The sequence below is a fragment of the Thamnophis sirtalis genome, unplaced genomic scaffold, assembly GCF_051295495.1.
Source record: "Thamnophis sirtalis isolate CommonGarterSnake01/CBP01778 unplaced genomic scaffold, rThaSir2_p1.2 scaffold_1, whole genome shotgun sequence".
Lineage (NCBI taxonomy): Eukaryota > Metazoa > Chordata > Lepidosauria > Squamata > Natricidae > Thamnophis > Thamnophis sirtalis.
Genome location: NW_028261381.1, coordinates 68,442,008 through 68,730,365, shown reverse-complemented (window position 1 = coordinate 68,730,365; position 288,358 = coordinate 68,442,008). Strand labels below are relative to the sequence as shown.

General features: G+C 40.5%; 4 protein-coding genes, 1 non-coding gene and 1 pseudogene across 14 annotated transcripts; 3 read left to right on the top strand and 3 right to left on the bottom strand.

The window, feature by feature from the left end:
• Positions 1 to 37,735: 37,735 nt before the first annotated feature.
• Positions 37,736 to 46,451, top strand: LOC148049516 (NACHT, LRR and PYD domains-containing protein 3-like; annotated as a pseudogene). The gene is made up of 5 exons (XR_015695408.1): positions 37,736 to 39,311; positions 41,709 to 41,879; positions 44,363 to 44,533; positions 45,125 to 45,286; positions 46,138 to 46,451. The product of XR_015695408.1 is annotated as an NACHT, LRR and PYD domains-containing protein 3-like (transcript).
• Positions 46,452 to 105,144: 58,693 nt separating this feature from the next.
• Positions 105,145 to 124,689, top strand: LOC106554505 (acyl-CoA (8-3)-desaturase). Of its 6 annotated transcripts, XR_015696605.1 has the most exons (13): positions 105,157 to 105,533; positions 108,542 to 108,652; positions 110,525 to 110,722; positions 111,305 to 111,406; positions 111,494 to 111,622; positions 112,260 to 112,317; positions 112,902 to 112,978; positions 113,555 to 113,652; positions 114,314 to 114,410; positions 120,843 to 120,922; positions 122,351 to 122,476; positions 123,589 to 123,728; positions 123,934 to 124,689. XR_015696605.1 is itself a non-coding variant. In XM_014073195.2 (12 exons), exons 1-12 carry the CDS (start codon positions 105,285 to 105,287, stop codon positions 123,638 to 123,640), a joined length of 1,377 nt encoding a protein of 458 aa, XP_013928670.2. In that variant the 5' UTR covers positions 105,157 to 105,284; the 3' UTR covers positions 123,641 to 124,689. The 6 variants fall into 6 exon arrangements, 5 of the variants coding, with proteins under 5 accessions (XP_087571282.1, XP_087571284.1, XP_087571287.1 ...); XM_014073195.2 differs by having other exon boundaries at positions 123,589 to 124,689; XM_087715156.1 differs by lacking the exon at positions 122,351 to 122,476 and having other exon boundaries at positions 105,145 to 105,533; positions 123,589 to 124,689.
• A 26,865-nt stretch (positions 124,690 to 151,554) lies between these two features.
• On the bottom strand, positions 151,555 to 155,008 carry FEN1 (flap structure-specific endonuclease 1). 2 transcript variants are annotated; one of them, XM_087715129.1, is made up of 2 exons: positions 154,750 to 155,008; positions 151,555 to 153,578 (listed from the first exon to the last, which is right to left on the bottom strand). In XM_087715129.1, the coding sequence occupies exon 2, from the start codon at positions 153,528 to 153,530 to the stop codon at positions 152,382 to 152,384; it is 1,149 nt and encodes a 382-aa protein (XP_087571255.1). In that variant the 5' UTR covers positions 153,531 to 153,578; positions 154,750 to 155,008; the 3' UTR covers positions 151,555 to 152,381. The 2 variants fall into 2 exon arrangements, with proteins under 2 accessions (XP_087571255.1, XP_087571260.1); XM_087715134.1 differs by lacking the exon at positions 154,750 to 155,008 and adding an exon at positions 154,427 to 154,642.
• Positions 155,009 to 155,119: 111 nt separating this feature from the next.
• TMEM258 (transmembrane protein 258) lies at positions 155,120 to 161,573 on the top strand. The gene is made up of 4 exons (XM_087715139.1): positions 155,120 to 155,239; positions 156,589 to 156,698; positions 158,103 to 158,251; positions 160,826 to 161,573. The coding sequence occupies exons 1-3, from the start codon at positions 155,237 to 155,239 to the stop codon at positions 158,227 to 158,229; spliced, it is 240 nt and encodes a 79-aa protein (XP_087571265.1). The 5' UTR covers positions 155,120 to 155,236; the 3' UTR covers positions 158,230 to 158,251; positions 160,826 to 161,573.
• An 866-nt stretch (positions 161,574 to 162,439) lies between these two features.
• MYRF (myelin regulatory factor) lies at positions 162,440 to 270,294 on the bottom strand. Of its 3 annotated transcripts, XM_087715119.1 has the most exons (28): positions 270,031 to 270,294; positions 221,025 to 221,112; positions 219,900 to 220,265; positions 213,922 to 213,983; positions 208,230 to 208,533; positions 207,782 to 207,954; positions 207,029 to 207,155; positions 194,973 to 195,168; positions 192,978 to 193,054; positions 192,119 to 192,229; positions 189,867 to 189,957; positions 188,906 to 188,971; positions 184,893 to 185,093; positions 183,026 to 183,134; positions 182,136 to 182,245; positions 181,664 to 181,824; positions 180,715 to 180,787; positions 179,955 to 180,046; positions 179,391 to 179,459; positions 178,665 to 178,745; positions 176,991 to 177,079; positions 176,114 to 176,272; positions 173,670 to 173,966; positions 172,156 to 172,243; positions 171,444 to 171,518; positions 169,344 to 169,449; positions 168,536 to 168,610; positions 162,440 to 167,561 (listed from the first exon to the last, which is right to left on the bottom strand). In XM_087715119.1, exons 1-28 carry the CDS (start codon positions 270,074 to 270,076, stop codon positions 167,475 to 167,477), a joined length of 3,579 nt encoding a protein of 1,192 aa, XP_087571245.1. In that variant the 5' UTR covers positions 270,077 to 270,294; the 3' UTR covers positions 162,440 to 167,474. The 3 variants fall into 3 exon arrangements, with proteins under 3 accessions (XP_087571245.1, XP_087571249.1, XP_087571251.1); XM_087715123.1 differs by lacking the exon at positions 188,906 to 188,971 and having other exon boundaries at positions 270,031 to 270,293; XM_087715125.1 differs by lacking the exon at positions 178,665 to 178,745 and having other exon boundaries at positions 270,031 to 270,292.
• Positions 175,966 to 176,072, bottom strand: LOC148049515 (U6 spliceosomal RNA). The gene has a single exon (XR_015695301.1). It is a non-coding gene; the product is annotated as a U6 spliceosomal RNA (small nuclear RNA).
• Positions 270,295 to 288,358: the final 18,064 nt, after the last annotated feature.

Here is a 288,358-nt window from a genome sequence, read left to right as displayed (position 1 = left end):
CTTTGGGACATCCAGGATGACCGAGAATCCCCATAGACATCCCTCATCCTAGCCTTCCTTTCTGATGCATCCTAGCCTTGCTTGCCTTCCATCCCTTGTGGTAGCCACTCTCCCAAAGCCCATAATCATGGAGCATCAATAAGGGAAATCTAAGCTGGAGTGACCTGGTTTGTCCCGAATTTTTGAAGCTTGTGGGCTCTGGATAAAAGTCAAAATCTGAGTTTGATGCTGACCTAGAGGTTTTTGTTGGAATCCTGATTAAAATTTTGGAGAAAAACGTAATTCACCCTAAGCTTGTGACTGCTTTCATCAAAACTTAGAGTGATTTAGAAAGAGAGAGTGGGGGAGAGAGGGAGGGAGAGAGAGAAAGAAAGAAAGAGGGAGGGAGGGAAAGGAGAAAGAGGGAAGGGAAGGGAAAGTGAATGAGATAGGGAGTGAGGGAGGGAGCGAGGGAAAAAGGAGAGGGAGGAATAAGGTGACCAGATGTCCTGCTTTTGGCGGGACACACCCGCTTTCCAATGCATTTTCCCGCGTCCCGCACGCTTTTTTAAAAAGCACGCTTTTTTTGGCGCTCGCAGCTCCCGCCCATCAGCTGCTAGCTTGCTGGGCTGGCTCATCATTCTGTTCTCTATCCTACCGGATGAGCCAGCCCAGCAAGCTAGCAGCTGATGGGCGGGAGCGGCAAGCGCCAAAAAAAGCGTGCTTTTAGCCTTTTACCTCCTACAAATTTAAGCCAGCCCAGCCTGCCGCTCACTGATTGGATTGGCCTGGACTCCAGCCAATCAGTGAGCTGGCTGGGATGGGAAATTTTCAGCACGCCTGCGCGAGTCTCCATTTCCTTTCGCCAAAAGACAAAAGAGGTTGCAGCTGCGCTGACTGGTGAGTAATCTAATTCTAATCGAATTTTCCACTCGCCGAGGCAGGAGGAGAGGGTGGGGGCAGCTGCAGCCGCCCGCAGAGAAGTTCCTCTCGCTTCCGGGGCTCCCGCCGCCTGGCAGAAGCCCCTGAAGCACGTGGAAGTTCTCTGCGGGCAGCTGCAGCTGCCCCCACGCTCTCGGAGGCGGCGATCCCATTCACGAAGAGGCAGGAGGAGAGGTGGGGAACACGGAGTCCGTTCGTGAATCAAAATGGATCGCTGCGGCAGGAGGAGAGGTTGGGGCGCTGCCAGCCGCCCGCAGACAACTTCCTCTCGCTTCCGGGGCTCCCGCCGTGCGGCAGAAGCCCCTGAACCGCTTGGAAGTTGTCTGCGGGCGGCTGGCAGCGCCCCAACCTCTCCTCCTGCTGCAGAGTCCGTTCGTGAATCAAAATGGATCGCCGCGGCAGGAGGAGAGGTTGGAGTGCTGCCAGTCGCCCGCAGACAACTTCCAAGCGGTTCCGGGGCTCCTGCTGCCCGGCAGAAGCCCCTGAACCGCTTGGAAGTTGTCTGCGGGCGGCTGGCAGAGCCCCAACCTCTCCTCCTGCCGCGGAGTCCGTTCGTGAATCAAAATGGATCCGCGCGGCAGGAGGAGAGGTTGGGGCGCTGCCAGCCGCCCGCAGACAATTTCCTCTTGCTTCCGGGGCTCCTGCTGCCCGGCAGAAGCCCCTGAACCGCGTGGAGGTTATCTGCGGGCAGCGTCCGTTCGTGATTGGGATCGATCGCCGGGGCAGCCTCTCGCTTCCGGGGCTTCCTCTCGCTTCCGGGGGTCCCGCCGCCCGGCAGAAGCCCCTGAACCGCGTGGAAGTTATCTGCGGGCGGCGTCCATTCGTGATTGGGATCGATCGCCGGGGCTTCTGCCGGGCGGCGGGATCGCAGCCTCTCGCTTCCAGGGCTTCCTCTCGCTTCCGGGGGTCCCGCCGCCCGGCAGAAGCCCCTGAACCGCGTGGAAGTTATCTGCGGGCGGCGTCCGTTCGTGATTGGGATTGATCGCCGCCTCCGAGAGAGAACACTATTTACCTAAATGTGCATATACAGTTTAGTATTTTAGCATTTATTTTTGAAAAAAATCAAACTCCTAAATCATGGTGTATAGCTTATTGCTCCTATCATATTTTTTCTGATCAAACATTTGTGTTTACTGGGGTGGTGCATAAAGCTGAAAAGAGTTATTGTTTGTAATTTTTCTACATTATTTTGCTGTGAAAGAAGAGTTTTCTTCTTGGGGATAGATATTGATGGAGATTTCTTGTGCCATTAGGAATTGTTGCAAAGAAAAGATAAAGAATCTTATGGTGTGATATTGGTGAATTTTTAAAAAAAATAGTCTGTGTTGTCTTTCTGTCCCAAATAGTTAAATATAATTTCATTATGAACATCTGCAGGGTTTATGGGATTCCCATAATATGGGAGAGTCATGCCTTTCTAGATCATATTTGCCCATTTGTAGTTTTCTGTCTCATCTGTGAAATTCACAACCTTTTATTTGTTATGTTCTGAATTTTTCTCTTTTTAGAAAGTGATAAGAAATCTACCTGCAATTTAATCTTGACCAGGCATCCTGACTTTTAAGAAGTCACTGACATGCCAGTTTTAAAATTGTTTTTTTTCTTGATAGTTAAGGTCAAAAATTTAAACTTGCTGTCACAACTTTGAGCAGGGTGTGAGATTGTTGATGTCCATGTTACTGTCTTTCAATAACTTCTATATAATGTTCCAATCAAGCCTCAAATTAAGATGTTACCAACTAGTATGTGAACTACTGGAAAGATTGTGTGCCTATAGTCTGAGTTAAGAGTAAGAGTTTCATTTCATGCATCAGAAGGCTGTATAGTGTAGAGAGAAAAATATGTTCAAAACATTACAGTTGTATGTGTTAGCCGCCTGAATCTTGGCTGAGTTTTTAAATTAATAATAAATATTATAGCAATAAAATTGCAGGTTCATGTAGAATGCCTACTTAGCACTCTATTGAACTATTGTTCAAGATAATTTGATAGAAAAAAATGTGCCTAGCTCAGGGTTGAACTGCTGCCCTCTGAAAACAGCCAATCACAGAGAATATCAAGGACCCACAAATTCCGTATCTCTGGATTAAAGAACCAAGCCAAAAAGAGGAACTTCTGAAACAAATACAATCCATTGTATTCTATATTACTGTCTTTGTTTTAAAAAAATTCTCTCAGGATCCCAAAATGGTGTTTGTTTGTATGGGTTATATTTATCAATATGTATTGCATTAATATTGAAATCTAAGTATTCACTGCTACTGTGGATTCTCACAATTGTTTGATGGGATTTCAACATAGGCTGGCAAATTTGAATTTTGAGTACCCTTGATTGGGTCTGACCCTCTGGACTCCAAGGAGAGATTTTAAGAAACACTGATTTCTTTTCCCAGGTAATATGTAATAGGTTGCCACTGCAAGTGTATTTGAAAAAGATAGCTTACTCTATGGTGTTGTTTTTTATTTTTATACTGGAATTCTTCATGAAAAAATCCAAAAGGATTTACAAAAGAATAATAAAATATCTCTTCAAGAAAACAATAAAACTAACAGTGTCAGTGAAGATAATATAGAAAAAGCAAGGCATAATTCATTTTTAAAAAGCAGTCTAAGAGGGAGGTTGTCCTGAAGCACATGTTACTCTAGAATTGCCTTGGGTGAACAGGCTTGATTTCAGCTGTTCAAACAAACCAATGTGTAGAAAACAGCTACACATTTCCTAATTTATTATTAAATAATTTGTATTCTATCAGGGGCTTTCAGCAGTTTACAGCAACAAAAATGCCAAATAAAATTATATTATTATAAAATCATTGTAACAATTCCATAAAAACAATAAAAAGAAAATCCAGTGATAAAACCATATTAAATCCCAATGGCTCTAGATTCTAGAAGACAGAATAATTTGTACAGCCTTCCTGAATGGACAGCAGGTTAGGGCTCCCTGCCCTGGAGGAGGTTTCCAAAGGATGGGCACCAGCTGAGACCTTCCTCCTGAGAAAGCCCTACCTTTGTCATGAATGGGATTACTAGCAGGGCCTCCCCAGAAGATATTTAAAGCTCTGGTAAGATAGCTTTGAGGGGGGTGGTCTTTAAATATTTGGACTTTAAACTGATTTTGGAAAATCTGTAAATTTGAAAGCACAAAAAATGCTATTGGCTTGTTTCCAGATGAGTCATTTACTGTAAGGTGTATAGGCTCAATGTATTTTAAAATAATATGTTATTTATTGTGCATATGATTTTTTAAAATAGTGGTATTCTGTGTTGATTCTTTTTTTAAATTGTCTTAGACTATTTTAAAAAAGATTCTATCCAAAATAAATTGAAACAAGCCATTTTAAAAATTTCTATGCACAATACTTTGAAATGGACTCAGGAGTCATGATTGACACTGAGTGAATTTGCACTTTTAATAATCAGGAAGATACAATGGCATTGAAAAAAGTGACTGACCATTTTTCACACTTAGCGACCATTTTCACACTTAGCGACCGTTGTGGTATCCTCATGGTTACGCGATCAAAATGTTGATGTTTGGCAACAGATTCGTATTTCTGATGGTCGCTAAGTGAGGAGTCTCGAGGAGGGGGAAAACATTTAGTGACCAAAGTTACAATGGCATTGAAAAAAGTGACTGATGACCATTTTTCACACTTAGCGACCATTGTGACCATTTTTCACACTTAGCAGCCGTTGCAGCATCCTCATGGTCACGTGATCAAAATTTTGTTTGGCAACAGATTCGTATTTATGCTGGTTTCAGTGTCCTGGGGTGACCTTTTGACAAAAATTTTTTTTTTAAATCAAGTGCCCCCCCCCCCCCCCCCCCGGTCAATCTGAAAATCTGGTCACCTTATAGAGGGCTGTAAAGCAATGAAAAGTGATAAAGTCTATTGCTATGTAGAATACATTGCAGTAATCCAGCTTGTGGGCCGCTCAAACTGTTAGTTACTCTTGCCAAAGTTTTTTGGACCAATAGGAATGAAGCTGCTACACTAGGCAAAATTATGAGGAGCCATCTCACCCCAACAGCATCGGCCTGCCCCCCTCTTTCTAGCAGAAGGGGCATGGCATGAACTCCATCGGTCATGCAAACACCTCCATTATTATTCGAATCAATGCTTGTAAAGCTCAGCAACTTTAAAGTGTGTGGACTACAACTCCCAGCTTTGCTGGCTGCAGAATTCTGAGAGTTCCCCACATCTTAAAAGTTGCTGAGATTGAGTAACACTTCACTGGATTGTAAGGAGGAAGAGGAAGAGATCCAGCACAATCAGATTTGCACGATTATGTTGGGGGGAGAGACATCCCCCGGGGTCAGTATGGCCTGAGTCGGTTCAATGCCTTTCGGCTTCCCAAATTTTCATTTTGATAGAAGTTTCTTGGCTGACATCTCAGTTTTAATACACTTTGGCCCAGTGGTCATGATTGAGCTATTTTAGTTACTCTCCATAAAGAGATGTTTCTGGATCTCCTGGAGTTGATATTCTGTTCGGTTGAATCTATCTAGTGCAGGAGTCTCAAACTCGATTTCATTGAGGGCTGCATCAGGATTGTGTTTGACCTCATGATTCCCTTAACAACCACAATGCTTAACTCCTCTAGCAAACAAGGTTACAACATTGGGTGTGATTCCCTTAAGAACCACCTTGCTTAGCAACTAAACTCTGGACCCAGTTGTGGTCGTAAGTCGAGGACTACCTAAACCAGCCCCAACCAGCGGTAAAAAAACCGACCTCCCTTTTTTGAGCAGCAGACCAGTTGCTCATCTCTGGAGGTTTTTCAAGAGGAGGCTGGGCGGGCCTTCCTCCAGAGTGGCATAACTCTGTGATGGCGGACCTATGGCGCACAGGGCACTCTCTGGGGGCACGCATGGTGTCGCCAGCTGCTCTTCTGCTTTCAAAAAAACAGGCCATTTGGGGGCCTTTTGGGGGGCTGTTTTCAAGCCGAAAAACTGCCTGAAAATGCCCCCCAAACAGCCCAAAAACGGCCTGGAAAAGGCTCGAAAATGGCGGAACAGCTTGCCTCCAGAAGTCATGGATGCTCCATCCCATGTTTCTTGCTTGAGTAGGGGGCTGGACTAGAGGACCTCTAAGATCCCTTCCAATACTGCTATTCTGTTAGTTAATCAGTGGAATGGCTCGTCTTTCAAAAACAAACTGGACAGCTGTTTGTCCAGAATGGTATAAGATCTCCTCCTCGCGCAGGGGATTGGGCTAGAAGACCTCCAAGGTCCCAATCCTGCTATTCTATGTTCTTTCAGGCAGACCCTAGACGCAACGCTGCCAAAAACAAAGATTTATTGGTGAAAAGGTGCTGCAGAATACAGATCTGCTACTTTACCGCCCCTGATTTTATTCCATTCGCCCCACCGGATTTCCCAGTTCTCCTGGTTTTGGGAAGCCCCCCTGCTGGCTTTTCCTGGCTTTTCTTCCAGAAACAAAGCTTTCCTTTCAGGATCTCCCTGCAGAGATGGAGCTTCGCCTGCAGGATGGTGCAGAGGGCGGAGCTTTGCTTGTCCATGGGTGAGGACGATGGTTGTGGTAGTCTCCCTGCCTGTCCTCCTCCTCCTCCTCCTCCTCCTCCTCCTCCTCCTCCTCCTCCTCCTCCTCCTCCTCCTCCTCCTCCTCCTCCCCTTTGGTCTCTCTTTTGCCCCCTTCCTTCTTTTTCCTTCGGTCTCTGGCTCTGCTTCCAAATGACCAGTCCCTGTTGCAGGTTCAATTTCTTCTCCAAGATGGTACCTATAATGGCTATCTTCTCGCTCTCTAGAAACCTCTGTTCCTGGGGTGTCCTGTGGAACCCCTGCCTAGGAATCTCTTCACCCTGGTCGCCCTCAACGTGGGAAGTTCCAGGGGGCAGAAACATTTCCAATGATGCCTGGACACGTTTGGGGAGACCCCATCGATGGGCTGCAGTTCGGCTTGTCACGTGAGCCTCCAGAAGCTTCTGGGTCTCAAGGTCCAAGAAGAACAAGCACTTGGTTATTTTAATTGCCACCTCGAACGCACCCCACGACCTGGGGATGGCCATGCCAAGCCCCTCCAAGAGCCGTTCTGGTTCTGAAGAGAGTGGGGCAAAGGCCCGAAGAGAGAAGACAGAAGGAAATTTAGGAAGAAAAACACATTTGGTGGGCCCAGAAAACATCTCATATCCTAATAACTGGAATCTAATCTCCAGGGATTTTTTCTTGAGATGGGTCTCCATAGTAGATCCAAGGAGATCTTCCAGGCATCCCACGTTCTTTGGCAGGAGAGCACTGGTTTCTTCCTGCCTCGCGCTGCCCATCAGAGTTTCTCCGAGGCCAAACTTGGCTCGAGGTTTCTCCTCTGGAAGTAGCAAGTGAAAAAGCTTTGCAGACCGGTGGACTTTCTGAGGGACGCCCCACCTTTGCTGCAGCTTCATCTGTTGAATGTGGAGCTCCAGGTTTTGTATGACCGGTTCAGAAAGGAAATGCAACTCTAGGTGAAGCAAGGAAGGCTGAGTCACCGCCTTGAGGAGATCAACGTGCCTTTGGGGTGCTTCGCCAATCAAGCTTCTAAGGGACCTCTGGACCAGGGCAGAAGAGCCCCACACGTGCTGTAGCCTCTTCTTCCTAATGTGCATTTCTAAGTTTTCTTTGACCCCGTTTTTGACAAACGGGGACTCTGCTTCTGAGAACTCAAAGTGGGCGGCTTTGAACCTGGCTGAAGGTCCTCCGGGACTCATAGCTGCCAACGTCTCCACGTACTTCAGCCCCAGGCCCCAGAGGGACACCAAGCGACCTCGCTGCAAAGCAACTTCGATCCGTCCCATGGCTGCCAAGTCAAGGGAGAGGCGGGACCTATGCCTCTGCGGGGCCGTGAGGCCAGGAAGGATTATCTTCAGAAGAGGCTTTCTAGTAGACAACCACACAGATCGCCAAGAAAAATGGGGGGCAGCAGGAAAGGTTTCCAAGCAGACCTCCAGGTGCTTCTTGGTCAGGTGGACCTCCAACTTCTTCAAGGCCTGAACGCTTAACCTGCGAAGTGTCTGAGGGGGATGTAATCCGACGCCTCGCCACGTCTGAACACCCAGTTGAGGTCCTACAAGACCCTCCGCCTGTGTTTTTATCTCCAGACCAGGCTTCCAAGAGTTGTGTTTCCCCAACAGCATGGTCTTCTCCTTGTAGAAAAGCCCTGGGAACAGGCGTCTGCAGGATTCAAGGACCCTCCGAAGCAAACCCCACCTCTGCTGTAGCTTCATCCTCTGAAGATGGAACTCCAGGAAGTTGGTGACTTTCCAAGGAAGGAAAGGTAGCTCTTGAGGGAGGACGGAGGCTTGAGTGACAGCCTTCGAAGGACGCAACGGGGATGTGTGGCCAAGGAAGCTCCGTAAGGAACTCTGCACCAGAGAAGGAAGACCCCACTGGTGCTGTATCTTTTTCTTCCTCAGGTGCACCTCCAGGACCTCCCTGGCCGATGGCTCCAAAAACAGGGTCGTCCCCTCTGCAAATCGGAAACCCAGTTCTTTGCTCCCGTCAGGTAAATGTGGCTTTTCCACATCCTGCTGGACGATGGCGGTCGCCATCCCAGTAACAGCTTCCATGTACTTGAGACCGAGCCCCCAGAGGGAGGACAGGTGGCCACGTTGCAATGACAATTCGATCCGGCCCATTGCTGCCGAGCCACACATGGAGCAGGAGACGCGGATTTGGGGGGTCTTCTGACCCGCGAGGATGAGCTTGGGGAGAGGTCTCCTCTGAGACCACTGAGAAGATCTCCAGGACGTTTCTGCGGCAGCAGGAAAGCTTTGCAAGGACACCTCCAGATGTTTCTTAGTCAGGTGGGTCTGCACCGTCTTCAGGACCTTCGTTTTTAACACCAGGAGTGGTTGAGCTGGACATTCTCTAGCCTTCTCCTCTTCCTGCTTTGGCCGTCCCAGCAGTGGTCTTATCCCCTTCACTGCCCCTCTCTTCCCCTTATAAGGAAGTTCTGGAAACAGCTGTTGGTAGGTCTCAAGGACTCTCCTGGGCAAGCCCCACCTCTGCTGGAGCTTCATCCTCTGAAGGTGGAATTCCAGGAGAAGGCAGGTGTCCTCAGGGAGAAAGCCAAGTTTCCGCGGCAGAGTTTCGACGCGGCTCTTAGTCTGCCGAATTACGGAACCCCGTGGGGCCACGCTCGGCAGGAAAGCTTTCAGAGATCTCCTGACCACACTGGGCAGGCCCCACTCATGCTCTATCCTCTTTCTTCTCACGTGGGCTTCCAAGGTTTTTCGCCCCACTTGCTGGAGAAACGGGGTCTGCGCCCCTGAGAATTTGGAATCTGCCTTCCCGTCCGGGAGGGCCTTCGCGGAAACTGGAGGAGGAGCCATTCCAGCCAGGGACTCTACGTACCGCTTTCCCAGGTCCCAACAGGAACTCGGGCGCCGTCTCTGCACCGCCAGCTCCATCTTCTTAGCGTTCTGGGGGAGAACGAAGGGGAGGAAGGCCAGGCGAGCTTGGGAAGGTTTGTCCGCACAAGATGCCAGCTTGGGCAAAGGCTGCTTGGCCAACCAGACCGAGCGCCTCCAGGAGCGGAGGACCACCTTTGGAAATGCCCCTGCTTGTATTTCGAGACACTTCTTTGCCAGGTGAAGCTTCAGCTTCATCCGGATGACATCCATCCACCTCTGGAGCAACGGTGGACCTGTGACCACTGAATTTTTGACCTTCTTTCCCGGCTTCTGCACTAGAGAAGTTTCAATCTTGGGCAGAGGAGGAGGAGGAGGAGGCTTCATTTGTCTGAGAGCTTCTAGGACCTTCCCAGGCAGCTGCCAATGCTTCAGATCGACTCTCTTCTTCAGGTGAACCTCCAGCTTCTTTTTGGCGGCCACAAAGGCAAGGACACAAGGCCTCCTCACCACAACCGTGACCTCCTGGGGCCTCTCCGAGGAGGAAGCGGGAGCAGAGGGCATAAAGCTCCTGGGGGACCTGAGAAGAACACTGGACATCCCCAGAAGATGCTGGAGCCTCTTGGCTACCCAGTGAGACTCTAAGCCCTGAATCATGGCTTCTTCCATGAAGGGGACGGGCACAGGCAGAAAGCGCTTCTCCTCTACCTTGGCAGCCCAAGGAGAAGCTCGCTCAGATGAGCCTCTGCTGCTCTTCTGCTTCGGATGGAAACTTTTGTGGTATTTCCTGGACCGGTGGCTCTTCAAGCTGCTGAAGGCGAAGGTGGAGTGACCAGAAGAGTCCATCCAGGAAGTGATGGAAGAGGTCTCGTACGTGCTGGATGACCAACTTGAGACATCCTCCATATAATCATCCAGATCCCCAGAGAAACTGTCCCATGTCTTTCGGTCCTGGGGGGTGCGTTTTGATGCCTTCTGCCCCACAGAGACACTCACCCCATACTGGCTGGTAAAGGTGGACGCGGTGCCCTCTGGGCTGAAGCAAAGGGATCCCACGCTGGCCAAAGTCACACTGGAGGTCCAGAGGGAGGACTCGTCTTCTTGTTTGATTGATGTGGCGGTGGAGACTTGGGTTTCCTGGCAGGACCGTGAGGAAAGCAGGGACCCTGGCTTGGCGTAGCGACCGCCGTCGGTGCACAGCCAATAAACCAGCTGCTGGGCTTCCTGAGCGACCCGCCTGCACACCTGGCAGAGACAGAAAAAAGAAAAATATTTTTTGTCCAAGAGGTGATGTTGATTTGATACTCTTTGACTTGTCTCTCACAACAGCCACACACCAAAGGCCTCTGTGGTTGCCTTCATCCTGGAGAACATTACCAAGCTCATACATACAATACACTGGACCACAAAGCTAATGGAATGTTCCAAGTTTCTACCATTTCCTATTTCACAAGGAAGATTGGCCAAGTTTCTGCCCTACATAAATACAGTCCAGCTGTCCAGGATTGTTTTGATCAGATGGTATTAGATCTTTTATTTTTAATGATTTAAATAGATGCCTATGTCCACCAATGTCATTCATGGACAATCTGGCCTCCAAACTCCACAATCGTTTTCTAAGATCTTTCTTGCTAGGCATATATGTCAAGTAGAGGTAGTCCTCGACTTCCAGCCACAAATGAGCCGTACATTTCTTTTGCTAAGTGAGACAAAAAGAACGGTTGCAGGAACTAGGCATGGCTAGTTTAATGAAAAGAAGGACTAGGGGAGGACATGATCGTAGTGTTTCAATATCTCAGGGCTTGCCACAAAGAAGAGGGAGTCAAACTATTCTCCAAGGCACCTGAGGGCAGAACAAGAAGCAAGGGGGGGTTGCCTCCAGAAGTTGTGAATGCCCCAACCATCTGTCTGAAATGGTATAGGGTTTCCTGCCTAGTCAGAGGGTTGGACTAGAAGACCTCCAAGGCCCCTTTTAACTCTGTTATTCCATTTCTCTGCTAATTAACTAGTAGAATGGCTTTCCTTCAGAAGTTGTGTGTGCTCCATCACTGGAGGCTTTTAAGAAGACTGGGCAGCCATTTGTTTCAACTGATATAGGGTCTCCTGCTTGAGCAGGGGGCTGGACTAGAAGACCTCCAAGGCCCCTTCCAACTCTATTCTTCCGTTAAACACCAAGTTTCTTCATCAGACTGAATTTATGTTCCAAAGCTCAGAATTCATATTATTAAGAAAAGCCACATTGGAATAGCATGAAATCTGGGACAAAATGATACCGATGGTTAGAAAGGAGGGAAAAAGTTTGGGACAGAAAAACACGGATAAGTTAAGAACTGGAAAATATGGGATTAATATTGTACGATAGGTAGGAATTGGATATCTATATGTACTGGTAGTAACTATATAATGAAAGGGATTAATGGGTAGGTAATTTGACTGATTACACATACCTATGTATCGGATATAACTTGTTATTGTTGTAAGATCAAAAAACTCTATGGAAATGACTATGCCAGAAATATTGCACTATATCCAACATTTTTAACGTTTACCTAATAAAAACCTTTTTTTTAAAAAAAGAAAGAAAAGCCACATTTTTCCTCCCTATGATTTGTTCCCTCTGGGATAGGAGTCTCAAAAACTTACCTGTTCTGTCTTGGAGAACCATTTAAAAGGGTTGAAGAGGTAACTCAAGCTTCTTTGTAGCCATCCGAAAGTCACCTGCAACACTGTGAATGTTTTCAGGATCTTCCAGATAATAAAGAAGACTAAGATCAGTGGGAAATTTTTGATGAGAAGTAGAAAATACTTCTCAAGAGCCAAAAACCCAAGACACGGAGCTGACAGCTCCATCTTGGGAGAAAACCCAAATAGCTCAGGCTGGTTTCAAACATGAACAGGGCTTTAATATGATGTCTTCTGAGCGCATCATAAAGGCCTCCTGCAAACCCATCTCACAAAAGTCTCTCATGACCCTCTTCCTGGACATTGCCAGGCCTTTTCTACCATTTGCACATAGAACATGGCATCATCCCCTTGCTAGAATTCACAGTGCTACACGCAGGTCTTTAGGTTTTTATCATCTGGAGTTTAGAACCTTAGAATATCAGTCAATCAGAATAGAGCTGGAAGGGAGCTTGAAGGTCTTCTAGTCCAGCCCCATGCTCAAGCAGGAGACCCTATACCAGTGGTGGCAAACCACCTTCTTATGGTGTGCCAAAATTGCGCCCACGCGTGCCCAATCTCCCGGCCCAACTGTGCATTTGCACGCAACCTCCTCCCACACATGTGCAAACCCTCCCCAGGCTCTGGAGGCTTTCCTGAATCCTGGGGAGGGCGAAAAAGTGCCTCCCTGGTCCTCTGGAAATGTGAAAAATCAGCTGGCTGGCATGTGCCTGCGTGCCGGACCTAACAGTTGGCATGCCACCCAATATGGCTCAGCGTGCCACCTAAGGCGCATGTGCCATAGGTTTGCCATCACAGCCCTATACCATTTCAGACAAGTGGCTGAGCAGTCTCTTCTTGAAAGCCTCCAGTGATGGAGCCCCCACAACCTCCGGTGGCAAGCCGTTCCACTGGTTAATTGTCCTCGCTGTCTGGAAATTTCTCCTTAGTTCTAGGTTGCTTCTCTCCTTGATTAGTTTCCACCCATTGCTTCTTCTCCTGCCTTCAGGTGCTTTAGAGAATAATTTGAACCCTTCCTCTTTGTGGCAACCCCTCAAATACTCAAATCATGTCCCCCTGGGTCCTTCTTTTTTCTAGACTAGCCATACTCCAATCCTGCAACAATTCTTCATGTTTTTGTCTGAAGGCCTTTGATCATCTTAGTTGCTCTTCTATGCACTGTTTACAAAGTCTCAACATCTTTTCTGTAATGCGGTGATTAAAAATGGATGCAGTATTCCAGGTGTGGCCTTACTAAGGCCTTATAAAGCAGAACTAATACTTCATATGATTTTGATTCTATGCCTCTGTTACAAGGGAGTGAAGTCAAGTTGAATGGAATATGGAATGGAATGAAGAATACAATGGACTGGAATAACTAGACTAGACTAATTAGAATATTGGAATTGAACAGCATAGCATAGCATAGAATAGAATAGCATAGAAAATATGAAATGGAATTGAATGGAATAGAATAGAAAGGAATAGGAACAGAAGATATAAAATGGAATGGAATAGAATAGAAAATGGAATAGGGATAGAATAGAATAGAATAGAATAGAATAGAATAGAATAGAATAGAATAGATGAAACGGGACAGGACAGGAAATATGGAATGGAATAGAATAGAAAATTTTGTATATTATTTTCTATGATAAATTATAAAGCAATTTTTAAACTTTCTGATTCCTTCCATTGACAGAAACATCTATATTTTTTGCAGTTTGCGGACATGCTGGAAAACCAAAGGCTTTCCCCATTGTTCCGTGTAGCAAGAGAGCTTCTTCCTTTTACCTTTACAGAAAATACAATTGCAACAGCTTTTAGACTGCAAAAGAATAAAAAAATATTGATGAAAGCCATCACCGCACTATAAGCAATCCCAAAACAAAAGCTTTAAATCCAGCTGAACCATGGGGTAAAAATTGAGTCATGTTAAATCACGTTTAATGGTTAAGGAGGAACCAAACCTTGTTTATTTTTTATAAGCCAGTCTTCTAAAGACACGTGATGGAGGCGGGGCGAATCCTGCCCACAGCAGCTCTGGCCAATAGGAAAAAATAGGTGGCCCTCCCTCTTTGCGCAGGCGCACGTCTTCTCCCCTCCATGCGTTGTGGTGCATGCACGGAACTTCTTACGCGCTGAAGTAACCTGGAGGGCGCCATTTTGGTTGCCGCGCGGTGGCATCGGTGGCGATCGGTGAGTGGGGGAAGGTGCGGGCTGGGGTTGATGGGAATGGGTGTCTGAAGCCTAGGGAGACCGGTTGTGGGGCGAAGAGTACCAGGGGCCGCATTCACATCTTTCTGGGCCAGCTCGTGTGGGTCCCTCAGAGGCTTTGAGGGGAATCTGTGGTTTGGCGCGCGGCCGTGAGGCATGTTTCTACTCATTTATTAATTTTTATCTCGCTCTTTATGAGATTTTTATCATGCCTTTTGTATATTTGGGATAACTCGAGGTAGCACATTCGCCTAATCTTAATTTCCCAGCAACAACAACCCTGTGAGGTGGGCAGCCTGGCCTGAGAACCCCCCCCCAAAAGGGGCTCCCCGATGAAGACCATTTATACAATATAGTGCAAAAATTGGGGATACAATTCAAACAAACCAAAGCATCTGCAATATTATTTCATGACAATCCTGGACTAAATAATTCGTGAGTTATTTCGCCGCAATAATTCGCCAATATATTCATGAATGCGAACGAATTCTTTCATTGCAATCCAGATAATATGCAAAGTGGCAATCTGAGTAATATTATTTCACTGCAGTAATATGAGTGAGTTGTTTGTGTACAATCCAAGTAACAAGCACAAAAGGTAACAATCTAATTAAGCATAACTCACTAATATCGACCATCCTCGCCTTAGGACCAAAACTGAGCCCAAAATTTATGTTGCTAAGTCCCAAAAGTGCCCTTTTTTTTTGCAAGAGGCAACTGGACTTTCTGGTTTTACTTTGAAGGCTGTTAAGTGGGTTTTGCCCCACTTTATGACCTTTCTTGTCACAGTTGTTAAGTGAATCTCTACCATTATGTTAAGCTAGTCTTGTGACTGTTAAGTGAATCCGGCTTCCCCATTGACTTGGCTTGTCAGACGGTCGCAAAAGGGAATCGCATGACCCCTGGACACTGCAACCGTCATAAGTACATGCCAGTTGCCATGCGTCATGGGAATTTCGGCCGCGGGGATACTGCAATGGTTGTAAAAGTGTGAAAATGGTCATAAGTTTCCCCCCCCTCCCATGTTATAATTGTGAATTGTCACTAAATGAATGGTTGTAAGTCAAAGACGATCCGCATTCCCAGTAAAACTGGCTTTCTAACTAAGCTGCCCTGCAGAAGATCTCAGGATGACACAAAGGCAAACACAAAAGTGACACTTGTGGCATCCACTAAAGCAGTGCTTCTCAACCTTGGCGACTTTAAGTTCTTTGGACTTCAACTTCCAGAAGTCTACAAGACTTAAAAGTCACCAAGGTTGAGAAACACTGCACTAAAGGCTCTTTCGGCCCCTCCCCCATCATATGACAACCATCTGGGGTCCCTTTGGGTGGTATATAAATATATGCCAGTTGCCAAGAATCTGAATTTTGATCACGTGACCATGGGTGAGAAGGCTGCATTGTGAATTATAGTCCTTTTTCCCCCAGTGCCATTGCAACTTCAAATGGTCACTGAATGATGGTGGTTGTATAAGGTGATCAGATTTTCAGATTGGTAAAGAGGGACACCTTTGACCTGGGGGGGGGGGTTGATTAAAAATTTTATACAGTGCAACAAAAATTTTCATATAACGCAAAAATAGTATTGTAATTTTTTTTATTTCAACATAACTACAATTTACAAATATAAATTGTAACTGTTGCCAAACATCAAAATTTTGATCGCTTGACCATGAGGATGCTGCAATGGTCACTAAGTGTGAAAATGGTCGCTAAGTGTGAAAAATGGTCATCAGTCACTTTTTTCAATGCCATTGTAATTTTGGTCACTATATCATCTTTCTTGCCACAGTTCTTAAGTGAATAACTGCAGCTGATAAGTTAGTAACATAAGTGAATCTGGTTTCCCCATTTGACTTTGTCAAAAGGTGATTATATGACCCCAGGACACTGAAACCATCATAAATACAAATCTGTTGCCAAACATCAAAATTTTGATCGCGTGACCATGAGGATGCTGCAATAGTCGCTAAGTGTGAAAATGGTCACTAAGTGTGAAAAATGGTCATCAGTCACTTTTTTCAATGCCATTGTAACTTTGGTCACTAAGCCTATTATACCACCTTTCTTGCCACAGTTCTTAAGTGAATAACTGTAGCTGGTATTTTGTATTTTGGATAGAATCTTTTTTTAAATAGCCTAAGACAATTTTAAAAAAGAATCCACACAAAATAAATTGAAATAAAACATTTCAAACTATTCTTTCTATGCACAATATATTTCAAAGTATTGTGCATAGAATTTTAAAAAATGGTTTCACTTCAATTTATTTTGGATAGACTCTTTTTTAAAATAGTCTAAGACAATTTAAAAAAAGAATCCACACAGAATAAATTTAAGTAAAACATTTCAAACTATTCTTTCTATGCACAATATATTTCAAAGTATTGTGCATAGAATTTTTAAAAATGGTTTCACTTCAATTTATTTTGGATAGAATCTTTTTTAAAACAGTCTAGGACAATTTTAAAAAAAGAATCCACACAGAATAAATTTTTTAAAATCCTATGCACAATAAATAAAATATTTTAAAATACATTAAAAAAATAAAAGAAAAAAACCCAGCTCACTTACCAGCAGGCACAAGTGAGCACTCCAAGTCAATCCAGAATGATGTAGATGTTAATACAAAGAACTGAGCAAATTAAAATAGTTAAATTAGTCAGGGAAATATTTTTCAAAGAAACTTTGCCACCATTTTTCCCATACGAGCCGGCCTCCAACCTCCATGCGCCTCCCCTCCGGAAAATCCAGGAAGTAACACTCGCGGCTTCTCTAGCCAAGTAATTCCTAGAGCTCTATGGTACTTGGTCATTTTTTCTTATAAAATGAGGTAAAAGGGGTGCAGGGGGGTCCTTTTTCTTGCTTTAATGTTTTAATATCTTCAATGAAAGTACTGAGACAGAGAGAGGGATTAGACAGGGTGTTTTTTGTCTTGCCCCGGTTAGAATTTTTAAGCAAATCAACTGGGCTTTCAACATGAAGCCAGAAAATCGAGACTTTTTTTAAACGCCCTGGGACATGGGACAAATTGTTATAAATCGTGACTGTCCCGCTGAAATTGGGACATCTGGTCACCTTAATTATAGTCTGATTCTTTATTACTGCAATAAGAAAATCCTTGGGAATGTTTTCACTGGCTACCATGCAGATGCACAACCTATATCCATGAATTCAGAAATGACCATTTGAAAATCACAATTCCTGTAAGGTTTTTTAAAAAAAACATTTTAAGTAGCGTAGGGTTTCCTGCAGAGGTGGATTGCTGCCAGTTTGGCCCGGTTTGGCTGAACCAGTAGTGGTGGCGGCGGGAGGCTCCACCTACCCACCCGGATGCTTGTGCACACAAGCACATGCCTGAGCGAACCGGTAGTAAACCGGTTAGCAACCCACCACAAGTTTCCTGCCTAAGTAGGGAGTTGGACTAAAAGATCTCTTCAAACTCTGTTATTCTGTTCTGTTCAAATATGTTAGTGTAATTTAATAAATGAACAGAAAAACTAATAAAACACTGGTAGTGCAAACACACACAAACACACACATGACTAAAATAAATTAGAGTTTAAGAGGAGAAGCAAAAAATCTAAATAATATTAATATATAAGTAGATCACTGATTTAACCAATAATTAAATCTAGAACATAAAGACACTTTCCATTGTGTTGCATCACTGTTCAATGAATATACAATGAGAACAGTGCTGCTAACATCTGCATACAAGGTAGTTGATTTTTTTATGTTTTATTTAAACAAACACAACATCCTTCTTTACATGCTGTAGAAAGTGTATCAGTTGGTTACAAAAAGACTTTCGTGCATCTCTTCCACAGTCAGCAAACATAATTCATATTAACTCAAGCATTTTAACTCAAATATTTGTACATGTCACTATGTACATATCCACATGCTGGCCTTTCAATTACTATTTCTAAAATCCTCCAGTAACACTAAATCCTTATGTCCTAGCTAAACATACATAATATTTAATAACAAAGTTTTCTAATCCTCCTTTCCAAATCACTGCTTAAAATTTATATCCAGTTTCCTTATGTTATGCCTATATCTATATATACGTTGTTATTCTTATCCCTCCTTTATTTAATTATATCCTGTATCATAACATTTCCCCCCTAATAATCAAAACTTTAACTGTATCTAACTTGGTTCCTTTTTTTTATAATCCAAAGGGATTTCTAATCTTTCTTACATGGGTACCATTCAATATTCATATCCAATTATACTCATTGTAACACTACACATTGTATACACTAGTAACAGTATCAATTATTTATTTAAACTATATCTATTGTCAATAAATTTCATTAAGTTTAACTAGTTTTAAATTATATTCTTCCATCTATCAACCTGTATCTTTCCAATAGCAAAACAGTCTTATATCTTCTGCCATTTGTGGTGCCAGTCCTTTAATCATCTCCTTGATCAACTTTGTATGGACTCCTCTTAGCAACTCCTTGCTTATAAGATGCCTCGTGTAATCTGATGCCCTTCTGTTTCCTTAGTCACCTTATCTTTGATTGTCAGTAGTGTTATCAATGTTATTGCTAATAAATTTTCTATCTTTAAATCCATAGATCCTTTGGTTTTTTCTTCTTCTGTATCTTGCCCTCTGGAATAAATTTCCCCTCCATTTAATTCCTCTTTCAGTATTCCACTATTTCCATTTTCAGAGACAAACCAATCACCATAAATATCAGCAAATTTAATCTCTTTATATTCATTTTCCACTTCAATATTTTGGACTTTAACCACCACGTTTTCCATTTGATAGACATCCTCAACTTTTTCATCATATTTTGCCGTTATATGCTCTACGTCTTCCAGCTTCTTCTCTATCCTCTCATATGTATTTGATAATTTCTGTATTTCTGAAAATATATTTTGCAAGCTTAAATTTTCTGTTTGCTTTTGAAATTGTGCCATTCTCTCCAGCTAACAAACACTGCTCTAGCTTGGAAGGTTAATAAAATTAAGCATAGATTCACAAAAACAGTTTGCTTTCACTTTTCTCTGTTTAGAGATATACTTCAAAGGGACATCTGCATGCTTCCCTTCTTATCACTCTCTATAACCAAGCAGTAAGACCTTATAATGCCAAGCCAAAACAATCAGTGAAGAAAAAAAATGTTCCATTTCCAATACACAAACCCTCCAGCCTCCGAGTAGCAGTGTTATTGTTGCAAATTTCCTTATTTCTTTTTGTATCTTTTTTGTATTTCAAGTTAGAAAAAAGAGTCCAGTTTTTAAATGGGTTAGAAGAACACCTACAGTGATGAAAGAGGAAAATTTTAGACCATAGGTTACAGAAAATAATAAAAGAAAAAATAGAAGAAAACTTAATCCATGTGTTTCAAAAGGCTTGCATAAATTCCATCCATGAAGATAGCATTTAAAAAGTAAGATAACCCACTGTCCAAAACCATTCCAAATTTAATTCCGCCGCTTGATTCTTCTGTTCTCCAATTTAAATTAATTTTAAGTTTTTTATAGGTAGTCTCTTTTTAAAATAGTAAAAGTTCCTCACCAGCTGGAAACACTTTCTCTTTCTGTGTCCTTCCGTTTTGGAGCCGCCCCGACTTTGTCAGCCTTGGCTGGATTTTTTATTGCCGGCTTGAAGAACTTCTCTTGCATCGATCAGGGACTTTGCGATGTCCCTGAGGTCAGCAAGATGTATTCTTCCTGTTCACTGTCTCTTCGGGACGGTTTAGGTCCTATTGGACCACCCAGTAGCAAAAGTATAGGCCGCGGTCTCGGAGCATTGAGACCGCATGTCCGTATTGTCACGACATTGGCACCTCCTCTCCAGAGTTACATTGTTAACAGAAGCTCCACATCATTTCTATGCAAATTGCAACTTTGCATGCATCCTCACAAGGTCATGATGATGTGACACTGTTTGTCATTTAAGAGAACAAGATCCTGTGAACCCTGCTATTTGAATTCTATTGAACCAGCACCATAATTTACACAATTCCAGTATCTTTCATAAAGTTCCAAGTAAGTTTGTCACTTTGTAGCAAGAGCAAATTAAAAGGTACTCAAGTCCAGTAGATGATGGTCTTCTCAGTTTAAAATAGATACTTGTTGCTGAGTATGGAGATGAGACATAAAGAAATGGCAAGGTAAAAAGGTCTGACAAAAAGCAGGAATTAATATTTCTGTGCCATGGACTCTATTGAGAATCTAGTGAAAACTACATACCATTTCTCAGAAAAATGAATTTAAATGCCAAAAATAGCATAAATGCAATGTATTATAATGTTTCTTTATAAACCCATGTGATAATTTCAGGTAGTGAGGTTTGTTAAAGTTAACAAGTATTTTTGGCATCTAGTGGCCCTGCATTACTTTATTTCCTACAACTGGTATTGAATGAAAAGCTAGATCTAACTTTCAATAGTGAAAATATAATTCTAATTTTTCCCATCCTGAAGGCCTTCCCTCACGAAAGCTGCAAGCTGGCGTAAGCTACCCTGCTGCTGCTGCCGCTACCAACCTCACTGCCACCCCGCCGCATGCCAGCTCACCCCCCGCTGCCGCCGCTCCTGCCACACACCAGCTTAGCGCTGCTGCTGTCACCACCACTAGCTCAACACCCCCTGATGCCTCAGCATGCCAGCTCGTACCCCCGCCGCCGCCACCCATCTCCATTTGGCCGCGTGCTGGCATAAGCTAGCCTCCCGCCGCCGCCCACCTCCTCCTTTCACCTCCTCTTTTCGGCCACGCAGCGTACGCCAGCTTGTGGCTTTCGTGAGGCAAGGCCTGAAGACTTTCCCTTGAGAAAGCCATGAGCTGGCATAAGGGGGCAGTGTTGCTGCCATTTCTGTGTGCTAAAGCTTTCTTCCCATTCCCCATCCCACCCCACACACCAGAGACCTCTGGATTCACTCCTCAACCCTGCCTGTCTCATACAGCCACCATCCATATGAGTGATGTAGAGTTGGCCATGCCTACTCAGTCACATGACCATCCCCCAGCCATGCCCACCAGGTCATTAGGAGGAATCAGCTGTTAAATTATTTGAATCCCAACACTGGTAGTAAAATCCTATTATTCAGGTTAAATTGCCTTGTTGGCACTTAGCAATAAATAAGTGGGTTTTGGGTTGCAGTTTGGGCACTCGGTCCCTAAAAGGTTCACTATCACTGACCTATTCTATACCAGTGCATTTGTTTTTCTACTTCCACTAAGAAGAGATTTTATGCAATTGTAGTTTTTACTATTTTTATGATGTTTTGGAGTGGAGGGGAGAGCAGGGAGTGATAGTTTGCCTATCCTACAGACTTCATCTAGCTCAGGGGTGTCAAACTCAAGGCCAGTGGGCTGGCGGGGTGCTTAAATGTGGCCACTGGGGCCTGCCTGGAAATAATAAAGGACCGGCCTACAGTGCCTCTGCTGGTGAAAATGGGGTGTGCATGCACCACCACCCCGTGCTCCATTTTCAGCCTGAGCGGCCTCCTGCAACACTCTGCCAGAAAAAATGGGGCAGAGGACTGTGCATATCCCAATGCCCCGTTTTTGGCCTGGATAGCCTGCAACACTCTGCCAGACAAAATGGGGAATGGGGGATCGTGCAACCTCCGTGCACCCGGTCTTTCCCATCTCCCCAGCCGGCCAGCAGAGAACTACAATGTTGATCCAGCCCTCAAAGAAATCGAGTTGTCAGGCCGGCAGCCGGTTCCTTTTGCGATCTTTGGCCTGCCACACTAATATTCTATTCTACTATGATATTTCATTAGTGGGGAATCTGGAGGGGGAATAGTAAGGAGTAGAATGTGATGTTGTCAGAATAAAATTCCTTTCTAGAATCCAAGGTCATCCTTTGTCTCTACACCTCTGCACCCAACCAGAACTGGATGGGTGGAACTGCTAGCATGGCAGTGGAAGATTGAACCATGTGATGGATTTGTGGGGGCAGGATCTTGAACTTTCATCTGGGTGGGGAAAACCCGGAAGCTTTTAGATTTGGGTTTTCCCAGGTGTGCCAACATGACTCTCTTAATAAATGGGAACTTTGAGCAATACTTTGCCTTGGATTCTGATTTAATTTTGGATGTTATTTGGAACCCTGACATCAGTTTGACACACCTGTTCTAGATTCTACCAACTACAGCCACCCATTGCCAGCCAGCGCTGCCATTGTCTTACAGCTTACTGTTTATCTATATTAAGAATAATTTGCAATATTTTCTATTTGTTTGCTTTTTTCTTTTAAAAGTTATATCAGTACATACATTTATGTAACTTAGAAATCTGCATCTTATTTTTGAACACAATTAATATACAGCCCAAGATCAATTGTGTGTGCCTTCGACGCAAAAGTATTGATTTAAACTGTTAAACCAATAATGAGCCTGCTAAATGAATCCAATGTCATGCTTTAATTTCCTATCCAAATACATAAATATAAAAATGTTTATTGTTGACAAATATGATACTCACACTGATACTTCCTCTGCCTGAGAAATCGTGTGTGCACAGCTGTTCAAACAAAGAACATTTTAAAATGCCTCATAGTGAATAAAAAGATTAAACACTTCACAGATATTTGTTTTATGATGCACTGGCTATAGGCGTACATAAATCTGCTGAAAGACAATGATACATTCTCAGCTATATGAGAACCTAGCATGTAGTGACAAGTCTGAAGCATTTGACATGCGAAAAAGCTTCTCCTCAGATTCCTATCTGCTATTTAAATGAATGGCAAAGCAGCTTCCAGGTATTTAGCATACTCTTTTCTAATAGTGCACCACTTGAACATTTTCTATGGTCTCTTGCTTGCTCTTTTTCAGTAAATATTTGGGATATCCTCCGGGGGGGGCGGGGGGAACTAGATGAGGTTGGGATTGGAGGGTGGGGAGCTGGGTCACATTTTTAAACATACCAACTTATTTGGCTCCTTGGTTTCAAGAGTATATAACATGTTTCTTTAGTGTACAGACTCCCTGAAAGAATCTCATCCTAGTACTAACAAGGCCTAATCCTTATTGGTTTATTTATTTAAAATATTCTGCCCATCTTCTAATCAATTCTGGGTGGCTCCCAATCAAAAGTTAAAAAACATTAAAAATAACAGAGACATGGCACCAAGTCAACCTTGCTTAGTCTTGATCTTAAGTATATGAGAATTCTGCCACAGAGCTGATCTTTGGGTTTTGACTAGTTTGGAAGTGCATTTTCAACCAGGGAATTTTCTAGGATGAGTCTTCATAAATGTGTCCTTTGAAGGAAGACACATTTAGAAATACTGATTCTATCAAACATCTGTCAGGCATTTGACTATTTTTTCCAAGGCCCCCCGTGTCTTCTCTAACAAATGCTAATCTGCACCCTGTTTGACTGCTTGTTCCTCTAATGTTAATGGTTGATTCTAAAAAGCAGAACCACTTCGATACCTTCATTGCTCATTCTCAGTTTCATTGTTCTAACTGTTGTCACTAGTGCAGTCTCCTTTATATTTAATTTTAGTTCCATTTGTTCATTTTGCTCCTTCACTTTTATTACTACAGTTTGAAAATCCTTTACATTTTGGCTATTAGGATATTTTAGCTATCCATCATTAGAAAATGTAAAATTGTTCCCACAAGGTTTTTATAACATTTCAATTGAGGTTTTTTTTTTATATATTGTGAGACAGAGAAAAACTGTACATGAATCAGACTGAAGCAATCCTACTTGATTAGACAGATTTAAGCAATCATACATAATTTGGCCTCAATTTTATTTAGAGTAATGCTTTGCTCCATATAAATTTCAAAACGCATCCTGAGAAAGTAGCAAAGTAGGTGAAAGTGTGCTTGTCCAGAAAAGAAAAGAACATTGGGGGAGGAGGGGCCCTGCTTGGATATGATAGAGAGTGTTGAATATTAATAAAACTCCTAAAGGGCCAGCAACAGCCTATGCTGCGCCCTGATTGGCTGGGACTCAGCATAGCCTGTTGCTAGCCAGCCAGCCCGTTCTGATTGGCCGAGGTACTGCGTTAGCAGTTGCTGGACAGTACCCGGCCTCCTATTGGTTCCCCGCTATACAAAGTGCATATAAATACCTTGGCACGGATTCTGCCTCTTTGAATAGCTGTCATCTGTTCTGTTCTTCAATAAACCTTTGCTGTTTTGGAAGTCCTGGCTCTCGCGTCTTCTGTCCGCCTTCAGTCTTCAAAAGAGAGCAACCTTGCTAGTGTGCTTCCAGATTACGAGTGTTTTGGTCATACACCAGCCATTTTGTACACATAACCATAACAAACACTCTAAATTTGAAACATATCCATTAGCCTAAAAAGCCCTTTGTAGCATTTTTCAGGTTTATTTAACAACCTTGTTAAATAAACATGGTTGTTAAATATATTTATATCTGTAGTGTACAGTGATTATATATGTATTTGAGCCCAAATGCTGTAAATAAATAATAGGGTGAAATATATTGAGCTATCCAAATATTTTGCTGTTTAGCAGTATGACTCCCTGGATGATTTCATTGCAAAGACAACAAATTCAAATGCATGCATGTAGGAACATTCCCAGGGACGCAAACCGAGGATTAAACTAAAGTCAATGCAAGACAGCAAGGAGAGGGGAGGCTTAGCATTACCAAATTGGGATTTATACTCATCTGCAGTAACAATAACAATGGTGAAGGACTGGATAGAGCTAAAGAATAAAAGAATTCTGATCTTGGAAGGCCATGACCTGCAGGCAGGCTGGCTTACTTTCTTATGGGATGACAAAAATAAAACGCACAAATACTTTCAAAATCATTTAATTAGAAGAGCCTTACTGCAACAATGGTTCAAAATCAAAAAAATCCACTATGTGAAAATCCCAAATTGGCTATCACCAATAGAAAGGACGACACACCCAAATTTTACAGATTGGAACAAAATCCTAAAATACAGAGACTTAATTGACAGACAGGGAAACTTAAAAACAATTGAAGAATTGGCAGATCAGAATATGAAAGTTGATTGGCTAATTTAAATACAATAACGATACTAAAATATATGGCATTGAAACAGAACCACATGAATTGGATAAAATTATTCAAAGTCTGGATAGAAAGATGATAGGGAAAATATACAAATTCCTCCTGAAATATCAAATGGAAGAGGAAATTGTGAAAGAACAAATGATAAAATGGGTGCAGAACTTTGGCTATAACATTGAACTAGGTCTCGATTAAGTGTAGGTGAACACATTTGTCATATGTGAATAGCTTTCTCCCTACTGAGGGACTTTCACTTTTATTTATCCCCCATCTAGTTTTAAATGCTACAGGATGCTATTGTGTGAGATCGTTCCGACTGTTAAAATAGTCATCATTATGCCAACAGCACATAACATTATCTTGCCTCCTCATCACATTCATCAAAGTGCTTAATCAGTGCCTGACTGCAATAATAGACAGGATCAGAGCCAAGACTGAGACTTAGTCAATGTTAGAATGTTGGTAGTGAATATGCTATGGGAAACAGTTGTTTAACCTGTTCTGGAAGGTGATGCAGTGCCTGAAGACTGAGGGATGGCTTTCAGATTCATCTCTGACAATAAATAAATGAATGACTGTGTGAAATATCCTTTAATAACTAAAGTGTGCCCATACTTGGATATAGATAAGTTTAGTATGAAATCTAAAGTATAGCAACTTCTTATTTAAAGTATAGTATTGCATTGGCTTATATGTTGGGCTGCCTTTATGTGGTTTATAAACTACAGACAGTACAAAAAAAATCAGTTCCAGACTTAAATGCAGTAATGTAAAATAGAAGTTACCAGCGCATGGACTATGCAGTCACGTTTTTTGTCTATTAACTATTTCAGTGAAGCTATCCAAAACCATTTCGAGTGACCAAAGTTACGAAATAAAGAATATCCCTAAGATGCATGCCTTCTTCTTCCGTGGAAGTGCAACATCCTCCACAGCATGCTACGTATCACATTCCCAGACCAAGGAGCTTCTAGTCCATAAAACCTTCAGTTAGGTTTTTATATTATATTATGTTGAAATACCTGTACTTCTATTCTGATCTTTTCTTGGCTATTAAAACAGTATTCATTCCATTTTTTTATCATTCAACCTACTTGATGATGGATGTTTAGTAACATATTTGATTCCTATGCTAAAGGTAAACATAAAGTCTCTTTTGAAATAAACTCAAATCCTGTTGATTTCATGATTTCAAGTAGTTTTCTTGGAAAGAATGAGAAAATGTCAAGGAAGTAAGAAAAGATAATTTCAAAGGCATGCTCATCATAAATACATATTTTAAATTCTCATTACTTTGCTCCATAGCATAAGTCATTTTATCCATTTTAAATCTTTCAGAAAACTGTAAATGGGAAAACCACTGACAACGATATCTTTTAATTATTAACTGTTCTCATGATTTGATTTTAAATTTCTTGTGATAGTTTTCCAATAAATCAATAAATTTTTATCTGCCAGTTCTCTTCTGTGATATGCTTCTTGAGCTGAGATCCATAAAGATATTTTCAGGCATAGACTGGATCCTTTTAATAAAATTATTTCCAAGGTTTATATGTTTCAGGAATCTAAAAAAAAATCCATTAAGGTTGCATAGTCACTTAGGGCATGTGGTAAATCTCTTAGGCTTCCGGCCACTTGACATATAATCAGCCACAAGAAATTAAATTCCTGCAGTCTTTTCATGAAGAGCAACTCTTCCAGATCACAAGATCACTTGATTTCTCCTTCCTCTGGGAAAAAACGTTAGTCAGAACCATCTCCTGGCTGGCAATTTCAGCCCTGTGTTGCCTCCACTACAGAGTTGTTCTCAGAGATGTCTAACTGGTCAAAACATTTCACCCAGAAGTAGCTACACAGAGAACAGAGTAGACTGCAGAAATCTTTCTACAGGTAGGACCCATTTAGCAATCACATTTGGAAGTGGAACTCAGTTATTAAGTGAAGCAGTTGCTAAGTGATATCACAACTGTCTTACAATCTTATTTAAGCTTTCCTTTGCTTTACAGATCTGAAAAGGTCATAAATGCAAGAATTGGTCACAAAGCTACTTCTTCACCACAGTTGTAACTGTGAATGGTCAGTAAATGAGGAATATCTGTAGATGCTACATCTCATGACTGGCTGGAGATGAATAGAATCACTCTAGACCCTACCAATATTTGACAGATCTGAGAAGTCATTCAGTGAAACTGGATATTTTGGGGAACTAACAGCAGGGGGAAATATTCAGCCATGCCAGAGTTGTTCCATTTGTTGACAGTAACTTTCAGTATAAGCGTAATATAACTGAAGTAATATTGCCCCTAAATTAAATCATTGATAAATGGTTTCTGATATATTATTCATAGTCACACATGCTGGGATACCCTTCAAACAAGACTTCCCAGAAAATTTTGTTTTACTGCATTTTGCCAATTGAGGATCTGTGTACAGGTGACACAGGGAGAGAGAGATAAATACAGAGCATACTCTAAGCACAGCAGTCCTACTCTATTTATTGCAACATTATAATTACAAAACTGTAACGGGAACTAGGTGGGAAGTGACAAACACTCAAATTAACAGATTAGAAAAATGAATAACACTTATATAACAAGAAATTGAAAAACTATAGATACAATTTACCCTAACAATTATTCTGTAACATTAAATTGCTTTGTCCTTCTCTTTTTCATTGGCTGGACATTGTCTATGGAGATTCTCAGTTATCCAGATAATGGTTGTCCCAAAGGTCCGTTTTCAAAAGGCAACTGGACTTTATTTTTCCTTCAAGATATCTTCAAGGGAAAACAAAGTCCAGTTGCCTTTTGAAAAAAGCACCTTTGGGATTGTTGGACATTGGGGGGGGGGGTGAACCCTGGTATTATATAGGTTTGCCTTTGACAGTATATAAGGAGAGGAAATGAAACATGCACATTTCCCAATTATGGGGGACCACAATTCATTTATTTGGTTTATTTATTTATGGGGCTTAGAGACCACAGTAATGAACTGAATAGCATACAAACCCTTGCTGGAGGATAGAAATTGAATGAAAATTTACACACAGAGAGAGACACACACAGAGTTACTTTTATAAATTAAATTGTTACAATGCTTTTAAGTACTGTAAATAATTTGGGCTTATTTCTACTATACCTACCATAGTCTTATCTTAATAAAGTACTACACAGACAGGGAGCTTTTAACACTTTCTAATCTGATTTGCTCCTTATCTTCTTTACATGTTACATATCACTCAGAGGTAGGTTGCTGCGTGCTTTGCAATAAGTGCAACAAGTGTATACGATACTTCAGACAGCCCAACCAAGCCGAAGAAATAGATGAACTTTTTGTTAGTCAGTTCACTAATGTATGTAAGAAATACACCACAGTAGTAATAGGGGACTTTAACTACCCTGACATCAGTAGCAAGTAGCCTGCTATGGTAGCCAAAACCTTAGTAAAGACTTGGGGTGCGGAAGAAAGGCCAAAAGGCAACCCTTTGTATTGATAATGACAAGAATTATAACAAAAAACATAGAAATTAACGGTGCTCCCTCACGATGGGTACGTGCAAGTATGCCTCCGTCAGGTGAACTGAGATAAGAAATCCCCTTCACGAACCCCTTCCAGAATTGTCTGTAACAAATGCATTTTGAAATGCCTATATCTAATATACCTATTTAACCTCTTTAAATCCAGTATGGCCCTCCACCCCACCCCACCCAGAGGATTTGGGTATGACAAACAAAATGGAAAGAACCCCTGGTGGATCTGGTCTGCCGGCACCTCCTGGATGGCTCTAATGTCCAGAAGATGCTGAATTGCCCATTGCAACAGGAGCTACCTCTGTGGATTTCCAGAAACTGGGCAATGGAGAAAGAACCTCGGGGGAGCTGAGACAAATTCCAAGGTCAGACCGAACCTGACCGTAGCCCTAACCCAGGTGTCAGATGTCATGGCCTCTCACTGGTCAGCAAAATACTGTAATCTCCCCCCAATGGGAAACTGGTCCTGAGGCAGGTTATGATCTGTGGTAGTATCGGTTACCGCCTCCCCAAAAGGGACATTTAGACTGGTTCTCTCTCTGCTGCCTGTACTGTTGTTGCCTCGGGCGTTGGCCAAAAACCACTGTGGACGAAACCCTGAGGATGAATAATAAGTGTGCCGAAAGGATTCCCCCATACTCCTGCGCCTGAAAGGGCTACCTCTTAGGATAGGGGGTGGTACAGGAGAATCCCCTCTTTGGGTTAGAGGGCAGGATCTTATGCTTATCCTTGCCCTCGATCATCAATGGGGTAAGGGAATCCCTGAAGAGGGCTCCCCCATTGTATGGCTCAGATACCAGATGCCATTTATGCCTCATATCAGTTTGCCACTGCCATAGCCATAAAAGTCTATGTGAGGCTACAGATGACGCCATTGCCCTGGAGGTGAACTGGGTGGCACGCAACATGGCATCAGAAGTGAACTGCACTGCGGCAACAATTTTACTTAGGTCCTGATGTGCCCTAGAGTCACCCGCAGGGATCCCTTCCTGCAGCTGTTGTAGGCAACAAAGGCTAAATCGTGAAAAGAATGATGCTGCAGTTGAGGCCCTTACCGCCCAGGCAGCCACCTGGTGACCTTGCTGAAGGACCTGGTATGCCCGTCTATCCTCTCGCTTTAGGATGTTCTTCTTTGCGCCTAGCATCGTGGTATTTGTTTTCAGAGAGGCAAAGGGGGGATCGATGGTAGGCCATAACAGGGTCTTGTCGAGTTGTTCTGCGATGTTATAGAAATGCCTGTCATTGGCGAAGGGTGCTGGGCCAAAGCATCTGCAATAGATGAGGGGAAGGAAGGAAAAGAGAGGGAAGGGAAGGGGAGAGAGGAAGAAAGGGTGGGATGGGCGGGTAGGAAGGAAGGAAAAGGGAGGGAAGGAAGGAAGGGGCTTGCATCCTCCTCTTCCACCTGACCGCAGCCTTGGCCCTCAACTGGCTCCAAAGCTCAAAGGCGGCCCATGTTCCCCGCCCATGTTCCCCGGCTGGCAAACGAGTCAAGAGGCCCCATCTCTCTTCCTCCTCCACGAACTTCACTCTCTTCAAGCCCTGATGATGTTGCCTAGTTGGGTCATGAAACGTCTGCCAGAAAACCACCAACCTCCAAGAGCACCAAGGACCCCACAGCCCATTCTCCTCTTCCTCCATCCTCTCCCCTCCTCCGCCTCTGTCTCCGGGGGGGCCCTCCAGCACTCTGCACATGCCCAAGAGCCCCCTGCCCTGCAAAGTCGGCTCCGGAAGGACCCCCGCGAGGAACCGGCTGCCTCTCCTCCAGCCCCCCTCCCCTCCGCCTGTGCCCGGGCCCGGGGAGGGGCGCCTCTCCCGCCCTGCCTACATCTCCTGCGCGGGCCTGCTCCGCGGGCGCCTTCCCATGACCAGCGGCAGCTAACGTGCAGGGAGGGGGGGCTCCAGCGCGGGCGCCCAATCAGCGGTCCCGTGGCCCGGGATGGCCAATGGCAGGCAAGGGCTGGGATCAGTGGCGCAGCCCCCCCCCCCCCGGCCCAATCCGGCGAACCCAGGTGAGGCGAGGCGCGGCGGGGCGGCTTCCCGGACCCACCGCGGCTCCCGTAAGTAGGCGGGGAGTGACGAGGGCGCCTCTGAACCACTGCAGAGGGGGTGGGGGGGGGAGGAGGATCGGGGTCCTCTCTCGCCCGGAACCCTCCCCACCGGCGCTCTTGTCGCGGGGGAGCCCCGCAGGTAGGCTGCGCCTGCTACTGGAAGCTCCCTCCGTCCTGCCCCGGGGTGGGGTGGTGGTGGATGGCTGGGGAGGCTTGGCGGGCAGGGGGTGGTCTGGCCTTGCAGTCGCGGCTCCGGGAGGGTCCCGGTTTCGCCCCCCCCCCATGCCCTGGCCGGGGGGTGGGGTGGGGTGGCGACTGCTAGATGTCGGGGTGCCCCGCGCCGGCAAAGCCGATCCGGGCCGGAAAGCGAGTCGGGGCTCAAATTTGTGCCAAGTTTCTCATCTGCAAAATAAAGAAAAGGAAGGGGGAGGGAGGGGTCCTCTTTGGGCCAAGATCCCCTCTGGGATTTCGGGACTCCCCCTCCCCCCAAACCGGGTTTTTCCCTGGGGGACCAGGGATGCTTCCATCTGATATTTCCTCGTGGTCTCCCATCCCCTCGCCGGCCGGCCAGGAATATGCATTTCCGAGGCTGGGAGAACTCTGTGTTTGTGCGTTTGTGTGCGTGCCTGTGTGTCACCCCCTGTACCTGCTCTAGAAACTTTTCGGAAGTTCTGCCCCAAACTGCACCCCAGACTTCACGCTTGTACAAAACCTGCAGGTATTGCAAAGGTGGCAATTGGCAGAGGAGCCTTTTGAGGTTCTAAGCTTTTTTTAGAACACCGCTTCAAGTTGCTAGTCCACAGGCAACTCTTCCAGATCTTCCCCCTTCCTCCCTTTTTCTTTCTTGAAAGTTATAAATTTGCACCCGGGGTGAGGCGGGTGTCATGTAATGGGGAGGGGCTGAAACATCCTTGGGTGGATGCCACCCGTGTCACCCTTCCCTTTGCCTTTGTGTGTGTGTGTGTGTGTGTGTGTGTTTGTGTCTGTGTGAGATCTCTTGCAGGGGCAGCTTAATAGAAAGTCTTCCATTTTCCCCGGAAATATCGATCGTCCAATCGTTTAGTGACCAATCACAGTTATAACAAGACTGGAAAAAGAGACATGTTCATCCTTACGACTGTCCCAGCCTCCCCCTGGTCACATGATCAAAATTCAGAGGCTGGGCAACTGGCATGTACTTATGACGGTTGCAATGTCCCGCTTTTGCGTCCTTCTGACCAGCAAAGTCCATGGGAAAACCTAATTTGCTTAACAACCATGTGACTAACTTAACAACAGTGGTGATTCGCTTAACGGCCATGGCAAGAAAAGTCGTAAATGGGAAAAACTCACTAACAACAAATTTTGGGCTGAATTGTGGCCGTAAGTTGAAGACTACCTGCAGGCTAGAAGGTACCTGCCATTCAATGTCTCGTCCACAGTGAAAGAAACTCTTTTTTTAAAAATATGTTTTTATTCTTTTTAAACAAAACAACACATACAAAAACAAAGCAAGAGAGGAAAAAAAGAACAACTTTCCTCCATTTCATCAAGCATGTCGTTTGGTTACAAGGTTTTGTGAATCAATTCTTAAATTTAGGATTAACATCACTGGTTTACATTAAACATAGCTAAATGTTTCACTGTCATTGAGCATTATACACTTAGATTACCATTAATATTATTTCATTTGTAACAATCCTTATTTCCTTAAATTCATAATTATCTATCAAATAACAATAAGTCTTTGAACTATTATAGTATCACCTATCTCTAAAGAGAAAAAGCGAAGTTTGGGACAAAGAATTCCCATTGGTTTATAATAAAACATTCATATTTTCAATTCACCATAATGTCTCCCATCGTCCAGACTTCCAAGTATGGTTTCCCATTATTAATTAATCATCCATATAGTAGTTAAGTATTTCAATTCATGTATATATCAATTCTTCCTTACATCATCATTAATCTGTTTAATATACAAAGATCTTTCTAATGTGAAATGGTCACTAGATGCAATCATACCAAAGTATTCAAATCATCCCACTCTTATACATTAAAAAATATTATTATCATATAAGTAGTACTTTATTTCATAACAGAAAATATAAAAAAGACAAAAAATAAAAAGTTATTACAACATAAATAAACAGTTTCATTCCCAGGTTTTTTTATCTAACCATTGGTAAAACAAGTCCCACACTTTATAATATTGCTCATCCTCTTATTCTCTAATTTCAAATGTAAGTTTACCCATTTCAGCACATTCCATTATTTTCTGAATAGTTTCCTCCTGAGATGGTACTTTCTCGTTTTTCCAATTTTTGGCAAATACAATTCTATCATTTTCTCCAACCACATGTAGATTTTAGTCCAATATTCTTTTGCTTCGGTCCAAGTCCACCACATGTGGTAGTATGTGCCCGGCGTCTGATGACATTTCCAGCATTTTTCGGATTTGTTCTTGGACATTCTTGCAATTCTCGATGGGGATAAATGCCACCTGTAAAACATCTTATACAAATTTTTACTAGGTATATGTATTGACTTTGTAGCAGTAGAGATAAATTTGGTTTTGTACTTAATAACGGCAGCAAGACTATTGGTGGCGCAATACTGGAAGAAGAAAGACTTGCCTACAATTCAAGAATGGACTTTGAAGGTTATAAACTTAGCCGAAATGGCAAAAATTTCAGCATATCTTAAAGAACATTCAAACGAGAGGTATAAACGAGACTGGAAAAAATGGATTGATTATATACAAAGTAAATACGGGACTAAGAAAGTCCAGATAGCTTATGCTTAAAATCAGTAATAACTTAAACTGTTAAAAATTTGGGTAACAGCAAGAAGCTGAGTTCAATGTAGTGATATTTTAGACTGTGATTGTCAAAAAGTTATACCATGTATGGGCTCTGGGAAGTCGGGGGGAGGGAAGGGAGGTGGGGATCTAGGGGGAGGGGGGGAGGGGGAAAATATAATATGTGTTAAATTTCAAAGCATGATTGCACTTGTATATTGTGGTTTTTTAATGTTAGTGTCAAAACAGAACAAACTGAATATATTGGAAGGTAATAGAAGTATACCGAAGGGAGGAGCTGAGTGAAAGAAGAAGGAGAGTAGAGAGGGTGATAGAGAGGAGGAGGAGAAGGAAGGGAGGGAATGGATTAAGAGAGGGAGTGATAGGGTTAGGGTTAGATAGAGGGGGAGGGGAAGTAGGTGTAGAGGGGTATGAGAGAAGGAAGAATGAAAGTTGGAGGGGGATGAAAGAGGGTGTATGGTGGGCTAAGGCGGTATATTGGGTTTGTACTGTAGGGGGCATTTTCTATAAAAGTGAGGGCTGTGTTTATTACCCAATGTTATATGCCTCGGCTGCACAGTAAACATGTGATTGTACAGAATGAAATGGAAATAAAAAAGACTTGTGACAAAAAACATCTTATACAGATTCTCTTTATATGCAACTGACATTGTCATTTTATAGTTTCGAGTCCACAGTTTTTGCCATTTCTCTAATTCAATCCCATGCCCAAAGTTTTTTCCCCAAGCTAACATAGTTTCTTTGACTTGTTCCTCATGGAGTTTCACCTTTTTTAAGTAGCCATAGAGTTTTTTAATTATCTTTTCATCGGTACCTGTTAAGATTTTATCTAATTCAGTCATTTTATCATAAAAACCCTCCTTTTTTGATCTTCATTATACCTAGAATGTATTTGCACATATGAATACCAATTAACTTCAATACCTTTTGTTTCAAGTCTTGTATAAATTTGAGTTCACCCTCTGTATTTAATAGCTCAGCATATCTAACTGTTTGTTCCTTCTTGTATGTTATTGAATATGAAAAAGCTTCAATGGTTGATATCCAGAGTGGAATTTTTAAATAGTGTAGCCTCTTAACCTTCTCCCAGTTTAATAAAAGAGCCTCTGTTATATGGTGCCTCCTAAAATAACCATGCGCTTTAGTTCCCTTATACCATAAAAAAGCATGCCATCCCAACAGCAAATCGTGACCCTCTAGATTCAAAAGCCCACCATTTCTTAACATTACCCATTCCTTAATCCACGTTAGACTAGCTGCCTGGGAGTATAGTTCCCAATCAGGTAGTCCGAACCCTCCTCTTGATTTAGCGTCCTGCAACACTTTGCGTTTTATTCTTGCTTTTTAGTGAAAGAAACTCCTGACTTTGCTGGGTTTTGTGTGTTGTGGTGAGCCAGGAATCAAACCAACACAATCCTTGTTGCAAGATTCGATCTGAGATCTATTGAGGGCCAAGGTTGGAAAAACATTTCCCCTGGGAATAAACTTCAGCGTGGTTCCCCCAGGGCGTGGGAGGGGGTGAGTTTGAGAATAACGCATTTATTTAATCACCATTTTTGAAGCAGGATAACCCCACTGATTGCGCTGCCCACTCAATTTTGCAATAGCCCAGGCCATTAAAAAATAGGAAACTGTGGCCCAAGACCAGCCACGTAAGCATTTGGGTTTTTTTATTGGTTTCCCATCCTGTGCCGTCTAGCATCTTTCGGTGGCTTATGCAGGAGAGGGTGAATTCTAGTTGCGTCATAGGCAGAAAGTTACCTGGTTGCCTTTGGGCCATTCACTAGGCGACTGGGTTGTGGCCCGCCAGTGGAGCTGCCAGCAGAGTCGGACAGTGAGGAGTTTGTGGAGGAAGATGGGCCAGTCCTGGAGTCTGGGGAAGGCTCCGACGAGGGCTCTGTATCGGAGGCAGAGAGGGGAGCAGAGCCATATGCCAGCTATCAGCTGCCCTCAGAGTCAGACATCAATGAGGCAGAAGAACAGCTGGAGCCTGTTCCCAGTGTTCAGAGTTGCCAGACAAAGGGAACAGCTAAGGAACAAGGGCCAACTTGGGAGTAAAGGCACAGGTGGACGCTGAATGGCCCCTCCCAGAGGAAATAAAAGAGGAGCAAAAGGAGAGTGGAGCTTGCAGGAGATGATTAGTTTGCTTAGTTGGTTCATGACTCTCTAAGACTCCTTGCCAAGTTCGGCCTGGCAGCTCTCCAAGCCAGAGAAGGTCTGTCACTGTAAATCCTCCCACAAAAGACTTTGCTGGATGTGAAGGAGCAGATTTCATAGCAAATTAATAAAAGGGTTTTTTGTCGGGACAAAGAATTTGCTTCAGGCTCTCGGAAATCCTCGGTCGGAACAGACTGTAAATTCTAGTCCTACTTTAGGCATGAAAGCCATCTGGGTCAAGTTGGGCCAATCACCAGGAGACGGCGAGTTCTAGTCCTGCCTTGGGCGTGAAAGCCAGCTAGGTGACTTTGAAGCAGCCCCTCTGTGTCTGTCTGGGGAATTCCGGGAATTGAAGTCTACACAACATCCAGTGGCCAAGATTGAGAACCCCTGGTCCTCAAAGGGGCTGATGGGTTAAAGGAGGAATGTGTGGGTGTGTTAGACCACACGGCCTTGTGTTGTGCATCTCTCTTGGTTACTGGCACAAAGGCTGGCTTGTGGAACAGGCTTTTTTGAATGGCCCCATTGATGTTCCCAGGTGGATGATTTGTGTTGACAAGTATTTGGAGGGCCTGGCATGGTTGAGATGGGCCCTGGCAGGGGCCCCTGGCAGGAACAGCTCCCTAAGGAAACACCGCCCGCCCGAGGTTAGTGCCTTCAGTGCCACAGAGCCCTGGGTTCATTTCTTACACAATTCTGGGCTGCACTAACAGAGCGATAGAATCAACAGCATGAGAAGTGTTAATACCGCTTTATAATAGCAATAATTTAGTGCCCCATAGGGCTTTACCATGCTCTCTGGTTTTACAATGTCAGCCTAGTGCCCTCCACAGTCTGGAGCCTCGTGGTAAAACCATATTACATCCAGGTTTCATTGCCACTAAATAAAAAAAGTTGAGACTCTAGAAAGAGGGGAGAGAAGAGCAACAAAGATGATGAGGGGACTGGAGGCTAAACCATACAAAGAACGGTTGCAGGAACTGGGCATGGCTGGTCTAGTGAAGAGAAGGACTAGGGGGGACATGATAGCATCTTCCAATATTTGAGAGGCTGCCCCAGAGCTGAAGGGTGTGTGTGTGTCAACCTGTTTTCCAAAGCACCTGAGTGCAGGACAAGAAGCAACGGATGGAAACTAATCAAGGAAAGAAGCAAACTGGAAGTTAGTAGACATTTCCTGACATATAGAACAATTAACCAGTGGAACAGAAGTTGCCTCCAGAAGTTGTGAATACTCCAACACTGGAGATTTTAAAGAAGAGATTGGACAAATATTTGTCTGGAATGTATAGGGTTTTTTCTGCCTAAGCAGGGGGTTGGACTAGAAGACCTCCAAGATGCCTTCCAAGGTTGTCATTCTTCTTATTCTTTGCATGCTCAACCCATGTACCCAGGTGTCTCTTCCTGAGCTAGAGAGTGCCTGAGATTCAGCACAGAGGTGGAGGATGCAAAATGAGTTTGATTTTAGGGCCCTGTGCTGTGCACTTGACCCCTAAATACAACCATCATAAATATGAATCAGTTGCCAAGCATCTGAATTTTGATCGTGTGTGTGTGTCAACTTCTAATGTTGCCAGCGAGAGAAGGGGGGGAGAGCGCTTTCCACGCTACTTTCAGCTAAAGTCGGATCTCAGATTACCGCAGCAGGCTTGGGAGGGGTGCACCTCATTGGGAAATGTGATTTATGACACAGACTGAGGGGAGGGAAGAAACGGGTAAAGTTCAGCTATAACTCAAACAAAGGTCAGATCTGACTGCCAAAAGATCTAGGATGCTCCTAATAAATGACTAGTTTTGTATTGAAACTTGGCTCAAAACTCATGAATCAATTAGGGCATTTTTAGGAAACCTGACAGAGTGATCACAGAGATGCTGCAATGGTTGTAAGTGTGAGATACGGGCATCGGTCACTTTTTTCATTGCCTTTATAACTTTGAATGGTCAGAAAATGAACTGTGGTAAGTCAATGACCACCTGTATGATATCTGCTGCTGAATGAGGAATCTTTTCTTTTGGTGTGTTTCTATAGATCGCAGGAGGAAATATAAGAGGCACATCCAAGAGGTTTTTCAAAATCTTCCTCAACTTGGCCCTCACCCCGATCAGAGGATGTCCCTCCGAGAGGACTTTGTAGAACTTCTTCTGAAGAGGAGAGCAGATCTGCCCACGAAAAGTCATGAGGTGATGGCTGTGGAAAGAAAGCACCAGGAGATTAAGAACCATCGAGAAGATGGCCCAAAAGTTGATCTGGAGAACTTATTTCATCCCCATCCTGAAGGAGAAAACTCAAAAACTGTCCTGTTGCTTGGACCTTCTGGAGTAGGTAAAACCACAGCCACGTGGAAATTCATGTTGGACTGGGCATCCGATAAACTATGGCCAAACAAGTTTAAGTATGCCTTTTATATCTCTTGCAACGCCCTCCGATGTGGCACCAAGCTTATGAATGCAGCCTCAACAGCCGTCCTCCAGAAATGGTTTCCATGGAGGACGTTTTGGCCAACCAAGACAACCTCCTCATCATCATTGATGGTCTTGAGGACTTGAAGCTCTCTGATGTCCCAACTGATATGCTGGACAAGGATCCCCATCAAAAGCAAGAGGTGGTGAACCTGTTGATGGGTCCACTCAAGAAAAAGATCCTCCCAAGTGTCATCTCCTGGTGACCACAAGGCCCATGGGTGGGAGCCTGCTGTTGAAGTGTCTGAGATCACCACTCCTGGTAGACGTGTTGGGCTTTGACCCTCTTCAGAGGAAGGAATGTTTCCGCCACGTCTTTCAAAATACGGAACAAGCCAACCAGATCTTTGAACTGATCCAAAGAAATGAAACTCTTTTCAGGATGTGCTTCCTCCCCGCAACCTGTTGGGTCATTGGTTCCATTTTCCAACAAAACCCACAGGCAGAACTCCTTCAAGATATCCCTGAAACTGCAACACTCACCAAAATTCACCTGCGTCTCCTCGAGTTTTTTGGGTACCAATTCCAGGCCAAGTCACCTGGAAGAGCTGTGCTCTTTAGCAAAAGATGGAATACTCCACAGAACGTTGGTCTTCCATGAAGAAGATGTTCAGGTGGAAACCTTGAACAGATTCACTCACCTGAGTTTCCAGGAATTCTTTGCAGCCTTGTTCTACCTGCTGGACACTGAGGAGACCACTGGGGCACCTTACCGAGACCTGAGTGAGGTATTTGGAGATCAGAAGGAGCGCACCAGCAGGTACCTCGTGTTGATCCGTTTTCTCTACGGCTTGTGCAACGTGGAAAGGATGAGTGTCCTTCAAGAATTGTGGTCCTTCAAACTATCCAGGACTAAAGTTTGGCCAGAATTGCTAAGGTGGGTGGATCAGGAAGCCAAAACTCACCCCTTTAAAGGGGAAAAGGTTCTGCTGGAATTGTGTCATTGTATTTATGGCATGAAGGACGCCGTCTTTGCCCAGAGAGCAATAAAGGACATCCACGATTTGGATCTCAGAACACAACTTTTGATCAGGCTGGACCTTGAAGCTTTCTCATTTTGCCTGTCAGTTGCTGAAACTATGAATTCGGTCCGTCTCTCTGGCTATGAGTTTGGACCACAAAGATTCCAACAACTTTTGCCAGGATTTCTGAAATCTTCAGAGATCCAGTAAGGAGGCCCAAGGGACAGTTGAATTGGCCATGGGTTCAAAATATATATCATTTGTTTGTCCTGGATCGCAATCAATACCGATAGTCTCTTAGCAGGGGTGGCTGTCAGACTTCTGAAAGATGCCCTAATTGATTCATGAGCCTCAAGCCAAGTTTCAAAAGCAAAACAGTCGTTTATTAGGAGCACCATTTCAGCAATACCCCATTGCAGTCAAATCTAACCTCATTTGAATTATAACTGAACTTTACCCCTTTCCTTCCTTCCCCTCAATCTGTGTCATAAATCACATTCTCCAATGAGGTGCACCCCTCCAAAGCCTGCTGTAGTAATCTGAGATCCTACTCTAGCTGAAGGTATGAGTGGAATGCGCTCCCCACTTTCCTCACCATGCAACGTAATGAGTTGACAGTGGGATTGAAAATTTTTAGCAACTGGTTGTCTGCCAGGTTGCTGGTTGGGTGTGGCCATGGGTGGCGTGGCCTACTCAGTCCCTGCACCATGAGGGGGCATTTTCACCCTCCCCAGGTTCCGGAGGCTCAAGGAAAGCCTTGAGCCTCCCCTGGTCTGGAGGATTTCCAGAAGCCGGAAATAGGCCCATTTCCAAACTTCCGGAACTTCCAGGAGGCCTGTATTTTGCCCTTCCCGAGCCTCTGCATGGGCCCTGCACTTACCTGGCATGATGAACGGGCCATGTGGAGACTCTTAGGAGGGGGAGGGAGGGGCCAGCCACTCCTTCCAACTACCGGTTCATCCAACCAGATGAAATTAGCATCCAGCTCGCCCGAACAGGCTGAATCCCATCCCTCTTTCTGACTTACAACAGTTCATTTAGTGACTGTTCGAAGTTACAAGGGCACTGAAAAAAGTGACTTAGGACTGTTTTTCATCCTTACGACCATTGCAGCATCCCCAGGGTCACGTGATAAAACTTTACACGCTTGGCAACTGTCTCATGTTTATGACTATTGCAGTGTCCTGGGGGCGGGGTGTCACACGATACCTTTTTGCGACCTCCTGACAGGCAATGGGGAAGCTGGATTCGCTTAACAACCGTGGGAGTTGAAACCCACCCGTCTTCGAAGTGGACAAGGTTGAAAAACTGTGACCCGATGGCTGATCGTCAGAGTATGAAAACGAGGCAATAACAGAATCAAAGAGTTGGAAGGGACCTTGGAGGTCTTCTAGTCCAATTCCCTGCTCAGGCAGGAAACCTTACACCCGTGATGGTGAACCTATGGCATGGATGCTACAGGTGGCACACACAGCCATTTGTCAGGGCACACAGGCACACTGGCCAGCTGACTTCAGCCTTCTTTTGAGGCCATTTTTCGCCCTCCGGAGGCTTCCCTGAAGCCCCCAAAGCACGAAAAACCAGCCCTACAGGCAAATCGGACATTCAAGAACTATACTCCTATTTAAATAGGAGCCAGCCATGTGCAGCAGCTGCCAAAAAAGCCAACACAGTTCTAGGCTGCATCAACAGAGGGAGAGAATCAAGACCACGTGAAGGGTTGATACCACTTTATAAGGCCTTGGTAAGGCCACAGTTGGAATACTGCATTCAGTTTTGCTCACCACGATGTAGAAAAGATGTGGAGACTCTGGAAAGAGTGCAGAGAAGAGCAACAAATAGGATTAGGGGATTGGAGACTAAAACATATGAAGAACAGTTGCAGCAACTGGGTATGTCTAGTTTAATAGAAAGGAGGACTAGGGGAGAAATGATAGCAGCCTTCCAATATCTCCCACAAAGAAGAGGGAGTCAAGCTATTCTCCAAAGCACTTGAGGGCAGAACAAGATGTTAATGATATGTTAAATTTGATTAACTTTGAGAGGCAAAAGGATATTGTTTATATATTAAGAAAAAAAATTAAAATTAAGCGGGAGAATATGGAATAAAAATAAGATGACTGAAAGGTAAAATGGAAATATGATGTAAAATGTAATATGCATAATAGATTATGTAAACGGGGGGGGGGGGGCAGGAGAAGACTTTGTTCACAAAAGAAATTAAAATATGTAACAAAAAACAAAAAAAAACCTTTGGAAAAAAAGATCTGCGTGGGGTGTTTCTTTTGTGAGCTTCTCTTTCCCTGCAAATAATGAAACAGAAGCTCATGAAAGAAAAAGATCTCACCTCTTGCCCCACTGCCGGTGTTGGGATACCACCACCCCCGTCCAGCCGGTCTTTGGGTCTCTGCTGCATATGTGTGCATGCGCGCATGCATGTCTGTGCATCTGCGCACACCTTTCACTTTGGAAGTGCACACACGCAGTTTGGGCACTTGGTGCCTAAAAGGTTCACTGTCCCTATTCTCCCTGGAAGTTGTGTTTGTGTCGGCTGATTTCCTCCACCATATTTTGTTTGTGTGTGTGTCTCCCAATTCCCACAGGCTGAACCGCTGTGGCCTTTCCCCCTCTGCCTGCAAAGCCCTGGCACCTGTCGTGATGACCAACGCAAGGCTGAGCAGTCTGGACTTGGGTGAAAACCCCCTGGAGGATTCCGGGGTCTCCTCCTTGTGTGAATGGCTGCTTCAGCCCACCTGCCCACTTCAGAGCCTCAGGTGAGAAGCCTCACCCCCCCCCCCGGGGTGCGGGAGCAAACGAGAAGGTCACATTCCCTCATCCCACACCACCTCATTGTGCCCGCCCCAGCCCTTTAAATTTAAATCTACCTACCTACCTATCTCTCCATCCAACCATCCATCTATCTATTCATCCATCCTCCATCTCCCCCTCTGTCTTTCTCTCTCTGTGTGTGTGTGTGTGTGTGTGTGTATCTACCTACCTATCTATCTATCCATCCAACCATCCATCTCTTATCATCTCTCTATCCATTAGTCCATCTGTCGATCCATCTATTCATCCATCCTCCATCTGTGTGTGTGTGTGTACCTATCCATCCAACTATCCTTCACTATCATCTCTCTCTCTATCCATCAATCCATCTATTCATCCATCCTCCATCTCTATGTATGTATGTGTGTATCTATCCATCTATCATCTATCTATCTATCCATCCATCCATCCATCCATCCATCCATCCATCCATCCATCCAATATCTATACTGTGTGTGTGTGTTTGTGTGTGTACACACCTATATCTGTATGTATCTATATATCTCTATCAATCAATCAATCAATCAATCAATCAATCAATCCTCTTAAGGCTGTCAGGAAAAGATTGGGCAACATTTGTCTGGGATAGTAGAAGGACTTGGGCAAAGAGGATTAGGGAGCTGGAGACTAAAACATATGAAGAACGGTTGCAGGAACTGGGTATCTCTAGTTTAATAGAAAGAAGGACCAGGGGAGACATGATAGCAGTCTTCCAATATCTCAGGGGTTGCCACAAAGAAGAGGGAGTCAAGCTAGTCTCCAAAGCACCTGAGGGCAGGAGAAGAAACAATGGGTGGAAACTAATCCAGGAGAGAAGCAACCTGGAACTAAGGAGAAATTTCCTAACAATGAGAACAATTAATCGGTGGAAAGTGTCAGGGAACAGCAGAGGGGGCCCCTGTGTTCCTTGTTGTCCACCAGCTCATATCCCAAACGACCAGCCCACTTTCTGGCCAGATGAATAAAGGATTCACCTCCTGGCTAGATCTGTCTGGAAACATCACCGGGAATTTCCCGATCTCCCAAGCATGATGGGCCCACGGGTGTCCTTGCCTTCCATTGCAGCTTACACTCCTGCGGCCTGACCGCCGGTGCCTGTGGAGACCTGGCCTCCGTCTTTTTTTTTTTTAATTAAAGTATTTTTATTACTAAAAGAAAAATACAACAACCAATAACTGGTAAAAGACAATACAACATCCACTGTTTCGCTTTACAATTGACTGTGTTTCAAGACATTCCCATAATATCAAAATCATTATAGACATCAAAGGTTAGGTATCTTCTTCCCTCCCTCCCTCTTTCCTTCCCTTGTTTCTTCTTTCCCACTCCCCTTCCTTCCCTCCCTCCATCTCTCCATCCATCCATCCATCTATTCATCCATCCTCCATCTCCCCCTATCTGTATGTGTGTGTGTGTGTGTGTGTGTGTGTGTGTATCTACCTACCTACCTATCTATCTATCCATCCAACCATCCATCTCTTATCATCTCTCTATCCATCAGTCCATCTGTCGATCCATCTATTCATCCATCTGTGTGTGTGTACCTATCCATCCAACTATCCTTCACTATCATCTCTCTCTCTCTCTCTATCCATCAATCCATCTATTCATCCAACCTCCATCTCTATGTATGTATGTGTGTATCTATCCATCTATCGTCTGTCTGTCTGTCTGTCTGTCTGTCTGTCTATCTATCTATCTATCTATCTATCTATCTATCCATCTCCATCCATCCATCCAATATCTATATTTTGTGTGTGTGTTTGTGTGTGTGCACACCTATATCTGTATGTATCTATACATCTCTATCAATCAATCAATCCTCTTAAGGCTGTCAGGAAAAGATTGGGCAACATTTGTCTGGGATAGTAGAAGGACTTGAGCAAAGAGGATTAGGGAGCTGGAGACTAAAACATATGAAGAACGGTTGCAGGAACTGGGTATCTCTAGTTTAATAGAAAGAAGGACCAGGGGAGACATGATAGCAGTCTTCCAATATCTCAGGGGTTGCCACAAAGAAGAGGGAGTCAAGCTAGTCTCCAAAGCACCTGAGGGCAGGAGAAGAAACAATGGGTGGAAACTAATCCAGGAGAGAAGCAACCTGGAACTAAGGAGAAATTTCCTAACAATGAGAACAATTAATCGGTGGAACAGAAGTTGCCTCCAGAAGTTGTGAATGCCCCAACACTGGAAATCTTTAAGATGTTGGATAGCCATTTGCCTGAAACGGTATAGGGTTTCCTGCCTAGGCAGGGGGTTGGACTAGAAGACCTCCAAGGTCCCTTCCAACTCTGCCATTGTATTGTATTGTATAAGGGGATGGAGGATAAGACTTCCAGGGGTCCCTTCCAACCCTGGGAGTCTATGATTCTATAATCCCGGTGCAAATCCTTCACCCCACCCCCCTCCAAATCTCTGTCTCCTACAGGCTGCCCTCCTGCAACCTCACAGCTGCCACCTGTCAGCCCCTTTCCCAAGTCCTGGAATCCAGCTCCTCCCTCCTGGAACTCAACCTGGGGCTGAACTCCCTAGGCGACGGGGGAGCAAAGCTGCTGTGCCGAGGGCTGAAGTCCCCGTCTTCCCCGCTACAGGGACTCATGTAAGTGTCCTGGATCACTTTCCATCGGTTGCTTCTTGTCCTGACTTCGGATTCCTTGGACAAGGGGTTGACTCTGATGGCAATCTGGAATTCTGGGAGGGCTGGAACTCCATCCATCATCCCAGGGGTGGGTTTCAATTTTTTTTTACTACCGGTTCAGTGGGTGTGGCTAGATGGGGGAGCATGTGACTGAGGTAGGTGTGGCCAACTTGATGTCACTCACACGCACTCAGTCATATGACCCCCTCACCAAGCCACGCCCACCAAAATGGGGGCACAAAGTTTTGACTGGGAGGGCTCCAGCCTCGCCAGAGCTAAGGGAGGGCCCCATTTTTAGGAAACCTGACATTGTGTTGTTTGGACACATCTGGTGATACCATGAATGGAAAGTGTCAGAGCACAGCAGAGGGGGCCCCTGTGTTCCTTGTTGTCCACCAGCTCATATCCCAAAGGACCAGCCCACTTTCTGGCCAGATGAATAAAGGATTCACCTCCTGGCTAGATCTGTCTGGAAACATCACGGGGGATTTCCCAATCTCCCAAGCATGATGGGCCCACGGGTGTCCTTGCCTTCCATTGCAGCTAACACTCCTGCGGTCTGACCGCCGGTGCCTGTGGAGACCTGGCCTCCGTCTTGGAAACCAGCGATATCCTCTTGGAGCTGAACCTGGGGGATAACAGCCTGAGAGATGAAGGGGTCAGGCAGCTATGCCAAGGATTAAGACAAAGACACTGCAAGCTTCAAAAGTTAATGTAAGTGTGCAGTTCTCCCAGGGACCCGGGAAAATAGTTCGACCTCCTTGTCTTTGTAGGAGCCCCTCAAATATCGGAATAATCCCCTGCGGGATGGAGTCTAGGCAACTGAATCGAACTGTGTGTTTAGTGGCCGGATGCTCTTCCTGTTGCCACTGAGGAGTTTTGTTCAGCAAATATATTCTCATTGTGCCCAGAGAGAGAGAAATATCTGCCTCTACCTAGTGTAGAGGCTTCCTGAGACAATAAAAATCACACGCTCAGTCCCAAAAACCCTCTTTTTATTTAGACGGCTGAAAATTATGTTCATTCCCAGACCGTAATGATTCATAGTCTGTGAAGAGTCCTACGGAAGTCTGCCACAGTCTTTTGGGACAATGCTGATAAGCACCCACCTTTATCTCCCTTGAACCGCTGCCAGAGACCTAACTGCCAATCAGTTTTGCAAGGCCAAACTGAGCAGAGAGTCAATCGGAGCTTCTCAGAGCTTGAACCGACCAGAACGAACAAACTTGCTTCCTGCAAAGGCTCACATCCCTTTGCTCCTCTTTTATGTCTTATGGGAGGGGTCAATCATCTCCAAGCCTTACTCCCGAGTCTCTCCTTTTTGTCTTAAGTACTCTTGCCTTCTGACAGCTCTGCGCATGCGCGCAAGTGGGAACAGGCTCCCATTGTTCCTCTGCCTCACTGATGCCAGACTCTGGAGGCAGCACAAAACTGCCCCTGTGATTTGGAGAAGAGCCGACCGCCAAAACCCTGCAGAGCTGCTGATGAGCAGAGATTTGCAAGCCAATTTTTGTCCTGGAGAGTCTCCCAATTCTGACGCTTTGATTTGTTTCTTCTCTTTCCAGAATTACAATGAAGGGTTGGAAGCTTGGTGAGATGGGTGGCAGGTGTGGAAACCTTCAAAGTCCAGCTCAGCTCAGCTCACCTTTTGCGTTACTTGCTGCATCACAACCATACACTTATTCACAAGCCTGGCTATGAGGTTCTGGGTGGCCCTTTGGACTTAAGAGCAAGTGGAACTTGGCCATCTGGAAGGTCTTCTCAATTGGAACCCCTCAAGAGCTTCAACTCCATCTTTCAAAATCCCCAACTCGCATGTCAGAAGAACATTTTGGTCCAGGTTTGAGCCAGGAATCGCATAAAAATGATACTAAAGTCACTGCTTGAAGAGGAAGAAGTTTATTCAACATTTAGAATAGAATAGAATAGAATAACAGTTGGAAGGGACCTTGGAGGTCTTCTACTCCAATCCCCTGCCTAGGCAGGAAGCCCTACACCACTTCAGACAAATGACTGTCTAATCTCTTCTGAGAAAGTTCCAGTGTTGGAGCATTCACAACTTCTGGAGGCAGGTTGTTCCACTGATTAATTGTTCTAAATGTCAGGAAATTTCTCCTCAGTTCTAAGTTGCTTTCGCTCCTTAATTAGTTTCCAGCCATTGCTTATTGTTCTACCTTCAGGTGCCTTGGAGAATAGCTTGACTCCCTCTTCTTTGGGGCAACCCCTGAGATATTGGAACACTGCTATCATGTCTCCTCTGGTCCTTCTTTTCATCAGACTAGACATGCCGAGTTCCTGCAACCGTTCTTCGTATGTTTTACCCTCCATTCCCCTAATCCTCTTTGTTGCTCTTCTCTGCACTCTTTCCAGAGTCTTCACATCTTTTCTACATCGTGGTGACCAAAGCTGAACGCCGTATTCCAAGTGTGGCCTTACCAAGGCTTTATAAAGTGGTATTAACCCTTCACGTGATCTTGATTCTCCCCCTCTGTTGATGCAGGCTAGAACTGTGTTGGCTTTTTTGGCAGCTGCTGCACAGGGCTGGCTCCTATTTAAATGGTTGTCCACTAGGACTCCAAGATCCCTCTCACAGTTACTACTGTTGAGCAAGGTACCACCTATACTGGACCTGTGCATTTCGTTTTTCTTCGTTTCTAACAAACGTGATGAGAGGACTGGAGGCTAAAACTTTTGAAGAACAGTTGCAGGAACAGTTGCAGCAACCTAGTCTCCAAACCACAAGAAGCAGGAGAAGAAGCAACGGATCGAAACAAATCAAGGAGAGAAGCAACCTGGAACTAAGGAAAGATTTCCTGTCAATGAGAACAATTAATCCGTGGAACAACTGGCCTCCAGAAGTTATGTGTGCTCCAACACTGGAGCTTTTTAAGAAGAGATTGGACAGCTAGTTGTGTCTAAAATGGTGTAGGGTTGTGATGATGAACCTATGGCACACGAGCCAGAAGTGGCACAGAGCGCCCTCTGTTGGCACACGAGGCATCACCCCTGTTCAGTTCTCCTGTGCATTCGCACGAACCTCCTGCCGGCCAGTAGATCTTCGGGTTTCTGCCACACATGAGCAGGGGGCGGAGGGTATGCGTGGGATGCACACACATTGCATTTTGGGGGTTTAGACACGAGGCCACGCAAATGCACAAACGCACACTTTGGGCACTTGGTCTGGGAAAGGTTAGCCATTCTTGGTAGAGGGTCCCCTGTTTGAGCAAGGGGTTGGACTAGAAGACCTCTAAGGACCCTTCCAATTCATCTATTCTGTTATTTGAGAGCGTAGAAACAGCCCTTGGCGTAGCAACAATTTTGGGTATAGAGGTTGGTAATATTTATAAGAACGAGGGTCCTTGGCGAGATGTGCGTAAATGTGCCCTTTGCAATATTTAATTTGGTGGACATGTAGCTCCAGTAGGGATGCCCTTAGCTTAATTTGCAAATATCTTTTCTTTGGTGTGTGTCTATATGCGGATTATGGCGTGCCACATCTGTACGATCAGGGAAATTCATATTATAAGGGATTTCCCCTTTTTGCTATTATTTGCATGATTTAATCAATTCCAGCCTGGCTGTCAATTATCGACAAAAATGAGTATTTTCAACCTTATATTGCCTTTGCAATATACCATATTTTTGGACTATAAGACGCACCTTTTTGTCTCCTCAAAGGGGGTGAAAATGTCTGTGCGTCTTATAGATGGAATATTGCTGAAGCCCTGCCCGCCCACCGGCCATTTTTTGGGCTCTGCACACCTTGTTTTTAGGACTGTTTTTGAAGCTTTTTTCTGCACATTATTGAGGCTTTTTTTTTTTGCTTCTTTTTTTGGGAAAAATGGCCCCAAAAGCCTTTAAAATGCCCCCCCAAAAGTCTTGAAAATGAGTAAGAAAAAAGGCTGGAAAGGGGCCAAAAAGCCCCCCCCCCAAAAAAGTGATGAAAATGCAGCTCACAGAGGCCAAAAACCTTTTTTTTGTTGTTTTCCTAAATTTAGGTGCGTCTTATAATCAGAAAAATATGGTAGTTCGTGAAGAGTTGCTGGGTCACCGCCAAAGACTGTCCTGTGAGCCACAGCGGCACAGTGGTTAGAGTGCAGTATTGCAAGCTACTTCTGCTTACTGCTGGCTGCCTGAAATTAGGCAGTTCGAATCTCACCAGGCTCAAAGTTGACTCAGCTTTTCATCCTTCCAAGGTCATTAAAATGGAAATCCAAATTGTTGGGGGCAATATGACCACTCTGTAAACTGCTTAGAGAGGGCTGTAAAGCATTGAAAAGTGATAAAGTCTATTGCTATGTAGAATACATTGCAGTAATCCAGCTTGTGGGGCGCTCAAACCGTTACTTACTCTTGCCAAAAAACCTTGGACCAATAGGAATGAAGCTGCTACACTAGGCAAAATTATGAGGAGCCATCTCACCCCAACAGCATCGGCCTGCCCCCCTCTTTCTAGCAGAAGGGGCATGGCATGAACTCCATCGGTCATGCAAAGACCTCCATTATTATTCGAATCAATGCTTGTAAAGCTCAGCAACTTTAAAGTGTGTGGACTACAACTCCCAGCTTTGCTGGCTGCAGAATTCTGAGAGTTCCCCACATCTTAAAAGTTGCTGAGATTGAGTAACACTTCACTGGATTGTAAGGAGGAAGAGGAAGAGATCCAGCACAATCAGATTTGCACGATTATGTTGGGGGGAGAGACATCCCCCGGGGTCAGTATGGCCTGAGTCGGTTCAATGCCTTTCGGCTTCCCAAATTTTCATTTTGATAGAAGTTTCTTGGCTGACGTCTCAGTTTTAATAAACTTTGGCCCAGTGGTCATCATTGAGCTATTTTAGTTACTCTCCATAAAGAGATGTTTCTGGATCTCCTGGAGTTGATATTCTGTTTCGGTTGAATCTATCTAGTGCAGGAGTCTCAAACTCGATTTCATTGAGGGCTGCATCAGGATTGTGTTTGACCTCATGATTCCCTTAACAACCACAATGCTTAACTCCTCTAGCAAACAAGGTTACAACATTGGGTGTGATTCCCTTAAGAACCACCTTGCTTAGCAACTAAACTCTGGGCCCAGTTGTGGTCGTAAGTCGAGGACTACCTAAACCAGCCCCAACCAGCGGTAAAAAAACCGACCTCCCTTTTTTGAGCAGCAGACCAGTTGCTCATCTCTGGAGGTTTTTCAAGAGGAGGCTGGGCGGGCCTTCCTCCAGAGTGGCATAACGCTGTGATGGCGGACCTATGGCACACAGGGCACTCTCTGGGGGCACGCATGCTGTCGCCAGCTGCTCTTCTGCTTTCAAAAAAACAGGCCTTTTGGGGGGCTGTTTTCAAGCCGAAAAACTGCCTGAAAATGCCCCCCGAAGAGCCCAAAAACGGCCTGGAAAAGGCTCAAAAATGGCCAAAAAACAGGCATGCGTTCACTGACCGAAAAGGTTGGCCATCATTAGTATAAGGTCTCCTGCTCAGGCAGGGGGTTGGCCTAGAGGACCTCTAGGGGACCTTCCAATTCCGCTAGTGTGTTAATTGATATGGGGAACAGCTTGCCTCCAGAAGTCATGGAGGCTCCACCCCATGTTTCTTGCTTGAGCAGGGGGCTGGACTAGAGGACCTCTAAGGTCCCTTCCAATTCTGCTATTCTGTTAGTTAATCAGTGGAATGGCTCGTCTTTCAAAAACAAACTGTACAGATGTTTGTCCAGAATGGTATAAGATCTCCTCCTCGCGCAGGGGGTTGGGCTAGAAGACCTCCAAGGTACCAATCCTGCTATTCTATGTTCTTTCAGGCAGACCCTAGACGCAACGCTGCCAAAAACAAAGATTTATTGGTGAAAAGGTGCTGCAGAATACAGATCTGCTACTTTACCACCCCTGATTTTATTCCATTCGCCCCATCGGATTTCCCAGTTCTCCTGGTTTTGGGAAGGCCCCCTGCTGGCTTTTCCTGGCTCTTCTTCCAGAAACAAAGCTTTCCTTTCAGGATCTCCCTGCAGAGATGGAGCTTCCCCTGCAGGATGGTGCAGAGGGCGGAGCTCTGCTTGTCCATGGGTGAGGACGATGGTTGTGGTAGTCTCCCTGCCTGTCCTCCTCCTCCTCCTCCTCCTCCCCTTTGGTCTCTCTTTTGCCCCCTTCCTTCTTTTTCCTTCAGTCTCTGGCTCTGCTTCCAAATGACCAGTCCCTGTTGCAGGTTCAATTTCTTCTCCAAGATGGTACCTATAATGGCTATCTTCTCGCTCTCTAGAGACCTCTGTTCCTGGGGCGTCCTGTGGAACCCCTGCCTAGGAATCTCTTCACCCTGGTCGCCCTCAACGTGGGAAGTTCCAGGGGGCAGAAACATTTCCAATGATGCCTGGACACGTTTGGGGAGACCCCGTCGATGGGCTGCAGTTCGGCTTGTCACGTGAGCCTCCAGAAGCTTCTGGGTCTCAAGGTCCAAGAAGAACAAGCACTTGGTTATTTTAATTGCCACCTCGAACGGACCCCACGAGCTGGGGATGGCCATGCCAAGCCCCTCCAAGAGCCGTTCTGGTTCTGAAGAGAGTGGGGCAAAGGCCCGAAGAGATCTTTGAACCATGGATGGTAAGCCCCATTCGTGCTGTAGTTTCTTGCGCTGGACATGCATCTCCAGAACATCCAGAATCTCCATACGGACAAAACATGGACCTTTCCTTGAGAATCTCTGTTCTCTGGAACCCATTGCATCGGCTGGTTGACTCTCCCGGCCAATGTCCTTCTCCAGAGTCTGCCTCTTGAGCCTGGCCATCTCTAGTGGCGGTCCTCCTGCAACAACCTTGCCAAACATCTTGTTCAAGGATTTAGTGTAGATACTTGGAAGACCCCAAAGATGCGTTAAATGCTTGGGTTTAATGTTCAAGTTAATCTTTTCCACAATGCCCTGTTCCACAAAATACAAACAAGATGTTCTGGGTTTGATTTCCGAGGGGACAGAAGGAAATTTAGGAAGAAAAACACATTTGGTGGGCCCAGAAAACATCTCATATCCTAATAACTGGAATCTAATCTCCAGGGATTTTTTCTTGAGATGGGTCTCCATAGTAGATCCAAGGAGATCTTCCAGGCATCCCACGTTCTTTGGCAGGAGAGCACTGGTTTCTTCCTGCCTCGCGCTGCCCATCAGAGTTTCTCCGAGGCCAAACTTGGCTCGAGGTTTCTCCTCCGGAAGTAGCGAGTGAAAAAGTTTTGCAGACCGGTGGACTTTCTGAGGGACGCCCCACCTTTGCTGCAGCTTCATCTGTTGAATGTGGAGCTCCAGGTTTTGTATGACCGGTTCAGAAAGGAAATGCAACTCTAGGTGAAGCAAGGAAGGCTGAGTCACTGCCTTGAGGAGATCAACGTGCCTTTGGGGTGCTTCGCCAATCAAGCTTCTAAGGGACCTCTGGACCAGGGCAGAAGAGCCCCACGCGTGCTGTAACCTCTTCTTCCTAATGTGCATTTCTAAGTTTTCTTTGACCCTGTTTTTGACAAACGGGGACTCTGCTTCTGAGATCTCAAAGTGGACGGCTTTGAACCTGGCTGAAGGTCCTCCGGGACTCATAGCTGCCAACGTCTCCACATACTTCAGCCCCAGGCCCCAGAGGGACACCAAGTGACCTCGCTGCAAAGCGACTTCGATCCGTCCCATGGCTGCCAAGTCAAGGGAGAGGCAGGACCTACGCCTCTGCAGGGCCGTGAGGCCAGGAAGGATTATCTTCGGAAGAGGCTTTCTAGTAGACAACCACACAGATCGCCAAGAGAAATGGGGGGCAGCAGGAAAGGTTTCCAAGCAGACCTCCAGGTGCTTCCTGGTCAGGTGGACCTCCAACTTCTTCAAGGCCTAAACGCTTAACCTGCGAAATGACTGTAATCCGACGCCTCGCCACGTCTGAACACCCAGTTGAGGTCCTACAAGACCCAGACCGGGCTTCCAAGAGTTGTGTTTCCCCAACAGCATGGTCTTCTCCTTGTAGAAAAGCCCCGGGAACAGGCGTCTGCAGGATTCAAGGACCCTCCGAGGCAAACCCCACCTCTGCTGTAGCTTCATCCTCTGAAGGTGGAACTCCAGGAAGTTGGTGACTTTCCAAGGAAGGAAAGGTAGCTCTTGAGGGAGGACGGAGGCTTGAGTGACAGCCTTCGAAGGATGCAACGGGGATGTGTGGCCAAGGAAGCTCCGTAAGGAACTCTGCACCAGAGAAGGAAGACCCCACTGGTGCTGTATCCTTTTCTTCCTGAGGTGCACCTCCAGGACCTCCCTGGCCGATGGCTGCAAAAACAGGGTCGTCCCCTCTGCAAATCGGAAACCCAGTTCTTTGCTCCTGTCAGGTAAATGTGGCTTTTCCACATCCTGCTGGATGATGGCGGTCGCCATCCCAGTAACAGCTTCCATGTTCTTGAGACCGAGCCCCCAGAGGGAGGACAGGTGGCCACGTTGCAATGACAATTCGATCCGGCCCATTGCTGCCGAGCCACACATGGAGCAGGAGACGCGGATTTGGGGGGTCTTCTGACCCGCGAGGATGAGCTTGGGGAGAGGTCTCCTCTGAGACCACTGAGAAGATCTCCAGGACGTTTCTGCGGCAGCAGGAAAGCTTTGCAAGGACACCTCCAGATGTTTCTTAGTCAGATGGGTCTGCACCGTCTTCAGGACCTTCGTTTTTAACACCAGGGGTGGTTGAGCTGGACATTCTCTAGCCTTCTCCTCTTCCTGCTTTGGCAGTCCCAGCAGTGGTCTTATCCCCTTCACTGCCCCTCTCTTCCCCTTATAAGGAAGTTCTGGAAACAGCTGTTGGTAGGTCTCAAGGACTCTCCTGGGCAAGCCCCACCTCTGCTGGAGCTTCATCCTCTGAAGGTGGAATTCCAGGAGAAGGCAGGTGTCCTCAGGGAGAAAGCCAAGTTTCCGCGGCAGAGTTTCGACGCGGCTCTTAGTCTGCCGAATTACGGAACCCCGTGGGGTCACGCTCGGCAGGAAAGCTTTCAGAGATCTCCTGACCACACTGGGCAGGCCCCACTCATGCTCTATCCTCTTTCTTCTCACGTGGGCTTCCAAGGTTTTTCGCCCCACTTGCTGGAGAAACGGGGTCTGCGCCCCTGAGAATTTGGAATCTGCCTTCCCGTCCGGGAGGGCCTTCGCGGAAACTGGAGGAGGAGCCATTCCAGCCAGGGACTCTACGTACCACTTTCCCAGGTCCCAACAGGAACTCGGGCGCCGTCTCTGCACCGCCAGCTCCATCTTCTTAGCGTTCTGGGGGAGAACGAAGGGGAGGAAGGCCAGGCGAGCTTGGGAATGTTTGTCCGCACAAGATGCCAGCTTGGGCAAAGGCTGTTTGGCCAACCAGACCGAGCGCCTCCAGGAGTGGAGGACCACCTTTGGAAATGCCCCTGCTTGTATTTCGAGACACTTCTTTGCCAGGTGAAGCTTCAGCTTCATCCGGATGACATCCATCCACCTCTGGAGCAACGGTGGACCTGTGACCACTGAACTTTTGACCTTCTTTCCCGGCTTCTGCACTAGAGAAGTTTCAATCTTGGGCAGAGGAGGAGGAGGAGGAGGCTTCATTTGTCTGAGAGCTTCTAGGACCTTCCCAGGCAGCTGCCAATGCTTCAGATCGACTCTCTTCTTCAGGTGAACCTCCAGCTTCTTTTTGGCGGCCACAAAGGTAAGGACCCAAGGCCTCCTCACCACAACCGTGACCTCCTGGGGCCTCTCCGAGGAGGAAGCGGGAGCAGAGGGCATAAAGCTCCTGGGGGACCTGAGAAGAACACTGGACATCCCCAGAAGATGCTGGAGCCTCTTGGCTACCCAGTGAGACTCTAAGCCCTGAATCATGGCTTCTTCCATGAAGGGGACGGGCACAGGCAGAAAGCGCTTCTCCTCTACCTTGGCAGCCCAAGGAGAAGCTCGCTCAGATGAGCCTCTGCTGCTCTTCTGCTTCGGATGGAAACTTTTGTGGTATTTCCTGGACCGGTGGCTCTTCAAGCTGCTGAAGGCGAAGGTGGAGTGGCCAGAAGAGTCCATCCAGGAAGTGATGGAAGAGGTCTCGTACGTGCTGGATGACCAACTTGAGACATCCTCCATATAATCATCCAGATCCCCAGAGAAACTGTCCCGTGTCTTTCGGTCCTGGGGGGTGCGTTTTGATGCCTTCTGCCCCACAGAGACACTCACCCCATACTGGCTGGTAAAGGTGGACGCGGTGCCCTCTGGGCTGAAGCAAAGGGATCCCACACTGGCCAAAGTCACACTGGAGGTCCAGAGGGAGGACTCGTCTTCTTGTTCGATTGATGTGGCGGTGGAGACTTGGGTTTCCTGGCAGGACCGTGAGGAAAGCAGGGACCCTGGCTTGGCGTAGCGACCGCCGTCGGTGCACAGCCAATAAACCAGCTGCTGGGCTTCCTGAGCGACCCGCCTGCACACCTGGCAGAGACAGAAAAAAGAAAAATATTTTTTGTCCAAGAGGTGATGTTGATTTGATACTCTTTGACTTGTCTCTCACAACAGCCACACACCAAAGGCCTCTGTGGTTGCCTTCATCCTGGAGAACATTACCAAGCTCATACATACAATACACTGGACCACAAAGCTAATGGAATGTTCCAGGTTCCTACCATTTCCTATTTCACAAGGAAGATTGGCCAAGTTTCTGCCCTACATAAATACAGTCCAGCTGTCCAGGATTGTTTTGATCAGATGGTATTAGATCTTTTATTTTTAATGATTTAAATAGATGCCTATGTCCACCAATGTCATTCATGGACAATCTGGCCACCAAACTCCACAATCGTTTTCTAAGATCTTTCTTGCTAGGCATATATGTCAAGTAGAGGTAGTCCTCGACTTCCAGCCACAAATGAGCCGAACATTTCTTTTGCTAAGTGAGACAAAAAGAACGGTTGCAGGAACTAGGCATGGCTAGTTTAATGAAAAGAAGGACTAGGTGAGGACATGATCGTAGTGTTTCAATATCTCAGGGCTTGCCACAAAGAAGAGGGAGTCAAACTATTCTCCAAGGCACCTGAGGGCAGAACAAGAAGCAAGGGGGGGGGTTGCCTCCAGAAGTTGTGAATGCCCCAACCATCTGTCTGAAATGGTATAGGGTTTCCTGCCTAGTCAGAGGGTTGGACTAGAAGACCTCCAAGGCCCCTTTTAACTCTGTTATTCCATTTCTCTGCTAATTAACTAGTAGAATGGCTTTCCTTCAGAAGTTGTGTGTGCTCCATCACTGGAGGCTTTTAAGAAGACTGGGCAGCCATTTGTTTCAACTGATATAGGGTCTCCTGCTTGAGCAGGGGGCTGGACTAGAAGACCTCCAAGGCCCCTTCCAACTCTATTCTTCCGTTAAACACCAAGTTTCTTCATCAGACTGAATTTATGTTCCAAAGCTCAGAATTCATATTATTAAGAATAGTCACATTGAAATAGCATGAAATCTGGGACAAAATGATACCGATGGTTAGAAAGGAGGGAAAAAGTTTGGGACAGAAAAACACGGATAAGTTAAGAACTGGAAAATATGGGATTAATATTGCACGATAGGTAGGAATTGGATATCTATATGTACTGGTAGTAACTATATAATGAAAGGGATTAATGGGTAGGTAATTTGACTGATTACACATACCTATGTATCGGATATAACTTGTTATTGTTGTAAGATCAAAAAACTCTATGGAAATGACTATGCCAGAAATGTTGCACTATGTCCAACGTTTTTAATGTCCACCTAATAAAAACCTTTTTTTTTAAAAAAGAAAGAAAAGCCACATTTTTCCTCCCTATGATTTGTTCCCTCTGGGATAGGAGTCTCAAAAACTTACCAGTTCTGTCTTGGAGAACCATTTAAAAGGGTTGAAGAGGTAACTCAAGCTTCTTTGTAGCCATCCAAAAGTCACCTGCAACACTGTGAATGTTTTCAGGATCTTCCAGATAATAAAGAAGACTAAGATCAGTGGGGAATTTTTGATGAGAAGTAGAAAATACTTCTCAAGAGCCAAAAACCCAAGACATGGAGCTGACAGCTCCATCTTGGGAGAAAACCCGAATAGCTCAGGCTGGTTTCAAACATGAACAGGGCTTTAATATGATGTCTTCTGAGCGCATCATAAAGGCCTCCTGCAGCACCATGCCAAACCCATCTCACAAAAGTCTCTCATGACCCTCTTCCTGGACATTGCCAGGCCTTTTCTACCATTTGCACATAGAACATGGCATCATCCCCTTGCTAGAATTCACGGTGCTCCACGCAGGTCTTTAGGTTTTTATCATCTGGAGTTTAGAACCTTAGAATATCAGTCAATCAGAATAGAGCTGGAAGGGAGCTTGGAGGTCTTCTAGTCCAGCCCCATGCTCAAGCAGGAGACCCTATACCAGTGGTGGCAAACCACCTTCTTATGGTGTGCCAAAATTGCACCCACGCGTGCCCAATCTCCCGGCCCAACTGTGCATTTGCACGCAACCTCCTCCCACACATGCGCAAACCCTCCCCAGGCTCTGGAGGCTTTCCTGAATCCTGGGGAGGGCGAAAAAGTGCCTCCCTGGTCCTCTGGAAATGTGAAAAATCAGCTGGCTGGCATGTGCCTGCGTGCCGGACCTAACAGTTGGCATGCCACCCAATATGGCTCAGCGTGCCACCTATGGCGCATGTGCCATAGGTTTGCCATCACAGCCCTATACCATTTCAGACAAGTGGCTGAGCAGTCTCTTCTTGAAAGCCTCCAGTGATGGAGCCCCCACAACCTCCGGTGGCAAGCCGTTCCACTGGTTAATTGTCCTCGCTGTCTGGAAATTTCTCCTTAGTTCTAGGTTGCTTCTCTCCTTGATTAGTTTCCACATTTGCTTCTTCTCCTGCCTTCAGGTGCTTTAGAGAATAATTTGAACCCTTCCTCTTTGTGGCAACCCCTCAAATACTCAAATCATGTCCCCCTGGGTCCTTCTTTTTTCTAGACTAGCCATACTCCAATCCTGCAACAATTCTTCATGTTTTTGTCTCCAGGCCTTTGATCATCTTAGTTGCTCTTCTATGCACTGTTTACAAAGTCTCAACATCTTTTCTGTAATGCGGTGATTAAAAATGGATGCAGTATTCCAGGTGTGGCCTTACTAAGGCCTTATAAAGCAGAACTAATACTTCATATGATTTTGATTCTATGCCTCTGTTACAAGGGAGTGAAGTCAAGTTGAATGGAATATGGAATGGAATGAAGAATACAATGGACTGGAATAACTAGACTAGACTAATTAGAATATTGGAATTGAACAGCATAGCATAGCATAGCATAGAATAGAATAGCATAGAAAATATGAAATGGAATTGAATGGAATAGAATAGAAAGGAATAGGAACAGAAGATATAAAATGGAATGGAATAGAATAGAAAATGGAATAGGGATAGAATAGAATAGAATAGAATAGATGAAACGGGACAGGACAGGAAATATGGAATGGAATAGAATAGAAAATGTTGTATATTATTTTCTATGATAAATTATAAAGCAATTTTTAAACTTTCTGATTCCTTCCATTGACAGAAACATTATATTTTTTGCAGTTTGCGGACATGCTGGAAAACCAAAGGCTTTCCCCATTGTTCCGTGTAGCAAGAGAGCTTCTTCCTTTTACCTTTACAGAAAATACAATTGCAACAGCTTTTAGACTGCAAAAAAAATAAAAAAATATTGATGAAAGCCATCACCGCACTATAAGCAATCCCAAACAAAAGCTTTAAATCCAGCTGAACCATGGGGTAAAAATTGAGTCATGTTAAATCACGTTTAATGGTTAAGGAGGAACCAAACCTTGTTTATTTTTTATAAGCCAGTCTTCTAAAGACACGTGATGGAGGCGGGGCGAATCCTGCCCACAGCAGCTCTGGCCAATAGGAAAAAATAGGTGGCCCTCCCTCTTTGCGCAGGCGCACGTCTTCCCCCCTCCATGCGTTGTGGTGCATGCACGGAACTTCTTACGCGCTGAGGTAACCTGGAGGGCGCCATTTTGGTTGCCGCGCGGTGGCATCGGTGGCGATCGGTGAGTGGGGGAAGGTGCGGGCTGGGGTTGATGGGAATGGGTGTCCGAAGCCTAGGGAGACCGGTTGTGGGGCGAAGAGTACCAGGGGCCGCATTCACATCTTTCTGGGCCAGCTCGGGTGGGTCCCTCAGAGGCTTTGAGGGGAATCTGTGGTTTGGCGCGCGGCCGTGAGGCATGTTTCTACTCATTTATTAATTTTTATCTCGCTCTTTATGAGATTTTTATCATGCCTTTTGTATATTTGGGATAACTCGAGGTAGCACATTCGCCTAATCTTAATTTCCCAGCAACAACAACCCTGTGAGGTGGGCGGCCTGGCCTGAGAAACCCCCCCCCCAAAAGGGGCTCCCCGATGAAGACCATTTATACAATATAGTGCAAAAATTGGGGATACAATTCAAACAAACCAAAGCATCTGCAATATTATTTCATGACAATCCTGGACTAAATAATTCGTGAGTTATTTCGCCGCAATAATTCGCCAATATATTCATGAATGCGAACGAATTCTTTCATTGCAATCCAGATAATATGCAAAGTGGCAATCTGAGTAATATTATTTCACTGCAGTAATATGAGTGAGTTGTTTGTGTACAATCCAAGTAACAAGCACAAAAGGTAACAATCTAATTAAGCATAACTCACTAATATCGACCATCCTCGCCTTAGGACCAAAACTGAGCCCAAAATTTATGTTGCTAAGTCCCAAAAGTGCCCTTTTTTTTTTGCAAGAGGCAACTGGACTTTCTGGTTTTACTTTGAAGGCTGTTAAGTGGGTTTTGCCCCACTTTATGACCTTTCTTGTCACAGTTGTTAAGTGAATCTCTACCATTATGTTAAGCTAGTCTTGTGACTGTTAAGTGAATCCGGCTTCCCCATTGACTTGGCTTGTCAGACGGTCGCAAAAGGGAATCGCATGACCCCTGGACACTGCAACCGTCATAAGTACATGCCAGTTGCCATGCGTCATGGGAATTTCGGCCGCGGGGATACTGCAATGGTTGTAAAAGTGTGAAAATGGTCATAAGTTTCCCCCCTCCCATGTTATAATTGTGAATTGTCACTAAATGAATGGTTGCAAGTCAAAGACTTCCCAGTAAAACTGGCTTTCTAACTAAGCTGCCCTGCAGAAGATCTCAGGATGACACAAAGGCAAACACAAAAGTGACACTTGTGGCATCCACTAAAGCAGTGTTTCTCAACCTTGGCGACTTTAAGTTCTTTGGACTTCAACTTCCAGAAGTCTACAAGACTTAAAAGTCACCAAGGTTGAGAAACACTGCACTAAAGGCTCTTTTGGCCCCTCCCCCATCATATGACAACCATCTGGGGTCCCTTTGGGTGGTATATAAATATATGCCAGTTGCCAAGAATCTGAATTTTGATCACGTGACCATGGGTGAGAAGGCTGCATTGTGAATTATAGTCCTTTTTCCCCCAGTGCCATTGCAACTTCAAATGGTCACTGAATGATGGTGGTTGTATAAGGTGATCAGATTTTCAGATTGGTAAAGAGGGACACCTTTCACCTGGGGGGGGGGGTTGATTAAAAATTTTATACAGTGCAACAAAAAATTTCATATAACGCAAAAATAGTATTGTAATTTTTTTTTATTTCAACATAACTACAATTTACAAATATAAATTGTAACTGTTGCCAAACATCCAAATTTTGATCGCTTGACCATGAGGATGCTGCAACGGTCGCTAAGTGTGAAAATGGTCGCTAAGTGTGAAAAATGGTCATCAGTCACTTTTTTCAATGCCATTGTAATTTTGGTCACTATATCACCTTTCTTGCCACAGTTCTTAAGTGAATAACTGCAGCTGATAAGTTAGTAACATAAGTGAATCTGGTTTCCCCATTTGACTTTGTCAAAAGGTGATTATATGACCCCAGGACACTGAAACCATCATAAATACAAATCTGTTGCCAAACATCAAAATTTTGATCGCGTGACCATGAGGATGCTGCAATAGTCGCTAAGTGTGAAAATGGTCACTAAGTGTGAAAAATGGTCATCAGTCACTTTTTTCAATGCCATTGTAACTTTGGTCACTAAGCCTATTATACCACCTTTCTTGCCACAGTTCTTAAGTGAATAACTGTAGCTGGTATTTTGTATTTTGGATAGAATCTTTTTTAAAATAGCCTAAGACAATTTTAAAAAAGAATCCACACAGAATAAATTGAAATAAAACATTTCAAACTATTCTTTCTATGCACAATATATTTCAAAGTATTGTGCATAGAATTTTTAAAAATTGTTTCACTTCAATTTATTTTGGATAGACTCTTTTTTAAAATAGTCTAAGACAATTTAAAAAAAGAATCCACACAGAATAAATTGAAGTAAAACATTTCAAACTATTCTTTCTATGCACAATATATTTCAAAGTATTGTGCATAGAATTTTTAAAAATGGTTTCACTTCAATTTATTTTGGATAGAATCTTTTTTAAAATAGTCTAGGACAATTTTAAAAAAAGAATCCACACAGAATAAATTTTTAAAAATCCTATGCACAATAAATAAAATATTTTAAAATACATTAAAAAAATAAAAGAAAAAAACCCAGCTCACTTACCAGCAGGCACAAGTGAGCACTCCAAGTCAATCCAGAATGATGTAGATGTTAATACAAAGAACTGAGCAAATTAAAATAGTTAAATTAGTCAGGGAAATATTTTTCAAAGAAACTTTGCCACCATTTTTCCCATACGAGCCGGCCTCCAACCTTGTCAGCCTTGGCTGGATTTTTTATTGCCGGCTTGAAGAACTTCTCTTGCATCGATCAGGGACTTTGCGATGTCCCTGAGGTCAGCAAGATGTATTCTTCCTGTTCACTGTCTCTGCGGGACAGTTTAGATCCTATTGGACCACCCAGCAGCAAAAGTATAGGCCGCGGTCTCGCAGCATTGAGACCGCATGTCCGTATTGTCATGACATTGGCGCCTCCTCTCCAGAGTTACATTGTTAACATAAGCTCCACATCATTTCTATGCAAATTGCAACTTTGCATGCATCCTCACAAGGTCATGATGATGTGACACTGTTTGTCATTTAAAAGAACAAGATCCTGTGAACCCTGCTATTTGAATTCTATTGAACCAGCACCATAATTTACACAATTCCAGTGTCTTTCATAAAGTTCCAAGTAAGTTTGTCACTTTGTAGCAAGAGCAAATTAAAAGGTACTCAAGTCCAGTAGATGATGGTCTTCTCAGTTTAAAATAGATACTTGTTGCTGAGTATGGAGATGAGACATAAAGAAATGGCAAGGTAAAAAGGTCTGACAAAAAGCAGGAATTAATATTTCTGTGCCATGGACTCTATTGAGAATCTATACATACCATTTCTCAGAAAAATGAATTTAAATGCCAAAAATAGCATAAATGCAATGTATTATAATGTTTCTTTATAAACCCATGTGATAATTTCAGGTAGTGAGGTTTGTTAAAGTTAACAAGTATTTTTGGCATCTAGTGGCCCTGCATTACTTTATTTCCTACAACTGGTATTGAATGAAAAGCTAGATCTAAGTTTCAATAGTGAAAATATAATTCTATTTTTTCCCATCCTGAAGGCCTTCCCTCACGAAAGCTGCAAGCTGGCGTAAGCTACCCTGCCGCTGCTGCCGCTACCAACCTCACTGCCACCCCCGCCGCACGCCAGCTCACCCCCTGCTGCCGCCGCTCCTGCCACACGCCAGCTTAGCGCTGCTGCTGCCACCGCCACTAGCTCAACACCCCCTGATGCCTCAGCATGCCAGCTCGTGCCCCCGCCACCCATCTCCGTTTGGCCGCGTGCTGGCATAAGCTAGCCTCCCGCCGCCGCCCACCTCCTCCTTTCACCTCCTCTTTTCGGCCACGCAGCGTATGCCAGCTTGTGGCTTTCGTGAGGCAAGGCCTGAAGACTTTCCCTTGAGAAAGCCATGAGCTGGGGCAGTGTTGCTGCCATTTCTGTGTGCTAAAGCTTCTGTTCCCTTCTTCACACAGGATCCCCCATGCAGCGGGATCGGAGAGGGGGAAGGGTCATTGACGGCCATTAGCATTGATGGGAAAGTGCTACACAGAAACAGCAACACGCAGGAATTCCGCCCCCTTCTCCCTCTCCGTTCCCATTGCTGGGCGATCCCATGTGAAGAAGTGGGCTAGCAGAGAGGGGAGTGCGAGGTTGCTGCTTCTAGGACTTGGGAAGCATCTGGGTCTGGATCACCCAGCTTCTCTTCCTCTCTCAGCCAGCTTTCCTAGTCTAGCTTGACGCAGGCTTCCTTCCTAGGCCCCCATTCGTTTTCCCCACAACAGCTAATAAAGCTAGGCAAAAAGGAACCCCTCACTGGCACCCAGCTTCACCAACAGCGGGCTTAGAAAGGACAATCTGAGCTGCACTGCCACATGCACCAAGCTAGACTGGACAGGGAGAACCTGAACTAGCACAGAGGCGACCTTGGAGGAGGAAAGCCAGGCAAAGGAGTGAGCAAGCATGCCAGGCATGGCAAACTTTCTAAGCCTGCCTAAGGGAAGTTGGATCTTTCTTTCTTCCCATTCCCCATCCCACCCCACACACCAGAGACCTCTGGATTCACTCCTCAACCCTGCCTGTCTCATACAGCCACCATCCATATGAGTGATGTAGAGTTGGCCATGCCTACTCAGTCACATGACCATCCCCCAGCCATGCCCACCAGGTCATTTAGGAGGAATCAGCTGTTAAATTATTTGAATCCCAACACTGGTAGTAAAATCCTATTATTCAGGTTAAATTGCCTTGTTGGCACTTTGCAATAAATAAGTGGGTTTTGGGTTGCAGTTTGGGCACTTGGTCCCTAAAAGGTTCACTATCACTGACCTATTCTATATCAGTGCATTTGTTTTTCTACTTCCACTAAGAAGAGATTCTATGCAATTGTAGTTTTTACTATTTTTATGATGTTTTGGAGTGGAGGGGAGAGCAGGGAGTGATAGTTTGCCTATCCTACAGACTTCATCTAGATCAGGGGTGTCAAACTCAAGGCCAGTGGGCTGGCGGGGTGCTTAAATGTGGCCACTGGGGCCTGCCTGGAAATAATAAAGGACCGGCCTACAGTGCCTCTGCTGGTCAAAATGGGGTGTGCATGCACCACCACCCCGTGCTCCATTTTCAGCCTGAGCGGCCTCCTGCAACACTCTGCCAGAAAAAATGGGGCAGGGGACTGTGCATACCCCAATGCCCCGTTTTTGGCCTGGATAGCCTGCAACACTCTGCCAGACAAAATGGGGAATGGGGGATCGTGCAACCTCCGTGCACCCGGTCTTTCCCATCTCCCCAGCCGGCCAGCAGAGAACTACAATGTTGATCCAGCCCTCAAAGAAATCGAGTTGTCAGGCCGGCAGCCGGTTCCTTTTGCGATCTTTGGCCTGCCACACTAATATTCTATTCTACTATGATATTTCATTAGTGGGGAATCTGGAGGGGGAGTAGTAAGGAGTAGAATGTGATGTTGTCAGAATAAAATTCCTTTCTAGAATCCAAGGTCATCCTTTGTCTCTACACCTCTGCACCCAACCAGAACTGGATGGGTGGAACTGCTAGCATGGCAGTGGAAGATTGAACCATGTGATGGATTTGTGCGGGCAGAATCTTGAACTTTCAACTGGGTGGGGAAAACCCGGAAGCTTTCAGATTTGGGTTTTCCCAGGTGTGCCAACATGACTCTCTTAATAAATGGGAACTTTGAGCAATACTTTGCTTTGGATTCTGATTTAATTTTGGATGTTATTTGGAACCCTGACATCAGTTTGACACACCTGTTCTAGATTCTACCAACTACAGCCACCCATTGCCAGCCAGCGCTGCCATTGTCTTACAGCTTACTGTTTATCTACATTAAGAATAATTTGCAATATTTTCTATTTGTTTGCTTTTTTCTTTTAAAAGTTATATCAGTACATACATTTATGTAACTTAGAAATCTGCATCTTATTTTTGAACACAATTAATATACAGCCCAAGATCAATTGTGTGTGCCTTTGACGCAAAAGTATTGATTTAAACTGTTAAACCAATAATGAGCCTGCTAAATGAATCCAATGTCATGCTTTAATTTCCTATCCAAATACATAAATATAAAAATGTTTATTGTTGACAAATATGATACTCACACTGATACTTCCTCTTCCTGAGAAATCGTGTGTGCACAGCTGTTCAAACAAAGAACATTTTAAAATGCCTCATAGTGAATAAAAAGATTAAACACTTCACAGATATTTGTTTTATGATGCACTGGCTATAGGCGTACATAAATCTGAAAGACAATGATACATTCTCAGCTATATGAGAACCTAGCATGTAGTGACAAGTCTGAAGCATTTGACATGCGAAAAAGCTTCTCCTCAGATTCCTATCTGCTATTTAAATGAATGGCAAAGCAGCTTCCAGGTATTTAGCATACTCTTTTCTAATAGTGCACCACTTGAACATTTTCTATGGTCTCTTGCTTGCTCTTTTTCAGTAAATATTTGGGATATCCTCCGGGGGGGGGGGCAACTAGATGAGGTTGGGATTGGAGGGTGGGGAGCTGGGTCACATTTTTAAACATACCAACTTATTTGGCTCCTTGGTTTCAAGAGTATATAACATGTTTCTTTAGTGTACAGACTCCCTGAAAGAATCTCATCCTTGTACTAACAAGGCCTAATCCTTATTGGTTTATTTATTTAAAATATTCTGCCCATCTTCTAATCAATTCTGGGTGGCTCCCAATCAAAAGTTAAAAAACATTAAAAATAACAGAGACATGGCACCAAGTCACCCCTTGCTTAGTCTTGATCTTAAGTATATGAGAATTATGCCACAGAGCTGATCTTTGGGTTTTGACTAGTTTGGAAGTGCATTTTCAACCAGGGAATTTTCTAGGATGAGTCTTCATAAATGTGTCCTTTGAAGGAAGACACATTTAGAAATACTGATTCTATCAAACATCTATCAGGCATTTGACTATTTTTTCCAAGGCCCCCGTGTCTTCTCTAACAAATGCTAATCTGCACCCTGTTTGACTGCCTGTTCCTCTAATGTTAATGGTTGATTCTAAAAAGCAGAACCACTTCGATACCTTCATTGCTCATTCTCAGTTTCATTGTTCTAACTGTTGTCACTAGTGCAGTCTCCTTTATATTTAATTTTAGTTCCATTTGTTCATTTTGCTCCTTCACTTTTATTACTACAGTTTGAAAATCCTTTGCATTTTGGCTATTAGGATATTTTAGCTATCCATCATTAGAAAATGTAAAATTGTTCCCACAAGGTTTTTATAACATTTCAATTTAGGTTTTTTTTTTTAATATTGTGAGACAGAGAAAAACTGTACATGAATCAGACTGAAGCAATCCTACTTGATTAGACAGATTTAAGCAATCATACATAATTTGGCCTCAATTTTATTTAGAGTAATGCTTTGCTCCATATAAATTTCAAAACGCATCCTGAGAAAGTAGCAAAGTAGGTGAAAGTGTGCTTGTCCAGAAAAGAAAAGAACATTGGGGGAGGAGGGGCCCTGCTTGGATATGATAGAGAGTGTTGAATATTAATAAAACTCCTAAAGGGCCAGCAACAGCCTATGCTGCGCCCTGATTGGCTGGGACTCAGCATAGCCTGTTGCTAGCCAGCCAACCCGTTCTGATTGGCCGAGGTACTGCGTTAGCAGTTGCTGGACAGTACCCGGCCTCCTATTGGTTCCCCACTATACAAAGTGCATATAAATACCTTGGCACGGATTCTGCCTCTTTGAATAGCTGTCATCTGTTCTGTTCTTCAATAAACCATTGCTGTTTTGGAAGTCCTGGCTCTCGCGTCTTCTGTCCGCCTTCAGTCTTCAAAAGAGAGCAACCTTGCTAGTGTGCTTCCAGATTACGAGTGTTTTGGTCATACAGCAGCCATTTTGTACACATAACCATAACAAACACTCTAAATTTGAAACATATCCATTAGCCTAAAAGGCCCTTTGTAGCATTTTTCAGGTTTATTTAACAACCTTGTTAAATAAACATGGTTGTTAAATATATTTATATCTGTAGTGTACAGTGATTATATATGTATTTGAGCCCAAATGCTGTAAATAAATAATAGGGTGAAATATATTGAGCTATCCAAATATTTTGCTGTTTAGCAGTATGACTCCCTGGATGATTTCATTGCAAAGACAACAAATTCAAATGCATGCATGTAGGAACATTCCCAGGGACGCAAACCGAGGATTAAACTAAAGTCAATGCAAGACAGCAAGGAGAGGGGAGGCTTAGCATTACCAAATTGGGATTTATACTCATCTGCAGTAACAATAACAATGGTGAAGGGCTGGATAGAGCTAAAGAATAAAAGAATTCTGATCTTGGAAGGCCATGACCTGCAGGCAGGCTGGCATACTTTCTTATGGGATGACAAAAATAAAACGCACAAATACTTTCAAAATCATTTAATTAGAAGAGCCTTACTGCAACAATGGTTCAAAATAAAAAAAATCCACTATGTGAAAATCCCAAATTGGCTATCACCAATAGAAAGGACGACACACCCAAATTTTACAGATTGGAACAAAATCCTAAAATACAGAGACTTAATTGACAGACAGGGAAACTTAAAAACAATTGAAGAATTGGCAGATCAGAATATGAAAGTTGATTGGCTAATTTAAATACAATAACGATACTAAAATATATGGCATTGAAACAGAACCACACGAATTGGATAAAATTATTCAAAGTCTGGATAGAAAGATGATAGGGAAAATATACAAATTCCTCCTGAAATATCAAATGGAAGAGGAAATTGTAAAAGAACCAATGATAAAATGGGCGCAGAACTTTGGCTATAACATTGAACTAGACAAAAGGGAAAAATTTTGGGGAATAAATTTAAGAATGACACTATCAATTCCATACAAGGAAAACCAGTACAAAATGCTTTATAGATGGCATCTGGCACCATCAAAGTTGGCTAAAATTTCAACAAACACCTCCCCAAAATGCTGGAAATGTGATTCGATACATGGAACATATTATCATTTATGGTGGACCTGTGAAGAGTAAAAAAAAATTCTGGAAAAGGATCAAAAATTGGCTGGAGGCAGTAACAAGGGTTAAATTAGATTGGAAATTTCAAGTTTTTCTATTAGGAATTATGTCGGTGAAATACAAAAAAGAAATACAATATCTAATACTACATATACTTACAGCAGCAAGGATCGCTTTTGCCCAGAAGTGGAAAAACAAACTAACCCCAAATGAAGATGAAATAATAAGAAAAATTATGGACTGTGCCGAAATGGATAAATTAACGAAGGAAATACAGGGAAAGGAAGAATCAGAATTCTACCAGATATGGGATAATTGGTACAGATGAATGGAGGAAAGAAATAAAAAGCAATGAAAGAATAGTTATGAGTAAAACAAGGGGGTCATGATTTGTGAAATCAAATCAGGACGATAGTTGGCATATAGACTGTAGAATGATAAAAAAAAAAAGGAAATGATATGAAACAAAAATGGGCTTGTGGAAATACCATCCCCAAGAAAACATAAACTGGGATTTGAAAGAGACACCTATAACAATAGAAAAAGAAAGGAAGGGAAGAAGGAAGGAAAGGAGGGGAGGAAGGAAGTAGAGAATGGAGGGACGAAGGAATGGAAAGGAGTGGAGGGTGGAAGGGAGAGAAAGAGAAGGAGAGATAGTAGGAGAGGAAGAAGAAGTGTGGAGGAGAGGTAGGGGAAGAAGAAAGAGGTAAGGAGAGGTGGGTGGAAGGGAGAGAAGGAGAAGGAGAGAGGGTAGGAAGGAGAAGAAAAAGGGTAGGAGTAGGGGAGAGGTAAGGGAAGGAAGAAGGGGAAGGAGAGGAGGAAGGAAGGAAGTAGAGAAGGAAGGGAGGGAGAAAAGAAAAGAAAGAGAAAATAAGGTGGTGTCATAGCAGGTGCGAAGGATGGTAAGCAAAGCATTCCAAACTATACCTTATAACCTTTTAAATAGAATAATAATAATATAAGAATGGCAAAGAAAAAGAATAACTATGTGAATGTATACCTATAACTGTATGTAAGAGAATAAATGACAGTAAAAATATAAAGCACAATATAGGTAAATAATATTTGGTCATAAGTATAAATAAATAAAGAATTGTACATAAAAATGGATAACGAATAAGGAGATTATGAATGCAAGATAGAAATGTATAGAAGGGAAAACACTAACTGCAACGAAACCGATTCGGAACTGCTGTACGATGGAACTTATTGTTCCTAAGTTGTTTTTAAGTCATGTGTTTGTTTCTGTTGATGTGCTTATGTGTTTAAAATAAAAATTTATAAATAAAAAAAAAACAAATGCATGCATGTAATACACTAGGCATAATATTCAACATGCTGTAGATATGTAGAACTAAAAGAAGAAATGAAGAAATTGTGAAAGGCATCAACTTCAGTGATCCAATCATTATTAGATAAATTTATGGAAGGAACTCTATCTTCCAACTACCATAGAATACATATAGTTACACTCTGAAGTAGTTATCCCAAATTTAAGTCCTCTAGATACAGTATGTTGGACTTCTATCATTTCTAGACATGTTTTTGGTTTTGTTTGATAGAAATATGAAAACTAAATCTAAATTATGAAGAGGACACTAAGCTGAGCTAAATACTAAAGCAAGTGATGGCAAATTCAGATATTCTTCATAAAAAATGATTTTCTAAATCCATCTGAAGCAGGATTTATTTCTGGTTTTAATATTGAAATACTCTGTCACTCAAGTCAGACATGGGGGAACACAATCCTATTGATTCTCCTGGATCTTTCAGTGGCTTTTAATATCAGAACATTTTTCAGGAAGGTCTCGATTAAGTGTAAGTGAACACATTTGTCATATGTGAATAGCTTTCTCCCTACTGAGGGACTTTCACTTTTATTTATCCCCCATCTAGTTTTAAATGCTACAGGATGCTATTGTGTGAGATCGTTCCGACTGGTAAAATAGTCATCATTATGCCAACAGCACATAACATTATCTTGCCTCCTCATCACATTCATCAAAGTGCTTAATCAGTGCCTGACTGCAATAATAGACAGGATCAGAGCCAAGACTGAGACTTAGTCAATGTTAGAATGTTGGTAGTGAATATGCTATGGGAAACAGTTGTTTAACCTGTTCTGGAAGGTGATGCAGTGCCTGAAGACTGAGGGATGGCTTCCAGATTCATCTCTGACAATAAATAAATGAATGACTGTGTGAAATATCTTTTAATAACTAAAGTGTGCCCATACTTGGATATAGATAAGTTTAGTATGAAATCTAAAGTATAGCAACTTCTTATTTAAAGTATAGTATTGCATTGGCTTATATGTTGGGCTGCCTTTATGTGGTTTATAAACTACAGATAGTACCAAAAAAAAATCAGTTCCAGACTTAAATGCAGTAATGAAAAATAGAAGTTACCAGCGCATGGACTATGCAGTCATGTTTTTTGTCTATTAACTATTTCAGTGAAGCTATCCAAAACCATTTCGAGTGACCAAAGTTACGAAATCTCCACTGAGAAGAATAGATTAAAGAATATCCCTAAGATGCATGCCTTCTTCTTCCGTGGAAGTGCAACATCCTCCACAGCATGCTACGTATCATATTCCCAGACCAAGGAGCTTCTAGTCCATAAAACCTTCAGTTGGATTTTTATATTATATTATGTTGAAATATCTGTACTTCTATTCTGATCTTTTCTCTTCCCCTCTGAGCAGGCTGAAGAAGCTACAGTCCTTCAGGTTTTGGCTATTAAAACAGTATTCATTCCATTTTTTTATCATTCAACCTACTTGATGATGGATGTTTAGTAACATATTTGATTCCTGTGCTAAAGGTAAACATAAAGTCTCTTTTGAAATAAACTCAAATCCTGTTGATTTCATGATTTCAGGTAGTTTTCTTGGAAAGAATGAGAAAATGTCAAGGAAGTAAGAAAAGATCATTTCAAAGGCATGCTCATCATAAATACATATTTTAAATTCTCATTACTTTGCTCCATAGCATGTCATTTTATCCATTTTAAATCTTTCAGAAAACTGTAAATGGGAAAACCATTGACAACGATATCTTTTAATTATTAACTGTTCTCATGATTTGATTTTAAATTTCTTGTGATAGTTTTCCAATAAATCAATAAATTTTTATCTGCCAGTTCTCTTCTGTGATATGCTTCTTGAGCTGAGATCCATAAAGATATTTTCAGGCATAGACTGGACCCTTTTAATAAAATTATTTCCAAGGTTTATATGTTTCAGGAATCTAAAAAAAAATCCATTAAGGTTGCATAGTCACTTAGGGCATGTGGTAAATCTCTTAGGCTTCCGGCCACTTGACATATAATCAGCCACAAGAAATTAAATTCCTGCAGTCTTTTCATGAAGAGCAACTCTTCCAGATCACAAGATTACTTATTTCTCCTTCCTCTGGGAAAAAACGTTAGTCAGAACCATCTCCTGGCTGGCAATTTCAGCCCTGTGTTGCCTCCACTACAGAGTTGTTCTCAGAGATGTCTAACTGGTCAAAACATTTCACCCAGAAGTAGCTACACAGAGAACAGAGTAGACTGCAGAAATCTTTCTACAGGTAGGACCCATTTAGCAATCACATTTGGAAGTGGAACTCAGTTATTAAGTGAAGCAGTTGCTAAGTGATATCACAACTGTCTTACAATCTTATTTAAGCTTTCCTTTGCTTTACAGATCTGAAAAGGTCATAAATGCAAGTATTGGTCACAAAGCTACTTCTTCACCACAGTTGTAACTGTGAATGGTCAGTAAATGAGGAATATCTGTAGATGCTACATCTCAAGTCTGGCTGGAGATGAATAGAATCACTCTAGACCCTACCAATATTTGACAGATCTGAGAAGTCATTCAGTGAAACTGGATATTTTGGGGAACTAACAGCAGGGGGAAATATTCAGCCATGCCAGAGTTGTTCCATTTGTTGACAGTAACTTTCAGTATAAGCGTAATATAACTGAAGTAATATTGTCCCTAAATTAAATCATTGATAAATGGTTTCTGATATATTATTCACAGTCACACATGCTGGGATACCCTTCAAACAAGACTTCCCAGAAAAAAAGATTTTTACTGCATTTTGCCAATTGAGGATCTGTGTACAGGTGACACAGGGAGAGAGAGATAAATACAGAGCATACTCTAAGCACAGCAGTCCTACTCTATTTATTGCAACATTATAATTACAAAACTGTAATGGGAACTAGGTGGGAAGTGACAAACACTCAAATTAACAGATTAGAAAAATGAATAACACTTATATAACAAGAAATTGAAAAACTATAGATACAATTTACCTAAACAATTATTCTGTAACATTAAATTGCTTTGTCCTTCTCTTTTTCATTGGCTGGACATTGTCTATGGAGATTCTCAGTTATCCAGATAATGGTTGTCCCAAAGGTCCTTTTTCAAAAGGCAACTGGACTTTATTTTTCCTTCAAGATATCTTCAAGGGAAAACAAAGTCCAGTTGCCTTTTGAAAAAAGCACCTTTGGGATTGTTGGACATTGGGGAGGGGGAAAACCCTGGTATTATATAGGTTTGCCTTTGACAGTATATAAGGAGAGGAAATGAAACATGCACATTTCCCAATTATGGGGGACCACAATTCATTTATTTGGTTTATTTATTTATGGGGCTTAGAGACCACAGTAATGAACTGAATAGCATACAAACCCTTGCTGGAGGATAGAAATTGAATGAAAATTTACACACACAGAGAGACACACAGAGTTACTTTTATAAATTAAATTGTTACAATGCTTTTAAGTACTGTAAATATTTGGGCTTATTCCTACTATACCTACCATAGTCTTATCTTAATAAAGTACTACACAGACAGGGAGCTTTTAACACTTTCTAATCTGATTTGCTCCCTACCTTCTTTACATGTTACATATCACTCAGAGGTAGGTTGCTGCGTGCTTTGCAATAAGTGCAACAAGTGTAGGGTGACCAGACGTCCCGCATTTGGCGGGACAGCCACGCCTTTTCATAATTTTTCCTGCGTCCCGGGGCGTTCTCAAAATATCCCGCTTTAATTTTGGCGCCTTCTCACTCGTTCCCCTGCCCATCCGCTGCCACTCGCATGGGCTGGGTGTAGCGAGTGAGCGAGCGGATGGCCGGGGAGCGAGTGAGCCGCTCATTCGTTCCCCCGCCCATCCGCTGCCGCTCGCATGGGCGGGGTGTAGCGAGTGAGCGGGCGGATGGCCGGGGAGCGAGTGAGCCGCTCATTCGTTCCCCCGCCCATCCGCTGCCGCTCGCATGGGCGGGGTGTAGCGAGTGAGCGGGCGGATGGGCGGGGGAGCGGCTCGCTTTTCCAGCCCCACTTCCATCCGGACAAGCCATGGGAAAGCCTCCACCTCTCCGAAAAGAGCCACCTGTGTGTGTGGCCCTCGGCGGGGTCTGGAAGTGGAGCCTTTCCCCAAGTATCCCTCATGCACTTCAGGGGCTGGCGGGCGAGGTGAGCGCAGCGGCCAGAGACTCCCCCGCGGGACCACTGTTCCCAAGGCAAGAAAACACCGCCCAGCACTTTTTAACTCCCGCGCAGCCGCAGTGATTTGTTGTGATGAGCACGGGGTGACTGGACTGACGGTAAGCCCCCGCCACCACCGGACTAACTGCTGCTGCCTCCTCCTCCTCTAACAGCACCGCCGGATTTGCTGCCTGGCGCTGCGGCTGAGGTGAAGCCGCCAAAGCTCCCGCCGTGCTTTTGAGGAGCCTTGAGGCCATGGGAGCCAGTAGGAAGGCGGCGGAGGGGCGGGAGCAGGAAAAAAGGCCCGATGGCTCCTCAAAAGCACGGCGGCGGAGGAGGGGGCAGGGCAGGGGTAACGCGGTGCCCAGCTCAGGTGCTCTGAGCGGAAGGGGAGGAAGCACTGCTGCTGCCATGGGCGGGAGCTTTGGCGGCTTCACCTCAGCGCCAGGCGGCAAAAATTTTAATTAAGAACACACACACACCCTCCCCGCCCGCCAATGGTGTCCCGCTTTACCAATTTTAAAATCTGGTCACTTTAAACAAGTGTATACGGTACTTCAGACTGCCCAACCAAGCCGAAGAAATAGATGAACTTTTTGTTAGTCAGTTCACTAATGTATGTAGGAAATACACCACAGTAGTAATAGGGGACTTTAACTACCCTGACATCAGTAGCAAGTAGGTTGCTATGGTAGCCAAAACCTTAGTAAAGACTCGGGGCGCGGAAGAAAGGCCAAAAGGCAACCCTTTGTATTGATAATGACAAGAATTATAACAAAAAACATAGAAATTAACGGTGCTCCCTCAGGATGGGTACGTGCAAGTATGCCTCCGTCAGGTCAACTGAGATAAGAAATCCCCTTCACGAACCCCTTCCAGAATTGTCTGTAACAAATGCATTTTGAAATGCCTATATCTAATATACCTGTTTAACCTATTTAAATCCAGTATGGCCCTCCACCCCACCCCACCCAGAGGATTTGGGTATGACAAACAAAATGGAATAGAACCCCTGGTGGATCTGGTCAGCCGGCACCTCCTGGATGGCTCTAATGTCCAGAAGATGCTGGATTGCCGATTGCATCAGGAGCTACCTCTGTGGATTTGCAGAAACTGGGAAATGGAGAAAGAACCTCGGGGGAGCTGAGACAAATTCCAAGGTCAGACCGAACCTGACCGTGGCCCTAACCCAGGTGTCAGATGTCGTGGCCTCTCACTGGTCAGCTAAATACTGTAATCTCCCCCCAATGGGAAACTGGTCCTGAGGCAGGTTATGATCTGTGGTAGTATCGGTTACCGCCTCCCCAAAAGGGACATTTAGACTGGTTCTCTCTCTGCTGCCTGTACTGCTGTTGCCTCGGGCGTTGGCCAAAACCCCCTTGTGGACGAAACCCTGAGGATGAATAATAAGTGTGCCGAAAGGATTCCCCCATACTCCTGCGCCCGAAAGGGCTACCTCTTAGGATAGGGGGTGGCACAGGAGAATCCCCTCTTTGGGTTAGAGGGCAGGATCTTATGCTTATCCTTGCCCTCGATCATCAATGGGGTAAGGGAATCCCTGAAGAGGGCTCCCCAATTGTATTGCTCAGATAGCAGATGCCATTTATGCCTCATATCGGTTTGCCACTGCCATAGCCATAAAAGTCTATGTGAGGCTACAGATGACACCATTGCCCTGGAGGTGAACTGGGTGGCACTCAACATGGCATCCGAAGTGAACTGCACTGCGGCAACAATTTTACTTAGGTCCTGATGTGCCCTAGAGTCACCCGCAGGGATCCCTTCCTGCAGCTGTTGTAGGCAACAAAGGCTAAATCGTGAAAAGAATGATGCTGCAGTTGAGGCCCTTACCGCCCAGGCAGCCACCTGGTGACCTTGCTGAAGGACCTGGTATGCCCGTCTATCCTCTCGCTTTAGGATGTTCTTCTTTGCGCCTAGCATCGTGGTATTTGTGTGCAGAGAGGCAAAGGGGGGGTCGATGGTAGGCCATAACAGGGTCTTGTCGAGTTGTTCTGCGATGTTATAGAAATGCCTGTCATTGGCGAAGGGTGCTGGGCCGGATGTTGTTGATGGCCACTATCTCTGCACAGTGTTGACAAACAGTTGTGGAGCTGGGATGGTATCAGCCTCCAGTTTGTGTTCAGTGAACCAGACACTGGTCATTGGGATTGTGCCAGGGCAGGAGGGTTCTCTGCCTTGCCCCCGAGTTCAGAGGAAGCCTTGGCCTTACATAATAGTGGTGTGAATAAGGTGGGTGGAAAGAGGCCAATACAGATAGGCTTGTCCGGGGTGGGCCCCTCCTCCTCTGATAGTTCATCGTCCCTGATTTTCTCCCCCTTGAGACGGGGGAAGGGCTGCAGTTGGGTTTGGCCGGGGGCAGGTGTTCAGCTATCTCTAGAATCACCCCTGCACAGGGAACAACCCAAGGGCCCCCTGCTGGTGCTCCTGAGTTCTTTTCCTGGAGCCCTGCTGCAATACCCTGCTTGATGGCTTCTGCTATAATGTCTTGGAAGCCAGCTGCCATGGTGGACATGGCAGGTGGGGAATACATGGCAGGCACGGGGTCAACTGTCCCTCTGGATGAAGGCCGGCTGTAGTCTGGGTGAAGGTGGCCTCCGCACTCCTGCCTTGTGAACAAGGCCCGGTTTTGCCCCAAAGCCTCGATGTGTTAATTGGTAACATCAGGCTAAATGGGCCCTGGCCCATCTAGAGCTGCAGTGGAGGCAGTGGGCTAGGTCGAGCAGACACTGTTGCATCCTTACCAGGGCGGTGTTGCAAAGACTCTGGCTTCTCCATGTGTTTGGTTTTTGAGGCCAATTTTGAGGCATTCTTGGCCTTTGAACTCTTACTGGTAGCTGAAGAACTCTTATTGTTGGCATTTGCCCCCATGGTCCCCTGGGATGTAACTGGAGAATGAGGCCTGTGCTAGCGTACTGTAAGTAGGCCTTGGGCCCCTCCCAGCCTCTGAGGAGAGCTCGGGCACACTGCTGCCTGTTAGAAACACATGGGTAAAAAATGGCATCTGTGTTCCTCTAGCTGCTTCTCCCAGCTCCTCCCACTCTCAAAATGGCATTTGTGCCTTTATTTTTGGCAGACCCAGGCCTTGCAGAGCAATGCTGAGCTCGCCGGTAAGACACCCACATCTCTCAGTCAATTAGCGGCCTTAGACAGGCCATCCAAAGTTCTCCGGGGGAGTTCTCTGCAGCTGTATTGTGCCCGTCTCTTTAAGGCGGGCAGGAGCCACATGTGCTGTCGGCACCTATTGGCGCTCAACGCCTCCAAGCCATGGTGCAGCATTCCGGGACCCTCCCAGTGCTACCGTGGCCCCCAATTGCTTTCCAGTTGCGGCTTGACTTCTCGGCCCTTCGGCAAGACGCGGCAAGCCCCACCACCCGAGTTGCGCCGCCAGCTGTCACATGTCCAGTGCCTCTCGCCGGTTCTCAACCTCACGGTTTGAACACTGAGGGTGAAAGAAATATCCCTCACCAAGTTCAAACGATAGAATGGGGGCCTGTGGGCAGCAGCCCTGTGGCCTATGGGTGTCAGGAGCCCTCTGAGGTTAGCCTGAGAGGATACACAGTCCAAGAAGCTATTCAAGAGTTAGTGATATCATGGTTAAAAGTAATGGTAAAGCAAGATGGATTTAAAACCAGAAATTTTTTGTTGGGTATTTCAAAGGGAATACAATACATATTTAATTTTACACATGTTAACAGCTGCTGGAATTGTGTTTCCACAACAGTGGAAAAACAAAGATATGAAAATGAATAAATATTAGAATGTGCAGGAATGAATAAATTGACAATTAAAATCAAGAAGGTTTCGAATACATTTTAACATGGGATTTGTTTTATCAATGGCTAACTAACAAAAACAAAAGTTACAAATCTAAAAGTATGAAAGAAAACACCAATTATGTAAGGAAAGGTCACTAAAATGTATAAAAAATATTATTAGTATTTGATCATTATTAATATGTAGATAACTGTGGGACATTACATACACACACAAACTATGACAGCACCAGGAAAACACCAAAAGAATAACAACAAAAGACTGCAAATGAAATCAGTTTTTCCCTAACCTTAAGGACAGGAAAGACAAAGCCACTGGAATAAAAACCATCAAGCTGCAGGAGCTCACAAAGCAGCACACAGCTCAACATATGAAAGTATCCATGGAGTCACATAAAAGGTGATTTCTGCAAGAAACAATCACCTCACAATTACCTCAAAAACCAGTTATCACACAGAAACATACAAAATCTTGCAAAGCTGCCTTGCACCAACCTGCACATATAAAAGGAGCCATTTTGAGGAACATTAATTTTATGTAAAGGTTGGTGCAATGCAGCTTTCCGAGATTTTGTGTGTTTATTTCTGTAGTGATTCACACTCACTACAGAAACACATAAACTCTCGCAAACCACGCACCAACCTGCACACATAAAAGCAAGATATTGTATCACAAATAAAACATTTCCTAAAAGCAATGAAATTTCTTTTAAAAAACATTTCCTAAAATAAGAAGAAACATTTCCTAAAAACCATAAATTTAAAAAAATTCCTAAAACCAATAAATTAAAAATTTTTTTCCTAAAAACAATAAAATTTCTATAATAAAACATTTCCTAAAAACAATATTTTTTAAAAAATAAAATTTCCTCAAAACAATTAAAAAAATTAAAAACATTTTCTAAATTTTTTTTAGGAAATTTCCTGAAAAAAATTAACAATAAAATATCCTTTAAAAAAACATTAAAAACATAAGGAAAAAAATCCCAGCCACTTACCAGCAGGTAGAATCAGCTCCAATGTGATGGATGCTGGAATGAATGTAGGCAGCAGGCAACCAGACCATACACTCTGGCTGAAGGTAAGCTGGACTGGAGGCACACAGTGACAACCCAGTAAGCTAGGCCCGCCTGGCATGGAGTCGAGACCTCTTAGCCAGCCAGATGAGGCCGGGGACTGGGGTGGTGGTGGCAAGAAAGGCCTTAGCTGAGCACTGGCAGGCTGTGGCCTACACAAGCCTGGGGACTGGCTGAGGCACATGGCACAAAGTTGCCCTCTGAGCACTGGCAGCCTTCGCGATCTACACAAGCCTGGATAATGGCAGCAAGGAAGGCCTCAGCCAGTCCCCGGACTCGCGTAGCCCTTACTTACCTTTAGCCAGCTGCAGGAGGATGCAGCAAGGCAGGCAGAGTGGGAAGTCAGCGAGGATCAGGAAGTCAGTGACAGCAAGTGAGGGCGAGGCCAGGTAGTGGGCCATGTAGTGACCGCATGGTATATATAGAGCTCTCAGAGGCAGTGCAATTGATGAGCCAATGAGTCAGTGAGTGGCGGGCAGGTAGGTGGGTGGGGCAAGCATGGTGTGGACAGACAGGGTGAGAGAGCGAGAGACCGACAACCGAGGACATGGGGGGAGTGAGCGGGGACAGGACAGGAGACCGTACCAGTACAGGGGTGTGGCCAGGCTGCTATTGCTACCGGTTTGGAAAGGTGCGGCCGATTTTCACTACCTATTCGGCCGAACCATACCAAACTGGTAGGAACCCACCTTAGCTATAAACTCCAGATTATGTCAGCATTCTAGGCATGCCTAAAAATGAGATAAATACATGTATTATCACCAACATTTATATTATTGTCCACATTCATCAGTTTAAATATTTGTTATCTTTCAAAATGGTTATTGGAGGGTGTATTTCAGTGTTATAATACATCAAGAAAGCATACATTTTAAATGTTCATTTGTACTACTGATGGGAAATATGAACTCAGGGTCAGTGAACAAAGATAAAAACAGACTCAAAAACAATGAAATGTGATAAAAACTAAATAGCAGTAAAAAGACTGATAAAAAACAAGTACTACATTTGATCTTGGCCAAACAGTAGGAAAAAAATGGGCTTTAAGGTCATTAAGTGCATGTTTGTCTTTTAATACTCTAATTCTAAAAATGGACTTTTCTCCTTTGTCATATTTCACAGTACTTGCCTAGGATAGAAGACAATGTACATAAAGTAATAGGTCTAAAGTCTGACATTAAACTCAAATTCTTTATGCAGTACATGGAAATTCTCCCTTGCATTTATTTGTATAGCCTGTCAAAAATTCTAGAAAACTAATCACAAAGTGGGTGGTAATATTTCCTTTCTTTAGAATTCAAATTCATGCATACCTATGGAGATAAGAGAAAGCAGACAAAACACGTTATTCGGGAAGTTTATTGTTTGTTTTTGACTCATATGTTTTATTTCAAAAGGTGCATTATTTGTAGACATTTATTTATTGCACCATACAAAGATAGAGACAGTGATAGGGTATATTGCATGTGAAATTCGAGTAAAAACTTGAATGGACTGAAATACTCCAACCTCCCCGTTTGACACATAACCACTATTATGTAAATACACCACACAGAAGTTTCAGAGGTTGGGTAAAATGCCATATTTCAAAATGTAGAACTTTTTTCTTCAAAACATTAAAAAGTTACTTTAAAAAAAATCCTCCATATTCTCAATATAGTATCCCCTATTTTAAACAATTGTAGCATCTTGATGTAGGTGGTTTTTTTTTACTGTTTGCAATTTGACCTTATTGATGTACAGTAAAGCAAGTTGCAATTTTGCATAAATATAAATATGATAACACTTCTACAAAACCAAAACCATTTCATTTTAATCTGGCTTTGATGAATTTCAAATCACTTTCTCCTCACTACATGTGGAGGTAGTAGACTCAATTCACATATTCAGTCAGTAATGTGTGGAGAGGTTGTGTCTGCAGCCCCTCATTTATGGGATGTTTCAGGGTCCAACACTTTCCTCTTCCTGTTTAACATCTCATGAAACTGTTGGGTGAAGTCAACAGTACATGGGTAATACCCAATTATATATCTTCACACATAGGAAAACTTAATCTTGACAAGACTAATTCCCAATTAGTGAATACTTGTTCCATCCCAGCCCCACCCAGATCTGGAGACTTTTCATCTTTAGTCTTGGAGGGGTGACACTTTTGCACGGATCCATCAATTTCATAAGTTGTACCTATTTTCAGAATGAGAGGTCCTCCAGAACAGTTACTCGTACACTAGTCAGTTCATAAAGGGAGAACTGCACTCTACATTGGGCTGTCCTTGATTATCAGCTGAAAGCTGGTCCAGAAGATTGCAGTAGCTGAGAAGATGGCAGTGCAAACAGTATTGGGTATGACACAGAATGACCATGTTCACTGCTATTCTACAACTGGTTGCCAATTGGATCATGGCATAGGGAGTGATGATGGCGAACCTTTTTGGCACCAAGTGCCGAAAAGGGAGCATTATGCATACGCATGCGGCAGAGGTGGGTTGCTCTCGCTTCAGCCCAGATCAGACAAACTGGTAGTAGCAGAAGTGGGAGGCTCCACCCACCCTCTCAGACACTTCTGCATATGCGCACAACCATTGCCCACGCACATGCAAGCGCGTAGGTGCGCACCCAAACCATTAATAGAAAAATTAGCAACTCACCTCTGGCATGTGGGCTTTGTGCACATGCTCATCTGGGCCGTAAACAGGAAGAGGAGCTGCCCAGGGGGCAAGCATGTGCCAGAAAATGAACTTCCGGTTTCTGCATGCCGGCCAGCAAGTCTTCCAGTTACTTCGGCTCATGTGCATGTGCTGATCAGCTGGCCAGCATGCATGCTCACACCAGAAACCGGAAGACCAACTCTTCCAGTTTCCAGCGTGCCGCACACACAAAGGCCAGCTGATTGTCGCATGTGCATGCACTAGAAACCCGGAAGAGGAACAGGCGATGTCACTCGTGTCAGGCGACATAGCTCTATATATGCCACTTTGGGCACGCATGCCATAGGTTCGCCATCAAGGGCATAGGGTCTAGCTCTGTCAGAGAGCTCCAGATTTCTGTCCATTCAGTTAAGATTGGGTATAGTGAGGTATTCATGGGTTTCTTCAATTAAGAAGTGTCATCTATTTGAACCTAGCAAATACACCTTCTCGGTTATAGCTTCTGCCTTCTGGAACACCATCCACTTAAGTATCCCATCTTGATACTTCAAAAGTGAAGACCTGGCTGTGCTTTCAAGCTTGGGCTTTAGCAAATGTCAAGCTCCTGTTTGTGGGATGACTCTAGGCTGGTCTTTCTTTCTCAGTCTTACCGTATATACTCGAGTATAAGCCGAGTTTTTCAGCCCACTTTTTGGGCTGAAAAAAGCCGCCTCGGCTTATACTCGAGTCTACAACTGGATCCGGCAGTGCTGTTGCCTGTTGGAGGAGGAGGGGATTCCTTCCTGCGAGACCCCGTCCAGAAAAATGCGGGGAGCGGCAGCGGAGCCCTGGGGCTGCTTCTGCTCCATCCGCTGGACTGCCTGTCCGCCTGCCCGCTCATTCATTCCGTTTCCTAGCCTGCCTGGCCACTTATTCGTTTCGTTTCCCTCCCCTGCCTGCCCCCTCGTTCATTCCATTTCCTAGCCTGCCAGGGGAAGGATACTATGAAATCCCCTAAATCCTCCCCACTCCAGGGATAGGATACTATGAAAGCCCCAGGATCTCTTGTCTTGCTGGGCAGTCTGCGCCAGCCATTCCCTCTCGTCTGTTAACTCCCTTCCATTCCACGTCCGAGTCAAAGGACGTCCGGTGGCTGCTGGACCTCCTGATGGGCCAGAGGTCTGTCTGTCTGTCTGGATGTTTGTCTGGATGTGTCTGTGTATGCGCGTGTAGTCCGCTGACTTCCACGCAGGTGAGCCGCTGCAAGCCTCCCAAACATGACAGGCTCCCAGCTTGGGTGGAAGAGTTTGACGCCCTTCCCGGCTTTGCTCTCCTTCGGGGTTAGAATCGGAACCCGAGGATGCCGGGTTCCAGTCGCCCCTGGCGTCCGAACCGAGAGTTGCCCGGCGAAGTTCCTCGGTGGGAACTCCGGCCGCTGCCCACCCGTGGGGAGAGAGGGAAGAACCCCGAGCGAGCCGCCTCGGTTTGGCAACCAAACCCATCCAGCCTTTTACCTCCCGTCCCCCCGCCCGCCCGCTCGCAGCCCCCTCCCCGGGCTGGCGCCAACTCCTCCCCGTGCCCGGCCTCCAGCCGAGGCAAGTCGGTGTCTCTTTAAGCTAGAGAGAGGAGGGGAGGGAAGGCAGGGACCAGCCGGCTGACAATGGGCCGGAGCGGCTGAGTTGGAGCAAATTCCGCGGCGGAGGCGGCGTCCCAGCTCCAGCGGCTCCGAGGCGAGCGGCTTGGCCCTTCCGCTGGGCGCTCGGAGATGAAGGCGCGCTGGCGCTGAGTTGAGCGGCGAGCTTGCCGAGCGCACGGCTCCGGGAAGCCCCCCTTCTCCTCCCTGCTGGAAGCCGAACGAGCCCCGCCGCCCACAGACTCCTGCGGCCGCCCCAGGGCTCCGGGAGGCAGGACCCAGAGGCAGCCCAGCCCTGCCGCCGCCCCGCGCCCTCCACCTGCTGCGCGAGAGGGGACCCCGCTTTCCCCTTGCCGGATGCGTCCCTGGCGGAGCTGAGCCATGCGGCGGAGGCTCCCGCTCTGGTTACGGAGCTTGCTGTGCCTCTGGCCGGTCCTGGTGGGACCCGCGGCAGGTAAGAGGCACCGTCGAGCGCCTCATACAATGATTTATGTATGAGGTTTAAGTGATTGAGACACACTCCTGGCTACGCAGCAATGTTATTTCTGACTTAGTATACTATGAAATCCCCCAAATCCTCCCCACTCCAGGGGAAGGATACTATGAAATCCCCCAAATCCTCCCCACTCCAGGGGAAGGATACTATGAAATCCCCCAAATCCTCCCCACTCCAGGGGTAGGATACTATGAAATCCCCCAAATCCTCCCCACTCCAGGGGAAGGATACTATGAAATCCCCCAAATCCTCCCCACTCCAGGGGAAGGATACTATGAAATCCCCCAAATCCTCCCCACTCCAGGGGAAGGATACTATGAAATCCCCCAAATCCTCCCCACTCCAGGGGAAGGATACTATGAAATCCCCCAAATCCTCCCCACTCCAGGGGAAGGATACTATGAAATCCCCCAAATCCTCCCCACTCCAGGGGAAGGATACTATGAAATCCACATTTCCTCCCCACTCCAGGGGAAGGATACTATGAAATCCCCCAAATCCTCCCCACTCCAGGGGAAGGATACTATGAAATCCCCCAAATCCTCCCCACTCCAGGGGTAGGATACTATGAAATCCACATTCCCTCCCCACTACAGGGGTAGGATACTATGAAATCCCCCAAATCCTCCCCACTCCAGGGGAAGGATACTATGAAATCCCCCAAATCCTCCCCACTCCAGGGGAAGGATACTATGAAATCCCCCAAATCCTCCCCACTCCAGGGGAAGGATACTATGAAATCCCCCAAATCCTCCCCACTCCAGGGGAAGGATACTATGAAATCCCCCAAATCCTCCCCACTCCAGGGGAAGGATACTATGAAATCCACATTTCCTCCCCACTCCAGGGGAAGGATACTATGAAATCCCCCAAATCCTCCCCACTCCAGGGATAGGATACTATGAAAGCCACATTCCCTCCCCACTACAGGGGTAGGATACTGCAAAAACCCCAATTCCTCCCCACTCCAGGGGAAGGATACTATGAAATCCACATTTCCTCCCCACTCCAGGGGAAGGATACTATGAAATCCACATTTCCTCCCCACTCCAGGGGAGGAAATAAATATTCAAAAACATTATTGGTATCTATTTTTATTTTTGAAATTTACCGGTAGCTGCTGCATTTCCCACCCTAGGCTTATACTCGAGTCAATAACTTTTCCAGCTTTTTGGGGTAAAATTAGGTGCCTCGGCTTATATTCGGGTCGGCTTATACTCGAGTATATACGGTATATTGGAAAGCCAGAGCGTATTTATGTACCAGCCTGCACTACTATAGACCTTTCTCCTACAGTAGATTTATTCAGGCTAATAATAAAAATAGTGTTCCTATGTTTACACTGAATTCAGTATTACAGTTTTAAGAGGATTTAAATTGTTTAAAGATGTTTTTTAAACCTCTTGTCAACTGTTTTGGAAACACTCAGCTGAAAAGTGACATTTTATCATAGACAATATATAACTTCAAAAGGAGTAGGCAATGGAGATTGCAACAGCAAATGTAGTAAAGAACACACACCCAGACACTCATGGGAGAAATCTGAAAGTACATTAATATTAACATAAGTAATGCATACTTCCCAAACCAAAAAGATGCTTACTTTCTGATGCTTACTATATCTGTAATACATATAAGATTTAATGTGAAAAGAGAATGAAAATTAAAGTTGGAAAAAAAGAAGAAATCAGAAGGAAATAATGGACAGTAATGCAATATCATTTGAGTATGGTCTACTCCTGCTTTTTTGTTTTGTTTTTTGTTTTGTTTTTTTAGAATAAAAAGGAAGAAACTCAGTCCAACTCAAAATTCCTATGGGAGTAAGGGTTAAAATAACTGCAATTCTGGCTGAACATGGTAATATTTGTTGATTCCTCTTACGGTTGTTGTCCATTACGTTCACCACAAATCAGAAGACCATCTAAAAGAGGTGGGCAATCCAAAGGGAGTTCATAAACATGAATGTGTTGTTTAATATCTCTCTTCAGTGGCAAACCACCTGTGTAATGTTTTCTGGAAGAGGGTTAGAAAGAAAGAATTGACAAATAAAAAGTCAACTTTAACAAGAAATTGATTGGAATTGATCGAATCATTTATCTTTTAAACTGCTTTTTAATTTTCTTTAAAAATGTTTTATTTCATGATAAAAAGTCTTGAGTTTCTTGATTTTTAGATACATGTGTTGGGTACATGTGGCAAACGTACACAGAAGAATATTGCATGCTTTTGTGTCTACTAAGAAGGACCAGGGTTTTTATTTCCAAAATGTTGTGGACCAATACTTTTGTAAAGCAAGGAATTATTAGAAAAATAAATGGGGAAAAAGCATATAAAATCCAAGTCCAAATATTTTACTATGAGATTCAACAAACATAAAATTACACCCATCACATGCTTAGATATCAGCAATGTCAAATTGCTATAAAAGTTTCTAAATGTTTACTCTCTAATTTTCTACTTATCTCATTGTGGACCAATAACAGACAGCTTGCAGACCTGATTGACACAGCATAGTTTGGGTAGCTTTATTGTTATACCTTTCATGCCTTTCTTATGAATCGCTTTGTTGTACATTTGAATACAAAAATTATTCAATATTTATATTCTATTTTTTATTTGCTGTAATCCAACCCATTTTTTTCAGTTCATCTATTTTTTATGACCTGTATTCAATATGCATTCCAAGGTTAATTGCTGACTTCACCAAAAAATAATGAGAAAAATCTAGTAATGCTCTTGGAGTTATGGACATGAATGCCCAGTTAATATTTATTTAAAGTTGTTATGGTTATGAATATTACTACAAGTGTTTTATATTTTGTAAGATATCGTATGCTAACCTGTTCTAAGAATTTAAAATAGTCACCTTGCATTTGAATTGATTCCAAATTGCTCTCTCCATATATGTGTGCATGTATGTATGCATGCATGTGTGGGTGTGTATGGAGGTGGGAAGGTGAGGGGGATATACAGATATGACTATGTACAGCATGCTTGAGCTGTTTGTGTCAGCTCAAGAAACTGAAGAGGAATTTTTAAAAAATGAACATGCATTGAACTAGAATGTTTTGTCAAGTTTGTTCTTCATAAAAATGCACCCATAACTTTGTGTGAATATATTATAAAAATTTATTAGCTTTATTTGAATTGTAAAGAAGATTATAAAGGAGTTACTAAATAAATATTCTCCAATATGATGTCTCAATTAAAATATCAAATGACACTGGAAATACACATGAAATCAGATGAGTTGGAGAGCTTGGTAAGCAAATAGTAACTGAGGAGCTGCAAGAACAATTAGAACTTATGGCAATATTGGAAACCCAGGATTATAGCTTGTGATACATGAATATAACAAATCATAGCTTATTGAACAAACCACAGCTAAGCAAACCAGGGCTTAGAACGGCACATATATTATGTTATTCTAAAAATAAATAATAATAATTTTTTTATTAAAAATTATATTTTTTATAAATTTAAAATTTATAAACATAAAATAATTAACAGATGGCAGTTCTTCAGCATAGGAGACATGAGTGGCAACCTGATTACACACCAGCTAATTATAAATATGACTCACTGCTCCATTTGCTTTGGAAAGGTTTAATGCCAATTTAGTGGTCTGAGAAACAAACAATGCTTCTCAGTACATATATAAATTTGAATTGAAGAAGAAACAGTCTGTTCCGCTACCTCTTCTAAGACTGGAGGTGCCAGGCAAATTGTGCGATGTGGAAGTCGAAAGGTCACCGTCTCTACATCTGGAGCTGGAAGAAGAAGAGCTACGTGGGGTGGAACATGAAGAAGACGACCTGTACTTGAGGCCCGTGGCTATGCCACATTCAATGGCATCAGAAATTATCATGGCCACATGTGTGTAAGGAAGCGACCTAAAGAGAGTAGTGCCCAAATTCTGGAAGAGAGGGGAAGTCTCACTCTTCAGGAGTGAGACTTCTGTCGTTGCCAGATTCCTCCCCACTGTAAATCTGCTCGTCTGAGCCCCTGGCCTCCTCAGGTTGTAAGTTGAAGGCTGCAGGGGACAGCTCATCCTCTGAATCAGAGGACAACTCTGCAGGAGGGCTAACCTCAACGGGCCTCTGAGGTTGGAAAGGGTGGATTTCCACATGTTTGGCCTTCCCTTTGGCCTTCCTGGGGGGAACTTGGGAGGCCCCCCTCAGCCAGGGTGCCCGTAGCTGGCCTGTGACTAGGCCTGGGAGCCTTGGGTAAGGGCTCAGCAGGAGAAATCTCAGCAGTGGACCTGCGCTTAGAAGCCTTGGGTTGTGGGGATCCAGCCGGAGGTATTGGGTCCTGAGGCTCCTGAGGTACTGGGTCCTGAGGCAGGGGCCTGTGGGGCTTGGTCAGGTGTGGCTGCCATGGCCAGTACTCACTGCGTTGGTTAAGATGGCCACCAGAAGATTCCCGCTGAAACAAAATGGCCACTGAGGCAAAAAGCCTATGGGTCAAATCAGGAGCATAACTGAGGGAAACACAAGGCAGTCGGAGCTGGCAGTGAGTTGCTGCAGAGAAGGCGTCTGAGGTAAAGAGAAACACTGCCTATACGGTGGTGGCCTCCAACAGCCAGTGCCAGGCAGCAAAGCCGCAAGGGAGTCACTCAAGCAGCAGGGGGGCCCTGAACAATGAAAGCCAGGGAGCTGCCTCATGCCTCTGCTTCTTCCAGCCTCGGAAGGGTGAAGAGTTCTGAGCCCCCAACAGGATATTAGCGCCACAGGAACAAGATTCCCCTGCCTTACAAGTCCAACTAAAGGCAGGAGAAAGTAGTAGAAACTAAATTTGAAATATAGCCAATTTAGTTATATTTTTACTAAATTTAAGTTGAGGAGAGACCAATTAGCACAGCCAGTCCCAATCGAACTGAGTCTAAAAAAGCAGGAGGACACTCCTCAGAGGCTATGATGTTATTTTGGTAGACTCAGTCCTATTGGTTACTGGCAGTGTTAACCCATGCATGGCTGCTGTCTCCACCAACTTGGGAGAAGAGCCAGTTTGGTGTAGTGATTAGGACATAGACTAGAATTGGAACACTTGAGTCCCAGTCTTGCCTTAGGGACATGTGAGAAAACTTATCCCAGATAATTTTACAAAAAGAAAGAAAACAAAACAAAGAGATTAAAAGCAATAAAAAGCTTTATTTATTGATAAGAGGCTTCTTATCAATAGACTGCATGCGCATGTAGGATTCTACATTAGGATTCTACATTAGGCATTTCCCTTAAGGGAAAAATATTCTCCTTCTTAGTCTTTGATCTTGTTACTCTAGCAGAAGGTTCATAACCCCTAGCTTCCTTTCTGAGCTGCCTATACTGATGGGTAGCTGAAAGCTCACCATCACTCAGATCCTCTTCAGCAACATCTGCAACCCCTGCCCCAACCACATTGTAAGGCAGCAGGTGAGGGCGTGTAGCAAACTCCAAAGGATCCCAGCCCTTCCTATTGCTACCTGGAGGAAACGGGCCAAACCACTGAACGTGATACCATGGTTCCACATACAACAGCTACATTTTCAGCTTCTCCAAAATTGCTTTTAACTCATCTATCCAGATTTTGTCTGCCTCCCCAAACTTATTCCATCTATAATTTGACTTTACCAAGATGTATTTGGGACACTCCTGAGTGCAATACCGAATCATTGTAATCTTATCCAGCTGCGCAGTGTAGGCTTTTAACCAGTCTTTCCCCCACTGAGCTAACAAATCCCCCAAGGGGGAAGAGAGGGGTATAGATGGGATCTGCTGTTCCTTCTCAGCCCCGAAACAAAACCTTGTCACCCAAGACCTGGACATCCTGCTCTTACAGATACACTGCTAACAGCTAAAAATGTGTTTCCTGCCTGCCTGCTCACTCGCAACTGCGTAATTACTGCCTGTCAGCTAAAAAGATATTTTTAGACGGCCTGCAGCAAAAAGGCTTATGAACAACAAATCATCCACACACTTTCACACACATTTCATACCACTACATGTGTATAACTTAAACAGTTACTCACCAAATCCCGCAGAAGCACATGGCAGCAGGTCACCCACACAGCAGCTTGTTGCTCAAATCTCCTTGGCCCAGGGAAACAGCAGGACAGACATTGGAAAGCCCCTTAACCGACATCCGGCTCGCAGAACAAATGCGAGGGTACCTCCGGTTCTTCCAGTGAAGACACCCTCCAGGGCCATCTGCCAATCCCGGACGAGCCCCCAAATTGTGAAAAAAAATTATCCCAGATAATTTAAAAAAAGAAAGAAAACCAAAACAAAGAGATTAAAAGCAACAAAAAGCTTTATTTGTTGATAAGAGGCTTCTTATCAATAGACTGCATGTGCATGTAGGATTCTCTAGGCAAAAAGAGAATGGTTACAGGTGGAACAGGTAACTCTTAAATACACAAAATGACATCTCATAATACATCATCAAGCAATTACAAAAATACATGTGATCCATGTTCGTGCTAAATGACAATGTCTCATAATACATTTGAATATTTTTAGGTAGTTTCCAGTAATATGAATGTGAAACGTCAGCTGCCCCCTCCGGAATGTCCCCAGAACATCCCAAAGAACTTCTGATCTTGTACTTTTTCAGGGCTTAAACAATAGCATGATATTGACCACCTTCCGTCAAAACATCTCTGGAACATAGGGGACTTGCCAAGGGGACTACCAAAACCCATTAAGATATTTTCAGCCAGGTCATGATAATCTCGGCCCATCAACTTCTGCATTTCAGTTCCAACTTGTAATTTTCCAAGTAAGCAAGCAATTCATACTACCCGTATATACTCGAGTATAGGCCGACCCGAATATAAGCCGAGGCACCTAATTTTACCACAAAAAAACTGGAAAAGTTATTGACTCGAGTATAAGCCTAGGGTGGGAAATGCAGCAGCTACCGATAAATTTCAAAAATAAAAATAGATACCAATAATGCCATTGCCCATTGAATAACATATACAGCCTGCCTGTGCCCATTAAATATACAGTAGCCATTGTAAAAATTTGCTCTGCATAACAAATTATTATCACACAATACCGGTGTATTCAATGAAATACTTCACTCACCTCATGATGCTGATGTCCCGCTGTGATGATGATGTCCCGCCTCCTATGACACACGGCACAGTGATTCCTATCATTGGATCACTGTACCAGAGGAGGTGGGACATCGCTATGTGGCTGCTTGCCATAACAAGGAGGAGGTGGGACATCGTTGCAGAGCGGCAGGAGGGGGAGGAAGGGGAATCGTAAGATAGCCCTGCATTACATTAGAACATGAGGAGTGGGGATGGTGCGGTGCACGCTGCGCGGCAAACTGACACAGAGGGAGGGGAAACTCAGGGGCGCTGGGCCATTCACGAGCGTCACCCAGCGGCATGGCCCCGCCCCTTTTTCTCCATTTCGGGCAAATTTTTCACTGACTCGAGTATAAGCCGAGGCGGCTTTTTTCAGCTCAAAAAGTAGGCTGAAAAACTAGGCTTATACTTGAGTATATACAGTAATCTTGTAGCATAGTCAAATGGGTTTTCAGATTTTACCCAAATAACCCAATGATCCTTATTATCTCAGGACAAAACCAATTGGATGACCTTGGGCCAATCACTCTCTCTCAGATCTAAGAAACAGGCAAATCACTTCTGAGAAATATTTGATGCAATAATCAAGGGTAAAAGATGTTGCCATATAAATTAGTATGAGTGGGAAAAGGTCCTATGTCTCTGTGCTAGGGAACACATGTCCCCTCAGATTGAACTTTGCCTATTTAATTTTGAGGATTCAAAGATTCTTCAGAAAGAGAGAAGCTAGAAGTCCTACCATACAAGCTGGAACATTAGATATCAAATTTTATTTGATTATGTTCCAAAACAGACATGTAACAAACACATGGGTTACACCTAAAGTTATGACTCCAATTATGAAATGGCACCCATTGTTTGAAGCCCATCTCACTGTAAATGGATTCCTTCATCTCTGTCATCTTTCTTGGATTCCCAGTAATCTACTCCAAGGCACTGGAGTATTCTCTTAAGTGATATCAGAGTGGATGAGGAAAAAAGATAAAGGGAGTAGGAGTGCAAGTGGAAGCATAGCCAAATTTCCACTTCATATTTTGAGGACTGTATTGTTCTTCCTGATTTCAAAAATATTGATATAATGATATCTTACACTTTACTTTCTGAAATGTGATCTTGCCAATTTTTCATTGTGCACTATAATGCTATAACACAAGCACCATGTTACTAGTTTTGTAGACCTCATTCCAAATTCTTAAGAAGAATCAGCAACACCTTATAGAGATCTGGATTTGACCAGATGTGATTCAAACTACTTTAAATGCATACTGATTCTACAAATATGTTAAATAAATGTAATAAAGTTTTTAGAAACATATTTTATTTCTTCATTTAAAAACATTTTCAGTGAAAATTCCAGTAACTGAATGTTGTGCAACAGGTTAAGCAACAAAAATTGTTGTGACATCTTAAAAAGTCTGAAATTTATTATGTGACTATTTTGTGTGAACTGTTGTTCATTTTATTACATGCATGGAACAAAAGATTGTTAGAGAGAACATTTGGGTTGGCATATTTAGTGCATGCTCCAAGTGCCTTTAGAGTGGTATTTAAATGAGGTAATCTGCGCTAATTTGTGCCCTTCTACTCTCTAAAATTGTTGTCTGGCTATCTTAGCAAAGACAACATAACTCTCTTCCATAGTATCAGTTTCTTCTTATTGTAAAAATATGTTTCTGTTTTTTGTTGTAAATTATATGAAGGGGAAAAATGATTTCAGTAGGTAACAAAGAAGAATAGCAAGTCTGTTAGAAATAGGTTGTTTTAAAAAAATTAGAATAAAGTAGGCTACAGAAATAATTCTTAATCGTAATAGGTTATAAGTCACTAAGAAGGCTAATGTTCTTAAGAAATGTTAAAAAAATGGTGTCCTGGTTTAGTACTTTCAGCTTTATGTTTTTGTTAATATATCATGCACTAAGCCCATTTCCTTTTCTTTTAAATATATTTTTATTGTTTTTACATTTAAAACAGTGCAGTATTGCGAAGTCGAAGTGACCATATAATCACATTATATACAAATAATCTCATCCATTAACTATTAGCCTACTTAATACATTATTTATCCTTCTATCCAATCACATTATTTACACCTTGTCTTTATACCAATAATAAAATCTGTTCCAGACTTCAAAATATTCCGATTCCCCTTTATTTTTTAGTTCAAGAGTGAGCCTATCTGCTTCCGCACAGGCCAAAAATTTTCTGAATATATCTAACTCTGATGGTGTATTTTCTTTTTTCCAATACTGCGCATACGTTATACATGCCTCAGTTAGTACATGTCTAATTAGATAAAGTACATCTTTCTTATACTCCTCCAGTATTATGCCTAGGAGAAAAAAATCTGGTTTGAACAAAATTTGATCTCCCACCATTTGTTCCAACCATGATTGAATCATTTTCCAGTATCTTTTTGCCTCGTTGCATGTCCACCACATATGATAAAAAGTGTCTGGTGTTTTTTTGCACTTCCAACAATTTGGGGCCAAATTTTTAAACATTTTGGAGAGCCGTGCTGGGGAGGGATGCCATTCATAAAACATCTTATACAGATTTTCTTTATATGCCGTGGCCATTGTTAGTTTCCGATTAAGTATCCAAAGTTTTTCCCATTTAGCCAATTCCACATTATAACCAAAAATTTTCGCACAGGCGACCATAGTTTCTTTGACATGTTCTTCCTCAAGTTTATATTCCAACAAAAATCTATACAGCACTTTGATCAAACTGTCTTCTTTCTCTATCAGAAGTTTATCTAATATTGTATAATCTTTGGCAATACCTTCCTTTTTCCGATACCTGTGCAAACCTTGATTGTATCTGTAAATAAGACCACCATTCTAGTTGTACCCCTTGTGATGCCAATTCTAGTCTAGTTTTTATCTCCCCCTCCTTCTGCTCTAGGAATGCTCTATGGCTGCTGGAAGACTCTCTCTCTCTGGAAGACTCTCTGTTCGGCAGCCAGCCCACAACCATAGAGCGCATTCCTAGAACGGCAGCTGCTGGAAGACTCAGCAGCTGAGTTTTGGAGTTTGGAAACCAGAGAAGAAGTTATGCTTGGAGAGCGGCACCAGTGGCACCAGCAGTGCCCTGGCCCTACAGGGAGAGCTGGGCCAGGGCATGGTGAGGCTGGGAGGCATGCTTGCTGGGGGCAGAACAGGTGCTCACGGAACCCCCTTCTCCAGTCGGGCAGAGCTCCATGCACTGACCTAGGAAGTATCCCTAATGTGCCAAGCCGTAGGAGCTGGGGAGCGGGCAGAGCACCACGTGCCTTGGCGCCTTATGGATACCCCTAGGTCAGTGAATTGCTCTTTGCCCAGCTGGAGAGGGGGTTTGCCGGGCGGTTGCTCATAAGCGTGGTCACCTCATGGCTGCTTCACCCCTGAGGCTGTGCCCGGTTCTTTGGGAGCCAGTTCGCAAGGGAGCAGCTGCCCTGCAAACCCAAAACAATAAGCCCTCCCCCTATAATAAGCCCAAGGCCATATTTCGTGGGGCAAAAGAAAATAAGACCCTGTCTTATTTTCGGGGAAACATGGTTATTACAATCACTAACAACTTTTTTGGTTTAACATTATTTCTACAATTAATATTCTCCTCTCCTCATCATGATAGATTAGTTTAGTCTGGATTGTGTCTTTAACATATAACGCTATTCTTCTTTTCTTTTGATCAGCTAATGCCGTGTAAAGTTTTCCCAGTTTAGGATATTACAAGGTCTGGATCTGTTGTTTGGTTATTTGGACCTCTTGCAATGCAATTATATTTTAATTCAGATGTTTTAATTTATTGAAGGTTGTTGTCCTTTTCTGGGGCGAATTTGGACCACTGATATTCAGTGATAGAATCTTGACTTCTCCTGACATGATTCTATTTTAAGGCCATTTCCATAGCCAAGGTTTGTTAAATAAGCCACATTTTGGGTGCATTCACTATAAACGAGAATAGCTGAGTTCACAGATCTCAGCTGTGAACATTGTTAGGTTAAGGCCAAAAAGGCCACTTCATGCCTAAATAACTAATTTTATTTAATATTTGGTAATTAAAGAAATGTGACATGTGCATATAGTGAACTCATAGATGAATTGCTCACAACTTTTCAATTACAAAGTAGTCATTCTTACTCAAGCAAATTGTTTGTATTCAGATTTATATTCAGGTATTACGGTATGTTTCCAAATGTATTATAATGTATTAAATTGTTCATTTTTTGGCTTTTAACCATCACAATCTAACAGCAAAATAATAAGATTGTAAGGGACCTTGGAGATCTCCTAGTCCAACCACTGCTCAAGCAGGAATACACCAGCATGTACAATCATTAAAAAAAGTAAAGGACAAATCAAGAGTAAAAAGAAAAAGCTAAAAATATAAAAGATGCATATCATAAAAACTAAATATATGCATAAAAATAGAATCTAAAATAAAAATAGAAACATTAGATGGCTGTATAGAAGCATAAATAGTATATAGAAGAAGAGTTATAAGGCCTTCTAATATGGCAAACTAGATATAGTTAAAAGTTAAGCCTTTAATACAGGTGTTAAATATGTGTTTGGAGTACTGCAAGGAGTGTGGCAAGATTATATGTTTTGCAGGATTAGTATTTGAAAACAATAGGGTGGAGTTTAATTGTCCTATGTGCCCTGGATATTTCTGTAGTAATGGTGTAAAGAAGCTAGTGTGACTATTTCTGTAGTATGGAGAAGCATATCCTCTATGTTGTTTCTCAGAATAACAGAGTAGGGAGGGACCTTAGAGGTCTTCTAATCCAACCTCTTAGACCATTTCCAAATAAGTGACTGTCCAGTCTTTTCTTAGAAGCTTAGTGATGATGCACCCACAACTTCTGAAGGCAAGGCGTTCCACTGGTTAGTTCTTCTCACTGTTAGGAAATTTCTCTTTAGTTCTAGGCTGCTTCTCTCCTTAATTAGTTTCCATCCATTGCTTCTTGTCTTGTTTCCTGGTGCTTTGGAAAATAGGTTGACCCCCTCTATTTTGTGGCAGCTACTTAGATATTGGAAAACTGATATCATGTCACCCTTATTCCTTCTTTTCATTAAATTAGACATACCAAATTCCTGCAAACCGGTCTTCATGTTTTAGCCTCCAATCCACTAATCATCTTTTTAGCTCTTCTCTGCACTCTTTCTGGAGTCTCAACATCAGCAACCAAAACTGGATGCAATATTCCAAATGTGATCTTACCAAGGCATTATAAAATGGTACTAACCCTTCACGTGATCTTAAATCTATCCCTCTATTAATGCAGCCTAGGACTGTATTAGTTTTTTGGCAGCTGAAACACACTGTTGGCTCATATTTAAATGATTATCGACTAGGACTCCAAGATTCCTCTCACAATTACTATTGTTGACCCCGGTATTCTATACTTGTGCCTTTCATTTCTCTTGCCTAAATGTAAAACCTTACTTTTTTTACATTGAATTTCACTTTGTTAGACAGGGCCCAGCTATATAAGTCTAATCTCTTTAAATAGGTGCCCTAAAAACAAAGGTTCTGAAATCTTATAAACAAAAACAATTTTCTTCTCAATTTTGTATATTAAAGGGCAATGGAATAAACCACTATTTTTTTTCTATCTTATTGAATTACAGTACAGGTAGTCCTCAGTTTATAACTAGTTGCAACTGCTTGAAGTTCCAATGGACATACCTGGGGGCATATCTATGACCCAGTCTGAAGTTCCAATGATTTCTTCCTCAAGTCACATGACTGCACTTTGAGTGCTCAGCAACCGGGCTGCATTTATGGCCATTTCCAGCAGTGTCCTGTGCTCATAGGATTGCATTTTATGATGGTTTTGCTGAATATTAGCATTTACTTCTGGATTTTGGCAAAACTTGTCCATTGTGAATCATGAATTCACTTAACAACTGCCACAGAAAAAGTCATGCAATCAGTTCTGTTGCGTGATTTGACCTACTTTAGGACCATCACAAGTTCTGACTATGATGGTAGGCTCCATTATGCTTGTAACTCAAGGTCTACCTTTACTGCTTACTAAGATATGGGTACTTCTAAACAACCAAAATTTCTATTTCCCAACCGTCAAAATCCACCTAAATTAAAATGCAGAGAGATGGATTTGAATTATTGTGTCTATTTCCAGATATCAGATCAGCTCTCAGGCACTATGAGGTTTTTTAAGTTAAGAATTTCCTACACTGAGAATACAGATTGCCTATCAAAAAATAAAATTACAATCTCTTCCATTTCTGAAACAGCATTTCTCACTGACAAAGGGATATATCAGAATTGCTTGCACCAATGTATTCTGATTTCACATCATAGGACTTTTGGGTCTGTTCCTTTATTTCAAAGATCTCATCAATAGGAGACAGAAAATTTTACCTATTGGATGCAGAAAGTGAAAGGTGAACATGCTCAATGAAAATCCAATTATGGTTTCTATCTAGAGACTATCATAGGCTGCTAAACCTAACATCATACACACTTCTTTAACACTAGGAAAAACAAATGAATAAAATTACTATAACTACAGATATCAAAAGCCCTCCATACTGTGAGAATGCTAGACAACATGGCACTTTACATGGAAATGATGGAGTAACTTAAGCTAATAATGTTTCTGCGCTCAACCTGATTCTGCATTAACTGAAATAAAATTTACATAATTAAGTCCTGACTTAGTTACTTTGACGGGGAGAATACCTCATACATAGTCTCAACAGAAATCAATTAATATTGGAATGTGCTAAGGAATGACTGAATGAAGGGTAAGAGTCTATATTTGTAAAACATGAGTATTGTAATTCCTTCAGGTCAAAACATCTGTATGACTTTATTTTGCTAGTGTTTTACTTTTATTGATGAACATATATTGCAAGCACAAAATAAATAAGAAGACATCCATATATCTGAATTGCCTATAGATTTGGATATTTCCTAATACTTCTTCCAGTTTCAGAAACATATTTTTAAAATGTTTTCAGTCCGAGTTGCTGCTATTCAAGTTTGAGATTCTGCCTCAACCTCAGGAATATATCAAATTACCATTACTTATTTTTACTTTAATTATTTATTTTATAAATTTCAACATCTCCCATCTCATCTAAATGACTCTGGGTGATTATGCAAAATAAGGCTATAAAAGGCATTATGATACCTTAAAATATTTCACAAGAAATATGATTTTACCACAACACATAAAACTTTGTTAATTCCTATAGGACTTTCAGATAACTCCTAAGATTGCCAGTCAGACTTTCCCTTCAAGTGGTCTGGCTCTTACATGTGGGATAATGCTGTCAGACTAGAAACTCCAAATTCTGACTAGTTCAGTTTGATGATTACACAAAAATAAAACTACCAAATAGAACAGTTGGAAACACTTTTCTATAAAACCAACCATCTGATTGATTTCATGGCTATCCCATGAAAGATTCAACAGATCTTCACCCTGCTATTTACTTTTCGTACAGGCTATTGAAGTAAGGATAAAACAGAAGCCTGTACTGAATAAAATAAATTGTATATTTATTTATAGTTTATATTTGTAGTCTATACAAGACACAGAATGCTGTTTCCATGAGACTTTCAATACTCTTAACATTGGAGCTCATAGCTGATACATGAATGAAGGTTGGGTGGAAGGATCTAGGTTTATTTCACACATAGAATCTATCATCTATCTCTCTGTTCATCTGTCTATCTATATCTATCTTTTCTTATCCACCTATGGTTCATTCCAATAGCCATCTCATCTTCTGATGGTCCTGGTTCCCCATCATTTGATACAGACATTGTTAATACAAGTGATGTCTAAGCCAACATGACTCTTTTAGTTTGTATCACTCTCATATTTTAAGCAGGCAAGTTAAGCATTAGGTTTTGCCCGGGGACACTTAATGGTAAGATAGGCGTCCTTGATAAGGTAGGTACCAGCTGGGATTTGAAGCCCATTCTCTCATGTTGTTGTTGTTGTTGTTGTTGTTGTTGTTGTTTGGTTAATCTTTGGTGAGATTCACAGCCTTTGGGGCTGGTTAGTAGCTCAACAGCTCGAGTCCTAACCAAGGACCTAGGAACTGTTAAGATAACTTCGGAGGATAAAAGCTATTCCAAGTAGGGTGTTTTTTTGTAGAATCAGAATGTTCAAGTCTGATAAATTTAAAATTTCCAAATAGCAAGGTAGCCCTTTAGGTATTGCTCCAAGGGCTCCAATTACAATCGGGACAACACACGATGTCTTTATCCACAGTCGCTCAACTTCAATTTGAAAGTCCCAGTACTTTGTGGTTTTTTCTTGCTGTTTATTTTCAATTTGTGCATCTACAGGTATTGCAATATCAATAAACCATACTTTTTTCTTTTCAACTATTGTTATGTCAGGTGTGTTGTGGGCCAAGTGCCTGTCAATCTGGATTCTGAAGTCCCACAAAATCTTGACTTTCTCATTCTCTAAAACCTTCTCAACTTGATTGTCCCAGTGGTTTTTGCTGTACTCAAATCCAAACTTTTGGCACACTTTCCAGTGAGTGACCTTAGCAATGCGATCATGGCGTTGTAGGTAGTCAGTTTGTGAAATTTTGCTGCACCGACTGATCAACTGGTCAACTGTCTTGTCTTTCTCATTACAGAGGCGACATTTGCTGTTGGTGGTAACATGTTGAATTTTTGCCTTCAGGCAATTTGTGGCTAAGGCTTGTTCTTGAGCTGCCAAAATAAAGCCTTCTGTTTCTTTTTTCAGTGCTCCTGATCTTAACCAGTTCCAAGTTAGCTTTTGGTCAGCTTTGCCTTCAATACTTTTCAAGTATTGGCTATGCATAGCTTTGTTTTTCCAATTTTCAGCCCGCTTCTCAATTACTTCTTTCTTATATTCAGCTTTTGACTTAGTTGTCTTTAAAAGGCCTCCTTTATTTACTTCCTTAATCATTGGTTCTTCACTTTTCTGGATGTAATCATTCAAGTTGTGTTTTTCTTCTTCCACAGTCTGTCTCTGCTCTTGGTAGATATAATCAGTCAACATCACTTTTAGGGTGCAAAGCATGATTCATTGTCATAAGCTTCCTTGTTTTTCTGTCCAAATTGTCCAACTCCATCTGGGTCCTGTCAGAGCATCGGATCACAGGTATAGGATCACAGGTATAGCCCAGATATTTATGGCTTTTATGATGTTTCCTCCATTTAATTTGGACTTTAATATCTTGCGAATTTGTCGAAGGTACGCGATTTTTTTGCAGCAGCTGAGTATGTGATCAACAGTTTCATCAGCTCCTTTGCAAAGTCTGCATTTGGCATCATCAGAGGATTTTTCGATTTTGGCCTTAATGGCATTTGTGCGGATAGCTTGTTCTTGCGCAGCCAGGATTAGTGACTCTGTTTCTTTCTTTAATGTACCTGTTGTTAACCATAACCAAGTTTGTTCACTGTCCACTTTATCTTTTATTTTTTCCAGAAATTGGCCATGCAGTGCTTTGTTCTGCCAACTCTCCATTCTTGATTTTATCACTTCTTTTCTGTATTCTTGTTTCGTCTGTTGGGCCTTCAGTAGATTTTTGTTCTTTACTTCGATTAATAGATGTTATTGACTTTCTTTTAAATAATCAGCCAGTGCATGTTTTTCTTCTTCAACTGTTTGCTTCACTTGTAATAATCCTCTGCCACCTGATTTTCAGGGCAGATATAGTCTATCAGTATCACCACGTGGATGTAAACTGTAGTGCATTGTCATTAGTTTCCTGGTTTTTCGGTCCAAAAGGTCCAAATCAGCTTGTGTCCAGTTAACTATACCAGCTGTGTATCTTATAACTGGTATTGCCCAGGTATTTATGGCCTTGATTGTATTTCCACCATTCAATTTAGATTTCAAAATTTTCCTAACTCTGTTGGTGTACTCTCTCCTGACAATAGTTTTTACTTCTCCATGTTTGATGTTATCCAACTGCAGAATGCCTAAGTATTTGTAGGCTTCATTTTCACTGCATTTAATTAGTTGGCAATTGGGCATTTCAATTCCCTCACATGTAGTGATTTTGTCCCTTTTTATGGATACAGTGGCGCATTTTTCCATGACAAACTGCATTGAAATATCGGTGCTGAATACTCGGACTGTGTTTGTCAATGATTGGGTTTATATTTCTGACTTTCCATAGAGTTTCAAATCATCCATATATAATAATTTTCAGCTTCTTTCGCTGTTTGGTAGCCTAATTTCATTTTTTTTAAAGAATACTGATAGTGGGATCATCACGATGATGAAGAGAAGAGGTGAAAGTGAATAACCCTGGAAAATTCCTCGCTTGATATTAACCATTTGGTAGTTCTCATTTCCTACCACCAACTCAGTTCTCCATTATTTCATCGCCTTTTCAGTAAAGGATGTAATATTTTTGCTAATGCCAGTTGTTTCTAAGCATTTTATGATCCAACTATGTGGCAATGAGTTGAGTCTTGAGTATCAGTTATTTCCACTTGTGATGTTGTTTTTTTAGCTTTGCAAATTGCCTGTGAAGTTCAGCTTCAATAAACACTTGTTGTTGTTGTTATTAATACATCAATATCATTATAGAAACAGTAAGGCATCTGGGTATCATTCATTTAAATGCAGATGATAATAGTATTACAAATAGTAATATTTGTTATTTGATATTTGATGATGCATATATATGTGCAGTCAGGGGCGGCAGGGCCTCACCACTGTCATGATGAAAAAGAGAAAAAAATTAAAAGGAAAAAGGCAGAGATAGTTGCTGCCAGAGTCGCACGTGGTTCTCTCGCCTCCTGCTCTGGCAGCAGCAGGTCTTGCCTTTTTCTTTTTACATTTTCACATTTTCATCATGGCGGACAAGAGGAGAGTTGAAATCCTCTGTGACACAGCTGGAAAAGGTATGTGGGTCCTCCGTCAGAGGGAAGGGGGAGGAATTCAAAATTATTGTAATTTGTAAGTAATTTTTATTGTGAGTAATTTGTGTGTGCTTGAGAGTTTGTTTGAGAAGAGAAGAAAGGGGGGGAGGCAGGGAGGGCAGCTTGTTTGAGAAGAGAGGGCAGCCTTGTTTGAGAAGAGAGGGGCAGCCCACCAGCAGAGGTGGGTCTTTTACGCCCTCCCACTTGGCATTGCGCTGGTCCTCCTTGATCTGCTAGTAGCGGCAGATGAACGCCTGGTTCTTGCGCCTCAGTGCTTCGATGCGCTTGTCCAGCTCGGCGTCCTTCTCCTCCTGCGACCACAGCTCCAGCGAGGCGGACATAAACGCGAGACGCCAGTCGGGGACAACGGTGAGGATGCTGCTTCTCACCGCCGCCACGCGCTCTACCACCTTGCCCCCTTCTTTCTCCATCCCCGCTGCTGTGTCCGACAGAGGTGTCTCGCATCTATGGCAGACATAAACGCGAGACGCCTGTTGGACACAGCGGTGGGGACATTGCTTCTCGCCGCTGCCACGCTCTTGCCTCACCAACCGTAATCATCATCGCATGTCACTGATATAGATAGATAGATAGATAGATAGAGATAGATAGAGATAGAGATAGAGATAGAGAGAGACAGAGAGAGAGAGAGAGAGAGAGAGAGAGAGAGAGAGAGAGAGAGAGAGAGAGAGAGAGAGAGAGAGAGAGAGAGAGAGAGAGACCATCCAGGCAGAAACCCAATATTTTTACTGTTGCCTTTTTGATATATATATATGTGTGTGTGTGTATATATATATATATATATATATATATATATATATATATATATATATATATATATATATATATATATATATATATATATATATATATATATATATATAAAAATATATAATTTGTGTTTCTTTTTGTGCTGATAAATAAATAAAGAGAGACTAGTATAGATCTATTTCAAGCTATTTAGCTCTCATCAGCTAGCCATACTCTTACTGGGATTCGAACCTGTGCTGTAAAAATCCCAGTAAGAGTATGGCTAGCTGATGAGAGCTAAATAGCTTGAAATAGATCTATACTAGTCTCTCTTTATTTATTTATCAGCACAAAAAGAAACACAAATATAACAAAGGCAACAGTAAAAATATTGGGTTTCTGTCGTGATGGACTCTTGTGACGAGCCGATTGACAGATGTTGGAAGCGGTTAGCTTCCTCCCATAATTGGGGCTTACCAGGGGTTGTGACACTAATATATATATGTATGTATGTATGTATGTATGTATGTATGTATGTATGCATGTATGTATGTATGTTATATTTGTGCTGATAAATAAATAAAGGGAGACTAGTATAGATCTATTTCAAGCTATTTAGCTCTCATCAGCTAGCCATACCCTTACTGGGAATTGAGCCTGTGCTGTATTGCCTCTAAGGCATATGTGTTAACCATTGAGGAGGGCCAGCCAGGGTGAAAGGTATCTATTTAGATTTTACAACCCCCGGTATGCCCAAATAGTAGTGATGTTCCTCCCATCTTTGGGCATACCGGGGGTTGTAAAATCATCAGGATCAATGGTGTCCTCAATGCTAAGAAATATGGCAGATACTTATCCATCATGCCATACCGTCAGGAGGCATGTGATTCGACCCATTTTTTTTCTACAGCAGGACAATGGCTCCAAACATATAGCTAATGTCATTTAGAACTATCTTCAGCGTAAAGGAGAATAAGGATTCCCAAAAGTGATGCTTGGTCCCTAGAGAGCCCTAATTTCCATCATCAAATCAGTTAGGGATTATATGGATAGAAGGATTTGAGGCAACCTGCATTAACAGAAGATCTGTGGTTAATTCTCCAAGATGTTTGGAACAACCTTGAAGGAACTTGCTAAGTTCCTTCAAAATTGTATGCAAGTGTACCCAGAATTGATGCTGTTTTGAAGGCAAAGTGTGGTCACTTTGTTTTGGATTTCTTTTGTTCATTTATTTTCCATTTTGTTAATTGAAAAAAAAAACTATTAACACTTCTATTTCTGAAATCATACTTAATTTACAGCATTTTTGTACAACTGCCTAAAACTTTCAGGCAAAAATTTAACAAAGGATTTAAGTAAAATACTAGAAATAAAAGATCAATACAAATTTATTATATCATGTCTTTATGGATAGTAGTTTACTTGATCAGATACATAAAATATGCTTGTGAAAGAAGACAATATAAAACTAGGGAATAGAGACATCCACAGGGGTGATCAAATTGAAATATAAGCTTTATCTCTTTTGTTCATATAGTGTTTTCTTACATACTGTTGTTCAAAACGCAAACTCTGCTTGAATCTAGGTACTAGAATTGGTCCTGACTTAGTGAAAATATTAAGAAGGAAGCTTTTCTCCATCAGATTTTGTTCATATAAGTACACATGCCATGAAAGTTTGCTGTAGTGTAGAAGTGTCAAACTCGTGTCGTTACGGCGGTGTTACGTGACATATCGGGACTCCCCCCCCTTTGCTAAACCAGGCGGGGGCAGAGGTAGCACATGACACATCTAGCCCGCAGGCCGTGAGTTTGACACCCCTGCTGTAGCTGGTCTAGGAATCAGGAGACAGTGAGTTCTAGTCACATTTTAGGCATGAAAGTCAACTGGGTGACTTTAGGACAGTCAGTCCCTGTCAACCTAACCCACCTCACAAGGTTGCTGTTGTGGAGAAAATAGGAAGCCAGGAGCATTAGTTATGTTTGCTACCTTGAGTTTCATATAAAAATATAGTAATAATATAAAATCTCATTAGAACTCATACAAGACCACAGATATTTAGAAATACAGCTTGTGAGATTCAGTCATTACTCAGGTCAGAAAATATTTATTAACATTGTCTATTTTAAACTGAGTGCTATATTAAATTAGCCTTCAGCAGGGACTTCAACAAACACATTGCAGGCACTAATGTGCCAACAGACGTCTCCTTTGTGCCCCCCCCCAAATCTCTACATATTCTCATATTTTAACAGCCTCCAGAGTTATCTCTTTTTCAGGGACCTTGTATTCCACATAAACCAACTATACAGGTGTCTGAGAAAATAAAAATAGAAACTGAGTATAAGCAAATGTGTTTGAAACACTGCACCCCCATCAGTTCAGGGAAAAGAACAATAGGAAAATTGGAGCAGCAGCAAGCAATCTCATCACTTACCATTCTGTGTTGTACAGTACACAATGGAGGGATGTTTTATGAAAGGCCACACCCTTTGTGACAGCCATTTTGTAAATGGGCAAACCAAATGTGGCAACCATTTTCTCTGAGCTACAACATGATCCCAAAATGTCAGTGTACTTGCTGACTCCAAAAGATTGGAATTTCTCGGATTTAAAGTTTCCAAATTGTGCTTTAATAAATTCTGATGTGTTGGAAATTAAAATTTCCTGGATAAGCATAGCAATGACAGATGAGTTTAATGGTTGAGGGTTTTTTAAGAGTTTACCCCCATTAATCTTCACCAAGTGAGACCCAAACAGTTTGGGTTATATGCTCCATGTGAATTAGAACCTCTAAGGCTATGCAACCATACTACCAATATGCTAATACATGTGTGTGGAAGGGGCTAACTCTTGCTTCTGTAGTTTAAAATGTCATATTTTTCTATTTCATTCAGTGAAACTTTTTTTAAGAGGAGGTGTCACTTCAGGATAATGCATGTTGAAGTTATCTTAAATGTTAATTATTACTTCTTCCCCCGCATGAATAGCATCATCTGGGCACAGCCTCCTCATTCCCTACCTGCAGGCAAAAAAAATATCTTGATTTAGGCACATCTGTGGGACTTAAATGAACTGGATTTATTGCATCTAACTCTTACTCCAAGGATCATGGAAGATAAATTGGGCATGGCTACGCTTTGTGCATTCTTGCAACATACCTGTTCTCTCTTACTCATTTCTCAAAATAATGGTACAGGAAGGAGAAATCTCATCTCTTTTTATTATAACCGATAGGACGTTTCATCCAGTCTAAAAACAACTCAGTAAACAGGGGCATTGGGAGACTCATTACCTTAAATCTATTACCCTAAAACATGTATGTTTCACAGCAAAACTATTTGAGCTAAGGTACCAGCCTGATGAAATAAGCCATTCAGAGAAGATGACTAGACAGTATGTAAAAACTATTAATGATTCACGAAATAAGTGCTTGCACCATGAGGAAAGTAAGCTCTGGAAAGGAAAAGAAGTGCTGAGTCTGGTAGCTGGGGAGAAAGAAACCCAACTGGAAGGTGGAAAGCTTGCCATGGGCGTGACCCTTAATCAAACGTTCAGAGGCGGCTCGGTTACATTAAGCTATAAAATGAGAAGTCAAGCGATAATTAAGAGAGGCGCCGGAGAGCCAATGGTGTTTCTCATCACCTCGACGGACCAATCAGGTGCCGAAGAGAGAGTTCCAGAACAAGGATCCCTTAATTGAACGCGCTAGATCCTTCTGTTGCTAGAGCTGCTCGCGCTGCCTGGTCCGGGAATTGTGGCTTCCCCCAGGAGATCGTTGGTGGAGAAGCAAGGAATTTAACCCTGTGGAATAAATGGCTCCTCCGCTGCAGGATACCGGGGTGGGGGCTGTAGGGGGAGAGAAAAAGGCGAACGGGAGTGAAATCTGTTCCCGCCGTTTTTTCACGTGGGAAGAAATCGGTCTGCGCACGGGACGGATTCAACCTCATCTTAAGGAGAAGTGGCTTGTGATTGACAGGAAGGTCTACGACATCAGCAGCTTCTGCCAGCGGCACCCGGGGGGCCAGAGGGTGATTTCCCACTACGCTGGGCAGGATGCCACGGTGAGTACAGCTACGTCTCAGAGTGCTAGTTGAGCAGGGGGGAAAGCGGAATGGCAAAACCCGGCTCATATCCCGAAAGAATACAGGAAAACGAACTTGGAAAGGAGGTCTTCTAGTCCAACTCCTGCAGGGAACCCTATATCATTCTGGATAAATGGCTGACCCGTCTCTTCTTAAACACCTCCGGGTGATGGAGCACCCACAACCTCTGAAGGGAAGCTGCTCCACTAATTAACTACTGTCACTGTCAGGAAATTTCTCAGTTGGGTCTCTGATACGTTTCCCATTTGTTACTTCTTGTCTAGTTTGCTTCTCTCCTTGATTAGTTTCCATCCATTGCTTCTTGTTCTGCCTTCAGGTGCTTTGGAGAATAGGTTGTGCGTGTTGTCCTCCCCCCATTCTTTGTAACAGCCTCTCAAATATTGGAAGACTGCTATCATGGAATCCCTCACCCTTTGTTAGATTAGATACAACAATTCCTGCAATCTTTTATCCACTGTTTCATCCTAGAGTCCCCTAATCATCTTTGTTGCTCTTCCCTGCACTCTTTTAGAGTCTCAGCATCTTTTTTGTATGGTGGTGATCAGAACTGGATGCGGTGCGGTATGACTAATAAAGCAGTGCTATCATCTTTTGGGATCTTGAAACTATCTTCGAAAGAAATTTACAAATACCTTTAACATTTCTAAATTAAATTTAAAGAAATTTGGATTATCTCCTTGTCCTCATTAAAATAGAGCTCACTGAGAAATTCAAGGATTCATGAGGTTGCTCCCATTTTGAAGGGGTCCTCACCAGGGAATAGGGGCCATAAATATTCATTGGAGCTACATATGGTTTTGCTTTCATAGCCAGGACTTTTCATACCAGCTTCCACCCTCCTTGCAAATTTGGGTGGTTTCTAAGTATAATCTTTTTAAAAGTTTATTTAAATGGTGTCCCAGCCAGCATTGGTGTCATCTTGGCATAATTCATTTCGTATAAACTAATTACTAATTGGTGTTTGACAAGTTTGACAAGTTATTTGAGTCAGTTCTCCTCATTAAAATGCTGTTTTATAATTCTTGTTTTAATGTATGGTCTGCACTCTTTAAACAGCATTGCTGTTTTAAAAAGTAAGTCTAGCTGCAAGGCACCTATGATGAATATACAATTTGTTGAAATCCAGGAGTAAGGTTGTGTAAAAATGTTTCACAATGTTAGTTATGCAGTTGTCATTTTTAAATTTTGAAAATGGTCTTGGGTAAGCTGTTGTTTTAGAGCAGGGATGTCAAACTCAAGGGCCGGGGGATTTGGCCGGAGGGGTGCTTAGATCTGGCCCAGAGGGCCGCCCTGGAAACACTGAAGGACCAGCCCGCGGTGCCTTTGCCAGTGAAAACAGAGTGCAGGAGGGCCAAGGGTCGTCCTCCTGAGCTCCCGTTTTCACTGGCAGTGGGCTGCAGGAGGCCATCACAGCCAAAAACTGAGTTTGAGAGCCCATTTTTGCTGTCAGAGCCCTCGGACTAGTACAGGCTCCCACAACACTATTGATATCGAGCTGGCCATGCCCAGCCTGGCCACCCACACCTCGGCCCCCTGAGGTCAAGCACAACCCTGTTGTGGCCCTCAATGAAATCAAATTTGATACCCCTGTTTTAAAGTGCGATGTTTGCTGGGAGTACTTTAAAATGACTTAGCTCCAGATTGATTCCCAGTATTTGTAATGTCAAGATTGATTTGATCATATTTGAAAATTTTACTAATAAATTATTTTTGACTGCTTGATTGAAGTTTACATAGAGTAGGTTTTTTTAATTTCCTAACACATAATACATGAGAAGTATAATTGTAAGTATTGGGTATATGAAGAAACCTTGATTGTAAGGTGCAATGTGATTTACGGTACTTCTAATAGAAAATACTTTATCAGCAAGATGTTCAGATGACAGTGCTGAAGCTTGCCTATATTGAAAGAGGAGAAGTTACACTGAGAAAATTCATTAGTTTTTAGAAAGCTCTCTTATTTGCTGTTTGGGAATGGAGAAAGAGTGTTCAGATTGATGTGTGTATGTGTTTGTGTGTAGCTGGGTGCATGAAATCATATGCATGGACTAATTGATAATAACCTCATATGAGAAAGATTAGTGTAAATTCTTGATGGGAAGAATTGAGGAAAGATGCTATCTGTTGTCCTGTATGTTCCAAAGTCTCTTTTGCTTTTGAATCCAAGTGATACATATGCTTATAGGAAAGTATTTGACAATAGAAGAATTTGGTTAACTTCTTAAAATTAGCAAATTAGGTACTCAAGTTACTAGTAATGGTTAAACTTGTGTGTGTAGACACACACACACATTCACACACAAATGTATGTATACACATATACATATACACATACATACCGAGTAATGGAGCTAATAAAGTAAGAAGGATGTGGTTGCAGAGCATTTTCTACAATTCATTAAAAGAGATTTATTATTTTCACACTTCTGTGTAAGCCAAAAAAAGTGGTGGTTGCTTTAAAGAGGTGATTTATTAAATCAAAATGACTCTTTAAACAGCTACTAGTACTTTTGAGGATTGTGCCTGGAAAACACAAACCTGCTTAAATGAATAGTGGCATATGGCTAAATGAGATTCAACACAGTTCTTCCAAATCCTTTTTGACCATCACAGCCAGGATTTTTAAAAAAGTGAATATATGTAAGCTTTTGCTGCAGTAGGTGTTTTAGAATGAGGTGTAGTTCCAAGATTACATATCCCCCAAAGCCTAAAGATCTCTGAAGATTTTAGCCAAAAATAATTAAAAAATATTAAATACCAATAATTATACCAATTAAAACTAAATATGAATGTAACCAAAACTTTGTGCTCATTTTTAAATAATGACTCCCAGCTTACCGCTCAAACTCTGGATGCAGTATATACTACTGTTTTACATTTAAGCTCTTTGTGACTACTTTCTAGTTTAAGTTTAGTTTAAATCTGTGTTTCTCATTCTGTTTAACATAATAACTTTTCTCTCATAGGATGCATTTACAGCATTTCACCTGAATAAGGCTCAACCAGCCAAGTATTTGAATTCATTGCTCATAGGGGAACTGGCACATGATCAACCAACTAGTGAACCCACCAAAAATGTGAGTGTTTGTTAGACATCAGAATTGGGAATGCAAATATATTTCTATACTTTAAAAAATACAGTGCAGATATAATTAAAATCAGATTTCTATGTTACTGATTGTTCACTAGAGATAAGGAACCTGTGTCCTTTAACAGCTACACTTAGCACAATAGGGATACTAGAGATTGTAATTAAGCACTAGAAAACCATCAGTTGCCCACTTCTGATTTTTAACCCACATTACAAATAGTCCCCAAGTTACAATTGCAATTGGGACTAGAATTGCTGTTGCTAAATAATGCAATTGTAAAGTCACGTGACTGTATTGCTTAGAGATGGCAATGTAGGCAGTCTAGATTATTGTCGTAATCAGACCTGGAAGTGGAAGGAATTCCAGGTAAAGTGTGGGTGCAGGCTGTGGAAAGAGAGTGCAGTCAGTGCTTCTGTTTGAACACAGGGAGGCCAGGGAAAGGATATGCTGTATGTGCAAGTGAAGTGCGGGGGGAAGTGAGTGTGGTGAGAATGAAGAAAGGCTGAGGGCAGAGAAGCCTTACCCAACCAACTTGCAGTCTTCCCCACTTGCTTCCCCATTGACTTTGCTTATAGGAAACTGGTAGGGAAGCTCACAAGTGGTGATTCACACGGACAGCAGAAGACTGCAACTGGTCATAAATGCAAACTGGTTCCCAAGTGCAATTATGATGGCTGGAACTTTGAAGACCAGTTGTATGCCTCTTCATTCAGCGCCTTTGTAACTTTGAATATCCTTGAATGAACGGTTGTAACTTGAGGACCACTTCTATCTAGTACTGATAAATAAGGTTAGTGGATGGGAGACCACCAGCCCTGTCCACATGAAACAAAATCCAGATTGGTATTATAATACAATTATGATAAGGTAAAAGGCCGAGGCAATATGCCTCACCCTTTTTTCTTTGCCTGACTGTACACTGGGCTGCCTTTGAAGAGTAACTGGATGCTGCAGCTAGTCCAAAATGTTGCGGCATGGGCAGTTTTTGTCATTTATTGTTATGCCTATCTCTCACTTCTGCTCTGAGAACTCTACTAGTTCCCCGTAAGCTTTCAGGTACAATTCAAGATGCTGGTCATCATCTGTGAAGCCCTCCATTGCATAAGGCAGTATCCTTTCTCCTATTGTTTCTGCCCTAGATCTAGTAAAAAAAAGGTGTGCTGTGGGTGCTCTTCTATTAAGCAAGGCCATCTTTTTGGATCCCAGAATTGTGCCTTTTCAGTTATAGCATCTGTCCTGTGGAACACTGTGCCTCTCGCCCCAACATTTGGGTGACCTGTTAGCCTTTACAACAAATTGAAGACCTGGCTGTTCCCATAGGCATTTAGATCAGGGGAGAATATGAGCTGTGCTGCTGTTGGTGGTTTATAGTTAACCATTTATCCTTGGGCAGTGGGGGAGAGTTATGTTTGGGGGTGTTGTTTGTTTTTAATCCTGTAAGCCACCCAAAGTCATTTGTATGAGATGGGTGGCCATATAAACGATCTCTGTCACTGAGAACTTTTTATGGGATGACCTTAATATTTTTTTAAAGATTTAAATAAGAGGAATCAGAGCTGAGTAAGACGGTACAGTCAAATTGTTTTTCTTGGCCTCCTGCAATTAGGTACCGTCCAGCATTTCTTAGATCATGGCTCTGAATTCTGAGTAATTATATACAATACGGTATAATATAATACAATACAAAATGAAATAAAAGCACCATACAAACTAGGAAACATCAAGGTGGTTGTCAAAATCTAAAACAATACAAATCAAAAGCTTGGGGAGTTACATTTTATAGTCAACATTTCATGTTATTATTTGTAGCCATGTAATGTATGATTATGGGACTAAGTGGTTTTTTTTGCCCCACAGCAATTGCTTACTCAAGATTTCCGGGAACTGCGATCCACTGTTGAGAAAATGGGACTTCTGAAGCCAAATCTCCGGTTTTTCTTTCTGATATTTGTTCATATTTTATTCTTCGATATCAGTGCTTGGTTGATAATCTGGTATTTTGGCACATCTTTAATACCATTCTATGCAGGTGTTGCATTCTTTACTATTGCTCAGGTACGGTATGGATCTTGTCATGTAATAAGAATTGGTATCTTTTTCTGTATATAGAGGATCTAAAAAATTTCACATGTTTCACTAAAGTGATAACTAACTACAATAACAACTAACTAGATTTTGGGAGGGGGTTTCTGTACTGCAGCAGCGTTTTTCTTTATGTCACAAGACATAACAGTCTTAGCATCTGGGATATTTTCACACAGCTTTGCAATTTAATGGCAGTACACCTGGTTTCGAAGTCAGAACCAGCACACCAACAGGGATCCTTGATTAACTTTGGTAATTGGGACCGGAATTTCCATTACTAAGCGATACAGTTGTAAAATGCAATATCATGTGACTGCATCACTTAATGTCAGCAATCCTGGCCATTAAATAGACAGTCCATGGTCCATATGCAATTCATAGACAGGGACCAATTAGGGCCTTTTCAATAGATTAAAGATTGCAGGTTTACAGAATCTTATTTTATTTAATATGAATATCTCCTTAAAATTGTGTTTTTAATGCATTGATTTAGTTCTATATTGTACAATGTATGAAATTAGCTTCATTTTTTAAAAAGGTTTTTTTTTTCAGGCCCAATTGTCCTGGCTCCAACATGATTTGGGTCACCTTTCAGTCTTTAGAACATCTAAGGGGAATCATATTGCCCATAGGATCGTCTTGAGTCAACTGAAAGTAAGTGTCCTGACCTTTAGGGAGGCTTTTCTTTTTGTCATCATATGATCTTAAAGTCTATTCTTTTCTGCTATTTCTTTCTTCTAGGGATTTCCAGCCAATTGGTGGAATAATTTGCATTTCCAGCATCATGCCAAACCAAACTGCTTTCGTAAAGACCCTGATCTCAACATGCATCCCATTGCGTTTGCCTTAGGGACAAAACTAGCTACAGAGGTATGGAGAGCGTATTATTGAAAAACAATTTTAGAAGAGCAAATAGAAGACACTGGAGGCAACAAATCTTCATTATCTGTGTTTGTGCTTGCCAAACTATTTTGTTGTTTTTCTTTTAAGCCTAATTTGATTTACTTTTACTGGATCCTTTTGCTTGATTTATTGTTATGGTTAGTCCTCATTTGGCACAATTGGTTGCTAAGTGAAACCACAACTGTACTTAGGATCTTACTTCAGCTATCCTTTAGGCTTTAACATTTCCAAGTAGTCTTTGTTTAGTGACCACAATTGGAGCGAGCAACTTGGTTGTTAAGCAGATTGGTTACTAAGTAAAACTGAAGTTGTGCTTATGATCTTGCTTCTATTTTCCTTTGCTTTATAGACCTGCAAACGTTGTAGATATTTTACCTTTGTTACTTAGAAAAAAATATAGGTTATTTTAAAAGAGTGCAATAAACCTCTGCAAGATTTAAGCCATCCATTTTACCCCTCCAAATACACAAAATTTGAATATTTTGGCCTAGCTCACACTAGGCAGCTGCCCACAGTCCATTGGTCACACTAACATAAATAAGGAAAGGAGCATAAGGAAATGCATCTCTGTTGCTTGAATAAACTGATGTCCCTTTCTTCATAGCTTGGATTGCAGAAAAAGAAGTACATGCCTTACAATTATCAACACAAGTACTTCTTCAGTAAGTATCTCTGTCACAGAAAAATACCACATTCCATTAATTACAGTAACTGCACTGCCTCTCCTGATTTTTAGAATGGAGAGATATAGGTTACAGCATCTAAGATAGTGAATTTGCAAATCAAAGGTGCTAGGATAATCAGAGAAGACTTATATATTGAGATATGAGATGAAAATGAGAGTTGGCAATGTCATATCACAAGAATTTGGGGATAAAGACAAATGGTAACATCAGAAATGGAGAGTGAGAAGGTGACAAATTATATGCTGGTTTATGACCACAATAAAGATTGATTTGATATGAGAAATTAAAGATGCTTAATCATCACAACAGAAAAAGATAAGATTGAGGGAAATAGAATAATAAGTACTTTACTTTATTGCCTGGTGAAACATGTTAATATTTGAATTTATTAAATTGAACTATGAACAGAACGTAGTTCTGAAATAATAGAAATATAAGCCAAATAAGAAGAAAGTGTACGATATACTATTAACAATTGCAACTTGGTCAGAAGAAATAGGGCAGAAGAGTGAATAAGTGTGTTTTTAAAGAGATTTTTATTTCTTCTCCTTGTTTAACAGTAATTGCACCGCTTTTAATGATTCCCTTCTTCCAGTTATCCATATACCACGCTACAATCAAACGCAGAGAATGGGTGGTAAGTATGCCAACCTAGGAATATGGACAAATGAGAAAAAAATGTTTCAGACCTACATATTGTGTTCTGGAAATTCTTTTGAGCTACTTTGAATCAGCTCCAGTTCGACAGAACTGAAACTTAGAATGCTTTGGCTACTCCCAGTTTCAGATGAAACAAAATCTGGATAGGGCAAGTGTTTTGGGGTGGGAGGTGGTGTTTTCTTTTTTCCACTGCCCTCCCCCCTCTCCCGCTAATAGGCTGCTGATCTAGCATGGTATGTCCCACTAGCCAACTCACTTTATTATCTTCCCTTTTTATCTCCCTCCCCTGCTTCCTGTCAGGCACTACCACCAGCAAACATATATTATTTTTCCCAATGCCCCAATCTTTTAACATTTTCTGCCCCCCCCCCCCCCAAAAAAAAGCTATATTTATATCCATTTCAGGAGTGAAATAGTTCCTGTGTGGATTATTTTGCTTATTCCCCATTCTCCAAAAGCCTATACTGCTAATGAGAAATTATTTTCTAAGAAATATTGTAGCATAGGATTACTTATAGAAAATACTGTCTTTTTTCTCTTTCTTCTGAAACAGGATCTAGCCTTGATTGTCATTTACCAAATCAGAGTCATGGTTGTCTACATACCCATTATGGGATTTGGTTGTTTTATGGCATACTACTGGCTGGGCAGGTAACCCCAACTTTATTTTTTTCTTAAATAATTATCAATTACTGATAAAATACCACTCATGAAACAGAAGTGCCATATGATCACATTATGGTTCACTGGAAACTTCCAACTGGTTTTCAAGGATAGCCCCACACATGAGATAACTGAGAAAGGGACATAAATGCAATACAAATAAACCTGTGCAAAAACCTAGCCACAACTAACAACTTGTTCTTTGAGCAGGAGTGTCCAGCATACTCACCAAATTGTGTACTAGGTACATCTGGAGAAGTTCAGCTCCATTCAGAACCACAGACAGAAAACCTCCAGACTTAGAAAGTCTGTGTACTCACTATTTGCTCTTGTTAGGGTTGAGGTTAACTCTGCCTCCCAGCCCCCCTTCAAACTTCCACAGTCTGTAAGCACTGGAAAAAACATCTTGACAACATCATTCAGCCAACCAAGAGTCAAAATATTCAGCGGAGTACTATTAATGTATGGATGACATCTGACCCTGTGGTGACAGATGAATACCTTTCTCCAAAGTGGCACATCACTCAGTAGCTTTACTGAAATCATTTGGAAAGTCAAACATATACATTATAATGAACTGTGCTATTTTAGTATTACATGAAAGGGTACTTAGCAAAAAATTAATTTGACGCTATATTGGACTTTGCAGATTTCTGGAAGCAACTTGGTTTATCTGGGTTTCACAAATGAATCACATTCCAATGAATATTGACTATGACACAAACATGGACTGGGTATCTACCCAGGTAAGTCTATTTCCCCTTGTTCAAAGCATTGGTTTTTGAGATTGATCATTGAATGATTTGGGAAACCGATGACAAATTTGGGATAGGAGAAAGATTTTAATTTTATATTTTCCAAATATGACAAGTAACTAATTTGTATGAATTCATACAAATTAGTTACACATGCATTCCATCAAAACATATTTCTGCATAGCTTGGCACTACATTCAGTCTCTTTTTCCAAAAGAAACATCTAGGAGAACTATAATTTAAAAGTATCGACCAGCAGTTATAAAACAACACAACCACAAAAAAACAAGGAAAATACAAACTAACTATGAAAGGTTGAAATCCCGTGGTTGGTCAGTACAGAAACTGAAGTAGATTAAAAAAATAATCCAGTTTAATGAAAGGCAACTTTTTATCATTCTAGTGTTAGGTACCCCTTGGAGAGGTGGGATTAAAGATGGAAAGGCTTGGAAAAAATCTGGAAAATGTCAGGAAAAAAGTAGAAAAATTCAGGGATGAAAAAATTTTCTTTTCCTACTTTTTCATAGCCTCTTTTTCTCTTTAAAACTGGACAAATGTTTTGGAAAGAATAAAGAGGCAGTAATGAATAAGTGCAATAACACAAGAAGCTCATATTTTGCTAGCCTTCATGCCCACCAAATAATGTCTATTAACTTGCAATGGTTTTAATCTTCTTGGATATCAGAACAATGCTGTTCCTGTGCACAGGAAAATTTGATCACAGCAACTGTGAATTATAAGAGGGAAGAATTCAGGACTTGTTCTCTCTCTCTCTCCCCTTTTACCTTCAAACTCTATGTTGGTCCCAATCAATAATTAAAATTATGTCCATAATAAAACAACACAATACATACATTGATTAAAATCATAAATATTAAATATTTGGCATCTGCAGTCCATCATTAAATCTTCTCATCCACCTCATACCCTCCCCGTGCTTGGGGAAAAGCCAGGTGTGAAGTCTGCTGAACTTCAAGGGGAAAGATGTTCCATACGGTAGGGGCTGACGACGGAAAAGGCTTACTTCCTAGAACCCATAAGATGGCAATGTTTAAGGGAAGGAACTAGGAGCATGCCCAACCTATCTAATCTGGCAAGATGGGTAGATGTAATTAGAGAGAGGTTGATCCTGCAGATAACCTGGCTCTGTACCATATTGGGTTTTAAAGATAACCAAGACCTGCATCCAGAAGGAAACCAGGAGGCAATGAAGCTTGTATAATGAGATATTACATGGGTAAATTTAGGTGCAACTATCACTGTTAATGTCACTGCATTCTGGATCAGTTGTATCTTCCAGGCGGGCTTCATAGGGAATCCCATATAGAATGCATTGCTGTAATCAAATTGGAAGTGAGCACAGGCATTCCAGTCAAGGAAAGAGTACAAGTGGCACACGAAACCAATCTGTGCAAGGGCCCCTACAGCCATGGCTGCCACCCTCCTTGAGCAGGAGGGTGAATCTACTAAAAACCCAGACCCACTCTGTCTTGCCAGAATTGAGTTGAAGCTAGTTCACAGGCAAGGGTCCCTAAAACATTGAAAGAGCATTACTATCCTGTAATAACCAGTAGATACTTCAGCCCTTTATAATCATTATATTGCTCTGTTGGCAGCAAAATTCTGTCAGAGTTTGTATACCTCAAACCTGGGGTGAGTTGTACTTGCCCTAAAGTGAATTCCATTTTCATATGAGAAAGGGAGGGAAGGATAGAGATTGCCAGAGCATGTTTTTTTTCTTGGGAAAATACAAGGGTATAGCTTAAATATGCAAGGGGAGGTATTGCTTAAAACCAGATATGTTCCACACGGTTTACTATATGGTCTAACCAGGAGAGGAAGCAGCAGATATCTGTACAGACATAACCCAAAGATTGGAGAGATAGAGAGTGGCTGCCTCATGACAAATACAACAGATTGGAACTGGAATTTCAGAAAAAACCACAAGAAAAGAAGCTCAAAAACCAAATGGAAATAATAAAACACAAACTGTCCCTACTTTTGAAAAAGAAGAATTAGCACACAAAGTTAAGAATATAAAACAAAACTTTTTTGAAAATGCCAATAAACCAGGAAGATGATTGGCATATAAATTTTTAAAAAAGGAAAAAAAAACAGGTACAAAACTTGATAGATGAGAAAAGTACATTACAACATCAAAATGACAGCAAAAAATAACAATCCAGAACTACTATGAATATCGGTATGATCAAGAGGAACTATCAGAGGATAAAATAAAACAATATCTAGAAGATGCTGGGCTACCTAAAGTCCCTGAAGAAATAAGCAATAGCAGTAGACTTATATACCGCTTCATAGGGCTTTCAGCCCTCTCTAAGCGGTTTACAGAGAGTCAGCATATTGCCCCCAACAATCTGGGTCCTCATTTTACCCACCTTGGAAGGATGGAAGGATGAGTCAACCCTGAGCCGGTGAGATTTGAACCGCTGAACTGCTGATCTAGCAGTAGCCTGCAGTGCTGCATTTAACCACTGCGCCACCTGAAGAAATAAGATCTACACTAAATTCAAAAATTGTTTGACTTACCAGAAGCAATTAAGAGACAGAAGAAAAATAAAACTCCAGGACCAGATGGCTTACCAACAGAATTCTATAAACAATTACAAGACACCCCACCCCCCCTGGGACTGGGACTACTGGAAGTTTACAACAAAGTCTTACTAAAAACTAAGATACCAAAATCTTGGATGGAAGCAAATATCATCCTCATACCAAAAAAGATACAGATTTATTGCAGATTAAAAACTATAGACCCATCTCACTTTTAAATGTAGACTATAAAATTTATACATCAACAATAGCTGAAAGATTGAAGAGATTCCTGAATAAATTTATACATTCGGACCAGAACGGTTTCCTGCCAAATAGACACATCAAAAATAACAGAATAATTCTGAACACATTGGAATATTATGAAGCATACCCAGAAAACAAATGACACTGATGTTTCCTGATGTGCAGAAAGCATTCAACAATGTAAACTGGCGATTCATGATACTGCAGCTAAAATACATGGAATTTGGGAGAAAATTCACCCAATATGATCAAGGCAATATACACAAAACAGACTGCAAAAGTGTTTGTGAATGGGGACATAAGCGAGAATATTAATATTAAAAGAGGCACAAGACAGGGATGCCCATTGCCCCCTTATTATTTATTTTGACTCTGGAAGTGTTAAATAAAAACAACCACCAAGATATAGAAATAAAAGGCATGGAGATAAAAAAGAACAGCTTTTGCAGATGATTTGGTGTTTATAGAAGAACCGCAAGAAACAGGACTCAAACTAATGAAGAAAATAGAAGACTATGGTGATGTTGCGGGATTGAAAATAACAAAGAGAAAACTAAAATCTTAGTTAAAAAGGAACAGAAAAAAGATTTAATGGAAAACATAGATAATTGAATAGTTAAAAAAGTAAAATATTTGGGAATAGGTTCCACCACAATTCCGTGAAGCCTTTCTCCGCGGAGATATGAGCGCGGAGTGCTAATCCGCGCCGTCCGATTCGCTAGAGCAAATGTGATGCTAGCGCAGCGTCATCATCGCGCGCAGACGCAATCACGCTAACATGCTGCAGCTGTCAAATTCAAATGGCAAACCATCGCGCGCTGTCAAACGCGCGTGCACTTTGAAACTGTCAAACCAGGTTTCAGTTCTTAACGCTGTGAAAGCTGTCAGGTTGCAGTTAGACTTATATACCGGTTGCAGAAAGCTGTCAAGTGCACTTTGAAACTGTCAAACCAGGTTTCAGTTCTTAACGCTGTGAAAGCTATCAGGTTGCAGTTAGACTTATATACCGGTTGCAGAAAGCTGTCAAGTGTCAACTGCTTAAAACGTTAAAACGCTGACACAATCTCAAGCTGTGCAAAACCTGCATGGAGATGATAAAGTCACAAAAAGGCAAACCCCATTTACTCTATGAAGGCTATAGATACCGACAGGACAAATTAAATTTAGATAAGTCTTCTTCATGGAGGTGCATTAAAAAAGAGTGTGCAGGCAGACTTAAGATGAAGACAGATGGCACATTGGTAACATCTACTGAACACATGCATGCTCCAGACACTGCCAAAAACGAAATTGAGAAAGTAAAAGCAACTATACGCGAAAGAGCGGAAAACAGTGTAGAAAAACCACGCCAAATTATTCTCAGTAGCACAGCTGGAGTCTCACTAGAAGCAGCCCATCTTTTGCCATCCTTTTCAGCAAGCCAGCGTACTATACAGCGAAAACGGAGGAGGCCTGATGTCACCAATCCTAGACCACAATGTGTTCAAGAAATTATTATTCCAGACTCTCTGAAGGTGACAACACGTTCAGAAAATTTTCTTCTCTGGGATTCGGGTGATCAAGACACAAACAGAATGTTTATGTTCGGGACGGCAGCAAATTTGAAATTGTTGGAGGAATATCCACACTGGTTCATGGATGGAACATTCAAGGTAGCGCCTGAAATATTTCTCCAGGTATTTACCATTCATTCTTTAATTGACAATCGCTCAATTCCACTAATATATGTTCTCATGAAAACAAAATCACGGGCTGACTATGAGAGGGTTTTCCGCAAAGTAATTGAACTGCAACCTTCTGTCACGCCTCTCAGCATTCTAATAGATTTTGAAATAGCAACTATGAATGCACTGACTACTGTATTTCCAAATGCTACCATACTTGGTTGTCTGTTTCACCTTGGTCAGTCCTTATGGCGTCGTATACAAAACAAAGGGTTATCCAATTTATATCGTGATGATGATAACTTTAAAATGTACTCAAAGATGCTGATTGCACTTAGTTTCGTTCCTCCGGAAGATGTTGGCTCTGCCTTCGATGAACTGAATGACACTAAACCTGGCAATCTACAAAATAATTATGATTACTGGGAAGATAATTACATTGGCCATTAGAGATGCAATCGAAGAACTAATCCGTTGTTTCTTATCACTATGTGGAACATGCGAGAACGTGTTGCTCATGGCTTGCCACGAACAAATAATTCTATCGAGGGTTGGCATCACGCTTTCCAATCATCAGTAGCATGCCACCATCCAACCATTTACACATTGCTGCATCATTTCCGCCATGAGCAAGACATGACAGAACAAACCATCAAACAAATTCAAAGCGGAATCACCAACAGTCAACCAGGCAGCAAATCTAAATATGTACAACTTTCAAGACGTCTTGCTGCAATTCTGCCAACATATGCAGGGCGTGAACGTACAGATTATCTACGTGCAATATCTCATAATATTGACTTCTAAATTAATTGATTTGTTGTATTTTATCTTAGTGACATAATAAGCTTCTTGTCCTGACTTTTTATCTTATTTAATGACATAATAAACTGAATTATTGATCCTGTAATCGATATGTTTATTCCATTTGATGCAACATAATAAACTTTTAGTAGTACATTTTAAACCCCTAAACATAATTTATTTAGTGACAAAATAAACTTAATAACACAAAATAATAAATAAATAATAATAAAACTAGTCAACAAAACTGATTGATTTGATGCAACAAAATAAACTTTTATTTACATTTCACTGTTTCAAAACATTCAAAAGCTGCATTTTACATTTAAAACAAACATTAAAAAAAACATTCAAAAGCTGCATTTTACATTTAAAACAAACGTGGTTAAAACTAACATTAACTTTCCTAGCATTCAAAAGCTTCAAAATACAGAATCCTTTCAAGATTCACAGCATTCAAAACTAACGTTAACTTATCCTAGCATTAAAAAGCTTCAAAATAAAAAAACCTTTCGAAGCATTCACTTTTTCGCGCTGGCCGTCGTCGCGCTGATATCAACGCGGTACTGTGGGCGCGCTAATGATGACGCCTACTTGTCGACGCTGATTTGTCTCCGCTCTATTGACTAGCGCGGATTTCTCGTGCCACGGTTTACTTTAATTTATTAATTTTGATTAGTATTACTAATTAATTTGTATTAATGTTTTGAGGGAAAAGCACTGTTATTATGAAACTACCATTAGAGAATAGTAGGAACAGTCTTTCATTCTAGAACATCCTTCCTTTGAACTAATATTAGTTCTGATTTTTTTTTATCATTTAGAAGATCTGTGAATACAGTTATCTTTTATCAGGTTTTGGTGGGGTGGGGAATGAGGTTGTTCTTTAACTGATTTGTTAGGATTTTAACACATTGGGTTTTTTATGTTGGAATATGTTTGAATGTTTTAGAATTGTGAATTTCCTAGAATCTGGTAAACTGGGGGCATAAAACATTTTAAATAAATGAATAAATACAAATAATACCAAAATACAGGCCTATCTTCTGTGGATCCGGTTAATATTAGTGAGAGATAAAACAGATCCAGATCTCCAGCTAGGCATTGGAATAAATATACTTTTTTTGTTTTCCCATAGCTCCATGCAACATGCAATGTGAATCAGTCATTTTTCAATGACTGGTTCACCGGTCACCTGAATTTCCAGATTGAACACCAGTAAGTAAAATCCTTAGCAATAGCACTTAGACTTATATACCATGTCACAGTCTTTATAGCCCTCTCTGCCCCCAATAATCTGGGTCCTCATTTTACCCACCTCGGAAGGATGGAAGGCTGAGTCAACCTTGAGCCTGGTGAGATTTGATTTGCCAAATTGCAGGCAACCGACCGGCAGCGGAAGAAACCTGCAGTACTGCATTCTAACCACTGTGCCTTTGCAACTCCTTAAGATGATATTACTTTGTAAATAATTATAAATGTCTCTGGCAAATATAAAACTCCTTGTAGTGAGTTTAACTTTCTTTTTACACTATAAAAAACAAGACAAATTTGTATTTAAATGTTCAAGAATTATTTGCAAGAAGCTTAATTAAACAAAGATGTAAGACAGTTTCTAAAATGGACATGGGCACAATTTTTTAAAATGTTTGTTGTGGCTGAAATGAAAATGGTTGAAAGAAGGAAATAAGGGGAAAAGCAAAGTGGTTTGTCTTTTTATTTTGTCTGCTTGGGACATTTTCTGGAAAAAATGGTACTAAAAATGGCAACAAAGGGCAGAAGGTGTGCTAGAAAATCAGCTTCATAAGATATACTTCAGAATTTTTTTCAACAAACAATAAATTTTATCAGATGGGAAATAGATAAATGGATGCTTTTGAAAGAAAAGATGAAATATTTTTAAAGTTAAGAAAAGAGATGAAAGTTGGTGTTTAAAAAATCTGGAGAAGTAAAACAATCATTAACTGAGTGAAAATTTTAGAAGATCAAAAGTTCAAAGCAGATATTGGATAATTTGACTATTGGAATTGAAAGAGAAAGAATTCTGTTTGAGATTTAGAGCTGTCCTGACATTCCAATGAAAACATTACAGAGTAGCTTATTAAAAGTGTTGACAATTTTTTTAATCTGGAAGAGGAAGATAGGGAAGCAGAATAAATTACAAATTTGGTGGAATTACATGTAGTGTGGAATGCCCCTAGAGAGGTTTTAGTGAATTTTGTTAGATATATGACAATTGCAATGAGATTATTTTATGCTCCAAAATCGCGCACTATGGAGGAATGGCTGGTGAAGACGATGAAACCAATGGAGATGGCAACTTTTACTTCATTGTTTTGTTTTGTTTTTTTAAGAAAAAAAAACTATCTACATTTATGGCTGACTGAAATGTTTTGCTTAAAATGGGAAAAATGCATTATGATTTATGGTTTTGATGATTGGGGGGAAAATTGTATAATAGAAAAATGACTTTTTTGTAATATAGATTAAGCAAAATTCTACCTATATTTGCTGCATAGGAAATTGGAAGTTCTTTTTTCTTTCTTTATTATTTTGTATTTAGTTTTTATGTTATCTATGAATCTTTTCATCAGCTTTATTTTTAAAAAAAAAATAAAACAAACCTACTTTTTTACTTTTCTACAGCCTTTTCCCCACAATGCCTCGCCACAACTACAGTAAAGTGGCTCCCCTTGTGAAATCCCTCTGTGCCAAGCATGGTATTACCTATCAGAGCAAGCCCCTACTTACAGCCTTTGGAGACATTTTACGGTAAATATGGCAAGAATTGTATGAACTCTGGTTTGACAAGAGAAAAGAATAATTGGCTCATGTAAAACAGTTACGGTATTTTTCAGAGTATAAGACACACCTTTTTCGCCAAAAAAAGAGAGTGAAAATCTGGGTGCATCTTATACACTAAATATAGCATTTTTGGCCTACCGAAACGCCACCCCCTTTGCAAAAATGGACATGCAGAGGGTGTGGGAGGCCTGCAAAGTGTTCCGGGGGGGGGGGGAATGAGTGAAAATGGGCCATTTTTTGCCCCCTTCCAGCCCCCAGGAGCACTCTACAAGCCTCCCAAAGCTCTACATGCTTTTTTGCAAAAAACAAGGTGTGCAGAGGGTTTGGGAGGCCTGCAGAGTACAAAAACTTTTTTTTTAATTTACCTCTTCAAAATCATGATGTGTTTTATACTCCGGTGCATCTTATAGTCTGAAAAATACAGTAATCAGCTGAAGTGGATAAAGGGCCAATTGAACAAAGCTAAATGGATGTCTCCTTCACATGGTCTATATAGTGGGGGAAGAGCAAGGACACCTTGCCCATGTTTCATTGTGTAATAAAAATCTGGAGCTTTGCTAGGCAGTAGATTCCTGATGATAAGAACTGCAATAGCACCATAGATCGAATAGATACCGTAGTAATGGCTATGTAATCTCAAAATCTTATTGAAATAAATCCTATTTAGAGCATGATTTAAAACAAGTGACTTACCAGAACAAGAAATTCCAGTCTGAGATCTGGTTCCTTGCATCCTCCAGCTATGCATCTGATGGGAATGAAAGGCAACATATATTTTCACATTTCTTAGCGATTAAGTAAAATCAGGGCAAAACTAGAATAGTCCTTGGGAAATGATGATCAGAATGCCTGTTTCTTCACATTTGGGGAATAATAATTGTGACACGAGTAGAGATTTTCCCTCACTCAGTTGCAGTGGGAAAAGAGTCTCCATGTATACCAATCAATGTGCACAGAGATGGCAATCAAAGAAATGTAAGGGGGTAACAAAGATGTTGAAGGATTGGGAAAGTGCATATTGTGACACATACTCTGCCTCCCATGTTGGTGTAATCTAAGACCTGTACACTGTTTTACAGATCTCTTAAGGTCTCTGGAGAAGCCTGGCTTGAAGCATATCTACATGGATAAACATTTCGAGAATGAACTCCATCCCAATGAAGATGCATCACGCACTAGAGGCAGCTGGTGGACTAAGGAAGAATGTGGGGTCTAGTGGGTAAATAGGCTAAGTGATAGTTTTGCTGGGATGGGATAATTGTGATACTTTACTTCATCCTCTGTACAGTTTTTCCTTGGATCTGTATTCTGTTTGTACTGTGGCATTTGGGGGATATGCGAAAAGTGAATTAGTATCCTTGTATTTCACTTGATGCTTCTATGAGATTGAAACTTGGCTTTCTTTTTTCCTTGTTTTGGGGAAGGTTGTCAGATGGGAAAGGCAAAGAGTTTAGAACAGAAGGATGAAGTAATGAGAAGAAAGAAGATAAAAATACAGTTTCTACTGTAACTTTACATGTTACTTGAAGGACAATTTGAAGTTTTAGGATACCTTGCAAGGTCCAATTTCTCTTGAAAGAGCAAAAGTCTTAGTTTTTAAAAAAATCCTGTAGGGTGTTTGAAGTCTGAATCTTCAAAAATATTGTTTAAAAAGACTATTAGTTTGAGTGTTTAGGTTTTTAATGTTCTTAAGAAGGAATAAAAGTGAGTTCCTTAAATGTGATCCAAACCATGAGTTTTGGGAGGATTCTTTTACACCCAAATGGAAATCAGCAAGACCAAACAGCTTCCATTCTGTCAAAGTTCCATGTCATACCTTAACCAGAAACTGTGACCCCACCTCCATGTCAAATTTTTGAGCTTCAGCAGAAATAGCACAGTTGATGCTCAAGTGAATGCAGATTCAATGACTCTTTAGCTTACACACTTTTTAAAGTGTATGTTAGAAGGAAGGATGACTCTTCTACTGTATTGTGGACCACAGCCTCTGGAAAGTTAAGACCTGAGGTCATGACATTTGTCTGGCACAGGATTGATTGAAATAATTGTTAAATATCTGTTCCATTAATGTGTGATTGATGCTCTTTTTTGATCCTTTAGCACAGTTCTCTTAAGATGTACACTACTTCATGTGTACCTGTTTTATTTATTTGTATCTTTTAATATATTTCATGAACTGATTTTGCAGTGTGCGTGGTTGTCTTTTTATTCGATAGTATACATTTGAGCAGGAATTGAAAGATGAAACTACTTCATGATTTTGGAGAATATTATAATTTCCTTGAAATAGATTAAACACCAGCAAGTAGGAAGATGGGGAAGATACTTTTTTTCTGCAGTTATCCCAATGTCTAAATTTGAAAAGTTTGTTCCCGTACAACAGATTGCATTGGAGCAGATTATCGGGACATGGCTGCTCTGGGATAACAGAATCTCAATTACTGTAGTGCAATAATAACTAGGCCAAAAATCTGACACTGTAAACATGTAATTACTATGTAAAAATTATTTTTAAACAGGGATTTGTCATGAATTTAAAATGTTGCAAAAGTAGAAGCCAACAATACTGCATACACTAAGTCTATGAGTTATTCAGCTTCAACATTCATAGTGATAAAGAATAACTGCTTGAGTAGATAGTCCTCGTTTAGGGACTGACTTGATTAGTGACCATTTGCAGTTACCACAATGATGAAAAAGTAACTTTGCAACCAATCCTCGCATTTACAGGTAATCCTCATGACCACAACTGAGCCCTAAATTTATGTTGCTAAGTGAGACATTTGTTAAGTAAATTTTGCTTCATTTTCTTGCCATAGTTGTTAAGTGAAACACTGCTGTTGTTAAATTGGTAACAGGTGTTAAGTGAATCTGGTTTTCGCATTGTCTTTGCTTGGCAGAAGGTCACAAAAGAGGATCACATGACCTCGGGACACTACAACAATCATAAATGTGAGTTGTCAAGCGTCCAGATTTAAATCATATGACCATGGAGATGTTGCAATGGTCATGCGTGAAAAACTGTCATAAATCAATTTTTCAGTCCTGTTGTAACTTTGAACAGTCACTAAATGAACTGTTGTAAATCGAGGACTATCTGTACTACATTTTTAGATCAGAAAACTTGAAGTAAAATAATAAAGTTGCAGTTTTACTTAGTAACTGCTTCACTTAACAACCAAGTTGGCAGTCTTAAATCTGGTCACCAAATGAGGGCTAACTTGACTAATGAGGAAGACAGAATGCTTCTCAGTGTTTTGGTAGCTGTTATGTCATCTGTCTGACCCATGGTACCAAAAAATATATGTAATCCTCTACTGCAACCGTTTGTTTAGTGACTGTTTAAAAGTTACAACAGCACTGAAAAAAAGTGATTTATGATTGTTTTTCACACTTACAACCATTGCGGCATCCCTGTGATCAGTGTCCCTCAGTTATGTGGTCCCCCTTTTGCATCCTCCTGACATACAGAAATCAATAGAGAAGCCCGATTCATTTAACAACCGTATTACTAACTAAACAAGTGCAGTGATTCACTAAACAACTGTGGCAAGGAGGATCGTAAGATGGGGCAAAACTCTCTTAACAATTGTCTTGCTTAGAACAAAAAAGGTTGGACTCAATTGTGGTTGTGAATTGAGGACCACATGTAGATCTACGTGCTGCCTTTACAAGCAGGTAGCACATAGCAGTTTTGTTTTGTTTTTTTAAGTAGGAAGACACCAACTTTGTTACCCTTTTTCCTAAAAATAAGACCTCCCTGGATAATAAGCCCAATTGGGCTTTTGAGCACATGCACTAAAATAAGTATAATCTTTATTGTCATTGTACTTAAATACAATGAAATTAAACTAAAATAAAATAAAATCTCTGAAAATAAGACCTTCCCAAAAATATTGCAACACAGCAGCAGCCATTAGATGACCACATTCACTGTCTCCTGCACCTCAAAAATAATAACACCTCCCTGAAAATAAGGCCAAGTGCTTATTTGGGGGGGGTCAAAAGAAACTAAGACCCTGTCTTATTTTTAGGGAAACATGGTGTCAGCATCCCTCCATTATATAATTAGGAAAGAAAGACCAAGAGATTCCATGTGTTGGAAATCAAAAGTACTTTTACTAATTACAAATGGTTAGCGAGCAGTTGCGAAGCGAAGTCTGTTTAATTAGGCGCGAAAGCAATTGATATATAGAATAGTCCATTCCCCACCCCTTGGGATCATAGCCTCAGGCCAATCATAAGTCCTTCAAGTGTCAGGTGTGAGATAACTTTAAAAGGCATCACGAAGATGGAATGTCGGGGCCGTTGGTCCAGGTGGGAAGCACCCACGCATGCGTAGTCCAACCATCCAGTAAATACTAGAACATTCCTCCAGCACATCGAATAACCCCTCCCAAATACCAAACCCTCCCTCCCCGTTTCATGACAGCTGAAGCAGCAGCAAAGCAGAAGCTGACATCCGGCCGTCCCCCGGAAAAAGGCTGTCAGGCCTAGAGAAAAACAAACAAACGAACAGACAAACAACAAAACAGAAAAAGAAGAAGGGAGGGGGTGAGAGAAAGATAAGGCTTATCAGGGTATGCAGCATAAAACTTCCGAAGCAGTCTGGGAGCACGAACATGGGATTTATCAACCCATTCCGTGTGGGAGGGAGGAAAATGCTTCCAAGCCACCAGGTATTGGATGCGATTACGGCGCTTGCGGGAGTCAAGAATTTCACGAACTTCAAAGTGACGTTCCCCATTGACGAGCAAAGGAGCAGGCGGAGGATCATCAGGGGGACGCAAGTGGGAAACGAACAGGTTTTATGAGGTTAATGTGGAACACCGGGTGGACCCGGTTGAGGTGTTTGGGCAATTGTAAACGAACAGAGACAGGATTGATGACCTTCACTATGGGGAAGGGCCCCACATATTTGGGTCCCAACTTCTTTGACCTCTGTGTCGTGTGCAGGAACTTCGTCGACAAATAAACTAAATCACCAGTCCGGTATTCATAGGGCTGAGAGCGTTTCTTATCCGCCTGTTTCTTATGGGCCTGATGCGCAGCGTCCAAAGTGGAGAGGGTCAATGGCCAAACACGACTGAGACGCTCACTCCAGTCCGCGACTGACGGAACTTGCGGCTGGTCCTGAGGCAATTCAGGAATAGGAACAAAATCTTGACCGTAAACGACCCGGAAAGGGGTGAAACCCGTGCTGGAATGGACAGAGTTGTTGTAGGCCACCTCAGGGTGTGGTAACAAGTCTACCCAATCATCCTGTTGATAATTGATGAAACAGCGTAAATATTGCTCAAGAACAGAATTAGTCCGTTCACAGCCGCCATTAGTCTGAGGATGGTAGGCGGAGCTAAGGCCCTGGGCGGAGCCAATACGTTTGAGAAATTCCTTCCAGAAAACTGATGTGAATTGGACACCCCGATCGGAGATGATGCGATTGGGCACTCCATGCAAGCAGTAAATGTGGGAAATGAAGAGTTTAGCCAGTGCCTTAGCGGAAGGAATTTTGTGGCAAGGCACGAAATGAACTTGCTTGGAAAACAAGTCTGTGACAACCCAGATGACAGTGTGTCCCTGGCTTTCGGGGAGCTCAACAATAAAGTCCATAGAAATCTCCTTCCAAGGGGCAACCGGGCGAGCGACAGACTGGAGCAGGCCTTGTGGTTTCCCCGGTGGCCGTTTAGCGGTCGCCCAAACTGGGCAAGTGGCCACATAAAGTTCAATGTCCTTCTTTAAAGAGGGCCACCAGAATTGCCTCTTCACTAGATGCAAAGTTTTCACGAATCCAAAATGACCCACCAATCTGGAATCATGTGCGCGACGAAAGACCACCAGGCGTAGGGAGGCGGGGATGTACAATTTGGCGCCAATCCATGGCAGATCGTCCCTCATAGTGCACTCGTCCCGATGGTTCAGGAACCAGTCGTCTTGAGGAAGCGCCAGCTTGAGGCACCTCCTTTTTCCCGCGGGCCTGTTGGCGCGTGACCACTGGAGCCGCTAGGAGCGGTTGGACGATGCTCAGTTTAGAGCAATTATATTGAGGCAGTCTGGACAAGGCATCTGCCATGAAATTCTTCCCACCCGGGATATATTTAAGTGTGAAATTGAAACGGTTGAAATATTGGGCCCAACGCATTTGTTTGGAGGAGAGACGGCGTGGCGTTCTCAAAGCTTCCAAATTCTTGTGGTCAGTCCACACCTCAAACAGGTGCTTAGCGCCCTCCAGGAAATGGCGCCACGTGGTCAGGGCCCAACGGACCGCGAAAGCCTCTTTCTCCCAAACTGCCCAACGTCTCTCTGTGTCTGTGAGCTTCCGGGAGGTGTACGCGCAAGGTTGTAGGTTACCTTGGTCGTTGGCTTGCAACAAGACGGCCCCAACGGTGACGTCGCTGGCGTCAGCCTGGACGACGAAAGGCCTGTCCAGGTCAGGATGCTTTAGCACCGGCTCAGCGGCAAACAGGCGTTTAAGCTTTTCGAAAGCTGCCTGGCATTCCATGGTCCAGTCCAGAGGCTTGTTAGGCTTAGGTTTAGGCTCCCCCTTGGATTTGAGCAAATTAGTTATAGGAAGCGCAATTTTAGCAAAAGAAGGAATGAACTGACGGTAGAAATTAGCAAAGCCCAAACATTTTTGTAACTGTTTACAAGTTTTGGGCGCGTACCATTCAGTGACCGCCCTCACCTTCTCAGGGTCCATCTCAATGCCGGCAGGAGAGATGCGATATCCAAGGTAGTCAATTTTAGTTTGGTGAAATTCACACTTAGACAATTTGGCATAAAGATCAGCGGCTCGGAGTTTTTTCAAAACAGTGCGCACAAGAGCGACGTGTTGGTCATAAGTGCGAGTATAGATAAGGATATCGTCCAAATATACAATAACTCCTTTGTATAGATGGTCATGCAAGATGTCATTGATTAATTGCATGAAGACTGCAGGGGCCCCCTGCAGGCCAAAAGGCATGACCCGGAACTGGAAGCAACCAAGAGGGCAGTTGAAAGCAGTCTTCCATTCGTCTCCCTCCTTTATGTGGACCCTATAATAAGCTTCCCTGAGGTCCAATTTAGTAAAAATGCGGCCCTTCCCCAACTGGGCCAAGGTGGCGCAGTGGTTAAATGCAGCACTGCAGGCTACTGCTAGATCAGCAGTTCAGCGGTTCAAATCTCACCAGCTCAGGGTTGACTCAGCCTTCCATCCTTCCGAGGTGGGTAAAATGAGGACCCAGATTGTTGGGGGCAATATGCTGACTCTCTGTAAACCGCTTAGAGAGGGCTGAAAGCCCTATGAAGCGGTATATAAGTCTACTGCTATTGCTATTGCTATGTCCTTCATCAACGGAAGTGGGTAGACATTCTGAGCTGATATCACGTTCAAGTTTTTAAAATTAACACATAATCTCAGAGAGCCATCTTTTCACGGAAAAGCACAGGGGCAGCCACTTTGGGGCGAGCAGGTTCAATGAATCCACGTTCTAAATTTTTATCAATGAAAGTCCGCATTTCCTCCATCTCCCTGGGTGACATGGAATATATTTGGGGTTTTGGTAGCTTAACCCCGGGTAAGATGTCGATGGAGCAGTCAGTAGGCCTGTGGGGTGGCAGTTTGTCGGAAGACTTTTAGCTGAAAACCTCCTTAAGGTCCCAATACTCTTTAGGAATTTTTTCCTCTCCATCAATCCTTTCCTGCCCTCTAGCGGCCACTTCAGGAGTGTCAGTCACGGTTTGCCCAGGAGTGCCCTCCCCCTCCGGAGGCTCCTTTGTGCGAATGCGCAAGCGGCCTGTTCGCCAATTTATGTGAGGGTTCCACTTCCCGAGCCAAGGGAGGCCTAAAATCAGTGGCCTGTCCATGCTAGGCGCTACTACAAAAGAAATTAGTTCAGTGTGGGAACCCATCTTCATCTCCAAGGGCTCCGTAAAAAAATGGGCGCCCCCCCCCCCGCAATGGATCCATCAATCTGGCAAAACACAATGGGGGTTTTCAAAGTACGCAATTTGAGACCCAATTTCTCCACCATAGCCGGGTTGATCATGGACCGGGAGCAACCTGAATCGAGCAAGGCGTGAAAGGGTGCTGGTTGCCCCTCAGGGGGAACTTTTAACTCTATGGGGATTAGCAGGGGCCCTTTGTTTGAACTCACCCAGTGAGGCGATGTTTCGTCATCGGAGTCCTCAGAAGAGGAGGAGTGGGCTGCTGCATCTGCGTCTCCCTCCAAGGCCTGGCCGAAAAGGGGGGGCCTGGAGTCCACAGCGAAGGCAGCTTCTTTCTTCCTCTTGTCGGAGGCTCTGCCAGACTTCTCCTCACGCTTGGGTGGGGGTTGGGCGGTGGTGGGCAATTTAGCACGGCAGTCAGGGGCGCGATGCCCCAATTTCCCGCAACGGAAGCATGTTACGGGTCTGGAATTCACTGAGGGGGCCCCTCTCCCCTCGGCCCTCCCTCTGAACTGGGCTTTGCGGCCTGGAGGGGGGGTGCTTTTTGCAGCCTTCTCCTTCCTTTTTTTCCTTTCCTCCTTGGCACAACGAAGCCTGTTTAAGTCGAGTTCAACGTCAGCTGCGTGTTCAAACCAAGTGTTCAAACGTCTGGGCAGATTGCAATTGACACACTGCTGATAAATGTCTTCATCTAAGCCCAAAGCAAATTTGTCCAAAAGGGCTTCCTCGCCCCACCCTCTCATGTATTGGGAAAGGCGCTGAAAGTCCTGGATATATTGGGCTACAGGCCTATCGTCCTGCTCGAGGGTTATAAATTTCAATTTGCTTCGCTTCTCAGTCAAGGGGTCATCAAAGCGTCTTTTGAAAGCCTCCATAAACCGATTGAAATTCCTCAGGAGGGGGGAAGCAGACATATGCAATGCAGTGGACCAGGCAGCCGCTTCGCCGTCCAAAGATAGGAGAATCATCCTCACCCTCATGGTGTCTGACTCAAAATCACGGCCATAGATCTCCATGTAATTGAAGACTTGCATAATAAAAGAGGCCAGGCTGGCAGAATCTCAATTGTATCTCACAGGCAGGGGAGGGATTTTGGCCATTCTGTGCCTTCGGGGAGGTGGGGCCCCGGGTCCGGCAAAACCCCCAGCCGCAGGGGGTGAAGCATCCCAAGGGGGGGGGTGAAGCAGCGCGTGGGTATTCTCGCTCCCAGCCCCTCCAGTCTTCCTCATCTTCCCCACCTCTTTCCCCAAAGTACCTTTGTCCCCCGTAATCAGGCAAATCTCTCCTCTGGGGTTTTCTTACGGCTCCCGTCTCCAGCGGTCGTTGTCGGGGTTGCCTTCGGGTAACCCCTGCATCCCAGCTTGCCCCTTCCTCTCTTTGTCCTACCGAAGTGGACCATCGTGGGGGGGGGGGTGTCAGGCTGGCTTGATATCTGCAGTTGAAACAAATCTTCATGAAGCGAGAGGTCGGGAGGTCCGGCCTCATGAAGCGAAAGTTCGGGGGGGGGCGGCCTCGCTGGGATCCACATCACAAGCGGCCTCCTCGTCTTCTCTGACCGGCGAAGACATTTACTCCCTTCACGGTAGACGTAGGTCTCCTGGAAAGGGTTTTGAGAGACTACGCTTCTTGTCAGCATCCCTCCATTATATAATTAGGAAAGAAAGACCAAGAGATTCCATGTGTTGGAAATCAAAAGTACTTTTACTAATTACAAATGGTTAGCGAGCAGTTGCGAAGCGAAGTCTGTTTAATTAGGCGCGAAAGCAATTGATATATAGAATAGTCCATTCCCCACCCCTTGGGATCATAGCCTCAGGCCAATCATAAGTCCTTCAAGTGTCAGGTGTGAGATAACTTCAAAAGGCATCACGAAGATGGAATGTCGGGGCCGTTGGTCCAGGCGGGAAGCACCCACGCATGCGTAGTCCAACCATCCAGTAAATACTAGAACATTCCTCCAGCACATCGAATAACCCCTCCCAAATACCAAACCCTCCCTCCCCGTTTCATGACAGCTGAAGCAGCAGCAAAGCAGAAGCTGACACATGGTAATTCTCCTTTTAATTAACAGTCTGCATCAGAATACAGAGTCCTTGAGTGATGACCATTCATTTAGTGACCAAGATTGTGAAGATGCTGAGGCCTTCTTGCATATATCTGCTTCCCAAAACCTGGTGAGAAAGCTACATGCAATTTGGAAAGACCAGTGAAGGCCAGTAGAGGCAGTAGTACAAGGTGACCCAAAGGGCAGAGACAGAGGTGATAGGCAGATGTTGGGAGGGGGAGGCAGTGCCTTACCTTACAAAGGGAGCTTGGGGTTGGGAGGGATCAAGGTGGGAGTGGCTTGGATGGGAGTGGGTCCTCGGGTAATGACCATTGGGATTCAATTAATGATGCGGCTGTCAGGATTTCTGTTGCTAAACAATGAGATCCGATGATGTTCTTTGACCATATCATTTAATAACAGAAATTCCAGTCCCAATTGCTAGTGTAACTCGATTATCTGTAGACTAGAGGGAGTTGTGATGACATTAATGTAAGGGGACTTAATAATTGCAACTTGCTGTGAAAAACTGCACAGGACAAATCATGTGGATATTTAAGGTCTGGATATTTAGTGGATATTAAGATCTGCCACCCAGGGGCTACCTAACTTCATATCCCCAACATGATTCCTATTGCAATTATTAATATACGCACATATTTACCACACTTATGTATGTGTATATGTATATAGCATGTGTATAGGTGTGTATGTGTATGTAAGGGACACGGTGGTTCGGTGGCTAAGACACTGAGCTTGTCAATCAGAAAAGTCAGCAGTTTGGTGGTTCGAATTCCTAGCGCTGCATAACAGAGTGAGCTCCCATTACTTGTCCTAGCTTCTGCCAATCTAGCAGTTCAAAAGCATGTAAAAATACAAGTAAAAAAATAAGAACCACCTTTGGTGGGAAGGTAACAGCGTTCTGTATGCCTTCGGTGTTTATTCATGTCGGCCACATGACCACAGAGTCATCTTCAAACAGCTCTGGCTCTTCGGCTTTGAAATGGAGATGAGCACCGCCCCCTAGAGTCGGGAACAACTAGCACATATATGCGAGGGGAACCTTATCTTTACCTATAAGTGTGTAAGGTATGGGTATGGTATGGGTAGATATATACTTACTTTTGAAAGCAGGCAACAGAATTTCATTTTTAATGTGTGCCAGTGTTCTCACAGTAAAAAATGTTAATAAAGGTTACCTTACCTTATTATCTATCTTATCTTTCATTTTATGTTATCCCTTATCGTATCTATTGTAAGCCATTTTACAAAAGCACTCAGAGCATTCATTTAAAATTTTAAATGTGTCAACCTTGGCCAAAAAGTATATGAATGTCTGGAATGCATAACATCAGACATATCACTAGAAGGCAAAATCACAAAACTGGGTTTGGCCAGTCATGTGGAGGAATTCACTAAAGAAAGCAATTGTTTTTGGAAGAGTTAGCGGTAAAAGGAAACAGTGTTAAAGAATATGGTGGCTATCAAAGCTGACACCAGCCAGAGCATAGAAAAACTCAAAGAAATGATGCAAGATGTGAAGAGACTTGGCCCATAGAATTGCTAAAGGTTCTGAGCAGATAACATCATCATCATGTCTGTGGAGATTCTCAAAGCTTTTCCAAGCTTCTTGTATGAGCGAAACGTCTTCAAAGAAAAAACAGAAAGTCCAGTTGCCTCTTGAAAAAGCACCTTTGGGAATCATCATCATCATCATCATCATCATCATCATCATCATCATCATCATTTTAGGCTCACTTTCAGTCCAGCTTTTGAAATCTTTCTGATATTCTTCCTGATTGCTGGATCTGTGCAATTTTTTTAGCCAACTGACAATCCATACCATAACTTTATTTTTGAACATTTTGTTTCCACAAATCCATCGTCTACATTTTATAGATGAAGGAGCAGACATTTTTGAAGCATTCAAATGTAAAGGCACCTACTTATCAGGATAATCTATTTATCAAAATATCCCTCCGCTCATCTTCGATTTCTTTCCCCTAGGCCAGTGTTTTTCAACCACTGTGCCGCGGCACACTAGTGTGCCGTGACAGAGTGTAAGGTGTGCCGTGGGAAAATTACTTTATATATAGTCAATATAGGCACAGAGTTAAAAAAAATTAACATTTTCTAATGGTGGTGTGCCTCGTGATTTTTTTCATGAAAAAAGTGTGCCTTTGCACAAAAAAGGTTGAAAAACACTGCCCTAGGCAACCACTGCTCTATAGTTTTATGAGTTGTTACACTTTGTGTAACAAAGTTGTACCAGCTTAATTAAATGGATTTATAGTTGCTGTGGTAAGATTTGGTATGCAAAGTGGCATGTACTTTGTGTTCTGTTAAATTACTGTGTTGCATGGTGCCTTTTGCTGCCAATTTTTTTTGTACTTGTGATTAGTATGGTCTGCTTTCAGCTATTCTGCTGTATGTATAAAAAGATTTTCCTGATCCAAGGGTCTGAGTTATGACTCCTAATTATTCCCTTTTGTTCATGTTGTTAAATAGTTCAGTTGTAAATGAAGCAATTCTGGACAATATTTAGATAGGCAATATTTATGCACATACCATACCATACATTGCTGGAACTGGAAAGTAGTCCCTGACCATATATCTTAATAGCATCAGTCTTCTTTTCCTTACATTTAATGTTACAATTTCCCTCAGCCTTTTCTCATAGTTCCTGAATCATCCTTGTATTTCTCTTCTTTTTTTAAAAAAATAATAATATTTGTTTTATTATATAAAATACAAAGAAAAGGAAGTAAAATAGGAAATTAAGGGAAGGAAAAGGAGCAGAGGCAAAGGGGGTGTGAGATGCACCCCTTTGTATTGGATTTCTCTTCTAATCCTATAATATATATGAATATATCTATATATTCTAGTAATTTTAAAGAAAAACATAGTTAAAAATCAAAAACATTGGAATTAACATTTCTTTTTGGAAAAAAAATATTAAGCTATTGTAAACTATGTTTTGACATAATGGTTAAAATATCTAATTCTTATAACACAAAGACTCCATTATAAGCAGATGAGGTTAGCACGTACATTTGGAGTGGGTAAGCCAGAAGGCTTTTGATGAAGTCCTGTCCAAGTCAGGCACACCCATATACCAAGGAGTTTGGTTATAAGACTTTGATTTGGGATTGTACAACCACAAACTAAGACAGGAAGAGTAGGTGTGTAAGCACACACTCAGAGCAACCAGGTGCCAATCCTTAGATGATTTGCATGCACAGAGTTTGTAACATCCAGAGAATCAAGGGAGAAGTAGAAGTTGTAGTCAGCTCATGATCCAATTCAAAGGATAAGCACATGATTCTTAGACGTGACTGGTGTAGCCAATCAAAGAATGATATTGATGGTGGAGAAGCTGTGCTACATTGTCATGGATTCAGTCTGAAGAAAAGAGCACAACGCTGAGGAGAAGAACCATATTTATTGCTTTACAAGAAAGACACCCCGAAGAGCAAAAAATTGCTACATAGGTTGAAGGCTACAAGGCGGGAAATCCTAGGGATTTGATTGGCTGACCAGTCTGGGGAAGCTATGCAGATCTATGTCAGGGTTCCTAGAACTCAGAAAACAAAATGGATCCTTCAGGATAGCAGAGTTGGGGAAGCCCATCATTAAAGGACATGGAAAGTTGAGGTCATCAACCGATACAGGGTAGAAAGTTTAGTGTTTCTCTGGGTTGCAATTCCCTTGTAAGAGCAGCTCTTAGGCTGTGTTGTGAGCTATTGAGAAGGCTTCTTGGTTTAGATGGGATTGGAGGGGGGCTTTATGTATAAATCATACTGTCCAATTCTGTCAGCCATATTGGTAGAAAACAAATTCAAAACTAATGGTTGATAAGTTTCATTAAGCCAATTTTTAAAGTTAGGGATATGGATATTGTTCTATTGGTGCACAACCACTCTTTTTGCCCCAATCAAGGCTTGATATATCAAAAATTCTTAATAGATTGAAAGACTATAGTTTAGGGCAGTGGTAGTTAACCTGGTCCCTACCGCCCACTAGTGGGCGTTCCAGCTTTCATGGTGGGCAGTATGGATTTTGTCTGATACTGAAGCACTTTCCTTTTTTAAAAATTTAATTGACTTTTTAAAAAATTTCATAGCATTATTTAAAAGCATTTTCATTAGGTTTTCATAAAATCACCACTACTGTGGAACCAGTGGGCGGTTAGAAAATTTTACTACTAACAGAGATACAAAAGTGGGTGGTAGGTATAAAAAGGTTGATTACCCCTGGTTTAGGGGATCTCATTTAACAATTATTGACATCTTTAACCCTTAAGTACCTTTGAAGGACCTGATTCAGAATAGCAGGGATATCTAACCAATAGAGAATTAAAAGCTCATAATATATGTACCAAAGTTATTTCAAATTACTACTTCTCCCACATTAAAAAAAATGAGAGCCTGGGGGATGCAATAGACCCATGATGGCGAACCTATGGCATGCGTGCCACAGGTGACACACAGAGCCCTCTTTGCAGGCACGTGAGCTGTCACCCCAGCTTAGCTTAGTTGCACATGTGCGTGCACCTCCCGCGGGCCAGCTGATGTTCGGGTATCTGTTGAGCATGTGGGGGGGGCAGGACGCATGCTGGAGATCTGTGCACATACATGGGGGGTGGGACACATGCACAGGGGTGCTTGTTCATGCGTGGGAGTCATGGACACGTGCATGGGGTTTGCATGTGCATACGTGGGGGCAGGACACACATGGTTTGTGTGTGCATGTGTGGGGGTGGGGTGGACATGGGGGTCACACGCGGGATGGGTCGTGCACTAGGGTGCACGCATTGCATTATGGGTGTGTGCATGTGTGCTTTTGGTGCTCCACGTTGAAAAGGTTAGCTGTCGCTGCAATAGACTCTCGAGAAGTGGTTCCCCTGCCCCCTGAACTGGGCAGGTTTTAAGTGTAAGAAATATGCCTACAATTCTTTACAACTTTGAACCATTGATGGGTAGTATATGAAAGTATCTTCCCTTTCCCCTCCCCCCTCTATTTTCCCCCCTCTAATTGAAGATTAGCTTTCAGATAAAGAAGCAAAATGAAAAGATGCTTTATAAGACCAAATTGTTATTTTATGTGTAAAGTTTAAGTATTGCATATACAGCAGGTGTTCCATATATTTCAATTTTCAAAGGCACTTAATATACCTGTTCTATTGCTTCAGAATTTCAAGCAATTTACATCTAAAAATGCAATTAATAATCTTAATGTACACATACGTTTCAAGGGATACTTTAGTGAGCAGTGTTCTCAACAGCAGCTTTTGCCAAATTCACTGAATGAATCAGTACAGTAGTTTTCATGTAGAAGTTAGAATAGCATGTAGTAACTGGCATGAAGCCACCTGACATCTAACTATTAATCATAATAATATGTGAAATATGGTGTGATGGCAATAAATTTTATTGAACAACATCCAACATACATTGCTGCAACAGATCCCGTAAAAGCAAGTTTCCTCATCCTGTTCCATGCAAAAGGAAAATAAAATGAATGCATTCACCACCCTCCCCTTCTATGTCTATCAGTGGAACAATTTGCCTCCAGAAGTTGTGGATGCTCCAAAACTGGAAGTTTCAAAGAAGAGATTGGACAACTATTTGTTTAAAATGGTAGGGTTTCCTGCCTGAGCAGGGGATGGACTAGAAGACCTCCAAGGTCCCTTCCAATGCTGTTATGACAGAGATACAAAGCTTATTTTATTTTATAAGTAATTTTAATTAAACATTTTAGATAACAAAACATAAAACCAAATTCAACAGCCATTCTTCCCATTTCTAAGACATCGGTATATCCCATTTTGTTTATCATCTTACATATTTTCCATCTGTCTAACCGTTAGATAACACTGAAATTCTCCGGCGTTTAAACAGCTCTGCGGCTCAACGTCAACTGTTAATGTTCCCACAGTTTAAAAATGGCCGAATCCGAGCTGCGCGAAGGATGCGCAGAAGTTCCTGCCATAATGAGTTGCGATACGATGTACGATGGCCCCAGTTCCCATGTAAAAACTGCGATAAGCACCTATTTCTTTCCTTGTTCTGTGGGCGCAGCTAAGCACGGTGCAGTGGATATTCCCACGTGATCCCCACCAAACTCCGGTGCAATGCGTACCCCTACCAAACTCTTCCCGTACCCCTGGGAGTACGCGTACCACACTGCCCTAATTGAATGCTATAGCCCAATTCCTTGCCTGGGCTATCATATTTCCTTTGACTATTTCCTTTTCCCTTTCAAATTTTAATAAATAGGTGTACATTTTGGTTATAAATTTCTCCTCCGTTCCTAATAATATTTTGTCTAATGGTAATTGTTCTTTTTCAATGCTATATTCCTCTATGTCTTTTTTACATCTTGTTTACAGTTGTAAGTATGGCCACCAGTCAATGAATATTTCCTGTTCTTTCAATTCTTGAGTTGTTTTCAAATTGTCTAACAATTGGTTGTAGGTTCTCATCTTGGTTATATTTAATGTATTTGGATATATCATTGCTTCCATAGTTGATAGCTATCCCGGTATTTTAATATAGTGCTTTGACATGATTTTCCTCCAGACTATTAGTAATGCTCTTCTTATTCTATGGCTTTGGAAATGCGTGTTTTGTATTTTTCCGCCCACAGATGTGCATGTCACCCTGTATGTAGGTCATGTCCTTCTAGGATAAGTGTTCTTTTATTAGTAAGAAATACCTATCCTTTAATCCATAGCAAGGCAGCTGCGTGATAGTATACTTCCCAATCGGGGAGTCCGAAGCCACCTCTAATTCGACTATCCTGTAATGATTTAAGACTTATTCTAGGTTTTTTTCCCTTCCCATATAAACTTAATTTTTTTATTTAATTCATTAAAAAACTTTTCATCTAATTTCATGGGAATCGTTTGAAATAGATATGGCCATTTTGGGAGTATATTCATCTTAACTGCAGCAATTTTCCCCACCAACGTTAATTTAAGTTTTCTCCAATGTTCCAAATCTTGTTTTGTTTTTTCCATTATTTTTTTTATAATTATCCTCCTTTATCGTTGAGCACCTTGCTGTCAACCAAATCTCTAAGTATAATAACAACAACAACAACAACCCCCCTGAGGAGTTTTACCTTGTCATGGTGGAGGGGCTTGCATGCTCTAATGATCCTAAGGGCTATGCTGAACAGGTGCAACCATATCAGACAGGTCTCAGGTGAAGGGCCAGACAAAATTTGCTCCACAACCCATTCAAATATGGTGAATACAAAAAAAAGTTAAATTTATGTCGGCTCAACCATCACCCGGATTAACAAGGGTTCCATTGGATGCTATGGCTCCTGGGCATTCTGCAAAAAATGTGCTACAGGGCTCAGCTCCCTCTGCTAGGCAACCAGGGCATGGAGCTGACAAGCTACTGGAAGAAAAAGTGAAAAAGCGAAAAATCAGGACTAGGGAAGAAATCATCTCTATTATCAAAGCTTACTATCAGTCTAAGTCAGCAAAACATGGATTTCAGAAACGAATGTATCAGATTTGGAAGGTGAACCACATGGATTGTGATATCAGTGAACAAAGGCTAATGGACCAACGACATGTAATTCTAAGCCATAAATTTTTCACTACAGCAGAATTAATAGGAATCGAAGAGAAAGCAACTAATGGTCTGAGTATAACAACAAAGTAGAGTAACATCAAGAATGATTTGCAAACTCAAAAGCAAACTGAGGAAGAAAGGGAGGAAAAGATGCTGAAATGGATGAAGATAAAGAACAAGGAAACACTAAAGAACAAACACCAACAGATATTGCTCAAGTATCTGAGAAAATAAAGCATCAAATGGAAGATGCCAAAAAAATGTGTTTGCCAAAGCTGAACCAAGTGAACTGGAAAGAATTGAGAAAGGTACTGAAAAATGTCAATAAGGCGGTGCAACCATTCAAACCACTACATTAGCTGAAACAAACCAGCTGATGTATGCAGCAGCCTTTATAACCACCAAAGAATTGGGTTTGAAAATACAAAAGAACCAAAGAGACAAGAAGAGGAAGCCTAAATGGAAAATTCGGTTGAATTGAAGATCAAAAAATTTCGTGGAGACTTGAACAACTTGAAGAACCTAAGGCAAGGTCAGCTAAAGAACAAGCAGGTCAAAAGCAGCCTAGAAGTAAGATACGATTTGGAGAATAGGGAGATTGAGGTAGTAATTGAAGAGCTGAAGCAGAGGGTTGTTGCCGTTGCTGAAAAGATTAAAAGGTATGAAAACTGAGTAACTCAGTTCAAGGAAAACTCATAGTTCAGAGCAAATCAGCACCAGTTTTATAAAAGCTTAGAAAGTGGAGATGGAGTAACAACAAATGAAAAGCCTGATAAAGAGAAAGCAACAAAAACAACAAGAACCACAACAGAAATACAAAATGGATCAAAAAGATTGAGGATTCTATTAAAGTGCATAAAATAGTAGACCCCTGAGGAACTTGTTCAGGATAAGAGGTTTCAGCACCAGCTAACAGAGCTTGCCATTCTGATGCCTCTTCTGTATGTGTAGGGCAAGGAGTTATTAGGTCATACTTCATTCTTTGAGATGGTGGCTCTGATATGGGTCGTCTCTCAATTTCTTGGTTTGGTGCTGAAGGTGTCATGGAATATTCACAGAGGGATGAGAGCATCTCCATATCTACTGGGACCTCTAATGGCCCCTTTGGGTTTTGGTTTCTATTTTCCATGATCTTGTGTTCATGCAATCCCTTGTTCTCTGGGGGAGAAGTGAGAGGCTCAATTATTGGGAAGACCAGATCTATAAGCAGCTCTGCTATGTCCATTGTGACCAATAAGGATTTCTTTAAATTTTCTAACTTGAATAATATATTGTCTTGTTCTTTCCTTGGGAGTGCGCCAAAAGCATTAATGAGACCAGTTTCTGTGCTATTAAGTATTTCTTCACCAGGCAAGGTTGGTTGACTCACACTGTCTTTCTCTCCCTTCCCCAAGGTTGAGAATGAGGAAGAGGCAGCCACCTTGGGAGCTCACATGTTAACAATTAACAGAGTAACCCTTTCCTCACCAAATACTCTGATGGGAAAGATTTGAAAGGAGGCTAAATGTGCTGTCATCTTGAACAGCATCTGTGGTATGTTGGGATGTTTGAAAGACAGGAGAATCTGCTTCCAATTTGGGGCCTTAGGGAGCCACTCCACAGCACGAAGATCAATCAGACCCATGCGTCAGTGAAGAAGCTGGCTTAGGGAATTTAGTATTGCACTTCTGATATTCCAACATCCATAATTAAGTCCGTTCAAATGAATTCTAAAAGCAATCTGTTGGGTTTGTAGTAAGCAATGTGATTGTTGTAATTGGGGGGAGATGCTTTCCTGACTTCTCGTGAGGCTTCTCTATTAATAAATTTCCCTCTCGTTGCCTTGTCTGGGGAGGGACTGTTTTTCTGAGTGGACTGCCACTTTTTATCCAACTCTTTAACTGTTTCTCTGTCTCTTTGCTCTTTTTCCACTTCCTTATACTGCAAAGGGAAGTTAACCAAGTCTTCTGTAAGAACTTTAGCGGGGGTGCCTGGGGTCTGATAGTGTACTTGAAGAAAAACAGCTAAGTCTTTTTTCAATGTCTCTAAATCATGTTGGATGGCAATTAGTTGTTCAAATATTGAAACCACCGCTGTGAGAAGGCATTGCTTTGCCATAAACTCTGTTGAATTTTCCCAAGGTAGACTGTCCATACTCTGAATTATCTGGTTGTTCTTTACCTTTTTAGTCTTTAACTCTGACTCCATACATGATGTAATTAGACTAGTTGTTTGTGAGAAGAGCTGGCTTTCTGTTTGTTCTCCCACCACCACCACCAGATCGGGAAAGTCTAGTAACCGTTGTTTTGCCAAATCTTTTTGCAGGTCCCATTCTAATCTCTCCAGATAGTTGGGAATTGGGGGGGGGGGAGGTTAGTTTTACTTACAGATCTCTTGCCAACAAAGTGCTCCTCAATTCTTGGTTGTTTTGCTGTTTTCACTGGAGGGAGAGATCCCAGGCTGGTGCCATGGTGTTTCTTTCTTTTTCCCATGCCTTTTTAATCCTCGGCAGCAACAAAAACTTTTGCCTGTGTTATGGTCTACGCTGTTATCACCACTGAAAAATGTTAATTAAATAAAAAAGGATCCAATGGGAGTACTAAAAATAGATAAAATAAAATAAAACTGGGAGGTGCTACTGCAAACATGCTCTGGCTGCACTAGCTGCAGCTCCACTCACCCCTAAGTATTTAATTTTTTTAACAATTTGCTGTCGTTTCCTCCAATTCATTTTTCTGATTTGCCGCAAGATTTTTAACTAATATTTTTGTCTCGGCCTTATTAATTTTGAGCCCCGCTACCTTACCAAATTCTTCTATTTCTTCCAAAAGTATCTTTCCTGAGTCGATTGGAATTTCTATGAAAAATAACAAATCATCTGCGAACGCCTAAGCCTTATATTCCTCATTATTTTAATTCCCTTTCTTTTCTTTTTGTCTTATTCGCTCTAATAATGTTTCTATTGAGAGGATAAAAATTAGAGGTGACAGTGGGCATCCCTTTCTTACTCCTTTAGTTATGTTAAAACCATCTGTGCTGTCTCTATTTACTATCACCCTAGCTGTTTGCTTGATACAAAGCTTATTTTAATCAGACATTAAGACACATATCTGATTTGAGTTATTGTTTTATTTCATTTGATACTGTCTGTCCTCAACAACCCTTGCTTCATAACTTTGAGTATTAGCTTTAGCTATGGCATTATCAGAGAAAAACAAAGAATTTCACAAACAGTAGTCTTTTATTTAGTTTATTTTAACCATTTCTGTACTGTTCCTTTAAAAAGTTTGAAATGACCCTCAAACATTCTAAATAAATAAAATAAATTGGTATAATGCAATATATAATAAAATGGTTTTTATCCTATTTCTAATTTTATTCATAAAATGAAGATTTCTGAGACTTAACTGAAGTCCTCAATCTGACCTAGGAAATGTAATAGATTTTGGTATCAAAAAGCAGAGCTTTTGGGCAAATTTATTTATTGTTACAAATAGATATGAGAAGGCCGATTCAAAGCATTTGATCCAGCAGCCCAATTGTCAACAAAAGAACAGTTGAAGCAATGCAAAGACATGCGATGGAATACAGCTATCAAAGGGTAAAAGAAGACTGGATAGAGATCTGGTTGATAGACTTCAATTTGTGCACACAATTATAACTTAATCAGTGGAACGCCTCACCTCCAGAAATGGAGTTGTGGGTGGTTCATCACTGGAGGTTTTCAAGAAGAAGACATGTGTCTGGAATGGTATAAGGTTCGAGCAGGGACCTGGCATTGAAGACTTCCAAGGTTTCCTACAACATTCTTATTCTATGTTCTATGCTTTGTGGAGCAGTCTTATCTTCCCCAACCCCATGCATTACCTGGCTGGGTTTGTAACAAAAAATTTTTACATAACTAAATATGGGTGGGTGTAATGCTGTAGGAATTAATTATTCCTATTGTTAGTTAATAACATTTAATAACATCGAATAACATTAAATAATAGAGAGCTGTCACACTGTGTTCTTTTGAGTATTTCTTTATGACCTAGAAAAATCAAGATTGCAACAAGCAAGCAGATCATGAAGTAACCTCCCAGGATGTGGCTGTTTTCCCCCTCTCTGGCTCATTCCTAAAGGGTAAAGATGCCATCCAGAGACAAGAAAATAATCCAGGTCAGTAGGCATTATAAATCCAACAAAGCAGATAAGCAAGTGAGAAGTCCTTTATTGCAAACTCTCTGTGGCAATCAGGAGATTAAAACTGCAACAGAAACTGGCCACATTGGCATTCAAGCAGCCTGTCCTGCAACATCAACAGGACATTCAGAAGCAGGTGGTGCAGGACTATTACTGTCATATATTAGAGAAAAAGTAGCTTCAAGAAATCCATCAGAATGCCCATTGTAGACCAGTGAGCCTCCTCAACAAGCTTTCTGCAAGACACTTACAGTGGAAATTCCAGGCCTGGTTTGAACAGGAAAACATACTTGAGGGGAGAAGAGCACTTTAGGGAAGGCCAATCTACTATTCATCAGTGCCTTGTACTCTAGCATCTCATTAAAAAATGCTGCTCCTTCCTGCAAGACAACTCTTTTGTGCTGCTTCCACAGACTTGCAAATATAAATCTGTTACTATAAATTTATAATAATAATAGTATTAGCATTCATGACTTTGGTTTCCTAGTCTACCTTGAAAGGCTAACAAATTCCTCTATGATACTGGACACATAGAAACAACAAAAGATGGGTGCCTGTTCTACAGAGATATTCACGCTAGCTTCTTTACACCATTACAACATAAATATCCAAAACACATAAGACAATTGTATTGCACCACATTACTACATAAATAACCAGAACACAAAGGACAATTGTACTCCATCCCATTACTACATAAATATACTCAACTTTGAACATTGCCATATTAGAAGGCCATCTTCTATACACTATTTATGTTCCCATAGAGCCATCTAATGTTCCTCTTCTTTATTTTAGATTCTATTTTTTTATCCATATATTTAGTTTTTAAGGTATGTATCATTTCTATTTTTTAGATTTTTATATATTTTAGCTTTTTATTTTTACTGTTGATGTATCCTTTGTTCTTTTTAATGACTGTACACCACCCTTCTATGCTGCTCTATGATCATAATAAAATTTTCACTTACCGTTTTTTTTGGAGTATAAGACACACTTTCCCCCCACCAAAAAAGAGGGTGAAAATCTGGGTGGTCTTATACACCTTATACAGCATTTTTGGCTTCCTGAAACCCGCCCTTGTGCATCCTGGTTTTTGCAAAAATGCAGAGGGTTTCTGAGGCCTGCAAAGTGCTCCTGGGGGCTGGGGAGGGCAAAAACGAGCAAAAAATGGGCTGGTTTTTTCCACCCAGCCCTCAGGAGCACCCTACAAGCCTCCCAAAGCCTATGCATGCCATATTTTGTTGCAAAAAAGGGCTTTTTTTTTGCTCGTTTTTGCCCGCCCAGCCCCCAGGAGCACTTTGCAGGCCTTTCAAACTCTCTGCATGCCTCATTTTTTGTGAAAAACCGCAGAAGGTTTGGGAGCACTGCAAAGTATAAAAACTTTTAAAAAACATTTACCTCTTCAAAATCTTGGTGCGTCTTATACTCCAGTGCCTCGTAGTCTGAAAAATATGGTAATTTGATTTATCACATAAAACACAATGTTCAGGACGGTAACACCTCTATATTCCAAGCAGAACTATCATTTCTGCCAAACAATTTAAAAAGCCAAGTATAGCAAATGTAAGAATGATTATTTAAAACATGAAATCACATTAGTTTGGAGAGCTACTGGACCATAGCCTATTATTATGCAAATATTTCAACTAAAAGATCCGCTAGGCCAGCAAGTTTTTACCAAGTGTTAACATTATGGCACAACATACATATAATGCCTGTAAGACCGCCTACTGCCGCATACCTCCCAACGGCCGATAAGATCGCACAGGGTGGGCCTTCTCCAGGTGCTGTCAGCCAGACAATGTCGGCTGGCGGCCCCCCAGGGGAGGGCCTTCCCTGTAGCCGCTCCAACCCTATGGAACGAACTACCCCCAGAGATCCGGACCCTACCCACTCTCACGGCCTTCCGAAAGGCTATCAAAACCTGGCTATTCCGGCAGGCCTGGGGCTGTTGACCTCATGACTGAGGTCCAGCCCTGACCAGATTGGGTGCATGATGTGGTTTTAATTTGTTTCCTCTGTTTTTTAATTCTTTTTAAAATTTACTTTTTGTAAGCCGCCCGGAGTCCTTCGGGATTGGGTGGCCTATAAGTCTATTAAATACAAATACAAATAGTTAGTTTTAAAATATAACCATAATTATAATCTTCCCCTTCTCCTCTAAAAGAAATGTGAACTCCTATCTAAAAATCAAAAACAGTAACGAATGTGTTTAAACAGATGCTCCCTGCATTTTCTGAATGTTTATTTAGTGGCCCATGACAGAAGAGTTGAGACCTTGGATGCTATAGTGACAATTAGTTAACTTCTTCTAATTCTAATAGAGCTGGAAAGGAAATTTAAGCTTTTGTTAGATATGGTGGACCATTGAAATTTAATTCATTAATAGGCGATAATATATTGCCCTTCCTTATCAATTGAGAAAGGGAAGTTACAAAGAAGCCTTTAATTTCCTCTCACGTGGAAATGGGAAATGGACATACATGAAATTGAGATTTCTGTTGATTCATTCATATAACAATTCATAATTCTCCTTATACTGCTTATATTTTTTTTCTGGGCAGCTAAACACATTTCTATAACAAAGCACTGGAAGACACTCTTTTAAAAGAAATAAATTTTCCAAGGAAAATAATGAGGCTACAAGCAGTTCTATGACTCTGTCAGTCATATTCACCCAGTATTTCTTAAGAGCAACATTTCTCCCCTTTTCTCCTTAAACTTGTAGCACTCGTGTCCATCAATCACTTATGACCATGATTTTAAATTCTCTGCTGTTTGGAGAATTGATGCCTGATCAATTTAGTTTTGAACTTAACAAATAGCAAGTGTATCTTTTTTTTTTTTTTTTTTTGGTATTGAAACTTTTCTAGTTGATGGTATAGATTAGCACTCTGAATAATTTTGAGCTATAAGGCGAGTTGACTTTGTGGCTTTTCTTCCAAAAGGATGCCTCAGCCACCTGGCAGAATCTTTTGGCATTCTTAACATTAGACTAAACCTAAACCTGCTTTACCAACATTAGATTAAACCTAAGCCTGCTTTACCAAATACCCGATATTAATATTCATGCTTTCCTATTGGGGAAGGCCTCTTTGTGAAAGTATCCACCTCAGTAGGAGAACGGATGCCCCATTGTACCATGTTTACCTTAAATGCAGGATTACTTTTAAGTTGGATATACACTGATGGAGATTTGAAGCTTGCCTGTAAAAAAAAGGAAGCAACAGACCGTCCTGAATTGTTGTCAGTCCCCTATTTAGAACAATGGTGAGTCTTACAGCTGCTCTATTTCTTTTTCACATTATCATGTATGACAATGTCCAACCTGTGTTTTATCCTGGTTTTATTACAAGGGAAAAGCAGACTTAGTACAACCATATTTATTTTTTTCCCAAATACAACATGTTATTACTAAGTCAAATAACACTTGAAGCAAACCTGAGGCTCTTTTAATTATCTCCTTCTAATTTAATCCCATTCCCAACCCAAATCCTTTATTTTATGTGGTCAGTACTGTCAGATCTCCATTGCAAAAGGTATTTCGAGATCACAATCAAATCTGATGTTGATTTCTAACACCAGTTAATATTATAATGGCAGAGCATTTACTGGGATGTCATAATGTAAGTAGTATTTGTGTTGCAAGTGCCCAATATAGTTCAATCCCATGGGTTTGTGTTACGTCCTCCTGTGCCAGCTGACGGGAGGGGCTGGAGCAGCCGGCATACGATTGGCTGCGACGCACCCACCAGCTGGAGGGAGACGCGCCGGTCGTCTATTGGCTGGCCAACTGACAGCTCAAGTATATAAAGAGCTGTCAGTTGGTCAGGAGCTGTCCGCGTTCTGAACTCTCCAAGTTAACAGACCTGTTCACAATAAACCGAGAAACCCGTTACTGTTGAAAGACGACTCTTGCCTCGTTATTCAAGTTTGTTGCTCCACTTTCAATCCACAAATTTCACATATCCTAAAGGTAAATTATAAGTGTGTAACGTAACAAGATAATCAACAAACTTCAATGTTTCCCTAAGGCCTTTGAAACATAGTAAAGCTCCTCCTTCTATACTTTTGGTAGGTGACATTGCTTTACTTATATCTAATTTTCCACTGAGCTTGATTTTCATCTTTCTAGTCAGAAATAGATGTGGACATTAGACATTTCTTAATGCCATCATAGATCCTAAGGCAATTCACTTTATCTGAAATTGAAATTTAATGAATTTATATGCCGCCCAATCCCGAAGGACTCTGGGCGGCTTACAGAATACAACTCAAAATAGATAAAAATTAAAAATAATTAAGAGGAAACAGGTTAAAAGAAACACAACATGCACTCAATGTAGGCAGGGCTGGACCTCATTCATGAGGTCAACAGCCCCAGGCCTGCCGGAACAGCCAGGTTTTAGTGGCCTTTCGGAAGGCCGAGAGAGTGGGAAGGGTCCGGATCTCTGGGGGTAGACCGTTCCATAGGGTCGGAGCAGCTACAGAGAAGGCCCTCCCCCGAGGAGTCGCCAGCCGGCATTGTCCGGTCGACGGCACTTGGAGAAGGCCCAGCCTGTGAGATCTTATCGGCCGTTGGGAGGTGTGTGGCAGAAGACAGTCTTGCAGATATCCGGGCCCTAGGCCATGTAGGGCTTTAAAGGTGATAATCAGCACCTTGAAGTGCGTCCGGAGACCGATAGGGAGCCAGTGCAGCTCGCAGAGGATAGGTGTAACATGGGTATATCTCGATACACCCGATATCGCTCGCGCAGCTGCATTCTGGACCAGTTGTAGTCTCCGAACACTTTTCAGGGGTAGCCCCATGTAGAGCGCGTTACAGTAGTGAAGTCTTGAGATGACGAGGGCGTGAGTGACCATTTGAAGTGCCTCCCGTCCAAGTAGGGCGCAACAGGTGCACCAGGCGAACCTGGGCAAAGGCCCCCCTGGTCACAGCCGACAGATGATGTTCTAGTGTCAGCTGCTAGTCCAGGAGGACACCCAAGTTGCGGGCCCTGAGGGGTGTAAAATTTCACTCCCCAGGCTTGAAGATGGAATATCTGGACTGTCCTTGGGGGGCAACATCCATAGCCACTCGGTCTTGTCAGGATTGAGTGCAAGCTTGTTCACTCCCATCCAGGCCCTGACAGCTTCCAGGCACTGGCACACCACTTCCACCGCTACACTGAGTTGGCACGGGGCGGAGAGATACAACTGGGTATCATCCGCATATTGATGGTATTTAATCCTGTGCCGGCGAATGATCTCACCCAGTGGCTTCATGTAGATATTAAATAGGAGGGGGGACAAGACCGAGCCCTGTGGCACCCCGTATTTAAGGGGCTTAGGGGTCGACCTCTGTCCTCCAACCAACACCGACTGCGACCTGCCCGAGAGGTAAGAGGAGAACCACCGTAAAACGTTGCCTCCCACTCCCACCTCCTCCAGCCGTCGCAGAAGGATACTATGGTCGATGGTATTGAAGGCCGCTGAGAGGTCAAGGAGCACCAGGATAGAGGAATGTCCTCTATCCCTGGCCCGCCAGAGATCATCGGTCAGCGCGACCAAAGCGGTTTCGGTACAGTAACCAGGCCTGAAACCCGACTGAAAGGGATCTAGATCTGAGAGAGGGATCTGAGAGAAAATTACAATATTCACCAGTGAGGGATCAGTGAATTGGGAGAATGGCGTGACCCAACAATTGCGCGATAGACATATGCGCACTGACAAAATAGCGCCGATTAAAACGTGACGTCAAAATCTCACCGACAAATTCACGACGATTAAAGCGCGACGACAAAAGCGCGATGACAAGCACAATAAAATCGAAAAAATTACTGTTAGGGTTACTCACTGGCGTGATTTTGTTGTTGCGCATTTGTGGGCATGCTATTGTCGAGAATCAATTAGCGACTTTGATGGTGCTCATTTGTCCAGTGCGGTTTTGTCGGCACGTGTATGTCTATCGCACATTTGTCGGTGAACCGGAGAATGGAACACCATCAACCAGTTGCCTTCATGCAGAATTAAATAGGTTCAAAAAACCTATAATTATTATGTCACTTTGTTAAAGACTGGCACTCAATAATTACATTCTTACATCATTCTGCCTTCTCAAGAGTAATGCTCAGTTCAGGGGGATGAAGTATCTATCTATTTGAAACATAGCTAAGACTTCTGCTTAGATAAAATTAAGTTTCCAACAATTTTTACTTCTAAGGGGCGATTCAACTTTCTGTACGAAAATTGTTAATGTTCCACACATACAAGTATTGCACTTCCCAGCAATTTATATATACTGTAATAGTTGACATTTATAATCACTAGTTTCTTCTTCCTGAACAAACCAAAAAAAGTGGCTTAGTCTTAGAATATTTTTTACTTTTTTTTGAATAAGTTGTTTATTTTTTAAGGAATTTTTTTGGAGGGGAATTATTATATTGTAAACTAGATTTCTCTAGGAGAATGGCATAGAAATATTAGACTTCTAATGTATTTCAAAGAAATGGCAAGAGGGACAAGCTCATGATTTACTCCATCAATGGAAGCTGTGTTGAAAGAAGCCTATTGTTGAAGTTCTTGCACTTACAGCTTGAACAATGGAGAATTGCAGCATGTAAAACACTGCACTATGATGGGCTTCAATGTGACCATCAGAAGAGAGTGAATGTTTTCTCCTGTTCATCTAGATGCTCCTACTCGCTATGAGAAGCAAAGAAAGGTCTATTAAAGCTAGACTGAAATCTCTTCAGTAGTAGTAAACCTGTGGTAGAGTTGCCCCATAAATGACAAGACTTATTTTAAGGCAGATCAGCTGGACAAGGAGTACAAGGTGGTATACTTTGCCCTCTTCACTCCATAAAATAATTCTAGGGCCTCTCCAAATTTTGCTTTTTCCAAATTGTATGCTAAATCATAGGTAACCCAAAATGGTTTTGCACTATATCTGGAATATGTGATTTTTATTGGATTTGAAACAAAACATTTTCCATTTCATGCATATCTCCTATTAATATAGAATTTGTTTTGCCTCACTGTGCTTTAATACCTGCTTTAATACATGTTAGCCACGTAAACATTTTTTTATGTTAGTGGCAAGATTCAATTTAAAACTCTGTCTTGAAATTTTACAATAAATCCTAATTTAAGAAATATCTAATCCTTAATTCTAATTTTTATCTGAATTCAACCCAAGCCCTTTTTCCATTCAGAGAAATGTAAATTTACTGTTTTGTTTTTCAATCTTAAGCAGGTATGAATGTTTTTTAAAAAAACTTATTAAAAGTAACAAAGCCATTAAATGTACATTTTGTTTAAGCATAATATAAAACAAGATGTAGTAATGAAAAAGATTTATTATATACGTTTAAAAAATTAAAATAGCTTTCTTATTTTTCAAAAACAAAATCCCCCCCCCAATACAGGGTTAAACGTTATAAATCAAATGCTAAGACCATTATGAACATTTCAATTGTACTGTAAATTATACATGAAACTCTCTTAAGGTTCTGACTTCCTTTGACGTTTATACCCACTGCCATGTTATCATTACTGCCATTTTTCAACTAGTATTACTTTTTAATCTTCAGATAAAATCATCTTTTTAAACAATTGTTGCCATTGGGGGAAAAAAAAGTCTTTTGGCCAAAGACAAGCTATAAACAAGGCTGAATGGGAAGCTAATGGATCATCTCTATAGTTGTCCCATCTGACAAGTATACAAGTAAACAGATTATTGAATAGCAAAGTGTAAAGCAGATATTTCTATTAACACTATTGCAACCTTATAAAATTTATTTTAGTATCTATACACATTTAGTAGGTTGCCAACATGTATTGAAATCTGCAATTCAAAATTAAGTCATTTCATCACACTATCATTAACAATAAAAGATTAACACAATACATGGCATGACTTAAGATTTCACAACATTCAAGGTGACATGAGATATACTGTAAGCTGTGAGTCCCTAAACAAGAATATTTTGATAACACTGATCAGCAGGTTCCAAACATCTTTTGAATTCAGCAGTATTGTGTTTGTTTCACTTTTTGAGTATCCTAAATCAATTGTATGTTACAGGAAAGAGCCTGAATTTTCTGCTTAATATATATTTATCCAAGGAAAAGTAGAGTGCTGAAGAATTAGCATTGTTCTAGAACTTTATTTCCCTTTCTTAAATTTTGATGTTGCTGAACCACTACTCTTGGCCTTCTTTTTAGCTGACCCCTTAGGTTCTGACTCCTTACGCTTAGCTGAGGTAATAGAGCCAGTCACTTTGAAAAAATCATCCAGCCGGCCCTGAGTGCTTCCCTGTCGACTCTTGTTTAATCTCTTGATCCCATTACGAATTCTTTCTTCATTGAATTGCTTCTCTCCACACATGAAGCTAACAAGCCCTTCCTCATCAGGCTCATTCCACTTCAGCTCCACTTCTTCTGGGTTTACAACTTCAGGCTCCAAGAAGAGTTTTTGGGCCTCCTTATGCAGCCAATTCTCAGGCACAGGATACTTCTTAGTATCTAGTTGCTGAATAATCTTTTCAATGTTTTTGTGCTGCTTGATGAGTTCCACTGCACGCTTGGGTCCAATTCCACGGATGCTTTCACAGTAATCACAACCTAGCAATATACACAAGTCCACAAATTCTTGCTGGCTCAAGCTCATATCCTGGAGAATACGGTTTAGATGAAATTCCTGAATGGGCAGTTTCTTTGCTTCACTTGCGGTAAGATGTCGCATTAGCACAGGGCTGCCAAAGGTCAAGCAATCCATATCCTCGGTAGCAGCTGCATAGACCTTGTTTCCTTTCACCAGTGCAGCACAGCTAGCTTCAGCTTCACCAGGGGCATCTACATATGGGATACCCATCAGGGTCAGCAGTTTTTTACACTCATCATTGTGCTGTTTAGTCACTTTAACTAGCCTCTTGCTGAACTTCTCTATGTTTTCCTCCTCACCCATATCTTTGGCCTCTTGCAGCTGCTTTTCTGCTTCAGTACGCCGCTCAGTACGTTTAGCCAATTCACCTGATTTCAACTGGGGGGGTTTGCCATCAAAGACGTAGACAGGCTTGATGCCATTTTCCATCATGCGGATAGTGCGGTAGAACATTCCCATCAAGTGGCTTGTAGTCTCACCTTCTTCATTCTGCAGCATATCAGCTCCCTGCCGTACAGCAATTAGGAACTGATAAATACTCATAGAGGCATCAATGGCCACTCTCCGCCCAAAGTAACTCTTGATGTCATTTTCTCGAATGGCAGCAGGAGCTATATCTGCGATCAGCTTGGCCAAACCATGGATTCCCATCTCGACTGGTCAATCAATGAATCTGAGGCAATATAATACAGGAGAAACCTAGGAAGTAAATAGGTAAATTGTTAAATGACAACAAGCAAGTTTAGTAATGAAACATGACATATTCTTTTCTCAGTGTACTGATAATAAATCTTTTATCAATATCCACAGATCAATCATCTCAAGTGACATTTCAAAGAACTTTAGGAAGAAGTTACATTTCCGTCATGGACTCTGGGTTTGTTTGTTTTTTGTTCCCACTCTTGTTTTCATTGCTCTTCTCATTTTCACCCTTCATTTTTATCTATTGCTGCATGTTGTCTTATTTTTAATGCTTTTATTTGTAATCACCCAGGCGTATTGTAGGGAGTCAAGCAGCATACTGATAACTTTACTCACAAGGAAAATGTAATTATTTGTAAATGGAGTGCATTGTGAAAACTTGAATTGCAGCCAGTTCATGCCAAATAAATGGCTACAGATAGCATAGCACCATTTTAAGATAATTTATTTCTAATAAAGGCTATACGGAATCCTCTTCCAAATGACAAGCAAGTTTACTAATGGATAAGACGTATTTTTTCTCAGTGTACTGATAATAAAATTTTTATCAATATCACACAGATCAATCATCTTAAGTGACATTTCAAAGAACTTTAGGAAGAAGTTACATTTTCCTTATGGTTTATTTCTGTTCCCATTCTTTTTTCCCCATCACTCTTCTCATTTACACCCTTCATTTTTCTACTAGCACAGGGTACCACACTAGGAAGCAAAACCTAGATTGTCGTTGGTTAAGACTTATGCCTGTCAGAAGGCCCAATGCCTACAAGGCGAATCGGCCTCTAGGAAATTCAGAGTTCACGCACATGAAACCTGACGGGAGAAAGCAGAAGAGATTGGCCTACCATTTGTCAGAAACGGTATAGGGTCTCCTGCATGAGCTGGGGGTTGGACTAGATGACTTATAAGGTCCCGCCCAACTCTGTTAAATCTGTTATCTGAAACACGCAGGTGAAGCCAAGCTTGCAGTCGACATCTTTCATTATTGATCCCAAGTACTTAGCCGCCCACCCAGCGGTAAGCCTTTGACCTCTTGCTAATAATGAATGGCTCCTCAAGCACTCAAGTTTTGCAATTCCACCCTCCCGCGCCAGACCTGACGTGTCCACAATTAGAAAACCCAGATCGAATGATAGCAACAACAAAAACGATAACACCCACCACCTACCTGCCCGAGAGATCTCCTTTTTCGATGTTGTGCACAGGCGCAAAAGCAACTGGATTTCGCGCTTTTCCTCTACTACGCCCCTCCCCACCCCGAGCGCGCCAGTAGGATCCCACCGCCTGTCTGGCACGCCCCTCCGATCGCCGCGCGGGAACCACTAAATCGTGTCCTTCTCTCTCTCTCTCTCTTTCTCGCTCTCTCTCTTTTTTTCTCCAACCCGGCGTTCCGACACTCCTCTCTTCGCGCCTTCTAAATCCCGCGCTCGGAGGTCGCAAGAGACGACACCGCGCAGTGATCTCTGGGAGATGTGGTTCTGACGACATCTTTGTGCGCTCTCCTACAATTAGAGGGTCAATGGACCACAACTCCCAGCAAGCTTTGGGCCGGAGAGACTTACGATGACAGCGCTCCGGAGACGGAAGGGCGGAGCGAGGATGGCAGGAAAGAACGGACGTGTCTTTCTCTAACGGGAGACGCCGCCAACGCAGCCATGGTAAGTGACGGGGAGAGGGACCGTCGGAGGCTGCTTTTCCCATGGCGGCTTTTCCCAGTTGCGGCCCTGGGTGATTGGCGGACCCAGTTCCGGGGCGCCTGTAACCACGAGAAAGCCTTTCAGGGGTACATTTAGACGGATGTTGGTGGTATAACCGAATAGTGTAAACTGGGTTTTCTTATATCTTGGCCTATTTACATTACGATTATAGTTAATATAAGTGTTTTCACATATTAGTTACTTAGTTACTGTTATGAGTTCATGCATTAATATTTACCATGCTTTTTTTTATTCTGGTCTTTGTGTAACTGACATAATCTGTATTCATACACTGTATTCAAAAATGCTTATAAATGCTTATAAATAAAAATCGATGTACATAGGTGGATGTTGATGGCCGGTGGCTCTTTTGGCAGAAGACAGAAAGAGGCTCATACACAGAAGCTGAACCTCTCGTGTGTATGTATGTATGTATGTATGTATGTATGTATGTATGTATGTATGTATATGTATATATGTATATATGTATCTATTAGATTTTTACAACCCCCGGTATGCCCAAATATGGGAGGAAGATCACTACTTCCATTCTCTGTCCTTCGGCTCGTCACAAGAGACCATCCAGGCAGAAACCCAATATTTTTACTGTTGCCTTTTTGTTACAACAAAAACATGTGTGTGTGTGTGTGTGTGTGTGTGTGTGTATGTGTGTGTATATATATATATATATATATATATATATATATATATATATATATATATATATATATATATATATATATATATATATATATATATATATATATATGCATTTTTGAACACAGTGTATGAATACAGAGTATGTCAGTTACACAAAGGTTACACATGGTAAATATTAACGCATGAACTCATAACAGTATGAGTTACTGTTATAACAGTAACTATAATGTGATAACGCTTATATTAACTATAATTGTAATGTAAATAGGCCAAGTTATAAGAAAACCCAGTTTAAACTATTCGGTTTTACCAACATCCATCTACAGGGCCCCCTGAAAGGCATTCTCATGGTTACAGGCACTCCGGAACAAGGGCCGCCAATCACCAAGGGCTGCAGCTGGGAAAAACCGCAGCTTCACTGGCTCTCACTGTTGTGTCCATCCTTCTCAACATCTATGGGGGGGAGGGGGAAAGGGAAATAGTTCCTTGCCTCACGCTGTAGTTCTTTCAATAAGGTGTACGTACGTACATACATACATACATACATACATACATACATACATACATATATAATAGTAGTTAAATCTTCATAGTCTTGTATTCTTTTACTTGTCTCACTTCCCACCCATTCCCTTTTTTCTTTATTTCAGGAGCTTGAAACAATGAGCAGATACACCAGTCCGGTGAATCCGGCTGTGTTTCCACATCTCACTGTGGTGCTCCTGGCCATTGGCATGTTCTTCACAGCTTGGTTCTTTGTGTATCCTTACTATTGCAGAAATCTGTTTTGGTTATTTGCAAATATATAAGATGGTCAGCAGTCCTGTGGAGAGTACCATACCTTTATTTAGTTTAACTGCTTACTGGAAAAAATCTGAATATAGTTTTGCTCTTGACCAGCAATCTCCAAACTTGGCAACTTTAAGACTTGGGAACTTCAGTTCCCAAAATTCTGGAGCCAGCATGACTAGCTGAGGAATTCTGGGATTTGAAGTCCACAAATCTTAAATTTGCCAAGTTTGAAGATCCCTGTTCTTGACAAATGCACTAAAAAAAGTCTTTAAGGCAGGTGCACCAGTTGGTAATTACCAGGTGGTAATTAGCCTGCGGCCCAGTAGTGGGCCATGCTCCACAGGTTGGCAGCCACTATTCTAGAGGTATGTCATGTTCCACTCAAAGTAAGTTCTTAATACTGGATTTCCATCAACTGTTACACCAGGTGATATAATCCTGAAATGAACATTTGAGATAATTTCTATAATGTAGAATAATTTCATAAAATCACTCCAAAAGTCACAACTCTTAACTATAATATATACCAGGATTCAGGGATACTCTCCTCTTGCCTAAAGTTGGTGATCATGATTCCATCATTAGAAAAGCACTTAGATGAAAATGAAATTCATTGAGATTTCTGGTTTGCCAGAAAGTTATTAGATGACTCAATATTAGGATCTCATAAATGAAGGTCACATGTTTTCTTGTTCTTTTAAGCACAGAAATATGCTTATTTTGCTGAACATAAATATTTTATAGCATAACATACTTTTATGTCAGGAGCTGAGATAATTGCCAAAAGTCAAAAGACAAAAAATTATTTCATACAGTTTGAAACAACAAACATTACATTCAGGATTTGTGTCACATGTTCAGTTTAAAATTGTATTACAAGCATTATTATGAAACGTCATTAGAAATGTGATTGTTTCTCAGCGGTTGGAAAGCAATTAGTAAAAAAATCTTTACTAAGAAAATTAATGAACATTTAAACTTAGATGATGAGAATTGTGAAATTTTGATAAAGAAAACATGACTTTATCAAATGCACGTGGGATAGCATTGGTGTGACAAATATTTCTAACAGCTCTGTTACTCAATGATTACCATAATAATTGAGGCTGGGAGTAGTTGCTAAACTGCTTCTGTTCCTTCAATTCATTCCATTCTATTTAAATTAAGTGAAGAAAGTGATTAATTAGTCTCCTCTGTTTTTGGCAAGGAAAGGACTGTCTGCTTAATTTCTGTATTATGAGCTATGTTAAAGATAGGTGATCTATACAGTCAGTTGTCATTCCATTATGTATAGGATATGAGGTTTTTTCCCAATTTACATTGATACGTTTTCTGTAAACCTGTCTGGTTATACCTTTAATAATTATCTCAGTTATGAAGTGACATCCACCAAGTATACCCGGGACATTTACAAAGAACTACTCATCTCTCTAGTAGCATCACTCTTCATGGGCTTTGGAGTTCTCTTCTTATTGCTGTGGGTTGGAATCTATGTGTGACCATAGTTTGGAGCTATTTCAGGTGAGACATGTTAAATGTTATGCTGGGGCCTTTTCACAATAAGTATCTGATTAGTGTATAGAACAAACTGAGATGAAACTTTAATAAAGCATGTTTAAAGATACAAGGTAAATACAAATAGTCCTCAATTTACAACCAGTCATTTAGCGATCATTTGAAACTACAACAACACTAACAAAGTGATTTATGACTGTTCCTCATATTTGCGACCATCAGCCATATCAAAATTGTCAAGCAGCATGAATTTATGACAGTTGCAACATCTCGAGGTTGTATGATCCCAATTTGCTAAACCAGTGTTTTTCAACCTTTTTGTGCAAAGGCACACTTTTTTCATGAAAAAAATCACGAGGCACACCACCATTAGAAAATGTTAAAAAAATTTAACTCTGTGCCTATATTGGCTATATATAAAGTAATTTTCCCACGGCACACCTTACACTATGTCACGGCACACTAGTGTGCCGCGGCACAGTGGTTGAAAAACACTGTGCTAAACCATTTGAAAGATTGCTACTGGGACTCTGGGTGAAGAGGAATACAGTATACCTCTTCCAGAGACAGCCTATTCCACTGACAGCTCTTTAGCATCAGGAACTTCCTCCACATATCTAACCTAAATTTACTTCCTTGTAGTATCAAACCATTGATCATGTTTCTGTGGTAACTGCTATTTTGCCATGTAGTCTTTTCTGTAGATGAGCAGTTGCCAGTCAGACATACTATTACACAAAAGCTTTTTCAGGTGGAAGTTGTGACCTTACCTGCCATTGGAGGCACCACATGTTATATTTAACAAAATTGCATACATGATGATTTTTTTTAGTCAAAACAGATCAGATGTGGCCAGTGGCTTTCAGTTGTTGATTTCTATGGAACTGAACATTCACATTTTCCACCAGCAAGTTTCAACGAATTGCTAGATTTCCATGCCTGAATAGGAATAGGAATAGAAAACTAATAAAATAAGGCTGGATTGTTGAGAAAAAGAAGGAAGATGTTGCTATTTTTGTCCTTTCACAACATCCACCTCATCAGCATACATTTTGTTTCCAAGCTCTGGGTTGCTGGAGTTGAAGTTCCCTTGGCCTGTAAATTTCCAAACTTGTTTCCTACAACCTGTGCGTGCTTGCTCAGATTCTGACAGGACAAGCCTGTTTCAGCAGTCATAGTTACCATACATTTTTATCAAATACGCTGAGAGCTAAGTAGGTTCATTGAATATATTTCAAATGGAAACTAGATAAGCATCTGTCTTGCGTGCCTTAATTAGATTCCTGCACCGCAGAGGATAGCTTAAGTGTTTAGTGGCCCATTCGGATTTGAAGACAATAACTTTATTATATGTTATTATTTGGGCAAATATGCTTTTCTAAGCCAAGAATTCATGTATCTATGTACAGTTTGCATGTCCTGAGTTATTGAGTCACATAAATTGAATCGATTTAACATTTAAAAAAAAGGAATGAAAAGTTATAAGATCAACCATTCACAATAGAAACACTATATTGTTATCTGGGTATTTATTAATGTACTACCTGACTTTTGATGCTTTGATCCCATGTTATTTGTCTTGTTTGAATACACTGTGTGCACAATTATTAAGTCAAGTTGTATAGTTGAAGATTAATTTTATTATTGAACTACTACAGTGCTCTTGGTCAATCCAAAAGGTTAATAAATGTCAAACTTGAATATTTAAGAAAGTAAAAGCTTTCTTAGATGTGTGTGGAATTATTAGGCAACTATTAGTGTGCAGAATTATTATGCAACTAAATGGGAAATAAACATTTTTTTCATCTCATTTTATTTTCAATAATGAACACCTAAAAATTTACAAATAAATATTCTTGACATTTGAAAAAAAAATCAGGGACCAACCCTTCTTTTCAGTAACAGACATGGAGTCTGTCAGTTTCGCGATCTGTTTACGATCATCTTTTTGTGCAGCAGCAACCACAATGTCCCAGATACTGTTCAGAGAGGGGTACTATTTTCTTTCACTAACTCTCCCATTTAAGAAGGGCATTCCAGGTAGGTTGCAGTTCTGGAATATGACAGCATTGGGGGATAATGGGTTCCTGGTAGCTTCACGTTTGATTCTTCTCAAATCTTTGGCAGTTAATGTGCATCTTTTTCCCCCAACATGTTTCTTGCAACCCTGTTGACTATTTTCAGCAAAACGTTTGATGGTTTTTCTGATCACGCCCCAATATCTTACCAATTTCAAGCATGCCGCATTTCTATAAAAAACATTTTACAATTTTTGACTTTTCAGATCAGTTAAATCTCTTTTTTGCCTGAGGAAAAGAAGCTGTTTAATAATTATGCACACCTTGATATAGGGTGTTGATCTCAGGCCACACTCTCCCTCATTACACAAACACACATCACCTGATATGCTTATATCCAATAAGTATTCAGATTTATACATCTTGGAGGTGGAAAATATGCATAAAATGGTATGGTCAAAATACTCACTTGCCTAATAATTGTGAACACAGTGTAGTGACATGGAAAGCAATAAGGGACAGCTTTAAAGAAATAATATCCAATTGTTTTTCTCCATTTCAGGTTCCAGAAGCCTTTCTGCACCTCCTTTTTACTTTTTTATTGAACAGTGTGGCTTATCACAGTTCTGGACTATAATTCTAACATGTGAGAATTCTAACATCAGATCAATAAAGCTGAATCTGTGATAAGCTGAATGTTGTGCTATACTCTGAGGTATTGGGGGTTTGGTTTTTTTTGGCTATCCCTTTAGATCCATTTATTTGTCACTGGCTGGTCAATCACACTTAGCCTTGGGTTTGTATATATTCTCAGTAGGAGAAATAGATATCTCTCCCTAGGTGTGCATAGTAGTTAAGTGGCATGCTGTTGAAATCTGACCTCAAGGCAAAATGCCAAGAATGAGAAACTGAGGTGACCATTTCACAGTTTATTGATGCATCCTATTCACTATATGTTTTTTAGATATATGGACTAAATGTGTAACATTTAGAGTGATGCTTATGTGCATTCCGTTTTAGGGAGATAGATATTAACAATAAGCTTGAAAACATTTAGGAGTACAAATATAGTGTATATCTTCAGCTCTTTTGAAATATTTGGATCTTTCTTATACATGATCTCAGGAAAAGCTGCTGCTGCTTTAACCAATTACTTATGTACTTGCATGGACCTACATATTCCAGAGTGCTCCGCTGCTCTGATGGTGGGCCTATACCTGATTAAATGGATAATTTTGGCAAATGTATTTGGCCTTAATGTGCTGCCAAATTTATTTTTGCTACAATAAACAATACCATTTGCATTTCGACTTATTTGTAGCCCTCTACGTGGTTTACAGAGTCAGCATATTGCCCCTAACAATAAGGATCCTCATTTCACTGACCTCGAAAGGATCCTTTTGGGAACATCATGGAAATAGTAGTTCACCTAATGATCTTTTTGATAGTCACATGCATTACTTCAGTTGCAAAGTCCACAAATGACATTGATTTTACCTCTACGTTATAGCTATCTTATATTAGTTAATTTCTTCTGCATCTTATTTTGAAAAGACAGCGAATAGGAAGTTTCACATTTTTAGCTCATATAAATGAATCAGTTTATTTGTGCAGTGATTAAAGGATTGGCCTAGAAACCAAAATTCTAGGCTTTGCTTCCCTTAGGCATAAAAGCCACCTGGATGACTTTGGGATAGTCATTCTCTCCCAATCCACTTCACAGGGTGGTGGTTGTGCAGAAAGTAGAGGGCATTAGGTACGTTGATCATTTGAATTGAGTGTGTGTATGTGAGAGAAATAATATGACACAGTCATTCAGGTCATAGTTGTCCCAAAGGTGCTTTTTCAAGAGGCAACCGGACTTTGTTTTTCTTTGAAGATGTTTCACTTCTCATCCAAGCAGCTTTTTCAGCTCTGACTAGATGGTGAGCAATGGAAGAATTATATTCCTTGCAGGCAACTGGTCATTTGCATTATTTTTTATTTCTTTTATAAAAAACTGCAGATAGGAATATTAATCTAAAACATGATTATTCTGTCATCTCCAAATATTTACTGTAGCATATTATGTGCAATATCTAAACCAAATTGTTTTTCTTGATCTGCATCCTTAATTAATTGCACTGTAAGTAACAATTCAGTCTACTGAAGTGGAAGAATAAGTGATGAGCCAATCTTGGGTACAAAGTAGTATACTTGGGTATTTATTTATACAGGTACATTTCTTAAGAATTAGGCTCTAGATAAGCAAACAAAAGTAGAGGAATCCTGACCACCAGAACTCCAAAAACAAGAACAAAATATAAATACAAATTGAAAAAGCAGGTGGTAGAAGAAAAAGCAACCACTTATTCTCCACCAAACTAAAATAATAATAAAACATTAACATAGTATTCACTAAGTATATGACTTTGAAATTGTGGACAATATACAATGATTAAAGCTGTGGTAGCAACTTTTAAACAAAACAATTAGTGCTTTATATTCCTTAAGGCTCACAGTGATGGCATAAAATATTTATATACAGGCTTTAAGCTTTAACAATAATAAAAATACAAAAAGTGTATGGATTTTCCTTTTGAGAAATCATTCCTAACCTTCAGAATAGCCAAACTTTAAAAGCTGGCTCCATTTCCACCCTTGTTTTTTCTTTCTGTTCCTCCAAATGTCTAAAGAGGCACAGTTAGAATTTTAGCTCTTAGAAAGGTGAGCTACCATCTAAGCAGGAAGCACCATCTCTTAACCTGTCTCTATTAGACAGGAACAGATACAGTTGTTAATCACTATTTTGCTTTTCAGAAGTCTGTAAATAACACAAATGGGAAGGAATGTTCCTAGACAAGATGAGTAAAGATTGTATGGTCAAAAGGTCCAGTTTATGTGATTATGCTAATAACTGAGACGTTGATGGTTATTAATTTGCTATGATTTTTTGGCTAATTTTCTCTCCCACACTTGATACTTTGAAGCATTTTGAGACAATAGAGATATTATAGACGCAGTGTTACAGCATTATAAAACAATGAAACCTGTAATATAAAGAGCAATACTTGTTATAAAAGATTATGCATACCAGAGAAAACTTTGATGTGAATTTGCCAATAAAAAGATTTGATATATGTATATGTGTGCTTGTGTGTATGCATACACACACATACATATATACATGCATACTTATATATAAACACAGATACCTTCTCTCCAATTCCATTGGATCGACTGGGAGAAGAAAGTGATTGGTCATTTTATTTCTGATGTCATTTTGTCTTTGCTGCCTCACCTTGATCAGGATAGATAACAGTGGTGAGTTAGCTATTTATATCAGTACTGAGGAGTAGGCAAAGGGATAGTCAGGAAAATGTGAATGTCCTCATCAGATTGTTTTTAAATGAATAGCTCTTAACTAAGGGTTTAAAGATTTCTTACTACTTGTAATAAGAGAGTATTTTGGCACCTTGCTGCTGAGAAGAGCCATACTAGAGCTAAGATGGAATCAAAAGGAACAAGGAATTCTTCCATTTCTATGAGTTACTATTTGCACTTCTTTAACTAAACGGGCACCATTGCAGGACTTCTTTCCATTTGGCTGGAATAACATTGGAAGATCCCACTATGTGGGAAGCTGGAAGAGTTTAACCCTGACATGGAAAAATGCCAGGATTGATGCAAGCCTCTAGAATGACAGCAGTTCTTATACTACCTTCAGAAGCGTGGTCATGACAGGCCAATAGGCAGGTGGTAAGCAGGATTGTGAGGGGGTGTAAATGTGTATCTTGATTTGCATTTCATTGCTTAGACAATAGGAAGCTGGAAGGGTGTTGGATACTTGCATGGCTGGTTCTAGAAAGATAAAATCTGCTTTGAAGCAGATCTAAATGAGTACAATTGTACTCATCAATGATAAACAAGAATTAAATTTTAGCAATGGCTGAATGCAAATGAATAAGGATGGACAAAATCATGAATTAAAAAGAATAGTTCCAAAAAACAAACCCTCCATGGTTTTTTAAGCATTTTGTTTCATCTCATACTGGTCCCTGATAAATGCTTACATGATTAAATGGTCAGCATCCCAAGAATAACCATAAAAGAAAGATTTTATCTGGCCCATGGGTTCATCATTTTCTTGTTATTATGAGCACTAGTGTGTGTTTAGAGGAAAAAGACTCCAAACAAAATCATGTTAAAATGTACAATATTTTCCTCTATTCTCCTTTACATTGGTTCTATTACAATTATATCCAAACTAAGGCACTGAGGAGGAGGAAGAGGAGAAGAAAAAAAGAATGTAGAGGGAAAGAGGAAAACAGAACAGTGGGTGAAGAGAGAAGCTAATGCTACCAAGGATGGCCTAGAGAAGTACAGGCAACAGCTGCCTTCATAATAACTGAAGCTCAATTCTGCACTGAAACGCCAATCAGTGCAATCATTCAATAAGCAGTGCTTAGCAGTACATCCTTATGGAAGTTTGCTGAACTCAAATTGATTTCTTTCTGCTACTCATCAGTGAATGTTGAGTACAGGACTACAGTTTAATTTTTTTTTTTTTTGCCAGAGAGCCTTACCTAAAATATATATTATCTTCAATGTTTAAAACCTATAGTAATGACATCAATAAATTACAATTCCAGTTTGAGTTAATGTTAGTTATCTGAAATTAAGTGCCAAATTAAATACTGTATGTATTAAAGATTTCCTACTTCATGACTGTTTGCTCCTTAGAGCTCTTACTGTATCTGTATACAAAAACTGATCATTAATTCTTTCTTGTGCAACATTGCCAGCTGGTGGCAAGTACTAGTAATGACAGCCATGCCAGTCTTTACATGTCTATTTTCTCTGAGTGGACCTAACTAAAACTTTTTTGTCTTCTCCCTATATCATCAAGTGTATCATCGCTGCCCCCAATGAATAGTAATATCTAACTGCTGTTTTTCTTTAGGAGCTATTTTTGGTCACACAACACATACAGCATCCCAAAGAAAGATGTCAATCGTTAACAATGAATTAATTTTATATTGCATCCATAAGTACCATTTGCTTTAAAGCATCCTGAAGAACAATTAGACCAGTACATTATTTTGTGAAAACAGGTTAAAGGTAAAGGTAAAAGTTTCTCCTGTCCAGTTGTGTCCGACTCTAGGGGGTGGTGCTCATCTCTGTTTCCTACGGTAGCTGAGGGGGGCCAGCATTTCCGTGGTCATGGGGCCAGCATGACTGAGAGACACAGATTGCTGTTACCTTCCCACTAAAATGGTACCTATTTATTCAAATTTGCATGCTTTCGAACTGCTAGGTTAGCATACATATTAATACATTTATTAGAAGTATTCTCATAAAACTATTTTTAGCTATCGTTTTTCTCTTGAGAAGTGCGATTTTTAGCATTTACAATGCAGTGTCAAATATGCATCACTGGTAATAGCCTAAAAAGTATGCCTACCTGGTAATAGATAAATTAATAATGTGGCAGTTCCACCAAAGAATGCAGGCAACTCTATTGTATGTTTTCGCAAACACACCAATGCTTAAAAAATACCAATAGCCAAGGTCTACTTTAGTCATTTTTAACTACAGCAATCCAATTTAAAAGCTTGTAGTGCTGGATGGCTGGAATATGTCAGAGGCAGGAACGCTTCTTTTCATATATTCTTTATACAGTAATTTCATTCTGGTTGAGAGAGCTGAACCAGCAGCTTCTTACTTTCCCCATTAGATTACCTCCTTGTTCTCGATGCAACTGTTGTTGCCCCTACATAAATCATCTTTTAACTATTTTAGAAAGAAATGGCCAGTGCCTGAACCAACCTAACTCATTTGTCTTTGAATTGAGCGCAAAAGGCTGATACCTTGACATTGTGCTTATACATCTGACTTATCTCAGCACCTAATTCAAAATCTTGGCTCAGGTTGGCAGTCAGTGTGGATTTCACTTTGGTTTCCTATGAGAGACAAGGCAATCAATAATTGACTTGAATGTTGGCTGCTGCTTCTTTTCTTTTTTTGGTGAAAACCCCACCACAAGTGGTTTAGCAAATTAAAATCTTGTAACAGTAAATTACCTGAAACATGAAGACTATTCAAAGCCTAGAATGAAGAAAGGTATTTTGTTTGTTACCTCATAGAGAGTCCCTGTGACCCCTTAGGGAATTTAAAAAAAAATCAGTGTAGATATTTTTAGCGTACGTTGCTTCTGGTGGCCGCCTTTTCCTGGTTTCTGGCACAAGGGTTAATACTTATAAGTTTTTCCATATTCTCTTTGGGATGAATGTATTTTTGGCAGTGACAGATAGTGGGATTTAAAAGGTTTCAGTCAATGCTTTTTCGATACCAGCATTGTGAAGTCCAGTTGCAGAGCCCAGGGGCTATTTTCTCAAGTATATTTGAAGAAGAGAGCTATCTTCTTGAGAAGCATCTTCATCCAGTCCTGAAAAGAAGGCACTTTGGGTGCAAATGTGACCTGCCTCAGAGTGGCTTTTGCAGGGTCCTTGAGGTTTGTTGTCTGCCAAATACAAATTTATAGTAAGATAAAAGAAGGAAGAAGTGAGAGGTAAACCCCATAGCTTTTCCATTGGTTATTGCTATTGAAAACAACTATCAGCCCTGAATTCCAGTGTCACCAGGATTTCTGCCAAGCATAGCTTTAAAGAGAAGCATCTGACTGCCAGCTAAGAAGTTGAAAATTCCAGTGTACGACTTGCAACACATCTAGATAGAATTCCTTTTCAGACAGATCCAGTGTTTCCATTTTAGAATAGGACTTCTAACATCATTGGTAAGAAATATGCATTAAAAAGCTGCTTCATTGACTTTCTGGGCACCAAGATTTGTTTCCAGTCAAGCCATATCCTTCAGTTCTGAGATGTCCAAATAGACTGAACACAAGCATGGTCAAGCCTACAATTATAAAATCCAGTGTACTCAGAGAGGCCAGAGGAATTCTAGCATCCTACAGCAAATCAAGAAAACAAAATGCCTCTGTATTTCCTTGTTTTGCTTGTGGCACTATTCCTTCCCAAAGTATGACATTCTAAGATTAACATCCATCTGCTAGGAAGGAAACCAAAGTAACTCGGACCCAAAGGAAGGGATTATCGATTAGAAGCAACTAGTCAGGGCGTGGTGTTCTTTGAAGAGAGTATTCAGTCAAGTGAGTCTTGGAGCCCATCGTTTTTCTGCTTCTATCAAAAGTGTGCAGGTGTTCCCGAGACTCATTCACAGAGCCAATAAAACTGGAAATAGTAGTCATTAAAGAGAGAACCCATCTGCTCCACAGGGGTACTGCAGTTAGCTTGGCCCTGTGAGGAGGGAATGGGAAAAAACAAGGGAATCATGAAAGATTGCAAATAGCCATCATTATCAGAAACAAACATGGTTTGCTTCGGGGAAGCAAACCATAGAGAGTTGGTCGGATCACTAGCTCAAAACTATTACTTCTTTTGGAAGAAATGTAAATGAGTTCAAACTTAGAGTCAAAGTAAAAAGTGAGCTCATACTCTGAATAGGTCCCCTTGACTCACTAGAACTCTTCGATTTTATGAAGAAAGGCTAATTCCAGTGTGTTTTCAAGGCACAGAAGCCTTTATACTGATAACTTGTGTCAGTAAATCTGACTTCCCCAACAAGCGCCAGACTTTTAAATCTGCTCTCTAAAAGTTCCAAGTCTCTCCTGTGCTCACACGGGAGTTGCACTAGAATAGTGTTGCACTAGAATAGTGTTTCTCAACCATGGCAACTTAAAAATATGTGGGTTTGAATTCCATGCTGGCTGGGGAATTCTGGGAGTTGTAGTCCACATGTCTAATAGTTGTCAGGTTGAGAAAATCTGCACTGGTGCAACAAGAGCAATCCCAATACTGCGGTAAGAAATTTCATAGTGTTCTTAAAGTCTCTCAATTAGGAGCATATTTTTCTCTACTGAAGATTAATCTTAAAATGAAATAAGCATGCCTATGAAATCTAGACATTCTCCTTCCCATGAATACAGAATCATTTCTTATCTATACTGGACTTATCAGGAGGGAGTTTAAATATGGGATACTTGTGCCATCCTTGTACATATTGCTACATATGGATATAATTCAGACATTCATTTGTCTCATTTAACAGCAGTTTCCAACTCTCGTTCACTCAGTGCCCAGCTTAATGCGATGCAAAAAGGAGGAGATTTGTTACCAAAGGGCAACTTCGTTGCCATTTTTATTTCACGCTCAAGAACTGATATGCCTTACAAATGTATGCTAGAGAGGACATGGCAAGCATTGATACTCACAGGCCTAGCTAATCGGAAATGGTAAGTAAATTCCTGGAATGGCATCATGACCACAGGCCAGCGGTATGTTGCTCCCTAGAAAAAAAGAACACCCAATACCTGGGATGAAAGAAAGCTATTGTCGCTGTTTAATATTGCCCCATTTCCCAGACTGTCATGGTAAATTGCATTTCCTTTGCTCTCTGCTCCCACAGTTTAGCAAGAAACTTGTTAGAGAACAGCAGACAGCAAAGTACCATATATACATGCATTAAGCCAAGAATTTTATGTGCCAAAACACATCCCCAAAATTGAGTTTGGCTTATCTGCAAGTATATACAGTAATACTTTTAAAAGGTACCTGTATACTGTAACTCATCTATACTTGCATTTAAGCGCATCCATGGATAAACTACCCTCAAATTTTTAATAAAAAAACATGGATAATCCATATCTTATCCATGTATAAACTAACTGTGAAAATTAAAACACATGAGCATTTGAAGGTTCAGCTTATTTACAGATGAGTTTGTGTGCCCAAACTCTTATGTTTCTGTTTTGAAAGGGACAAGGGGAAGAGAAGGGAAAATGAAAGGAGAAGAAAGGAATCAGTGTTACCGTCTTTTTTTTTTTTAAAGCAGGTTAATAAAGAGTGATTTTTAAGAAATTATGGCAACAATATCTATTCCAAACAAAACTAAGTTCGGTCTAAGGACATAACAAATTGAACCTGATTTTCTATTATAAACAAAAACCTAGATGCAAATACATTATCCAGCAGGTAAACACTTATTTTGTGAGATATCTTTTTCTTAAAAAAAAAACATACCTGAATATCTGTTGCATTAGACAAGCTGTCTAGGTCATTTTCAGTCTGCAGACAAGGACTGTTGGATGTGAGATTACAAAGATAGCCAGATACAGCTGAGGAAGCACTGAGAGGAAAGAAACAATACAACAACGATGAGCAGATCATTTTCAATGCAATCTTCTCTTGGCATTTGTAATAATATAAATGCCACTATTTATAGTCTATTGGCCTATGAATTCATGTTCTTATTTCACTGTAAAGTAGTCTTTCTCACTGCACTTTCACCCACCAAAATACTCAACTCCTAAATGTATACCATTATACCAGGCTTGGACTTGAAATGGAAGAAGAAATGCACTGTTGCATTGGGATGCATTCCCTCATCTTCTTTCCTCCTTCGCCCTTTGAAATATCTCTCCAGAGTCTTTTCAGAGGTGCTACTGTTTTGCAGACAGGAAGAAAAGACTGAAAGTCTTTCTTGTGTTATAACAGCAGAAAGCAAAGTATTTGAAGCTCCATAGAATAAGGGAGCTACATTTTGCTGTTATTTTGAACAGATCTAAATCCTGAAAGTGGTAACTGACAAACCATTTCTCTAATTTTCTCTTTGCTTTCTATGAAACATTTTACAGGATACATTAGATACAATCCAACAAGCAATAGTATGAAGTCTCCTTGATCCAAACACTTTGATTTCCCAGGTCTAACTATGCAGACAAATATCACAGTGGAGTAAGGTACACAAAGGAACAAAATGGTCTTTTAAGAATATAGAAGATGCCCTGCATTAAAGTAGCAACACTGGCCCATCATCAGATTAGGATCATTAGACAATATGTGGTGTTTCAGATGCCTAAAACTCTTGGTGGTCTATCCATTCTGTCCTGACAGTAGTTTTCTAGTACTTATTTATGGAATTCATCTGCAGCCTATCTCGGTTCCACCACAAAAGCGCGTAGGACAAAATCGCGCTCGACAAAAGCGCGCTGTGACGTCATCACAGCGCGACGAAAAAGATCGAAAAAATGTAAAAATAAAGCTAAAACCTTCCCCTAACCCCCCCAAACCTAACCCTAAACCTAACCCTAAACCTAACTCTTAACCTAACCCTAAACCTAACCCTAAACCTAACCGTTAAAGTAACGAAAAACGTAACGCTAACCCTTATCCTAACCCTAACGCTAACGCTAACGCTCTAAAGCTAACCCTAACCCTTAACCTAACCCTAACCCTAACCCTAACCCTAACCCTTACCTTTATGTGAATCGACTTGCTTTAATTTAATTTTTATTAATTTTTATTTGAATTTTTCGATCTTTTTCGTCGCGCTGTGATGACGTCAAAGGCGCGATTTTGTCGATCGCGCTTTTGCCGTCCGCGCTTTTGACGGGTCACGGCCTATCTCAATATGGGGCTACTCTAGGTGGCTTACAATAATCAATAGCATCTGCAAGAGTGGAATATTGGAGTATAATGAAGGAGGTTTTGCAGCACCAACTGGAGATGTCAGATACCAAACCTGATTTTTTTTGTGGGGGGGAGTGGACACAAATTATGTGCTTTATCCCTGAGCCACAAAACCCTTCCCTTTCGACAGACAAATTTTCTTCTGTCTCATGCCTATTTTTCTATCTTCAGCATACCAGGATATGAAATACATGGCATGCTCCCAGAGTAGCACTGACACTTTAATTTCTGACTGGCCATTTTAGGGTTGTAGCAAATGGCTCTGATTATGAGATAAGAAATGGCATAGAAATATAGGTAAAAGAACCACCACAAAAAGTATCTGCCTTTCTGTGAAATCTCCAGTCCTGTGAGAAAGGGAAGGATTCTTAAAAGGGGTAACCAGATTTGATTTTAAAAGTGCCTGATTGTCAAGCCTCACCAAAAACCTGTCCCCCATCTTCCTCATGACTCAGTACTATTTTCCTATGAATTATATTGAGAATAGTACTCTCAATTTGTGAAATGATAGCAGATATCACATCATTATCAACTATTTATATCGTTTTGGAATTCTTTCTCTATCTGGTTTCCTATTAAACTGTTTTAGCTTTTGCATTTTCTACAATATTCTTTGCCAGTATCTGTGCTTTCCCAAAAGTTCTTACTTACTTCATTTCCAAAGTAAGATTTGTGTTCACTGATGTAAATTTGCTGATGGGAATGCGATAAGTGATATTTCCAGTCCTGCAGGAATAAATAACAACGGAAAAAAGATATACCACAAATTTTTGCTTATCTTCATACTTTCCTGCTGTTCTCTGTAAGTATTCACTCAAATACGATTCCATCATTCATCACTGGTAATATGGCAACCAAAATTCATGGAAAAAATCCTAAATTAGTATATTTAGTTATCTGGATGACACAATTTCCTTCCTAGGAATCTGACATTTGAGAATCCCCATCTGATGTATGCAAAAAATGCCAACAGTGGAATACTGAAGTATAAAATTAACTGAATTTCCAAAAATAGCAAAGCTGACCAGGTTGGTTAAAGAAAAGACAATAAGGACATTTTTGAAAGATGAAACTGTATGTGGACTTTTTGTTAAAGAAGAAAAAAAATGACTTGATGATTACACGATTTGGAGGTTAAAAAGGGATGTAGAGTTGGAGAAAATTTTAAAATAATTATTACTTGATCAAATAAAGGACAGAAGATCATAAATGTTTTTTATTTCTCTCTCTCATCCTCTATTTTTTATTTTCTATCTTTGTTCTAGTTTGTTTTGTATATTTTACTACACTGATAAATTCAGATAAAAATATATTACAAAAAAGAACTCCCAGTCTAATAAAGCTGCTTATGGCTCCCACTTACCTGCAGTCGTCCCCTGTAGCACAGGCCTGGGGTAAGATGACCACATTTGCCTCCAATAGTGACACAGACTGGAGCACAGGAGCTGTTTCTACAGGACAGAAATAATCAAGATGGAGCAGGAGCCTACTCTACATAGGAAGTTCCACAAAATGCTAATCATTCTAAAGGGAAAGGTTTAGGACTGTGATCTAACTAAGGCATACACTGTATATTTCTGTCTAAACTAAGCCAAAGGGAAATCAGATAGCTTGGAATGGGATTCATAAACCATGCCAGCTAAGGATGTATGTATGCATCACCTCACAAAGCTTTACATGCAGCATAGGGCACAACAGGAACAGGCAGTGTAGCTGAACAAGGTCTGGTACAGATGGAAAAATAACGTGTTCTCCTGTTTGGATATGATTCTATATACATCCTGTAGCCTACAGATATCCTAGGATGACCATTTCCATAGTCCCAGTCATCAGGGTTTGAAAAGAAACTACACTAGCAAATGTAATGGCTGGTAGAAAAGGGGATGTTCTGGAGGAGAGCAAAGAAGGATTCAAAGATGCACAAGATATATTAAGGAGGTGCTTTCAGATAGTTAAAACATTTGTGAAGAATCTGTAGAGCAAGGGGAGGAAACGGTTTCAGTGGCCTTGGCTGGTTCATTGCAACTCAAATCTTTCCTGCTTGCCTATTGGGTGCTTTCGAGTCAGTCCTGACTCTTGATCATTGCCTGGGCTGATTCCTGCAGTTTTCTTGGCAAGTTATTACATTTTTTTCAAAAGAGGTTTTCCCTTGCCTTTTTTTAAGACAGTGTGAACCAGATTCTATGTGCCTAAAGCAGAATTAGAACTCTAGCCCTTCTGGTTTCTAGTCTGATGCCTTAACCACTACACCAAAGTGGCTCTCTCCTACATGCCTACTGGCCAATGATTACTCAACTGGGGAGAGCCAGATTGCAGTAGGGAGGAGGAGATAGGCACATATTCAAGAGACAAGGGATGACCGGGCTGCTGCTGCTCTTGGCCACACTACTATGAGGCCTCTGAACCATGATCTATTCCTGCATGTTGACTTGGGGGGCAAGAAATGTTTCCTTCTTCTGTTAAACAATACCTGTTTGCTTATTTATTTGATTTATATGTTTCCTCCTCTCATCTCTGGATCATATACCAGGCTAAAAACAACATTTTAACGACTCAAGCCCTAACGCCCAAGATCACAAATAATAATGCCAATTTATAAGAAAGCAGCAGTAACTGGCAGATCTTGACAATCTCTTGGCCCAAATGCCTGGGGAACAGCCAGATGTTTAATGCTGTATGAAAGGCTAAAAGGGCTGAGATCATCTCAAATTCTGAAGAGATGACATTCCGTAAGGCAGCAACAGAAAAACACAATTCCTGGTTTTTAACAAGAAGATATTGTTTAACAGGCCACTCTGCTAGATCTGGTGGGATGAGCAGAGATGCTGGAAATTGTCTCTATACCCAAGTAATCAGGGAAAATGGAAATATGTCTACCATTATGCTTGGTTCTTGCGATGCCAAGCTCTTTAGCATTTGGTTGGCTGATGCTCCGTCGCTGCCGTGATGTCCGATCGGAAGGAAAGCTGTTGTATGTGAGGGGAAGGTTGGCAACATATTTGGACTTGCCCTGGATATTGGTGAAGAGGGAAGAGGGACTGGCATTGGGACCCCCAAAGCCCCGTGATCGGTCAGCAGTCTTTGGCCATTTTGTGTGGGAAGCTGTCTTGCCGGTGATCCCCCTCGATTTGGCTTTGATGTTTGTCACTGGTAGGAGTGACAAGAAGCTTTGGTCTATGAAAGCAGAGCACAAAATAAAAATTAATAAAGCTAATTTGAGAAGAGACCAGCAATGGACAGATATATAAGGGCCCAAGGTGTGACAACTAAGACAGCATAATTCTCAGAGATGATAAACCTGTGACTATCTTCTAATACTGTAGACTCAGTTAGACAAATAATTTTTAATATAGATGAAAATTTCCTTAGGAGAGTTTCTGTGAATTCTGACGTTTTAGTCAGATGTACTGTACATTCTCAGTGAAGTTTCTTAAGACAGATACAATTTCATATAAAAACATTTTTGTAGAAAATGCATCTGTACGAACTGGTTTGCACTAGGCAACTGATAGAAAAGCCAGAATTATTGATTAAATCTCTACATACATTGAATTTATCCATTTCCATAAGAAAACCAAAATAATTCTCTAATATTTAAATATTCTTGACCATTGTATTCTGGAAATTTCAAAAAGAATGCAACAATTAGGTATAAGTAGGGGAGCAAGATAAATTTCCTAACAGAATGATCTTGAAACAAAATGATTAAAAACCCCAAGAGTAATGTTTTGAAACTGATTCAGTTTTATGTAAATAATGATGCTAATATGGCTTCATCACCCAGATCTTCTTTGCTTCCTTCTATTAGGTGAAAAGAAAACAAATATTCACAGAAAAGAATCTGATAAAAATCTGATAAAAATAGCTCTTGGTACTGAATGTTGCTCAAAACCATTGGCAGTCTTGCTCTATGAAATTAAGGTAGATAATCTTTTCTTTTAATGGCTACAATACTTATTTAAATAATTCATTCTGTGAATGTAGATTGTTTCCTCCTAGACTGTCAAATGTACAAATACCTTCTAATAACCAAAGGTATCAAAAAACTAGTAGAAAAATTATTATACAACTACATCCTCGTTATTCAGCATGCACGTTTAACTACTGAAAAGAGTTTGTGTAAGTAGCTATGGTGTGATATAGCAAATAAATATCTATTTATCAGTAGATAATGATCCATTTAACACAATAGTATAGCAGAGAACTACCTATAGCATTTGGGGAAATAGTGTAACTAAATGGTGCAGAACAACATTCACACAGAAAATGAATTAAACCAACAAGATATTTGTAATCTAGATTCTCTTCCCTGGCTTCCAAAACCTGGCTCTACTTCTGCACATTCAGGACATAATAAATGAATATGAATTATTGCTGTAGCTATAGCACCACTTTTGGGGAGGGAGAGGGAATGCTGAGGTGCTCTGCCTTTAATGGTCTTAAGCAAGAAATGGAACAATATATCCAGAGATTTAATGCATAGATTCACATCTGAAATTTAAAAAATTACATATGAAGTTTTGAAATGTTCTATTATCCTTGGAGGATGTGGTTTACCTCTCCTCTAATCAGAATTTGTTCAGAGTGATTCCAGGAAGCAATTAATTGCTTCCTATTAAATGATCAACACTGTGGCCAAATTCTGCAATGGCAATTAGAAATCTCTGGTTCTGAGCTTGTGTTGTAAGTGGAATTTTAGCTTAGGTATTTTCCATTTTAATGTTCTTTCCTAGTTTTTGGCCTATTACTGTAAATTCTTTTTTTTTAATTGAAAATTTTGAAAAAAAACCTTACAAATATTTATCTTTTCCTCCCCCTCCCCTCCCCACCCAACCCCCCCAACCTCCCCCCCCCAACTTCCCAGAACCAATACAGGGTATAAATCTTTAACAAAGATAATCTAAGCTAAACTTTAAAAAAAAGTTAGTATCATCTTTAATTTGAGCTTTAACTCCCCTTTGCTAGGCTAGCTCTAAACAGATTATATCATTCCTTGTTTCTTCAGTCATAAACTATCTGGAATTTCTTAGTCCCATATTTATTTTGAGTATAGTCAATCCATCTTCTCCACTCCAGTTTATATCTCTCATTTGAATGGTCCTTGAGATATGCTGATATTTTAGCCATCTCTGCTAGGTTTGTTACTTTAACGTCCATTCTTAAATAGTAGGCAAAAAATATGGAACGCTTCACGAATTTGCGTGTCATCCTTGTGCAGGGGCCATGCTAATCTTCTCTGTATCCTTCCAATTTTAGTATATGTGCTGCCAAAGCGAGCACTGTAAATTCTTAAATAAATAAATAGGACCAAATGGTTTTACCTATCCGGTTGGTGGCAACTGTAGTGGTCCCAGAAGGTCCAGGGGTAGATATGTTGTTGAGAACAGAAGAACAACAGGTAGAAAAACAAGGTGGGTTGAAACAGACTACTATGTTATAGGCAGGCAAGGCAGGGGACAAGTCAGGTACATGGGTTGTGGCTGTAGGAAAAGGACAACAGAATCAACATCAGTTGTGTCCTGCACTGAATATGTAATTCACAAAATTATCTTTTAATTTAACTTTTCTCTCAATCTGGATGAATTCCCTCTTGCAGTCATATGGATTGACTTTGTCCACACCAGAAAACCAATCTTTTGGGGGAACAGCAGACCCCTTTTTAAAGAGAGCTTTATGTTAGTACATCTTTAGTATATCAGCACTGTTTTCTTCTCTGCATCCTAAGGTAAATCGATCGCATCTCCCACATTTGGACCTCCAATATTTGTACAAGAGGATCCAGATATACAGAGATTCTAAAATCAGTCTCATGCCATGTGATCTTCCACTTATTGTTTGTGATCAATAATAGTGTTGAACTACTGAGACAATTTATTTCTACTAAGCTGTGTTGTATTTCAAATTGCAATAAAACTAGTCTTTTTTTTTAAAAAAAACTCTAGCTTGTGAGGGGTCTATAACTCTACAAGTAGTCCTTGCTTAATGACTGCCCTTTTTAGTAACCATTGACATTACAATAGTGTTAAAAAGTAACTTTATAACCAGTCCTTGCATTATGACTGTCTCATTTCAAGGTCAGCAGAAAAGAAAACAAATTGTATTCAAATTTCTTATGAGGCATTCATAATGGAAATAATGGTTTGAAATGGCTTATAGTTGACTAAACTGCACCTGGGGATGGGAACAACTGGTACCTACCATTCTCTGAAGGGGAAGCATTGTTGGGGGTATTTGATGATGCAGTAGTGGAAAATGTCACCTTATTTTTATCTATGTTCTGACTGGACCTAAAATGCAAGAAAAATGCAGGCATTAAGTTTTGACATAAAACAGAAACAGATGTTTAGCAAAGAAAAGAGATGCAATAAGCTAGAGGTTGAGCATGAGGTCACGCTTGAAATCTGAAGACGACTTAAAACCATTGCAAAAATAAGGGGTGGGGGCTGAAAACAGGATGGAAAGTAGAATTATTGTTCTGAATGAACAGAGATCAACATATGAGCATAGTTGGACAAAGTAACAAAGAGTGAATGGGCTAATATTGCTTTAAATTAGTTCTAAACCCACCCCTTTCCACTCGAAAACAGAAAATTCTGATAACAGAAAACTCTTAGGATGAGATTGCAAGCATAATTAAGAATTTGATAAATGGTCCTGGTTCCCACCAAAACACAACTAGTCTGCTAGTTGTTCATGTTTTCTACTTGATGACACCTGTTTACATTAGTCAGCATATAGCCACATAAGCATATAATTCAGTGGTGGGTTTCAAAAATTTTTAGAACCTCTTCTGTAGGTGTGGCCTGCTTTGTGGGAGTGACTTGCCAGCTATGTGTCTGGGTGGGCATGGCCAATTTGTAAAATGTGGTGAAACTCACTTAATAACGCTCTTGCTTAGCAACCAAAATGTTGACTCAGAAACTGGCATTTGAAGCATGCAAGTCTTAAAGCTGTCAAGTTACAAGACCCTTGCACCCCATAGCCTTTAGAAAAAAAAAACCCAGGGGTGTTCAAACTTGACAGCTTTAAGACTTGTGGACTTCAACTCCCAGAATTCCTCCTCCAGTCATGTTGGCTCAGGAACTCTGGCGTTGAAGCATGCAAATCTTAAAGCTGTCAAGTTACAAGACCCTTGTACCCCTAACCCTTTAGAAAAAAACCCCAGAGGTGTTCAAACTTGACAGCTTTAAGACTTGTGGACTTCAACTCCCAGAATTCCTCCTCTCGCTCTTCATCTTGATGATGTGCGGACGGGGGGCGGGGGGAGTTGGAACCGGTTCTAAACGGCAGTGTAGATTTGTGGAACCTCTTTTGTAGAAGAGGTTAGAACTGGCAAGAAGCCACCCCTGATATAACTGCACATCACATTTTGCATACATAGAAATGGTTCGAGGAATCTAAGAGCCATTTACTTTCCTAGTACAGCCCTAGATCCTTTACATTCCATTAAATGTTGCCTTGTTAGCTGCATCAATGGAGAATGTTATCAGCCTATGAATTTGGGATGAGAACTTTACAGCATCCCATTTTCAGTCTGATTGCAACCCATATCTATTTAGTGAAATACAATTTGTTAAAAATGAGGATGATTTCTTTCAATTAAGACCTGCATTTTCAATCTTCCTGTTTTTCATGTTATACTTTTGCACGTTCAAACTAATTGTGACTTTTATTACACATTATTTAAGTTTGGCTTCAGTACATCAATTTAACCCTTACAGAAACTCTTTCCCTGTTCACCTTTGTTGAGGAGAAGCAACACTGAAATGCAGACAGGTATAAAAAGAAGGGAGAATGCATAAAAATACAAGGCGGCAGATTTGAAAGAATGGGACAAATGTATTGCAGCATATTGAAAAAGTAGGACCATACCATGGACAGAGAGCAACTGGGACGCCAGGACCTCTGTGCTGAAAAAGAGCCAGAAGGCAAGAAGTAGGCACAGCAAAAGAGCTACAAGGCACCGAAAACAGAAAAGGAAAGGAGGAATGGAACAACCAGGCAAGGGAAATTATAACAAAGAGCATTTGATGGGAAGAGTAGGCAGAGAAGGATTTGGGGAGATAAATAAATGAAGCAAAAAAGAAGCAAGCAAAGGGGAGGGAAAGAGAAAGGTCAATTTAGTAATTAACATTCCACTGTGAATTATCCAAAACATATCATTTCAAACTGGTATACAGCTAGGACATATGGACAATTACCTAAAACAGCACAGGTTCTAGAAACTTGATTATTGACTATTTAGAACAGATCCTAATGTGCAACAGTGTACACATTTCATAGTGTTTATATTCATTTGTTATAGAATCTATAAATTGCAATAAATTCTAATAAATTATATGAAAAGAAATATCCTAAGCATATACCCAATCTCAGATGAAAGTCATAGCTTGGCAGGGTAAGGTAGCATGTGAGATGCTAGCACTCAGCTGCTGATGCCTATCCTCAATACTCTTTACTGTCTTATTATTTTGTCATCCCAAAATGGTAAGGCTGGCTCCAAACATCTGCATCCAAAATGCCTTAAGAATTTTTCCCTCAAGTCAAATGGGAGTCCAATTAGTTTTCAAAGCATATGACTAGGAAGAGGGAACATACCCTTCAATATCCACAAGGTCTTCCTCACTGCGGTAGCTTAGCACATAGAGTGTAGACATGGACACCACACTACGAAAGAGAAAACATCAAATAAAGTTTCTAAAAATAGGGTTTCTGTGTTCCAGACAGAATAGGAGCTCTACCTAACAGGCCATATTTGTTTGTTACTTATATTCATGAATGTAAGTGACTTTGATGAAAAAGAGTTCCACTTCACAAGTTTATTCCTATTCTCTCCGATCTCTTTTCCAATATCTACAAAGCATCAACTGACTATAACTGCCATTACTATAGTGTAGCTCTTAAAATAGTTTTTACATCGCCAGGACAAAGAACACAAAGAAAAGTCCCAAATAGGGATGCACATTTCCATCTAATTCTCACTGATGAAAGCACCGTGGTGAAAGATGGCAACGATTTCGGAGAAAATAAACTAATATAAATAAAACATGTCTGTTTATCTACTTATATCTATTCACTCACTGGCTGACAGGCTCTTACACACATTCTGAGTGCTGTACTAACCCAGGGAGTGCGTAGTAGCCCAAATGTGCAGTCACTCACCTGAATGCCATGATGATCACCAAAGCAATAATGGTACCTTGCAGAAAACGTTGGCTGATGCAAGCTTGGTCTTTGACACCTTGTGTGGGAGCCTGCAAAATAAAGGCAAAGGGAAAAATTATGTCAAATATTTGCTTGACAAATTTAGTTTTGAGTCCTATAGGTTGCTTGTCATCTTAATAGCAAACTGTACTTTCTATGGAATCTTTGGAACCCTCTAAACCTTCCCAAGGAAAAATAAATATTTACAAATCAATTAATGGAAAACATTGCATAGTCTAAGAAATGGCTGAGCTACATGGAAGGCCATTTTAAAGCAGAAGTTACAAATCACTAAAACAGAAAGCTGTTGGACGAAACGAATTTGAGCACTAGCTCATAAAAGAACTTTGCATAAAAGAGTGTACCACACATAATATAATTCTTAGCCACAACAATTATGAATTTATATTCATAGCTGATGAATATAATTTACAATATGAATCCATATTATTTATAAATGACAGAGGATAGCATATTAACATTTGCAGAACAGGCTGGCATTTACTCAACAGTGCAATGTACATGCTGAACAAACATGGCATTGCTCAGAACTCAAACAAATCTTTTGCTTCCATATCTTCAAGTATCACAGAATTTTGTACAGTAGGAGAATCAGAGAATCAGCTCCCACATCTCCTACCAAAGACCAGAAATTTCCAATGATACCTCCTATTAATGCAGAAAATCACACAAATTACATATTTTTGTAAAACTTTACCTTGCCTGCCACTTTTGGGGGCCTCTTTTTATGCGGTATGCTTTCTGCACGGCTGAACTGACTCCCAGCTTGGCTGTATTAAAAAACAAAGTTATACTGCATCCAAATGGGCATTTTTTTCTTTTATTGCATTTTTGCCCTGCTCATTCTTCCATTTTTAACAGTTGTTCAACGTTATCCAAAACAGAAAGAAGACTTAGGGGAATTACTTAACAGAATGTATTCTCAACTGCAACAAAATATTTAGGGTAGAGAATGAATGAGGTGGGAGGAGTGGAAAGCCACCAAATGAAATGAGAACCATACATTTTCTTGCACAAGGAACCATTAAAAGTATGAACATGTCTTCAAATTTGTTGCATTTATCTGATTGTACCATCCCTCTTTGAAAATGTACTACTGTAGGCCTTTTCAAAAATGGGCTTAAAAATATCAATTTAAATTCATATTTATCTTGGGAGAGTTCAGAAATACACCCTTATAGACTCCCTTCTGTAGAGAAGAGGTGTGTTTTCTTCTTCATGCCCCTACTGTAACCATCGCTGTTCGATATGGATACTCATATTGTCTAGAGACTTGAATGGTGCAATATTTTCATCTTCTTATTAAGGATTAGAGAAATATCATGATGTTGCTCTTAATTATGGTAGAAGAAAAGAAAAAAAAGTTCTTTCCTCTCTCTTGGAAAGGGAATTAAATCTTCAGCTTGGAAAAACACCTGAACCTATTCCAAAATTCTATGAGCTTCTCTATTAGTTCAAATCTTAATATACTTACAAGTGCACTTGTAGGTAGCTTCCATGCAGCTTCCTCCTAAATCATAGGATTGTAACTAGTGTGTTATTTTTGTGATAGGGAATTAAATCTGTCCTTTCCTCCAGGTGGCCATGCCATATTATGATCCAAAGCTGAATAAAAGTTATGTTTAAAATTCAGGTATGTGTATTACCTGAATGCTCCAGAACTTCCAGTTGACTTCATACTGTCCAACCTTTTGAGCTTGGCCAGTTTATGACTCCACCTCTCTAGTTCATCGATCCGGTTTTCCAGGTTGTCAGTCAGTTTGCAGAGCTCCTTCACAGCCCCAACATTTTCCATGAAAATCCGCTCCTGTAATGAGCAAAATCAAAGTTTCCTTTTATACAGAGACCATCTGATGGGCTCAAATCTTTACCTTGTGATTTGGTCTTTTATTTTCAAAGGACGAGGATGTTTTGTTTTCGCAAAAAAAATGTTTTTTAAAAGAAAACATGTCAGGCAAAATGACAACAGACACTTTCCTCAATGTGGACCTTTTGCAAAAATCTTTTCAGTATGCAAAACTTGTAGAGAGAAATATGGATACAGCGACTTATGTAACAGTGACACACAAAAGTCCATCCTTGAAGAAAGGAAAGTTTATTTCCAAGAGTTTCGCTCACCTTATTTACCACAAGGAAATTCTCAATACTTTTCCCACTGGTAAAGACTATTTCCCCAGAATCTTTTACTGCTTCTGGAAGAATTTCCTTTACCTCTTGAGCAATAACACCTGCCCAGGAAAAAAACAAAATAAAACATAACAGGTTTGAGCTCAATAAGTGTCATTATAGAAGATATTTACGCCAAAAAGTTACAATTAAAGATATAATTCAAGCATATGTATTATAAACATTAGCAGCAATTGCAGTAAAGTAGTTATTTTAAAATTTTCACTTTAGAAACAGCTAAAAGGTTCAGTGTAAGCAAAGTCCCTAGGAAAGCTCATCATTACAGAAAGATAGTATTTGTGTGCTTGGCATCAGGAACTCTTGCATGAAGCACACTACTTTCATCACACCAGTGGTGGGATTCAGCCAGTTTGCACCACTTCGGGAGAACCGGTTGTTAACTTTCAAAGTAGTTTGGCATTCCAACAGCTATGTTCCAACAAAGACACAAAAATGCACTCTGCGTTCTAATAATTTGCTATGAAAAACAATGGTATAAGTGTAGCAGTTACAGTATATCTGATATTTAAATGAAGTAAAGAAAGAGTATTAGGCCTGGGTTTTCACATCATGATGAATGATGCTTGGTAAATGATTTTCCTGTTATCTTGTACAGTGTTAAAATACCTAGGTATTATACAAAAACATGCTCTCTAAGTAAGGAAACAATCTTCAGATAAAATGTGACATATAACTATAACATCATTGCCAAACCAATAAGCAAGTATCATCAAAGAGAAGTCAAGAATATGAGAGTCCATGGAACAACTGTAATCAATAGTTTTAGACATACTTGCTGCAGTAATGTCATTTAAGCTTGAGGTCAGGAAAATTACCTGTACCTGTCTCAGTTGTATTCTCCAAGCCAGCAGTAGCAGCAAACTCTGGCTTATAATTATAGTGCACCAGCCGCATACGGGAGATTCTCTTCAGTTGTTCTGTGGTGTCTACCTAAAATTAGAAGAAAAAGAAATCCATAAAAGTACTCTGCAATCCTCAATAAGGCACCAGATAGTTACATCTAACCATATTTGTCAGAAATAGAAAAAGTGTAGAGGAGGTTTGAATATACGGTAGATAATCACATGATGATTTCAGCTCAGTATTTATATGTTCTCTGTATTATTGATTTGAACAGTAGGAGCAGCCTTTTGAGTAAAGGACAACACTTCAATTTTCTAAAAACCAGGGAGACTTAGTATTAGTAATCGGCAGACCGCCTTCTGCCGATTACCTCCCTTCGACCCATCAGATCGCACAGATTGGGCCTCCTCCGAGTTCCATCCGCCAGTCAGTGCCGACTGGCGACTACGCGGAGGAGAGCCTTCTCAGTAGCAGCTCCGACCCTTTGGAACGATCTCCCCGTAGAGATTCGTACCCTCACCACCGTCCAGACCTTCCGTGCAGCCCTTAAGATCTGGCTATCCCGTCAGGCCTGGGGATAAGATTTTCATCCGCCCCACCCGAATGCTGAATGAATGTTGTGTTTTATTGTTTTATTTTATTCACATATTATTTCATGTTTTGTCTTGCACTCCTTCCCCACGAATTGTAAGCCGCCCTGAGTCCCCTCAGGGAAAAGGGCGGCCTATAAAGGACAATAAAATCTACAAAATCTACAAATTATTTTCTACCACCGGAAGCAAAGCCTGTCCAGTTTTATAACTGACTGTAATGCTTAATATCTGTGCTGACCTTTACAGAATGAAGTACTGCAGTCAATAAAAAACAACAAGAATGTAAATCATTTAAATATATTTAGAATATCAAACTGAGAATACTCTCTCTCTCTCTCTCTCTCTCTCTCTCTCTCTCTCTCTCCCTCCCTCCCTCCCTCCCTCCCTCTCTCTCAGGTAGGTACCTAAACTATTAGTCTAAGCCTAGAACTGAAACTCTAAGCTTAGACTAAATACCTAAGCCCCCAAATCCAAATGTATTCATCTAGTGTTCAGGAATTAATATAAAGTATTTTTAAGTTTTAATAAAAGCAAACAAACTGGGAATTTGAAAGCCAGGCCAAATTACAACCTGAGATTCATGGCAATCTAGGAACTCTTCCTTTCATACAGAACACAAAGTATTAAAATCAAAAGTTTGCAATTGCATTTTACAAAGACAAGTTGAAATAGAATTAAGGGCATAGCAAGTCCCATGTACAATAATGGAACCTTAACTAGAACTATAGTGACACAAAGAGCCGTGGCGGTACAGTGGTTAGAATGCCTGCCTGCCTGCCATTTGGCAGTTCGAATCTCACCAGGCTGAGTCACTTGACTCAGCCTTCTGTCCTTTCAAGGTCGGTAAAATGAGGACCCAGATTGCTGGAGGCAATATGATGACTGTAAACCACTTAGGGCCAAAAACAATGTAAAGTGGTATATAAGTCTAAGTGCTATTGCTATATCCTGACATGAGGGAAGGCAAAGGGGAAAAAACAATGCAACATACTGTGAGACAGAACACAGGAAGTACCAAACAGGATAACTGCCTTGGTATGTTTGCCTCCTGAACACTGTTGCGATTAGAATACCTGCTTATTCCAAGTGTTAGGCGAAGTTTTGGCCTACTTCTATAGTGTTCGTTTTTTGGCTTGCAATGAGGAGGACTTGTTCAGTGCTCATGAAAGTTTCAGTTCAGAAATCTAAAGTGACAGTGTGGATTTTCAAAGCAGATTCAGTATTGAATATAATTTGTGGCGCAAACACTTACCTCTTGGATATCATCTTTTACTCGGATGTCTGACGGATGCATAAGGGAACCCATAACTTTTACATTGCCATGGACAACCAAGGCTTCATCAGGTCGGTCTGTGTTGATGCCAACTCGGCCATGGTGAAAGACAGTGTCAGGTAGCTGAGAGCGTTGCCAAAGTACATCACTGTCACTCTCAAATTGACCTGGATTAGAAGCCTACAAAAAAGACATCCAGAGAAGAGTTGGGAATTAACTGTCAACAGTTGCAAATGATTGAGAAAACAGAGAAGAAAAGTCCAGTGGTTTTACAGCAGGAAAACGTATAGGATAAATAAAGCTCTCTTCCTGAAGAAATGGAAAAAAAAATCCATTTGCACCAATAGCGCATTCACTGATAGGGCGGTTAAACAAGAAAGAAACAGAAGCCAGCAGCCTTCCAAAAGATACTTATTGGCCCAAGGCTTTTGCAAGTATATTACATGATATACTTTATGGACAATTGTCATAGAAGGCAGCCACACTTAATGTGCACTTGTGTGTTAAGCTGAAAGATAGGTTATACAATGTCATATAGAATATTATGGAAATTTCTCAATTTGCAGCACCTTTGATTATCAGCATGGATAAGAACACATAACTCTTTGTCCACGTTAAGAGACGGAGATATAGTCTCAGTCAAAACCTACTTTATAACGTAGTTGTTCCTTTAGCCTAACAGTAGACTGCTCATAAAACAGAGAGGGCTGTGTGATCTAGTTTGCCAACTCAGCACAAGGAGCTTGAGTCAGCGTGTGTTTACAGAATCAGCAAGATAAACCTTCTTTCTTAGCTCATAACAGAAAGGTTATACTGCAAATAGGCTTTTCTTACACTCAGTGGGAACAAAGTGTTCCATAAAGTAAAAAAGCATCCCTAGCTCAAAATAAATACTTGCGGGATTGTGAAGGAAGAGCCTGTAACAGATTTAGGTGAACAAGAGAGATGAATTCCTCTAAGCAATTTGGAAAAACAGGATAAAAAAGAAGAAAGCATGTTTAAAACCAAAGGTTGCCCAGGACTTAAACCTGCTTTGCCCTAGAGAGATCTGGATTCTCCAAGCCACGCTCCCAGGTGTGTCGGAGCAGATTGTGGCTTTTCAATGGCAGGAGAAGTTCTTCTGCATATATATCAGTCCAGCAGGTTACACAGGGACATTTTCTTTCTCATTTCTTTTGCTCATCTTTGCTATTTCCTTTATATATATGCTTCAGATGCAGATATTATTCCCTCACCAAATGCTCATTTGTATGTTTTGTCTCTAACTCATCTAACTAAATATGTTCCTTTCCAGTGGTGGGATTAAAAAATTTTTTACTACCAATTCTGTGGACATGGCTTGGTGGGCTTGGCACAGGAAGGATACTGCAAAATCTCAATTCTCTCCCCACTCCAGGGGAAGGTTACTGCAAATGATCTCCCTGTGGAGATTCGGACCCTCACCACCCTTCAGGCTTTCCGCAAAGCCGTCAAGACCTGGCTGTTCCGGCAGGCCTGGGGCTGATGAGTTCCCAGCCCCACTTGAATTGTTGTGATAGTTGTGTAGCTTTTAATCTGTTTCTTGTATCGTGTTTTTGTCTTGTTTGTTTTTTGTATCTCCCCCTTCCCCACTTGTTTGTTAGCCGCCCTGAGTCCCTCGGGAATAGGGCGGCATACAAGTATAATAAAGATACAAAATCCTCATTCCCTCCAGATCAGCTGGGACTCGGCAGAGAATAGATGGAGGTGGGGCCAGTCAGAACTGGTATTTACCGGTTCTCCGAACTACTCAAAATTTCCACTACCGGTTCTCTAGAACTTGTCAGAACCTGCTGAATACCACTTCTGTACCTTTCCATAAAAGAAAAATTCCAAAGTTGATCCTTAAATTGACACTACTGCCAATCCAACGTTCTTCCCTCACGTGCTCCCTTCAAAATTCTTGACATTATTGTCACCCATATTAACTGAGGGAGTAACTGAAATACTAGTCAGAGTTTACTAAAAAAGCAATAGGGTAAGCAAAGCAACAGAAAATAAAGATTCTATCCAGCTGATTCTAGTATTGTAGTTTTATTCTGGCAATTAGACTTCTAGAGTACATGGTTTAACTGCTGTGATTTCATACAGAGTTGGACATCAAATAGGGATTCCTGGGATGTTTCAGTGGGATTTCAAATAATAAAGACATCAAAGTTTCAAAAGAGATTTCAACTTTTTCATTGATGAGCACAATACTTTGTCCTACATATATTGAGAGTATGCAACAGCTGCTGAATAATTTATTGCCCTTATAAACTGAGTTTATACATTAATAATGACTTTATTCGTATGAAGCATTTCTATATAATTTCTGATCAAAATAAAAACCTATAGTGTTCTAAACAACTGAACCAACAATAAAAACAACTGTAAAATAAACCATACAAATTAAAAGCAGTACAACAATTGAAATAAAATGGAACAAAGTACTAAGGAAGAGCTTAAAATGCTTTAAAATAATTTACAAAGGTTGTGTTTTTACTTTTTCAAGGAAAAAACTGGGAGAACACTGTTTCAGTCTTCCAGGTTTATGAGTATTGGATCTCCAACAGAAAAAGAAGCTTCTTCATTTCTTATACTCTTACAATACATACGTCCTGTTAGTTTAATAAGATCTGGCTTGCAGGATGTCTACATTTCAAAGGATACCCCCCCCCCCCCCCTTGCTGCCAGAAGGTATCTGTGCCACAAAGCCAGGTGGTGGCCTTTGGGAAGCTCCATTTTTCATTCTTCTGGGCAGAAGTAATTTACTTTGGCATCTGCTTCAGAGTATCATACATAAAGACTCAGAATGGTGCTTGAATGGCTCAGCTTTGAAGGGGAGGAATGGTGGCTACAGATGGGTTATGGTATTTAGATTCTAATCTCTCTTAAGTAGTGGTGGGTTTGAAATTTTTTTAGAACCTTTTCCGTACGTGTGGCCTGCTTTGTGGGAGTGGCTTGCCAGCCATGTGACTGGGTGGAAGTGGCTTGCCAGCCTTGTGACTGGGTGGGTATGGCCAACTTGTAAAATGTGGTGAAACTCACTTATCAACGCTCTTGCTTAGCAACCAAAATGTTGGCTCAAAAACTCTGGCATTTGAAGCACGCAAGTCTTAAAGCTGTCAAGTTACAAGACCCTTGTACCCCTAACCCTTTAGAAAAACACCCCCAGGGGTGTTCAATCTTGACAGCTTTAAGACTTGTGGACTTCCACTCCCAGAATTCCTCCTCTCGCTCTTCATCTTGATGATGTGCGGACGGGCGGGGGGGGGGAGCTGGAACTGGTTCTAAACAGCACTGTAGATTTGTGGAACCTCTTCTATAGAAGAGGTTAGAACTGGCAGGAACCCACCCCTGCTCTTAAGCAAGGTGGTGCCTTTATATTACATTATAAAGACATTTTAAACATCAATATGGAACACATCTCTTGAATCCTATCTTTAATATCAAGGTTTTATGTACTATAAACATGAGAATAGTATATTTCCATATGGACTAGATCTAATTATAGGATAAAGTTCAGCTAGTTCTATATTAATATTATACAAATTTTTAAATCTTCAATTTTAGTTCCTTTTAATTATTACATACATTTTTATGATTTTACTGTTACATTGTTATTGCTTTTTGCTTATATTTTGTTTGCCATGCATAAAAAAAAAATCAAGCTACCCCCCCCCCCTAACATGGAACTGTAAATTAGTGATATTACTTGACTACTGTTACCCTACAGACAATTACTAGAAATACACCATACAGCAAATCTATCCCTTGATATGGTACAATTGTGTATACAATGCACAATGTTACTGGTATGGAAATATGTGAAATTCACAGGTGCTTCTAATGTAGAACCAAACCACATATTTGTGCTAATGCAGACAGGTCCTTACCCTAATTCTGTTTCCATCTGTTTTACCCACTAATCTACAACAAAGGTCCCCCACCCCCACCACCCCGGAGACTGCATAAGTCAGCATGTTACTTACTTGTCTGCAGACTCCGGGGTCCCCGTCTGCCCTCTGTTTGTGTTTTACCCCCGAACCGGCCCTTTGCTAGAGGAAATGGACACAGTACTTAAAAAGGCAGCAGGGCGGAGACAGCCAACTACAAAGTCACAGCTTAGTGTCCTCCTTATTTACCTACTAACTTTGGCAGTGAAAGAGCCACAGCTGACTTCTTCACTTGCCTTTCCCTAAAGTTATTCCATCTAAAGCGAAGAAACATTCCACTTGTTTATTCAGATTGCTAAACAGATTGCTACGAAATTTGATTAGTTGATCCTATTTGCAGGCATCAGTTTCACAAATATTCCAAAGTCAAAAGGGCAGAAATATCCCCACTTGAATAAAGTGTGCCCCTAGATGAAATCAGTCATAATACTTCTACAAGTTTCCCTCATCTGTATTTAACATTTACTTTTTGAGAACTTTAAGGCACATGTCTGCAAAAGTGCAATCACTGGGGCAGGTTTAACTTCAACAAAACTGATGAACATCTGATCCATAAGACTTGCCTTGCGGCTTATATCACAGAAATAGGGAAAACTGATAACTGGTGGTATTGGTTATCAATAACACAATTATATGATTAACATGGACATCACTTGTAAAATATATTCCTAGGTACCCTCCAAGAGTACACCTGCTTTCCTTGCATGTAATATTTACTTTGAACCTTATAAACGTTGAAAGCATTGAAATTCCTTTTGTATAAGCATTTGCCAAAGGCCTTCTTGGTTTAGAGGAGAGAGTCAGAGTTCAGAAAGCTAAACAAGATTAGGGTAGAGGGTATTGTGAATGACAAAAGAAAAGCAAGGAACACTGTGGAACAAGGGGCAGGCTGGTATTGGGTTTAAGAACATGAAGGAACTCCTGTCAAGTAAAGTATAACACTCTAAATGTTCACAATCATGGAAGGATATGTTGCAAGGGAAGGGAATAGACTTACTCTAACAATGATGCGCTCTGAGATATGAGCAGCCAGAGTGTAGTTTTGGTTCTGAGAGTGAGCTTGCAAAGCCACAACCAACATGAAGTATCTGAAACAAGACAGGATCAGATAAGCATAGGCTTTCCCCAATTCACAGATGGAAACATAGTACATGTGAAATATGAGATTTTCTAAAAACATAGTGAACACTTGATCAAAATATTCCAATCTTCAATACAAGGCAATTTTCAAATTTATTCCATTCCTTAATAAAATAAAATAAAACATTGTCAGACATTTGAGCAACTCTACTTAGCACTAAATTGCATCCACAACATACTGAGAATCAATTAACTCAATGGATGACAATGGCTCTGAAAACCATCCAGGGATGGTGGCAGACTATCCTGTAGAACCACAAAATACATTTGAAATATAACTGCAAAACTCCAGCAGCTCATTTAGAATTATCCATACTAGACAGTTTTGCAGAGCTTGTCCTTTTTCCTGAATAGATATCAGAGATAAGCCTAGTGAAAACCCCTTTTTTTCACACAGGAAATGGAAAAGCACATCAATCAATTGTATCAAAATATTAGAAAATTCAAAGTTGATTTTTTTCCTAAGCCTATCTGCTTTTCAAGATATTATTTTATGTTGCGATTTTACAAAAGTAAATCTGAAGTATTAAGTTCCAACAACACATTTCACAATTCAATTTTGTTCCTTTGTCTTAAAAGAGAGAACAATCTGAGATCTGTGGCTGAGAAAGAAGAGGACAATACAGATATTCTGCTTGTGTAGCACTGACAGTGAAAATAAAGCTCCCTGTATGGGTCTGGCAAGTCCTTCTCACAGAAAAGTGTAGCATTATTTCAAATGAACAGTTGTAAGCAGTTTGGGGTATTCTAGCAGTGTGAACAGCATGGATTTTCTAAGGCAACATCCAAGTAGTTGTTTTGCCATGTTCCTCTTCTCTCTTATCCCGCAGCTGGCAGGAAATTATGCCACTCTGAATCGGAATCCCCTAAAATATAATGTCTTTACCACACGCTTGGAATAAATCTGTGTTGTATTTTTGCCTAACAGCTTTAGTGCAAAACAGTCTAAGGGCAATGATTGGTGGTTCCCTTAGCTGAAATTTTAGCCTACTCCAGGTGGCACTCACAGAGCTCTGCTTTCTCTATGCACTATCATTTTTTCCCCGTTCCCAATGCATTAACAATTGAATATTTTACCATTATTGTTTCTTGAAACTTTGGATCAACAGATGGCCTATTCAACTTATAGACACTTAGGTGGCAGCAAAAAGTTGGGCACATACATTGTTTTGTATCTCTTGGCTGCCATCCAATGCTAGCCTGGATTTCTGCCACTGGGATGCAGCTATGGAATAAGTTCTACTGAAGAACCCCACTTAGCTATGGGAAATCAGTGTGGGATCCGTAAACTATAAATTTCTAAATTTCATGATAGAGAATATAAAGAGGGGAAGGAAGTAGCCAGAGCTTCCCTGGAAGCAGCAGCATGGGAAAGCCATTGTCTGCAAAGAGGCTACTGTACAGAATTGCATGAGACAAGCCCTTTCAATTACACTTCCAATTATAGGCACAGGCTGGTCAATTTCAGGGCTTTTCACTGAATGATCAATCAACTAATTAAAAAAAGAAAAGTGGTTGCAGATGACAGAGTTCAGAACTTGTAAACACAAGAGGACTAAAAGGCAAGTGAGTAAGTCGGAGCCAGACTGAAGACATGGTCTCAAAGGAAACCAGAATCAACTGGAACCACAAGATTGTTGGCAAAAGTGTGTCAAATTGGGCTGCCTTCCCAATAAACTTCATCACTTCCTACTATGCCTGGACACAGCTTTTTGAGATGGCACCTTAGGGAAACCCTCCCAGAGTGTAGCACCCTAGGCCATCCTCAGGTGACTCAGCTGTAAGAAGATATTGAGATAAAGGTGGAGACATGTAGACAGGCACCTGGGGAATCAATAGTGAGGTATCCTTACTTATGGCCATTTACATAGCCCAAAAAAGTTTGTGAGGCAGGTTGGGCATAAGAGAATGACTGACCCAGTTATTCAGTGTGATTCTTTAGCTGAAAGTAGATATTGAATTTGGGTGTCCCTTGATCCTTAACCACCAAAGTTATTTTAAATTCCACATTGGTTTCTATTATACACATTTGATTACTATCCTGAGAACCTTTATGTTGAAAAAATAGCACTGGAAATCTTCAATAAAAGTCACCAAGTGGAAGCTTACCTTTGATCAGGATTAGGCTTCCCCTTCTTCCTCATGTTATTGGCCGTGGTCTCACTGAAGTGCAGCCGCCCCACTGTGACCTTTGTGACTTGCTCTGGAGGCAAATTGACCCTGAAAATAGAAGAGAAGAGAATAACAGAGTTGGAAGGGACCTTGGAGGTCTTCTAGTCCAACCACCTACTTAGACAGGAAACCCCACACCACTCCAGACAAATGGTTATTCAATTGCTTCTTAAAATCTTCCAGTGTTGAAGCAAGTTGTTCCACTGATTAATTGTTCTAACTGTCAGGGAATTTTTCCTTAGTTCTAAGTTGCTTCTCTCCTTGATTAGTTTCCTTCTTACCCTCAGGTGCTTTGGAGAATAGCTTGACTACCTCTTCTTTGTGGCAGCCCCTGAGATATTGGAACACTGCTATCATGTCTCCCCTAATCCTACTTTTCATTAAATTAGACATACCCAATTCCAGCAATCGTTCTTTATATGTTTTAACCTCCAATCCCCTAATCGTCTTTGTTGCTCTTCTCTGCCCTCTTTCTAGTGTCTCAATATCTTTTTCACATTGTGGTGACCAAAACTGGATGCAGTATTCCAATGTGGCCTTACTAAGGCATTATAAAGTGATATTAACACTTCACGTGATCTTGAGGAGAGAACATTACAATAATGGAGGATCTGCACCTGTCAATTAATCAATTGGAGCAGGACAAGGACATTTTATAAAAATCATGGATCAAGAGGTAGAGGGAACCAGAGTTTGAAAAGAAAATAGAAGAAAGGCTAGAGGACTAAATATAAAAGTAAATACATAGCTTGACCCCAGTGCCTGCTTTCTCCCTGAAGCCCTGAGCAGTACTCACATGACAGGATTAAAAGGTCTTTTGCTGCGATCTGACTGTGACTGTTCTATGTTGATTGATTGGTTTAATGCTTCCAACTGAAAAAAAGAAGACCCAGATCAATTTTAAAGACAGTTATGAGTACATTGTTTTGCTTTATGCATATTCAAGTATATTCAATCTTAAAGAGGCACTTTCATTTTAAAGAACTGCAGTAAAATAATTATATGTACTTGAGACTGGCAATTATCCTTCTTACAGGAGAGGCAAGATATAAGGAACATTTGAACATATAAATTCATAAAGACACACATATATGTACTTCCTAGATGTAAAACTTTGGTGTGTATAGCTGCCCATAGTTAGCCTGTAGTAAGATGGGCAGCTAATAACTAAAAATAAATAAATAAGTGTGCCATTTAGATAATAACTCCTACAACAAATATAATCACAGGGAAATTACTGTAAGGACTGCACAAATATTAATGCTCTAAATTTTAATAATTAACTTCACAGAAGTGGGAACAAAATATAATACAAATATAACAGCTTAAGACCTTAATGTAATTTTTTATTGTATATTAGAAACAGGATTTTCCTGTTAAGGGCATCCCTACAAAAGTTCTGGATATAAAAACATATTCCATACTACCCTTTGAATGTCTATAAATTGATGGTGTCTAATACTACACAGAATGAATTTTATACCATAAGTACAACAAAAATGCTAGAGCTGTCATTCTTATATGCTTTCTATTTGATTTTTAAAGTTGTATTATAAATTCCTAAATTTGTCTGTATAGCAATGGAATTACTATAAAAACTAAACCTAACTAAAAAAACCTGGATTTTTTAAAAGTTGCAAAGAACCTGTTTACTAGAGTCACACACCTCTTGGTTTTGTAAAGGCTATGCAAAAGAAAGAGGTGGTTGGATCCATGATGTTTTCATTCATTCATTCATTCATTCATTCATTCATTCATTCATTCATTCATTCATTCATTCATTTTTTATAGCCACCCATCAAAAATGTGACTATGGACAACCAAGCAAAACTATTAATAAATAATACAAAGGTCAATAAAAACCTTTTTAAAACCCAATTAAAACAAAAATTTAAAATCAGAAAACATAAGCAGGCAAAACAATATGCACGCAAGCAGATAAGTTTGATAAATAAATAAAATAAAGTGCAAAGCCATGTGTCAATCAATACAGCCATCCAACAGAATCCAAAGCCATATTAATATTGCCACAAATAAATATATAACTTTGTATAATTTTCCTCAGTAAATAAATTTGTTTAATTGGGTCACTCTTATTAATTTTTAGGATTTAAAAGGTTCACAACCTTTTAAGCACCAATGTATGCACTGGGTATCTTTTCTGTTTTAATGGTTATTTAACTGTGGCAATGTTAATGAGAATTTATTTTATGAATATGTATGAAATCTAATTAAAAGCAAATGCTTTGTCAACCATTTTGACAGATTGGGCCTCCTTCAGATGCCATCAGCCAGACAGTGTCGGCTGGCGGGCCCTTGGAGGAGAGCCTTCTCTGTGGCTGCTCCGACTCTCTGGAACCAACTACTCCTGGAGATCCGGACCATACCCACTCTCATGGCCTTCAGGAAAGCTGTAAAAACTTGGCTGTTCTGGCAGGCCTGGGGCTGTTGACCTCACTGTTGAGGTCCAGCCCCGATTAGAATGAATGTATGAGGTGTTGCTGTTTTTAAACTGTTTCTTTCGTTATGTGTTTCGTTATGTGTTTTTTTTCTTTATTTTTGTAAGCCGCCCGGAGTCCTTCGGGATTGGGCGGCATATAAATGTGTCTAATAAATAAATAAATAAATAAATAAATAAATAAATAAATAAATAAATAAATAAATAAATATGTATACCTCCCCCCAAAAACTTATTTTTAATAGAGACACACATTTACACATTTCTTAAAGTTTTTCCACCAGGCTGCCACCTATCCTTTTAAATTATGCAGTTCACTATTCTTAGACTTGCCTTCACCCCATGCAGTTTCAGATAGAAGCATTCAAGTGGCTTCAGACCCTCAGGAGTCTTGACATATTTGGGGTCTCCAATCATACCAATGTACACGGTGACTTGGAAGTGGTTTTTTTTCTGGCACACGAAAGCATCGTCTCCCACAGAGAAATTGAAGCCTTTATCTGCATCCACTCGGTATGTGGGCATAGGTCTGGAAGCAAGGGAAAAGTAGACAAGAGAAAACATGTTGGACAAAAGAACAAATAGGAGCACCAATAAGACACAGCTATATCCAAAATTTGTTTATGGGCAGTCTTGTTTCCACCATCACATATGACTGAAACCAGAGATTTTCAAACCTTTTCAAGTAACTCAAATGTGTTACTTTAAAAAAATCATCCCAAGCCCTGCTCAAAAGTCGAAGTTGTACTGAAAGAAAATGGCTGCACTCAAGTCAAACAACTTCTTCAAGCCTGCTGGAGGTGAACATGTGAGAAAGCACCAGAAAGATGCAGAAAGAAAGGTCTAAACCAAAAGCTTCATCAGAAAGGAAAACAAGAAGGAAAATGGAAAACAGGGGAAAGACAGTGGGTGCCGAGTCAGAGAAATGGGTAGGACAGAAGGACAAGCAGAAGATCCCACAGCAAAAGCAGAGTTCTGTGTGGGAGCTTAACAGCCTCTCAGTATTTTGCCTTCATTTCCAAAAGTCTGAAGTCCTGTACAGATTGAGGCTCCTCCTCAAACATGCCGATGGCAACTGGATAAACTCTATACACTGTCAGCACCTGCGGGGTGAGTGAACCTGGCAGAGTCTGTAAGGAGCCATTTAAGTCTTCCTCATAGTAACAAGAGGGACCCCAAGTTGCTAGCGATGTGCCCTGAACAAAAAGCAGATGGTGGTCACAGAACAAGCTACCTTAGTCAGAAAGTATGAGAAGAATTTCCTTTCCCCTCTCCCCTCTCCTCACATTTCTGGTGATTCATTTTCATGTTCCTTCCTTCCTTCCTTCCTTCCTTCCTTCCTATATAACTTGGTATTCCACTCTATTGAGAAATCAAAATTTGCCTGCCCATCACCTAAAGGCAGACACAGACCTCTTCCTCCTTAATCTTAAGCCACTGCACACTGTCTTTGGGTCCAACCATGACTTCTGTCAAAATATTCAATTCATCAATAAAACTTGAAAGAAACAGTTACAAAAGGGGAAATCAAAGCAACTACAAGTACTTCTTCAAACAAATTCTATACACAGTTCATTTGAGCTGATTACTACTCAATGCAACTCTAAAACCAGAAAAGTTATCTGGGAGAGTTAGGAAAGCTTCCACCCAGAGGAATATGAACTATTTAAATGTCCACACCTTTATAAGTATTAAGATTTTTTGACTCTATTACAGAGGTGGGTTTATGCCGGTTCTCCCCGGAGCGGGCGAACTAGTAGTGGCAGCTGCGGAAGGCTCCACCCACCCACCTGGACGCTTCTGTGCATGAACGCATGAGCGAACCAGTAGTAAAATAAATTGAAACCCATCACTGCTCTATTAGATTAACCTCATACCTTGTAATCTGTCCTCAACACTGTCCATATCCACCCAAGCAAGGCTATAAACAGCACAAGGGGAATTCAATGTGTCATCAGGACAGTTCCAGCATAGATAAATAGTTACTGAAATAGGCCTATTCAGTCATATACAAAAAGAGGCATATTGCACAGAAGCAGGCTTGGTAAGTCTTTTTCTTTCTCATCATGCAAATGACATCAGCTGGCATAGGAACCAACCTTCACAACTTAAGCGCAGATGTCTGAAGAGGAGAAGTCTTCATGCTGCAAACTATAGACAAGGTGGCTTTGGTACAAGCAAGGATTATGATGATGCATCTTTTATAAAGGAGTCATAAGATAACAATATAATGTAACGTAACACAACATAGTATAATGGAACACAACATGTCAAAGGGGCTGGTTACTTGAGGGCAGATGTGGGCTGCACATACTTTAACAACCAGTTCGCAGAAAATGTGAGTGCGTGCACCTTCCGAACTTGCGTGCAACACCTAAAACAAGATTTTTTTGATGGGGGCAGCTTGCTGCATACCTGCTAGGTCAACCATGGTTAGTAGAACGGAAGAAGCGCACAAATCAGGTTGGCTGTGGGGTGGAGCGAGCAAGACGGAAAGTCTGAACCGGCAGCAGCCCACCACTGCTTGAGGGACCAGCGGTCTCCCACAACATCTGCCTGGTTGTTTTAATACACTCTGGGTTCCTTTCATTACATAATGTTACCTATCAGTACATTTTTTCTATGGCAGCATCTGTCCTCTGCAATGAGATTCTCATCAGGATCTGGATGGCCCCATTCTGCTATTGTTTAGAAGAGCCATAATATGACCTGGCTCTTCACCTGGGGCTTTGGTGAGGACGAGGGAAAACTGTTACTTCATTCCATCCAGTCCATTGTACTGGCCATCTTTTATATTTTATAGGTTTTATTGTAATGTCTTTGATTATAAGCCACCCATTGGGTGGTATACAAGTTTAACAATAAACAAACAAACAAACAAATGCCAAAGCATTTGGATGATTACTTGGAGTAGCAGGCCAGTGAAGATCCAATTAAACTCATTTATTGCTAATCATGCCTATGCACATGAATCTTCTCAATGCTTAGCAGTATTCAAAGGAATTCAAGGGAAGTTGGACTTAATTAACCTGTGTACACTTTTCTGTGTACTTGGTTCCCCCATCAAACTGCCCTTAATGGAGTAAGCTTTTTTTTTTAACAATCAGAAACTGCCCTCCTATAACTTGAATCTATCTGCCCATGTTCTACACACAGAACTCTACATTCTCTATGTGATACCTTTCAGTATTTGAAAGTACTATTATATCTTGCCTCAATTGTCACTTATAATCAATCTCTCTTCACAGAATTCAGTTTCTACTCCTAGGATCATCTATGTCACCTTTTTCTGATCCTGTTCCAAAATCTCTGATCTTTCACACCATTCCACTCAATACCATTCGGAACCATACTCTTAGAAACCATGGGTGAGCACACTTTCCTTCCCCCCCACCAGTAAGTCATTTATCCCACTTAATTGTCATCCAGCCTATAATTAACTTGCTGCAAATGTCATGAAGTATAATTGCTTTGCTGAAATTAAGATGTATTATGCCCATAGCACTTTTAATCTACTACAGAAATTACTAGGTTTAAGAAAAAATGAGCTAAGAACAAGTCCTGTCAGACTAATAAAATCATTCTAATGTCTGGTAATTACATTGTTTTTAAGATGTTTTGATTTAACTTTCAAACATAGTCTGCATTTCTATACAAAAGCATTTAGAAGTATGGGAAATAAGCCAGATGAGTTTAAACTCTTAGTATAGGAAGACAAATATGATCTAAAAAATGTCTGTTAGAATGGATACAATTTGTTGAACGGTACTGAAAAAAGTGGTGTACAACTCATCCACACTCCTACAACCATCACAGCATCCCATCAGTCATATCATGATATTGGTGCTTGACAACCGATATGTATTTATGATTGTTACAGCATCTTGGGAGTCGTGTGATCCCCATTTCTGACCTTCCCAGCCGGCTTCCAACAAGCAAAGTAAATGGGGGAAGCTGGCTTCACTTAACAATAGTATGATTCACTTAACAACTGTAGCAAAAAAGCTTGTAAAATTGGGCATATCACATAAAGATTCACTTAATGACTGCATCACTAAGTGATGGAAATTCTGGTCCCAACTGTGATTGTAAATTGAGGATTTCCAGTATCATCCTTGAAAAGATCCATTTTAAAAAAGCAACCATATATGGACTTACTTGGACTTAATCTTCGTAAATGTCAACGTCCACAAGGCAGTGACCGTTGCATTGTGAAGGCCAAAGGCAGAACGTCATGGATTACAGAGTTGTTTATCCGTGTGTTGTCCTGCCATTGGATTCTCAGCTTGTTTCATGGTTCTGGCGCCACGGGAACCAACACTCCCCATATATGTGCTCTTTAAACATAGATTGGGACATAATACAGAGCAATTCAAGAATAAATGAAGTAGAATTAACTCTGAGCAATGCAGGAAAAATGAAAATGTGAGAATAGATGAGCATCAAATCAAAACAAGAAATAAGGACAACAGATTAGCGATCCCCTAAAATGTGAATAACGTTCCAGACCCTTTTGAAGAAATAAGGAGATTCAGAGATTTATCATTATTCCTCTGAATCTCTGGCAGTGAAGATGTCTAGGTGGCACCATAATGTCCACAGATACATTATCTTCAGATAAGATAAAAGTTTCAGGACACTGTAATGTTTATAAGAATGGGGAAGTTCAGATCCAGCTTATTGAACCAGGGTGGATGTTTCTGGTCAAGCCATTCATTCTCTGCCTGAACCATCTCAGAAACTAGCTATTGTGAGGATAAAACAAAGTGAGGTCCTCACATAAGTCACAGCTCCTAGAGAAAAAAAGATATAAATAAAATAAATACTAAAATAATCATTAGCACTCTTCTAGGGTAGAAAATTAAGATAAGAATACGATAGATAGGATATTATGGATTATAAACGTACAGTCTGCCTTTATTGAAAAATAAATGAAAGTGAAGACCCTGCAAAATTTCAGATCATTCTGAATAATAACTGCTGCCAAACTCACTCCACCAGCACCTGGAACAAGTCCATGAAACATTCCTGGGAAAGGGTTATGCTAAAAGTCAACAAAAGTATTTTTTTACTCGTTTGCTGCACATTCATTTTGTGCAGTTCTCTGTGCGCAGACAGTGTGCATTCATACAGTTTCAAATAAGTTGAATATTTAGTCAACAAATTGACTGAAAATAGCAGAATGCTAGCAGTCCACTAAGGAATTAATGTTATTCACCACTACTCTAGGTTTCTTCCACACTTGTGAAACGTCTAGCTAAATCTATACTATTACTATCATAGTATTACTATCTATTACTATTCTTACTATTGATAGTAAGAAATACAAACCAGTATTATAACATAACTATTCTGGGTAGAATGTTGCAAATGATAGATTTCAGAGAACAGGCAAATGGATATATATTGGAAAAGTAAATGTTATTTATTTTCTTATTATACACATTTCTATCCTGCTGCAATCAAAAAGAGTCTTGACAACTTACATAAAATACAGTAAGACAATTTAAAGCATCCACTTTGTCATATTGGTGGCCACTAGAAGTTCATTCTTATTTCAATACAACCAATGCTTCTTGTCTGATTTCACATAAATCCTCACTAATCTACCATAACCATTATACTGAGCCACATCAATATGCATGGCTTTTTCTTCCTCAAAGGTATATATCAGTTTTAGATTTCCCTTACTACCTATCTTTCATTACTTACTGGATGAACTAAATAAAGTGCAAAAAACTGGCCTCTCAATGACATTTTAGAAGAGACATTGGCTAAGATTAAAGTGTTTGATAAAGAAAACAGAAGGGGAAAAAGAGTGTGTCATGTTTTACATCTATTGTAACTGTTTATTGTATCATAATAAAATCCTCGATTCAATACAAAGTAATGACTAGTTCTGGCATTAGTAATACAAAAGTCCTGTATCAATGTTAATTTTCCCCAGTATTAATATTAGCTCTGTAAAGTCATGAGTTGATGTCAAGAAGATAATGTTAAAAAGATAATTGTATTAGTGTCAAATATTTATCTTAATGCTCGAATGTTTCTATTGTATTTTGGTTAATCCAAGCGACCCTGTAAGTCTAGTTTAAGGAGCACATCTCAATAACATTTTTGTCATTTCCCTGCCCAATAAAGTAAACTATCATTTGATCAAAGCACCATAGATTATCGACCTTCACGTGCTCTTGTATTGATTCACATTAAACTGTGATTAAAAAGTGGCTCAGTGCAAACACACTATCCACTACTAAAATTGATCCAAATGAGAAAAATTAAAAGGGCTTTAATTGACTTAGTTGTATCTCAGGAATTTCCCACTGCTACTCTGTGAAAATGCAAGAATATTCCATAGAGATAATATAATTCTTGCCTACTTTCCTAATTGGAATATCTTTTGTGGCAACTTTCAGTATAAACTTGGCACAATTTCTCTGTAGCTAACAAAATAATTTATATAAAAACTAAAATTCTTGTTGTGAATAATCTTTAACTGGGTGAAACAGTTAAACAGTTCGTGACATAACAATTTTTGAACTAAGCTATCTCAAATAGGCTACCATACAGAATGAGTCAAAATCTGGGACTCCTGAGGGAATGAAGTTTGGGAAAGTTGTGATTGCTTCAGTGCTTTTGGCTGCTGCAGCACTTCCTCTCCCTGACCCAAGCCGCAATGCCAGATGCCTTCCCTAACCAACCCAGCAACTCTTGCATGCATCCTTCTCAAGCCGTACTGCCCACTGCATATCTTCCCTGACCGGGGACTGCACTATCAATGCACCTCCACAACCCTTCCCCAAGCTTTTTCCCTTCCCCAACCCATGCAACACCTTTTGGGCACCTTCACACACCATTCCCAACCCATGCCATTTCCCCACCCCTAATCAACCTGCAATTAATTAATGCAATTAATTAATCAGCAAATACACTAACTTCTGTAATTAAAATAAGCTTCTGAAGCTATAGCAAGCTTCAGAAATGAAAGGGGGGGAAATAAACAGTGGGAATTTTTACATTTATTTTTGTTTTTTCAAGCTTAGCATCCTGTGATTTTACACTTTACTTTCTAAAATTAGGCTTAAAAAAACTCCACATGCCATCCCTAAAAATTCAAGATGAACATTGTTCATCAGGAAAAAAAATGCTAAAGCTTCTTCTTCAAATTTTATTGCAAGAAACCCAGTATTGGCTATGAGTTCTGAAAATCAAACAGGATTGTTTTCTTTACCTCCTCATATGTAACACTATGAGGAATGCAGCCTTCAGGATACAGATCAGGATGTGCTGCCAAGTGCATCTGAAATCTCAAGACTGAGTGTCAAGCATATCTCTCCCAAAATCAGAGAGGCTGGGCGGAAATCAAAGTCTTCCCACACTTCCCCATGCTATTTCTTGCTCAGATCTTGGCCCTTTCAAGCAAGCCACATCACTGCAAAGTATTCCTTTGATCGTAATCCGTAGGAACCTCTAATTAATACTGGGAAGCTCCAAAAAGCTGAAATAGTCCAGGGCACCAAAACAGAGGATCAACATTTTCACAAAGCCCCTTATTTCTATAGAAGGAGTAAAATACAGGTAGCCAGGAATTTTTGCTGAGGTTCCCCCAATCCCCTTCTGTGTTGTGCCAGGTCTCAATTTCTTTATCGCTCTCTGTAGAAGTTATGGAACTGGTATTTACTCCCAGCCTTCAAGATCGGTCTACATTCATGAAAATATAATATTTTCTTTAGAATATTTTTATGACCTGAAATATTTTATGTTCTTTCCAATCTCTTGGGAAACTTGGGCTGAGAGCTTTTAATTTGTAAGAGACCACCATCATCTTGTGGCTGGAACTTTGGTGCAAATTACCAATTACTGGGCAGTTTTATAATTGCTTTCTTCCACACTGAATGCCTAGATTTTAATACTTAAAATCAAAAGATGCATGCATGTACGTGTATGTGTATTTTAAACAAATAAAGTTTTGATTTTGTTTATTCCCTGGAAACTGATTTATAATTAAAGAGGAAGAAGCAAGAACTGAATCCTCTAGTTACCAAACCTCTATCTCACATGGCCAGAAGAGGTACTATTGTAATTATGTAGATTTGTTTGTTGTTGTTTTGTATTTTACTTTTTAAGTGACAGGCAGCATAAAGTAAGAAAGCCCTTTCCATGAAGTTAGGAGATCACAGAGGAAATGCCCTTGGAAGATAGATAGCAGCCATAGGAAATGCCATGCTTCTCCCCAAAAGCAGAAGTCAGGACCAGGTTGTGAAGACCCAGATACAGTAGCTTCTATAAGAGGAGGTTGGGGGACCTCCAGATTCTCTCTTGTGGACCTGAGCCCTGCTATAGGATGGCCAACTAGACACTTCCACAAGGCCCAGAAGAAATATATGAAGACCTTAACTGACAGGGCATATATATTCATTTGATTCTTTATATTTAAGCTAAATCGTTCTGAATGACCGCATTGGTGATAAACCAAAATGCTTCCAATTTTCAGTAACAAGTGAGAATGAGTTTCTAGAGATGACACACTAGCCTAAAGGAGTCAAAAATAGATGAATTGCTCTTCTTAAGCAAAGGTTTTTCCAATTTCTGAGGCTCCGGAACACTACAGCTGGGAATGAGGATGTCATCTGGCATATTTTGTGTATTAAAATGATTACATATTTTTAATCTCAAACCACTTCCCAGTATATCTTTGAAATACTAACTTTCAACTAAACTTTAAATAAGATCCAAGTGTTAAATTCTCTTAAATGATTTGATTTAAAATACCATTTCTTTCAATTTATGAGTAGTTTTTTTACCTGCCTTCTACGAAAAATAATTATATTTACTTTGGTACCTTGTTACCAGATGTACTGTTTCTTTGTAAACTCCAAGCTTTATCATCTTCATAAGAAGTTGTCAGGTAAATGGGGGGGGGGTTATTTTGAAAGACAATATGAATGATTTTTATCTCTTTTATTTCGCTGGGAGGAAAAACATTCATTACCATAGTTGTTCTTAGCAACCTAGAAAATTCACTTCTAACTCACTTCTAAAAATGAAGCTGCATTATGAGATCATGACATTACCTTTCCTCCCCCCCACCCCCCGTGCTATAGCATTAATACAGAAGTAGTCCTCTCCTAAATTAGAAAAAAAAATACTGCTTGATTAATTGCTAATGGCTAATTGTTACCTGCAATGTCACCAAAAATATCCTTCAATTTGGCTGTATTGAAGAAACATCTAGACTCTCCGCAACTTTCAATCCCAGCTTATTTAGAGCCCTGAAGGCTCAATGTTAAAGCATGATTTGCTAAAACATTAAGAAAAAAATGATCCAACAAATAAATAACTTAAAATGTACCACTTTTAAGGGTAAAATACACTTCTATTATATTTTAATTTGAAAATACTATGCACTGGATTTTTAATTATTTTTTACAATGACATACATTTTTCTAAATAAACCCACCCCTGCTCTGATAGAATTGCTTTTTAATTGTTCAGAGGAAGGGTTAGTAAAATCTTTGAACTAATTTGCCCTTTGGCTGACACAATACATCAATATCTTACTTTACTCCCATTCTATGCCTTGAAGGAACTTAGATAAATTGCCTTCTGCAAAACCTTGGGATGGCGCCCTGGAAGACACACTTTGTTTGGGTATCCCAGGCCATTTAGGGGCAGCCTCTTACTGATATCACAGCTGGCTTTCATGTAAATCACAGGCCTTTTCTCCCCTGATTGCTCTCATGAAGGCAGATAACCATCTCATTTTATTTGGTATCACAAAAAGCCAACGTTCCTTCTCCCCACAAATGGAGAAAAACAAGAGATACAAGCCGTCTAGAAATAGAGAGGATTTTTTTTTAAAAAAGGAGGCCATTCCCAGAATCCATGTGGCTGACTGCCAGTTCTCTATCACCTTTCTGGAATGTGGGGAGGATGTGCAGCATTTTTTCCCCTTGAACATTTGTCTTTCTCACCCTGTAAAGTTTACCCTGGTAAGCTGGCTTTCCTCAGCCACTTGCTCTCACCTTATGTGGCTTCTTTACCTGTCTTATGTCCAAATAAGTCACCTAGATTGTTCTCTAACCTTAGCATTTGTATTGTCTTATAAAGCATACACCTGATTTCTTTCTATTCCTTTGTAATAAACATAGCACCAACATAGCATAACAATCTAATATGTTAATAATATTGTAATATAATTAATATAATAATGGCATAGCATAATTTAATGAAGAGAAGGACTAAGGGTGACATGATAGTAGTTTTCCAATATTTGAGGGTAGTCACACAGAAGAGGGGGTCAGACTATTCTCCAAAACATCTAAGGGCAGGACAAGACACAATGGATGGAAATTAATCAAGGAGAGAACCAACATAGAACTAAAGAGAGATTTCGTGACAGTTAGAACAATTAATCAGTGGAACGACTTGCCTCCAGAAGTTGTGGGTACTCTAGGACTGGAGGTGTTCAAGAAGAGACTAGACAGCTATTTGTCCAAAATTGTATAGGATCTCCTGCTTAAGCAGGGTGTTGGAGTAGAAGACCTTCCTTTCAACTCTGTTATTCTGTATACACCCATATTTCTCTTTTCTTCATCTTCCAATAGTTATTCAAGTATTTTACACCCAAAAACCCAAGGGGTTTTTCAGTGCACACTATATCTAAACTTCCCTCTTTCTTTTTAACTCCCCCTTTAGTTTTTCACCTGTGACACTTCCATATCTCACCATCCTCATCTTGCACCATTTCTCCTAGAAGCCAATTCCATTGCTCCTTCCTAAATTGTGTTCTCTCTTCAGAACTAATAATGTAATTAATTCCATTAGTAATAGAACTAACTATATTATCAGTTCTGTTTCAATTTTTATCACCTATCAATTTTTCATGGTAATGTTTTGCTCTTTAAATTGATAAAATAGTTGCTGATTGTAACCACAGAATATATTCCCCTTTCCTGAAATCCCCTTTTTAAAAAGCACATTAAAAATTCAATCCAGAATTTATTTATGACCACAAAAGTGGTCATAGCTCACCTCTTTTTACTCATATCTCTAGTTTTTTTCAAAGATTTCCATTAGTACTCCAAGATTTAAACTGCAGACATCTGTACTGTATGCTAGAGTGCACATAATTTATTGACAATTATATTTGTTCGCAGAGATGAAACAAACTCACTTGATGCTCAACCTCATGATTCAAGACATGAGTATATAGGAAGAGATCTTATCCCAGTGTCTGGAGGCTGTGAGGGTCAAAATGGGAACAATAGGCTTCAGCTGAACCCTGGCAAGACTGAGTGGCTCTGGACTTTGAGTCCCATTAGTTCCATGACTGGTTACATTAGCCATCTCATTAGATCTAGGTCTAGATCTAGACTAGGAATGGTCTGGGTAATATCAGCTAAGGACCTATGTTAAGTGGGATCCAGGAGACATCTGTCATTGCAACCACCATATGGAACTTTCCCCCCACCCCAATAAGATTACTTCCATCCTTTTTGACATACCAGAAGGTCCTCAAGACCTAGTTATGTTATCAGGCCTGGAGGTTCCACGGAATCAGACACCTGCTTAAATGGCTCCATTACGGAGCTGGTATTTTTCTTCCTTCTTTGCTCTGGTTTATATCTCTGATTTTATAATATTTATTGTTACAGTGATTTTTTTTTAAAAAAATAACTTGTGGTTCTACACATGTGGGTAGGGTGGCGCAGTGGTTAAATGCAGCACTGCAGGCTACTGCTAGATCAGCAGGTCAGCGGTTCAAATCTCACCGGCTCAGGGTTGACTCAGCCTTCCATCCTTCCGAGGTGGGTAAAATGAGGACCCAGATTGTTGGGGGCAATATGCTGACTCTCTGTAAACCGCTTAGAGAGGCCTGAAAGGCCTATGAAGCGGTATATAAGTCTACTGCTATTGCTATTGCTATTGCTATTTTTTTTTCATTTATTGTAGGCCATCCAGAATCACCTTCAATGAGATGGGCGGCTATGTAAATTTGTTTAATAATAACTAAGAGGCACTGAAATATACAAACATATACAAATGCCCAAAATGCATTCTAATTGAGAAATAACTGCAGGGGGAAAATAAATAAATGAAGGAGTGTACAAAAAATGTGCACATTATAAAGCAATCTATCTAAAAATATGTTAGGAATTGTTAGGCAAACTTTTAAAAACAAATTCACAAAGTGGTGTTGAAGTGGACACACCAAATTTAAAGGTAGAAAAATAAAAACCAGAATAAAATTGAACATCAGATTCCCTACAAAGTTGTGAGGTGTGAAATGTCTGTTCATCAGTACTACAGTCTTGAGTGGGCCCAAAGTAACCCTGTTGAAACTTTTAGGCAGAGGAGTCTACAGTCATATGATTATAAATACTCACAGCTCTTTATAGTTGGCATCATACAGAGTGGACCACTTGTTCTGCTGATGTGGCTGCCATTTTATAGATTGGTAGTTGGGATCCAAATAGGAAGAGCTGTTCAAGCTGTCATTATCCTGAATCAGTCCTATAGCAATAAAAAAAATTTGAACTGAAATTTGCCCTGATGCAAATGCTACTTTTCTATTCCTCACTCACTATGCAACAAAACCCATTTTTTTATTTTCTCTGCCTTGTAGTCAATTTACAACCACAATTGAGACCAGAAATCTTGTCAGTAAGCAAAGCATCATTGTTGGAAGCTGACTGGAAATGTTACAAATGAGGATCGTGTGACTGTGAGATACTGCAACCATTGTAAATGCACAACAATTTACTATGTGCCTGATCACAATAACATATCAGTGGAAACACTCCAACAATTGAAAGCATGGGCAATGGTCTTTAAGTCATATTTTTCAGCACCATTGTAACTTTAAACCGTTGCTAAATGAAAGGTCGTAAGTCGAAGACTATCATCAGTTTTCTTTTCTTTTTCTTACAACTGATGAGACTTCTTACTTCCCTCTCTCAATGTGGTTGTACAAAGATGCTCTTCCTGAAAACACACTACCATTCTGTGAGCTTCAGCCCAGATCCCACACCTTGTTCTCCATGTATTACTTAATAAAAAATCTACCTCTTTGGAGCATAACTAGTATCTGGGTACTGGTAATACTAGAACGGAACAGAAAGAATAACTACAGTACAAACCTGGGGAGAGTGCCCCCTGCTGATGCCAGGGAGGTGTCTGAACTCTGTCAGGGTTAAGGGGCACAGATCCTGTGCCTGGTTCCTGTTTTATCATTCCATTGAACATCTGGGCATTGAGAGTGTTTGATGGTGACTCCGAGTGTTTCCTCTTCTTGGCAGGGTGCACTGGAAGTCTGGAGAAATCAATCATAAATTACAACAGGCATGCAAAGTAAACATTTAATCAAATTTAGCCTATGTATGTGTATGTATGAGTACATATACTGTATATTATACATACACATGCACACATCTTGTATCCCAGACATAAAGTTGTCTAGTAGGAAAGACTAAATTAGATTACTAGCCTCCAAGTGACAGCCACATCCTGAATTACAAGAGGCAAAAAGGTTCCAGCCATAAATGTACTCCTCTGCTACCTTTCCAACCTTGCTCCCAAATAACTTACTCTGCTCCATGTTGTTGAAGTAGCTGATGAAGCATCTGCGACTGCTGAGCATGATGGAGGTCACCAGGTGACATGCCTTGTCCTATAGTGAACTGTGGCATCAGAGGCTCAGCCTTCGAGTACATGTCCCGTTGCATGCTGGGATAGTGATGGCTGTGCTGCTGGTGTGGATGAGGAGGTGGTGGCAGTCCCTGAAGGTGGGGTGGGGGTGGAGGAGGCGGAGGGGGTGGGGGATGCTCTAACCGTGAAGGGGGAGTAACTTGACACATATTCTCAGGAGTCATAGTTCGAAGAAGGTGAGGATCTAAAAAGAACCAGAAAGATGGATTAATCTAAATGAAAAGTGTCGGTTCCCTGTTTTCAGCAGCTCTAAAACTATGATCAATCATCCCATTTCAGAAGTCCTAAAACTATGATCAATCATCCCATTTCGGCTTTCAGTCAGAACAGCACAAAATAATAAATACAAAATGTCAGTTCAATAATAGAGACATTCCAGGCCTTCTCCTTAAGAGTTTCAGCTTTCATTAAAACAACAAGTAGATTATCAGCTTTTTCACCAGTAGTTGGGAGCTGCATGGCAATAATGCAGCAATGTTTGTAAAGGGCAATGGTTAGATTTCAGCCCTTTTCTATTTAAAAAAAACATTAATAGGGGTACTAAATCTAACAGGTGTTCATGGAAGCTATGTTTATTTCTTGCTGCATTCGATACAAAACTGTTAATTTTATTATTCTGATTCTGATTTATTGCTTGTTGCTTATATGTATACTGAGAGCCTATGCACTGGACACAAATTCCTTGTGTGTCCAATCACACTTGGCCAATAAAGAATTCTCTTTCTCTTTTTTTCTCTTTCTATTCTATTTCTAATTCACTCCACTCCATTCCATTCTAATGTTACCTGAGAGCTTGTCATTGGCTTTCAACAATGTGACCTTGACCAATTCCACAGCTACAAAAAATGGCTTAGGAGTTGCTTATGGCCAAAGGACTGTGGGATGTTCATAGCTGGTAGATAGATAGATGATAGATAGATAGATAGATAGATAGATAGATAGATAGATAGATAGATAGATAGATAGATAGATAGATAATAGACAGAGAGACAGACAGACAGACAATCATCTATCTATCTGAGTATGAGCAACCCACAATCTTTGGGCCATAAGCAAACGTTAAGCCATTTTAAGTGGCTGTGATCAAGGTCACACTGCTGAAAGTCAATGAAAAGCTGTCAAGTAACACAGAGACAAACAGATACCATGAACATGCATGCAATTAGTAAAATAAGTCTGAACCACATTACTTAATGAGAAATAAATTTAGTTTTCTATCAAATGAATTAGAAGTTTAGGAAATAGCTAGTATGGATATGTGCATGCATGCATGCAAGTCTGTGCCTATATGTGTTTGTATATTATATAAAATGTATTAACAATTATAGCACTTATATATATTTAAATATATGTTGTCTAGAATAAATGAATTAAAAAGGAATAAGAACAAACATAAAAAAGATTTTAGCAAGTTCAAATCCAGCAAAAACACTACCAGGCAGCAGATAAATTCATACTCGAACAAACTAAGGAATATGAGACTTCAGAGAGCTAAACAGAGAAATGTCTTATATGACTGGTCTGATATACTATCCTTCTGCATGATGGAAAAAACCTAGAGCTAGTTATATGTTTATATATCACAGGAAATATTGACCTTTGCTTATTTTATGTTCTGACTTTATAGAAATAGAGAGCAGTAATATAAAATAAGAAGCAAAGTACATTTTTAACTTAGGTCTCCTACTAATACTCTCTCCAGAAATATACATTAATTATCAGCTTCTTTGTAATTATTCTCCATTCAGATTCTGGTATATTACTGACTGTACACCTCTTCCCGCTCCACTTTTACTGTTTATTCTCCCCATTCAGAGCTTATCATTTGACTTCCTTCTTTTCACTTCTGCCCTAGGAACTTTTTTCTACCACACCAATATGATTCTATTTTCTTCTCATTCCAATGCCATGAATGATATAAGCTGAGGTCATCTTTAACTGTATTGAAGTTGAAGTAATGTTTTCCACCTTATTCTGACATTATCTAGTGAAGGAAAATTAAATTACTGGCAGTGATTAAGAACTGAGACAGAATAGGAATTAAGGAGGGAACAGCAAATTTAATGTCAATAGTTCTTTGTCAACTCAAACATGGGTTGCTAGTTCTATAACTTAGTAATGGAGAAAGATCCATTGTCTCTTAAGACAATACTGAACCTGAAAAAGCATAAAATGTTGGATTAGACTACACTAGGATCCATACAGAGACACAGTAAATTTTCTATTTTGGAATAGAACATTCTAGAAAATAGAATTAATAACAACTTTTCAGTTTTTCCCTGTTTGAAATAATAAACATGTTTGCAAAATGAGTTTGATGGATTCTGTTCAAGGTTTAATTTCAAAGTAGTTCATACAGGAACCATTTTACTCATTTGAGCAAATCAACATTTCCAATGATAAATACTCATTGCATGCCACTTGGTTAGCAAAAAAGAAAAATACAGCAAATCCTCTTTCTTATCATTTTTAGGATGATGCTCATAATGCTTGTAAAGGTAATTACGTTACTGAGGCAGACTATAGAGAAAACTTTCCAAGGGAAGTATTGCCATTTAAGGGTGGTGCTTAGCATAATAAGTGTCTCCCATCATCTACAGCTATCATAGCTAATGGCCAAAACAAGTGGAAGTTGCAGTCTATCTCATTTAAAAGGCTATAACTTGCAGAAAATGTCTGCAGAACATTCACCAAAGCCCTTGACTCAAGTTCACATCTCTCCTTAGTACAACAGATTGAAAGTTTACTTAACTTTGAAGCCTGATTTAAAATTGGAAATGTATGCACAGGGCTTTGCTTTGTCAGAGTGTAAGGTTAACACTCCTATTAGATTCCATTGAAAGCCAGAATTAACATGCTTTGAATTATAAGAAACTCAAGAGGTAAAAAAGACAAATCTGCTTATAGATATTGGTTTCCCCCCCAAGCTTATTAGCGTGGCTTTCTCCAATCTGGGGTCCACCCCCCAAATGAACACACTGTCCATCACCCATAGATAATACAGGATATGATTGTAATGGTAACACGAGGAAGAAGAATGGAAGAAGAGGGTTTAATTTTAAACACTATAACACTATTTGGCAAAATCATTAATAGAAATAAGCATCCAGACATTCTTCCATCTCCAACCTGCAATCAAACAGCACTTTTAACTATCCACATTCCATTTTAGGACCAATAATTAGAAATGGTTGAAATTGAAGAAGCTACTTAAATGTTAAAGCAATCTTAAAGTATTTTATAGAGGTATGTTATATGGGGGGTTGTTTATCCTACATGTGTATAAATGTAAGTGTGCGTGTATACATAAATACAAATAAAGTGGATTTAATGCACATTTTATTAAACCACTTTTGTAAGGCAGGCTATAACAAAACAAACATATGAAAGTATCCTTGAACCAAACTTTTTATTTAGCAGTGCTGTGAAAATAAGCTGGATGCCTAAACTATTCCATTATATATTTTAGCTCATATGAGAAGCAAGCAGTGTGAATTCATCGCAATTCTGAGTTTATCCTAACTGATGGCTACAGTTTGATAACTGGGAATATTTTATTATTTTGTACAATGATCAGTGCAAAATAATAAGACATTCAATTCATCTAATAGGTATCCTTTTGTCCTCATTTCTTGCCATCATTATTCTCTGACTTCAACTTCCCAATATCCAAAGGTTCCTCCAAAAAAATCCACCCACAGAAAACAAATAACAAAGAGAATTCGAAAAATAAACATTCTGTTCAAACAAATTCAGACTTAGTGCCCTTCCAACTTTTTAAAATTACTGGAGTGAAATGGTTAATGTTCAGGGCAATTAATCAGATTCTTCTGTAGGAAGATGCATGAACAGAGGAAGCAAAAATGAATATGAAATTAAGAGTGTGGGGAGGATTAAACACAGGGGAGGCTGACGTAAAACATAATAAAAAATAGCATTAGCACTCCCCCTATATAGCATATTCTTAAAAAAATAACTATCACAAAGTGAAGTTGGGTGCAAATTAAAATATGTTTATTAATAAGCTAAAATTAAATAAAGTTTGAAGCTTAGAAATGATATCAAATGACAAAGGATGGTGAAATCCCACCTGACTACCCCCACTCCCTACAAACATCCAAGTATCACCAGCACTTTTAGGAATGACAATGGTTGGCAGCTGTTTCAGAACAGAAAAAATAAAATATTTAGCAAAAACTAATTTTTCACTACTTCAAGATAAGGTGTGGTCACAGAACTGTACTCTGGATGAATCCTACTACTGTTTCAATTTTCAAACAATTTTAGGCTTTGTAATAAACTTAAGTAGACACCTATAGGAGCAACAGCAAATCCAAATGTTTATTGTTTGAAAATTGAATGGCATAACCACTACTGTAAAATTAACATTGAGGCAACATATACGTTCTTGAAAGCGATCTCGTCTTTCACGTCTCAAGGTTACCTGGCGTGCAAACGCCTCTCTCAAAATAAGAGAAGAATTCTAGAAATTATGAAATCACAAATGCAACTCTTTATACAGACCCCAGGGCTTCCTGGAGTTTGTGCATTACCCCAAAAATCTGAAGATCCAATTATTCCTCCCTCCCCCTGCCCACCCCAGGATGATGAGGTAGGTGCTGTTGTTTTAATGGTGAGAAAAAGCAGTTCACTCTGTGGAAAATACTCTGGCCTCTTGGCTATATTTAAAAAAAAAAGGGCCAGGAGGAATTCCAGGGATTTTTGTAGTGAGATAAAAAGAACTCTTGACCTTTTTCACAGAGAAAGGAGAAGGAGCTACTTCCACAATGAACAAGGCTTAAATGTTAAAGGCAGGGGCCATAGGGAAACTTCTAAAGTTTGCCACAGGCAGGAACGTGCCTTTAATTCTTTCGCCCCTGTTGCTAATTCTGTTGTCTCAACCTCAGAAAAAAAAGACAACAAAAGTAGGCAGTGAGATATAATTCTCCCCTTTCACATCTATAAAGCATGGGCAGCACAGAGCAGATGCCATCTGGTTAAGGGGACGTCGGGAGAGAGAGGGAGAAGGACCCACCCTCTGTGATGCACCTACGACTTCTGTGCCTGTCTCAAGAATGGGAAGTGAGTCCTTGACATCAAATATAGCATACAAAGAGAGGGCAGGAGCCACAGAGTATACTCACCACCTAAAAACAAGCTCATGACAATACCTCTGTTTTGTTCTTCATTTCCAGCATGGATTTGTCTTTATATAAACCTGCAGGAGTCTGAACAGCCTGTTCACCCAACAAAATGAGGCTTAATCCTTCTGCTCCGTGTCCTCACAGGGCAGGTCACCCTTATCCATTTCTCCTTCTCTCTGGGAAGGCAGAAGTACACCATTCCCTTTCCGCCCAGTCTTGTGTTCTGCCCACCCAACCTCCCCCCCCTTTCAAAAAGGGTAGTGGGAAAACAATAGGCGAAAGTCTAAGAGTATTTACTAACTGATAATCTCTTCACGTATTGCAGCAGTCTGTTTTTCCCTTTTCTGATAAAGATTTCAGAGCCAACCACTTCTGCCAACCAAAGAGGGGGGGAAGGCTGGTGCTTGGGAACTAATCTTAGCACTTACCATTCACCTGCTGAGGGGAGTAAGCTTCGGATCCGGAGTCTGGGGGAGAGTCGGGTAAAGTGCTGAAGAGCAATTGAGAAAAAGAGAGGAAAAGGTCAAGCAAATATCTAGTAGAAGTGATTACGGTAAAATAGATTCTGAATCCTAGGTAGATGGACGGAGAGAGCATATAACCCCATTATCTACACCACCCCTGGTTAGCAGAAATTAATTATGAATTTGTCGTCAAGGTTCTTGAATACAAATGCTTCTGAACCTGAACTCAATCTTATCTCTAATATAGCAGGTCACCAGTAACAATTCCCTTCCACCAAAGCCCTTAATTGCCAATAGCTATTCCTGCCCAGAGTAGCAGGAAACCTTCCACTCTTAGCACTCCAAACAATTTACTACAGCCCTTCCCCAATAAAAAATACCCCAATGGGATGTTTTTAGCAGATATTCTCTCATACCCATACTATTCCTACCAGGAGCATTTTGATATATTATTCTTAGGCATTTCATGTCATGGCTTTTGTTTATCTACTAAAGAGATCCACTCTACTTCACTCAGTCTTCCTTGTCTGAAAGAAGCCAGACAGAATCTGTTGCTCAAGAAGATGATCACCTTTTCAACACAAATACAGAGAAGGACTCACTGACATTTCTGTAAATCTATGGGTCAAACTGTAGTTTCATCAGGTAGCCCTGAGATTACATAGAAAGCAATTTCAAGCAAAACTAACTCAAGTATGACAAAGAATACAAAAGGATTCATGCTTTTATAAATAAAATAATCTTCCAAAGATTCCACACAATCAAGCAACTTATTTAGCTGCCCCATTATTTCTTAAGTCAGTGAAATTAGGCAAAGCTTCTAGTCCTGGTAGTTTTTCTATAGACAGGTAGGATTTAATTGACTTTCTCATTTATATGGAGCTGAAAGTTTACATGATCCTTTTTAAACAAAGCTTTCATACCTGTAAGTCTGAAAATGGATAGATTTGTAGAATATGCAAATTACAAGATTCTCAACTTATGACTGTTCATTTAACAACAGTTCAAAGTTGCAATGGCCTTAGAAAAAGTGGCTTATGACTTCTACTTGGATTTATGTCCACTGCAGCGCCCCCTCAATCATGCAAGTGCAGGACTGGCATTGGCAACTGGCTTGCATTTGCAACTTGTTGCAGCATCCTGCAGACGTGTGATTGTGATTTGCAAACTTTTTGTTGCCCACTGGGGAAGTTGGATTCGCTTAATTACTGTGTGATTCTCTTAACAATTGTGGTGAATTGCTTAACAACCACTGTAAAAGTTGTTGTAAAATTGGGCGCAACTCAACTTGCAGTAGAAATTCTAGTCCCAACTGTAGTAAGTAAGTTAAGGATTACCTAAACATAGATGGTAAAATATTTACCATAATTTTTCCATAAGCACTTCAAATTGTACTAACTTCTGTAATTCATCCTGAGAAATTTGATTTTATAAAATGAACAATTTTAGATTATCACTGGATATATTTGGTACACAAACATATAAATTGGATATGGCTATATTTACTTTGTTGGAAATGAAAAAAGCCTTTGATGTTATGCAGTTAAAATTTCTAAAGCATGTTTTTCTCAGATAAGGTTTTCCTTCTAATTTAGTTGATTTCATTAAAATGTAGCCCAAATCAGTTCTTCACTATTAGGATATCCAAGTAGTTCATTTTCTCCTCTTTTACTGAATTTGATTTTGGAATCTTTCATCTTATACATTAGGCAACCTAAGTATACTTTGGGTGTCATGACAGCCACAGTAAAGTTTAAATAGCTGTTATATGCAAATTCTATTCTACGTCTTCCTGATAATTACTAAAACTCTTGATCCAAATTAAGCATATTGTACAACACAATGGTAAATTATCAAGTTATTCTTATAAAGAAAAAATGTATAATATATTTCCTATTATCTCTAGATCTATATGGATGTTTGTAAAAAAATTCATTTTGTTTAACTCATTTCAGTACTTTGAAATAATTATTTGTAGAAAGGTTTCCTCGTTGACAGAGTTTTAAAGAGTGTTACTTTGGCATTCTATGAGCTTAAGGTAAAATTAATATAAAAAGGGATTATTTTGTTTAGGGGGGGCGGAGTGTTACAGGCGTACTTACCGCCTGCAACGCTCCGCGATGCCTCTGCAACACTCCAGCTGCTCAGCATAGGGTAGCACAGGCGCCATACGCTCCCTGCACAGAAACCCCGAACAGCTCAAATACAGGTAAGGAGCATGGGCGGGCGGGTGGACCCTCTGGAGCACTGTACCGGAATGATACCTGGTGCTCCCAGCAGGCATCGGTACACCCGTACCTGGGCATACCGGTCATATCTCACCACTGAATTAATATTATAGTTTGAAATTTGTAACTTAAGGAAGTATGAAGAATTTTGATTTCCTATGAGTGGAATACAGCTAAAAAGGCAATGGTGGGATTTAGCCAGTTCACACCACTTCGGGAGAACCGGTTGTTAACTTTCTGAACAGTTTGGTGAACTGGAAGAAATCATTAGGGCAGATAATCAGTTGTTAAATTATATGAATCCCACCACTGTAAACAGATGAAAAAACATTAAATTTGATTTAAAAAGTTGAATGGAAGACATGCATTCACTTCTACCTATAAAGTGGCTTTTTACTGGCATTTTGTAAAGTCCAATCAACCATGTGGTATATATTTAAACTACTTTTGTTTCATGTAGATTTATATTTATTTCAACATTATTTTTCTTTCTGGCTCATTTTACCTGAGTCTTTTTCCACTCTTCTTTTAATTTGTCTATTGTTATTCTTTTTTGTTTGTTTGTATATTAAACACCACAATACAACTTTTAAAAAGTAGAACAATCTATACATAAACCCCCAACTCATATAAAATAGAAAAAATCTATGAGACTCAAGGAAGAAGCCAAATTTTATAGTTTCTGTTAAATTGTTATATATCTTTCAATGTAATTTTACTAATATATTTGTATTACCTCAGTCTGCAAAGAACATTACAGACTAATAAACAGAGTAGGAAATGATTTAGATTCTTTTAAATTTACTTGCAAAATATTTTCAATAAATGTCATTTTAAAAACAAAATTGAAAATGATTTCCTCAAAATTAACAGCTAGTTCTTGGTGTTTCAAAACAAACCTATTCATTCCTTAAGGCAGTCTCGCAAGTTTCTAACAGGTCAGTGAGGTCAGTCCCAGCTTAAAAGTCTGATTCTATACATACCTTCCAGGAGCTGATAACAACTGCTATCAATACTGAATGGCAAAGTCAAGTAAACAGAAATAAGCCAGTTGAAAGTGAAAAGGTGCAGAAAAAAATATAGTAAAACCCAAGTAGAAAATGAGTTAATGGAGAGTCAGTTCAGGACAACTCTGAATTTCCCACTTGGGTGGGATAATCAGGGTAATTGTCTGAAGAGCATCTCACTGGTTACACTTATGCCATAGACTTTTACACTTACAACAGTACTAATATCTAATTGAAAATTCTGGCTAGACTACTATGTGACTTTTGTATTTCTTTTCTTCTCTACCAGAATTTGTCTTCTTAAAATATTATAGGTCATCTTTCAGAATCTAAAGCTGTCTCATAAAAACTATAGAATACAGTTTTGATTCCTTCTACTGCTCACTGTATTCTATCTATCTAGAAAAAGTTCATAGATTTTTCACAATTACATTCAGACTATTAAAATACCCAGAACAATCAAGTCCTTAGCTACAGTTCATTTAAACATTTAAAGTTAGTGGGCCTATCAATTTGCATCCTAGTTCACAGTCTTTACTTTTTGTGATGATGAGAGAAACAGTGAAAACACTAGTTTTCATAAAGCAGGTAAGGTTTTGAAATTAAGATAACCTGAAGATGAAAATGAAAGTAGACAAGAATATGTCACATCAGAATAGTTTACAGCACCAAATGTATTTAAGTTTAGTCTAATAAAAGAATTAGAAAGTGAAGACAGTGAAACAATTAACATGTTGCAACCCAAAGTATATTTTAATTTGAGATAGAAGACAAGAATGTGAGGTTTTAGGCACAGACGTAAAAATGATGATAGCACAGAGAAAATTTGTTTTGTCCTCAGGACACTAACCAAAAGTAATCTTCTAAGTACTGATTTATCAGTATGTTACTTGCCCCCAATAAAGTACTACCTATGTTGTTGTTTTTCTACAGGTGGGGTATACTTTCAAACAGAAGTTTCATCTACAGCTACCTATCAGTTTTTATTTTTTCAAAGATTCTTAAGGCCCATAGAGGTGAGCTCACCATTCTTCTAAGGCACCAAAATGAAACAGGGTACCAGATTTCAAGGGAGCGCGGGGGGGGGGGATCAAAACTACCCTTGAGATTTGTGAATGACAGCAGCAACTGCAAGGTTTGCCTAGCAGCTATCTAGGGTTGCCATTGAGTATGGAGTCATGTAAAACTATTCATGGGGAGGGGGGAGATGACACAGAAAGCTGTTTTGCTTTGTAATTATATGCTTGCTTCTCACTTAAAATTTAAATAACATTTTAAAGGGTAATTAGTCAAGACTGGCAAGTGGGTGTCTTATGGGTATCCCAGATCTATGCTGTTCCCTTGGTTTCATTTCTTTCTGTATGACTTTTTATAGACCAGATGCATGATACGGGATTTCCAGATTTGAAAAGTTACTTGGGGTAGCCCCAATCTTATCTAAATATGCATATTTTGAAAATCAAGACCAAACAGCTTGATCTGTCTGTCAATATTTATGTGACTGAAAAGAACACTCTTTTTTGGTGGTTGAGCAATTACAAATTAGAAATGGTCAAAATCTCATGAGATTTCAGCATTTTTTTTTTTAAAAAGGGGGTACATGAGTGCCATCTAGTGGTGTTACAACTGTCATAATGCCTGCACTGTCATAATGCACGGGCAATCCTAGGTGTGGACTATGACGTAAAGGTACCCATTGGAATAAGGGACATTCCTTATAGCTGATAAATAAATTTCCTCATATTTGATGGGGAAAATTGTAAATACAAAATCATGATCTAATCTTATCAGTCTAAGATAAGAAAGGTCTAATTGTGCATTTTGGTATAAGACGTCTTCAGGACACACACCCAAATACAGTTTTATCTCAGGTTAGCAAGTGAAGTCCACACCTATCTACTTTCTCAAGCCCACCTTCCAGTTTTACCTCTTGTGTAGGAGTCAACTCAAACCTAACTAATCTTCTGCTCCAATCTCATCATTGCATGCTTTAAATTTTGTGACTCATGCTTCTTTAGCAGAATAGAATATCCATAAATGTTTTGTGGAATCATTCTGTCAACAGCTAGGAAGCATTGCTAAACAAGTATGTAGCTGACTTTATAAGCATAATGGTTTCTATAAGAAATCTGAATTATTGGTCATTTTTGTTTCACAATTATTATTTTTCTAGGAAATTACTTTATAACATTATAATGTTATTTCCTGCCTATCTTATACAGCCTTTTGATTTTCTATTTTGGCATTATTTTCACACATCCCTACCGAACCGCAATGAAGATTCAATGTTTCATTTAGTAGAACTGAAGTCCTTCTCTAATTGTCCCAATTCTCTTTATACTCTTTTGCAGAAGTCAGCAAATATATAATTCCTTTAAATCTTTTCATAATCTCTTTTCCACTAGAACAACATATCCCATCTCTATCTAAAAAATGAAATTTGATCTGGATTCCACATGTTAATCAAAAGGATTTATAATGTAAAACCCACAGATGATCTAGTTCAGTTCCCTAAAACTGAGCCACACTTGTTTTTTTCAGTCTCCCTGTCCAATCCCCCATGTTATGTTTGAAAACTAAGATGACATTGGTTGGTAAAAGACATTACAGATTTGTTCACATTGTTTTAAGTCTTTAACCACTTTAATTATTTTTCAGTGCAAGGCTCTGGAAACTTACATTTGCATAACCACAATCCCTTACTTACCCAGATGTGTAGGAGGCTTCTGATTTGATTGGAGGGGGAATGTTAGACAGGCAGTGGCCACTGAGAAACCCTTTGGGTACTACCATGCCATTGTTGTTATTGCAGTTGAGATGAGCACTGTAACTGGACACACATGGATTTGGCAAGGGGGGACCGTGCCGTATTGGAACTTGACTGCTTGAAGGGCCAGGATGGAGACCATGACGGACTGGGACTTGGGTGCTTGGGGGACCATGATGGAAGTTGCCACTGGGTACAGGAGTAATTACATGACCAATACTGGAGACAGATGCATTGACAGTGGCAGGCTGAGTATGAGGATAACCGGCTGAGGCTGGAATTTCAGAGATGGAATCTAAATCAGAACTGAAAGAGAAAAGTTGAACCATTTATGTAATATTTGCACCTTGCCATTCTGACATAATATAAAGACTATATTTATTTCTAGTCATATACATTGTTGGATTCAGCCATAATGTCAGCCCATGATTTTTAACCATGGTTTTTCTTTTTTGAAGAAATATATTGGCTTGATCTGCACATCTAACTAACTCTCAGTGGATAAAGGTAAAGTAAAAGTTCCCCTCACACATACATGCTAGTAGTTCCTGACTCTAGGGGGCGGTGCTCATCTGTTTCAAAGCCGAAGAGCCAGCACTGTCCGATGACAGTTCCGTGGTCATGTGGCCGGTATGACTAAACGCCGAAGGCGCATGGAACACTGTTATCTTCCCACCAAGGTGGTCCCTAGTTTTCTATTTGCATTTTTACCTGCTTTTGAATTGCTAGTTTGGCAGAAGCTGGGGCAAGTAGCAGGAGCTCACTCTGTTACACGCTAAGGATTCGAACCACCAAACTGCTGACCTTTCTGATCAACAAACTCAGTGTCTTAGCCACTGAGCCACCGTGTCCAGTGGATAGGTTGAAACATAAAGGAAAGCCAAAAGCAAAACCTGCAGTATTCCACTTTTAGGAGAATATGTGAAAGTACTGAAAAGAATGGAAGCAAAAGATGAAGAAAATATTAGCTCACACCATCATAATCTCATATGCAACCCTCATTATCACGCTTACATCAAACAATGTCATGGAGTTTTAAGAATGAAAGGGGAAAAGGACACTTACATATCTTGTGAGTCTTCTTTACCGATGTATTCTTCCAGGATGCTGGTGTCAATGTTTGATGCTTCAAGAGCTCCATTAATATCATGACCTGAAAGAAAGACCAGATATCATATAAAAAAGCAAAAAAGCAACAAAACAGCAACAACAAAAGCATGTATATAACATATATAGTGGTAAGGATGGGGTGGGGGAAATGGAGCTAGAATTGACACTCTGAATTATGTGAACACAAAATTTGTTGCAAAATGTGGATGAAGATTTTCAGTCATCCAGGCAGAGATGTCTGAAATTGTCTGAAGGTTGAATCTTTGTAACTGGACTAATTTTTAGTTTCAGAGACGTCTCACTGCTCATTCAGGCAGCTTCCTCAGTCAGCGCAAGGCAGTTAGGCAGAGTCGTTGGAATGTACCAATTCCTGCCACACCAACCTCAGGTGACTTATCCCTAAAATGATTCAATGATTCAACCTTCCAACATCTCTGCCTGGATGACTGAGAATCTTCATCGTCAAATTATGTGGTTTGTTTCTACAAAAAGCTACAAACTATTAAGATGATTTATTCACCATATTGAAAGAATATTCTGTCAACTGACTATCTTAACAGGAAATACTGCACTTTCTTAAGAAAAATAATTAATTCCAGTCTATTACTCTGAGCTAACCAAAATCAATTACTGCTCTGCTGCACCTTATATTCCTGTCACAGGTCTAAATAAACTTGTCTAACTTCTCATATATTAGAGGCTGATTGGCTGGTTGGTTGGCTTGCAGGCTTCATATGACCTTCTTCCCTTCAATATCAACCACATCATCCCCTATCAAGGTTTGGTAATCCAATAACAGGAACACCATTTTCTGTATTGCCCCTATGGCATAAGAACTGGGGAGAAAGGAGGGAGGATAAAATAAGAAGTAAAATAATGTTTTAAGCTCCAGTGGCTTTAAGCCAGTGCTTCTTAAAGTGTGGTCTGCCCCAAGAGATCTACAAAAGGGATCTATAACATCAAAATTATTTGCCAGATATTGAAAATATTTGCAAAACTGTGAAGCATTATTACTGTTTTCATAATTGTTAAAAGTTTTACTTTTGTTTAAAAAATCATGCCTTTTCATATAGGTACCCTCAGACAAATAGTTTAAGAAATGTGCTTTAAGCCTTTTTTTTTTTTTTTAGGATTTTATTGAGGATTTATATGCTGCCCTTTTCCCTGAGGGGACTCAGGGCGGCTTATAACAATGAGGGGAAGGGAGTGCAAGACAAGACTTAAAAGAAAAAGAATCGTGAATAAAAGAAAATTAACCATAAAAACACAACATTCACTCAACATTCGGGCGGGGTGAGAGTAATCCTATCCCCAGGCCTGACGGGATAGCCAGATCTTGAGGGCTGTGCGGAAGGCCTGGACTGTGGTGAGGGTACGGATCTCCACGGGGAGGTTGTTCCATAGTGTCGGAGCTGCAACTGAGAAGGCTCTCCTCCGTGTAGTCGCCAGTCGGCACTGACTGGTGGATGGAATTAGGAGGAGGCCTACTTTGTGCGATCTGATGGGACGCAGGGAGGTAATTGGCAGGAGGCGGTCTCTCAAATAGTCAGATCCACTACCATGGAGCGCTTTATAGGTGGTAAGTAAGACCTTGAAGTGCACCCGACGATCAACAGGTAGCCAGCGCAGCTCACGGAGGATTGGTGTTATATGGGCGAACCGTGGTGCGCCCATGATCACTCGCGCGGCCGCGTTCTGAACTAGCTGAAGTCGCCGGATGCTCTTCAAGGGCAGCCCCATGTAGAGCACATTGCAGTATTCCAGCCTAGAGATCACAAGGGCTCGAGTGACTGTTGTGAGAGCCTCCCGGTTCAGGTAGGGCCGCAACTGGCGCACCAGGCGAACCTGGGCAAATGCCCCCCTGGTCACAGCCGACAAGTGGTGGTCAAAACTCAGCTGTGGATCCAGGAGGACTCCCAAGTTGCGGACCCTGTCTGAGGGGTATAAATTTTGCCCCCCCAGCCTGATTGATGGAACGTTAGCCGAATTTTTGGGAGGAAAACACAACAGCCACTCGGTCTTTTCCGGGTTGAGCACCAGTTTGTTAGCTCTCATCCAGTCTTTAACCGCCTCAAGGCCCCGGTTCATCACGTCCACCGCTTCATTGAGTTGGCACGGGGCGGACAGATACAACTGCGTATCGTCCGCATATTGGTGGTACTTAATCCCGTGCCTCCGAATGATCTCGCCCAGCGGTTTCATGTATATGTTAAATAGCAGGGGGGACAGAACCGAGCCCTGTGGCACCCCATAGGTTAGGGGCCTCGGGGACGATCTCTCCCTCCCCACCAACACCGACTGCGACCTGTCCGAGAGGTAGGAGGAGAACCACTGTAAAACAGTGCCGCCCACCCCCACCTCCCGCAGTCGTCGCAGAAGGATACCATGGTCGATGGTATCGAAAGCCGCTGAGAGGTTGAGGAGAACCAGGATGGACGCGTAGCCTCCATCTCTGGCTCTCCAGAGATCATCGGTCAATGCGACCAAAGCGGTTTCAGTGCTGTAACCGGGCCTGAAGCCAGACTGGAAGGGGTCAAGATAGTTAGCTTCCTCCAAGGTACGCTGAAGCTGTAAGGCCACCACCTTCTCAACAACCTTCCCCACAAAGGGGAGGTTGGAGACTGGACGATAGTTGTTAAGAACTGCTGGATCCAAGGACGGTTTCTTCAGGAGGGGCCTCACCACCGCCGCCTTAAGCGCGGTGGGGAGGTGTCCCTCCCGAAGAGAGGCGGTAACAACCGCCTGGATCCAGCCTCGTGTCACCTCTCTGCTGTTGGCAGTCAGCCAAGAGGGACACGGGTCCAGTATACAGGTGGAGGAACTCACAGCTCGCATAGCCTTGTCCACATCCCCAGAGGCAACATCCTGAAACTCAACCCAGAGATGGTCTACCAAGTTATTCCCCTGTGTCCCGGCTGGATCTGCGGGGGTGGAGTCCAGTTCCGATCGGAACCGAGCAACTTTGTCCGCCAAGAACTGACTATATTCCTCAGCCTTACCCTGCAGGGGGTTCCCCGTCTCCCTCCTATTTAGGAGGGAGCGGGTTATCCTGAACAGGGCGGCTGGGCGAGACTCGGCGGACGCTACCAAGGAGGCAATGTGTGATCTTTTGGCGGTTCTCAATGCCCAAATATACTCCTTGGTGCAAGCTGTCAACAGTGCTCGGTTCGATACGGACCTGTCGGACCTCCACAGGTGCTCTAGCCTTCTCTTCACCTTAGAACAATCATTCCAATTTCAAATCAGAACAGTAGAATAGAACTTTCAATATCTATTCTATCTGGAAAAGTCCCTGTATCAGTGCCACCTTGCAATTCTTGGCACTGAGCTTTTAAGTTTCATAAATTATTATTTTTATTTTTATTATTATTATTAAAAGGAGCAAAACGACTAGCTCATGCTGTCTCAAGTAGTAACTGGTTTCTTTTTCCATTGCCTTAAAAAATTCTCTTCCTGCGTTTGTACTGCAAAAATGCATTGAGTTTCTTGATAGAAAATGATTGCTTTATATAATTCCTGAGAGCCAGAAGCTCTCTGGAGTTTAGATACTACTCCTGATGTTTAAAATATTTTCAGTGAGAAGGGAGAAGAACTGCTATTCAGAGATGCAATAAATTAAAGACATTTTCCTGAATTCTCATCTCATTAAAATGCTATGCCATTTGCTCACTAGATAAACACACGCATACAATCCCCCCCCCAATCTTGTTCTATCCTCCCCACCCCCACGATAAGCATTCTGGTTCAAGATTAATCCTCCACCCCACACCCTTCTAAAAGGGGGGGGGGAAGTGGAATAAAACAAAAAGAGGAGGTTTCAACCTAGAATTGCATCCAATGAAAATCTTTTTACTGTTAGGCAAACAAATCAGGAGAAATGAATCCAATGAGGAATTTTGTCAGACGAATCCATGAGTGTGCTTAGTAAGGGAGAGAGTGAAAAAGGAGAGAATCAGGGTTTTGCTTTTTTTTTTTTTTGACCACACAAAGTAGGGAAAGAAAAGGCTGGGACAAGATGTCATGAGAAAGCTTCCAGTTCTAATTTGCTACCCTGTGAAGAATCCATTAAATTAAAATCACCTCACTCCCTGCTTATTATTATAAGAGGAAAACAATTGCTTAATCCACACTCCTATCTTTTTCTTTACAGGTAGTCCTCAACTTTTAACAGTTTGTTTAGTGACTGTTCAAAGTTGCAATGGCACTGAAAAAGGTGACTTATAACTGTTTGTCACAGTTACGACCTTTGCAGCATCCCCATGGTCATGTGATCAAAATTCACATGATTGGCAACTGGTTCATATTTATGACCGTTGCTGTGTCCCAAGGTCATGTGAGACACGTTTTGTGAGCTTCTGACAAGCAAAGTCAATGGGGAAACCAGATTCACTTAACAACTGTGGCAAGAAAGGTCGTAAAATGGGGCAAAGCTCACTTAACAACTGTCTCACTTAACAACAGAAATCTTGGACTCAATTGTGGCAGTTAAGTTGAGGACTACCTGTACTGATGCTACTTCGAGAATTAGCATTCTCCTTGAGGTTCAAGACTTGGTGCTCCATTGGTTTCCAGATTTCATGCATTTCGACATCCATTTCCTAATTATGCCTATCTTCTTGTTTAACTAGTATTATTTGTATTCTATCCTGCATAGCTTTTCTTAACTTTAACCTATATTTTAAAATATTTTTTTTGTTACGGGGTGGAATTGAACACCCGTCCCCACTTATATGGTTAGCCATTATTAAAAGCATTAAAAATTTAAAATAATGTTTTAAGTCGCTTGTCAGATTATTTAACAAATGCCTTTTCAAGAGTGTTACTTTCCTTCTTCCAATCATTTGAAATATCAATACATTTAGAGGCATGTTTTACATTATAAGCATTACACTAATTCTTCCATGTGGTACTAATAGATCTTTCTGGTGAAGTTGCAATGTATAATTCCACCCAATTGTTGCTTAGCATTAATTGTATACTGGCCACAATAGCTTCTTCAATCGATGAAGATTTTTAAAAGTTTGTATTGTGTGAATTGGCCTTATGTGTCCTATTTCCAGCTCTACTCTTCAGCCATGCCATTCTGATTTGCAAGTATCCCCATTAATACCCATTTACTAAGATTAGGAAAAACCTTAAATAAAGTTCAGACCAGAACTCCCCATTTGTATTGCTTTTTTTTTTACCCTCAACAGAGATCAGCAGGAGTTTTCCAGAAAGACAACAAGTAGGACATGAAAGCAAGATTTTGGCTAAGCAATGCTTAATTTGCCTGAAGTATTAATTCAGTGTCTAATAAATACTGTGGCCAGTTTACATTTACATTATGTTGAGATACAGCATTTGGGAATAAACCTTAAAGGTGAAATGGATATTAAAAAATATAGGAATACAGCTAAACTCAACAAGGCAGTATCATTTTTATTCTTTTAGTAGTAGTAGAATTTATTTGATATCCATTCTGAACAAATTCTGTTGCAATGATCACAGCTTTTTATTTTCTAACATTTGAAAGCAATAAATTGATTGGCTAAATTTAGTAAGAAAATTTGTTAGGATACGAATCAGAAGCACATAAAGAATTCAAGTGAGAAAAGAAATCTATTTCTGTGTTGTACGTGCATGCTGGATTATAACTCAGATGTTCAGAAAGAATGGCATATTGCTTTTCCTAGCCAAAACGTCATGTGTGGATCTGGCAAAATAAATAACAAACGCTGTTTATTTCCAGCTTTTCATTGTGACTGTTCCACCATGGTATCATTTCTAGCTTGAATGGTAAATCTGCCAGTCATCTTGTCTTGAAGGTCACCTTCTTGAAGAACCTCAAAAGGAACCCAAGCATAGGTGAGATAAACAACCAGAAGCAGGACGCACTTCGGTTGCATAGCTTAGGAACTAGAGAACTGATAAGAATTCTTTTTTTTAAAGAGTGCCAAGTCCTTTATTGTTGTTTTAATAAGGGGAGAGCTTTTCATTACTTAAAAATAAGATGTCTCTGAAGAGTTTTCCCCAACTTTAGGCTAGAAGTTAGAGGAATTTGAATTAGCCACCCTAAATTAGCATTGGCTGACATGTCATTCCAAGTGCCTCAATATGTTATTTTTCTCCATGCTGTTTGTTGCCCTAATACTCAACTCTTAAAGTTTTAATGCAAGAAAAAACAATGGGTTCAATTCAGTAGTGGGATTCAAATAATTTGACAACCGGTTCTCTGCCCTAATGATTTGTTCCGACAACCAGTTCACCAACCTGCTCAAAAAGTTACTGTTTCTCCTGAAGTGGTGCGAACTGCTTAAACCCACCACTGGTTCAATCTTATATTCTCTAACTACCTGAACAACTAGGAACTTTTTTTCCCAAATCTGTTCTTCATTTGCTTTTTCATAAACTCCTTCATATGTCTTTCTGTCTCTTTAGAGCAAAAAGCATCTCTGGAATGTCTGCCACTGAGTGCAAGCTCTTAAGAGCATCTTGTTGCTCAAACTTCTACTCAATAAAGACTTGTTACCAAAAGCCAGCTTAGGTGATTAATTACAAGCTAACACTACTCTTTTTGGAGTCACGAGCTCTTAACAACATTAAGCAATGCCCCTTTGCCCCCATCCCTTTCCAGCTAGAGATTAGAGGGAAGCAGGAAGCTTCAGAACTCTCTCTCTCTCTCTCTCTCTCTCTCTCTCTCTCTCTCTCTCTCTCACACACACACACACACACACACACACACACACAGAGAGAGAGAAAAAGCTGCTATATTGTTCGCAGTTATAATAAACCAGGGGGTGATGATGATAATGATGATGATGAATTCAGTTTGTACTCATCCTTTCTTTTCTTCTTTTCAAAAAGAGTTCACTTCCCAACGAACAAAGCATCAACAATAATGTGTTTCTTGGTTAGGCAAACCAATGTATAATTCGTAACTTGTAATATTAGCCATGTTTATTCCTTTTTAAAACTGCAATCAAATTCTCGATCTTACGGTTTTTAGATTTTATCATGAAAGTGAATTACATTTAATCTATTAAAATTCTATTAAAATATAACTAAAGCTGATGAAAAAATATATCTTGCTACTTTCAGATATTCAATCTGAAGTTGTAATTTTCACAATTTTGTTTTCAATCCTTCCAACATTTAATGGACAAAACAAATATATAGCAAAACACCACATGCAGCACTGCTTTATAATCAAACTACTGTTTAGTGTTTTCTTTGCAAGTCTCATCCTTTCATCCCTCTTTTATTCCAATATGTTATAAGAAAGTTTGAAGGCTTCACCATGTGAAATTTACACACATGCTATATATATGTTATGGTTAATCATCATTTGACCATTTAAGTGAGCATAATAAACAACTTAAAATGTGGTTTATTGTTCATTATTACTTGTTAGTATTTGCCATGCTAACTAGAATTCTCAGTCTTAATAATGTAACTAGGTTAAATGAAAAAGGAATGAAAATCTAACCACTGAAAATGCTAAAAAAAAAAAAGCTTCACAATTCCAAAGTTCACCCAGGCTCATTCTTATACTGCTCAACTGTGATTTGGTACCTTATCCAACGCAGCCATTATCAGAATGTTCAGTCTAAGTTTCAAGTCAAGACAATCTTTTATTTTGAAGACAAAAGCAACTTATTTACACGATTCATGGGTAACAGTTTAAAAATGCATTTGTCATTTTGCAGTTACATCACACTGCTCATATTCAATTTCCAATCAATTGCTGTCCCAATATCTTTTTTCAAGAATCAAACCAGTTACCACTCATTTTATAGATGCGCACTGATTTCTTACACGGACAGATAACGTTACATATGTTATATTAAGGGTTATTCTGTTTTCTAACCTATCAAGAACATTTTCAATTTTATTTCTTTCATCCAATTTGCCAGCAGGATTCAAATAGATATTAGAAATTATGAGCATTGTATGTCTGGTACCCAGTCATTCAAGGCCTGCTTTATTTTGGAATCTGGAATAGCAGGGATGCTTAGAAGAACTCTCTTCCTTTTATATCTGATTATAAACAATGCTTATTGGAAAAGAAAGGTAAATGAAGAAAAGAAATGAAAAACAGATATTCTAGGCAGCCTGGAGAATCTGTGGCTCTCCAGATGCTGCTAAGTTATCCCTTTCTAGCATCCCTAACTCTCAGTATGCTGACTGAAATAGACTAGGAGTTCTAATTCAGCAATATGGGGGCGGAGAGGAGGAAACAACCTTTGCTTGTTTGTTTGTTTAGGTAGATCTCACAGTAGGGGATTTCATCAGTGTTCCATGCACATGAGACTGCTTTTGAGAAAACATAAACCTACACACCGCAAGGCACGAGTAGAAATGGCAAAGCAAATTTGCACATTAAAGGAGTTACCTAGTTGTTATTTTCATCCAGGAATACCCAATGAGCTTTTAGTTTTATACATAGCTTATAACTAAATAAACAGTTCTAAAAGTTTCCAGATTACAGTATAATCAGAAGAGTGTTCAGTAGGTATTCCCTGTTAAACATTCAATAGCTAATATTTCACAACTGTTATGTTACAGTGTCTTTCTTTTCCTATAGATATACAAACCCCAAAGCAAGGTCTCAGATCAAATAAAACTAAGAAAGCCTCCATCTGATTAGTGTCTCAATAGGCACTGCCTTCAATTCAGCAGAAGAGAAGGAAAAAATGTGTTGAATACAGAATACCAATACTTACATTAGGCACATGTAAATCGTTTTAGCTCTATTATTCACTTCCTAGACTTCCCCAATTGGTAATTTCCAAGTATTTCTATAACCTTTTCTCAAATTATTTCACCCTTTTATTAAATTTGCTTCCCATCCTTATTTCAAGGAACTAGATAGGTTGCTGCAATTCCATCCTTTTAGTAACACTCACAGGCAGGTAGGGTTTAAAGTTTATACTTTCTTCTGACAGATTACCTAAAAAGAGATCTCCCAAAACTATGGTGCCACCATAATGTTGGAACTATAAACAGTATACAGTTGTGAAAGTTGTAATCGCTAAACATTAAAAAAAATAAACACAAAGCTGAGGATCAGGTAGTTATACAGTCTGCTGTGTAAGGTAAAGTAAAGGTTCGCCTCGCACATACGTATGTACTAGTTGTTCTAGGGGGCGGTGCTCATCTCTATTTCAAAGCCAAAGAGCCCGCACTGTCTGAAGACGTCTCCATGGTCATGTGGCCGGCATGACTAAACCCGCGAAGGCACACGAAATACTATTACCTTCCCACCAAAGTGGTCCCTATTTTTCTACTTGCATTTTTACATGCTTTCAAACTTCTAGATTGGCAGAAGCTGGGACAAGTAATGGGAGCTCACTCCGTTACACGGCACTAGGGATTCGAACCGCTGAACTGCCAACCATTCTGATCGACAAGCTCAACATCTTAGCCACTGAGCCACCGTGTCCCTCTAGTCTGCTGTATACAAAGACATAAAATATAGGCTTGAGAATACAGGAAACTGAGCATTATACAAGTAGTCCTTCTCTTACAACAGTTCATTTAGTGACCATTCCAAGTTACAACAGCACTGAAAAACCTGACTTACGATCTTTGCAGCATCCCCATGGTCATGTGATCAAAATTCAGACATGTGGCAACTGATCGTATTTTTGATAGTTGCAGTGTCCCAGGGTTATTATGTGATCATCTTTTGCAACCTTCTGACAACCAAAATCAATGGGGAAGCCTGTTTCTCTTAACAACTGTGTTACCAACTTAACAATTGTGGCAAGAAATGGCATAAAATGGGATCTTAATAAGTATCTTGCTTAGCATCAGAAATTTTGGGGTCAATTGTAGTTATAAGTCAAGGGCTACCTGTATTTTGACCAAGTGAATTGCTTTTCTTTCTAATGATATTCCTTTCTGCTTTACTCTGCTTTAGTCTAGTTCCACGCTCATAAAAAAACAAAGGAGGAAATCACCATTGAAGCATGGTCTGTTATGAGAAAAGTAGTGTTGTTAATGGGCAAATAAAACTGCTACATTTAGTAGTGTACAAATATTCATGTTTAAGAAATTGACAATCATTTTGTGTTTGCTTAGAAAAGCTACATTCTATTCAGAGTCTCTAATAAAAGGCATTAATTCAAAATCAGGGATAATATCCTTTATTTTTAGATTAGTTAATCTGGAATTTAAGAGACTATTTTAAAATGAAAACAATCGGGATTTGAGGCTGGTTTTCATGCCCATCAGACTTAGTATTTCCCCTACCACAAATCGTGTGAAGTGTCAGGAAATAGTGGGAATATTTGTTGAAAGGAGAAAGTGAGAAAATAATATAAATTCAAGTACCCTAACAAAATGAACAGGGAGTGGGAAGAGCTGAATCCTTTGTGCATGTGAGAATGTCAGGAATTCTACTGTTTGGACTGGTTTTCTCTGCCAGACTTAAATGTCTAAACTTGGACAGAATCCAAAGGAAATTTCCAGTGTAAGTCCAGCTTTCTCTTTATTTGCTGTTTTGCAAATGATCTGCCTACTGCAAGCCCACCGAAGCCACCTATCCTCACCTCTTGGGGCCTTTTTGAGGGAGAAATAATTTACTGGTAGTCCTTGACTTTCAACCACAACTGAGCCCAACAAAATTTATGTTGTTAAGCAAGACATTTTGTAAAGTGAAATTTGCCCCATTTTACAACCTTTCTTGCCACCGTCGTTAAGTGAATCACTGCAGTTGTTAAGTTAGTAACAACTGTTAAGTGAATCTGGCTTCCCCATTGACTTTGCTTGTCACAAGGTTGCAAAATATGATCACATGACCCTACAGCACTGCATCCATCATAAATTCATGCCAAACAACTATGCTGCAATAGTTGTAAGTATCAAAAAGTGGCCATAAGTCAAATTTTTCAACCCTGTTCTAACTTTGAACTGTCATTAAACAAATGGTTGTAGGTCAAGGACTGTCTGTATCCCTCTTTCAGTCTTCCTTCTACAACTGCAAGAAAGAACATTATCCTGTAGTTACCAATCTACTTTAAATGGAGCAGAAAGAATCCGAAAAGCTTTATTCATTTCTGAAAATCGCTCCTCCAGTTTAAAACGAGTAAAAAACAAACCTAGGTTGAAACAATGGCTACTATTTAGACTGAGATAGTTTAATAGTTGTGGACAAAAGAAACACGTGATCTCCATTCCCTCAGTACCATGGTTGTACAATAGGAATATTAAATATAATTAATATAGAAGAAGATTACTTTCAATGCATTTTGATGATTTGTTAAACATTCCTGATACTGTGGGAACTAAAGTCAGGGTGATCATATACTGATTTTCACATCACAAATTCACTTACAAGGAATTAACCTAGCAAGTGAATTCAGCAAGGCAAGGGAGTTTCTGATTAGGTCATAGAAATAACAACTACCACCATCACTGCCCCATTAAATAATTCACTTGGGCATCCTGCTACACAGACGTGACCCCTAGCACCCCTGTTTAATATATTCCTGGATTCATTTTATGTGGAAGTATAATCTGTTTTAGCGTGAATAACTCTGTGCAGCACAACCCAGAGGTGCTTTAAATCTTTGTATTTACAAGACTGGGAAACTAAGCATAGATTGTACGCAAAGTGATTTGTTTATCATTTTTATATTTATAAAAATAACTCCTCCTTATACCTTTGCTCTGTTGCCCAGCGTCTAATCAGCCACAATCTTTCTTAGGCCATAAGGTGAAAGAGAGCGCAGGGAGGGGGTTACAGCCTTGAATACGTTAATTAGAACCAGATGCAGAAACTTGGGCAAGATGAGTAGGTCAGCCATTTTAACAGACTGATGAGAGCTTCAACAAAACTGGAGGGAGGGAGAGAGAGAGGAAGAACCAGAGAGAAAAAGCACAGTACCAAAAGGTAATGATGAATGGCATGAGTCAAATATAAGAGAAATGAACTCAGTGACTTGTCTCAGTGATCAGTCTATAATCCAAAAAGCATTGTACTATTGAATTAAGGATATACGTTTACAGCTAGGTATCTTGCAATCATACAGTATATAATAACAGAACTCAAGTCTTTGTTCAAAGTAGGGGTTGCATACTGAGTTAGTCAGCCACTACATCCATTAAGTAGGTAGGGTTGAGCAGCTTTTTTGTATCAGAAGTAGGAATAATAGAACAGCATCTACCATTTCTTCCCAGGCACCCCAGAAGTCTATCTAGTTAAGGAGAAAACTGATGATTATCAGTAAAATTCCTCCTCCCGACCCCCTTATGTCTTTTAGGCTGTACTCCTGTGGGCAAGGAGTGTCTTTCACTAACTCTGCAAGCCATTTTGCAAGTGTTTTGTGAGCTAAAATTAAAGCAAGATGTTGAAATTACTAAACAGAATGAGTAAATTTCAACCATGGAATGGTGTTTGCAATAAAACAAATGTTGCTTATGGAAAAGGAGAGTTGTAACTCCACAAAATACTATTTTCTCCTGTGGAGAATAATCAAGATGAGGGCCCACCCAAAAGCAATTTTTAGCCCTTTGTGGGTTTTTTTTCCTGATCCAGCAACTAAGAAATAAATCTCACTGCACTACCAAAGCAAGCAACTGTGGTGTCATAATCCTAAATAAGGGAGAGGTGGGTAGACAAAGAAGTATTTTTTGATTCCTTTTTTGCTTACATTGGGAGAAATGGACTTGACCAATAAATGCTGCATCTTAACTATCCTTCTGCTCAGTCTGAGTAGACCCCCTGCGATAGTCAATGTCAGTGGAAAATACAATTTCACAGCTCCAAATGCACAGCCTGGAGGAGATAGGTCCAGCAGGGTGAAGTCTATATTCACTATCCTAGTTATCAATCAGCTTCAAAGACCAACTGAAAATTCTGCTTTTAATCTTTAAAGCCTGCAGATTTTGTCAAACATCTACTTGCAGGACTGGCTCTGCTAGCCAGAATTGGCCCACCTTGAGTGGGGTTGCTCTGACTCATCTTCCCAAATGGGGATGGAGGGACAAAAGGTCCGTCTTTTGAATATCAGCAAGCACTTTATGGAAAATCTTGTTGCCTGAGGAGAACCTCCACCAAAATATTACTTGCCTGAAGCTATTTTGTTCCAATAGGCTTGCAGGATGGACAGTGAATTTATTTTGCTCTAGTGCCATAATACAGCATAATCCTGGTAACAACAAAGTCAAGATCTATTCTAGACCAACATGTTAGATTTTGCTTGTGAGCAGTTGGCACTCAGGATTATTCCATCTATGAAGGTATTCATATGTTGTCCCTGAAGGACACAGAACTTCCCCATATCAGAGCATACAAAAGAAACACAATGGATCACCTCTATAGCTGAGTGTAAAACCTGGGTTGTCCAGTTGTTGTTCTTCCTTACCTCTGTAAAGACTTTAACAGAGAAATGGAGGCCTGTGTTACAATATATAGAACAGTGGAAATGTTCATACCATGCTGCATCCTGAATAGACTGTTAGAGGCACTTGCTGTGGTGACTTCCAGTTCCCCTGGCCCTGTTTGTAAACTTCTCAAAAGGGTGAACCAGGATGCACTGTGAGACTAGACATGGACCTTTAGGTACTACATCTGTCCCAGTGGCACTTCCAAACCCAGAACCTGCAGATTTGAAATGATTTTCCTTTGCAGGTGGCTGCCAGTAGGTTTCAGTGAATACCAAAACAGACTGTGAAATCAGTGTACGGGGCTGCAGCATCGGCACATTCTCTGGGGCTCATTGTCCTCCTCTCCCGGCTTCTGCTTTCCTTCATGTTTATACTTCTCTGCCTATCGATTGGCCTGTTCTCCAGCCCTGCATCTGAAGAATCTACAAAAAAGAATCCTAACTAAACACTGTCCTGGTTGGACGGGTGCAGAAGGGAGGGGTGAGGTTCTGCAGAAGAGACTAGGAAAAACATGCTGTTATGCTCAAACCTTTCTTCTTTGTCATGTAGAATCGGTGTTGCAATCCTGCATCACCAAGCAGTACATGCTGCAGATGATGGAATCCCTTCCAATGAAATATTTCCTGCAAGAACAGGCTGAATCTCAAGCACATTCTGCCACCCCACTCCACCCCCACCTCTAAGCAGACAGAACACCGTGTAACAACACCATCCAACCCTGCTTAAGTCAAAGCAAAGGACAGGCAGGCATTTTTAACCCAAGAGTGTTGGCTGGGCCCTTCCCCCAAACAACCTCAAACCAGACATGCAGTTTAGCATTCCCCATCAATTATATCCTCTTTATTACCCGACTGTAAAATTAAGCAGCTGCTCTCAATAGGACATATAACTCCTGTAACTTGAGAGGACACCATCGTTGCCATCACATGGTATCTACCCCCCTCCCAAAGCCATAGAGACCACCCAGAGCAAAGTTCTTTCAGGCCACTATTTCTTAGAGAGTGAATAAAAGAGCAAGTGGGCTGGAAAATGCAGAGCAGTCACTAAGCTATAATATAATATGCACAGCCGTAATCCTTCCCCTAAAAACACCAAAGCTAATAAAAGCTCACTCATCTAGCCTCAATTTATACTTTATTAGACTCCCAATAAACCATCCCAAACCATTTATTTTATAAATGCCACATTTCCTGCAATCTACTTAGGCTAGGATTCCTCCAAATGTAGCATACATGCACTTCTCTACAAGCCTGCCTCCACAAAACCTCACCACTATGGCTTGTACCCTTCAACTTAGCCATCATTCTAGAAACAAAGTCATCATTGTAGAAATTATCCATTAGTGAAATTCTTTATAATGATATTTCATATATCTGTAGCAGCCGAAGAAAATCAGAGACCCAGTAGCTATTCAATTCAGGTTATTTATTTAAATTTTCGACCAACCTCTTCTGATGTGAATAGGATTATGTACCTGGATGCATGGGAGGGTTATTGGGCTACACGATTATGTCATTATGTTATGTTTATATTTTGGTGATTTAATTTCAATGTTATTATTTTGGGCGATTTGTAAATCAGTTGGAGTTTGGGGTGAATTGGGTGATTGGGACAATATATAAGCCTAGCAAAACAAACAAATATATAAAATAAACAATACAAGATACATCTCTACTTTTACCACTGGCAAGTTAAGGCCACCTTCAGAACAACTTCCAGAACTAGATTCTTAAGTTAAAGGCATGCAGTTTCAAGTAGGGTACCGTCCTCTATGTTCTTGACAATATGTCAAAAACTAATTTTCACATATCTCTAATTATCAAGGGGAGATGCTTGCACTCTTCAAATGGCAATTGGTTGCAGTTCTGCCTTGAATGTCAAATACGTGCACTATTTAAATTAGTTCCTACAACCTTGTTCCCAATGCCCCACCATCAGATCAGCTTTCTGTCCAGGTCCGAGCATCTTCTTTGGGAAATTCTCACATCAGCACCATCCTCCTTGCCTTTCCTGGCTTCCCAGCCTCTTTTCCACCCTCCACCCTTCCCTGGCCTCTCCCCTGCCCATGCCAGCTGTGAACAGTGGCTTGGATGGGGCCATTGTCTTGTGGACATTGGGACAGAGGAGGAGGGGAAGGTGTGAGCAGCAACACAGTAGGGCATTTGTACACTCCCCGGGGCTCTGCCACAACCGTCAATGGCCTACTTGTCAATTCATGCGCTAAGATGGAGGAAATCATAGCACATACAAACATCAGCATTTGATGATTGTGAAGGTGCCTGCCTAGAGACACACATTGGCCCATTGATAAATCAATTTTATTTTCAGTCTTCACTGTTAACATCACAAAACCCTGTATTCCATCTCAGGACAAGAGACAAGAAAGGCTGCACTGAAATGAAGCTCTTCTCATGCCTGCCTATGACCCTTGCTCCCCCATTTGACAGTTAATTTCTATCATGCATCAGAGATCACTGCCAAGAAATTCCTAATATTATTCCTTCATTTGACCCTGAGCATAAAAATCCTAAATTGATTCCAGTCATCGAGGTCCCATCACTTCCTCAGACAAGATTTGTCACAGGGAAGAGTCCCTCATTTCCAATGCAACATGGACAATTGGATAACCTGTTTTTTCTATCATTCTTCAATTTTATGTAACTTGTAAAAATGCACAATTTTACATTTCTACTTTACCGAAATAGATGATCCCAAAACATTCACTCGGGAAATCCAAATGAACAAATCCAAACACAACTCTTTGTCAAATAAGGGATATGAGCATTAAGAAGAAATTTAAGAAAGAAATCAAACTTACAGTATTAAACCTACTTCTGAGAACTACAGTCCAATCCTATCTAAAACATCATCATATAGCCCTTTTTTAGCCTCTTCTGCTAACTAAAATTGTGAATTGAAATATCAAGACGTACAGATTTCAGTGTTATCTATAGCAGAGTGGGGTGTCTGGTGGCCTGCCCTCATGTTGGATTGTAGCTTCTATAATTCTTTTTCCCTGTTCATTCTTCCTGTTCATTCTTGCTATGAATGATAAAATACCCATTAAATCCAGCCTGTCTGCTCTGATCTGTAATCTCTCAAATATGATTCTGTGAAATAGACATCAAGATTTTACTCAATTGTTTTTTATCTGTACATGTTAGAGTTTCTGTATCAGAGTTCAAGCTCCAATGATTAAATCAAGCAAATTGTTATAAAAATTTTCAACAGTAAATAGATTGCCAAAACAACTAACAAAATGTATCAATAGACTGGCAGTCAATACAACTTGCTACATCTTGAGGAACATTTTCAGCCATCAAACACCATCACATACTCTAACCCAATGATCCCAGAGTCAAAAATAATCAAGATTTCCTGTAAATTTACAAGATCTGAGAAGGTATTAGTCTTCTGGCTTATTTGTGGGGCTAGGTGCAGCATAATCAGTCTCTGTTACACAATATGACATTGTCAGCTTCTGTTATATGAATTTTCCCCAAAAGTCTGCTTCTCCTTACTCAGTGCTCTTATGTATTCTTCTTATGACACAAGTTGCTTCTATCATCACATAAGACTCAACTACTATGTAATAGGAAACATAAGGATAAATGATATGTCCATTGAGGAACTGACAATGTTATTGCCCCATTTACTGCCAGAGATGATAAATTCCATATTAGCTTACACCAACCTTTAATTCTTTAATTCCTATCTAACTTAAGTTCCAAGAGGTTCTTTCCTTGAACCTTAGTGCTGAAAATTATGTTCTATTGTCAACATTTATGGCTTTTGACAGAGATAGTAGCACAATCAAGACAACATGAGCTCCCAGCTGACTCAGAATCTCATTAAAAACAAATAAACCTAAAACCCAGGGTTATCCTCTCTGTTTTTTATTACTATTCCCACATGCAAAACTGATAACCTTATTTTTCAGACTCACTTGGAAGCATTAATCAATAGCAGAAGAATCATCTCTAAGGCTGATCAGTAACATACATTTTCCTACAGTTTAATTTATTTTCCACTAGAGTAATTATTTTCCCAAGGAATAATCTTACAAGACTTCTGCAGATATGGTGTCTCTCAAAAAAATATCATTTGCAAAATGAGGAGCTAGATTAAGGAATATGCATGCCTCCCCTGATTTCTCCCTGGTGCAATTTTCCACTCCCTTCTATGAGTGATTTTAGCACTATATCTACACTGACATTAACCTTGCCCATTTTAACCAGCAAATTCACAATTGAAGGATCCCTCCTGATTTTCAAGAACTTGGTGTTAGACCAGAAATGAGTGGTTACAATTTATACAATTGAGTGGGTTCATACAACATATTAAGTCACAAACTAGTCAATCATGGTTTCACCAATGTGATATACAATCTAAATGATAAAGAAACGGTAACATATTAACAAAGAACAAGCCAGGTTGCTTGTCAAAACTATCAGGGACAGTCCTGAAGAAAGGCATACAGTGGCTCTTGATATGATACTAAACTTCATGCAAGCAAACTAAACCAGTTTAACTCTCTGAAGACAGAATAGCATTTTTATTTACTTATTAAATTTATACGTCACCCATCTCACAATCAAGTGACTCTAGGTGGCTTACAACAAGAACAGCATGCCACTTATTCATAGAAGGAGCTAAGGACGGAACTGCAGAGGGGACCAAGAAGGGGGGTGCAGCAAAGAAGCCTAGAGGCCCAGTCTTCTTTGAACCCAAGATGGTTAAGGAAGAGATCCCTGCCCCTCACCTATTTCGGGAGGTGGTGAAGAAACAATGGGGGAAGCCCACTGTCTTTCCCAACCCTGGCAGTAATGATAGGTGTTTTTATAATATTGAACCAGATTTCTCCCAGGCATTGCAGCTACCCATCGTGGACCCACCTGTGGTCCACTGGTGTCACCTTCCTCCCTGGTGGCCAAATATGTGGCTGACAATCTTAAGGCAGATGACAGGAAAGCGGAGATGATGCTGAGGAAGAAATTCCAGTCGGCGGCTTGGGCCATCAAGGCAGCGGTGTCAGCCTCATTCTTCAATCAAACGGCCATCCTGTGGATGGAGAAGATCCAGGAGCGTATCCCCCCAGAAGGTTTGCGACTTCACCAAGACCTAAACAAGTTAGTGGCAGTGGCGCAGTTATTGGCTGATGTCACGTTGAATGCCATGAAGTTCACTTCCAGGGCAATGGCGTCATCAGTTACCTCTCGTTGCCTTCTTTCGCTCCAGGGTTGGCAACTGGACAACAAGTAAAGTAGCAGCTGGCATCAGCCGACTACACAGGGGGCTCTCTATTCGGAGCTGCCCTTGACCCGCTCCTCATGGAGGACAAGAATAAGAAGAAGGTGCTGCCCACTTCAGCGGAAAAGGCAGAACAGAAGTCTATGCCATTCTACCACAAGCCCTAGTATCACCCTCAGGAGCAGGAGGCTCAACAGAACAGGTACTCTTCCCCCAGGTTGGAGAAGCAGCCCAAGAGAAGTTACAACAGGGATAGGCCCCATTTCCAGCAGCAGAGTAAGCGCCCCTTTCGAGGGGGAGGTGGTCGCCCTTACTGCCAGGGCAAATAGATCATCTTTGACCCCACCCATTGGTGGTTGCCTGGCTGTCTTCTCTGAGCCCTGGGCAGAGATTTTTTCAGATGCTTGGGTGCTCAGCACAGTCACACATGGGCTTTGGTTAGAGTTCCTTTCCATTCCCACGAATTAATTCCGCACATTTCCCCCAGCTCAAAATTTAGACAAGTGCAGACTGATGTTTCAGGCTATTAAACATCTACTTGACATTTCCGCAGTAGAACCAGTCCCTTCAGACCAGGTGAGTCAGGGGTTCTATTCAAATTTGTTTCTTGTGCCGGAGGCATCATGGGATTGGAGAGCTATTCTTGACTTGAAGCTCTTGAACCAATATCTAGTTTACCACAAGTTCAAGATGGCCTCACTTAAGTCCATATTGGCAGGCATACGGGAAGGGGACTACATGGCATCTATAGACCTCACGGAGGCTTATCTCCATATCCCTATACTCCCAGAGCATAGGCGTTTCCTCAGGTTCTCCTATCTGGGATGTCAATACAGGGCCCTGCCTTTTGGTTTGTCATCCGCACCAGGTCATTCACCAAGGTGCTGGCAGTAGTGGCGGCGTACATTAGATTACATTGCTACCTGGAAGACATGCTCATCCAGGGGGCATCATCGAGTCAGCTGAGGGTGGACCTTCTGCAGGTCATAGACACCCTGCAACGATTACATTTTTCTGTTAACTTTGAAAAGATCCTCCTAGGATCCTCCATTTGGGGGATGTTATAGATTCCTGTTCAGGGAAGGTTTTCCTCTCTCTGGACGGTAGGTCCAGTTTGATTAATATGGTTAAGCAGATCCGCAGGAACCATTATGTTCCCCATAGCCCTTCTCTCCAGCTTGTTGGGGAAGCTCATATCCTGCATCGAGGTAGTGCCGTGGGCATGGTTGCATGCCAGGACTCTGCAGTGGTGACTCCTGCTATTCCAGAGGGCCAACACCAGCAGCTCGCCGGCCATGATCGAGGCCACCCCTCAGGTACTGATCTCCCTCAAGTGGTGGGTGTCCCCAGACTTGCTCAAAGGATGCAAATTAAGGGACCACGAGCACCTCGTCCTAACCATGGATGCCAGTCTGTTCAGCTGGGGGGGTGACCCTGGGGTCTCAGTTGGCACAGGGTCGGTGGTCCTGGTAGGAGCTCCAATACAATATCAACTGGCTGGAGCTCCGGGTGATCCATCTGGTGCTTCGACACTTTCGAGTCTCTGTCGAGTCATCACATCCTGGTCCTCACCGACAACATGGCTGCCAAGGCCCACATCAATTGGCAGGGTGACACACGTTCCAGGGCACTGCACACAGAGGCGATGTCGCTGGACAACTGGGCAGAGAGACACCTGCAGTCGATCTGGGCAGAGCACAGTCAACAACAATCAGGCCGACAGGTTGAGTCGAGAGATGGTGGACAATGGAGAGTGGAGCTTCTCCCTGGAGCAGTTTCAGAGCATCTGCCAGAGGTTCGGACAACCAGTAGTGGACCTCTTTGCCACTTTGGCCAACGCCCAGCTTCCCCGCTTCTTTTCTCAGTTCCCAACTCAGGGAGCGGAGGGGGTTGATGCCTTTTGCACAAGGTAGCCAGGCGGGCTACTGTACACTTTTCCTCCCCTCCCCCTCATTCCTGGGGTAGTTCAGAAGCTAGTCAGAAAGCAGGCAGAGCTGATCCTGGTGGCACCTCACTGGCCGAGGAGGGCCTGGTTTGCAGATCTCATGACTCTGTTGGTCCGGCCTGCATGGCGCATTCTGGAGGGGGAGATAGAGTTGCACCAGGGGAAGCTAGTGCACCCAGAGCCACACTGGCTGCAACTAGCCATGTGAGATTGAGCGGGAGCACCTGTCGCTGTGAGGCTCACTTGTCGCTGTGAGTGATTAGGACCATAGAGGCCTCGAGCAGACAATCCACTATGATGATCTATAACTCCATCTGGGCTTCCTTCGTGGCCTGGTGTCAGGCTGCCCAGGTGGTGCACACCAGGGCCTCAGTCCCACAGGTCCTGGACTTTGTCCAAGATGGGTTGGATAAAGGGCTTTCCCTGAGCACTGTGCATAGGCAGCTTGCTGTCCTTGCTACAGTTCTCCCAGGCGAGGGCTCAGTCTCCCTCACCCAATTACCCATTGTTAAGAGGTTTCTTCGGGGGGGTCTCCAACTTGCGCTCTCCAGTGGTCCATAGGTTCCCCACGTGGAATCTCCCTACTGTGTTGGGGGCTCTCTTGGCTGAACCCTTTTGAGTCATTGAGGATGGTTAGCCTGAAGCTCTTAACTCTTAAAGTGATGGTTTTAATGGCTATCGCATCAGCTAGACAAGTGTCAGAGTTGGGAGCACTTTCCTCCAGGGAGGATTTATGCGTGTTCCACAGCAACAGGGTTGTGTTGAGGTTAGATCCGGTTTTTATGCCAAAGGTGAGTTCTATTTTCCATCATTCCCAGGAGGTTGTTCTTCCGGATTTTTGTCCGGATCTGGTTAGGGAACGTGAACAGCAGTGGCACCAGTTGGACGTCCAATGGGCACTGTGCATATATTTGAAGTGGACAGCCTCCTTCCGAAGGTTGGAGGCGCTGTTTTTATCCTTCCAACCTTCGTCACTGGGTAAGAGGGTTAGGTCTTCTACCATTAGTCGGTGGATCTGCTTGGCAATTGCCTTGGCATACGAGTCCTAGAAATTGCCTGTGCCAGCCGGTATTATGGCACATTTGATGAGGAGTGCTGCCACCTCGGCGGCTTGGGCCTCCCAGGCTCTGATAGGTGACATTTGCAGAGTGGCAACGTGGGCTTCTCCATCACCGTTTATTCGGCATTACAGGTTGGACGCATTTGCATCGGCTGATGTGGCATTCGGGCGCAGGGTGCTACAGCAGGTCATTGCAGATCATTAGTTTCCCGCCCATGAGACTTAGCTTTGGTAGGTCCCACTACTGGAGTCTCCTGTCCCTCGCTCTGGAAAATGGCAGTTGGTCTTACCTGAACTGCTATTTTCGGGGCTGGGACGGGAGGCTCCAGTTCCCACCCTAGGTAGTTAGCCTAGCTGAGGTAGAGGGAGTTCTCCTTTGTGTTTTGTTTTTAGGTCTCGGGGGAGCTCTCTTCAATGAAACTGGAAGTCAAGGGTGGAGCACAGAGGCATGGCTTCAGCTTCATCCCAGTCTCGTCGCCAATTGGGCATGTTAATACCATCTACTGGAGCCTCCTGTCCCAGCCCCGAAAATAGCAGTTCAGGTAAGACCAACTGCCATTTCTCCTAATGGTCTACATGTCTATTTGGAAGATGACTGCAAAAAGGAATCCTGCAGAAATAAAGACCTATTCAATGAAGATGAATTGTGAAGATGAATTCTTCAGGATAACAGGGAAGGAAGTATTTTCTGTTCATATGTTAATTATAGGGATATGATTTTTAGAAATGCATATAACCCTCTTCCTGTTCTCAACCCAGAATCTATCTTAAACAAAATTGTTGCCTATATGGATTTCTAGCTAAAGGAAAGGTCCTTCTTCTATTCCTTATTTTGGAAGTAGGCAAAATATGTGTTCTCTATATCATATACTATACTAACAATCAAATGACACATCTCACATTTATTTTTCCAATAGTGTGGAAATTATGATTAGACAAATATTTTAACATTGAAAAACAAATTGATTGTTAAGAGTTCATGTATACTGGTTGAGATTAATTTGTAATCCGTCATATGTGAAGAACAGCAAAATTAATAATTTCAATAGAAATTAGATGGACCATTTAAATAATTAGGGTTAAACTGTCAGTATTTAGGTAAAAAACATTCAGATTGAGACATGAAGTGTCATTTTCTATATTCCATAGTAAAAGTTATATTTGGAAAACTCTTTGAAGGACAGAATGCTGTCCATGGTTCTGGAATTGTCATTCATCTTCTAAGGACACAGACCACAAGCAGGAGCGTCTGAATTGGAAGACAATCCATGAGAAAATGGGGGATAGCCACTTTGTGATAAACATACATCTTCTTTATCAAAAGGAGACACCTATGTGCTTCAATACAATTATTTTAAAAAACAAGATAAACACAAGTAAAAAAACCAGAATTAGGGCACAACATAGAACAGTATATTTCATTAGCTATCATACAACCATCTAGCAAGCTTCATTGTATTATTTCTCTTTTACCACAGACTGTACTGGTTTGTTGAACATGAGCACAATACCATTTTTACGAGGCAAAAAAATGACAATTTTTTTTTCAAGTTTAAAGAGTTTGTTATATGAATCAATTTTATACAAAGACATGTGTAACTGAAAAATAAGGTTATTTACAAGAATCCACTTTATAAGTTTATTACTTTCATCAATGATTTCCTATTTAAATAATAATGCTTCATAATGTTTTTCAATATCCTAGTACAGTATAGAATAAGACTTTTAAAAAATATTATCTTTAAAACATTTCATTTCATTTATTGAATTTCTAGGCCGCCCAATCCCGAAGGGCTCCGGGCAGCTTACAGAAATGAAAAATTATTTTAAAAGGATTAAAACAATGAGACACAACAAAGTTAAGAAAAAGCACAACATACACCCAATCAGAGAGGGGCCGGACCTCAATCAAGAGGTAAACGGCCCCAGGCCTGCCGGAAAAGCCAGGTTTTAATAGCTTTGCAGAAGGCCATGGGAGTAGGTAGGGCCTGTATCTCTGGGGGCAGCTCATTCCATAGGGCCGGAGCGGCAACAGAGAAGGCCCTACTCCTAGGTGTCGCCAGCATTGTCCCGCTGAAGGTACCCGGAGAAGGCCCTACTTGAAAAAGTTTATTTTCTACCCAAAGTATCTGTTGCTCATATACAATATAGTAAAATCATTCAAATAATTACAATATTCCTCAACATTGTAATTCTTCTGTTAAGTATTCAAGTGGGACTATGAGCAACATTAAATATCACCCAGTGTTTAATTTTTATGTATTTATTTATATCTTATTTATATGTATCCATGTATATATAAATATTGCATAGTATATGTCCATTTGTGAATGTATTTTATGTGACTATTTTTGTGTACTTTTTTCTTATGCACCTTTAAGGGAAATAAATGATATTCAAATTTATTATTAAATTTTTTATTAAAGTTTTCATTACAGGAGAACATCTTGCAAATGTGTTACTTAATATTTTAAGTAATTAAAAATCATTTAATGATCAACCGTCTGATTGTCCTTCATTTTTTATTCATGCCATTTAAACTTGATTTATAAAATGTTGTATTCTTAGCAAAACGTGTTTTCAAATACACTAATCACCTATTATAAAGTTAATAGATATTATTAATTTCCCTTGAGTTGTAATACCTACTAGAAAAACATCAGATTACCATTTCTGCATAGAAATCTGTTTTGTATAAAATCTACATGGTTTGCTTTTTGCAGTTGAATCAGGATATCTGGGAACATGCTTAAAAAGATATGATAGTGTGCTTCGAATATCTGAAAGGCTATTATGCTAAAGATTGGAAATGTGGAATCCAACTTTAATTGACTATTAAGAGAAACATGTTCAGGATAAGAGCAGTTTGACAGAAGAACACACCAATTTGGACAGGCTCTCTTTGACATGAGGGCTTACAAGATATCTTAGAAGTTATATTCAGAGATGCCACATATCGGATTGCTACTGAGCAGCAACTGGACTGGAATACATCCCTGGGAAACAATCCAAAGATAGGTAATTTGAAGTAGACCAGCAAGGATTTTTGATTTTCAGTATTTTTAACCATTGATCAAAAAGTTTCTTCATAACAAATGCATCAAAGGGCTGCGAGCTCAGCTCCAGTTCAGCATCCAGATCAAATCTGTGTACACATCATTCTTTACAGTAATTTGTACCTGGCTCCAACTGATGGATCTTAAGAGGAAAAAGCAAGGATGATTTTGCAAGCTTGGAATCCATCCTCCCGTACATGACCTTCAGTCGCTTCCCAGCTATTATTTTATTATTACCGCATGCTCCTCTACATTATTACATTTCCTTGTACACTTTGAAATATATTGAATTAACAAGTGTAAAATACATTTTAACAAGCTGTTCAGGCTTTGCCACAAATTTAAAAAGTTCATATCTCAATCCCATGTACGAATTACTTATATCATAATTATGCATGTCTGTGTTTATTAAGAAATTGATTGCAGTGAATTTTATTTATTAAACAAATTTATATAGCTGCCCAGCTCATACATAAGTGACTTGAGGGCGGCTTACAACATTAAAAAAAAAAATCCATCATGTAATAAAACAGTTAAAAAACCCTGCACCACCCCAAGTGACAGAAATAGAACAATCAGATAAGCCACATTTAAATTTAAAGGAACAGAAGTATTGCAAAGGATTGCAGCTTTCATTCCTATAGCAAGTTTACAACAAATCATTAGGAAAGCTGATAGTAAGCCTAGAAATAGAAACACAGTAAATAAAGAATACATACACATAGACAGTTATAGGAAATTGTTTTAAAATAAAAATTTCAAAGTTACCATAATTTCTTAAATACTATTTATCGCTCTGAGAGGTACTGAATGAATAAAAAGACTTTGTTGGGATATAAATTACACGGACATCTGTTTTCCACCTCCTGAGGAAACATTTGACTCGCCAACCTTACTTGCCCTTGTTGCCAGAAATATTCTAGACCAGTGTTTCTCAACCTTGGCAACTTGAAGATCTCCGGACTTCAACTCCCAGAATTCCCCAGCCAGCGAATGCTGGCTGGGGAATTCTGGGAGTTGAAATCCAGACATCTTCAAGTTGCCAAGGTTGAGAAACACTGTTCTAGACAGTTCATTTTGAAATAAGTGATCTTGTTTACATGGATAACAAAATGCTTAAGGCAAAGATCTGTTATTTTATTTTTTTTCTTTTTCCAATTATTTAATATCTTTAATTTTTGTGGAAATACAATATTTAATTAATTTTTTTTAAAAAAATTCTACTCTTCTTTAGAGAAGAGTACAAATTAAAAGAAGAACTTTTTTCTAAGAAGAAAAAAGAATCTACCTTATATTTTATATTTTTCAATAGTCATTAGTTTATCAATGACTGAATACATATTTAAAATATGAAATTGCTCTTTCGTTATTTAAAATGGTCTTCCATCTATTTTTTATAACTCCATTGGAAAACAAAATAAGGATACAGCTTTTATATTAATTTCAGATATTCTTGTCTGTCTTACTTGATATAAGGCATATATTTAAACTTTGAAGAAAGTTTTAGTGTGAAATGAAAGTTACAGAATTGGAAGTATCTGGTATTATCCATTTTTTTCCTCTCACTCCAACATGCATTCTTTAAGAAATTGATTAGTAGAGAAAATCTGTCAGAAGTCCTCCAGTATTTTCAAACAGGCTGTCAGTAATAGAATTGCCACTAGAAATCAGGAAGGAGATGTAGAGGTAGTCCTCAACTTACAACAGTTCATTTATTGACCATTCAAAGTTACAAACAGCATTGAAAAATGTGACTTGACTGTTTTTCACAGTGATGACATTTGCAGCTGCCTCATGGTCACGTGATCAAAATCAGATGCTTGGCAATTGGCTCATATTTATGAATGTTGCTGTGTCCCAAAGTCATGTGACTACCTTTTGTAACCTTCTGACAAGCAATGGGAAGGCAGATTCACTTAACAATCTGGTTACTAACTTACCAACCGCAGTGATTCACTTAACAACTGTGACAAGAAAGGGCATAAATTGGGCACAACTCACTTCTCACTTAATAACAGAAATTATGGGCTTAATTGAGGCCGTAAATCGAGGATTACCTGTATTCTCAAACTCTGCCCTTTTCTTGAAGGAATAACTCAAATTGTATGCACTTGAACAAATGAATTTATAACACTGGTTTTCAACGTTGGTAATTTTAAGATTTGTGGGTTTCAACTTCCAGAATTATGGGAGAATACTGGCTGGGGAATTCTGGGAACTGAAATCCACAAAAAAATTGCCAGTTTTGAAAAACATGGATTTAGACCAACTCTGGAACTGCTCTAAATATTAAACCAGCATTAAATAACCACTGTTCATAAACAGGGAGCAAACACCACACTTGTTAGCATTGATGATGTTACCTAGTTGGGTAACAAAACATCTGCAACAGGGGTGGGTTTCTGTCAGTTCTAACCTCTTCTATAGAAGAGGTTCCATAAATCTACAGTGCCGTTTAGAACCGGTTCCAGCTCCCCCCCCCCGCCCGTCCGCACATCATTAAGATGAAGAGCGAGAGGAGGAATTCTGGGAGTTGAAGTCCACAAGTCTTAAAGCTGTCAAGTTTAAACACCCTTGGGTTTTTTTTCTAAAGGGTTAGGGGTTCAAGGTTCTTGTAACTTGACAGCTTTAAGACTTGCACACTTCAATGCCAGAGTTCCTGAGCCAACATTTTGGTTGCTAAGCAAGAGTGTTGTTAAATGAGTTTCACCACATTTTACAAGTTGGCCACACCCAGTCTCATGGCTGGCAAGCCACTCCCACCCAGTCACATGGCCAGCAAGCCACTCCCACAAAGCAGGCCACACCTACAGAAGAGGTTCTAATTTTTTTTGAAACCCACCACTGATCTGCAAGCAAATAACTAAGCTTAGAGAGCATCGAGAACTCCATAAATGAGCATTAAAAAAAAGTAGACAGAGCCAGAAAAGCAGTACTGAGGCCTCTCCTTGCTAGAGCCCATTTGCAAGCTTCCTTAGGTTAGAAATTCTCATCTTTGGAATAAGACTGTTTCAGAGGCCCAGAGCAATGGTGGGTTTCCTTTTTTTTTACTACTGGTTCACTTTTGCGCAACGCTTTTGCACATGCACAGAAGTGTCTGAGTGGGTGGGCAGAACCTCCCGTTGTGGCCTCTACCAGTTCGCCCGATTTGGACCAAACTGGGAGCAACCCACCTCTGGTCTATAGGGAGATAAAGCAAAGACACCAATTTTGAGTTTCTCCTCTGGTTTTGGAGGGAAAATTCATATTTCACATTAGGAGAAAAATCTTTCCAGCTATTGGAACATTATCCCAGAAATGCCCCATTACCTGTAAGTCAGCCTGCCAAAAAATAGGAAATGTGCAATTCTGATACAAAATTAAATACTCCCCCAACCCGCCCCAGATATTTTCTCCACTAAGCATACACAGACCTCAAGGCACACTAACAATATTCAATGCCTCTTTAAATCATGTGTAAGAAAAGCATAAATCTTAACCTTGGAATATTTACTCATTTTCCAATGGGAAAAATGTAATTTGAATTTGCTTTAAATCCTATTAGCTGCACTGTATTGGCTCATTAACGTAGCTATGAACTATATATTCTCCACCCTTAGACCGGATCTGAATTGGGCAGTTCAATGAACTCAAGTGTGCCTGGCTCCCATGAAAGCAGGATAAAGAGCAAGTCTCTTTCTTCTCCCCTATAACTCATCCATCCATTTACCTCCAGAAGCCCTGACATTCAATGTCTTTGCAAAAGAAAAGAAAAAAAAATGACAATGTGCTCACTAGATTTGTAGGAATTAGGATTTTGAAAAATCTGAGGTAGCGTAGTTTTAAATTATGCAGCAACAAATGTCTTTTTTAACACATACCATACATAACAGAGGTAACAAACTAAATATATGCATTCATTTAGAACTGGTGTTTAATTTAGAGCTAGTGACTCAAAGACTCCATGTTCTTCACTGAAGAATTTTCTCCTGCCATTTTAAACCATGACACTGACTGTGTATCAGGCAAAGTTCAGTGAGATAAGCAGCCAATATGAGGAGGCTTCGTGTTACAATTCTGCAAGAGAAGGTATCATTTGCTCATGAAAACACACTTCCTTGTTCTCCTGAAAATGCACCAGATGATGTTTGATGTAAAGGCTCCCCATCATTTCTAATTCAGGAGGTTTAGTAAAAATTTTGTAAAAGAAATGAATGGTTCACAATCTTGTTTATAACTAGGATTTCACTGCAGATCACAGCTCCCTGTAATCTGACTAAGCTTGTAGCTTACTTACAAGCATTTATACTACATGACAATGTGTGTGTATTTAGAAATACTGTATAATACTAATATAAACACGGAATTAGTAGACGCCATGAAAGGTACATTTGTATAAACCTGGATTCACTGTTGTAAAGGCAAGACAAAATTAACATAGTTAACACACAGGACAAAAGAATAGGAGCACAAAGACATTCCAACATAACAATTTTGTATTCAGCTATGTATGTATGAGATGTGGGGCCAAGCTAGTTAGCAATATAAGTCACTGACTTTGCTTATCTTTCCTCAGCTGCCTCTCTCCATTTGAGGTAGCTGCAGACATGGAGAATGTTCTCCAGTGAAGTATAATGGACGCTTAAAACAACAACAACAACAAAATCTCTGGGGCCCAATTTGAATGGATTCCCTTCAAATTTGGCAAAAACCCAGGGAAAGTTGAAAAGCTTTAAAGCTGTGCCTTATTATGCTGAAGTAAATTGCGGTGTAAAGTGGGTTTAAAATATTAAACAGGTTTGACCCCGTGCAAAAAAAAAAAAAAAAAGTGCCAGCAGGACCAGGAAAATACTTCTGGAAAGAACAAAGATGTCCTTGATCTAAGTGTGGTTCTTTTGAGTTTTGGGGATGGGACATAATGGCAGCTGACATTAGGTAGATGGCAGTGCAGTAAGAAAATTGCAGAAAGCTGATTAAGACTGCTTGCTTATATAAAGCTAACTCATAATTGTATGTTTTGCTTAATATGGCATGTAACACCCCCTTCCCCATGATAGGTTACGGTAGCCAGTCATAGAAACTTGCTCATACATTACCGTAACCCAAGCAACTGGCCAAAGCAACTAAAAGATTCAGCACATAAATGATAAGCAGCCACAGACATAACTCTACCTAAGACATGGAAAGTAGGTGTGAAAAACATATTTTTCCAGGCACCTCCTGTGGCCTTCACCCCATTATCTAGTGCAGCCATTTTGTTGTGGGATCTGCACAACATTCTCCAGAAAATAAGCAAAAGGAGGCAGAGTATTATAGAAGAAGACGGGAAATTCCACCAGAGGAGGGAGGGTTGATGGCCCTATATTCAATTATAAGTAACAGCGTATTCGTGTGACAATAGGATACAATTTTTGTCTCAGGAGAGCCACTCCTTTCTCCCCTGTTCTCTGGCACATACACACCAAGTTAATAATTTCTCAACTTCATATAACTCATTGGGGTTCTTATCAAAGAGAGCACAAAGTCCAAGGGCAAAGATTCAGCCAATCAACATCGTCTTTGTAGGGAAGCAATAATTTACCCATAATCCTTTTAACCGCAGAAGCTCCTTTCAGCCATCAAGAAAAAAAAAAAAGCAGTGAAACTTTCCAATAAAGCTGGCATTTATTAAAAAGCAAAGGCAGTTCTAAGAGTGCGATGCTTGGGGCGTTCAGATACACTGATCAATAAATGCTCATAGCGTGGATCCTGTTCAAAAGGAAGGGAAAACGATGACTGCTTTGAATATGACTCTGAGGAATCCCTGTTTACGAAGAAGAATCTTAGAAGTGTCGTTTTTCATCCCTATCCCAGAGTTATCATACCTTACAAAACCTTATCAGGGTGATCTACAAGCAACCACAAATACAATCTTTCTATTATTATCAATCTCATTGTTCAAAGTGCAATTGCAAAGGAGTGTTGCACACACAGCTTCCTAAGGAATGCACATTCAGATATATCTGAAATACAATGAAGGTATACAAGAATGCCCATTGTGCAGGGTTCAACCACTTCTATGCAATCCAATAACATAAAGAAAATATTATGGTGCATGCTGTGTTTGTTTTAACAGTTCCTGGGAGCAGCCTTTCATTTCTGTTCTCATTAAATATGAGTAAGTCAGGGAAAATACGGGAGGACTGAAGAAAAAGGATGCCTTCTTCTTTAACGGGGAAAGGAGCCAGATTCACTGCATAATTATTAAAAGCTTTTGTGTGCAAAATAACTGTGTATGTGGACATATCTAAATCACACTATTAAAATAAATCGCAGAAATTCAACTTTTGGTGCTAATTAATTTGGATTGCTAAGGGAGTAGTCACAGGTGTGCATCTCAACACAGTTGCTCTACACATCAAAGGTTCTGAGTGGGCATCCATAACAAATCTAATAAATTAAATTCAATCTCAGAAAGGACTAAAGAAGTTTCCCATCCAAGGTCACGATGTTCTAAATTGCTACTAATCAAAATTGACCAGTACTGTATGTGTCCATGCTGGCAACTTTCCTATCTACAGAGTAGCAGTTTTGGTTTTTGGTTGTTGCTTTGTTTTTTTTCATAATAAACCCTATTTAATAACTCTGACTTTTGAATTGGTTGATGATGTTAACACTACCAGAGCAAATCTGGCCATGCATGTTTCAATTTACTGCAGTTTCTGTGATTGTGCTAGCTTAGATATTCTTCCTCAACCTGGGACTGTCCAGACATGTTAAGCTTCAACTTCTATTAATTCTACAACACATTGAAACAGGGATCCCCAAATGGTACTCACAGGTATCCACAGACATACAAAGAATGCTATAGAAAGGCATGAAGAAGCTTAATAGTAAAGATAGTCTCTACATAGTGTGTAATGCTGCTTAAGAATCATTGATGTTTTGCTGTATTGTTTTTACATTGGAAGAAATAAAAACTGTGTTGGCCTTTTTTTTAAAAAAATCCAAATCTTAGGAGGACATTCCAAAGAGGCTTTTCACCTTATTCAGTCTCCCATAATCTATTTTGGCATGAGTTGTTGATACTGTACAGTACACAGAATATGACAGAAACATGGAAAAGATAGATTCTCAAGTATACTTGACATCAGTTATTGATAAACCAAGTGATTATGGTCACAGAACACCTACACTAAAACATGCACCAATTGTGAATCAATTATTTCACTCTTGCTCCACAAAAGAATCAGCATTTATCATCTAACTGGAACACACAGTTCTACAATACTTATTTGCATCTGTTTATGCTAGAATTTGAATCTACTCTTTCTGAAATAATAAAAGGGAAAGGGATGGAATTGTTTTCTCAGCTTATTTGCACAACAGATCCTAGCTGTATCCATTGAGCAGAAATCCGCTCCTTATAACTTCATATGGCCAGTTCATGTCCAGGGGATTGTAAGAAAGAGGTGTAAAGCTAGTCTCCTAGCAATCTAAGACTGCATCCACTGAAAAAGTCAAGCTTCAGGTGTGCAGTAGAATTAGAGTTTTAGTAGTTTTCTCAATTAATATTGTGGAATATTGTAACATCATAATATTAATAAAAAGAACCACACAAGCAATTGCCTCTTGGATAATGCAGCACAAATAAGAACCCTTTTTGGATCAAATGCAGCAACATTCTGCCAGCAGATTAGCGAAATCCTTTTGTTGGTAAGAAACCATCACTGAAAGGGGCATGGTACAGTTCTTTTTTCTTTGCTAGATTTGAGAGGTCTTAAAAGTAGGTGAGCATTTTATTTTTGCCTGAAAAATGGGAGCTTTGTGTTTCCATCCATATCCTTAAAATTGGTTTAAATCCCCAATTTAAGAAAAAATTCATGTGGCTCAAAATCATGACTTTATCACCAAATTTAGATAGCAACCTGTTCCAGGTGTTGCATATGTTTATGTTCATTCACTGAGCTACAAAATTTCCCTTTTCCTGTACTAAAAATAGGGACACAGCTGGATACTCTACCGGGATAGAGTCATCACATACAGGATTTTAATCCAGTCCCATGTACTTCTTGCTTTCATTTATATCCCATCTATTTTTAAGGAGTGCAACAAGGTGAATGAACATGGGTTAACTCCTTATTTTGTCCTTACAACAATCCAGGAAGGGACAATAAAGGTTCTCATCTGAAATCCCAGAAAGTGGTCATTCAATGTAGACAACACTAAGCTAGATGAGGCATTTGTTTTGTACTTTCTTTTTTACATTGCCCTTGTTCTATGTTTCCCTTGGCTGTTATGCAACAGTGTTCACATGAATTGGGTCATATTCACCTTGCCTCAAAAGTAGATACAGAAATTAGACATGAGGGTCAAATGCAGCTTTGATTTATTTCTAACCAATATTTTGGAAACAGAACATTTACTTGAGCAAATTCTCTTTGTGATTAGATGATTTAGATACCTAACTTAGAGGATTCACATGCTGTTATAGAGAGGCCTAGAATTCCTCCACCCTTATCAGAAGATTCTCTAACCTAAGATCAATGCATCTAGGCATTTAAGAGCAACAGATCCAGGCAAAACAACAAAGTGTTTCTGGGGATAAGTCACAATTAATGAATTGCTACCCTGAGATCAATTGCATTGAGTAATCCCATGTAAACTTGATGTGTGATATTGCATTTCTCTGAATTGAGTAGGGACAGACAAATAGATGCAGTAATAGTTCCCATCATGGCAGGAAGTTTGAGAAATAAAAAAGGCAACTTCTAGGACATGCCCACTGAATCACACCAAGGAAATCAATGGGAATTAATCATCAGAAATTCACAATCATGAGTAAACAAAGAGAGGGAAAGATCTAATTAAGAATCAATAATGTATTCAATGCCTGTCTCTACACAATCCTATATTTTTGTAATTAATACGTCTGTGCAATGAATCCAAATCTAGCACTGACCATTTGCATATACACATCATCCTGCAGCTTTGGCTTAGAAGGCCCAGTCTCTCATCTCTTATTAAAACAACTGCTCTTTAGTCTTCTGAGAATTTAGATACTGGATGGAGGCCTCTATTGTCCCTTTCTTTCTCCTGCATACCAAGTCACCAGTAAGTCACCAGAAATGAAATAAAATCAGTCAATCAGCCTTACTACTTCACCAGAGAAGTGCTTTATGCTGCTTTCACTTACCTGTTCGGACCCAGTGCATCTTGACAGTGGCAACTTCCAAGTCTCACACCAACTATGAATTGATATCCCGTTCTAGCATCACCTTAGGTTATTTTGCTTCTCTGACCTGATCTAGTCACTGCCTCTTAAGATTTTCTATTTCTTTTTTGAGAAGCAAGGAGGAAGGCTGTCAGGGAGGGAGACTGCCACCTCCCGACAGCATCCCACTCTGATTAGGCACATACTGGGATTTGGGTTGCAAAGGGATTATTGAGAAGAGGCAGTCATGTGCTTGTACTGTACCAGGTTCCATAAGACCCCTCTGTCACAGAATTCCCATATAAACAAAGTATTTGCAGGAAGCTTCTTACTCACTGACAAATCACCAGCCAGAACTAAAAATAAGAGGCCATCCTACATTCAACTAAAGTCTCACAGTAGGGACCTAAGTCCCCCAAAAAGTTATTGGGCATTTCAATAAAACTTCAGTAAAAGAAAAGTTCTTATCCACATATTCAGCTGCTATATCTGTGGAGGAATTTTGAACCCACTGAGAAGTATCACTGGACATAAATAAAATAAGCAAAATGCTCCAGAGCTCAGCCAACCTCCTGCTATGGCTTGCAATTTTGGCCCTAAAAACTTGTACAAAGGAACAAATCATAAGAACAGACTAAAGTGGGGATTTTTCTTGTCTAAGTTAAAATGAAGATGGGATCTGTCAACAGCACACCACAGAAATGAATTGTTAAATCCTCTGCTGTGAAATAGTACAAATGAATTGAAACAAACAACATATTAAAAATTATGATATTTATGTAGTTACTTACCAAGCACATAAAAAGAATATTATAGCAACCAAAATATCTTTACAATCCCCAAGGAATGTCACAACCTTTAAGAACCTCTAATGTTTGTAAATTGAAAGTTGAACAATTGACATGCCCTAATTACATTCCTCCTTAATGGCTTCAAGACTGAAAGAAGCATTTAACAAAAACAAAAAAAAAATTACAGCGTTGCACAGAAATAAAAACCTTTCTATCGTTTTTTTTACATCAATAAATCTTCTGTAGTAGTAAACTTACAAATGATCCTGTATTGATTCATACCACTGGTTATCAGTAGGAATGGGTGAGACAGATTTTCCGTACAGGTGATCCTGGACTTACAACCACAACTGAGCCCCAAATTTCTGTTGCTAAGCAAGGCAGATGGTTAACAAAGTTTTGCTCTATTTTACAATTTTTTTGCCAAGATGTTAAGTAAATCACTGCAGTTGTTAAGCGAATCATGTGGTCATTAAGCGAATCTGACTTTTCTCATTGATTTTGCTTGTCAGAAGCTGACGGGGAAGGTTACAAATGATGAAAGGACTCTGGGATACTTGCAATTGTCATAAATACATGCCAATTGCCAAATGCCCAAATTTTGATCATGTGAACAGTCTGAAGTACATAAAACCGGTCACAAGTCACTTTTTTCAGTACCATTGTGACTTCAAGTGGTCACTAAACAAATGGTTGTAAATGGAGGACTACCTGTACTGTGATCACTTGAATCGTGTTCAAGAGATCAGTGACAGGTTTCAACACCAAATGCTAATGTAGAAATAAAAGGATTTTGTTCAACTAAGGACAGGTTCTGAGGAAATGGGGTAAAAGTAAACTGGTCACAGGTAACAACAGTTTATTTATTTATTTATTTATTTGTTTGTTTGTTTGTTAAATTTCTAGGCCGCCCAATCCTGGAGGACTCCAGGCGAATATAGTGAATACTATATGCATTAGTAACCCCCCCCCCACCATCACCACCACCACATTAGCCATTAAAATTAGCTACTTACCGTGTTTCCCCAAAAATAAGACGGGGTCTTATTTTCTTTTGACCCTCGAAATAAGTGCTTGGCCTTATTTTTGGGGAGGCCTTATTATTTTTGAGGTGCATGAGGTGGCGATGGTGGTCACCTCATGGCTGCTGCTGTGTTACAATATTTTCAGGGAGGGCTTACTTTTTGGGGAGGGCTTATTTTAGCGCATGCGCTCTAAAGCCCGATTGGTATTGGGGAGGTCTTATTTTCAGGGAAGCAGGGTAGGTTGCAGTATAGTCAGCACTGGTCCGTGCTGCAAAAAGATCAGAATTGTTCACAAGGGAATTAGAAGCCAAAAAGCTACTTGCAATGTAAGCTGCACTCACAGCTGGCGGTAAGGGTGCAGTCCATAAAATACAACAAGATTGGAAGACTGGAGGGCAGAAAATGAAACCTCTAACAAAATGTCATTTCATCATTCATTTGAAGTCACTGGAGCTGTTAAGCAGAGATACTGACAATCCGGTTTGTTTTAAGAGTTGGGAACCCTTAAAAAGATGCATTGTGCATTACTTACAGAAATCCCTCAGCTCATTTTTAACTCCTCAAAGAATTATAATTGGTCTCCTTGTCAGATCCTGTGCTTCTCCCCCCTCCCCCCCAAAGCTCCTCTCAAAATTGTGGCGCTGACCGGTGATGGAGCTGCAGCAGAGGGAGGAAAGTGCCACATGCGGCTCCAGAACCACAGTTTGCTGACCCCTGTCCTAGAGTGACCTATTATTAGCAATCAATCTTTTATTACAGTCATAGACTATTATTAATAGTTGAGGCACTTTCCAAGAGCTTAATTCTTCTGATTTGCATTTTAAGACACTTTAACACATTTTACACATAACTGATAAAAAAGACTGATTTGAAAAGTTACCAAACTGCTGCCTTAGTTTCCCTTTAGTGCTTTGTCAAACTCTTTCCTAAAATCACCTTAAAGAAAGCAGACATGTTCCTCAAAGTAATTATGAAACAAAGAAGCTGGGTGGGGTTTTTCTTTTGCTAGTTTGATCTGTGCTTCTTTCCCTATATTATATTTAACCTAACTCCCATTCTGGCACCAGAAATACCACTCTCAAAGGCACACGTTTACACCTTATAATCAATGGGCATTTCCTGGACGCAGAAGAAAATCATACACATAAAAAATTCTAATCTGTTCAATTAAGTAAATCTCAAAATACATGCATAGTTTTTCAACAATGTAAACAATGTCACAGCCAAAATATTAGTCTTTAAACTCTGCCAAAATACTGAACTGGGAAAGATGTTTCAAGTCCACAATCTATGTACATTTTTGCTTCAAATCTGATCAGAATGAAATAATGGGATTCGGGAAATGTTTCCTTTTATTCACTTAGGCTTGTAAATTGAAGCTTCCCTGCCAGAGTCAAATAAGAATGGCTCTAATTATATTATTTTAGCAGCACGAACATATAAAGCTATTGTTTCCAATGGTCTTTTCAAGCCTGTAAATGGATAACTGTAGCCCTAGAGTAATTTCCAAAAAAGGGCTTCTAGCACTGTAAATATTAATAATAACAACAATAACAATAATAATAATACCACCCTACTTGGAACAGCTTATATCCTCCGATCCTAGGTCCTTGGTTAGGACTCGAGCTGTTGAACTACCAACCAGCCCCAAAGGCTGTGATTCTCACCAAAGATTAACCACATAATAATAATAATAACAACAACAACAACAACAATACCTACAAATAGAAATAGAATGACTATGGCAAAGGCAAGCAAGGATAGCACCAATAGTAATAGGTGCCTTGGGTGCAGTCCCAAAACAACTGGAGCACCACTTGGACACCATTGGCATTGACAAATTTGCTGCAAGTCAATTGCAGAAGGTGGACTTATTTGAAACTGTTTCCAACCTGTGACGATACCTGTAACACCATTAAACATCTAGATTTGTCTATCCCTGGTCCTTGTTAAGGACTCAATAGGTAGACAAAAACCCAGTCTGAATATCTGGCTGACTGTGTGATGAATGATAATAATAATATGAACAGGTCAAGATCCTATGGGACATTCAGATCCAAACAGACAGGCATCTGGCCCAAAACACGCCTGACATCACTACTGTGGAAAAGAAAAAAAGTCCGGTTCATTGATATTGCAATACGAGGCACTGCACGAATTGAAGAGAAACAGCTAAAAAATATAACAAAATATTGTGATTTGCAAATTGAAGTTGAGCGATTGTGATGGAAAAAAAACCAATGGTTGTAGTAGTTTGTACTAGTAATAGGAGTCCTTGGAGCAATACCCAGGAGTGTGGTTCAGCCGATTCAGACCAGTTCAGGTGAACTGGATGTTAATTTTAAATTAGTGTTAATCTGGTTCACTCCGGAGCCCGTGGAGGCCATTTTTGTCCTCCTGGAGGCACGAGGAAAGCCTCCAGAGTCTGGGAAGGGTGAAAACGCTCCCAACATGGTGCAGGAGGCCGAGTAAGCCATGGCCATGCCCACCCAGCAACCAGGCAGAGAACCGGCTGCTAACATTTTTCAATCCCACTCCTGGCAATACTCAAAGGGCTACCTAGATACAATGAATTTTTGAACTTATTAGACCTGAATATTGTGACTGCAAAAACCCACCTTCCTTGGAACTGCCTATATACTCAGTCATTACCTTAACAGCTCTTAAGTCCTGGGTTAGGACCTGAACTGTAAAATTGTTACCAGTACCAGACTGTGAGTCAAATTGCATGGCCAATTTCTGGAAAAAATAAAAGATAAAGTGGACAGTGAAAAAACTTGGTTACGGGTTAACAGCAGGTACATTAAAGAAAGAAAAAGAGTCACTAATCCTGGCTGCGCAAGAACAAGCTATCAGCACAAATGCCATTAAGGCCAAAATCGAAAAATCCTCTGATGATGCCAAATGCAGACTTTGCAAAGAAGCTGATGAAACTGTTGATCACATACTCAGCTGCTGTAAAAAAATCGTGCAGACTGATTATAAATTGCGGCACAATTCAGTAGCACAAATAATCCATTGGAATTTGTGCAAAAATTATAATATTAAAACAGCAACAAACTGGTGGGAACATCAGCCTGAAAAAGTCACCGAAAATCAGATGGTCAAGATCTTGTGTGATTTTCGCATACAAACGGTCAAAATACTGGCGCATAATACACCAGACATCACACTGGTTGAGAAAAACAAGGTTACAATCATAGACATTGCAATACCAGGTGATGGCAGGGTTGATGAGAAGGAATGTGAAAAAATCGCAAAATATCAGGACTTAAAAATCAAAATTCAATTACCGGCAGTGGTAATTCCAGTGGTAATCGGCACACTGGGTGCTATTCCAAAAGCACTGGAATTACATTTAAAACAGTTAAAAATTGACAAAATCACCATCAGTCAAATGCAAAAAGCTGCACTGCTTGGATCTGCACGCATATTACGAAAATATGTTACAAAGTATTTGGGGCCCGACTAGTAATCAATGCCAAATCCGGCGAAACAACTGGCCGCTGTGATACAATTCTGTTGTTGAAAATAATAATAATAAATTCACTGACATATTGCAATGCACCTTAGGGAGGAAACACCTGAGGTTTTTGTAGCTGGAGTTGGTATATTTCAACGACTCTTTGCTTTAACTGGCTTGTTCTGACTGATGAAGTTGCTTGAATGAACAGAGAAACGTCTGAAACTAACAATAAAAATTAGTCCAATTGCAATGACTCAACTTTCAGACAACTCTACATGGATGACTGAGAATCATCATCAAGATACTGTGAGGGATATTATATCACAATAGATAATCAGAGAGAGAGATGAAAACAACAGTGTAGATACATGGGTTAGATGATGAAATTTGCAATATCTCCCTTCCATACACAAGCTTAGATGACATTCCATGTATGGAACAGGGTAATAGTATACAATAATCAAAATATCATATGAAAGCTTTCCTGAGATACTGGGGAAATGGTCTTAGTCGTTAAAACACCAAGCTAGAAAACAGGAGACCATTAGTTCTTGTCCTGCCTTAGTCATAAAAGGCAGTTGGGAGACCCTTGGGCCAGCTGCTCTCTCTCAGCTCAACCCACCTCACAGGGTTATTGTTGGAGAAAGGAGGAGGAGGAAAGTGTGGTGGATATGTTTGCCCCCTTTAGTTATTTGTAAAAATAAATAAAGGTGGGATACAAATAAATAAGTAAAAATAAAAATAAATGGTATATTTGCTGTAATTGTTATTATTAAAATATCCATTTGCTTCTACCAATAAATGCACTGTGTTTTGGTCACATAACCCATACTGAAAGTACATCGGTATCAGAGACTCCTAGAGCTTCATGGCTGAAACTACAGGAAAGGTTTAGAAGAGCACCTGAGCATTTTACCTGTTTTACATTCTGCAGTCATGCCATGAAGTATTCAGCCACTCAACTGCATGTCCAACTCAGCTCCTTTTTTGTTTAAGTGGATCATTTCAATCTTTATTAGACCACTTTAAATTAAACTTTTTACTTCTATAAACTTCAGATTTTTTTTAAAAAAATCTATGCTGTCTCTTTTGTTTTCATTTTTAAAGTATCTGCCCCCACCGCCAACTTCTATTAAAGTTTTCAGAGAGTTGCCAAGCCACCCTTCCCACTCTCCGTGCACCATTTATTCTCCCTTTTAAGCTACTCTGCACATCTTTCCCAATGTACATTCTTTAACAAGCTCTTATCTTATAAATTAGGGAAGAGAGCAAGCGGGATCCCAAATAGCTAAGCTCTGTTGTAACTGTTTCCCTTGTGTGAGTGTTAGATGGAGAGGAAGGTAGGGTTACCAGCAGATGCCAGCCAAGGGTCAGACGCTTCTCCCCTGACACCCCCCCCAATACTCCCCAACTTCTCTTTGATATAAAATACAAACCCTCTATGTAAACACTCTCAAAGCACAGCAGACAGAGGAAAAATAACCATATTCTTACCTGCTTCATGAAATCTTTTAATACATAAACTTTTTTCCCCTTTACAAATATACTTTATTTTGTGGTTCTTTTCATCCTGAGAGAAGTTAGTCTACTGGCCACTGGCCAGCAAGTACTACCCCAACTTTTGATAGCCTGAAGTGGAGAAGCCATGGGCAGCACAGTCTTTCAATATCCTTACACCAACATAAAAAAGTTTCCCACAGAGAATTAAAAAATCAGAAGATCTGAAACAGTCTTTTCATTTTTTTACTCCATGCTTGAAAAGTAAAAGGCAAAGGCACATGCCACATGAGCCATTCCACCCTATTAAAAGCTATTAAAAGTATTTACTGCTCAGGCGATTTCTTGGCTTCCATGTTTTTGTCCACCAAATTCCCATTTTCATTCTGTTTTGTCATTTCTGCTGGGACAAGTCACTGCCCACTTGCAATGAATGAGGAATAAAATGAACTCTAGCAAGTTTAACTGTAATATCCTTTGTCAGAAAGGAGAGGAGTATATTTCTAGCAACAATTCAGTAAGAATAGCACATCAAGGATTTATTTAATTCATGTTCTGCAGTAAAAACATAAAAAGAAATTAAAACCAAAATGAAAGAAGTAGAGCACTTGTCTTTCATAAATGAGTCAGATCCCAGAAGTAAAGCGGAATTTGTTTATAGAACCTGTAGCTTTTGGAGTTGAATATATTCAGTATTGAAAATATTCAGTATCTGGAAAACTGACAGAAACCTTTACCTTAACATTTGGTCTACCAAACGTTTAGCTTTTAAACAGCTACAGGAATTCCATTCTCTTTGAATATCATCACTTTGAAGGAGGGGGGGGGAGATGTTAGTGTTAATAAACCTCTTGTTGCAAAGAGTTCTTAAGTTTGAATGTCCATTTGTTTCTTTAAATCAAGAATAATAGAATCAGAATGCTTCAGCAAGTGTTATCTTCCAGATGTTATTCATCAGCCATGTCTGTCATCACTTATTATGGGAACTGAAGTTCAACAATTTTTAGAGAGCTGCCCATCTCATTTCTAAATTTCCATATACAGAACCTCTGGTCACGAATGCTTCTGACCACAACCAAATCGGTTTCAATCCATTTTTCCATTTTTTTTGTAAGCACCAAATTTCCAAAATTAGGTTCGGGTCACAACCAAATCGGATTGCGACCAAAATTATGGTCATGTTTATGTTTATGTTTATGTTTGGCCGCCCTTTTCCCTAAGGGGACTCAGGGCGGCTTACATAAAATAAGGAAGGGAGGGTACGGACAATAGACACAAACAATACATAGAAGTAAAATAGTAAGCAACATTCATTCATCATTCGGGTGGGGACAAATTATCTTTATCCCCAGGCCTGACGGGCTAGCCAGGTCTTAAGGGCTGTGCGGAAGGTCTGGACGGTGGTGAGGGTACGAATCTCCACGGGGAGATCGTTCCAAAGGGTCGGAGCTACTACTGAAATGACCAGAGTTCTAATGTACTGTACAGTTAAGCATTAAACTTTTCTATTTAAAATTTAGAATTCCCTCCAAAACTCTCGTGCTAGATATCTTTTTGCCCATCCATCTAAATAATTTGTTTCCCATGCCAGAAATGTTGATCATCAGTTTTCAAAGGGTACACTGACATAGAAAATATGCTTAAAAATTAAATAGTATAGAATGAACAGATCTGCTTAACTCAGAATTTGTTCTAAAAAAATACAATTCAATCACTGAATACCTAAAATTATTTCTACCTACTGTAACTATTAATGAACATAAGTTTTTTTTTTTTAATAAAAAGACCTATAAGTACATGCAACTAATTTGAAGTCATCAGAATATTTTCTGTACACAGCCTATGGCTGGTCTGGAAAGTTTGACACCAGGAGTAGCAATGAAGATGAAACTAATAGAAAAGTAATAACCAAGAATTGAAAGAAAGCTCAGGAATCCATTGTAGCAATATGGATTCTCTAAAAACGTGAAGAGATAAAATAGAAGCTACTTTGACCAGTAGCTTGTTGTCTTCCTCAGATACTCAGCAGGGAAAGAGATTATTCTGTTCTGATTTCAATGGCATTGTTATGGAAACAACAGTACTGTAGATACATCGTCTTTTAAATAGATATATTCTTTCTTTCATAATTAGTCATTTCTGTAGCACAGAAGAATGCATCATTCCATACATATCTCCAGCATGATAAATGCTGGAGATAATTAGAAGTTTTAAATTAGAATTAGAAGAAGTTTTAGGGGGGAAAGCAACTTTTCAAGTAGTTCACAATCACTGAGGAATGATTCACTTGCCAAAATGTGGAGAACAGGATTTGTTCTATATTTTTAAAAAGCCAAATAAATAATAAATTAAAAAAATACTGTATTCAAACAGAAATGTTAGAAGATAGATAAAACTATTTGTGATCAGTTGGTTAGTAGTTTATCATCTTATAATCACGGAACTGGAAAGATCTTGTAAACTACCTAATCCAGCCTCCTATAGTACATAATAAAATTACCACCATCTTTTCCTAACAATATCTAGCTATTGTTTAAATCCCTCCCACAAGAGAAAGCCTTATAAGGTAGAACAAAGGAAAGGAAACATATCAATCAATTTGTATTTTACTAAGGAGATAGACATATTTAATTATCTTTGTTTGCTCTACATGTTGGAAAAAACTAGTCAACTTTGTTTGCTTAAGTGATTGTAGTTACTTTTCTGTTTGTAATCCCAATTTCTTTTAAAAGATTGTCAAAAATCTCTGCAATTCAAATATTCATGCCAGATTTTAATTAAAGCTGAAAATTGTCCTTGCAAACTTTATCAACTTAAATATCACTCAAGATGATCAGATTTACAGCAAATCACCAATTCACAGAGCTCACTTAGTGCAGGAGTGCTTCCCAATATTTGCCATAAATACGTCTATCCAATTACTGAAAGCTGAATCGAGCAAATGCATGAATTTGCAAGGCAGCTAGCTCATGGTCTTTCTAAATGGAATAAGCCCACATGACTGAGTAAACTTAAACAGTAAATAAAAGAGGGTGAAATAGATAAAGGGGACCTACTGATACATTTTTCATTATTTTGACTTGGAAGCGTTCGAGAAGATGACAGTGTAATGGGCGAGAGTCACATTGTCCATTCTTGAAAGGTAATTCTTACACTACCATAATTAATTGCGGATAAACCCATCCTAGAATTTTTATCCATAGTGACAGGCGGAAAACTGCAAACTGTTCCTGTCATCATTTATAAATCCACCTAATTTTAAGGCCATGATTTGCTTTAAAAATCTGAGCTCTGATTTGCAGGTAAAAAAGGTACCAAATTTTGGGGGTGAATTTTGGAACTTAACATTTTTGCTTTATCTGCAAATATATATGGTAGGTCATTAAACTGAAGTTATCATTCAGCAGGAGTAGCATAAAGTTGGATTTTAATTGACAGTTATCATTTGTGCATATTTTTCTTCCAAATTAATTCAGAATAATTTCACAATTCACCTCAGACTGGACTTTGACCATAATTTTTTTATACAGCAAATCAAAAGCTGATGAGAATTTATTCTGAGTGTTCTTATTTTAAAAGCAATCAGAAATTCCATAAAAAGAAACTAAAACAAGGAAGAGGAGAATATATGGAAACAGGGTGATAATCCATATCAACAGTGTCTTTTTCACAACTATTTCTCTTCACTCTCATCTAATGAATCCTCAAACAAAAAATACATTACATGAGAGCTAAACAGAATTACCTTTCCCCCCTCAATAGTTACCTATTTCCCCTAAAGGGAAAATAAAACAACTCAGTGATTACAAGAGCTAAATAAGTCGTACTTCTCATAGTCTTGTTACAAAAGTAACAAGCAACAGCTATCTCTTTTTCACCCTGTACAGGTTAATAACTTTGGACAAAGTTATTAATTTTGGATAAGACTCCATCAAACATGCATGGGTAACAAGTAAGCCAAAAAAATTAACCCAAAAACTCAGAAGTAAGCCCGGAGGAACTGAAAAGACTTAGACTTCCAAATAAACAAGTATAAATTTACTCTTAGAACAGTGGGACAGATACAAGATTGCCAACATGCCAAAACTTACTTTTGCATCTCAGGGAAAAAAAATATACCTGATGAAGTTTAACAGCAGTGCATCATTTTGATATTAGTTTAAGGTTGACTGCCAGATTTCTCCCTTTAAAATCAGTCATTCTCCCTTCAAAATCAGACACCTCTTGAGCACAGGTGGTAAACTCGCTGTGTCACGTTGCCATCACATGACGTTTCAAGATGTTTTTTTCCCCTTTGTGGAGATGGGGTGGGCATGGCCTGTGTGTGACGCATCCAACCCGCAGGCTGCCAGTTTGAAACCCACACTCTAGACCAGTGTTTTTCAACCTTTTTTGTGCAAAGGCACACTTTTTTCATGAAAAAAATCACGAGGCACACCACCATTAGAAAATGTTAAATTTTTTTAACTCTGTGCTTATATTGACTATATATAAAGTAATTTTTCCACGGCACACCTTATACTATGTCACGGCACACTAGTGTGCCGCGGCACAGTGGTTGAAAAACACTGCTCTAGACTACACCTGCATTTAAAAATGCAGGTGGGGAAATCAGGATGTTATGAAGGATGTACTGTACTTGAGAACTATGAAAACTGGGAATTTTACTCCATATAGTAAATTAACGAGACTCTGAATAATTATAAAACCATCACATTAATAAAGTTACTTGGGGATTAGTTAGATAATTTGTTATCACTTATATTTTAAAGCATTTTGAGCAATGAAATAAAGCATGCGAACAGGCCAAAATGCTTTTAAATTTGTAATGTCTGGAGATTCTAGAGAATCTCAATGCTTAATATAAAATACAATACAAATATAAATAAGACAATGGAAGAAGGGGGAAAGCAAAAAGTCTAAAAGCAGTTTCCAGGTTGAAACTGCAGCATGTAAATTTGTTCCCTAATTAATGCAGTTAACTTTGCCATCTCTGTCAGTTCCATCATCGTTTCAATCCATTCCTCCATTGTGGGAATTAATGCTTCTTTCCATTTTTCAACATTAAGGATTCATGCTTCAGAAAATGTATACGATAATAAAACACCATTTTTTTCCATCTATTTTTCCAAAAGTGCTTAAAAAAATCTTCTGGTTTCCACTATAAGTCCATTTTAAGGATATGAATAAAAACATGGATCTGTCCCAATATTCCTTTGCCTTATCACACATCCAACACATATGGTTGAAAAATACCTTCCCTACTGTTACATATTCAGCAAACATTCAAAACACTTTTGTGCATTTTAAATAATTGATCTAGTTTTAAATGTCACCAATACACCATTTTATTAAAAAAAATCCTTAAGATTATAATTCAATGTATATTTAGATGCATTGGTCTATAATTTTTCCAGTGTTATATTATAACCAAAATTTCTTCCCTATTAAATCACACAATGGTTAACATATTCACTTTCTAAATTTAATCTCACCAACATTTTATATGCATTAACTATAAGGTGTTCATCATTAGCACACTACAATTGCAAACTAATTTTTAACAGCTTCAAAACCAAATAGTTTCTCATTTGAAATAAATCTTTCTTTCAATTATAAATAGAAATACAAAATCAGTGGCATGTATATCCTTCTAATTCCAAGTCTTTTTGTGACCGGGGATTTTTTAAAGCAATTCTGCACAACACAAGTATGAGTAGATTTGAATTAGAGGACAAAGAGTTGGATTTGATGGACTGAAGTGGTATCTTACAATATTGTTAATTATTATATCTTTAGCTAATCATTACTAATTTTGTTGTAATATTCTGCACCTTACGCTCAAGCCACACTTTAGCCTAGGCAGCAAACAATTGTATACAAAGAGCATTAACTTGTAAACAATTGGATACAAAAAACGAAAGTCGCAAACAATTGTATACAAAGAACATAAGTTGAAAGATATTAGATGTGATTTGTTTGATCTGCAAACAATTCCTTTTTCAGTTTATTACCATTTGTACGAACTGTTCTAGCTCATTTGCCACATCATCACTACATGAGGAAGTTGACAAGAAGTATTGAGGAATATTATCAAATCCTGGATTTGATCAATGCATTACGCGATACAGTCAGTCCACAAACAAAGTGTGCAGGATATGATTAAAAAATTATTCACATAGGATGCCACTTTGGAATGCCTTTCCCCCACACCTTACTATTTATTCATCAGTAAAGTAGTTTGATTTGAAGTGCTAGTTTTCAATATTTCTGAAATGGAATCAAGATCTGTGAAATAAGTTATATTTCTCCTGAACCCACAAACACAAAAGTGCTGCTAAGAAAAGATGGTTTATAGCACCTTACAAAGGAATAATCACAGAAGACACAGAACTATTGAGAAGGAAATAAATAATGATAAAAACTATAGCAAAGCAAATTTTGAAACACAACGCAAAAGTAACTTAAAGAGACAACGACCTAAAATAAATTCATCAAAAACATGCTGACTTAATTCAAGATAAGTTTTTATCAAGTGCATAATGACACTTACCACTGTGCAGGGGGTTGTTAGTTTTTCAAAGAGTGAAATAATATATTCCCCCTCTGGGGCTAATAGAAATTTGTCGGTAAGGGTAGAGGCAATTTCAATAAGGAAAACAATACTAGAATCAGACTCTCCTATTTTGACATTTATTTCCCCAAAAGTATTAAGATTCCTGTAGCTATTTTAAAATAAAAACATATTCCTATATGTACATTAAAATAAAATAAAATTGCCATACATTGGGTAATTTAAATATTGAGCACTCAAATAACACATAGCTGGTCTTAATAAGTTTATACAATATTTTTCAGAAGGTAAAGTGTTGCGGCTTTTTAAAGATTAAAAAATTAAAACATCAGAAAAGCTAATATTCTTATGCATTAATGTATTAATACTGTATTGATATCGAGAGTGCTGCAAGACTCATTATTTTGCTCCCAGAATTAACATTTTAAAATGTCTACTCATAATTTGTGAGTATACATAACATGTGAATGAAACATAAATATTTCTTTTGTGTATCTCAGAGAGGCACGACTGGCTGCCAAGGTCCAGACCTGCCACAACACCAGGTACAATGTGCTGTTGAGGAAAGGCTCAAATCCCTGAATTTTTCCGGTTTTGGGGTTCTGTGCAATTTAAAGTTCTGCAAAAAAAAATAATATCCATCGCAGGATATGATGATGTCATGGTAACAAAATGGAAAAACTACCTACAGGCTTTTGTCATGTTGAATAGGACACACAGCGGACAGGAAAGGAATCCTCATTAGTATATACCATAATCTTCTTTTACAGAAGATTAAGGGACTTCTCAAAGCCTAGTAAGGACTGGATAACGTTGACATGTGACAAATGACCTGAGAATGACTGTGGGATTTTAGAATGAATATAGGATGGATGTGCTGCAAAAGGGATTTCTGCCAACGATTATGTATTACAAGGAAAAAGTAAGAGGTAACTTTGCACTGTGGGATTCTATTCCGACATGGGATCTCTAACCAATTATTAACAATTAGACGCATCCAGGACGGCATAATAAAAGATTCTAGCAATTTAGAGAAAGATGGTGAAATTCCTTTCACCATCACACAACCGCTGTTGACAATGCTCTATAGTTTATTACTGATTGAATTTTAGAACCTCCCCCACTCCATGGTTGTTTTATACCTGTGTGACTCGTATCTTAGTTCAGTCGTGGCCCTCCAAGCTTTCATCTGCAATTTGGACACGGAACCAAGCATTTTTAACAAGACCAGCAAGTCACTCAGGATCGCTCGTAACATGTGACCCTTATCAGAGGCGAGGTGAGCTTGGAGTGGCAGAAGAAAGTAAATAAGAACCGAGGCGGTGCAATTGGAGGATACGAGCGGGGCTTAGGGGTACCGGGAGGGGAAAGAGAATCGTTTCAAAGGCACTGGCGAGACGGAGTTTGCGGCACTGGCGAGACGGAGTTTGCGGGAGTATTTGGATTCCCCTTCTGACGCCGTCCTCAGCGAGCCCTCCTGGTGCGGCTTCGACGCCGTTTCAGCCTCCAAACCGAAATGTCAGTCTAAATCCCCTTCTCGCAGGCTTCCTTCGCGCGAAGCCACTCAGTTCTACCCTTCTACCTTTCCCGCTAACCACACACCTGCGGTGCTCGATGCGACGCGCGTTACCCGAGGCGGCGGGGCCGCCGTCCTCACGTGCCGCTAATCCCCCAAATCCAAGAGTAGCGGAGAAAGAAACCGGGCTCCTCCCCGCCCTGCGCAACGTGCCCAGGCTTCGCGCTCGCCTTACCTTCGAAGAAGCGCTGCAGAGCCTCGGTCTCGTCCACCACCTCCATAGCTGGGCCATGCACCAAGCGGTCGGGCTAGTCGCCGAGCCCGCACAGGGGCATCCCCCCGGCCAGGGCGCCTCGAGCGCGCAACACCGGCGGCGCGCGCCCCGGAGCCTCTTTCGCCCTGGGACTTAGCACTAGGCTCCCCGGACTCTGGCCCCGACCGCTGGCTGGGGCGTGCCTCCGTCGCCCGAGCAGAAGCGACACGCTTTCCTCCGGGGCGATTGGCTCCCGGGCTCCCCCAGCCGGCACTTCACGGCGGCCTCCCACCCACCCACCCCACCGCCGCTTGGCACTCAACTTCGGCTCAGCGGACGCCCCAGCCTCTCCCCTCACTCCCTCCTTGCCTCTTTTTCTCCGCCTCCGCCTCCTCCTCCCGCCTCCACCGCTCCTGCTCTCTGCTGGCCAGCGCGGGCACGACGCGAACGGCTGCCTGGGAGTCGCAGCAGTTCCTGCCTTGCCCTGCCATTCGTTTAGTGTAATGGTGAACAGAATAACAAGCGTTGGAAGGGACCTTGAAGGGCTTCTAGTCAAACCCCCTGCTCAAGCAGGAGACCCTATGCCATTCCAAACAAGTGGCTGTTCAGGCTCTTCTTCAAAGCCTCCAGTGATGGAGCATCCACAACTTCTGAAGGCAAGCTGTTCCACTGGTTGATTGCTCTCACCCTTAGGAAATTTATCCTTAGTTCTTGGTCGTTTCTCTCTCTGAGAAATGGTCGATTCCATCCATTGTTTCTCATCTTGCCTTGGAAAATAGGTTGACATCCCACCCCACCCCTCAAAACACTGCTATCACGCCACTCCAGACCTTCTTTTCAGTAGACTAGACATACCCAATTCCTGTAACCATTCTTTGTATGTTTAGCCTCCAGCCCTCTAAATCGTCTTTGTTGCTCTTTTCTCTTTTCCGCCTGTGCTCCAGTCAGAAATTCAGCAAGTACACAACTGAAGGAGCATGACTGAAGACAGATTGTAGACAGTTTTACAAAAATTTGAGTTGCAAAAATCTGAGTGGAGACCCGCCAGGAAGAAGGAACTCTTTGCTACCTACCAGCGATCCTTTGGATATTTGCCTTCCTCTATTTCTGAGTAAATTCATTGGAGCGTTGTCTTGCTTTAACAAGGTTCAGCTCTTTAAAATAACTGCCTAATGCTTATATGAAATCAGCATTTGTTGAGACTGTCTTGGAATTACAGGGAGTAAGTCTGATACAAGGAGTCCTTGACTTACGACCACAATGGAGCCCAAAATTTATATTGCTAAGTGAAGCAGTTAAGTGAATTTTGCCCCATTTTATGACTTTTCTTGCCACACTTGTTAAGGAAATCACTGCTGGTCTTAAATTAGTAACATGGTTGTTAAGTGAATCTGGCTTCTCCACTGACTTTGCTTGTCAGAAGGTCACAAAAGGAGATCATGTCACCCTGAAACACTGCAACTGTCATAAATGCGAACCAGTTGCCAAGCGCCCCAATTTTGATCACATGACTATGTAGATGCTGCAATGGCCATAACTCTGGGAAGCATTCACAAGTCACTTTTTTTCAGTGTCATCGTAATTTCAAATGGTTGTAAATTGAGGGCTACCTGTAGTGAGTTGAAGGAATATTGCATTAAAGTGGATCAGATCAAATTATTGAGACTACCCACGCAGCGGCAGCAAATTAAAACCAAGGAAGTGTATAGTAATGTTGAGCGCATTGATATACATCGAATTCCTGTGCTTGATCCATATAAATAAGCAGGACATCTGCTAAGATTCTAAGAAAACAGAGATGATGACTGGTTTTTCAGGTCTTCCAACAATGATTTTTTTAAAAAATTCATATGCTTTTCTTCGTAAAAAAAAAAAGTACAGGTGTGGTTTACCATTTATTTGTCCCACACAATAATGCCTTTGCCATTGTTACTAAAGTGATCATCTACCTCTGACCTGCCATACCGCTGCCCTATATGGGTGCCTGCTTGCATTAGCTGAGTAGTTGGGATGATTTTCCTGCCTTGGATGATTCCGTTAAAAGTATATACTCTTGGCATATACTCCCAACCATGGGCTTGACCCAGGTAATTCGGGGCCCAACCCATGCAGCGGGTCACATGCTCGACCTCGTATTCCTCTCGGAGCAGTGGATGTGTGATCTTGGTCTGAGGGGTAATGAGATCATACCCCTGTCGTGGTCAGACCACTGCCTACTGAGGCTTGACTTCCGGAGGCCAAACCCCCACCGTAGGGAGGAGGAACCGACCAGGTGGTTCTGCCCCAGGCGACTTATGGACCCGTTGAGGTTCCAGACGGAGCTTGGGGTTATTCCTGACACTCTCGCCCACAGTTCAGCGGAGACTCTGGTTGCCGCCTGGCATTCGGCGGCGTCGGAGTCTCTTGATCGGATTGCGCCACTACGGCCCCTCCGGGTCAGTGGATCCCAGAGACCTCCTTGGTTCACCGAGGAGCTCCGGGAGAAGAAACGCCGGAGGAGATGCCTAGAACACCTGTGGAGGTCCGATAAGTCCGAGGCGAACCGAGCACTTCTGACTACCTGCACCAAGGACTATGTCCGGGCATTAAGAGCTGCCAAAAGATCACACATCTCTGCCTTGGTAGCGTCCGCCGAGTCACGCCCAGCCGCCCTGTTTAGGATAACCCGCTCCCTCCTTAATAGGAGGGATGCGGGAGACCCCTTGCAGGGTAGGGCTGAGGACTATGTTCAGTTCTTGGCGGACAAAGTAGCTCGGTTTCGGTCGGACTTGGACTCCACCGCAGTAGATCCAGCCGAGACACAGGAGGACTACTTGGCAAACCATCTCTGGGTTGAGTTCCAGGATGTTGCCTCTGGGGATGTGGACAAGGCCATTCGAGCTGTAAGTGCCTCCACCTGCATTCTGGACCCGTGTCCCTCCTGGCTGGTTGCCAACAGCAGGGAGGTGACACATGGCTGGATCCAGGTGGTCGTGACCGCCTCCCTTCGGGAGGGGCACTTCCCCGCCGTACTCAAAACGGCGGTGGTGAGACCCCTCCTGAAGAAACCATCCTTGGATCCAGCCATTTTAAACAACTACCATCCTGTCTCCAACCTCCCCTTTATTGGGAAGGTTGTGGAGAAGGTGGTGGCCTTCCAGCTTCAACGGGCCTTGGAGGAAGCTAGTTATCTTGACCCCTTCCAGTCCGGCTTCAGACCTGGTTACAGCACAGAAACCGCTTTGGTCGCATTGACCGATGATCTCTGGAGGGCCAGAGATGGAGGCTATGCGTCCATCCTGGTTCTCCTTGACCTCTCAGCGGCTTTCGATACCATCGACCATGGTATCCTTCTGCGACGACTGCGGGAGGTGGGAGTGGGAGGCACTGTTTTGCAGTGGTTCTCCTCCTACCTCTCGGACAGGTCGCAGTCGGTGTTGGTCGGGGGGCAGAGATCGTCCCTGAGGCCCCTAACATGTGGGGTGCCGCAGGGTTCGGTCTTATCCCCCCTACTATTTAACATATACATGAAACCGCTGGGCGAGATCATTCGGAGGCACGGGATAAAATACCACCAATATGCGGACGATACGCAACTGTATCTGTCCGCCCCGTGCCAACTCAATGAAGCGGTGGACGTGATGAGCCAGGGTCTTGAGGCCGTTAAGAACTGGATGAGCACTAACAAACTGGTACTCAACCCGGACAAGACCGAGTGGCTGTTGTGTTTCCCTCCCAACAATTTGGCTAATGTTCCAACACTTAGGCTGGGGGGTCAAATTTTATACCCCTCAGATAGGGTCCGCAACTTAGGAGTCCTCCTGGATCCACAGCTGACTTTTGACCACCAGTTGTCAGCTGTGACCAGGGGGGCATTTGCCCAGGTTCGCCTGGTCCGCCAGTTGCGGCCCTACCTAAACCGGGAGGCTCTCGCAACAGTCACTCGAGCCCTTGTGATCTCTAGGCTGGAATACTGCAATGGGCTCTACATGGGGTTGCCCTTGAAGTGCATCCGGCGACTGCAGTTAGTCCAGAATGCAGCCGCGCGAGTGATAGTGGGCGCACCGCGGTTCGCCCACGTTACACCCATCCTCTGCGAGCTGCACTGGCTACCTGTCGGTCTCCGGGTACGCTTCAGGGTACTGATGACCACCTTTAAAGCACTCCATGGTAGTGGATCTGGGTACTTGAGAGACCGCCTTCTGCCGATTACCTCCCTTCGACCGATTAGATCGCACAGACTGGGCCTCCTCCGAATCCCATCCGCCAGTCAATGTCGACTGGCGACTACACGGAGGAGAGCCTTTTCTGTTGCAGCTCCGACCCTGTGGAACGATCTCCCCATCGAGATCCGTACCCTCACCACCATCCAGACCTTCCGCGCAGCCCTCAAGACCTGGCTCTCCCAACAGGCCTGGGGATAGGTTCCCAATTTACCCGCCCGAGTGTTGACTGTTGAATGAAAGTTGTGTTTTATTATTTTTCTTTTGTTCACATTTTGTTTTGTCTTTTGATACTGCACCCCCTTCCCTGTGATTGTAAGCCGCCCTGAGTCCCCTCAGGGAAAAGGGCGGCCTATAAATCTTAATAAAATGCTAAAATGCTAAATGCTCCCAAAATCTTCCCTCATCCCTCCCAGGATGTCAGGTGCCAAAAGACAAGGTCCAAATGTGAAGGTTTAATTAAGCGACCCTATTGCTAAAAACCTTTGCAGAGGAATCTTCTCAACTAATGGTCAGCACCCTGGTTAGAGTTAGATATAAGTCCATGGCCTTTAAGGGGGGTTGGACTTGTGGCAATGTAAGGTTTGTAAGCTGATCCCCCTTTTCACACCACCTCTAGGTCCTGCCATTTCTTCTCCTACACAGGAACACCCACATGCCAGAATAAAGCAGCACTGGAAGATTTAGGAGGGATTTAAAGATATAGAATTATTTTAATACATACTATGGATGATGCTCCCAATTTGATTTTTGCATTACAACTTGCATTAATTAGAATCAGTGTAGCCAATTGTAGTTCTAGAAGTTAACATAATATGGCATGCATTCTTAGTTAGGAGATAATATGATATATATTCTTAGTTGGTACATACATCACACTAAAATAACACTTTTCAAAGTGTAGTTCAAACCAATCTTGCATAGTAAGATATGCCAACTCAGGCATGAGATGCATTTGCTAAATTTCTCCCCTCTTAGTTTCAGAAAAACCTCACTGAATTCTTTCATACTTCTGCATAAATATTTCAAAGTAGTACCTATAGAGCAGTGGTGGGATTCAGCCAGTTCGCACCACTTCGGGAGAACTGGTTGTTAACTTTCTGAGCAGTTTGGTGAACTAGTTGCTGGAAGAAATCATTAGGGCAGAGAACCGGTTGTTAAATTATTTAAATCCCACCACTGCTACAGAGCAATCGGGAAATTTCCTAACTAGAAAATAACTTCTAATGAATTATTTCTGAATTAACAGGTATTGATCCAATAATGTTATGACATTTATGAATATTCATTTTGGGAGAAACTGCCACAATATGCAAGTGAAACAAATAACATAAGGTCTTAGAAAAGACTAAAATGAATACGTATAGACTTATGTTTTTAACCTCTGTTCTTAAAATCTGTCAACTTTGTCTTTTGTCTTTTTTCCTGAATAGGACATGGAGAGGATTTATGTTTGTGTTTTTCTGCAGATGCATACACAATAATAATATGCAAACCATACTCACATTCACATAGACTCACGCACAGAGTACCGTATCTAAATGAAGTTACAGTTGTCTAACCACAGTTAACCAAAGGCAGAGGCCCTGCCAGAATGAGACTGTGGGCCCATTCTCTTCTGGACAGATAAAGTACACAATGAGGTTTTGTCCGGCCCTGCAAACCAATTCAGAAGGGCAAATTCTCTTCTGTATGTGTGTATCCATCTATCTATATAAATATATTTATATTTTCTCTTTCACAGCTGTGCAGTGACAAATTCTTCTCCAGGGAGGCGGCAAAAGAAAAGGAGGGCCTGTGTTTTTTTTTTCTGAGAGTAATAGGGCTATTATTTCAGAGCTGGAAAGTAAAGGCTCAACAGTCTTCCCCCCCTTCCCAACTCCTTCTCTTAAAACAATTGTTTTCCTTCACCCTTTCCCTCCCTTTGTCTATCAAAGAAACACCCTTCAAGCAACCAGGGAGGAAGCAAAACATTTTTGTTCATTCCTGTCAGCCTGGGCCCTGAAAGCAAGCATTTCCCATAGAAAGAAATGGGGAGTAAACAACAGTGGGATTCACTTATTTTCCCTATCGGTGTGCAATTGAAAGTGCACACACGCACGTGCTTCACGCGCTGCGTCTGCGCACTGCCTTCTGCACATGTGCAGTGCTTGCGCATTACATCAGGGCGGGTGGACGGAGCCTTCTGCAGCCACCACCGGTTCACCCGAACAGGAAAGAACTGGCTGAATACCACCTCTGGGAGTAAAGTGGTCGTTTTATGGACCCAAGTCCTTAATTCCATTGAATCTGGTAAGAATGATTCTTACCTTATAGCTCAAGGTTATACTATCATAAGATCTTACTTATTCCTTGGATACAATTTTCTTAGGACATTTAGTCAAAGCAGTGCCTCAGCCCATGTTATCTACTGCATCATGTCAATTCACAGGCTTGATGTTACCGAAGATGTTCATATTTGGTGAATCAAAACTTATTTTTGCAGAGGTCATGTTTATTCCCCCTCCCCCAAATTTGTCCTTTTGTTTAGCTTTCATTATTTCTAATGATAGTCTGGAAAGACTATCATTTCTTCGTTGTCTTTAGTTTCCTCTCTTTCAAAGGTGCCATCCTATGTTGGCTGCATTCCGTGTTCTCTTAAATAGGAATAAATGCCAGAAAATCTTGCAGAGAAGTTTACTGTTAGGTTCAATTAGTTTTAACAAAATATGAAGATTCTTGGCAATATATCTCATATCATTTCATCCACTGATACATAAGTATAAGTATAATCCTTATTGTCATTGTACTTAAATACAATGAAATTGGTTACATAAAATATGTAAACAACATGTAAAGCTTCTGAGAGTCAAAATATATATTAAATTGAACAATTTTGTGTCTTTTACTCAAGAGCTAAAGTGGTAGTAATTGGAATGTATCTGAAGTTCAGTAAATTGGAGAATTTACTGTTCTTTATTGATTGGCTCTTTTCTCTGTCCTGTTTTTCCCCTACCAGATTAGAAGGAAAAGACATAAAATATGCTGGTTATTTTCTGCTGATAAGTGAAGCAAGTGATCTCTGAAGTACTGTATTGTAGTAAAATCATGGACCTTGATTATATAGTTTGACTCAACTCAGATGAGTAGTCCATGTATTCCATTAAAATATTGGTATGGGTATTCCAAGATGACAAGTGGTGATTGGTGATAGTTTCCCCCAACTCAAGATCATCTTCTACATGCAATAAAGCACATACCCTATTTTAATTTTTTGCCTCTGTGATAACTCTGAGTGGAGTTTTGCCTCCAATTTCCAATGGGGAAAAACATTCAACGATCTTTGCTAAATTTGTACCTAAAAGAGTGAATTGGGAAAAACATCACTCTTTGCATCATTAATCAAGAAACGCATGCTAGAAAACTATGTTAATAAAATATAGAGGCATTGCCAGCCCTAATTCTGAAATTCAACCTTACAGCTCAGAGTTGAATCTGTTGATCCTGTACTTTTGTCTGTTTGCTCAATAAACATGCAAATAGAAGTAAAATATATATTTTTTATACATGTGAATTTTATCTATATGCTATATGTCACAGTTTAACGGCAACATCATTGCATAAAGTGTAATTGTTTGAAACTGGCAGAGACTTGAGTTATTAGAAATGTTTATTACAATACGTTGCTCAAGGTTCCCTTGATGTAGCCTATAAACTTCTTCGTACAATCTCTTTTCCTAAATTCATCAGGTAATATGGGTTAAAAAAGATGCATTTTCATCATTTGATACAGTGGATAGGCTTAATACTTAATTCATTGACTCCTAGCTCACTGACTTTATTGTCTATTATAAGTGTAACTAGAATTCGGTACAAATCATGTAATTTTCAACCAGTATCATCTCTTTTTTTCAACAGTACCATCAATTATTTTTTGACCACCTCAGAAATTGAGAATGGAAAGAAATAAGATATTTGCAATATTTAGTCTATTCTTTTGACAGGCTGATATTTTCCTAAAATTGACTGAATCACCTTTACATCAGGATTCTCCAGATGCCAAATGTAATATTTAAGATTTTTGGATTCGTGCCAACATTTGAAGAAAATAACCTTGTGTGTTTTTTCTGTTTGGAAGAATTGCAACATCTGCATGTTACCAAAATGGCATCTAAATGTGGACAGTAACTTTCTAAATTGTATTGATTTAAAATTAGGTAAAATAGTTCAGCATCTCCAATTAATTTATTTTGTTAAGAAACTTCAAATTTTGGTAACTGTTATTTCTTTAGACTTAGAAGTCAATGAAAATGAATCCTTTATATTAATGTTACCTTGACATTTTCTGTTATCGCGAACTGAACAATAATTAGATTTTATGAGAGCTCTGGATTTTATGAAATAGTATTTTCCAGGAGCTGAATTTATCTCCTCTTTAGACCAGGTAACACAGTTTTCCCAGGCTCCCGTTGAGCTTGGTTTCATAGCTTGGAAGAGTCAACCAGTTTCTTGTCAGTTCCTAGCCCTAGAGAACTGCACCTTCAGGAAATCAAGGAGCACATTGTCAGCCCTTTGAGGTAGACAAGGTAAAAAAACAGGCATGACAAATGTGTAAGGGTGTATTTAATTTTCTTTTTGAAATGTAGGCAGTCTGAAAGTACTTTTTATCATCTCTGGTGGACATTTATTTTTATTTATTTTATTAATAAGATTTATAGGCCGCCCAATCCCGAAGGACTCCGGGCGGCTTACAAAAACAAAAGAGAGAGAGAAAAAAATAATAAAAAATAAAAAAGACAGATTAAAATCATCACACATACATTCATTCTGATCAGGGCTGGACCTCAACAATGAGGTCAACAGCCCCAGGCCTGCCGGAAAGCCAGGTTTTGACAGCTTTTTTGAAGCATGTAAGAAAGGTAAGAAATACTGGTGTCATGTATGTATTTTAATTCACAGAAATCTCAAATTGAAGGTACAATTGAAGCCAAATGCTTTTCTTTTTGGTTTGATGGACAAACAAATTGAGAAAACAAACAAATTATCTTTAGATATGACAATAACAGTGAAGCTTCTTTATGCACAGACATAGAAAGACTCACAAATACTTATAATGGAAGAATGGATGATGAAATTAAGTAAGTTGAGGCAAATGAATTTTGAGGGGTTTTTTTGGTCTTTGTTACTATTTCAAAATGACTTTTTCGACTTGTTCCTTGAATCTGAAAGAAACTTTAACATTGGGATTTGATGATTAGATTTGATTCAATAAGTACTGTGTGTTATGGTTTATTATAATTATATCTTTATGCTTGCATCTGTACCAAAGAAAATTATTTTCTTTTATAGCTTTTCCTTTTTCTTTGCATCCCCCGTTTTGCTTTCTTATCTTATAAAATTATTTTAAAAAAATAATTGTGTGTTTGTGTGTGTATTATTCTTTGCATAATTCTGAGAAATGGATTTGAAACTAGATTTTTTGCACCATTATATATTGTTATAAGATTTTTGTTTAATAAAATAAAAATTAAAAATGCATCTTTGGTGGTGTTGCCAAGAATGCATTTTATCACAAAATGCACCATTTCCGAGTGGATAGAAAATGTAATGGAAAATAGAAAATGGGAAGTATCAGAAAATTAAAAAAATGCTATATTTAGATTTTGGTATCAAAGGGAAAAGGTGTTTGTGTATATATTTCAGTCTGAGAGTCAGTAGTTTTGCACAAGAAAGATTCACTGGAGAAGAGAGGTATAAGGTATAAGCCAGAAGCAAGAGAATGCACTCTATGTGGTATGAGGCATACCTGTATACAACATCTATTTCACAACTTCTGATTTTCACATTTAGTCCCCTTAACTGAAAATAAGAACAATGATTATTAAACATGCATCTTGCCTTTTCACTGATGTTTCCATATATTATGGGAATATCAGCCAGAACATTTCAGTCTACCCTAAAGTTTCTTAAAAGGACTGATGTCTTGTATTGTTGTTAAGTTTAATTTCAAATATTAAACTGGAGAACTGATCCTTTGACTGGGATCATGCAACATATATAAATGTAACATGTTAAGTTTGATTAATTTGAAGGTTAGGTTTTTTGTTTCTTTTTCTGATGATGACTTGGTTTATAGTGAGAACCCAGTATGTGGTTGAATGTACTTCATAGCATATGTGAACTCATCCATTAAATTGCATTGGAAAGTATCTAGGGTATGTTGTAACACGGAAATAGGCACAAGAATTTTCTTTTGAGGAAATTCAAGAATAGGAAGGTATCAATTCCCTTTGAAACAGTAGTCGGATCATCTTCAGTTGCTTACTATCTGAGGTTCATACTGAGGCTCACCAAGTTTACAGTTTGCATACGGTGATTTTACTTCTTCCATTACTAAGAATCTACAGACATGGCTACCTTCTTGAGTATCATTTGCCCTGTTTTACTCATTGATGGATACATTTAGAGAATTTCAGTTGTATGCTGATATAGTCAGTTTCACTGAATTTTAGGCTTACACGCTACAAGCCTCAAATTGTAGCTAACAATTTTGGGGACATGTTTAATATTTTATTGGAACTCAGGATCTACTAAATGCTGAAAGATTCAGTTGTGGATTACATATGCCAATAACTTTATAAAACACTAGATATAAATTCACACAATTTAAGCCAAACCTATACCAATCTTATGATCATAAGAACAGTAAGTAAATCACATGAAGCCAGGTTGTTTTGCAGCTACAACTATTAGAAGTAGGAGTAAGAAACTTTTACTTCAAGTCATCCATAGATATGACTTTCTTTCTCTTTAATTTTTTATTTCCTTCCTTCCTTTTTCTTTCTTGCTGCCCATATACCACTCTATTTTCACTGTAAAAGAATGTGATTGATCTATCATATTTTTATAGTGCAGAAAAATACTTTTACTTTTCCAAATTTTTGAAAGATTGATGTTTGTGGACAACTTCACCAATCATTACAATGGGTTGAAAAGTACTGTAGTCATGTTGTTTAGCTTCCATAACTGCTGTAGTGCCAACCGAATAAATGACAATATGATTCTTGGAGCCACGCAAGTGTATATTTAAAAGACACTGGTCAATTCTATGAAAGTAACTGCACATGGAACAAGTAATGGCTAGAGAACAGGAAGTAAGGATACTTTGGCATAGTAATATATAAATTTAAAGAGAAATAATTATATGAAAACTATGCAGGACATTACTTTCCCTTTTATGAGATCCTCTGTACAATTTCTAGTAAAACAAAGCAGACAGCTATATTACGATTCAGATTCCTACCAGGCCAGATCACTGAATCCACCCTTACTATCTCCCAGCCTCCTTTCTTCCTTAATGAAGTTGTAAAATAGGATTCATAATAATTGTGAGGTTCCATTTTAATGTGCAACAGTAGAATGACATTCTTCAAGGTAGCATTATTTGTTGTTTTATTAAAATGTAATATTACCTGTTCAATGTCAATAACTCTCAATATTCTGAACTTTATCCTAGCATTTTTACAACAGCGGCAAAAACCACTGGCTTCTTCTCAAGTGTGTATAACAGGAGCCAAGGTGGCGCAGTGGTTAAATGCAGCACTGCAGGCTACTGCTAGATCAGCAGGTCAGCGGTTCAAATCTCACTGGCTCAGGGTTGACTCAGCCTTCCATCCTTCCGAGGTGGGTAAAATGAGGACCCAGATTGTTGGGGGCAATATGCTGACTCTCTGTAAACCGCTTAGAGAGGCCTGAAAGGCCTATGAAGCGGTATATAAGTCTACTGCTATTGCTATTGCTATATGTATTCATAAGGCTTCTTTCCTCTGCTGATGACCATTGGCTATTTATTACGCATTCTGGATTAAACTAGTACTTTATAATTTTAACTTCCTTTATTTAATCATGTATGCTACTTTCAATGCATTTGGAAAAGAACAAGATTAGAAATGTTAGGAACATTTTCAAGATGAATGCCACTCTTTACAAGTCTCTTCTTGGTATTTCTGTGGTTGCAAAAGATACTTACCAGAATAAATAACATGATCACTCAGACAGGATACACGATCATCCTTATTTGTTTATTCCACTTGCTGTTCCTCACATTTTTTGCATTCTCTCCCCAATGTGAATAGGTCACTTTTGGTAACACAAACCAGATGGGAGGTTAGGTAACTGTATTGCTTAATTTTATGTCAACCCTTCACAGATTGATGCTCTCCCATAATCTCCATTTTACCTGTGGTGATGCCAGCTAGGTATTCTGGGTGGCAAAGTCAAATCTCATGGCACCTCATGGCTGGAATACGCAATCTCACAAGAAAGCTTCCTTTAGCTGATGTAATAACTTGGAAAGTGAGACTGTCTTCCATGTCTGTCCAGCAAAATGACATGAACTATATCTGGTGTCAGCCAAGAGTATGGATGATGGGACAGATGTTTTGCCTGGCTCATATGTAATTTCTGTAGTAATAGGCAGTTATTGCTCTATTCCAAGGTTATTCCTTTGTTACAGTTGATAGTATTCTGAGTTATAAAGTGCCATGAGGTAATTAACTGAAAGTGGCGGCATAATGTAAGATAAATCAGTAAATAAATGAAATTTAAATTTGTGAACAAATAACTGGCTTCTCAATTAGATTTAGAAATTTTCTTGTAGGAGGTCTGATACATCTTTCCTCTTTTATTTGATTTCTAAAGAAATGAGCTTGCATTATCAGGTTTTTTTTAATTTCTTCCCTATGAGCCATTTTTCTCTTTAAATAAGAAGTGCAAGAGTGTGGCCCATTTCAACCCATAAAATTCACTTTTACAGCCTCCCTGTTCTTCTAAGTTACATTGATTTTTGTCTTATCATTATCTACTGCTTAGTCTGACTGTAATCCTCCCAATTCTTAGATATTTTTCATTTGTATCATTAAAGATGCTCCCGTGTTCTTTGAAACCGATGTATCAGATAGCTAGTCAGGAACATAGATCCAGTTTGGTAACCATGAGGCAGTAAATTCTAGTCCCGTCTTAGCCAGAAAGCTAGCTGGGGGATCTTGGGTCACTCATTCTCTCAGTCTTAGGAAGGAAGCAAGGGCAAACCACTTCCAACAGAATTGCAGAATGGGCTTGTCTAGAAAAATTGCCAGAAGTCATAATGACTCTACAGCATCACAGATAGATAATCAGAACACAGATGTCTACTAGGGCAGCAAAACTGTAAAGCTTTGAACAATCATGAAACAGGACCTAATCACTGAAAGATTTTTTAAAATTTTGTTCTATAGTGCTTTTATGATTGTTTCTTCACTTGAAAATATTTTCCTATTCACTCATTGAAATAGGTTCAATAAACTTCAAACAAAACAATCTGCATTTAACACCCCCCCCCCCCCCGATGGAAGCAGCATAAACAATAATGGCTTGTATCATGGCTTCAATAGGAACATCAGTGGTTAAATAAAATACCTGCTGGAAGCCAGAAAATAAAATTTCAAAAATGTTGCTTTAGCACTGATTTAGGTATATCTAAAATGTGAAAGATTATGTGGATCTTTAGAGGAAGATGATGTTTGTATCTGCATTGCATAAGTAGAAGTCCTGTTAGCTATAATACTGGACCAGTTGTGTCATGCCCTAATGTACCAGGGCTTTTCTTAATAATTTTTGATACAATTAGCCTATGTTTTATTCATTATTGTATTGCTGTTTAAGATCCAACAATTGCTCTATTTTGGGGATCTTTATGATGATGAAATAGGATGTCGTCTTATCTTCCTAAAGCAGAGGAACCAAGGTGGCTAATGTTAGAGATAGTGATGGGCAAACTAAGTGATATAATACAGGCAGATCCTCTTATTCTCATTCTAACAAAAGTATAGTACATAGACACAATCATTCTTCTTTTTAACTCCATGGGGCATATAATGCTGGTCAATCCCTTTACCCTAGATAAGGAATAGTATAACATTATACAGTAGTACTTTGGTACTCAACTGCTTTGAAACTTGTCAAATTTGGCATGCAATGCACTTTGATGTGAACATTTTGTCCCAGTACTCATCGTCTGTTTGGTACTCAATGCACAAGCTAGAACTTGTCAGTGTCAAGGACCCTGTGACTCATTATTTCTTATGGGAAAAAATTGTTTGGTACTCATCACACACCCCAGAACCAATTAATGATGAGTACCGAGTTACCACTGTATAACTCAACCATGCCTCAACCACAATTTCATAGATGGAGTTATACAATATACAGAATTGTTATATACATATATATTTATATAATATGTTATAATCTTTTTCTTTACAGCAATGTTAGTTTATATTTTCATACATAGGCTAAAAAAGTCACATAATGGCACAGATAGAGTGCTCAAAGTTCTCTATAGCCTTCATGCTGGGACAAATTAGAACAGGAATCCAACAGATAGCATTCCTAGAAAAAGTAAATGAGCGACCTCCTAAGGCAGCAATACATGAATGTTTTGCAGCCTCTTCAGTCACTACATACAAAGAAGTACTAGAACCTATGACTGAGGTCTGGAGGGCCGTGGGGCCAAAGACATGAATGAGATTTGGTATTCTTCTCCCCTTAGAGGAAGACGAATCTGATTAAATGCTCAAGAAGCAGGAGTCCACTGATAAATGCCTGGCTCCAACATGCCCCAGCAGAAGATAAGATCAATGAATGAAGGGTACAAGCAGGGCTGCCATACACAGAAAATTGTATGATTGTTTTTGAAGGAAAGGCAAGAAAAGTAATTATTTGTACAGAAATTTTACAGGTTAGCAAGACATTTGGTAATGCTCCTCATACAAGTAAGTATAAAATTCCATACTCAAAACAGTCTTCCACAACACTAATTCCATATTAATTTCTTTCACCCACACAATAGGAAATGAACATATTCAGGCATAAAAAGAAGACTACCTGGGTTTCTGTCCCTTGTACCAGATTCTGGAGGTTGTCTGGCAATTAGCATTACAAATGTATCATTATAAATTTAAATTGACTGGAAGGATGGCAAAGCACCTTTCCTCCTGTCATGCCCAGCACTGGGGAAAAAATACATGAAAAGAACTGCTCATCAGCATGTGATTGATGGTGAATAGTTCCATCAAGCAAGCTGACAGAATTGAGATATCAGCTACTTACTTTAAAATGATTGTTGAAAATAAAGTATTAAAACAGCTTGAAAATTAAGTATTGGATATTATTGCACCAATCTCAAGTAAAGTATCTGTCTGTAAGCTGATACCTGCCAGTGAACAGTTCTGTTGATATGAATAACAACGTTGTAAATGCCATCTTTTGTATGATAGTACTGTATATTTGAATGGCATGGAGTGGGACAGCATATGATTGACAATGCGTTTGTACATGAATCAGACAGCCTGAATGCTAGTTTGATACGTGGGACTGGGACATGTCTCTCCAACAGAAATCATTTTAGCAGGAAGTCAAGTTTCTGAACATCTGGGACTCCCTTAACCTCCCATGCACATTAAATGAGTCCTGAATTCTGATAAATAAGAAAGTTTGCTGTCTGCATGTTACTTTTCTTCCAAAATCACTTCTGCTAGCATATATTCAACATTTTCTTTAGGCATGGAAGATGGACTGAGGTCCTTGGCAGCAAAAAAGTTTAAAATCTTAAGAGCTTTCTTATGGATAATAAATAATTGAAACGCACAGGTATCAAATAAGAAGAAAAGCTTAAGAATTTAAAATGCAGAGTTGATTTTGAAAAGGAATATCAAGCCAGATGCCACTTTTACATGAATGAAGTCAAATGAAGTTTTACATGAATGAACTCTTTTCATAAAAAACTTTTAATCAGTTAGATTAGAATTTGAAAGTGATGGAGTGGGCTCACACTCATTTCTACATGTTTTCAGGTATGCCTCATAATCAAAAGGGCCAACAAGATAAACACAATAGTTGACCCTTTTGTTGTATATCCTAGGTATTGGCAAAAACCTGCTTCTGATGAGGAAACCTGAGAAAGGAGAAGACACTTTGGGTATTTAACCAAGTATAGTGGCATGAAGGATGAAGATGTCTGCAAAAGCAATTCTCCTGAAAATTAGAAGAAAAACAATGTGACAGTACACAGATATAAGCTAATCAAAACCATGTTTTAGTATGTCAAATCAGCAATCCAAGGCACGTAAAAATAGTAGTATGGACCAAGGGGGGAAAATAGAGAAAATAGCATATAAACAAGGTAGTAATTTCCCCAATGATAGTTGGATTTAACCTAAGACTGTCCTGCTTATAGCTATGGAACTCAATGCTTCCCCCCCACCCCTGAAATTACACAACTATTATTGTGACATACTCCCTGGGTTGCTTCCTTTTGCAGAGAAATACATGTAAGAACAAAATATATCAAAAATGACACTTTGCAAGAGTTAAAGAAGAAATTGGCATCAAGTAGGACACTAGGATCCAAGACAGTAATTTTATGTCTATTTATATTCTATCTTATTCTTTATATTCTAGTTTATTCCTTGCCCATTCTTATTATAATCCTTCATGAAGAACTTCAGAGGCTTGCCATAGAAGTCTTTCCTAAGATATATGAATATTCGAGCAATGTTTGAAGAAAAAGAAAGAGGCCAGTGTCAGATTAACCTGTGAGTTGGCCATGATCGTATTGTGTAATACTTTGGCAGTCCATTTCATAATCTTAAATCCTAAATAGTTTAAATTTCCTCAGAGACTTAAATCTGAGTACCCCATTTAAAAAACAAAGCAGATGATGCTCTAGGAGTAGTCCCTAAGATCCTGCACTGCCATATTTTCAGCACCGTCTACATTTCTGTCTACCTTATTTTCCAAAATGTTTATATTAAGCAAAAAATACCTTCACCATCAATATTTTATCTATTGTGTCTGCTAGGTTTTTTTATTTTTAAACATTACTGTTCCTTATATATTACTGCCTATCTTTTTTGTAGATTAGAATAATATTTCTTAATGCTTGATAAAAAAATAACACATACAAATAATAAAAATGAATCAGGTCAACTGTCAGTGCCTTAATCTCAGGGGAGCTCTTTCTTGACCTTGAGAGGTTTTACCCAGTATGCCAGAAATTCATCCTTGGCATACAAAAGGGTGAAGGATATATTTTTGGTCCAAGCTAAATCTCCACCATGCTACTCCATGGACAGCTTTGATATAATGGCGAAGGGAATTATCATTCATTTTGTCAGCGTTCCTAAAGCTTTTAATATCTGGATGTTCATGTTATGGCAATTCAGTATTACTAAATAGCAGATTACATATGAAATCAAGGAAGATTACAAGGAAAGGATTTCAGCTGACAAAGGGGTATCCCAAATTTTAAAGTGGTGAGTGAAAGCCTTTTTTTCTTCCTGAAAGGTATAAACAGCAGAAATTTTGTTTCTATGGAGATGGCGTTACCAAAGAATGAAGAAAACATACATTCTGTTCAGCAATGAATTTGAAACAGAATATTCCAACTGTACTGTTATTATATATACAAAATCCAACTGTATAGTTCTCCAATAATGTACCATTAGACTATGTATGTTTTTATAAATTTATCTGTGTGAACTGGAAGCTTCAATGGGAAGTCACAGCAGAAGAACTTTTCATGTTCATACAAATGGAAATTAATGATTTCCAGGTTATATTTGATGTTAAAGAGCTATATAACCAGATTTCTGTAATATTACCATGCATTGCTCTTGCCACAATGTGCCTCTTTAAACAGCTAGGGTTTACCCATAATGAAATAATTTTCATAGAACCATGAAACTGTTTTAACCAAACAGCCAATTAATCAATGTTCTTTGTGGAACCTCAAAAGTTATTTTACAGAAATAAAGTATTTTCACAGAAAACACAATATGTAAGCCACAATAAATTAATTAATGGTAATTAAATTACTTACCAATAAGAGATAAGGTTTACAATGGCCACAACAATATACAAATTTAAAGACTACTTCACAATGAGCTTAAAATAAGTAGATTTTCATTTGTATATAATGGTGCTGAAAAAACTAGACCATCTGAGATATAAAGAAGACTAGTACTTCTCTGACTTTTCTACAAAATTTATTTCAGTCAAAGTTCAAATTAGGTCGAATGGACTGCAAAACT

Bases quoted from the DNA above. Each gene is read 5' to 3' on its own strand.
- LOC106554505 (XM_014073195.2), top strand. From the start codon at position 105,285: ATGGCTCCTCCGCTGCAGGATACCGGGGTGGGGGCTGTAGGGGGAGAG. The intron at 111,407-111,493 runs GTAAGTGTCCTG...TCTTTCTTCTAG, and splicing joins TCGTCTTGAGTCAACTGAAA to GGATTTCCAGCCAATTGGTG. The intron at 120,923-122,350 runs GTAAGTAAAATC...ACTTTTCTACAG, and splicing joins AATTTCCAGATTGAACACCA to CCTTTTCCCCACAATGCCTC.
- FEN1 (XM_087715129.1), bottom strand. From the start codon at position 153,530: ATGGGAATCCATGGTTTGGCCAAGCTGATCGCAGATATAGCTCCTGCT.
- TMEM258 (XM_087715139.1), top strand. The intron at 156,699-158,102 runs GTATCCTTACTA...TAATTATCTCAG, and splicing joins TTCACAGCTTGGTTCTTTGT to TTATGAAGTGACATCCACCA.
- MYRF (XM_087715119.1), bottom strand. From the start codon at position 270,076: ATGGAGGTGGTGGACGAGACCGAGGCTCTGCAGCGCTTCTTCGAAG. The intron at 182,246-183,025 runs GTACAGGTAATT...TTTCCTGGGCAG, and splicing joins GGAGAATACAACTGAGACAG to GTGTTATTGCTCAAGAGGTA. The intron at 171,519-172,155 runs GTAAGTGGGAGC...TTATTCCTGCAG, and splicing joins GCTACAGGGGACGACTGCAG to GACTGGAAATATCACTTATC.